Source organism: Pseudogymnoascus destructans (assembly GCF_001641265.1).
Source record: "Pseudogymnoascus destructans isolate 20631-21 unplaced genomic scaffold scaffold_18, whole genome shotgun sequence".
NCBI classification, from domain to species: domain Eukaryota; kingdom Fungi; phylum Ascomycota; class Leotiomycetes; order Thelebolales; family Thelebolaceae; genus Pseudogymnoascus; species Pseudogymnoascus destructans.
The window spans coordinates 291,098-540,461 of record NW_020167537.1 but is presented as its reverse complement, the minus strand read 5'-3'; the positions used below and the strand labels follow the sequence as shown (position 1 = coordinate 540,461).

At 46.3% G+C, this 249,364-nt stretch overlaps 53 protein-coding genes and 1 non-coding gene across 54 annotated transcripts; 25 read left to right on the top strand and 29 right to left on the bottom strand.

Moving 5' to 3' along the window:
• Positions 1–16,838: 16,838 nt before the first annotated feature.
• On the bottom strand, positions 16,839–19,142 carry AIM24 (Altered inheritance of mitochondria protein 24, mitochondrial). Its single transcript, XM_024470827.1, has 3 exons — positions 18,930–19,142; positions 18,762–18,880; positions 16,839–18,714 (listed from the first exon to the last, which is right to left on the bottom strand). The coding sequence occupies exons 1-3, from the start codon at positions 19,099–19,101 to the stop codon at positions 17,854–17,856; spliced, it is 1,152 nt and encodes a 383-aa protein (XP_024321933.1). The 5' UTR covers positions 19,102–19,142; the 3' UTR covers positions 16,839–17,853.
• Positions 19,129–22,161, top strand: VC83_07250 (uncharacterized protein). Its single transcript, XM_024470826.1, has 2 exons — positions 19,129–19,645; positions 19,700–22,161. The coding sequence occupies exons 1-2, from the start codon at positions 19,435–19,437 to the stop codon at positions 21,667–21,669; spliced, it is 2,181 nt and encodes a 726-aa protein (XP_024321934.1). The 5' UTR covers positions 19,129–19,434; the 3' UTR covers positions 21,670–22,161.
• A 5,084-nt stretch (positions 22,162–27,245) lies between these two features.
• VC83_07249 (uncharacterized protein) lies at positions 27,246–27,593 on the top strand (the record flags this gene model as incomplete). Its single annotated transcript, XM_024470825.1, has 1 exon — positions 27,246–27,593. The coding sequence occupies one exon, from the start codon at positions 27,246–27,248 to the stop codon at positions 27,591–27,593; it is 348 nt and encodes a 115-aa protein (XP_024321912.1).
• Positions 27,594–32,396: 4,803 nt separating this feature from the next.
• On the bottom strand, positions 32,397–33,169 carry VC83_07248 (uncharacterized protein; the record flags this gene model as incomplete). The annotated part of the gene is made up of 1 exon (XM_024470824.1): positions 32,397–33,169. One exon carries the CDS (start codon positions 33,167–33,169, stop codon positions 32,624–32,626), a length of 546 nt encoding a protein of 181 aa, XP_024321911.1. The 3' UTR covers positions 32,397–32,623.
• Positions 33,170–33,246: 77 nt separating this feature from the next.
• On the bottom strand, positions 33,247–34,665 carry TRM10 (tRNA (guanine(9)-N(1))-methyltransferase; the record flags this gene model as incomplete). The annotated part of the gene is made up of 1 exon (XM_024470823.1): positions 33,247–34,665. The coding sequence occupies one exon, from the start codon at positions 34,663–34,665 to the stop codon at positions 33,247–33,249; it is 1,419 nt and encodes a 472-aa protein (XP_024321869.1).
• A 241-nt stretch (positions 34,666–34,906) lies between these two features.
• On the top strand, positions 34,907–35,589 carry VC83_07246 (uncharacterized protein). Its single transcript, XM_024470822.1, has 4 exons — positions 34,907–34,988; positions 35,050–35,156; positions 35,236–35,388; positions 35,445–35,589. Exons 1-4 carry the CDS (start codon positions 34,938–34,940, stop codon positions 35,491–35,493), a joined length of 360 nt encoding a protein of 119 aa, XP_024321868.1. The 5' UTR covers positions 34,907–34,937; the 3' UTR covers positions 35,494–35,589.
• Positions 35,590–36,918: 1,329 nt separating this feature from the next.
• On the top strand, positions 36,919–37,773 carry VC83_07245 (uncharacterized protein; the record flags this gene model as incomplete). The annotated part of the gene is made up of 2 exons (XM_024470821.1): positions 36,919–37,200; positions 37,306–37,773. The coding sequence occupies 2 exons, from the start codon at positions 36,919–36,921 to the stop codon at positions 37,576–37,578; spliced, it is 555 nt and encodes a 184-aa protein (XP_024321871.1). The 3' UTR covers positions 37,579–37,773.
• Positions 37,774–40,792, bottom strand: VC83_07244 (uncharacterized protein). The gene is made up of 3 exons (XM_024470820.1): positions 40,499–40,792; positions 38,149–40,420; positions 37,774–38,090 (listed from the first exon to the last, which is right to left on the bottom strand). The coding sequence occupies exons 1-3, from the start codon at positions 40,586–40,588 to the stop codon at positions 37,870–37,872; spliced, it is 2,583 nt and encodes an 860-aa protein (XP_024321870.1). The 5' UTR covers positions 40,589–40,792; the 3' UTR covers positions 37,774–37,869.
• Positions 40,793–40,856: 64 nt separating this feature from the next.
• COG6 (Golgi transport complex subunit 6) lies at positions 40,857–43,462 on the bottom strand. The gene is made up of 2 exons (XM_024470819.1): positions 43,086–43,462; positions 40,857–43,021 (listed from the first exon to the last, which is right to left on the bottom strand). The coding sequence occupies exons 1-2, from the start codon at positions 43,380–43,382 to the stop codon at positions 41,213–41,215; spliced, it is 2,106 nt and encodes a 701-aa protein (XP_024321873.1). The 5' UTR covers positions 43,383–43,462; the 3' UTR covers positions 40,857–41,212.
• Positions 43,463–48,511: 5,049 nt separating this feature from the next.
• On the bottom strand, positions 48,512–52,676 carry SEC24 (COPII subunit). Its single transcript, XM_024470818.1, has 4 exons — positions 51,829–52,676; positions 49,559–51,775; positions 48,814–49,451; positions 48,512–48,753 (listed from the first exon to the last, which is right to left on the bottom strand). The coding sequence occupies exons 1-3, from the start codon at positions 52,429–52,431 to the stop codon at positions 49,440–49,442; spliced, it is 2,832 nt and encodes a 943-aa protein (XP_024321872.1). The 5' UTR covers positions 52,432–52,676; the 3' UTR covers positions 48,512–48,753; positions 48,814–49,439.
• Positions 52,677–53,044: 368 nt separating this feature from the next.
• VC83_07241 (uncharacterized protein) lies at positions 53,045–53,445 on the top strand (the record flags this gene model as incomplete). The annotated part of the gene is made up of 2 exons (XM_024470817.1): positions 53,045–53,103; positions 53,154–53,445. The coding sequence occupies 2 exons, from the start codon at positions 53,045–53,047 to the stop codon at positions 53,443–53,445; spliced, it is 351 nt and encodes a 116-aa protein (XP_024321875.1).
• Positions 53,446–53,947: 502 nt separating this feature from the next.
• On the bottom strand, positions 53,948–57,110 carry VC83_07240 (uncharacterized protein). The gene is made up of 5 exons (XM_024470816.1): positions 56,596–57,110; positions 55,897–56,490; positions 55,706–55,846; positions 54,882–55,658; positions 53,948–54,808 (listed from the first exon to the last, which is right to left on the bottom strand). The coding sequence occupies exons 1-5, from the start codon at positions 56,653–56,655 to the stop codon at positions 54,239–54,241; spliced, it is 2,142 nt and encodes a 713-aa protein (XP_024321874.1). The 5' UTR covers positions 56,656–57,110; the 3' UTR covers positions 53,948–54,238.
• Positions 57,111–58,050: 940 nt separating this feature from the next.
• VC83_07239 (uncharacterized protein) lies at positions 58,051–59,532 on the bottom strand. Its single transcript, XM_024470815.1, has 2 exons — positions 59,212–59,532; positions 58,051–59,075 (listed from the first exon to the last, which is right to left on the bottom strand). The coding sequence occupies exons 1-2, from the start codon at positions 59,454–59,456 to the stop codon at positions 58,064–58,066; spliced, it is 1,257 nt and encodes a 418-aa protein (XP_024321863.1). The 5' UTR covers positions 59,457–59,532; the 3' UTR covers positions 58,051–58,063.
• Positions 59,533–59,882: 350 nt separating this feature from the next.
• VC83_07238 (uncharacterized protein) lies at positions 59,883–60,994 on the top strand (the record flags this gene model as incomplete). The annotated part of the gene is made up of 3 exons (XM_024470814.1): positions 59,883–60,513; positions 60,604–60,856; positions 60,912–60,994. Exons 1-3 carry the CDS (start codon positions 60,097–60,099, stop codon positions 60,992–60,994), a joined length of 753 nt encoding a protein of 250 aa, XP_024321864.1. The 5' UTR covers positions 59,883–60,096.
• Positions 60,995–61,100: 106 nt separating this feature from the next.
• MAK3 (N-alpha-acetyltransferase mak3) lies at positions 61,101–61,965 on the bottom strand. The gene is made up of 2 exons (XM_024470813.1): positions 61,752–61,965; positions 61,101–61,702 (listed from the first exon to the last, which is right to left on the bottom strand). Exons 1-2 carry the CDS (start codon positions 61,932–61,934, stop codon positions 61,358–61,360), a joined length of 528 nt encoding a protein of 175 aa, XP_024321859.1. The 5' UTR covers positions 61,935–61,965; the 3' UTR covers positions 61,101–61,357.
• A 145-nt stretch (positions 61,966–62,110) lies between these two features.
• Positions 62,111–64,079, top strand: VC83_07236 (uncharacterized protein). Its single transcript, XM_024470812.1, has 2 exons — positions 62,111–62,547; positions 62,596–64,079. Exons 1-2 carry the CDS (start codon positions 62,182–62,184, stop codon positions 63,760–63,762), a joined length of 1,533 nt encoding a protein of 510 aa, XP_024321860.1. The 5' UTR covers positions 62,111–62,181; the 3' UTR covers positions 63,763–64,079.
• Positions 64,080–65,400: 1,321 nt separating this feature from the next.
• Positions 65,401–68,059, top strand: PMK1 (MAP kinase Pmk1). Its single transcript, XM_024470811.1, has 4 exons — positions 65,401–65,712; positions 65,874–66,329; positions 66,386–66,963; positions 67,026–68,059. The coding sequence occupies exons 2-4, from the start codon at positions 66,220–66,222 to the stop codon at positions 67,400–67,402; spliced, it is 1,065 nt and encodes a 354-aa protein (XP_024321861.1). The 5' UTR covers positions 65,401–65,712; positions 65,874–66,219; the 3' UTR covers positions 67,403–68,059.
• Positions 67,918–69,068, bottom strand: VC83_07234 (uncharacterized protein; the record flags this gene model as incomplete). Its single annotated transcript, XM_024470810.1, has 2 exons — positions 68,650–69,068; positions 67,918–68,579 (listed from the first exon to the last, which is right to left on the bottom strand). Exons 1-2 carry the CDS (start codon positions 68,942–68,944, stop codon positions 67,918–67,920), a joined length of 957 nt encoding a protein of 318 aa, XP_024321862.1. The 5' UTR covers positions 68,945–69,068.
• On the top strand, positions 69,069–70,172 carry VC83_07233 (uncharacterized protein). Its single transcript, XM_024470809.1, has 2 exons — positions 69,069–69,332; positions 69,414–70,172. Exons 1-2 carry the CDS (start codon positions 69,208–69,210, stop codon positions 69,862–69,864), a joined length of 576 nt encoding a protein of 191 aa, XP_024321855.1. The 5' UTR covers positions 69,069–69,207; the 3' UTR covers positions 69,865–70,172.
• On the top strand, positions 70,172–71,900 carry OXR1 (oxidation resistance). Its single transcript, XM_024470808.1, has 2 exons — positions 70,172–71,051; positions 71,118–71,900. Exons 1-2 carry the CDS (start codon positions 70,530–70,532, stop codon positions 71,610–71,612), a joined length of 1,017 nt encoding a protein of 338 aa, XP_024321856.1. The 5' UTR covers positions 70,172–70,529; the 3' UTR covers positions 71,613–71,900.
• Positions 71,901–71,942: 42 nt separating this feature from the next.
• VC83_07231 (uncharacterized protein) lies at positions 71,943–76,399 on the bottom strand. Its single transcript, XM_024470807.1, has 4 exons — positions 75,218–76,399; positions 74,983–75,171; positions 72,935–74,933; positions 71,943–72,883 (listed from the first exon to the last, which is right to left on the bottom strand). The coding sequence occupies exons 1-4, from the start codon at positions 76,103–76,105 to the stop codon at positions 72,174–72,176; spliced, it is 3,786 nt and encodes a 1,261-aa protein (XP_024321857.1). The 5' UTR covers positions 76,106–76,399; the 3' UTR covers positions 71,943–72,173.
• A 114-nt stretch (positions 76,400–76,513) lies between these two features.
• Positions 76,514–77,518, bottom strand: VC83_07230 (uncharacterized protein). Its single transcript, XM_024470806.1, has one exon. It carries the CDS (start codon positions 77,365–77,367, stop codon positions 76,675–76,677), a length of 693 nt encoding a protein of 230 aa, XP_024321858.1. The 5' UTR covers positions 77,368–77,518; the 3' UTR covers positions 76,514–76,674.
• Positions 77,519–77,666: 148 nt separating this feature from the next.
• On the top strand, positions 77,667–78,629 carry VC83_07229 (uncharacterized protein; the record flags this gene model as incomplete). The annotated part of the gene is made up of 2 exons (XM_024470805.1): positions 77,667–78,039; positions 78,124–78,629. The coding sequence occupies 2 exons, from the start codon at positions 77,667–77,669 to the stop codon at positions 78,627–78,629; spliced, it is 879 nt and encodes a 292-aa protein (XP_024321833.1).
• An 87-nt stretch (positions 78,630–78,716) lies between these two features.
• On the bottom strand, positions 78,717–79,957 carry VC83_07228 (uncharacterized protein; the record flags this gene model as incomplete). The annotated part of the gene is made up of 5 exons (XM_024470804.1): positions 78,717–79,305; positions 79,352–79,538; positions 79,590–79,712; positions 79,799–79,842; positions 79,899–79,957. 5 exons carry the CDS (start codon positions 79,955–79,957, stop codon positions 78,717–78,719), a joined length of 1,002 nt encoding a protein of 333 aa, XP_024321832.1.
• Positions 79,958–80,103: 146 nt separating this feature from the next.
• VC83_07227 (uncharacterized protein) lies at positions 80,104–80,615 on the top strand (the record flags this gene model as incomplete). The annotated part of the gene is made up of 2 exons (XM_024470803.1): positions 80,104–80,290; positions 80,386–80,615. 2 exons carry the CDS (start codon positions 80,104–80,106, stop codon positions 80,613–80,615), a joined length of 417 nt encoding a protein of 138 aa, XP_024321837.1.
• Positions 80,616–81,927: 1,312 nt separating this feature from the next.
• Positions 81,928–82,480, top strand: VC83_07226 (uncharacterized protein; the record flags this gene model as incomplete). Its single annotated transcript, XM_024470802.1, has 3 exons — positions 81,928–82,036; positions 82,083–82,118; positions 82,167–82,480. The coding sequence occupies 3 exons, from the start codon at positions 81,928–81,930 to the stop codon at positions 82,478–82,480; spliced, it is 459 nt and encodes a 152-aa protein (XP_024321836.1).
• An 809-nt stretch (positions 82,481–83,289) lies between these two features.
• On the top strand, positions 83,290–85,914 carry APL2 (beta-adaptin). Its single transcript, XM_024470801.1, has 4 exons — positions 83,290–83,687; positions 83,744–84,381; positions 84,435–85,003; positions 85,059–85,914. Exons 1-4 carry the CDS (start codon positions 83,458–83,460, stop codon positions 85,818–85,820), a joined length of 2,199 nt encoding a protein of 732 aa, XP_024321835.1. The 5' UTR covers positions 83,290–83,457; the 3' UTR covers positions 85,821–85,914.
• On the bottom strand, positions 85,912–90,437 carry SKI3 (SKI complex subunit tetratricopeptide repeat protein). The gene is made up of 2 exons (XM_024470800.1): positions 90,242–90,437; positions 85,912–90,114 (listed from the first exon to the last, which is right to left on the bottom strand). Exons 1-2 carry the CDS (start codon positions 90,358–90,360, stop codon positions 85,989–85,991), a joined length of 4,245 nt encoding a protein of 1,414 aa, XP_024321834.1. The 5' UTR covers positions 90,361–90,437; the 3' UTR covers positions 85,912–85,988.
• A 212-nt stretch (positions 90,438–90,649) lies between these two features.
• Positions 90,650–93,523, top strand: VC83_07223 (uncharacterized protein). Its single transcript, XM_024470799.1, has 2 exons — positions 90,650–92,606; positions 92,657–93,523. Exons 1-2 carry the CDS (start codon positions 90,969–90,971, stop codon positions 93,302–93,304), a joined length of 2,286 nt encoding a protein of 761 aa, XP_024321840.1. The 5' UTR covers positions 90,650–90,968; the 3' UTR covers positions 93,305–93,523.
• A 2,206-nt stretch (positions 93,524–95,729) lies between these two features.
• On the bottom strand, positions 95,730–98,314 carry VC83_07222 (uncharacterized protein; the record flags this gene model as incomplete). Its single annotated transcript, XM_024470798.1, has 2 exons — positions 95,730–95,937; positions 97,983–98,314. The coding sequence occupies 2 exons, from the start codon at positions 98,312–98,314 to the stop codon at positions 95,730–95,732; spliced, it is 540 nt and encodes a 179-aa protein (XP_024321907.1).
• Positions 98,315–102,348: 4,034 nt separating this feature from the next.
• VC83_07221 (uncharacterized protein) lies at positions 102,349–102,816 on the bottom strand (the record flags this gene model as incomplete). The annotated part of the gene is made up of 1 exon (XM_024470797.1): positions 102,349–102,816. One exon carries the CDS (start codon positions 102,814–102,816, stop codon positions 102,349–102,351), a length of 468 nt encoding a protein of 155 aa, XP_024321839.1.
• A 674-nt stretch (positions 102,817–103,490) lies between these two features.
• VC83_07220 (uncharacterized protein) lies at positions 103,491–104,093 on the top strand (the record flags this gene model as incomplete). The annotated part of the gene is made up of 2 exons (XM_024470796.1): positions 103,491–103,596; positions 103,672–104,093. 2 exons carry the CDS (start codon positions 103,491–103,493, stop codon positions 104,091–104,093), a joined length of 528 nt encoding a protein of 175 aa, XP_024321838.1.
• Positions 104,094–104,670: 577 nt separating this feature from the next.
• VC83_07219 (uncharacterized protein) lies at positions 104,671–106,106 on the top strand. The gene is made up of 2 exons (XM_024470795.1): positions 104,671–104,989; positions 105,059–106,106. Exons 1-2 carry the CDS (start codon positions 104,938–104,940, stop codon positions 105,793–105,795), a joined length of 789 nt encoding a protein of 262 aa, XP_024321816.1. The 5' UTR covers positions 104,671–104,937; the 3' UTR covers positions 105,796–106,106.
• A 1,640-nt stretch (positions 106,107–107,746) lies between these two features.
• Positions 107,747–108,933, bottom strand: VC83_07218 (uncharacterized protein; the record flags this gene model as incomplete). Its single annotated transcript, XM_024470794.1, has 2 exons — positions 107,747–107,915; positions 108,866–108,933. The coding sequence occupies 2 exons, from the start codon at positions 108,931–108,933 to the stop codon at positions 107,747–107,749; spliced, it is 237 nt and encodes a 78-aa protein (XP_024321817.1).
• Positions 108,934–125,307: 16,374 nt separating this feature from the next.
• On the bottom strand, positions 125,308–125,800 carry VC83_07217 (uncharacterized protein; the record flags this gene model as incomplete). Its single annotated transcript, XM_024470793.1, has 2 exons — positions 125,308–125,313; positions 125,369–125,800. The coding sequence occupies 2 exons, from the start codon at positions 125,798–125,800 to the stop codon at positions 125,308–125,310; spliced, it is 438 nt and encodes a 145-aa protein (XP_024322014.1).
• Positions 125,801–128,785: 2,985 nt separating this feature from the next.
• Positions 128,786–132,847, top strand: VC83_07216 (uncharacterized protein; the record flags this gene model as incomplete). Its single annotated transcript, XM_024470792.1, has 3 exons — positions 128,786–128,921; positions 128,982–132,474; positions 132,509–132,847. The coding sequence occupies exons 1-3, from the start codon at positions 128,917–128,919 to the stop codon at positions 132,845–132,847; spliced, it is 3,837 nt and encodes a 1,278-aa protein (XP_024321799.1). The 5' UTR covers positions 128,786–128,916.
• A 228-nt stretch (positions 132,848–133,075) lies between these two features.
• On the top strand, positions 133,076–133,528 carry VC83_07215 (uncharacterized protein; the record flags this gene model as incomplete). The annotated part of the gene is made up of 1 exon (XM_024470791.1): positions 133,076–133,528. One exon carries the CDS (start codon positions 133,076–133,078, stop codon positions 133,526–133,528), a length of 453 nt encoding a protein of 150 aa, XP_024322012.1.
• Positions 133,529–135,216: 1,688 nt separating this feature from the next.
• VC83_07214 (uncharacterized protein) lies at positions 135,217–135,717 on the bottom strand (the record flags this gene model as incomplete). Its single annotated transcript, XM_024470790.1, has 1 exon — positions 135,217–135,717. The coding sequence occupies one exon, from the start codon at positions 135,715–135,717 to the stop codon at positions 135,217–135,219; it is 501 nt and encodes a 166-aa protein (XP_024322013.1).
• A 12,915-nt stretch (positions 135,718–148,632) lies between these two features.
• On the bottom strand, positions 148,633–151,626 carry VC83_07213 (uncharacterized protein). Its single transcript, XM_024470789.1, has 2 exons — positions 151,464–151,626; positions 148,633–151,358 (listed from the first exon to the last, which is right to left on the bottom strand). Exons 1-2 carry the CDS (start codon positions 151,480–151,482, stop codon positions 148,918–148,920), a joined length of 2,460 nt encoding a protein of 819 aa, XP_024321843.1. The 5' UTR covers positions 151,483–151,626; the 3' UTR covers positions 148,633–148,917.
• A 276-nt stretch (positions 151,627–151,902) lies between these two features.
• Positions 151,903–154,051, bottom strand: TPS1 (Trehalose-6-P synthase/phosphatase complex synthase subunit). Its single transcript, XM_024470788.1, has 3 exons — positions 153,456–154,051; positions 152,663–153,406; positions 151,903–152,609 (listed from the first exon to the last, which is right to left on the bottom strand). Exons 1-3 carry the CDS (start codon positions 153,760–153,762, stop codon positions 152,074–152,076), a joined length of 1,587 nt encoding a protein of 528 aa, XP_024322011.1. The 5' UTR covers positions 153,763–154,051; the 3' UTR covers positions 151,903–152,073.
• On the bottom strand, positions 154,052–156,496 carry SLD2 (DNA replication regulator sld2). The gene is made up of 2 exons (XM_024470787.1): positions 156,132–156,496; positions 154,052–156,077 (listed from the first exon to the last, which is right to left on the bottom strand). The coding sequence occupies exons 1-2, from the start codon at positions 156,271–156,273 to the stop codon at positions 154,618–154,620; spliced, it is 1,602 nt and encodes a 533-aa protein (XP_024322009.1). The 5' UTR covers positions 156,274–156,496; the 3' UTR covers positions 154,052–154,617.
• Positions 156,474–157,478, top strand: VC83_07210 (uncharacterized protein; the record flags this gene model as incomplete). Its single annotated transcript, XM_024470786.1, has 1 exon — positions 156,474–157,478. One exon carries the CDS (start codon positions 156,474–156,476, stop codon positions 157,476–157,478), a length of 1,005 nt encoding a protein of 334 aa, XP_024322010.1.
• Positions 157,479–157,749: 271 nt separating this feature from the next.
• Positions 157,750–157,852, top strand: VC83_07209 (the record flags this gene model as incomplete). Its single annotated transcript has 1 exon — positions 157,750–157,852. It is a non-coding gene; the product is annotated as a tRNA-Arg (tRNA).
• A 2,578-nt stretch (positions 157,853–160,430) lies between these two features.
• Positions 160,431–161,237, bottom strand: VC83_07208 (uncharacterized protein; the record flags this gene model as incomplete). The annotated part of the gene is made up of 2 exons (XM_024470785.1): positions 160,431–160,702; positions 160,931–161,237. The coding sequence occupies 2 exons, from the start codon at positions 161,235–161,237 to the stop codon at positions 160,431–160,433; spliced, it is 579 nt and encodes a 192-aa protein (XP_024321814.1).
• Positions 161,238–167,927: 6,690 nt separating this feature from the next.
• On the top strand, positions 167,928–169,576 carry VC83_07207 (uncharacterized protein; the record flags this gene model as incomplete). Its single annotated transcript, XM_024470784.1, has 2 exons — positions 167,928–167,935; positions 168,699–169,576. The coding sequence occupies 2 exons, from the start codon at positions 167,928–167,930 to the stop codon at positions 169,060–169,062; spliced, it is 372 nt and encodes a 123-aa protein (XP_024321929.1). The 3' UTR covers positions 169,063–169,576.
• A 3,005-nt stretch (positions 169,577–172,581) lies between these two features.
• VC83_07206 (uncharacterized protein) lies at positions 172,582–173,543 on the top strand (the record flags this gene model as incomplete). Its single annotated transcript, XM_024470783.1, has 4 exons — positions 172,582–172,876; positions 172,925–173,086; positions 173,136–173,458; positions 173,529–173,543. 4 exons carry the CDS (start codon positions 172,582–172,584, stop codon positions 173,541–173,543), a joined length of 795 nt encoding a protein of 264 aa, XP_024321928.1.
• Positions 173,544–186,287: 12,744 nt separating this feature from the next.
• Positions 186,288–187,463, bottom strand: VC83_07205 (uncharacterized protein). The gene is made up of 3 exons (XM_024470782.1): positions 187,094–187,463; positions 186,849–187,031; positions 186,288–186,791 (listed from the first exon to the last, which is right to left on the bottom strand). The coding sequence occupies exons 1-3, from the start codon at positions 187,415–187,417 to the stop codon at positions 186,435–186,437; spliced, it is 864 nt and encodes a 287-aa protein (XP_024321931.1). The 5' UTR covers positions 187,418–187,463; the 3' UTR covers positions 186,288–186,434.
• Positions 187,464–189,462: 1,999 nt separating this feature from the next.
• VC83_07204 (uncharacterized protein) lies at positions 189,463–189,849 on the bottom strand (the record flags this gene model as incomplete). The annotated part of the gene is made up of 1 exon (XM_024470781.1): positions 189,463–189,849. One exon carries the CDS (start codon positions 189,847–189,849, stop codon positions 189,463–189,465), a length of 387 nt encoding a protein of 128 aa, XP_024321930.1.
• Positions 189,850–192,657: 2,808 nt separating this feature from the next.
• Positions 192,658–193,341, top strand: VC83_07203 (uncharacterized protein; the record flags this gene model as incomplete). The annotated part of the gene is made up of 2 exons (XM_024470780.1): positions 192,658–193,275; positions 193,339–193,341. 2 exons carry the CDS (start codon positions 192,658–192,660, stop codon positions 193,339–193,341), a joined length of 621 nt encoding a protein of 206 aa, XP_024321953.1.
• A 4,093-nt stretch (positions 193,342–197,434) lies between these two features.
• VC83_07202 (uncharacterized protein) lies at positions 197,435–198,223 on the bottom strand (the record flags this gene model as incomplete). Its single annotated transcript, XM_024470779.1, has 2 exons — positions 197,435–197,577; positions 197,644–198,223. The coding sequence occupies 2 exons, from the start codon at positions 198,221–198,223 to the stop codon at positions 197,435–197,437; spliced, it is 723 nt and encodes a 240-aa protein (XP_024321925.1).
• Positions 198,224–202,826: 4,603 nt separating this feature from the next.
• Positions 202,827–205,010, bottom strand: VC83_07201 (uncharacterized protein). The gene is made up of 4 exons (XM_024470778.1): positions 204,126–205,010; positions 203,755–204,076; positions 203,554–203,693; positions 202,827–203,499 (listed from the first exon to the last, which is right to left on the bottom strand). Exons 1-4 carry the CDS (start codon positions 204,362–204,364, stop codon positions 203,349–203,351), a joined length of 852 nt encoding a protein of 283 aa, XP_024321927.1. The 5' UTR covers positions 204,365–205,010; the 3' UTR covers positions 202,827–203,348.
• A 10,096-nt stretch (positions 205,011–215,106) lies between these two features.
• On the bottom strand, positions 215,107–218,713 carry VC83_07200 (uncharacterized protein). The gene is made up of 2 exons (XM_024470777.1): positions 217,851–218,713; positions 215,107–217,473 (listed from the first exon to the last, which is right to left on the bottom strand). Exon 2 carries the CDS (start codon positions 217,165–217,167, stop codon positions 215,629–215,631), a length of 1,539 nt encoding a protein of 512 aa, XP_024321926.1. The 5' UTR covers positions 217,168–217,473; positions 217,851–218,713; the 3' UTR covers positions 215,107–215,628.
• Positions 218,714–219,624: 911 nt separating this feature from the next.
• Positions 219,625–219,960, bottom strand: VC83_07199 (uncharacterized protein; the record flags this gene model as incomplete). Its single annotated transcript, XM_024470776.1, has 1 exon — positions 219,625–219,960. The coding sequence occupies one exon, from the start codon at positions 219,958–219,960 to the stop codon at positions 219,625–219,627; it is 336 nt and encodes a 111-aa protein (XP_024321831.1).
• Positions 219,961–246,141: 26,181 nt separating this feature from the next.
• On the top strand, positions 246,142–246,356 carry VC83_07198 (uncharacterized protein; the record flags this gene model as incomplete). The annotated part of the gene is made up of 2 exons (XM_024470775.1): positions 246,142–246,242; positions 246,284–246,356. 2 exons carry the CDS (start codon positions 246,142–246,144, stop codon positions 246,354–246,356), a joined length of 174 nt encoding a protein of 57 aa, XP_024321830.1.
• Between the last annotated feature and the right edge of the window lie 3,008 nt (positions 246,357–249,364).

Below are 249,364 nucleotides of genomic sequence, written 5' to 3'. Positions count from 1 at the left end.
AATATGATAACTCTGTCTACTCGCTATTATCATCCTCGTCGCCCATAACCCCCCAATCCCGTAAGCAGAGTAGATATTGAAGAGTTGAAGGTAATAACCTATTCCTTTTCTTCGTAACTATATCACTGCCAACACTAAATATACGCTCTGACGCTGCCGATGAGGCCGGAATTGCTAAATAATCCCGTGCGATCCGTGATATAACTGGATATTGATACTGCTTTGCCTGCCAATATTTGAGGATATTAGTATCACGGTCGACGCCATTCTCTTTAAACCATCGTCACCACTCAACTTCCTCAATAGAAGGCCCACGATGTTGATACATCTCATCGTCGGAATCAAGTTCTCTTGGAGTCACCGGCTGCTCTGTTTCAGCAGCAATAGTAGCTTCAATAGCAGCAACCTGTATATCGTTCTCACAGTCTTTATACCGGTTATAACATGCTGCAAACTGTGCTCTTGCCCTGTCTCGTTTTATAGCGTCTATACTATCTGGCATATAAAATTCATATATGCTTAAGTTGAATCTTGGGTCGCAGATAGTAGCAATTGATGAGTGGCTTAAGCTTTGATTTGTCACAAGGTTATAATAAGTATCAAGCTTATTATATGACGCTTTACAAGCTGCCCTAATTGCAGCTATTGTCGATGGAGCGTTTTGCATCACCTTAAGCTTATTTAACGTTGGATAGTTATCTGCTTGAACTTGCTCTGCTGGTTTGATGAATATCTTAAAGAATGCCTTTAGTCCGTGTAACACTTGCCATTCTATTTATGTAATGATCATATCACGCATACTTAAATCCATTGTTTGCGAAGCACATATAGCATTAATTTCAAGCTTTAAAGCGTTCTCAAGCATATGATATGTTGAGTTCCATCATATAGGCATGTCGAGGGACATTGAAACCACCTGAATACCCATAGTAGATGCTTGTACTTTCAATGCATCTTTCCATGCTCGATGTTCCGGAAGACATAGATATGCGGGCATAGTTTTATAAGAACCGTCGTCACTTCTTTATTAAGAACGAAGCCTGGAGTATGAGCCAAGCCCTGCTCAAGCCTATATGATCCGTTTGTTCTGATGGTATAGCTTTTAACATAGTTAAAGCTGCTTGAACCGCAAGGTTTATAATGTGTGCCATGCATCGGACGTCACCTTCCTTTACTGTAAAGCTCCATGGTTGCTGTATAGAAACGGCACTTGTGCAGACCCCTATTTCAAACTCTGCGAGCATTGCTGTATTGTTCAATGCATTATCTCTAGTAACAGTAAAGACTCCATTTGTAATACCAAAGTCGTCAGTAACTGCTTGAAGCTGCTCTGCAAGATATTCACCAGAATGAATGGGCTCCGTTAGATGTATGATATCAAGAACACAGTGCCAGTGTGTCATACTGACATTCGTTGCACTCAGTTTGCTATCAAACTCAAGAGCAAACTTAGAAATCTCCTCCTCAAACCTACAAGTCACCATACATATCTTGGCTTATCACACCAACAACAGAAGCAATACTACTCAACGATTGCTGCAAACTCTTCTACTACATCTGTTTATGCTACATACATCACGGCATATCATTTGAACACTCATTGAACAAGTTATTAAGAAAATCTCCTCCTTAAGGGGGTGGGCCAATACTACCACATGGCATATCTCTACCAACTAGAGGCCTAGAAACATGAACGATAGCTCTAGAAGCTTCTACAACCCTCTATGATTCATTACACGTCATCGCTCCTTAGTTACCCACAAGATTGGTTAAGTTATGACATAATTTATCTATAGGTACTCTGACCTTGGACCTCCTTTTCACTTCCTATAGGCTAGGAACCCAAGAGATGGTTCTATGGGATTCTCTTACGTTCACTACATGATTAGCAAGCTAGTTGTGGGTCGCACTTGATTTCTAATACATTTACCAAGCCTGGTTAGTCATGGAAAGTCATGGAAAATGAGAGAACTACACTCCTTTGGCATAAATAGGATTGCCCTTTCCTTAAGAAAGGGCAAGCAGGCAATATAGTAAATCGACTATCACATACTTCCCCGTCTTTTACAAGCTTCCAAGCATTCATCTTGTTACTCCTTGTTTCTGAAAAGTCAGTGAGGTGTTAACCTCTGACTTACCCCTGAGTTCCCAGACTCAACATTTGTTGCAACTTGTCTGAACAACTTCACTACATCACACACCTGATTGCTGCGTTGTGGAATAGTCTAAGCTACAACCCTTTGGCTCTGTTTCCTAAGACAGTGTGTTGTCTTAGTAAAATCATCCCTTCCTTGGGTGGCTAGATTCTCACATCTGGTGCACCCACCATTACACAGTGAACCCATTCTGTAAGGACACAGGGCACCCAGCTCACAGTAATAGCATATGAGAGTGCGAGTCGGAGGCTAAACGGATGCTATCCTATAGGTCTACTATGAAGGATACAAAAAAGATGATGGGGGAACCCCGTGAGTGTAAGGACACAGGGCACCCAGCTCACAGTAATAGCATATGAGAGTGCGAGTCGGAGGCTAAACGGATGCTATCCTATAGGTCTACTACGAAGGATACAAGAAAGATGATGGGGAACCCCGTCAGTTGATTTTCTCAAGTATCTGAAACCCATCCGACTCAGTTCCGACTCGGTTAGGCTACCCAAATGATCACACGTGACCCCGCAGCTACCCGGAGTCTACTCCCTAGGATGAGAGATGAGAAGGCATCCTTACAGTGAGTCGATTGTCTCAAGTACCTGAAACCCATCCGACACGGTTCCGACTCGGTTAGCCCACCCAAATGATCACATGTGACCCCGCAGCTACCCAGAGTCTACTCACTAGAATGAGAGATGAGAAGGCATCCTTACACATTCGTTATTTATTTAATGAACAGTTATCGCAGTGTGGTGAACACTGAAGGCCCTTTTGAAATCATAAACGTGATTAAAACACGCCTTAAGGGCTAGTTGTCACTGTACAAATTGATACACCTAGCTTTCTAACACATCGCCCTCCTTGCGATTCTAGGATAAAATTTGCAATATCTTCCTTTCTAGTCAACTAGGGTGCAAACCCTCTTGTATCCATGTTAAGTATGTTTTGAACAATTACATCCTCCTCTAGTTCAGTCAATTTAGACGCTCCTAGTTAAGGTTCGCTAATAGGGGCTCAGCCGTTTATTCTGTCACGTAAGGTAGACTCGGGGACTTGATAGATTTTCGCAGCAGCTCGACAGCTTAAATTTTTGGATGTTTGGATAGCTTCGATAGCTATAATTTCGTCAGTGTTCGGCACGGGGTAGGTATATACCCAGCGTATCCGGGTATATACCCGGGTATATACCTACCTTTCTGATACTTATACCTACCCGTACCTACCTGAGTATCTGGGTATGTATCCGGGTATTTGAAGTCGCCCGTGCCCCGTCACGTGCTGAAGATTAGGTCAGCCCTTAGCACGTGATCCTGCTTTGGTGCTACTGTTGTAATATGTCACATGATCTCAGCACCACTTCCCCGCAATTTCAGGCAGCAATAGATAGACAGGAATACACACGCATATTACTCAACAGTTATGAGCCCGGAGCAACTCCAAGACGCATTTTGAAGCCTATAGAAACCCGAACGGACCAAAATCAAGTCCTGTGTCCTGGAGTCGAAAAAACCATCATTATGGCGACCCTACAGAAGGCGGGGGTGGTCCTCACAAGCCCTAGAGACTGGGATGAGTGGATAGAGACTATCAAAACTGCTTCAATGAAGGCAGGAGTATGGGGGTATATCGATCCATCAATCGAGGACCCTCCTACACTCCTACAGCCCGTTCGACCTATTCCTGAGTTCGTACGGAGTGCCACGCAAGCTGGTGGTGGTGTTACTGCTCAAACAAGACCTGGAGTGTCAACAAGAGCTTCAGGTAGCCAGACCATCCAACCTTCAGTAGAAGGCCAACAGCAATTAACGCCAATTACGTACGCATCTCTTACAGAAGATCAGAAGGAACAGCTTCGAAACCTACAAGCTGATTTCCAATATGAGCGCAAGGTGTGGGAAAAGCAGGAGGAAGCAATTCAGGGGCTTCGCTCTAAGATCCAAGAAACCATCAAACGCGACTTCCTACCCTATACCTACAATTGCGATACTCCGTACGATATGCTTAGAAAGCTACGAGACCGGTTCGCACCTACTCAAAGAGCTAGAATCGGAGAATGGAGACTAGAATGGCAAAAGGCTGCGAAAATGCAAAGAGGCAAGGACCTTGAAGACTGGCTCCTAAACTGGGAGAATCTATACACTCAAGGCCGTACGCTACAGGCAACAGAGGTTATCGACCCTCACGACGCTATCTATACCTTCCTTGATGCAATAGGACCTTGCGAATTCCGAGGACCATGGAAACACAAGCTAGAGAAGCAGACAAAGTCGTACGAATTTGAGGAGGTCCTACGACAGTATAGAACCAACCGTAGGCAAGAGAGATTCACCCAGAAACCTAGGGGGGAACATGGAGTTTTCGCACTACAAGAGGATGACAATAGCGACCTACAGCCAACGCTCCAAGGCCGTACGAACAACCTACAACAAGGTCAGCAAGGTCAGAGAGGCAGAAAACAGAAAAATCAGGCTCGACTAGACTCCCCTTGTGGAACAACACACAAGTGGCGGGACTGCCTCTATGTGATGAAGTCAAAGCGTACGAGGCAATGGCGCCCAAATAAAGAGATTGAAGCTAAAGTAGAGGCCTATATAAGTGACAAACCAGGATTCCAGTACGTTATCCAAAAGGCAGAAGAACAGAACAATTTCAACAACCCGAATGGAGTACAATCCCGTACGAATACAGATCCACCTATGTCTTTCACTACAGTCTTCCAAGTCTCCCAAGGACTAAAGCTGAAAACCTCAGCCTATGAGCTCTCTAAAAGCATAATTCTCGACTCTGGAGCTACAATTCACGTCTGCAACGACCGTACGAGGTTCTACAATATCCAAGAATGTCAAGATAATAGCTACCTCTTAGCTGGAGACCAAAGGGTGAAGATTGAAGCGTTTGGGTGTAAGGATGCCTCCGTACCTAGATACTCGAAGAACCTGTCTCAGAACTGTTACGGTCACTACAAGCATGGAATCTGACTCGGTGGGGTTTCGAACCAGTAGAGGATCATATAGCGAGTTACACTATAGTGGGGGACGGTAAGTGTATAGGGTTCAGGGCCGATGTAGACCTGTTGCAGTGGAAGGTTCAGGGCTAGGGTTGGGATAACCGAGTCGGGCCCGTTTCGGGAGTTAAGGAAACAGACTCAACGGGGTTCCCCCTTCATCTTTTTTGTATCCTTCGTAGTAGACCTATAGGATAGCATCCGTTTAGCCTCCGACTCCCACTCTCATATGCTATTACTGTGAGCTGGGTGCCCTGTGTCCTTACATTGGGTCTGTAGATATTACAGTCCAAAACGGGGAGGATAAGAAGTCTCTACGGACTATCACCCTTACAGATACAGCTCTCATTTCATCCTTCCACACTTCAGTCGCTTCTCTTAGACGATTCATCCAAAAGGGAGTTCATTGGAATACCGCCGCACAAGGACTTACGTACGGAGATCAACCGTTCTGCAACACTCCAATGCTTCATGGACAATGGGTTCTTGAATACATCAAAATGAGCCTACCCGAGCTGTTTATAGCACTCAGGATCAACAGGACAATGTTGTCCTATCTTTGTACGGACCTCGTAAGGACCTAAAAGGCACTGCAAAGGAATGGCATAACCGCATGGGACACCTAAACCAAAACGCCATTAGAAAACTCCAAGAGAAGACCGCTGGAGTTATCGTCACAGACCTAGACTCGTACGATACTCAGTGCGAAGTATGCCAACTTACGCATGCTACAAGGCAGATTTCTAGAAGATCTACACCACGCTCAAAAGTGCCATATGAGAAGGTCCACCTTGACCTAATACAAATGCCAGAGGCATATGATGGCAGCACACAAGCCTTACACTTCCTATGTGATAATTGCCGCATGAACCACGTCTATACTATTAAGGATAAAACACAAGGAACGCTCCTACAGACGATTAAGGACTTTGTGAGCTACGTACGGAGAAGATGGGGGTTCCAAATCCGCATATTCCACCTAGATGGTGAAGCCTCACTTGGAAATGAATGGGAGGGTTGGATTAAGGACGAAGGATATGAAATCCACATCTCTCCACCCTATACAGCAGAGCCGAACGGAGGAATAGAGAGGTCAGGCCGTACGATAATCAAACGATCACGCGCACTTAAAGAATCAGCCAACTTACCAGAAGGAATGTGGCCTAACATTTTCAAAACAGCAGGGTACCTCATAAACCGCTCACCATCGTCAGTCATAAACGATGAGACCCCGTACGGACTTCTACTCCAGTCCTTACCTACAGAGAGCCAAAAGCCAGAGTTACTTAAGCCATTACTCTCTCGTATTCGCTCTTATGACTGTAGAGCCTATGCCCTTATTCTAAACAAGCCAAAGCTTGAGAGGATACAGAGGAATGCCCAAATAGGCTACCTAGTTGGCTATAACTCTACAAACATATTCCGCATTTGGGTTCCGCAACTTAAAAGGGTTATAGTTACAAGAGACGTTACCTTTGATGAGACAAAGGCTTATGACCCTTCGTACGAGGCTCAGCTTGTCCAAACAGAGCTCGAAAAGACAGTTCAGGTCATTGAAATACCAGATATTCAAGATCAAGAAGATGAGGAGTTTGAGGGGGAACAACAGCCTCAGAACGGGACAACAATTCCGTACGAATCAGAGGCAACAAACACCTCCTCTCCTCAAGAAGAGCCGCCTACTCAGAAGGACCACGGAGCTACAGAGCTACAGGAACAACTTCAAATGCCTGAAATGACACCGGAACGCCCTGAGGACACTGTACGAAGACACGACATCTACCTAGCTACAATAGCGATACCAGAAGCAAAGCTAAGCTTACACCAAGCTTTCCTAGTAGGAACGGAGTTCAATCGACAGAGCATACACCGTACGGACCTACCAGCTGCTCCAAGTTCTGGAATCAACTCCAAACTCATCCACATCGAATAGGATTCCAAGCTGCAGCTGCAAAGGAAATAGGAGACCTTCGAAAGCAAGGAACGTTCACATCTGTCAACGACAGCTCCGTACGGAACTTTGTGATACCCCTTATGTGGGTTTTCACATACAAATTCAATGACAATGGCTACCTTCTTAAATATAAGGCTAGACTTGTTGTAAGAGGCGACCTACAATGCTATTCTATCCATGATGAGACGTACGCAGCTACGCTTGCTTCGAAAACCTTCCGAGCCTTAATGGCAATCACAGCCTACTTTGATTTGGATACACAACAATTAGATGCTATAAACGCATTCACAAACAGCCGTATTGATGAGGAGGTCTACGTACGGTGTGCAGACGGCTACCAGGAGCAAGGAAAATGCTGGAAACTTAACAGGGCACTCTATGGACTTCGAAGGTCCCCCTTACTCTGGTTTCGAGACTTCTCAGAGACACTCAAGGCTCTAGGCCTCGTACAGGTCCCAGAAGCACAGTGCCTCTTTGTATCTTCAAAGATTATTGTCTTCTTCTATGTTGACGATATTTGCATCCTTAGCCATCCTAGCCACAAAATGGAGGCAACACAGTTCCGTACGAGACTGATGGAAGCGTATGAGTTTCGAGAAATAGGAGAACTTCAATGGTTCTTAGGACGTTATAGGAAGAGTAAAATCTTACTTATATCTTTATCTTCTTCTAGAAAATTTTGCTCTTCTAATTCCTTAAAATATTTATCTTCATCTTTTAATAAAGTATTTAATATATCTTGCACAGCAATGTTAATAACATGTGCTATACAAGGTATATTACCATTAACGTAACGTATGGGGTAGTCGGACATATGGGGTAGTCAGACAAAAATGCCCGACTACCAACTCAGAACCTTCATACCTTCCACCATGAACATCCCACAACCATACAGTTGTGCTCAGATTGAAGACAACATCCAAAAGGCTGTCATTGCGCTCCAATTGAAGGAATTCAAATCAATTAGACTTGCTGCAGACCACTTCGAAGTTCCTAAGTCAACTCTTGCTGATAGGATGTCTATGAAGAAAACGCGTGCTGTAGCTCACGAAATTGAACAAGCTCTCTCAAATGCAGAAGAAAATACACTAGCACGATGGATTACACGTCTCACTGCCACGGGTTTTCCTGCAACTCCTATGTTGATCAAGGAAATGGCTGAAGAAATTCGCGTACGACGCATCCAAATCGCGTCTTCTCAAACCACTCTTCGGACCAATCCTACCCCCATAGGCCATGAATGGATCTATAGATTCTTAAAACGACATCCAAACTTTAAAGGGGTCTACTCAAGACAACTAGAGTCTGCACGACATAAAGAAGCCACTCCTATAAAGATTTCAGCTTGGTTTGACGCGTTTAAAGCACGAATTGAAGAGCGAAAGTACAAGCCATGCAACATCTATAATATGGATGAGACAGGTTTTGCAGTTGGAGAGACTCAATCCACGCGAATAATTGTTGATTCTACCTTGAAATCCAATTGGAAGGTCACAGCTGGGAAGCAGGAGTGGATAACTGTACTTGAATGCATTGATGCAGACGGTGGTGCTTTACCACCTATGATTATATTCAAGGCTAAGAATACCAATTCAAGTTGGATTCCAAAGGACACCCCTACAAACTGGCACTTCTCAACAAGTAATAGTGGCTGGACTTCAAACAGTCATGGATTTGAGTGGTTGCGGAAGGTATTTGAGCCTGAGTCACGCAAAAAGTCTGGAAATCACCCACGAATGTTGATTATGGATGGCCATTCTAGTCACATTACTGGCGATATGATTGCACTGTGCATTGAGAATGACATCGACCTTCTTATTCTACCGCCTCATTGCTCTCATCTACTCCAACCACTTGATGTTGGGGTGTATGGACCTCTTAAGCGATTTCATGCTCAGGAAGTAGATCGGTATACTCGAGCAGGAATAAAGCGAATCCAGCGCTCCCACTGGGTTGAAATCTTCCAGTGTATTCGAGAGAAGGGTCTTATACCTCAAAACATTAGAAGTGGGTGGAGGGCAGCAGGTTTAATACCCTTTCTCCCAGAAAGAGTTCTGGCTAACCTTCCACTTCCACCAACCGAACCACCTCGCACTCCTCAAAACTCAACCAATATCACTACTCTGGATCTCTCAATACTCCGAAGTTCTCCTCCAGATGGAACTGAACTAAGGCATGCAAATTTAGTATTTAATTCAAGTATGGCAACTTGTGACTCTCCTGCTTCACCAACTCGACGCTATGCCAAGAGAATGACTAGGCTGGTTGAAAGTCAGAATGCTGAACTCAGCATCCTTCGGAAGGAGGTAAAAGAGTACAAAGAGATACTTGAGACACGAAAGAAAAGAACTACGGGCAAGAGAATTAAGTTGCAAGGCGAATTTGTATTCAGTACCGAGGAAGTGTTGAAAATTGTCCGGGAGGCAGAGTTGAAGTCAACCGAGAAAAGACCACGTGGAAGGCCACGCAAACGGCCAATTGAAGAAGTAGACGAGGAAGTTGAAGAGGAAGAGGTAGAGAACGATTCAAGCGACCCAGAATTGGAATTGGAGGAGTGTGTGGCACGTAGGACTCGGTCAACTAGAGTAGAATAAACTTTTTGTCCGACTACCCCATATGTCCGACTACCCCATACGTTACGTTAAATGTATCTAGTCCTAAATTAAGATATCCATCTCTTAATTCAGAAATTAAAACATTATTATTAGAGGTATTGTCTCTAGTAATACTATATTATATTAGTATAAAATAAGGTTAGTTATATAAAGGATAAGACTTAACGTGGTTTATCAGTACGTCGGACATATCAGTACCTCGGACACTTTTCCCGAATTTCCTACCCTCTAACTTCACAACGCGTTTTTTCCACCTTTTATTATGTCAGTGATTACCCAAGAAGCAAAAATCATTCTAGCTATCGAGGCTATCCGAACATCAAAAAATATAAGTCGTCGGAAGGCTGCTAAGCTCTATGAAGTACCTCATTCTACACTCTGCAACAGAATGAACGGCCGAACTACTGTCTACGAACGCCGGCCTGCAATGATGAAATTAACTATACTAGGAGAGGAGGTGGTTATTCGAAATATACTTGATATGGATTTAAGAGGATTTGCACCCCGGCTTGCTGGTGTAGAAGATATGGCAAATTTTATACTCGAATCGTGTGGAGGCAGGCGCGTCGGGAAGCTCTGGGCCCACCGATTTGTACAACGACGTCCAGAATTAAAGACGCGTTTTAATCGCGTTTACGACTTCCAAAGGGCCTTGTGCGAAGATCCTGAACTAATTGGCGCGTGGTTTCGACTAGTGGAAAATATGAGGGCAAAATATGGTGTTTTGGACTGCGACTTCTATAACTTTGACGAAACTGGGTTTATGATGGGTGTGATTTGCCCTGCAATGGTTGTTACCCGTGCAGATCGACTTGGCAGAGGTAAGGCAGTTCAGCCAGGGAATCGGGAATGGGCTACAGCGATTGCTTGTATTAACAGTGACGGCTGGAGTATTCCTCCATTTTTGGTAGTTAAAGGCAAGAATCATCTTGCAAATTGGTATACAGACGGCGGCCTTCCACACAACTGGGTTGTTAAACCGACAAGCAATGGATGGACAAACAATGAGATGGGTCTAGAATGGTTAAACACTTCGACAAACATACTGCTGTTCGTGCAAGGGGTCCATATCGAATGCTGGTGTTAGACGGGCACGAGAGTCATGAATCGGCCGAGTTCCAAGAGTACTGCAAGGCACACAACATTATAACTCTTGGACTACCTCCCCACTCGTCTCATTTAACTCAGCCACTTGATGTCGGGTGCTTTAGTGTGTTGAAGCGGGCATATGGTCGGCAGATTGAGACCTTCATTAAGGCTCATATCAACCACATTACCAAGGTCGAGTTCTTTCTCGCCTTTAGAGCAGCATATCTGGAATCCATGACAGCCCATAACGCCCAGTCCGGGTTCCGCGGAGCTGGCTTAGTGCCTTTGGACCCGCAAGCAGTGCTTTCAAAGCTTGACGTGAGGTTACGGACTCCAACTCCCTCTAGACCCTCTACTGCCAACACCAACCCTTGGGTCTCCCAGACCCCTTCCAACCCAACTGAAGCTCTTTCACAAACAACCCTCGTTCGAAATCGAATTGCCCGTCACCAAGGAAGCTCGCCAACTCCACTCTTCGGGACAGTTATTGCATTGGCAAAGGGTACGGAGCGACTAGCACATGAGAACACCCTTCTGTCTGCTGAGGTACGTACCCTTCGAGCAGCCAACGAAGCCCTTAGCAAACGCCGCAGGGCTAAAAAGGCTCGTGTCCGTGAAGGAGGTGCACTTATAGTAGAGGATGCACAGGCTATTATTGCACAGAAGGATGTGGATGAGCAGGTACGACGCGACGTACGTGCAGTTGGGGGTAGTCGCAAGGAGGGGCAACCATCTAGGCGATGCTGTGGGATCTGTGGAAAAGCTGGTCATAATGCGCGAACTTGTCAAGAAGCTATAGATATGTCTAGTTCATCTGATTCCGCTTAACGTACATGTATAGCGAAAGCGCCAAACAAGCGAAAGCGCCAAAATTATCTACCCTCACGACAAACATTGCGATAAATCTACCACAACATTAGAAATCAATTGAAACTACTCGGAGTCCTCTTCCTCAGAGGTGTCTATTACAATCTGACACGTGCGCGCATTGTGCCCAGTCTCACCACACTTGCCACAGCGACGGGCACGGGTTTCTTCCCTTGGCTTCCGACCACGGCTTGCCCTTATTTCCTGCTCTACCTGCTGCACAACATCCCTCTCATCCTGTAGCTCTTGCGCCCCTTGTTGACTAAGTGATCCTCCTTGCTGTAGTCATGTTTTCCTAGCTCTCCGGCGCTTGCTTAGTACTTCATTTGCCTGTCGTAGGTTTTGGTTCTCTCCCTTTAGCAGTGCTAATTGATGCATTATTTGCGATGCACCCTTTGTAAACTGGTCAACAGCTGCATAGATTGAGGTTGGAGAGCTATTTTGATGGCGTGAAATCCAAGTTTTAATAAATGTAGACTGTGACATAGCTTCAATTGGGTTGTTTGGTGTCTGAGAAACCCAAGGTTGAGCAGTACCTGGGCGGGAGCTTGGAGGCGTTGGTGTCCTTAACTTAAGATCAAGTGTAGATATCACTCTCTCAGGGTCAAATGGAAGAAGCCCTGCCCCTCGGAACCCGACTCGAATGTTACTTTCCGTCATTGTAGTGTTAAATGCAGCGTGGAAGGCAGGAAAGAAGTCATCCTTTGTAATATGAGAAATATGAGCCTGCATCATATCTTCAATTTGCCGACCATAGGCCTGCTTTAACGGGCCGAAACAGCCAACATCAAGTGGCTGGAGTAGATGAGAAGAGTGAGCAGGCATACAAAGCGTAATAATGTTGTGTTCCTTGCAGTACTCCTCAAACTCATCTGAGTGGTGGCTCTCATGACCATCAAGGACTAACAAGCGATAACCACCAACACTCTGGGCCTTTGTATGCTTCTCAAAGTGCTGAATCCAATCCATGCCTCTCTCGTTTGTAGTCCAGCCATTTTCAGTAACAGAAATCACCCAATCGCTTGAAAATCCACTATTCTCATACCAAGATGTAAGGTGGTTTTTGCCTGCAACAATGATAAATGGTGGTACTGCCCAACCTTGAGAACTAACGCCTTGGATTACTGTAACCCATTCCCGATTACCAGGCTGTACCTTCTTTGCTTTTGCCCGCCCGTCTGAGCTTGTTACAACCATAGCAGTTGAGATAACGCCCATCATAAACCCAGTCTCATCAAAGTTGTAGATATCTGCTTCATCGATACCATATTTCGCAATTGTGTTACACACAAGCTCAAACCAGCCATTAATAACTTCTGGATCTTCGCACTTAGCCCTCTGGTAGTCGTATTTGCGCTGAAAGCGTGTCTGGAGCTCTACACGCCGCTTAACAAAGTTTGAAGCCCAACGCGACCCAACGCGTGACGCGTCGCGTGTTGCAAGTAGTCGACTTGCCATATCTTCAACAACAGACAGCCGAGGAGGAAACCCTTTGGCAGCTAGGTCGAGTATATACTGAACAAGGACGGACTCCTCTAGGTTAGTTAATTTCCGTGAGTTGGCTTGGATATCGCGTCGTGAAGGTACACCTTCTAGACGACGACCTAGCTTGCGGTGGTCCACAGAATAGATCCTAGCAGCAACTCAAAGGCGTAACTTTGGGTCGCTTTGCATAGCCTGGATAGCTAGCACTAATTGGCTTTCATCGTTTTTATGGGGCATGTTTTGTTGTTGAGGAATTTAACATTTAGTTGGGGGGTTTGGTCACCGCATCATTTTGGCGCTTTCGCTTGTTTGGCGCTTTCGCTATACATGTACGTTAGTTATAGTTAATTTAATATGTTATGGTTGATTTATTGATATTCAAAGTAGAATGCCAATGAAAAGTCTCCGAGATACTGATATGTCCGACGTACTGATAAACCACGTTACCTTTGAATATTTTCAAATATTTTAAAGTTATTTAAAGTTTCCTTTAATACTTGAAATAAATATTTCCCTATATGATTTTCTTGTAAATCAACCATATCTAATAACTTTGATTTTAAAACAAAGCTCCTAGTAATCCAATGTCTATTAAATATTAGTACAGATTAAATATAATAAAGAATAACTTACACTGTAATTCCTAAGTACTGTGTTTGATTACTTGCTGTCTATGCATCTAAAGTAAGAGAAATATTTCCTTTATTTGCAATATGATCTTCAAATTCTAGCATTAAAGCTTCTTTAGATAACGTGCATGTATAACGAAAGTGCCAAACAAGCGAAAGTGCCAAAATATCGCGACTACCCCATAAGAATTGCGATAAATCCACCACAACAATATAAATTAATTAAAACTACTCAGAGTCCTCTTCCTCAGACCTGTCTATTACAATCTGACAAGTGCGCGCATTGTGTCCAGTCTCACCACACTTGCCACAGCGACGTGCATGTGTCATACTGACATTCGTTGCACTCAGTTTGCTATCAAACTCAAGAGCAAACTTAGAAATCTCCTCCTCAAACCTACAAGTCACCATACATATCTTGGCTTATCACACCAACAACAGAAGCAATACTACTCAACGATTGCTGCAAACTCTTCTACTACATCTGTTTATGCTACATACATCACAGCATATCATTTGGACACTCATTGAACAAGTTATTAAGAAAATCTCCTCCTTAAGGGGGTGGGCCAATACTACCACATGGCATATCTCTACCAACTAGAGGCTAGGAACATGAACGATAGCTCTAGAAGCTTCTACAACCCTCTATGATTCATTACACGTCATCGCTCCTTAGTTACCCACAAGATTGGTTAAGTTATGACATAATTTATCTATAGGTACTCTGACCTTGGACCTCCTTTTCACTTCCTATAGGCTAGGAACCCAAGAGATGGTTCTATGGGATTCTCTTACGTTCACTACATGATTAGCAAGCTAGTTGTGGGTCGCACTTGATTTCTAATACATTTACCAAGCCTGGTTAGTCATGGAAAGTCATGGAAAATGAGAGAACTACACTCCTTTGGCATAAATAGGATTGCCCTTTCCTTAAGAAAGGGCAAGCAGGCAATACAGTAAATCGACTATCACATACTTCCACGTCTTTTCCAAGCTTCCAAGCATTCATCTTGTTACTCCTTGTTTCTGAAAAGTCAGTGAGGTGTTAACCTCTGACTTACCCCTGAGTTCCCAGACTCAACATTTGTTGCAACTTGTCTGAACCACTTCACTACATCACACACCTGATTGCTGCGTTGTGGAATAGTCTAAGCTACAACCCTTTGGCTCTGTTTCCTAAGACAGTGTGTTGTCTTAGTAAAATCATCCCTTCCTTGGGTGGCTAGATTCTCACATCTGGTGCACCCACCATTACAGCATGGGTTTCTTCCCTTGGCTTCCAACCACTACTTGCCCTTATTTCTTGCTCTACTTGCTGCACAACGTCCCTCTCGTCCTGTAGCTCCTGTGCTACCTGTTGACTAAGTGATCCTCCTTGCTGTAGTCATGTTTTTTTAGCTCTCCGGCGCTTGCTTAGCACTTCATTTGCCTGTCACAGGTTTTGGTTCTCTGCTTTTAACAATGCTAATTGATGCATTATTTGCGATGCACCCTTTGTAAACTGGTCAACAGCTGCATAGATTGAGGTTGGAGAGCTATTTTGATGATGTGCAATTCAGTTTTTAATGAAAGTAGACTGTGATACAGCTTCAGTTGGGTTATTTGGTGTCTGAGAAACCCATGGTTGAGCGGTGTTTGGGCGAGAGGTTGGAGGTGTTGGAGTCTTAAACCTAAGGTCAAGTGTAGATATTACACTCTCAGGGCTAAATGGAAGAAGCCCAGCACCTCGGAACCCTCCCTGAATATTGCTTTCTGTCATTGCAATGTTAAATGCAGCGTGGAAGGCAGGAAAGAAGTCATCCTTAGTAATGTGAATAATATGAGCCCGCATCATATCTTCAATTTGCTGACTGTAAGCTCTCTTTAATGGACCAAAACAGCCAACATCAAGTGGTTGGAGTATATGGGAAGAGTGAGCAGGCATACAAAGCATAATAATGTTGTGTTCTTTGCAGTACTCCTCAAACTTGTCTGAGTGGTGGCTCTCATGACCATCAAGGACTAACAAGCGATAACCACCAACACTCCGGGGCTTTGTGTGCTTCTCAAAATGCTGAATCCAATCCATACCTCTCTCGTTTGTAGTCCAGCCATTTGCAGTAACAGCGATTACCCAATCTGCTGGAAATCCGCTATTCTCATACCAAGATGCAAGGTGGTTTTTACCTGCCACAATGACAAATGGCGGCACTGCCCAACCTTGAGAACTAACGCCTTGGATTACTGTAACCCATTCCCGATTGCCAGGCTGCACCTTTTTTGCCTTTGCCCATCTGAGCTCGTTACTACCGTTGCGCTTGAGATGACGCCCATCATAAACCCAGTCTCATCAAAGTTGTAGATATCTGCATTGTTGATGCCATACTTTAGAATTGTGCTCCATACAAGCTCAAACCAGCCACGAATGACTTCTGGATCTTCGCACTTAGCCCTCTGGTAGTCATATTTTCGCTGGAAGCGTGTCCGGAGCTCTACATGGCGCTTAACAAAGTTTGAAGCCCAATGTGGCCCGACGCGTGGCGCGTCGCGTGTTGCAAGTAGTCGATTTGCCATATCTTCAACAATAGACAACTGAGGAGGGAACCCTTTAGCAGCTAAGTCAAGTATATACTGAACAAGAACTGATTCCTCTAGGTTACTTAATTTCCGTAAGTTGGCTTGGATATCGCGTCGTGAAGGTACGCCTTGTAAACGGTGACGTAGCTTGCGGTGGTCTACGGAATAGATCCTAGCTGCAACTCGAAGGCGCAAATTTGGGTCGCTTTGCATAGCTTGGATAGCTAGCACTAATTTGCTTTCATCATTTTTATGGCGCATGTTTTGTTGTGGAGGAATTTAACATTTAGTTGGGGGGGTTGGTCACCGCATGATTTTGGCACTTTCGCTTGTTTGGCACTTTCGTTATACATGCACGTTACATACTCTACTTGTACTATTGATCTACCCACGGAAGTTGTTCCCCCCATTGACTGCAATACACTGCTCCAACTTGTCCTTAAACGAAGCACATAATTGTGTAGATTTCCCATCCATTTTTTCCCCCCATTTGTTACGGCTACAGTAACATGATGTCATGGTTACAGGGCCAGGGCCTAGTAACGTGACGTGTGAGTCACAGGGGGCAAGCGGGGTAGGCTGCCATGTGACAGGGCTAATGGATAACGTAAGTCGTGGCGTAACCGGGAGAATGGCGTAAACGGGATAGTGGGGGAAGACCGACCACGAAGAAAGCGAAAAGTAGAGTATTATTACTTTAGTATTCAACTATAATGCAGCCATATACTTCTTCTGGGTTCTCATCCTCCTCGACATTCTCGGTTTGGTCAGGTACAGTGATATTTGTCGCTGTACTCTTGCCTTTGGTAGTCGCTTTCTGGGTGGCCTCCTCGGCCTCAATGACTTGGGAGCGTAATTCCTCTGTAGTTATGTGGAATTGGCCCTTTAAAATTGCGCGTTTCCCTTTGCTCTGTGCTCTCCGTGCAAATTGGTCCAGCTCCCTGCCATTGTACCCAAACGTGAAGTTCGCGGGGGATGATCGATCCTTGGGAACCGATCAGGTTGGCCTTTCGCTCTCTGGGTTCGCTGCGATCCTTCGCTCTTACGGCTCACTGTCGAACACCGAGTCCGACTATGAATCCACGATATAAATCCGCATGGAGAAAAGAAGAAAGCCATTGAAAGGAGTCAATAACACGTCTCTGCGTATAGTATCTTTCTCTCCGCATAATAGTATGGAATATCTTCACGTTTGTGTAGCATCTTCATAGACAGAGTCACGGACAAATTACTCCATATTACGCGCACGCCTTCACCAGGTCCACCACGTTCATCACGTACTACGACATCATGCACCGACAGGCATCGGATCGGATTTAGCAGTTTCCCATGTAAGACGGCAGAGGTGCCGCGACCTTGCATGAGCAAAGATTACCAACGTGGTACAGACTCATACTACAGTACTACTTCTACTACTGTATCACTGATCGTACAATATATCCCCTTTTTAACCCCCGCGCAATAACCAGTAATACACTTCCCTACTACCCACACCCCTCTACCTCTTAACATCGTCGGCACCGCTCGCCGCCTCACCAAACTTAACTTTCCCGTCCTTACCGACGCTGGCAACGTGGAAGCCCGTAAGCGCATCCACCTTTGTCAGCGGCGCCACCTCCGCCTCAACCAGCGGCTCCCTCGCCAACGTCACCGCATCCTGCACCGACCCAGCCGGACTATCCGCCACTTCATTGACATCCCTCGTCGTCATTACATCGCTAATCCGCGACGCTCTCGACGACAACAGTAGCGTCGTTGGGCCATGAAACTGCAAAAACAGCCGGTCGCCCCAGATAGTCCGGCGCGCTGACGTCCTCAGCGTGTACGCGAGGTTCGCCACCGTGCGCCACGTCTTCGTCTCGAACATGACGCGGAAGAACTTGACGCTCTGTAGAAGGCGGATAAATCCGAGGTTGGGGACCTGAAAGCGGAAGTTGGAGGACTTGAAGCGGTAGGGTAGCGGCGGGTGCTCGCTCATGGTGTATGCCACTACGTTACCGGGATGCGCGACGTATTCCTCCCCTGCTTTGAGCGTGACTTGATAGATCTGGCCTGAGCCGGAGAAGGCAACGAGGCCGCGGCCGCGGATCTGTGAATTGCCCCAGTGCGCGATGGTCATTGACGTGTTTAACCGGGGCGTGACGGAGAGGGTGTGGCCGGTCCATGCGAGAAGCGCGTTCCGCTGTATAACCATCCAGTCGACGGTGCCATTGAGGTGCACGACGACGAGTGATGTGATTGGTGATTTCGTAGAGATGAGGGCTGTGATCGGGCTAGTCGATGTAATGCGCTGGTAAAGAAATGGGATGCCTAGTGCGGCTCGTCGAAACGGCTCTAGGAGGGAGAGGGTCGATTGTGCCTTTGATCGTTAGCTTTGCTATGCAACCGCTGCATGTTTACATGTACATTTTCAACCTTCCCACTGACGCCAACTAAAGTGCCCCGCCTTGTGTATAGACGTTGCGATGCTGATAATGAAACCGAGAGAAGGGAATATGGCGCGCCAATAACCTCAAAGCGCGCATCTGTCTGTAGTTAGTAATAATAGGACGCGAATATTCGAGTGCATCCCACCTGCTGTGCTTGACAACTCGCCCGGGCTGCTGAACGGGTCTTCGCCAGTAATTGGCGTCTCTGACGTCGGAGCCGCAGTGATCTGGATCGCTCGGCGCTGGATATGAGGGACAAGGCGGCGGGCTGGTCGGCAGTGTCCCGCAGCTCCTGTTAGTGATGTATGCCCGCGCATACTGATGTCAAATGCTGCGTCGCAATTCGGTTGGATGCTCGTGCTCGCCAACTTTCGCCCACTTTTGGGAATGGTCGGGTCGGGTTGCCAGGTAGGCGGTGGGAGGCGGCAATAATTGGAAGCTCCGTCACCCCGTCAACCACGTACTGGTGTTTGCCCCTTCCCCTTCGTGCTTTCACCGCTACTTACATCAATTGCGTCAACGACAACTCACCCAATTCTTTGATACTCGGCAACCAGCAGCACGGGGAGGGAGGTTCTTTTTCATCTTTTTAATTTAGACGACACTTTTTTACTGTCCTTACTGCATTGCGAAGGCTGCCTATATTGATAATGTCTGTGCGTGTTGTTGCCAGGATACGGCCCACCCTGAGCAAGGAGCTCGAGAAGGATACGATTGTGCGAGCGGAAGCCAGCGAGGATGGGAAGCCGATGAACATTGTTCGCATACCGAACCCGAGGAACGAGGCCGAGGAGTTCAGCTTCGCGTTCAATGGCGTCTACGACCAGAGCACGAGCCAGGAGGAGCTCTTCACGAACGAAGGTAGGTCCTTGACGGATGAATTTGCCCTATGACCGGTTTTTTAACCGCAGACAGTTTCTCCACATCTCAAAGCCCTATTTCAGGGACTCGATGTCACGATCTTCGCATACGGAGTTACGGGGACAGGGAAGACGCACACAATGCGTGGTGGCTTGAAGCTCTCGGAGCGTGGTGTCATCCCCAGGTTGCTCAGCGGCATTTATAGACGTGGGCGAAAGGTGGTCAAGGATTCCGGGGGTGAGACGTCGGTATCTGTGTCGCTGTCGTACTACGAAATCTATAATGACAAGGTCTTCGACCTTCTGGAGTCGCCAGATAAGCGCCTGCCGGCTGGATTGCCATTGCGCGAAAAGGATGGGAAGACAATCGTGGTTGGCCTGTCAGAGCGTGAATGCAATGACTTGAAGGACTTCGAGGGTTTATATATTGAGGCGAACAACAATCGCAGTACAGCTGGCACGAAACTAAACGCGCAGAGTTCGCGTAGCCATGCTATCTTGATGGTGAAGGTTATTCAGACAACGGACGACGAATTGAGGATAAGCACTGCTTCAGCCATTGACTTGGCTGGATCAGAGGATAACCGCCGCACTGAAAACGGGAAGGAGAGGATGGTGGAGTCTGCTAGCATCAACAAGAGCTTGTTCGTCCTGAGCCAGTGCATTGATGCAATTAGCAGAGGGGACAAGAGAGTCCCGTACAGGGAGTCGAAGATGACTAGGATCTTGTCGCTAGGGCAGAACAGTGGCATAACTATTATGGTACTGAATCTGGCCCCGCTTCGAAGCTATCATCTCGATACGCTGAGCAGCTTGAACGTTAGTTCCAGGGCCAAGAGGATCGAGGTCCGCGAGATTGAGAATGAAGTGGTTTTCAAGCAACATCCGAAATCGATGTCCAGTCTCTCAGGATCGACGATCAATCGACAGCCATTGCGCCCTCTGGCAAATGCACACAATACGAACATAGCGCCAGCTGCTGCTACCACGAAGGCAGGAGACAAACCGATGAAGGCTTTCTCAGTTTACTCGGACCGTACCAAGCCTACAAAGCCAGCTACGACTGTCATACGGACGAACTCGAAGCGCTTGTCAGACAGCGCCCGTCCTTCGAGAACCACGCGCCCAGCTTTATCCAGTCGAGCACCTGCTCCTGAGCTGTCGGCCGCCAAAATTGAAGAGATGGTCGAGCGCAAGGTTTCCGAAATCCTAGCCTCGCGCGCTGCGCAGACGGCGCCTGCGCCCATCCCCGCTGCGGTGAGTGATGAGGTGCAGCGTCGCCTGGACGCGCTGGAGCGCAAGATCGAGGAGAGTAATGGGGCAGCAGAGGATGCACGGAATGAGGGGCTAAGGTTCCTGTTGATGGCGAAGCAGCATAAAGAGCATGGGCAGGATAGCAGCGCGTTGAAGATGTACGAGATGGCATTGCCGTATTTCCCTGGCCAGGTTAAGCTGGAGAGGAAGATTGAGGCACTACGTGCGAGAATCAGGACGAAGAAGGAAGAGGAGCAGCATCATGTGATGGCACAGAAGCACCAGAGTCTACCTACGAGCGGACATTTGGCCACGAGACCTATTCAGCAACTTCCCACTCCAGCGCCATCTTTCGAGGCTGTCTCCGAGGCGCCAGCGTCGAAGAAGCGGAAGATGAACGACGATGATGATTTCAGCGGCTCTATCGTTGCCGATGAAGACTCCTACGACGACGATGACAGCCACAAGCCTCTTAAGACCCGCAAGCCCAAAGCTTCAAAGCCCTTCGTCTTCACCTTTGGTGACGAAGCGGCGGCCCTTACGCCACGCAAGCGCTTCATCCTCGATGCAGTGAACTCCCGTGACATTGGGCAGATTAAGGGGCTCAATGGGATCGGGGCGAAGAAGGCAAGGGATCTACTTGAGTTTTTAGACTTGCAGGCTGAGGAAGAGGGGGGGAAAATCGAGAGTCTGGGGCAGCTGGTTGGGGTGCCCGGGATGGGGGGAAAGACGGTGGAGAGGATGTATGAGGGCGTTGCTGTTGGTGTTTGAAAGGGGTGTTGTGTATACCCGGTGCGTGGTTTGGGGATGATTGTTCCCATGCGTGCCTGTCTTTCGAGCCGTTTGGATTAGAAGGCGTTTGCATTTGCATGTGCTGGGAGTTATTGGAAGGGGCGGGGTTTATCTTGGGGGGGTTCTTGTCTGGTTAGACATGTTTGGATTCTAGGCCTTTCAATTGAGGATTTGGCTCTTGTGATTCTCATTTCTCTTATCTCTCCTCCTCCCGTCGCGTGTCTCTACCGATCTGTGTCATCCCGATCCCGCCATACCAATCAATCACCAATCCCAACGGCTATGTTTTCTCCCATTCGACCCCCGCTCCCACACCCAAACGCCGGAACTGACGTCACTCCCTCCCACCAAACACATTTCAATATCGTCTTATCGTAACGTAGTCCAGAAGTGCGCGGTCCACCCAAGTGCGCGGTCCACGCCAATTAACACCGAATGGTCTTCAACACGATTTCACAACCACAACGCGGTATATTAATTAAAACTACTCTGAATACTCGTGCCTAAAGATTCTATTTCGACTTGACAAGTGCGCGCATTATGCCTAGGCTTCCCACATATGCCACAGCGCCGTTGTTGCGGCTGGCGACAACCTAGACCACCCCCATTTCCATGCATTTCTTGTTGTACTTGTTGCGCAACATCCCTCTGGTCCTGTAGATCTCCTGCATCTTGTATATTAAGTGATCCTCTAAGCTAGACACGAGTTTTTTTGGCCCTTCGACGTTTGCTAATGATGGTGTTTGCCTCTCGTAGTTCAGTAACCTCAGCTTGCAAGAGGGCCATCCGATGCATAATACCATGCGCCCCCTTTGAGAACTGGTCAATGGCATTATAAATTGATGTTAGGGGGCTATTCTGATGCTTAGCAATCCGAGATTTAATAAATTCAGACTGCGAAGTAGCCTCGATTGGGTTGTTTGGTGCCCTAGAAGCCCAAGGGAGGGACTCTCGTGTAGGTGGCCGAGAGGGTGTTGGCGTGTGTAATTTCACATCTAACTTTGAAACCACGATGTCTAGGCTTAAAGGAACAAGCCCGGCTGCCTTAAATCCTACCCGAACGTTGCTTTCAGTCATACTCTTCTTAAATGCCTCAAGAAAAGCTAGGAGGAAGTCCTCTTTTGTAATATGTGAAATCCGAGCTTGCATAAGACCTTCAATTTGCGCACTACATGCCTTTTTTTAGGGGCCTAAAACATGCGACATCTAATGGCTAGAGGATGTAGTTCTTACTAACGCGTAACACGTCATGGTCGCATAATAATCGATTTGCCATATCTTCCACAGCACTTAACCTAGGAGGAAATGCTTAAGAATCTAGTTTAAGACCCCTCTGAACTATCGTATATTCTTCTAGTTTCGTAAGCTTTTGTGCTTTAGGTTGAATATTGTGTATTGATTGCTGGCTATAGAGACGTGCTCGGAGCGTTGTATAGGAGACATTATACATGGCTACCGCGCGTCAAATGCTAAGTTTAGGTGTATTTTAGATAGCCTAGATAGCTAAGACTAATTGAGCTGCTTTTTGAGTAGAAGCCATTTGAATTGGTGATGTGGTGAAGTTAAGAAGTGAAGAAGCATTCAGTGTTAATTAGCGTGGACCACGCACTTGGGTGGACCGCCCACTTGTAAACTACGGTATATATCGTTCAACTGAATATCACATAATCCACCTATGTAAGGTACTGTAACGATGTACGGTCACGCTTGCGCTACATCCTAGCTCGGTGGAATCTGATAACACGCTATATATACAACGCACTGTAACGGTTGGCACCCCATTACAGGTACTCTAAATACGGCTATTTACATCTAGGGCCTCTAACTCCTGCTCTAGTCATTCAATTGCTCTCAAATGAGCTGTTTTTACATCATCTCAACCCTTCGTAAACTCAATTACCACTTGTAGAGCCTAAATAGCCTCTTGTATTAACCGTTTCAGCCTGTTAGGCTAGGCCTCTTCTTCCTCATCTTCATCAATTATCTATAAGCTAAGATGCTCTGTTACATCCTGTAAGACCTCCTTAGGATCCACTGATTTTTGTTCACTCTCTGCCTCTAACTCTTGTTCCTTAACTAGATTTAGGAATCTCGAAATTGCTATAATATCTTGTATATTCCTAGCTCTTTTAACTTGTTTATAAAGACTTGTGGTATTCAGAGAATCAATTGCAATAGGAAGTGATATAGTAGTTGTAACTAGAGTTGACTTCTAGAAACAGTTGTAGATTGTTGTATTTAAGAATTAGTTATTCCAACTACTTAGAATCTAACGAATAGCTAGGTGTAAATCCATTAAGTCCCTAGGGTCCTAGTTATTGTTATAACACTTGAGCATATATAAGAGCCACTGTCACCTATAATGAGACCTGAAGCTTTGTATAATTCCTTAATCTAAAGGTTGAAATCAACTCATTGAGTTCTTTAGAAGCTAACAGATTCGTATATTAGGATGAGGTGGTGTAAATTTGACAGCTATAAGGTGTGTAGAGAAGTTATCCATTGTTAAAAGGACTGTACGAGTTGTTCTAATGTGATTATAGAAGGCTTAAAAGCCATTTAGACATCATAGTTGTATTCATCTAGGCCATCTTATTCCACCTCTACTCTCCCATTGTAGAAACACTTGCATTTCATAGTGCTCTTGGTGTTTTGATCTTTCTAATGATCCATACACGTAATCTATCACTCCTAGTTGCATTTGTAGCAAAATTAAGAGACAGGCAATCCTTGTCCTTCTTCAAACTAGGTTGTAGTTGTGTAGCAAGTCCATGAGAAGGTGTCATCTTCTAATAGAGTGTAGCCTCATATATATTATATATATCCTCATCGTTGTATTTACTAGCAATTGTACATAGGCCTTTCATTTCGTCTTCTATAGTCTTAGGAACAGAGCTAAGCTTTCTGTATTAACAATAATCCTAAATATGACGTTAAAGACTTGGTTAAAAATATCATACTAATGGGGTGTTTTTAGTTGATCAACCTCAACTAATGGCTCATTATTAAGCAGTGTAGACAACGCTTGCTAGGGATTAAAAGGAAACAAGCTAGTGCCATGGTATGCTAACTCAATGTTCTTATGGTTGTATACATCAAGCCATGCCTAGATGTATGCCTCTATCCATTTATACTTCTGTATACGTGCAAGTTTCGCTTGGTTAAGTAGGGAGAGCGCTGCTATTAGGTGCTTTTTTAGCAGGCCAAATATCGCAACATCCAGTGGCTGTAGCAAATGTGATGTATAAGGTGGCAGTATTAGTAATACAATGTGGTTCTTCATATAATGCACAATGAAACTCCTGCTAATGTGTAAGTCGTGGCCATTACATATGAGAAGCTAGTGCTAACTGTCTGCTTTTATGCATGTCGTTGACTCAAAGGCTTTCCAAGTAACACGTTACAGTATTGTAAAGAATACTATATTGAGTTGAGCACGAAGCTCCTATCTAAGGAAATACTATCTACTTATATAGTGGTGTCGTGCCTCATGGGTAATCTGGATAGTTGGCGGATAGCTAGATATTCAGGATAGTTCGTGGATAGCTCAACTATCCAATATCCACTAGTTTCTGCAACTAACGTAAGTCGTGGCGTAACCGGGAGAATGGCGTAAACGGGATAGTGGGGAATATTGAGCATCAAGAGTATCACCAAACCAATGTAAACCCCCAACATGGTGCGAAAGCGTAGTCAGAAAGCTGAAGAACTAGAAGTTTTATTGGCACAAGCTGTTGCTGGAGTTAAATCCGGATTATACAAATCTTCGTACAGTGCTGCAAAGGCTTTACACCTTCAGCCAGACACAGTCCTTCAACGCGTTAATGGGAAACTGTCACGGAGAGAAGCTCGACAACAACAACAACTGCTATCGCCAGCGCAAGAGCAGACACTTTTAAAGTGGATTAAGGTGCTAACAATTAGTGGATATGCTCCTAGTCACCGTATATTGTGGGATATTGCTGACGAAATCCGTGTCAACTGATGCCGCGTTTTCGAACTGTCGCACCCTAACAGTCAACATGCCCAACACACTCATCACGAAGAGATTCCGAACTTTCCCCTTGGACAAGACTGGGTCCCACGGTTTATAAAACGACATCCGCATTTACAAATCCAACTAGGCAGACGGGTCGAAGCACAAAGAATGAGTGGAGTTACAAAATATGTGTTAACGGGGTGGTTTGACGCGTACAAGGACCTTGTGGCGCGTCTAGGAATACAAGAACACAACGTGTATAACATGGATGAAACTGGATTTTCGATTGGCACTATGGAGTGTACTCGGATCATCGTTGATTCTACACTCCGTACATGTCACCAGGCACACCAAGGCCAGCAGGAATGGGTGTCTGCTGTTGAATGCATCTGTATGGATGGAACGACCATTAACCCTCTTATTATATTCAAGGGTCGGAACGTGTTACAAAACTGGATCCCTCCTGAGGTTATCGATAAATGGCACTTCTCTGCTAATACAAAGGGTTGGACAAGCAACTTACATGGCATCGAGTGGTTAAAACGCGTGTTTGAACCAGCAACGCATGCGAAAGCGACATCTAATGGAGCACAACAACAACGGTTACTCATATGCGATGGCCACGACAGTCATATAAGTGGAGGCTTTATATCCCATTGTATGCAAAATTGAATATCTATCCTTGTCCTCCCACCGCACACTTCCCATGTGTTGCAACCACTCGATGTTGCAGTCTTCGGACCATTGAAAAAACATCTCACAAGTGCGCTCTCACATTTGAATGAAGCGCAACTTACACGCATACAAAAAGCAGAATGGTTATCTGCATACATCAAAGTGAGAGCAATTGCGCTATCTACTCATAATATTACATCTGCGTGGAGGGGTGCTGGTCTACAACCTTTCCAACCTCAACGGGTGATCCGGATGGTGACGCTCCAACAGACAGATGTGACAGATGATCGACCAAAAACACCAACTGAGTATGATATTTTTGACAATGTCTTTCAGAACAGTAGTCCACCCGACTGTTCTACATTGCGCAAAGCGAACACTGTCCTGGTTGCGGCCTTAGAGACGCGTACAGTCCTAAACACACCCACTACTCGATATATCCGTCGGTTGGCTGATGAGACTGAGCGACTTAATACACGCAACTTCTTACACCAACGCGAGGCAGATAACCTACGATCGATAATACAAACGGACTTTTTATGTTGATGAGGGGGGTCTGAAATCTCCTGGAACCCCCCTTCTACCGATTCTAGAGTTGGACCTGGAATACATAGATGAACTGCAAGAGGTGAGCTACTGACAAATCCACTCTTAAAGCTAAACTATAATGCTGACGTGACTCAAACCCGTGGAGATTCCATGGAGGATCGGTCAAGCTCGGAGTTTCCGTGTCAAGCACGCATAAGCACATAGCACATGCGAAGTATATATAGTCATCGCGAACGACATCATCTAAGCCTCATCACCTAATCCTCAACTTCTTTGCCTTGCTTCAACATCGGAGCCGCATCGCTTGCTCTAACCCGACGGCATAGCAGACGAACTTGTGCCTCAAGCAGCAATGGCAACACCTTCGACTCCATCGTCGTCCATGAAGAAAAACGACAAGGCCATCGAGGCTGGGGACCTTGGGCCAGTACATAATGGGGCTGTCACCGGCACCGATGCCGTCGCACGGGTTCAGTCTAGGAGCGGACCCATCGACACAGACGCTGTGATAATTCATTCGAACGCAGACATCGAGAAGAATGCGCGTGCCCCATCACACAACCCTCTGCCACCCGGAGCCCCCAATCCCGCAAACTTCCCTGATGGCGGCCGCGCTGCGTGGCTCGTCGTCCTCGGCGCGTGGTGCGCTACTTGCTGCACAACGTCCCTCTCGTCCTGTAGCTCCTGTGCTACCTGTTGACTAAGTGATCCTCCTTGCTGTAGTCATGTTTTTTTAGCTCTCCGGCGCTTGCTTAGCACTTCATTTGCCTGTCACAGGTTTTGGTTCTCTGCTTTTAACAATGCTAATTGATGCATTATTTGCGATGCACCCTTTGTAAACTGGTCAACAGCTGCATAGATTGAGGTTGGAGAGCTATTTTGATGATGTGCAATTCAGTTTTTAATGAAAGTAGACTGTGATACAGCTTCAGTTGGGTTATTTGGTGTCTGAGAAACCCATGGTTGAGCGGTGTTTGGGCGAGAGGTTGGAGGTGTTGGAGTCTTAAACCTAAGGTCAAGTGTAGATATTACACTCTCAGGGCTAAATGGAAGAAGCCCAGCACCTCGGAACCCTCCCTGAATATTGCTTTCTGTCATTGCAATGTTAAATGCAGCGTGGAAGGCAGGAAAGAAGTCATCCTTAGTAATGTGAATAATATGAGCCCGCATCATATCTTCAATTTGCTGACTGTAAGCTCTCTTTAATGGACCAAAACAGCCAACATCAAGTGGTTGGAGTATATGGGAAGAGTGAGCAGGCATACAAAGCATAATAATGTTGTGTTCTTTGCAGTACTCCTCAAACTTGTCTGAGTGGTGGCTCTCATGACCATCAAGGACTAACAAGCGATAACCACCAACACTCCGGGGCTTTGTGTGCTTCTCAAAATGCTGAATCCAATCCATACCTCTCTCGTTTGTAGTCCAGCCATTTGCAGTAACAGCGATTACCCAATCTGCTGGAAATCCGCTATTCTCATACCAAGATGCAAGGTGGTTTTTACCTGCCACAATGACAAATGGCGGCACTGCCCAACCTTGAGAACTAACGCCTTGGATTACTGTAACCCATTCCCGATTGCCAGGCTGCACCTTTTTTGCCTTTGCCCATCTGAGCTCGTTACTACCGTTGCGCTTGAGATGACGCCCATCATAAACCCAGTCTCATCAAAGTTGTAGATATCTGCATTGTTGATGCCATACTTTAGAATTGTGCTCCATACAAGCTCAAACCAGCCACGAATGACTTCTGGATCTTCGCACTTAGCCCTCTGGTAGTCATATTTTCGCTGGAAGCGTGTCCGGAGCTCTACATGGCGCTTAACAAAGTTTGAAGCCCAATGTGGCCCGACGCGTGGCGCGTCGCGTGTTGCAAGTAGTCGATTTGCCATATCTTCAACAATAGACAACTGAGGAGGGAACCCTTTAGCAGCTAAGTCAAGTATATACTGAACAAGAACTGATTCCTCTAGGTTACTTAATTTCCGTAAGTTGGCTTGGATATCGCGTCGTGAAGGTACGCCTTGTAAACGGTGACGTAGCTTGCGGTGGTCTACGGAATAGATCCTAGCTGCAACTCGAAGGCGCAAATTTGGGTCGCTTTGCATAGCTTGGATAGCTAGCACTAATTTGCTTTCATCATTTTTATGGCGCATGTTTTGTTGTGGAGGAATTTAACATTTAGTTGGGGGGGTTGGTCACCGCATGATTTTGGCACTTTCACTTGTTTGGCACTTTCGTTATACATGCACGTTATATTATAATATATATATAAAGAGTCTATAATGCGTTGTCTAGATAGACTTGGAATTTGGTCATCTCTATAAAATAGTTAGTATAATGTATAATATTAACATTAACATAAAGAGTTACTTACCCCTTTGTGTAATGGTGGGTGCACCAGATGTGAGAATCTAGCCACCCAAGGAAGGGATGATTTTACTAAGACAACACACTGTCTTAGGAAGCAGAGCCAAAGGGTCGTAGCTTAGACTATTCCACAATGCAGCAATCAGGTGTATGATGTAGTGGAGTTGTTTAGACAAGTTGTAACAAATGTTGAGTCTGAGAACTCAGGGATAAGTCAGAGGTTAGCACCTCACTGACTTTTCAGAAACAAGGAGTAACAAGATCAATGCTTGGAAGCTTGGAAAAGACGTGGAAGTATGTGATAGTCGATTTACTGTATTGTCTGCTTGCCCTTTCTTAAGGAAAGGGCAATCCTATTTATGCTAAAGGAGTGTAGTTCTCTCATTTTCCAAGACTTTCCATGACTAACCAGGCTTGGTAACTGTAGTCGACGTAAGAGAATCCCATAGAACCATCTCCTAGGTTCCTAGCCTATAGGAAGTGAAAGGAGGTCCAAGGTCATAGTACCCCTATAGACAAATTATGTCATAACTTAACCAATCTTGTGGGTAACTAAGGAGCGATGACATGTAATGAATCATAGAGGGTTGTAGAAGCTTTTGGGGCTATCGTTCATGTTCCTAGGCCTCTAGTTGATAGAGATATGTCATGTGTAGTATTAGCCCAGTAACTAAGGAGTGATGTCATGTAATGAATCATAGAGGGTTGTAGAGATATGCTATGTGGTCATATCGGCCCAGTAACTAAGGAGCAATGATGTGTAATGAATCATAGAGGGTTGTAGGAATCGTTGAGTAGTATTGCTCTTGTTGTTGGTGTGACAAGCCAAAATATGTATAGTGACTTATAGGTTTGAGGAGGAGATTTCTAAGTTTGCTCTTGAGTTTGATAGCAAACTGAGTGCAACGAATGTCAGTATGACACTTTGTATATACTAGTAGATTGCCCTAGTTTTTGATTTCTCTATAGGTGGCTAATAAAAGCTAATAAAAATTAATAAACTATAAAAAGAGAATACTTACTTGCAGAATTTTTGAGAACACTTAACAGTAAGTGTCCCTAGGTTGATTTTTAATAATTGGATTTAACTCTCTAGTAAAAGGTCTTGCTCTAAAGATATAAGGCTGATTTTCCATTAGAATTTGAAATTCAGGGGTATTTTGATGTAATAAAGACATTTTTAAATAAAAGTATAGTAACGTATTTCACAAGCGAGTTGGCCACCCAAGCAAGTTGGCCACCAAAACACCAAAATTGACTATTACTGCCTACTACTACACCACCACCCTACATAATGACCCTTATTCGATCGTAATTGAATCCTTGTGCCTCGTACATGTACGGGAGTTATGGCCCATAATACCACATATGCCACAGCGCTTCTGTCGGCCTGTAGAACCCACCTGCCGACAATGCTCACTTGCCACCTCCGTACGGACTTGAGCTTCTACCTCAGCACTCTGAAGCATATCCTCTCCCTCTCGTACGGAGAGACTGCCCCCTTGCATTATACGCCTCTTGCGCTTCCTTTCCCTCCTCTTTTTCTGTTCATTTGCCGCTTGTAGAGCCTTAACTTCTGCCTTAAGTAGAACAGCAGAATGCATCATCATTTCCGCCCCTTTAACAAGGCAGCTAACAGCATCATTAATTGAGGTAGGAGAGCTATTCTGATGTCGTACGATGCGGTTCTTAATGTGCTCTGTTTGAAAGTTAAGCTCCCTTATAGTTTGAGGAGTCTTTGAAGTCCAATTGTCACTCTCAACTATAGGAGGTGTTGGAGTCCTTAAGCGTAGATTTAAGTGAGAGAGGACACTCTGTGGCTCGTACGGAACTAGTCCTGTAGCTCGGAATCCGCTCTTGATGTTCTGCTCTGTAAACGTAGCTTTGAATGCTTCTTTGAATGCAGAGAGGAACTCAAGCTTTGTGATGTGGTTTAGCCGGTTCCGTACGAAGGTTTCAATCTGCTTTCCGTACGAAAGCTTTAGTGGCGCAAAGCAGCTCACATCAAGAGGCTGAAGAATGTGTGATGAGTGTGGTGGCATACAGAGGGTAATTATCTTCCGTTCTGTGCAGTAGTGTTGAAATTGAGCAGAGATGTGGCTCTCATGTCCATCAAGAATAAGAAGGCGATAGGTTCCGACCGTACGAGCATTTGTATGTCGATTGAAGTGTTGAATCCACTCATACCCAATTGAATTTGAAGTCCACCCATTCTCACTAAGCGTAATCACCCAATTGTCTGGTAATCCTGAGTCTTCGTACCAAGCTGAGAGGTGATTCTGCGCCTTGAAAATAATGAACGGCGGGAGTGCCCATCCGTACGAATTAACACCTTGGATAATTGACACCCACTCTCTATTCCCTGGCTGTATAGTCTTCGGACGGCTCTTTGCTTCTGAGCTTGTGACTACCTTTGCAGTAGCAATAACTCCCATTGCGAAACCTGCTTCATCAAAGTTGTAGATGTCCTGCTCTAAGATGCCATATTTTGCGACTGTGTTTCGTACGAGGGTGAACCACCCTTCAATTATCTTTGGATCTTCGCATTTTGCTCGTTTGTAATCGTACTTCCGACTAAACTTTGCTTTAAGTTCCGTACGACGCGTTATGAAGTTACTAGTCCAGTTCTTCCCAGTAGGGCTCTCACCTCGTTCGGAGAGTAGTAGGTCTGCCATTTCTTGCACAGCTTGCGGCCGGGGCGGAAATCCACGCGAATCTAGGTCGAGAATATACTGAACAAGAGCTGACTCTTCGTACGAAGTTAGGTTTTGTGATTTTGGGGTAGAATCACGTCGGGAGGTCATTCCATTCATTCTGTTGGTAAGGGTACTACGTGACACGTCGTATGATAATGCAGCAGCTCGGACACTCTTAAATTGACGTTCCTTTAGTGCCTGAATAGCTAATAGTATTCTACCCTCTTGATTTGAGGATTGGGCTTGTGTTGGTTGTGGCATAGTTGACTGTAGTCAAGTTGACGCGTTTTGGTGTTTTGGTGGCCAACTTGCTTGGGTGGCCAACTCGCTTGTGAAATACGTTAGTAATTTATCTTATCTTATCTTATCTTATTACAACTTAGTCCTAAATAGGTTTATTTTTCTACTCGAGTTGGTGAGTTTGAGTTTGAGTACAGGTCTAAACTCAACTCAATGAGTTGAGTATGGTTTCAAACTCATGAGTCTACTCGAATTGCTAACCCTGTTCATACACACACACAAACCAAAGTTATACCACTCCAATTTCATTTATTCTCCTTCCTCCCCTTCTATCACGCTTCCCACCATCCAACTCATTTCCTCCTCATCCCTCCTACGCCAGTAGTCTCTTATTTCTCTCTCCTCGTCTTCATATTCATCGTCATCATCTTCCACCCACTCCCAGCCCTCCCAGAATGAGGCCCAGATTATCCAAGCCAGGACCTTCATGGAGAGTGCGGCGAGGATGATAAGCTGGAGGAAGTCCGTCCAGGGGCCCGTTGACTGCCAGCGCAGGACGATGCATATCGAGAGCCCGATGGTGACGAGAGCGAGGACGGGATGGGTCATTGCTCTTCTGAAGTTGTAGGTAGCAGGATGTGGTCAACGATGCGTGCTGAGATCCGGAAGCGTTGTGTTGTAGCGGGTCAATGTCGGTGCTGTGAGCGACAAAATGGCGGTGGACTTGCTTTTGTGACCCTCTGAAGTAGATGAACTTGTTTATTCTGACGACGTATTTAACAGACAGCGGGCCAGGTATTGTTAGTACAGAAGTATCGAGGTGCAACCAATACATTTTTTCCAGAAGACCCATGAGTGAAGATCGATGGAATTCCGACATCTCGAAAACTAAGACAAAGACTGATTCATTTGATAGTACTCTTTGAAGTCGGGCGCATGTTAGCTTTTCTGACGCTCCTGGTATATACATAGAAAATATCAACAAGGCCCCGAGCCTACTTTTAGAATGAGAGTGGACAAGAATATTCCAGCAAATCTAGCAGTTTCTTAAACTGTCTCATCAGCCGCCCCAGCATTCTGCCCTTCTGAAATTTCGGGTGCAGCTTCGTCATTATTCGTTTCATCCATCTCTATCGTATCTTCTTCCTGGGCATCATCTCCCCCTTCATCCTCGCCTTCTTTTTCGTTCTCTAGCTTCTGTTTCTTTCTACCTTTCCTCAATACTGCCTCCTTCCTCTTTGGAATCGCCTTCAAGAATGCCTCCCCCCAGTCCCCCGTTTCCAGCCAATTCGCCATGATCTCAACCACATGGTTCGTTGTTAGTACTGTGCGGCTTTGCATCTGCATATACTCTCCAATGGGTAGCTTCGCTGTCGGGATGCCGAGCTCGTTGGCCCGCCTGTGGCAGAGCCCTTTGTGGCGGTTCTTATCCACAATGCCGCCGATGACATAGATGGTGTATGGCGAGAGTGAATTGAGGGTGTGCTCGGAGTCGGAAGAGAGGTACACAATTTGAGGAGCAGTTGGAATTGGGATATCGGGAATCTGGGGTGTCAATACTGGTTCGGAAGGGATTGATGACCCGGGGCCATTCGCGGCCTGAGGAGGCTGGGCTGTAGTTTGCTTTTCTGGTTCAGAGGCTGGCTCGTTTGGTTGCTGGATTTCTTCGCTCGTTCCTGGCTCTTGAGCCGTCGTCACCGGGATGTTATCGGTTGGGAGTAAAGCGTCTAGCAACGCGCCCTTTACCCTCCCCCCCTTGGGCCCAATCATAACATCATGGGCATCTTTTCCTGCCTCGACAAAAAACTTCTCCGAAAATGTAACGCCCTTCCAACCTAAATGGTGGTTCGACAGCACCGTCTCGTATCTTTCTTTTAGTCGCCCGCCAAAGCTGCTAACAACCAAGTGCGCCCGGTATTTCGCATGCTTATTGTCGCTGTAGCACCTCGTAATCTGCTGACCCAAGCTCATAACCTCCTTAACCGTCATATAGCTATCGAAATCGCAATCCAATAGTAGCGTTACGGGAACTTGTGTTGATGGTGTCGGACGTGGTTTCGCCAGGGCGGCTAGGTCTATGCCACTGGCGAGCAATGCAGCCTTATCTTCTGCTCGTTGAGCCCTCTTCGCAGTTATCTTGGACTTCTTCTGTTCCTTTCGATAGTCTTTGCCGGCTTCCCACACGGCCTTCCTACGAAGCTTCTTCAATTGGTTCTTGGACATAGAGGGGGTCCCCGAGTCGCCCGCAAGACCACCGGCTGTTCTATTTTGGCTAGCGTCTTGTTCTTGTTCTTCATGTTCTGAGTCTGAGGATATGACGCTTTCGGTTTTCCGTTTCTCAATGGTTTGTTGTGGGGCTTTTAAATCATTGTCAATGTGACCTTGCCCATCCGTCTGGGAGTTACTGATATCGTTGAGGGGTTCGAGCTTCCTCATTTTTAAAGGACGCTCTTCCGTTTCCGCCATCCTGATTGTTATGCGCCACTCTGAGTTCGCCGGTGCAGTTACTGAAAGTTACATGGGACAGCACCTTGTGCGTCCTGACATGCTCTCGAAATCAATGGCAGAAAACCCCACCATCGCTGTATAGGGCTTAGTCTCAGCCCTGGAAAAGGCACAGCTATGTGTGCCTTAGGTTGCAAATATATCACGTGATCACCCGACAACTCACCGCTTTCACCTCACCTGGACGCTCATCACGCGTGAACCACCAACGAGCTGCCAAACCACCCATCACGATGCCTCAAGACCTTCCTCCAGTTGGTGGCTACAATGCCGTCCAGTACAAGGTATATATTCTCAGTCAATCGGATGTTCGGCTGTCTCTGTACTGTGCTAACGGCGGAACAGCGCAACTTGCCGGCCAGAGGCTTCCGCCCAGCATATCTGCTTCTCGGAATGGGGGCATTGATGACATACGGCTTCTGGAGAGTTGGACAGGGAATCAGAGAACAAAAGTATGTCGATTACCAACATGCGATAGGACGGGGAGCTGGAATGTGGTTTTGGGGATGGAGTGCTAACGGGTGCTTCCAGTGAGCTTGCACGAGAGAAGATGTGGTCGAGAATCTACCTGATTCCGATGTTGACGGCAGAGGAGGACAGAGATCTTGTGCGTAGGCATTTGGCCGACCAGAACAGAGAGAAGAAGCTGCTGGGCAAGACTACGAGCGCATACAATTCCGATAGGTACGATCATCTCGAGTTTGAGCCTCCTCTTCACCTCTAGCTGACATCTATTGCAGATTTATGCGACCTACATTCGCAGCGACACCTCAGGGGATTTCGAAATAAAGGGATGGATGAATGGCGTGGGCACCTGAACTCTGTATATATGTAATGGAACCAATTGAGTTGCCACCAAGAGTGCATATCGAAATTTATTTATGAAGCCTTGGTTGACAATATATCGAACTTATATAACCATACCCCCCCACTACAGCCCACAATGAACAGAATCAAGCTTCGCGCAGTTGCTGGAATTGTGAAAGCTTTACGACTTGGGGGTTGACACTTGATTCATGTTTTGGCACCAGTTTCCATGAGCCACACATGCTAGCATAGATTTGAACGCAAGGAGGGGAGGTTTGAGGAAGTCTGTGGCCTGTTCTTCGAGCGAATATGTCGTATCTATACATTCGGCGGTAATTTTTAATTTGTTACCTCCATGGCTTTGGGCTTTCGATGTTATATTAAAAAGAAGCTCAGACTGCAGGTAAAATCACAAGGGCGGCTACCATATCACTTCACGCTACTGAACCGTGGCGACTATCGATAGTAAACCCAGAAATCTTAAAAAGGTGTTTTAAGATTCCGATAATTGAGTGAGCCCCTCAAGTATTTTGTATGCGTGGGGTTGCTGTCGCCGGTGAGTGAGCGGAACGGTTAAGTGGGTACACACAGACAGGCCTGTCATATCTGCGGTATGGGAAAGAGGAGTTTCGCTGGTCTACCATAGGGCCGCGAATAGAACGCAATTGACGAAGACATTGGCCAAAGGAGGGATGATAGCCGGAGTACTCGCGCCTCTTGCTTCGCATACTTTGCGATATGGAGCCACCCGCGACACTCCCGTCACCGGACTCCCTTCTCGTTGCCGCTTTGTCCCCACCGCCTCCTTTTCTCACCATCGCCCACCATCCCTTCCTCGCGTCCTCCAGAGGAGATGAAACACTCTATTGCGCCTACCCCTCTCTGCAACTAGATTGGATGCCAAAAAGGCCTGATCACAGGCTAGGATATTAACAGAAGCCGTAAGTGCAATGTCTGTTTGTAGCTGATGTAGCCACTAAGTTTTTGCTCACTGATCAGAGCCTCTTCTCTCGTAGCCGTAGCAACTATATCAGGCAAATGCTGACTTGGCACTAGGATATGGAACAAGAGAAGAGCTAAGGTGCATTGGGGACGGAGAAATAGCCAGATTTTTTTTTGGAGGAAATATAAAGAGAGAAGCACTTGATTATCACTTCCAGAAACTCTCGTCGTGGTCTGCGAGAGGAGATAACAGGAAATCTCTCCGAGAAACATTGGTCGTAGAACAAAGCACCGAACAGCCACAAACACATCAATTATAGATCTATATGAAAATGAGAAAACCAGAGAAAAATATAATAAACTATCTGCCACTATTTTGGTCTAGCCCAATTTCTGTTTTGGTGTAGTAACCCCGAATTGGGTTTGTATAAAGTTGTGGAGCGGACCCCTGTACCTGAAGCAAACATGACAAACACTCCACCAAAAATCTCTCGAACCTCGTCCAATTCGGAAGACGCTCACGACGTCAAATCTACGTCTCGCACCCTCGGCCTTCGCAACCGCTCTTCAGCCCTCGCAGTCAATACAGACCACGACCGGCCTGGACCGCGCTCAAAGCGCCGAAACCCAACTATGTCGGCCCCCCAATCGCGCGTTATAAATGCCGTCGTGCTCACGGCAGGCCTCATGGAGAAGACCGTCAAGGTCCGCATCGGGGGTCAGAAGTGGAACAAGCATGTCCGGAAGGTAAATATCCCCTTATGTCGCTCGCCTTCAGCTCGTCCCGCCCGGCTATGTCGTATTCAAGGAGCCTTTGGCGCAAAGAATACCAATGCTGACAGTAAGCTTTAGTACTTCAACCACCCCCAAACGTTTTTGGTCCACGACCCACGCTCCTCCTTGCGCGCAGGCGACATTATCGAGATCAGCTCCGGATGGCGTGTAAGCAAGAATGTGCGCCACGTCGTAAACCGCATCATAGCCCCCTTTGGCGAACCCATCGAGGCGCGACCGTCAGTGATGACCGAGGTGGAGCGACTGGAGGAGAGGAGGCTGAAGAAGGAGGCGAAAGAATTGAGGAGAGCGAAGATTGGCACAGAAGAAAAGATCGAGAAGAGTGCGTAGGGCATTGGAGAGAAGCTACCTGCTCGGGGATAGTTTTGATGATGGGAGGGTTTGGGCATTTCTGGGGCGTTTTGCGACTCTTGAGGCTGTGATATAGATTTGAGGACATGGAGAGACTGTAAAATATGTACTAAGTAACCATGTGTATTATATAGTCGTGCATTCGCATATCAATACTGCGCATCCTACTATACTCTACGGATACCACAGTGCTCTGTTGCCCCATTGGTGATGCCGCCTAGAACGCCCCCTGTCCTCACACCAAGAATACCAGGCCCTTATAATAATGCATCAGCCGCCCCTCTCACCAAATTCCTTCGCCCACGCCTCATACTCCATGAGGCCCTGCTGACTTACGCTAGGTCTAATGTTCACCAGACTTGCCATGAAGTCTTCAAACTGGATTGGCCGGATTTGGTCCATGGGCATGTGAAGGAGCGCTTCACCAAGCGAACGGAGAGGACCCATAGCAGCGTCCTTAGCCAGGGCCGTGATATCTGAGCCAGAGAAGCCTTAAATAGTTAGCAAAGTACTATGGGTGTTTGGAGTATATTATATTAAAATGCTTACCTTCAGTAATCATGACCAGCTTCTGGATATCCTCCACACTCAAATTGTGCTTCTGGTGACCTAGGAGGTTTGCCAACTGTACGGCCCTAGTATCGCCCTCCGGCAGTGGAATGTATTGTCTCCTTACAAACCGTCTCCGCGCGGCATCGTCAATTAGCCAGGGCATATTGGTCGCAGCTAAGACAAGCACTCGAGTGGGATCACCCGCCTCCTTCTCTTTATCAGTCTGTTCTCGGCCAGCAGCAGCGCGTTGGAGGTCACTCCACTGGATGAGGAACTCCGTCTTGATCCGTCTCGTGGCCTCATGTTCGCCAGAACCGGCACGGCTAGAAAGCAGAGAGTCAATCTCATCGACGAATATAATACTAGGTGCGAGAGATTTTGCCAGCGCGAAAAGGGCCCGAACAAGTTTCTCTGATTCGCCCAAATATTTGCTTGTGAGACTGCTCGCCGAGATCGAGAAGAATGTGGACCTGGATTCCGTTGCCACGGCTCTGGCAAGCATGGTCTTGCCTGTTCCCGGTGGACCAAAGAGGAGCATACCCCTAGCTGGTTCTCGGAGACCCATAAAAAGATCTGGCCGTAGGAATGGATACACTACAGCTTCCTTTAAGGCATTTTTTGCTGCATCTAATCCGGCCACATCGTCCCAGTGAACCTCATCGCCCTTCACAACAATTTCATTGAAGATTTGTTTGGCGGCAAGCTCATCGCAGCCTTTGGGCAGATGCTTCATCATATACTTGACTTTCGTTGCCCAGTCATCTTTATCCTGCTTATCTCCTGAATCATCAGACTCTTCGACCTTTGGTGCATCGGCGTCAGCTAAAATAGCATCTTCGTTTTCCTTTTGCTTTGGAATCTTCCTCCGGGGCCTCCTGGATCGACCGGACCTTTCATCATAACTGGGGGAGGAGCTATCATCATCGAGCGACGTTCTTCCTACATGCCGTGCGTCTCTGCGGGAGGACGAGCCGTTTGCTTCCGGATTTTTCTCTTCCCCGGAGGTCCTTGGTTTAGCGGGCGATCTCCTACGGAGTGGCAACATGGTTCGGCTTTCTACAGCATTCTTCTTGGCAGTGGTTTCCGGGTATTCCCTTAGGTATGTGGGATATGATGGAGCGTCGAACTTTGCAGGCTTGGCTGGTGGAACCGGAGGCGGAGTCCTGAACTTAAACCTGGAGGTGGTTTCGGGGTCCGATGATGGAGCGCTAGGTGGAAGGTTCTGAATTTCGGAGACTGTGGGAAAATTTAGCATTGGTCCGGAAACAGCTGCCTGCTGTTGTGGATCTGTTGACGGAAATGGATATTCAGGGCCGTCGCCAGTAGTATATGATTCACCTCGGGTTGTAGATTCTGTCGGGCTATTGCTCTTTGGCCGGCCGCTGACAAGTCTCCTGGAATGGCTGTTGTAATGAACTTCCTGGTTATCGGAACTTGGCCGTTCTGCCATGCCTTGTTTGCGACTATTATCCAGCGCAGTTGCGCTTGCAGCCACTCCTAGAGAATGTGTTTTGCCACCATCATCTTTAGGCGACGGCTTCTTTCGGAGAGCGTTCCATGCCAGAGTTGCCGCTTTGCTAGTCACAGTGTCATCAGTGGTACTGGAAGAAACCCGTGCCGGTTTAGTAGGACGCTTTTCTCCCTTGTTGAATCGTAGTGTGGTAAGCATGGCTCGCTCTTTCTGTGGACTTTTGCTCCTGGATGTCTTCCTGGATACTTTCTTTGCTGGAACTAAGTTGTCTGGCTCAAAAGAGGGCACTTGAGCCTGGGCAGCGTTTACGGCCGCATCGCTCGATATTGTCGTGCTTGACGAGTTACGTCCAACAACCGCGTGGTCGGATATATTCCTGGGAGGAACTGGTGGCCTTGGCCTTGGAGATGGTGTAGGGCGAGAGGGACGTGAGGGATCCGGATAGCTTATAGCAGGAATAGTGCCATCTCCAATAAATCCCCTAACGGGTGCTTCGGATTCGTTTGACGGGCGCGGAGTTATAGGGCTCTTGGAGAGCTTGTTCGCTGTGCTCGACTGCTGAGAGGATGACGCAACGCCCGCGCCTTCGTCCACCGACGCTTTATCTCCTCGTGAAATACTCAGAGCCTCCAGAAGTTCAACCCGCTCTTTGCATTGCATCTCCATATCCCTCAGGCTATCCTTCAATGCTTTCTCGGTTTCTGACCGCGGGCGGAGATCGGCAGGTGTTCGCGCGTTGAAGAAGTAAATCTGGTCGAGGGCTGACCGCCATGACCGCAAGGCCTCGCTTTCATTTCCCTAGTGATCATACGTTAGTAAATGTGAACTTCGATCAGTGAAGACCTGACATGGGCGGCAGGGCTGCCTTGCGCATACCTGACTCTCGAAGTACACTGCCGTTGAGCATATCAAGTAACACTCATCGTACGTCTTTTGCAGTGACGAGAAATTCTTATTCCGCATCATGGTTTCTCAGTTAACAGCCGGCACATCCCACAGGGTTGATGCCTGGCTAGTTCGCAGTATTGTTGTTCGTATGTTGGGGTTGACCGCAGTTGTGGCAGGGCTGATTGATGTTCATACAGGTGCAAAATGACGTCGGCGTCTGATACTGGGACCTGTGCTTGCCGCGCAAAACCAGAAATATTACAGTTACTGTTTCAAACTACAATCAAGACGATAAGGAAACTTTACAGTGCCATAATTCATCTAGTATACAAGATATATATTATGACGCTCATGGTAAAATACGAACAGGGTAGCACACATCAGCAGTGAGGCTGGCACAGTGGGAAATGCGGGGTGGCACTTGAGTTGCAAGTGCCACCACCCCGCATTTCCCACTGTCACCACAATCTACCATTCCGCATGCGCCAGACAGCTGTCGATCGCCTCCGTCACAACTACATACTGTATATATACCAAACAGAGGCGCTAATGAGCCGTTGTCAAACGTCACGGAGTATAGTCACTGCAGCCTTTGTTAAGGGAAACTGTTCCATGTCTCATGGTCCATATTTGAGCCACAGTATTATGCGGATTCCCGAAGTTAAGTTGCCAATATCCGAATTGATGCATCGGCTCCCCTCTCTACGTCAGTAGAACTCGAATCTCTCCGCTAGTTCGTGGGAACAAAGCCCGGAGTCCAAGTATCTCTTCACCGTCCTCTCCACCATCCTCCGACCTCTCTACAACACCATCGGCCTGGGTAATCCTCTCCTCCACCACCTCAAAGTCCTCGCAGAACCTATCGGCTGCCTCTTCAGTGATTTCCCGTGCTAGCCTCGAGCTCTGTAGCTGCCTCAGGTTATCCAATGCGTCCATGAGAGCGGACGGCAAGAAATCGTCCAGTATCTGGCTGGCATCCTTAAGAGCTTGTGGCTGGAAGGCCTCTGTGGATACGAGCTTCTTCAGGTCTGGCTCATTGCCCATGGATTGCAACGTGTCGACGAGACGCTGTAGCCCAGAGCTTTGCAAGAAAAAGGCATATTGATACTCAATAAGGTCAATTGAGTGCTGCTCCACTGTCTTTCCGAGCTCCTCAGCGCGGTCGGATGTGAATTGGTATGACTCTAGCGTCGTCTTGCAAGACAGGAAGCAGTTGATGATGAATATCGAATTTGTCGGCATTTCCATATCTTTTGCCATGGTCTCTATACCCCTGATGTATGGTTCAAAGGCATCGTCGAGAACTGTTTTGAAGTTTTCTTCTCGGCTCTTCGCGCTTGTAAAGGACGTGTCGTAGGTTTTCATAATCTCAGTAAGCTGTTTGAGCCCTTCTTGTAAGAAAATTGGCAGCCCCAAGTCTGCAGGTGGCTGCTGCGTTTCAGTCTGCAGGCTAGCAATATGGTCTCGCATGAGTACGCGGAAGTGGCGTAAGCCAAAGTCCTCCAGTCCTTGAAGTGTGCTTAGCAACGCAGAATCTTCGCCCAGAATTTTTGTCAACATGACCCGATAGAAGTTAACCAGATTCGAGATCTTGTAAACCAGAATTGTTTCGTCGTGGCTCTGTATAACTTGCTCGATCCGTTGCTTCAGCACACGTGCTACGCCAGCGACATCTCGGTCAACGAGATCATTCAGGGCCTTTTGGCCATCGAAAACAGTGTCTGCCTCCTCGTCCCGGATATATTTATTCCACGGTTCACTATCTCTACCGGCTTGAATGCCTTTGGCAATCTCATTGCCGTCGGAGATAAATAACACCTCAAGTGCTTCTCTTTCGCTTACAGTAGCAGAATGGGTCCATGCCAGCATATCACCAACATAGCGCAAGGGGTCATGTGCCACAAGCTCCAGAGGTTTCACTGTCTTATCTTCATCTCCGGTTACCGATAAACCAGTCAATGCCGTATAGAATGAATCTGACAGAATATTCTCCCTCGCTTCGGCGAAGAAATCAAGGCAATTCTGAAATAGTTTTGGCCTTTCCGCTAACACTCTCAGCGCCCTCCGAATGGAGGCGTTGATCTGGGGGTTCTCAAGATTGAGTGACTTGAACTCGCGCTGAATCCACCTATACAACTTCTGAAATGCGCCATTTAGGTTTGTCGTGGTTTGCTCCATAATCTCTAGGCCAAGCCTCTGGTTCTCGGAGCTCAAGAGGATCTCACAGTCCACCTGGATCTGTTTGGCGCGGTTAAGAACAATAAAGAACTCGTCATTAACCGGTTCCGCGGTAGAAGTTACAGTCGCAATGTCATCGTCAGACATGACAAAGTGGGTATTGAAAGCTTGAAGCAATTTCTGCTTCATTTCAACGTCCTTCTTGCGCGCCATCAGATCAGACGCCTCATCCAACACTGGGGCGGTTTCCTGGTGAGCAGCCGTAATGTGCCGGCGCATCTCTTCACACCCCTGGTTCAGACTTGCTATGCTCTGCCCGATGCGCCTGAGTTGCTATTAAGAATATGTCAGTTTTTCCCGTATATCGGAGGGGCTAAAATGTATGTAGTCCACACACCTCTGCGACATGGCCGAACTCCTTGATCACCAGCCCATTACTGTCAATGACATCCTTTTGGATATCGAGTCTCAGCTGACGTCTTGTCTCCACTGTATTCTCAACTCCTCTTTCATCAAGTAATTGCAAGGCATCTCTGATCTCGAGGTCTGCATACGATGCCGATAGGACACTGTTGACCTTCGACGACAGCGCATTGGAACGTATGGGCGTCTGGGCAGTACTAGACAGGGCGGGAGAAGCAGCACGGCCATCTACCGGCGATTGCCCCTTGGTCGGAAAATAACCAGCTGCCATCTCTCCGTAACTTATGATGCTTCCTAGTCACGGGATTCATGGAGTTCTTGGGAGATGGTTCAGGAGGTTGTCGGTGGTTGTCATTGGCTGCTTACAATAAAATGGTGACGCAGCGAGTATCTACAGACATTTGATCACGTGCGTGTAGAAACTAAGGCCAAATTATTCCGAATGTGGACGCTAGAGAAACGAACAGTGAGCTATTTTGCAATCCTGAATAGATTGTCATATTATATGACTCATTTATTTACCTTAATAGGCCACTTCAGAAGCTGCTCTGCTCCGAAATGATGCAGCATGGGACCCATACCCTACTAGGTACAGATTAGGAATAGACCAGTAGTATAGAATAGAGTAGCCATATTAGGCAATATAAAAACCATTGGATTGTGATATATACGCCTTCTACTCGTCATCAGTAACTGTTATAATACTGTAGCTGCTGTAATACTGTAACTATTCCCATATCCCCATCGACATGGTGAAAATCCAGGGTAGGTACTTACCCCAGATTCTTATTACCATACAAATTAGTGTAATGGTGGGTGCACCAGATGTGAGAATCTAGCCACCCAAGGAAGGGGTGATTTTACTAAGACAACACACTGTCTTAGGAAACAGAGCCAAAGGGTCGTAGCTTAGACTTATGCCACAATGCAGCAATCAGGTGTGTGATGTAGTGAAGTGGTTCAGACAAGTTGCAACAAATGTTGAGTCTGGGAACTCAGGGGTAAGTCAGAGGTTAACACCTCACTGACTTTTCAGAAACAAGGAGTAACAAGATGAATGCTTGGAAGCTTGGAAAAGACGTGGAAGTATGTGATAGTCGATTTACTGTATTGTCTGCTTGCCCTTTCTTAAGGAAAGGGCAATCCTATTTATGCTAAAGGAATGTAGTTCTCTCATTTTCCAAGACTTTCCATGACTTACCAGGCTTGGTAACTGTAGTCGACGTAAAAGAATCCCATAGAACCATCTCTTAGGTTCGTAGCCTATAGGAAGTAAAAGGAGGTTCAAGGTCAGAGTACCCCTATAGACAAATTATGTCATAACTTAACCAATCTTGTGGGTAACTAAAGAGCGATGACATGTAATGAATCATAGAGGTTCGTAGGAGCTTTTAGAGCTATCGTTCATTCTCCTAGGCCTCTAGTTGGTAGAGATATGTCATGTGGTAGTATGAGTGATGTCATGTAATGAATCATAGAGGGTTGTAGAGATATGCTATGTGGTAATATCGGCCCAGTGTCATGTGGTAGTATGAGTGATGTCATGTAATGAATCATAGAGGGTTATAGAGATATGCTATGTGGTAATATCAGCCCAGTAACTAAGGAGCGATGATGTGTAATGAATCATAGATGGTTGTAGCAATCGTTGAGTAGTATTACTCTTGTTGTTGGTGTGATAAGCCAAAATATGTATAGTGACTTGTAGGTTTGAGGAGGAGATTTCCAAGTTTGCTCTTGAGTTTGAAGCAAACTGAGTGCAACAAATGTCAGTATGACATTCTATTGTTTAGAAGTCAGCGTTACACTAGGATTCCAATTCGAAATCCTGTTTCATCTATATTCTATAAGTTGCATGGTTTGCAACTATGCTCTTGTGTCATACTGACATTCGTTGCACTCAGTTTGCTATCAAACTCAAGAGCAAACTTGGAAATCTCCTCCTCAAACCTACAAGTCACTATACATATTTTGGCTTATCACACCAACAACAAGAGCAATACTACTCAACGATTGCTACAACCATCTATGATTCATTACACATCATCGCTCCTTAGTTACTGAGCCGATATTACCACATAGCATATCTCTACAACCCTCTATGATTCATTACATGACATCACTCATACTACCACATGACATATCTCTACCAACTAGAGGCCTAGGAGCATGAACGATAGCTCTAAAAGCTCCTACGAACCTCTATGATTCATTACATGTCATCGCTCTTTAGTTACCCACAAGATTGGTTAAGTTATGACATGATTTGTCTATGACATAATTTGTCTATGACATAATTTGTCTATGACATAATTTGTCTATGACATAATTTGTCTATGACATAATTTGTCTATAGGGGTACTCTGACCTTGGACCTCCTTTTACTTCCTATAGGCTACGAACCTAAGAGATGGTTCTATGGGATTCTCTTACGTCAACTACAGTTACCAAGCCTGGTAAGTCATGGAAAGTCTTGGAAAATGAGAGAACTACACTCCTTTAGCATAAATAGGATTGCCCTTTCCTTAAGAAAGGGCAAACAGACAATACAGTAAATCGACTATCACATACTTCCACGTCTTTTCCAAGCTTCCAAGCATTGATCTTGTTACTCCTTGTTTCTGAAAAGTCAGTGAGGTGTTAACCTCTGACTTACCCCTGAGTTCCCAGACTCAACATTTGTTGCAACTTGTATGAACCACTTCACTACATCACACACCTGATTGCTGCGTTGTGGAATAGTCTAAGCTACAACCCTTTGGCTCTGTTTCCTAAGACAGTGTGTTGTCTTAGTAAATTCATCCCTTCCTTGGGTGGCTAGATTCTCACATCTGGTGCACCCACCATTACATCTTGCTTTATCCTATGCTCTTGTAGAAATGTTGTATATCTTTAAAACCATTCTTCAACTACTGTTTCATCATGTGCTGTTATTTGCTGTCGTGATATAGGCTTTGTAGTAATTGTATGAAATTCAGAAAGCTCATGTTAGATGAATTTTCTCATCCAACTATCCGATGGTGGTGGTAATGGATCACGTATATGACAGAGAGCAGCATATATCATCTGCTTTGTAGCACCTGCTCTATTCTCGTATTGCTAATGTATCCATTGTTTGATTGCAACAACTTGAGTGTTGATAATAGCTTATTGTGCCCTCTATGCTGTTCTTGTTAAGCTGTTGTGTTCGTTTCTCTGAGGATTGATCGACGTAGGGTATCTGCTTTGACTCTAAAAATAGTTGCAGCAGTAGAAACTAATTCAGAAGGATTTGCAAGGAGCCATTCCTTTGCTTCACGAAGTGTAGTCTTGTGGTCAGACATGTTGTTGAATCGTTATAGAATTGTTATGGAAATTAAATGTTAGGGCAAGACATCTTGCTTCCCACAAGACAACTTGCCCGACTAGGAGCGAAGCGACCAGGCGGATCCGACAATTAGTATATAGAGAAACTAAAACTTAATTTAACATAACTATAACGTGGTTGTACACCGAGTCGTGAATGTCACCGAGTCGTGAACTTTTCCCTACTTAGCTACCTACGAACTTCAACACGCGTTTCCTCCACAACTACCAATGGAAATCCAAACCCAAGAAGCGCGAATCATTCTAGCTATTGAGGCTCTTCAAACATGTAAATCGCTTAATCGCAGGTCTGCATCAATACTATATAAAGTGCCTTATTCTACGCTTACTGATAGAATGACCGGCCGACCTTCTCGACGCGAAACCAAAGCCAATAGTCATAAATTGACTGAGCTAGAAGAGGAAGTGATTATTCGAAATATATTGGATATGGATGCAAGAGGATTTGCACCTCGGCCTGCTAGTGTGGAGGATATGGCAAATTATATCCTTGAATCGCGTGGGGGAAAGCACGTTGGGACGCGGTGGGCATATCGATTTATACAACGCCGCCCCGAGTTAAAGACGCGTTTTAATCGCGTTTATGACTTTCAAAGAGCCTTGTGCGAAGATCCTGAGCTTATTGGAGCGTGGTTTCAACTTGTGCAGAACATGAGAGCAAAGTACGGCATCCAAGACTGCGATTTCTACAACTTTGACGAGACGGGCTTCATGATGGGCGTTATTAGCTCAGCTTTAGTTGTTACGCGCGCCGATCGACGTGGCAGAGGCAAGGCAGTTCAGCCTGGCAATCGGGAATGGGCTACAGCAATTGTTTGTGTGAATGCTGAAGGCGGGAGTATCCCTCCGTTTTTAGTAGTTCAAGGGAAATGTCACCTTTCAAGTTGGTATACTGAAGGCGGCCTTCCTCACAATTGGGTAATTAAACCAACAAGCAATGGATGGACCAACAACGAGACAGGTCTAGAATGGCTTCATCATTTCGATAAACATACTTGCAGTCGTGCAAAAGGACCATATCGGATGTTGGTTTTAGACGGGCATGAAAGTCACGAATCAGCTGCGTTTCAGGAATATTGCAAAGCAAACAACATCATAACTCTCTGTCTACCTCCTCACTCGTCTCACCTAACTCAGCCACTTGATGTTGGGTGCTTTAGTGTTCTTAAACGCATGTATGGGCGTCAAATTGAGACCTTTATTAAGGCTCATATAAACCATATTACAAAGGTTGAGTTTTTTATAGCTTTCCACGCAGCTTATAACCAGTCAATAACAACTCAAAACGCCAAAGCTGGATTTTGCGGAGCTGGTTTAGTGCCCTTTGATCCGCAAGTAATCATTTCAAAGCTAGACGTCAAGTTGCGGACTCCTACACCTACAGGACCCCCCTCTATAGACGCTGATCCTTGGGTTTCTCAAACGCCTCGCAACCCAATAGATGCTCTCTCACAGACTACTCTAGTTAAAAATCGCATTGCACGGCACCAAGGAAGCTCGCCAACCCCCATTTTTGCTACTGTTACTGCATTAGCTAAAGGGACAGAGATTTTGGCACATGAAATGACTTTATTGTCAGCTGAAGTCCGCACCCTTCGAGCAGCAAACGAAGCTCTTAGCAAACGCTGGAGGGCTAAAAAGTCTCGTGTCCGTCAAGGGTGTGCACTTTCTGTAGGGGATGCACATGATGATTTGTCCCAAAGGGCAGTTACGGAGCAAATAAATCGCGAGAAGCGCTCTGGAGGGGTTGGTAGGAATGAGGGGCAACCAGGTGTACGACATTGTGGCACTTGCGGGAGGGCTGGCCATAATGCACGAACTTGTCAGGAGGTCATAGAAGTACTTAGCTCATCAGATTCTGAATAGTTTTAGTTTTAATACATGTTGTGGTTGTTTAATTATACCTTACAGTGGTGGGTATAAAAAAGTTTCACGACTCGGTGACATTCACGACTCGGTGTACAACCACGTTATAGAAAATGTTAATATTTAAGCGTTCCTACGAAAGAGTATGGAAAGAGTATGCTAGAACTTTGATGTAATGCTGAAAACAGACAGCGATAGGCAGTGCAGGGTAAATGAATCTTTACAGGGGTCGTGCTGGGTATATAGATCTTTTGCCCTATATTTAATCCCCAGAGCGAAAAGTACCAATACATGTTGTCCTGCTCGTCCCTCCTGCACCTCCGTCATGTACCCCTCCCTCTTCTATTATACAATGCATCTCTCTCCTTCCCAGCCAACTTATGATTTTTCGTAAGATGGCGTAAATATAACTTTGAAAGTTAGAACGTTGTCTTTGACGTACATGCTAAGAACATTCTGTTAGAACAAACCCTAAATGCACCCTTGCCATATGGTCCCAGTAGTGAGAAGTTGTCTAGAAGATGATTAGAAGGCCGTACTTTGAGCATTTTCGGGGCTTCCACTCGTGGTTCTCCTTCTCATGGGCGACAAGTCTTCCCTGGGTCTCAAAGCCTGAAAGACACCCTAGCCAACTACAGGGGAAGGCATATCCTCTCAATAGTTGATCAGCTTTACAGGTGCCCTCGTGGGCCCGGAGGAGCCGTAGTTATCCATTCCGGTAGACAGCCTTTGTCGGCATTTTTGCGTCCAACTTCAAAGGACGTAGGCTGCCCTTGGTGTTGCCAATGATCCGAGTCACTAGGCACGGTCCAGTATTCGGTGTTAGTTGCATATTACTAGGAGCTGTGGTTAATTCATAAAATGAAGCGTATCAATGGACTCCAAACTGCAGAAGATATAATCCTACGGGCTCAGGTACTGAACGATGTATATTAATCAACAGTGCTTCTCTTCACACCCAGTCTATACATATCAAAATTGCTATCAGCGCATCGTTATTCCCTTCATACCCCGCCTGTCCACTAGAGCACGCTCATTTCATCATCAGTGGCCATCGTCGTATATTTCGCTTTCGAGTCATTGTGTGCCTTGGCACTTATTGCATAACCTGCACGCAAAGCATACATCAGCACGTGAGTCCGATTTTACACGCCTTAACGCCCCTGCGAAGAGCCGGGTTTTCAAAGGCTAAAAGGTCATGTACGATTAACCTACCTTCTCTCTCAGTGTCCCCATCCACTGTTGGAAGCTCATCCCTTGGTCTGCCCTGTCCTCCAGCAACATTGTCTGCGCCCACAACTTCAAGCTTGGGTCTCCATCCTCCTTGACGATATATAGGTGTGGTTGGATTATGCTTCCAACGCCCCTGGACCTGTAATCCTTGCACTTCAGCATGACAGCCCTAATGCGCTCATTGAAGTCGTTATCCAGCTCTGGCAGTGATGATTTGCCGACCTTGACTTGTGTCCTATCAGGCACGCCAAAGACGTCTTCCAGGAGCTGCGGTACAGCATCGCGGCCAACCCACAGGAATTGAGTTTGGCCATCGGTGATAAGATATAGACCATATGGAACAAGGCGCTCGGAAGAGAGGTTGAGCGGAGCTGGGAGGACAATCTCGCTGGTCTCTGGATCTGGGATACCGACATTGTCGGGCATGTCGTGCAAAGAGTAAAGGCGTGGGTAGATGTACTGCATCATCAGCGGTAATGGCAGCGTGGAGAGCAGGCAAAGGGCGGCAGAACGAAGATCCGATGGAATTTGGGCCGACTTTCGTAGACCGAGATTCTTAATCAGTCCCAGGAAAAGAGTAGGGAGGCCACGGAGGTTAGCTGGGAATTGAACGCCGCCACCACCCATGTTTCCTCCAGCAAGCTCTTTCTTGAACGTTTGGAGGAGCTCAATGAGCTTCGACTGTAGGGATTCACGCGCAGACTCCAAGCCGTTGCTAAGGGCGCGTTCGACTGCCTTGTGACTGAAGTAAGTAGTGATCGCGCATTGATCAGCTGAGGCGTAGAGATCAGCCAGAATTGTTGTCGTAGGGAGAGACAGCGTCATGACCCTGATTCTGCGCTCCCCATTGCTGGTAGTATGGAGCACAGCAGCTTGCATACAGATAAAGTTCTTCGTGAGGGTTTCGTCAATAGCCACCTCAACGACATATGCCTGGTCACGAGGGAACGCTGGGAACGCGCACAGGTCTGAGCTGCGGTTGAAGAAGTTTCCGTAGAAGGTATTCATTCTCAGTCCAGTGGTCGCACGGACGCGCAGAACAGCCTCCAAACCTATCTCAGAAGAGAGGTAGTCGCTGAACTCCGAGGCAAATTTGATAGCATCTTCGCTTCTCACTGCGCTCCATCCTGGGTAGAAGTAGGTCTGTCCTCCTGTGTATCGGGGCAGGTTGCTCAGCGACGCCACATCCTGGTATTGTGAAGAAAAGAGGAACATGTCGATGGAAACCTGGTTCTTGGAACACTCGACAGCAAAGCTCTTGTAAAAGCTGTGTTGGGTCTGTAATAGGGCGCCTTCCTTGCTGGTTCCGAGAGCCTTTGGATCTTCACGCAAGTCGAGCTTTCCGTAGCCAACATTGGGCAGCGTGGCCGTCAGTACCACAAGCTTGCCACCAAGCGGCGAAATAAGCTTGTGGCCGGCGCGCAATGCCGATCCCATGCACGATGTGGTGATTACGTTGTTCTGGAACATGCTGGGTAATTTGGTGAGGAATGCCTCGATATTTGTCCTGCACTCCGACAGGGGTACCAGCAACTCTTGGGGGATTGGTAAAAACGGCTCATCCAAGTCGCTAACCACAAGCATATTTGTCTCTCCGTTCTCTTCAGTGTCCTTTGGAATTGCGAAGTAGTGCAAGCTCGAGTCCACAGCCATGAAGCCGAGGCGCGTCCTGCGGTCGGCGTTGGGTATCCTATTGAGGCTGTCGAGAATTGTGCGTGCGCTGGTAGCCAGAAGGCCATTGTTCACGGCGTTATAGCTTACGTCGAAGAGGAAGAGGTACACCAGAGGCTGTGGTGGCCTAACCATATATTCCTGGGGAGCCACAAATTCAACAACGGCGTGGTTCAGCTCAGCTCTCTGCCACCTGTCCACACTTTGCTGTGTTGCAGCATCCCAATCAAATCCCTGCGGGACATCGTTGGTCAGATTGCACATGTTACAGCGCCATCTGTGTCCGTGGTCGAGGAAAGTAACATAGGGGTTGATATACGTCCTACATCTTCGGCAACGAGAAATGATCTGATCTTGGATAACTGGAACTGGATCGTCCGCATCATGTAAGGAAGTGTATGGTTGAATGACAAGGGCAAATGGAAGCTTCGACTTTTTTAAGAGATTGTTGGTTGTTGGAACTGCATTGAGAGTAGAGCGCACGTATTTGTGGGGGCTGTTTGCGTCCGGTGACGGTGTGACGCTCGACTTTTCAGCAAATTAGCCAAATAACTTTTGTCAGTTAGGAATGCCCAGCTTACATTTGGTGGAAGGATAATTGGTGGCGGAGGCAGCTCAATTTCAGCAACATTAAAGGGCTGGTTTAAAAGATCGGTGGGATATAGCTGGTTCAGGTCAACCCTCGGTGCACCTCCAGCGCCTGGCGCGGCAGCTTGAGGCGCAATTCCCATCTGGCCCATTCCTTGCGTGATACCTCTAACATCACCACCAGAAGGGGCACCAGGTGCCGGGTACCCAGCTGGTTGTTGTGGTGCCTGGAATCCTCCAAGGCCGCCGAGGGCAGACTGGCCAAAGGTTGAGGGTTGAGGGGCGTCGGTGTATGGCTGGTTCCCAGTATAAGCTGGCTGCTCGGCAGCAGCAGGGTAACCACCATAAGCTGGGGCGCCAACTGGAGCAAAGTTTTCCGGGTTTGGCGGTTGCCCTCCTAGAGCTACGTTACCGCCCGCGCCAAAACTGTATGCTTGTGCGGCGTATCCTCTCTTCTTTTTCTTGCCGTGGCCGTCATGGTGCTCCTCGGCCGGAGGTGGTGCAGCGGCTCCGAAGCCAGGTTGTGGTTGCTGCTCTCCATATTGCTTCTGTTGCGGGTAACCTTGCGGTGGGTAACCTTCTTGAGGAGCCGACATAGCTGAGGTCGAGTTTTGCTTTATGTCACCGGTCTAGACGTGGGCGCAAATGTATTGAGGTCAAGCGGGCAAACTGGTGGATAATGAGACTCTGCAACCACTTTTGAATGAGAATATGCTGTGCAAAGGCCGCCCAGGGACTTTAACAAGCTGTAGCTTTGCAAGGTTCGGTTCGCTGTCACCTAGGAGCCTGGATTGATATGAGTGTACGTGGTATGAAGCTGTCCCGAGTAGCTCCCCCATTCCTGGCGCGGGACACTGTGTTCGTAGAAGCTTGGACGACGATGGAGATTAAGCGAGGCAGGCTCTAATCACGTGCCTATATCCGCTTATTGGCCAGTGCGTTGCCATGGGGCGCAGCCGCCCCAGCCTCGTCCCCCGCGCTACTACTTGCGTGTCCAGCCAGCCGCAATCACAAGCTTGCTTGATGTGTGCACTTCAGCTCTCAGCTCTAAGACTCTCGTTATAATTTTCTCTGATACCCAATTCCCTACCAATCGTTCACTTTTCTTTCCAGGTTCTCTTCTGTTCGAGCTTTCTGACGCCTCTACGACCTCCCAAACCTGAATTCATAGCGTCATCTCGCTCAACTCCAATAAACAAGCTTTCCATCATGGCGTGGGGAAGCGCGAAAGTTCTCAAATCCCCTGCCCCTCCCAAATCAGCCATTGCGTGAGCTCCTACATATCAGATGCCTTGATCGCCTTCTAACTGTCTCCCAGCAAGCTCCTCCCTCTCATTATCCTCTTTGGGGTCCTGGGAGGCCTGGCATTTGTCGGGTACCACATATACCTCTCGGTCATGCAGATCTCTGATGCCGCCTCGAAGAAGATGGAGAAGAAGAATGTTGTCTTCACAAAGGACGGCATGAAAGTGGGCGTGAAAGAGATCAGAAACGACGACTACGTTGACCAGACGCAGAGCGTCCTCGTTAAAGCGTGGAACCTGAGTACCTGGCCTGGCTACAAATCCAAGCTCTGGAATAAGGAGAAGGATGAGGGAAAGACGAACTAAGTCATTGGATATGACAACGAAGCTTCTAGTGTTATCCCTTAGATGCACGAAATATATCCCACGCGTTGGATAATGCACAGTGCCATCGAGGCAGCTGAGACGAACCGATCACGACCAGGATTGGCACGGCGTCCAACTGCAGTTTGGTCCCGTTGCACTTATGTTTACGTCTTGATGTGGCCGGTTAGATCTTGAAGTCGGAATGAGACATGAGAGCTACCCTTCGGTTCGCATCTGCACGTCGATCTCTACAAGTCAAGCAAGCGGTGGGGTTTACGCTGTTTTGTTTTATTAGGAATTCGGCAAAGTTATTGTGTCTCACCTTTTTCTTCTGAACTAGTGGACAAAGTCTGTTATATTGGCTTTATTGTAGACAGAATCAAATGTGCTAAATATCTCGCAAACGGCCACCTCCTTCAGCGCCTATCTCCTTCTCATGGCCACATCTACCGCCGTATAATCCTCGTTTTCTATCTTATTAGTCAAGTGAATTAACAAATATGTAGCTCTTTAATTGTTATTCAAGCAAAATATATATACCAACAACATAAATACGTAAACGTGGCGTTATGATACACCTTCCCTACTTTATGCAAAAAATACATAGGCAAGCCACCTGCGAGGGTGCACGGACGCTGCACACACTTCATACAGTAGAGTCGCCCAGGCTCCCGTCCTTTCTACCCACCCCCGAACGGCCAAAGAATAGCAATCCAATCCTCCCATCTATAATACGCCTTATAGCGCTCAGCCCCAACTCCGGTCCTACCCTTCTCCCAACCCGTCAACCAATTCAGCCCTTGTCCATCATACCCACCTGGAAATATCTCTTAAGAAGCTCCGCTAACATCTTATCCCCACCAGTCCCCTCTTCAACCAGCGCCTCTTTCTTCCGTTCGAGCTCGCGCTTCCGGCGCTCGCGCTCCCATTGATCCCACTGCTTCTGACTAGAGCTCTCGATAGCTGCGAGGAGGTGCTCGTCGGGTCGGGATTCCTGGCGTAAGAGGTATGCGAATTGGGGCGGTATTTGAGGTGCGTTGACCAGGTTGCCTGGGGCCGCGCTTGTGGGTACAGGGTAGGCGGACGAGTAGTTGGGTGGGAGGCTCGTAGGTGGGAGATTTGTAGGTGGGAGGTTTGTAGGTGGGAGATTCGTAGGTGGAGAGGACGTCGAGGAAGGGTTGTAAGCGGTGCCTTGGGATGTGGAGTAGCTAGTCGAAGATGGCACTGTGCTGGTTGAATGCGGCGGGGATACAGAGGCAGTAAATGGCGGGGTGAAGGCCTGGTTGGGAAGCTGATGTGTCAACAGCGCGGCTCTGCTCATCAAGTCGCGTTTAATTGTCATGGATGGGAGGCGTAATTGATACTGTGAGCCATTAGTACAATTAACATACTCATCTAACATAGTTTGAAATAAGTATGGGTGGGGTGAAACTCACGAGAGCTAATGTGCCAGCTTGGTTGATCCCCATGACATCTGCAATGTAGTGTAACCTGCCCTTCAACCATATCCTTTGGGCATCTGTTGCGAAGTCGCTGCAACTTGCGCTGAAAATTGGCCAGGTAGAAAGGTATGATCCCAATGCCCTTGGTGTGTTTTGGTTGTCACCGAAGGCAAAACAACTGTCGCCCGCTACAGCAAATCGCTGCAGTGGCCCTTTGTTTGCTTTCCAGCCCAAATGGTACGGAATGCCTGCGACTATATCGTTGACCGAGTCCGTTCCTAACCGTGCAGCCGCTGCATATTCTGGTGTCGTGCGATAATCCACGGAAGTGTTCAGCCATGCAGCGCAACGAACCACAGCGCCTGAGATAAACAGCCGTGTAACACGAAGAAGTGTCCACATACTTGCAATCCAAACATCCGGGAAGGTATCGATTCTTCCCGGGTACACCTCGCTGTCTAGAAGTTCATCAGATGAAATGCTCTTCACCCAGGCAACAGTTGTAAAACGTAGGGCGTTTGGTAGTTTGGCTATCCAATCTTGGATCTTGTGCTCCATCTTCCAGGAGCGCCTCATTGCATCTTGGACCTGGCTAACATTTTCAGGTGTACGTTCTGCGAGAGTCATGAACCCATTAATTTCATATCGCAACTCTGCCATTTGAAGGGCTAGCTGGTTTACAACCTCCCTTACGTCGCCATCTTTATCGTCATATCTCCACGGGTCGATGTCCCAGTCCGGCCTTTTGCCTGTCGACAGGCAATTGATGGACTAGAAGTGTTAGAACGCAATTGCATGGGGAAAATCGGCAAGCGTACCATAAGGTTCCTAACGGCAACAAAGAGTGCGCTCCCGACCCTCGTCCGAAGTTGCTTCTTCCCTCGGAGCTTGACTAGCATCACCGCCCCGTCTATGTGTGAGCCCCAGGCTGCCATAGCTACAGGTCGAGATAGAATAGTCTAAAGCAGGTCAGACACACGCTGTTAGTCAACGATAATGAGCTGCTTACCTCGTACATCCCCAACAACATCACAGATGCGAGGGTTTCATCCGTCTTTTGCGCCACTGGGTCCCGTAGTGCATCGTTTACATGTCGTATAGCTTTGCTATACTGCTCTTGTGCCTTCGTTAACAGGGCTTTCCCACTTGGACGGTTGCCAAATGCGGCCAGTGACGCTGCACTGAAGGCGAGTAATAAATGCTTGTCCGCTGGACTCGCATTGGCAAGCGGGATAATATAATCCGTGAGTCCTATTGAAGCGCCATTGTTTGACGTAGCAACAAAATTGGTAAAGAAATAATGTGATGCAACCTGCTCTACTGGAATAGAGAGGGTAGCAGGCACTTGTGCTGGTCTCGCACTGAGTACCAATGCAGAGTCGGGGTGGTTTGCGCCAGGGGGTGCCGCACTGGAGTTCCACTGTCGGTTCGATGGGGCTGCTGCTTGAGACGCAGCTTTCCTTGCCTTAGCAGTTGGCTTCTTCGCCCTTTTCTCAGTGGCCTGCGTTTCATTGCGAAAGACGAGATCAAAGTCATCTTTGTAGCCAGGGCACTCTCGCCTGGACTTGCGGCATTGTGTGCATGTGGGTTTTGTTTCGTCGCACTGTCAGACAAAAATTGTCAGTAAGTTTCATCAGTTCTCCCTTAGGAGACATATATCATATGCTGGATATCAAAGCAAATGGGGCGGTGACAGAGTCTTGCATACTTTTATACGTCTTGTCCGGCACATCTGACATCCCCTGGATGGCTTGCCACAATACACCATTTTGAAAGCGGCTTTGACAAGAAAGAAAGATTCTTGGGTGCCTCAACCCATCAAGGTCGGACAGGAATCCTGCAGGTACTCGCGGTGCTGGGCGAGATGCCTTCTCGGACGGCCTTCTTTACTTCGCATGTGCCACGTTCGCCATGCATGCAGCTTTTCAACCTGCAGAAGGAAGCGGAGAACCTGTCTCGCTAAGAGCTGTTAGGGCAATTGCTTTGCACTATACGTCTGCTTGACGTGAAGCCAATATCTCTAATGCAGGGCGTGAGAGGGCGGGGGCGGGTTAGCGAGAGTAGTTGCACGGTGAAGCGTGCCTTGGGGATCTTTTTCCATCATCAGCCGCCGGACTTTATGGAGTTTACTAAACACACCATGATCCACACATGGGGCTCCCAAAAGGAAGGAAGTCATGAAGGTGGAGCAGATATGGTCCACTTGTGATGTCAAGTGCCGGGTTGTACTTACCACTTAGTTGGGCTTCGTTTGGCCTGATAGTCGCCTTGAAGAGTGATTCTCATATATACATTCGGCGACGTCTCTTCAAAGATAGAGAGCGTGTTGGAGACAGAATAGCAGAAATAGCCAAATCTATCCGGATCGTGACCGATGGGATTTGTGGGTGGGGATTGGAAATCGACAGGAGATGTCACTTTGTTTTGTCGGTAAAGCCGTTTGGATGGGGGTGCGCTATGTCCGCGACGATCCTAGTGGGGAACGCCTGTGTCCTAACGCTGTACGGCAATGTATGCAGATTATAGAACCGTACTGTACGGAATCGCAGACCGAGTTTATCCCTTTATTTGATAGTATGAAATCTAGTGATTGAATAGCATTAATTATTATCAGGATCTGAAAATATCAAGGTCCAACCAGCCCCGCCCCCCACTTTGCCATATGGTTTTAGATAGGTAAGACAGTCTTGCATGGCTGGCAAACAAGGGTTTGAATCAAGGGTACGATCGGCGCCTACCCGATCTTACTCAGTACCCAACCCATTATTGCAGAATCTATATCTATAATATATCACAATTCTTACTCTCGTCATATGCTACCCCCCTGAATGATTGTAACGACCCGCTATTTTGAAGTTTGTGGAAACCCACTTATAGCGATCGGTTTAGGTAAAAAGGCGTAAATAAGATGAGATCACTGGCAGAGGCCTTTTGACAAAATAAGTGGATGGTGACAATCATTCAGGGGGGGATAGTATGGCAACATGGCAGATCAAACGGTCCGTGCCCATGGAATTTGTTGCAAGGTTACGTAGGAGAAAGTGGGATAAAACACCGAGGTCCCCAGTTCACAAATCAATGCAATGTGACAAAACGATAAACATGTCAGATATTCAAACCATGAAACGGGTTATGATCAACAATGTTTCGCATTGAAGTATATACCAGAAGTACCCTCAAGGATATTTCCATACGCAAAGCAGGCGATCATAAAAGCTTGTGGACACAATATTTCTCTCCTTGGCATCGCCATCGCCTCCTTCATCACCGTTCTTGTTGCCTCTCCAATCCTTTCTCTTCAGCGGCTGGACGTCGCACCCGTAATTCATACTCTTATGTTCTTCAAATCTGGCCAGCACTTCAATGGTCCATTCTCCCTCCTTCGAACCTCGGATTTCGAGGATTCTTGCGCCTGCATGCATGCACGATGCCAGCACTCTGAAACACCGCTCTCCATCCGCCACCTTTTCTGATTCCTTGTCCATGAACTTCAGCCTCCAGACGCCACCTCCCAGCTTCTTTTCTGCGAGCACTTTAAAATTTGAATTTTGGCCGTTGCGATAGTCGTAAGTAGCGAACACACGGACGGTGTCGTCGTAGCTTCCCGTCAGTAATATATCCTTTCCAGCTTCAGTTCCGAGAGGCAGAGGCAAGATTGCCGTGACTCCAGCTTCATGGCCTCGCATTCCACGGCTGCCACCGGGCGATGCGGCTGTGATCTCTGGGAGCGGATGGCTCAAGGAAGCTAGAGACGAAAAGGCGAGGCATCGTAGCTTGCTATCGTCGCCGCCCGAATACAGTGCCTGCGGCATTGTCTTTCCATCCGGCCGGGCTGGTGAGAAAGCAAGTGTCCAAGCTTCTAGATCATCATGCGGACTGAGCTCATCTCTGAGTACAGTGCATTGGGTGAAATCAGGCGAGAGAGAGAGTAGCGCCACTGTAGATGTATTCAACGTACAGCCAAGGAGTTGAGAATGTGACGGGTGCCATGCTAGAGATAAAACGAGAGTAGACTCAGGGAAGAGTTGGAAGGTTTGAAGAAGGGCAGGGTGAGGTCTTGGCGTCTGTTCAAGTTTGTATAGACTTATCGAGCCGGTGGAGGATGCAACAGCAATGATCTGAGGAAAAAAGGGCGAGAAATGAAGATCAAGAATTGCCGCTGGGTGGGTCACGGTATAGGTTAGGGATCTAAATCATGTTTTAGTATTTGATGGTAATAATCTGGGCCGTAAAAACGGTGCTTAATAGGAGAAATATGAGTAGTGACTGTGTGTGGAGGGGGAAGAAAATGCCAGTGTTTCCGGGCGGCAAGAAATTAACATACAATTCGTCATTTTCCAATCTATAAAGAATGAGACTGCCATTTCTCTCTTGGGCCTTTACTTCACTCTTGGAATTATCATCCTCATCGTTTTCTTGGTCATGTGGCATCTCCTCCGCGTCATCTTTTTCTAAGTTATATGTGCCAACAACAAAATATTCAGGCGACGCCTGCGAAAACTCTATGCAGCTTGGGGGGAGGTCTAGAGTGGTAGCGATAGCATGATTTTTCAAAGAGGCTTCGTCCATTTGGAATATCAAGTTGACAAAGAGTTACCGGGTCGTTGACGTATGGTTTTGCGAGTGGGTTGGGGTGTGAATAGGATGTAGAATAAAAGCGGGGGATTTTTGTGAAATTCTGGCGTGGGGCAATTAATTCGACTCGATCTACTCCGTACACCAGGTCCCTGGTCTCAAACCTTCTTTCGACCACAAAACTCTATCTCTGCCCGACATCAGTTTATTCTCATTCTTTGTAGAATTGATATAGCATACCTATTAAATATAGAGAGCATCCATAAGCTGCCAAGGAAGATTTATTTAAAGTTGCGGTTATCCTTGGCCAACTTATATAAGTTGCGTTGTTTTATTTCATTTAAATGTTCAACTTTATATTATCCTAGGAATTTATCACAAGTAAGATTGTTCATTATAAAAAAATAAGTACATAGTTTACACTCGTTATCATATAACAAGCAAGCGCGACGGCTCGACCGACGTGCTTCGCACCTACTTGTTATAGCTATGATATGGGACAGGGACGCTGCTACCTAATCCTCAATACAAGCCCGACATTACAACTTCACCGCTTACCTTTCTGTTAATGGAGCAGCAATAGCTGGGCGAAGGATTCGTATTCCATCTAGAAAAGAATTGGACGTCGAGTAGTATGCCGGCCTACTACTACGCGCAGATTTCTCCGGCGGCGGCACCCCCCCATCTATTCAATGGAAAGAGGTTTGCGCGTCAACACTGGGAGACTGTAGATCAATTTCTGCAACGCCTTCCACCAGCAACAACCGAAGGTTCTCGAGAATTGCAATGGATTTGGATCAGCAACCCCTATGTACCTCCCCGTCAATTTAACCTTGGCGGAATTCCAAGTGATGAATGGAGCGAGAATGTCTCCAAAATACCAACGCTGCGTATGCACGGAGAATACATGCTCAATGAACTTGAGATGACAAAGTTTGTCTTGGGGCAAAACCTTACTCAGCAATCAGCGGCGATGATATCCATTGAGAGGGACAAAACCGTTGTGGCTATACAAAATTTGGCCATTGCAATGAAAATAATTACTGGGAAGGTTAGTAGCCTCATTCCCATGCCCCACACTCCAACAATACTCAGGAAACAAAGGAGAGTTTATTTACAGAGTTTGGCTAACAACCAATAGTGGATGCTATTCCCGCCTGTAGATCGAGTGAACCACATTTGGTCGATTGTTGCCCATGCTGTAGCCACAGGTCAGCTGGGCCTTGGTGCAAAGGTGTCGCCGAAACTCGATCATCCGGAAACTGGAAGCAGACTTATCTGCATTTATACCGATGATTTCTCTAATATAGAGGATGTCATACGAGTTTTGCGCAAACTGAGAGAGCTCGGGCTCGTTCCACGAAACGAAAGGCCGCCGATATACTACAAGTGCGGTAAGCCATATCAATTGTCTCGTTGCGATGAATGCATCTGATTGAAATGAAATAGATGCCTACACATACCTCGAAATATTCTCTGGCAACAGATGGGATATTCGGCCGTCGCTATACAGCTCGAAAGAGATGTTGTAGGGAAACAACTGGGCAACACATACAGTTGTTCAGAATGGGAAAGGCTATACCTCGCGTAGACAGCGACGATGGCTCAAACACAATAGAGCTTTAGAACCAGAGATATTCGGGTATTCTCAATTTGACTATCTTGTTGGTTTGCTTCTGTTATGCCTGTGGTGTTATTACCATCATCCAAATGCCAATCTGCGTATCATTAATTGCCCGTTAGAACCTGAGAGATCCCCAAAGACATCTATAGATACAACACACACAGGCAGTTGAATGTGGTATATCCATTGATCAAATCCGAAAAACCTTGATAGTCTTCGCTTGTGTCATAACGCATTTCGTTAACCCCCTCTATTTCGACACCACCGAACCTCAACCTAGCTGTGACTTCAACTGCAAAACCAGTCTATACGCCGTGCTCCCGCTCAAATAGTACCTATGCAGCTTCTTGCTCCGCAGGAATCCGAGGCGCTCATACAACTTCATGGCGGCCGTGTTCGAGACCTCTGTCTCAAGAATAACCTCATCCGCATCACGTGCAATCATTGCATCGATGGCTTTCTGAACGAGCGTCGTGGCGATCCCCTGGCCGCGATATGACGAGGATACGGCGAGCATGGCGATGTAGCCGCGGAGAGTGGGTGGGGAGTGGGATTGGTGGATCTCGAGTTTGTTGACGACGACGCCTATGAGCGCTGAGGTCTTGGGATCAATTGCCTGGTTGAGTTGTTAGAATGTATATTTTTCTGCGAGAGGGTTTACCCACCATAAAACACAGGTCGCCCCAGTGATGGAGGAAGTAACGGTAGACATAGATGCTGTACGGCTCGCTGAGATCCTTGGATATCAACCCCCGAATGGCCGGTAGGTACTGCTTCTCCAGACTATGATCATACTGAATATACTGCAAGTCTGGAGGAAGCTCTGCTATCCTTTCACCCATTGCCATTTGCCTGGAGGTGAAGTTGCCTCCACCAATGTCGTTTGAAGAATAAAAATCACATGATTGTGCCTGGGCCTAAAACGCCAAGTCAAGGGACCACGGCAGAATATTCGGCGTATGACGTAGTAGTAAGGCGGTGAGCCGGAATGTTGATGTTTCTAGCAACATGTGCCCTCACTAGCAACGGCGCCGCCCGGCCAGTTGTTTTACGCTCGTTCTCGATCGTGGAAAAGCAGCCGCTCAGTTGTGAAACATGGCGTCTTCGGTCCGGAAGCGGGCGGCGAAGGATGGCGCTCGGTCAGGGACTTCTGCAGCGCCAGAAGGCGCGAAGGTCTCGCTATCAGCGGAAAACAGCGAGAACTCGGAGGAGTTGACGCTGGTGCCAAAGCCAGCCATTAAACATCTCACCAAACACAGCAAGCTGAAGGGCAGGAAGAGGAGGGGAGGCTTTGTCTTCTTCCTGGGTGGGATTTTTGGTATTCTGGTGGCGGGCTTCTTTGCGCAGAAGAATGATCTCTTCGAGCTGCCGGAGTTCGTGGATCTGATTTCGGACCTGAATATTAGTGGCTTGATGGAGGTGCTTCCGGCGGGCTTTCTCCAGGAAGCAAGGGAATTGAAGGTGGGTAGTTAAGGTGTGCTACGCGACTGTCTTACTGACAAGCTATAGGGCGGAGAGCGTGATGCTCTGAAATACGATGCCTTCTCTGTCGGTCTAAAACTGGCCGCAGAAGGCCTCAAAGCGACCCATCCCGTTGTTATGATACCGGGTGTTATATCATCAGGCCTCGAGTCTTGGGGAACGTCAAATGTGTCACGACCATACTTTCGGAAGCGACTATGGGGCAGTTGGACTATGATGCGCGCGCTGGTAGTTGACAAGGAGGAATGGAAGAGGCATATCATGCTGGACAAATACACCGGTCTTGACCCTCCTGGCGTCAAAGTCCGCGCAGCTCAAGGTTTCGATGCAACCGATTTCTTTATCACGGGCTACTGGATCTGGAGCAAGATTCTTGAGAATCTGGCATCGATCGGCTATGATCCAACAAACAGCTACACTGCATCCTACGACTGGCGCCTCTCCTATTCCAACCTCGAGGCTCGCGATCAATATTTCACGCGTCTAAAGCTACACATCGAGATGGCTCATCGCGTCCAAAATAAAAAGATTGTGCTCGTCAGTCATAGCATGGGCGGACAAGTCATGTTCTACTTCTTCCACTGGGTGGCCTCACCACTTGGCGGAAACGGCGGCGATAGCTGGGTAGATGATCACGTTGATTCCTGGATCAACGTGAGTGGGTGTATGCTGGGTGCTCTGAAGGGGCTCCCCGCCGTACTTTCCGGCGAGATGAAGGATACAGCCCAACTAAACGTCTTCGCCGTATACGGACTCGAGCGCTTCCTCAGCCGCGAAGAGCGCGTCGAGATCTTCCGCGCTATGCCGGGAATCTCATCCATGCTGCCCATGGGCGGAGAGGCCGTCTGGGGGAACTCGACGTGGGCTCCCGACGACCAACCCGGACAGGAGGTAAGCTTTGGACCATTTCTGAATTTCAAGGATAACAACATCACGCATCCGGCGCGCAACCTCACAGTCACGGAGAGCTTGGAGTTTTTAATGAACACGACAGAGCCGTGGTACCAGGATGCAGTTAAGGGGAGCTATTCGCACGGGGTGGCGCACTCGAAGGCAGAGGTCGATGCGAACGAGAAGGACCCGCGGAAGTGGGTGAACCCGCTCGAGACGCGGCTACCGCTCGCTCCGAACCTGAAGATCTTCTGCTTCTACGGTAACTATTCTAGCCCCGGCGTGTTGGATGTTGTTGGCTGACGCGGCGCGGCACGGCGTTGATTTGATGCATTGACTAACTGGCGCGCAACAGGCACTGGCAAACCGACCGAGCGATCATACTTCTACCATGATACTTCGGCTCACCCGGGCCTTAATGTTACGATTGACACGGCGATCAACGAGGGCAACATCGACCATGGGATTGTGCTGTCCGAGGGCGACGGGACCGTGAACCTCCTATCCATGGGCTACATGTGCAACAAGGGGTGGAAGATGAAGCGGTACAATCGCGCGGGGACGAAGATCGTAGTCCGCGAGATGGCGCACGAGCCGGACCGGTTCAGCCCGCGCGGTGGCCCGAAGACAGGCGACCACGTCGACATCCTAGGGCGCGCGAGCCTGAACGAGCTGATCCTGCGCATTGCGGCGGGGGAGGGCGACGACATCGAGGACGAGGTGACGAGCAAGATCTTGGAGTACTCGGATAACGTGAAGGTGTGGGACGATTAGGAATGTTGTTGGTGATGGGCGCGCAGGGGGAGGGTGGGAGGGTGGGTAGGATTGGGGGGGATGGGTAGGATTGGGGGGGTGGGATAGGTTGGGAGGTTGGAGGTTGGAGGCGCATTGGCACTGGGGGACATTGGCACTGGGGGAGGGCAGGTTCCTTACCTTACTGTATGTACGACATTATACCCGACACTCTGGATCCGTTATCGTGGAGGCGTTTTTGTACTCTCGGTATGGTATGGATGGAGCAGCACGAAAGGAGCCAACCGGCCATCTAGACGGCGCTCTGTGCCGCCATGCGCGATGCCCTTGTTGACCCCATCCAACACCCCCCGTGCTCGGTCTAATGGGCTCTATTGTATGTACTTGAAGGTACCGGTGGGACTACTGCGACCATCTCTGCGACCATCTCTGCGACCATCTCTGCGACCCCCCTTCGTTTACTCGGACTCTGGGTCAAGAATTGTTAACAGGGGACCCATGTACGTAGTTGCACCTCTCCGCTGTTTTGAAAAGTTGCGAGAAATAATAATCTATCCATGACATTACTCGGGGTTTTATTGGGCTACTCTACCACAGGGGTAGCGACGATCAATACCCGGAGCACTAACTAACTTAGCTACTCAGACTGACTCCTCCTTGTATGCGCCGAACTTCTCGAAGCAGCCCTATTTATCTGGTTTAGGTCGCAGCTTGTCCATCAAAGTATCACATAATTGTCCACAATTGTCTAGCTAGTCTAGAGTCTAGGGGGAGAGCAACAGGGGGCGCAGCTCTGCCTCAGCCTGCATCAAACAAAAACCACCTCCCCGACCAGTTAGCAAGTTGGACCAGTTGGGCCAGTTGGACCCGGTAGACCAGTTGGACCCGGTAGACCAGTTGGACCAGTTAGACCAGTTGGACCAGTTAGACCAGTTGGACCAGTTAGACCAGTTGGACCAGTTAGACCAAGAAGACCAGTTAGACCAAGAAGACCAGAAGACCACTTAGACAAGAAGACCAGAAGACCACTTAGACAAGAAGACCAGAAGACCACTTAGACCAAGAAGTCGCGGATCATCGACCTCTTCGAAACCATCATTCATCCCATCTTCGGCATCCCGTCTCAGCCCCCATATATTCCCGGACCCCTGCCGTTTGTCGTCGTGCTTTTCTCCCCTCGAAAAAAAGGCTTCATCTTCTTCATCCCCTCCATCCCCTCCATCCCCTCCATCCCCTCCATCCTCACCATCAAACTTGACTTGTTCGCGACGAGAGTTTCACTGGCTGTGCGCTATCGATAATACTGTAACTCGCAAAACCCATAGTTGTTGGCACGCCAGCCCCGCCCATTCAAACCCCGCACCAGCGTCCGGGAGCGTCCGCCATCACGAAAGACTTCGAAAATCAATCAACAAACTGGCCCCTACATCAACCGTCTTCGGTTGACATTTGAACCTAGTCTTTATTTGGCTGGGACTCTCTCGGGAATACAGCACAAAGGTACGAAGAAAGTCGAGGCCCGCTTTCGGGTTGAAACGCATTCCTATCCCTTGTTTCCCCCGTCCATGTCCCCCGTCCATGTCTCGTGTTGGGACTTCCTCTCGTTCTGACGGATAGACCTGAAGATGGAAGACATATACTGACTCGTTGCTATGAAATAGGAACGCAGAAATCAAGTCGAATCACATCACAGCCCTGCCATTATTACTACGGGCTTAATCTAAAGCTTCTATTATACCTGTTGTAACGTTGGCGAGCTCCAAAGCGTTGGCGCCCAACCGACGAATTGCCAGCAAAGCACCATCGGAGGGGCAGCTGTATTCTTCACAACTCTTCAGCTTTATCCTTCACAACTCTTCGGCGAAACTACAAACAAAGAAGCGCACAAGGCGATAATAGCATTTCGTTCGCCGCTGAAGCTGGGCCACCCTCTGTCGTAAGCTTCGTTGCAACTTGAGCAACTCGAACCACGGTATATACCAAGTAAATCGGCTTCAATCTCTCACGATGGCTACCCGCGCACCCAATCCCACGGGGTCGAGAAAGATTTCGTTTAATGTGAGCGAGCAGTACGATATTCAGGATGTTGTTGGAGAGGGCGCATACGGTGTTGTCTGGTATGTAATGCCCAGGTGCTGAGATGGAGATGAAGTTGTTAACATGAAGACCCCAGCTCGGCGCTTCACAAGCCATCCGGACAAAAGGTTGCGATCAAGAAGATTACCCCATTCGACCACTCCATGTTCTGCTTGAGAACCCTCCGTGAGATGAAGCTCTTACGATACTTCAACCACGAGAACATCATCTCCATATTAGACATCCAGAAGCCCCGAAGCTACGAGACATTTACCGAAGTCTACCTGATCCAGGAGCTCATGGAGACGGACATGCACCGCGTGATCCGCACCCAAGACCTTTCCGACGACCACTGCCAGTACTTCATCTACCAGACCCTGCGCGCCCTGAAAGCCATGCACTCCGCCAACGTCCTCCACCGCGATCTCAAGCCCTCCAACCTCCTCCTCAACGCAAACTGCGACTTGAAAGTCTGTGACTTTGGCCTGGCCCGCTCGGCAGCCTCGCAAGAAGATAACTCGGGATTCATGACGGAATACGTGGCTACGCGCTGGTACCGTGCGCCGGAGATTATGTTGACGTTCAAGGAGTACACGAAGGCTATTGATGTCTGGAGTGTGGGTTGCATTCTCGCTGAGATGCTGAGCGGGAAGCCTCTATTCCCAGGCAAGGACTGTAAGCTTCTCCACGTCCCCTTGCTACCCTCTTCCGTCACCGTTGCTAACGCAATTCCACAGACCACCACCAACTGACACTCATCCTCGATGTCCTCGGCACGCCAACCATGGAGGACTACTACGGAATCAAGTCCCGCCGCGCCCGCGAGTACATCCGCTCCCTCCCCTTCAAGAAGAAAGTCCCCTTCAAGTCCATGTTCCCCAAGACCTCCGACCTGGCCCTCGACCTCCTCGAGAAGCTCCTCGCCTTCAACCCCGTCAAGCGCATCACGGTGGAGGAGGCGCTCAAGCACCCATACCTCGAGCCCTATCACGACCCCGAGGACGAGCCGACCGCCGCCCCCATCCCGGAGGAGTTCTTCGACTTCGACAAGAACAAGGATAACCTGAGCAAGGAGCAGCTGAAGCAGTTGATCTTCGACGAGATCATGCGGTAGTTTGTGCGGGACTGGAGGAGGGATGGATGGATGGATGGGGGGGCTGGCGCCATGGGAAATCGGGATGGAGAACAAAGGGCCATGAAAGCTCGGGTTGGATATTGCTGGACGGCCGCCGCGCGCCCCCCCGTCCACTTCTCATTTTTTGGTATTCTTGCGGGGTTGGAGATGTGGTTAGGTTGTGATTAACGAGCGCCAAGGGGTTCATTTAGCATAGATCTATTTTTATTTTATGCTCAACGGAGTCCCCACCCTATCGGTCGTTTTTTCGAATCTATGGAAATGAGAGAAGAGGAGAGACCACCCGCCACGAAGGGGGCAAAAAAAGCTGGCTGATGTTTTGCTGGTCCTGCGCAAGCCATAGTATAGCAGGGCAGATGGTAGCGTTGGTTGGTAACGAAGACGAACATATGCGAGAATGGCAGCCTGTAGTATCTCTTTCCCCCATTGAATCACACATATCATCTCATGCCTCATATACGAGTAATATTGGCTTTGTGGTCCATCTATATATATCATTCCAACCCCACGATGAATTTTTTAATGGCCTCCCCCACCCCCTTCGGACTCGGCACCTCCGCACAAACATCCGCCTCAAACCCAAACTCCCTCCTCAAGTAATCCCTCGTCGTCGGCCCAATAGTAGCAACATACGTCTGTCTCCTCCCCCTCCTGATCCCGCACCCCCCTCCCCTCTCCCCCGTCTTCACCCTCCCCGTCTCCTCGTCCAGTAGTCCCAGTTCCCGTAACGCGGCTTCGCACCCGGTGGGGGAGAAGATCACCACCCATCGCGTTTCGGCACTAGAGGACGCGGAGAGCGCGGAGGCGAAGGCGGTGGGGAAACTGGATCGCGTGGTGGTGCCATAGACTTCTAGCTCGTCGACGCGGATTCGTTCGTTGGGAGGGAGGGAGTCGCCCATTAACGTCTTGGGGATGATGTCCCGCCTGTTGTCGCCGACGAGGAAGAGGAGGTGAGGGCGTGGATGAGGGGCGGTGGGGAGGTAGTGAGTGAGCATGTAGGCGGCGAGGGCTTCGCCGTTGCCGGTCTCGGAGCCGTGGATTTGGAGCGGCGGGGTGGAGGGGATGGAGCGCAGGGCGCGGGTGGTGGCGGGGCCGACGGTGTAGATGGGGGTTTGGGAGAGGGAGGGCCAGGTGGTGTCGGTGGAGGAGGGGGGGCCTGGGGGGGGAGGGGGTTAGCATGGTGGTAGTTGGGAGCTGGGGGATGAAGGGGGGGGTGGTGGGCGAACCTTCGGCGACTAGACTTGTGAATGCTTCAACGGCGCGCTGGGATGTGAAGATCATCCCTCCGTATGTTCCCTCATCGCCGGTATCGTTTATCCGCCGTGAGCGAAGCAATTGGCGCAAGGTATCCAGTCCTGGTTCTAAGAGCTTATGTTCGAGGACCGGGACGAATGTCGGGGTGAGGTCATGGCCTGCGATTTTGGTAGCGGAGAAGAATTCTTCATAGCCGTCGTGGGGTGTCGATTTGGTCTTTAAGAGGAATATGGGGATTGACGCCGCGTCGGCGGCTGTGGTGGTCATGGTTGAATGGACTCATTGTGGAAAGCCCGACGAGGTGATAGGGGAAGGGAGCGATGGAGGGGATAATCGGCGATAAGAAAATTGGGCGGCAGGTTCCGCCGTGCTTGTATTACAAACCTCTCTGATCAGGGCGTGTGAATGGCTTTCCTTCTCGTTCGTCCATTTACATGTAAATATATACCGCTTGCACACTTTCATTTGGGTTTTTTTTATTCATTCGTTGTTTGGTTTCTGATTAGCTTGTCAGTATACTAGAGGAGAGGATGGCAGAGCCAGCACAGAGCGCCAACGCGCCGACGAAGGATGCGCCTGTGAGGCCGCCTGCGACACCTGGCGCAGTGCGGAAAAAGTACCCTAAGGGTGTCGTGTTGGGGAAAGATGGGAAGCCGTAGGTACCCTTAAGGCCCTGTCTACCATACGCAGGCAGCAATTGGATGCTTGTGCTGTGCAAATAACTAACACTACCCAGTTGCCGTTCCTGTACCTCTTTCGCCGCCTGGTCCGCAATGGCCGCCTCCGAAACCTCCAACTCTCCAGCTGCCAAAGGCAAAACCACAAAAATACCCGCTGCCCTGCCTGACGATTGCCCTCCCGATGTCGAAGCCCTCGGACGCGCCTCCTGGATGCTCCTGCATAGCATCACCGCAGCGTATCCGGAGAAGCCTACACTCGCTGAGCAATCCAGCGCCATGTCCTTGGTGAAGTCGCTCGGGAAGCTATACCCGTGTACCTGGTGCGGCGAGGACTTTCAGAAGTATATGGAGCGCGAGAAGGTGCGGGTGGGGAGTAGGGATGAGTTTGGGAGGTGGATGTGCGAGGCGCATAATGATGTGAATGTGAAGCTAGGGAAGAAGACGTTTGATTGTGATAAGTGGGAGGAGAGGTGGAGGACGGGGTGGAAGAATGGGAGGTGTGGATAAATGGGAAGCCAGGAACGGGGTGCTGGTGGTTTATGATAATGATATATGGTTGTGTATGCATTGAGAATGGCGTTTAGGGAACTGGTAATAGCTGGTATGGCGCCCCCGTGGGGAATCCCTACTCACCTGTCTGGATATGGCTTTATAGTAACAATCCGAGAAATATCCCCCTTTCAATGCAGCGGTACAATATCACAGGTGGCCAATGTCGACGGTGACGCGATGATTGCGTGGGCTGTATGCAGTAGGTGAGACAATGGTTTCTGTGGCGCTGGATAGTAAGAATGATACATGCCCCTCGTTATAATTTCTTTTGGGAGCCATGATGATATATATCTAGATGAGTCTCTCAGTTCTCTAAATCATGGTAATGGCTCAGACACTGAGAATCTCTTCTTCAGCCTCAATGGCTAAGCTTTTTTGCTTATCCCAGACGGCACGAGGGCATCCCCATCCCCCCCATTATTTATTCCGCCCTGACAACAAACACCTTATCATCCCTGCCCCACTACTCATCCACCACAGCATCAGCGATCGTTGCCATCTCGGAACAATAATCCCATTCACTATTTAACTATTTATATATCGTATTTTGGCGCATTACACGACACTAGAGCGCCTGCGAACCAGCGCTTATTTGCCAGTTCCCCAGCCCAACCGTACCAATGTCAAGTCCACCACCAAGCACCCCTCTGTCCCGGTCGTCCACCATAGAAAACACCACCGACGACAATACCACTGCGACAACCTCATCGTCTGGTTATCTGCCATCGATTGGCAAATTCTTGCGACGACTCTCCTCTGGCCCGTCATACGGATCTACCCCAGCATCCCCTTCCCTCGAAAACTCACAGACTTTGTTCGAGGAGCCAGATCCCGACATGCATGGCTCCATATACACCCCGCCATTACGCACCGCCTCGCCCTTCCAACCGCCGCCCCTCTACCCGCTCTCATTATGCGGGTACTCCGAAAACACAGACGAGAGCGCGAGGCTGATGAGTAAGGCGATTGCTGAGGAGATACGGCTGCTGATACCACCGCGATTACAACTATGCGACGAATGGCACTTGGTGTACAGCCTCGAGCAAGACGGGGTTAGCCTGGGGACCATGTATAAGAACTGTGACGAGCTGATGGGGCTGCGGAACGGGTATGTCCTTGTGGTTAAGGACGGGGACGGCGGGGTAAGTTTTACCCCGCGATTGGTCTTCGAATGCCCTCGTGCTGGGCAAATTGCTAATTGACAGCAGCTCTTTGGAGCGTACCTGACGGAAGCACCTCACATATCACCACATTACTTTGGCACGGGGGAGTGCTTCCTTTGGCGTGCGTCCGTCTTCTCCCAGGCGGATCTGAGCCAACTCCCCCTCCCGCCCTCGGTGGATACGACGAACATGCAGCGAAATACCTCTCTCAACATCACATCACTGAGTCCTAGCCCTCACCCACGAAGCCCAAACACTCTGGCACCACCCACAGTGCCTCCTTCGCGCCCTACCTCGCCCTCACAGGTGCGCTTTAAGGCGTTCCCATACTCCGGTATTAACGACTACTTCATGCTTTGCGACGCGACATTTTTCAGCATCGGCGGGGGAGATGGTAATTATGGGCTATGGCTCGACGACAGTTTTGATCGCGGTATCAGCAGCACGTGTCTCACATTTGGCAATGAACCGCTGAGCGACCAAGGGAATAAATTTGATATACTTGGCGTGGAGCTCTGGGCAGTGGGGGGCCTGGGATAAGTACAAATAGGAAGAGGAGGAAACGAGGAAAGAAGCTGCGGGACAGAAAGGTAACTGTGTGGTTGGAAAATAATAAGGGCATAAGATACCCCGGGCTGAAAAGCATATTTGGCAATTAGGAGTTCGGCCTTGATGGCCTATACGCCACTCAAAATAAACTTTGGACAGAGATTTGTTGACTTCATGACAAAAGGGGGATTAATAATGAGAAACTTACATTCCTTGAGACTATTGATACCCAAACTAAGGGTACGTAGATAGTAGTAACTAATGGAATATACTTGGGGATATTATATGAGACTCTTGTGTTTACAGTGACCAAGACCCCATGGGTTGATTCCAGGCTCCATCAGCCAAGCTAGATTGATAGATAGAAGCTTGTTATTCGATGAACCCATGCAAGTGTCCGAAGCGAATATGTTAAGCTTCCATCAAGCTCGAAAACAACATATCAAGTACGTAACGAAGTTTTGCTGTATCGGTTCCATTTTACACAACATTATCGTTGAACTACACAGCTACTCCAACACCACCCCACCCCCTCATCAAGGACGAGCCAACCTAACTATTGAACAAAGCCCCCAACCCCTCCAACTCCGGCGTCCGCCTCCCCAGCCCCGACGGTGCCTCCTTCTGCTGCTCCGTCTGCATAAACTCCTGCTGCATCTTGCTCCGCTCCTTCCTCACCACCGCCGCGGTCTTCGAGATGCGCCCTTGCTCACTGATACTCACTCCCTTGAGATCGCGCAGGAGATCAAGGACTATGGCACGCTGCTGCCTCGGCTGCACTCCTGAGCGGTTGACGTAGTCGATACACTTATCAACTGCAGTTTCCTGTAGTCCAGGGAGGGACATCATGATCGCTTTCGGCGTGTTCGTCAAGTCGCAGTAGGAGACCAGTATCGCCGCAATCAGCTGCGCCAAATCCTTCTGTAACTCGACGAAGTAAGGCTCGTGTAGGGACGTGATAGAAGCCTGGAGGACCTCTGTGCTAATGAACTCTCGGATCGGAGCCGCTGTTGCAGGATCGGTATCGCGCTGGTTCCTGAATGCTGGGATGATGGAGCGGAAGACGCGCAGGACGACGCCGCAGCAGCGGGTGTCTCGCATGCGGATGGCATGGGTGGAGAAGAGGATTAGGGATTCGAGAATGGATGATTCGGTGAGGCAGAATCGTCGCATTGTTGGCCACTCCTTGGCGCCGCCTGGGCCTTCGCCTGGCATGTATGTGGATGCTTCCTTGTTAGTGGCGGGTTGAGAACTTTCGGTTTCTTTGAATATCGTTAGTGAATCATAGTTACCAAGAGAGGCGAAAGAAATACCATTTGCGCGTTGGGGGTCAAAGAGAGAGGCCACCAGCATCACCGCTGTGTAGGTAAGCTGCCGCAGTAAGCTCTCTTCCTTCATTTCTTCAGTCAAACCGACTTCGTCAGAAGTAGTTTGCTGCCTCTGGCCCAGCAACTCCCACTGAGAGCTTATCTTGCCATCCATTTGTCTGAAGCAGGTAGCCAATATCGGGGGCACAAAATGTGCTCGCAGCTGTATTGGACAGTCATCAACCATATATCGAACCAATGTCATCAAGTTAATAAGCTGGTGGGATGAAAGGAAGTGCGCATCCGCGAATAAGGCATTTGCCAACGGGCCAGGGAGTTCTTGAAATCCATAGAAGTGAACATTGAGGCGACTGAGACCATAAAGGATAGAGTAGCAAGCTTCTCTCACTGCTCGTACAGCCCCGCGGATAGAAGATGCGAATCCCTCCATCGTCGTTCTTGTACCGGAAACACGTGCGTAAAAGTCATCTTTACTTCCCCCCGAAATACCAGATTGCCAGAATCGATCAGTCAATATCCGAGATACAATCGGCTGCATCTCCTGAGGAAGGCCAGACCAGTTTGCCGGGTTATGGAATGCATGTGCATGGCCGAGAAATTTCAAGAGGCCGGGGAGCATAAGAGGAACCGAGTCATGCCAGAGGGAGCACGTTGTATTGTACGGTTCTGTGTCCTTTTCTATTTTGTCGGTTGAGCACCCCAAGAAGGATTTGGTAGGACGCAGAGGTAGAGTTTTAAGACGCTCAGTAAGCTCAGTTTGAATAGCGATGCCTTCGTCGTCGAGGGCAGAGGAGCCCCAGTCTTGGATTTTATGGACCTGTCGTGACACCAAATACTCTCGAACTTTCCCAAGGCCCAGAAGATCGCAAAAACCGTCGAAGGACGACAGAGACGTATCCAGAGCAGGATCTTGCCACATTTGCTTAACGGGGATAATGAAAGATTGTAAGCGCTCCAATCGTACTGCGGGATCGATCCCTTTTGCGCGGTGGATTATGATAAATAAGAAGGTTCTGTAGGAAATTTCCTGCCTGGATTCGATATTACCAGCAGCAATAATTTCACTGACTTTGGCTTCTAGCTGGTCATAAACTTCTAAGAGATGGTCTGGCATTTTCGTCGCTAATCTTGACAATTCGTGCATTGAATCGCTGGTCAATTCCTTGACTGCATCTGAATAGGCTCGATGTTTCGGGTGGTCAACGAGTCGTGTCATAAGTACGTGCTCAAGAACCTGGAGCATGAAGTTTGGCTTTTTGTCTAGTGCTGAAGTTGAGAATAAAACAGCGAGCTGTAGGGCCCGCATTCTAATGATCGGATCCTCAAAGCTCATGCCTAACAAGCGTTCACACCAGCCCTGGAAATCATCTTCCATCTTGGCTCGCTTTTGCTCGTCCTCTTGTGGATTCGAACCATGCGTATCTCTCCACTTCATGTAGCCCTTTAGTGCTGCTTCAACGACTGTGAATTGGGCATCGACACGAAGTATTGCTGGCGAATTTTTCGAATATGTCTCGATAGAAAATGGTGGGATTCCATCATATAAACGCTCGATTGAGTGCCAAACCTGGCTCAAAATATGGTATATTGCGTCAGAAGTCTTTCTCCGAACAATCAACTCGATGCATTGCACGTTGTAACGCCTATAATTTCCAAGGAAGGCATGCCGCTCCGGGATCGTGTCGATATCTTCCACGAGGAGCGCAAGTGAAGGGTCTTCGGAATCTGCTGGCAGGTTCTCATATCTGATAAGTCTTGAGCTGCAGAGCTCGAGTAGCGGAGCAATAAGGTGCGCTGTAGTAGGAGAATCGACGATAGTTTCAGAACGAAGTAAATGTGTCCAAGTAACGAGGACGGGTATCGCGACAACAAAGCTTTGATTTTGTACAATGGAAAAGAAAAGGTTTAGGAGATTTGGCAGATCACAATCCTCGGGGATCGATGATATTTTTTGGCCAATGAAGTTTCCCAGTTTAGACATCATCTACCAACTGTCAGTAAAGGTATTTAAAAGAGAATCAAGGTAAACATACTTCCGAGAATCTTTTCCCAAGGAGATATTTCTCGTCATCAATGTCATTGGGGTCGATTATTGACCATTCATAAACTTTACGGAGGAGATTAACTCGCTCAGTTGTATACATCGGGCTAACAAGAGAAAGAAACTCCTCGTCTGTGAAATGAGTACGACTGTATAATGCGTGTAATGCTTCAAGTGAGGCCTTGATCTGTTAGCTGAAGTTCTGTGACAGGAGAGCCAAAACGTACCTGTTGAACAGCAACGCTTGGTGAAGCCAAACTTCTGCTCATGTGAAACACGCATGAAGCAGCTGCAATGGCCTTCGGAATAGCCCATGGCATTATTGACTTGTAAACAGAGAGAATCTTGACTGCACAGCCGCGGTATTGCTCGTTGCTCTGCACGTCATTCTCAACGCACTGGTCTAGCAAGGCTCCAAGCCTGACAAGCCACCCTTCATCACCACAACGCACATTGGCCCCGACCTGTCGGTTTGGGAATGCCTCTTGGAGGACTTGTCCGGGCGTAAAGATCTCAACGCATGCCTTGCTTAGAACAGTCTCTCTCATAGCCGTGATGCCATCATCCCGATTGAAAACTTCTTCTGACAGGGTTTCTAGTACGAAGAGAACAAATTCCTTGTGTACGACTGAACCAGGGACGTTCCACAGGCTCACCAGGAGCGTATCCATATCCAACCATTGTGATCCCCAGCTCCTCTTTGCCACTTCCACCCATAGTTCCGCAGTTTTGTTCCGTATGAATAGAGGGTCTTTCGGCGAGACATTCTCGGATAGCTGCAGGACCCACCCCCTCATGGCCTCCTCCTCGAATGAGTTATATTCGCTCCATCGGTGCTTTATGGCGTGCTCGAGTAGGGATAGGGCGTAGTGGCTGACAACCGCTTCTTGGTTCTTGTCGCTGGCTAGGGTAAATCCATGGTACGGTGCTGCATTGTCCGCCTTAATACCTTCGAGGTATGCAGAAGCTTGTTTTCGAGATTCGTTTGAGGAGTACGGGCTGTGGACGACAGTGAGAGCTTCGTGGATTTGGGCTAGAGGGTTAGAGTCACTGCCATTTGCAAACCTCGTTTCTAACGCCGCTGGTGCTTGGTCGTGGCCGGCCGAGACACTCATCTTCGGAATAAGTCAACGAGTGTTAGGCCTCTAGGATAGACGTTTCGATGTCAAACAACATCGATTGCGGGGATGTGAGGCCTTGTGTTGGGGTGTCTATCTTATCGAAGGTAGTGAAACTGGATGCACGTCAAGACAAAGGTAAGTCGTAGCTTTAGGCGCGTCGTGAGATGAGCTTGGGCAAATCTGCACCAGAGACAATTTTTTTTGAAGAGCGCTGCTCCTATATGCCAAAGACAGAATTTATAAGAAATCTTCAAATATAGAATCGTACACGAAGTGAATGCTTATTTTGATAACCACCTTGGGAAGTTCACGGTTACCCACCAAGATAGAAGATCTCGGTCATACGATTATCCGGCATAGGGACCGAGTATGAAACCCTGCCATCAGTACACTTTGCTTATCCTCAAAGATTGTTAATATGTAAAAGATATGGTGGATATCGCGAGGAATATTACTCCTACTGATAATTCGTTTTAAATGACAGTAAAAACACCGCAGGTGCATATATGGCACCCAATACTGTGCATGGACTACTTCAGATAGCTATTCGCTGACGCCTATTCTCAATGGATACCCTCGATTGCCTCTTTGAGTATCTTCTTCCTGTCCTTGGTCCACACCTCATGCAGCGCATCGATCTTTCCTCCAAGGACAACCGTCGTTGCTGGATCAAGTAGTACCATGCCCCTTGCTACTGTAACTCCTTTCAGCAAAATCTTCGTACCAATGCTCATCCCCAGATCCACCTTTGGCACACCCACGATCTCCATGCCGTACACTCTCTGCCCCTTCCAATCCTCCAGCAGAAGCTTATGTGGTCCGCCTTTCAGCCCAACGAGTGACGCTCCAACACGAACTCCATTCTCCCCTTCCTCTCCTGGCACATCCCGTACGATCTCCCTCCCCTTAGTCTTTTCACCGCGCTCCATAGCTTCAATAAGTTCGATCTGCTCCCAGCGCGACTTCGACATATCTTCCACAGCCAATACCTGAACCAATACTGAGTGTGCAACCTTCCGTTCCTTGACTGCGGGTTCAGAAAGGCTAGGAGGGAGAGAAACCGCGGAGGGGTCGAAGAGAGAGGGTGAAGTGAGGTCGAGAAGCATCAGGCGGTGCTTCGCCGTTGCCGCAAGCACAGTCTGTGGTGGGTTGCTACCACGGACACCCGAAATGAGGGACGATAACCATTGTGAAGAGGGCCTGGGAAAGCCAGCCGCGAGGAGGCCATCGGTAACAGCTGGAAGGCTAGCAGCCATTGTATGGGTAGCTCTTGGGAGCCGCCGGCCAAACCTCGTATGGATTTAACGGTACAGTCGTATAGTCATTTCCCATCAAGGTGGTGAAATCTACAAGCAGGGATTCCCGAGACGCATATGCGCTGAGGGACCAAGTAGATGTTGCTCCTTCAGAAGTGGTTGATAACGAGTAAATGAAGGCCTCACAGCCTTGTTGGTAGCCTTGCGCTAAATATTCGAATGGTACCTTGCATGATGCCTACCTCCCAACTTCATCGTTGTCCCAACTCTAAATTCCAAACACCATCCCACCATCCACCATGTCGACTATTGCCTGCCCCCGCGAATCCTCTCTCCCCCGCCGTCAAATACCTCAGATTCATACCCCGACTGGCTCTTCGCGCGCCAGCATTGACAGTCCCTGGATCGGTAGCTCATCCCCCAATCGGGGCCCAGCACCACGGCGGAACCGCGCGGCCCTACGGGAATACTATAATATTAAATCTGCGGAGGCTGAATCAGGGAAAGGGGATATCGACGATGCTAGCAGTGAATACTCGATTAATGACCAGAGTGATGTCCAAGAGAGCGAGATGGACCAGGAGGGGTTTGATGGGGAGGTGTATGTGAAGAGGGTGCTGGAGACACAAAATTTACAGGAGCTGTTGAGGACATATAATGGTGTGCTGACAGGTTAGTGGTGATATGTTCCTGCCCCCGGAACAATGAGGAGTTGGCGGCTGTATGGATTGTCGAATGCTAACCCGTAGTTAATAGACATCAGAGCTTTGGACGCAGAGAAGAAGGCGCTTGTTTATGACAATTACTCGAAACTCATTGCCGCTACTGAGACTATAAGGAAGATGAGGGCTAATATGGATCCATTAAATCCGATGGCCTCGACGCTGGACCCCGCAATTGCACAGATATATGAGAGGGCGAATGCTGCCAAGGCTGATCTGAGGGCTTCAATGACTTTAACCCAGCATGCCGAGGCAGAGATGAGCGAAGAGGATAGGGAGAAGGCGGTGAAGAAGAGGAAGGCAAAAGATGCGGTTAGGAAGGTGCTTGATACCCCTGAGAGATTACGAACTTTGGTAGCGGATGGCAACGAAGAAGATGCGAGAAACGTGTGGGAGCCAGTCCTCAGAGTTCTAGAGAACTGGAAAGAACAAGGCAAAGGCGGAATGGATGTGCAGGATTGCATAGATGACGGCGAAGCGGCATTACGTGGGGAGCCCCCGAACGAGCGAAGTTGGGTCAATATAAAGGCAAAAAGATAACCTCTACAGCCACAACTCTGATGCCAACTTCAAAACTTATCAAATAGTTGCAGTCTATGTGAGCTGTTTTACATTTCGCCCTCATACCTACCAACCACTCGACCCTGCCACGATAATCTCATACGGATCTCTATCCACCTCGCTAACCGCCACCTCAAAGTCGGCGACGTCAAACCAAACCCGGTAACTGGGGACCTCCCCAGCTACCGGGTTTGCGCCATCCAGCCTCGTACTCGCGGCCTGGGCTTTCAATGCTTCGGCGATGTGCGTGTGAAGATCCTGCTTCATCCCTTGGCTCAAGAATCTCCTCTCCGAGTTACTATGAAACACCGTGACAACAACCTTACCCTGCTCGATTGCCCCCAGCGCTTCGTGGTGGCTCAGCTCCCCAGTGAACAGCAAGTCCACATCCTGCCCATTGAGCATTGAACCAGAGCCGGCACAAATCCCAACAGAGGAGATTTTAAGATCTGCCTTGGAACCCGTAGGGGTATCCTGTGGGACGGCTAGACAGATTCCTGATAGAGGCCCGAGGCCATTTGTGATCCGCTCCACTAGCGTGCCGAGTCGTTGAGGTTGCTCGAAGTGGACAATGCGGCCATAACCGGCGCTTTCGAAGCCTGGAACGGCATCTTTAACTGGGGTTATGACTTCCTTGGTATGTGCTGCGGCGTCGCTTTGGAAAGTTAGTTCTGGTACTGTGGTAGGCTTAGGAATGTTACCTTTGTCCTTCGCTGTTTGCCTTTCCTGTTACCACGTCTGCGAGCCAATCATTGAGGCCACCGGGCGCAGCATCAACCGCTGTATGCGGACAGTAGACACTGATACCCTCTTGAGTTAGACGGAGGAGTGACTGTTGCTGGGTGTTTGCAAGGGTGATAGCTTTCAGGCTTCGGAAAATGATTGGATCTAGTAATAGTGTTAGTAAACGTCTTGGTTGAATAGGAATATAAGCCCCACGATATGCAATGACTACTGAGTCCTTCCTCCTAATTGCTTCATCTGCGACTCCCTTCGTAAGGTCTACTGTTAAAAGCACCGAGTTCTTGAGGTGGTTCTTCCGATGTGGTGCCTCAAGGAGAACTGTCACGTGTTATTTTTGATTCAGAGACGCGATGATTCTTTGTTATGAGGCAATAAAGAGCACAAATAAGGTGTATAAAACTCACGTCCTGTGTTATCAAAACTGCTATCCGCCAGTTTCTCGGGATATCTCCAACGGCATTAGTCTCGTTGCTCACAACACATCGAATGGTGTGTTACACGTACAAGTTCCTCACAGCCGCCACAACTGCCTGCGTAAATGGCGATGATGAAGCACTAGACATTCCGGCAACTGTCCCAAATCTTCTGCTGAAGGTCGTCGAGTACATATCAGCAAAGTCTTGTGGAGCATCGAAGCTCCCTCATACTGCCCACAAATCAATAGGGGTGCCAAGCTCCCCGCCGCTTACAGTAGCTCCCGCCCGGTAAAATGACGATGGCTGATTACAAAACTGTTGATAACGCCGCGGAGAACAAGGTCGACAAATCCACGCCGACAGAGGATTTTCGCATTATATTCGCCATGGCTGAGGCGTCGGGCGTTACAGAGGCAGGGCTGAAGGCCGCACTCACCGAGAAGATTGGCGCGACACATGTGGAAATCGAAGATATGTCAGGTAAGCAGCCGACTCCCCACTTCTGTCTCCAGGCGAGTAGCATGGAGGGCAATGGTCGACAGAGCCAGCATAAGGACACAAGCTGACGGAATTAGGTGGATGTGGACAAGCCTTCTCTGCTATCATCGTCTCTCCAGAATTTGCGAAAAAGACGACGCTCGCCCGACACAGACTTGTGAACACGGCACTCAAGGCGGAGATCGCAGCAATCCATGCGTGGACACCGAAGTGCTATACACCGGAACAATGGCAAGAACAGGCCCCTGGCACTGTTCCACCAGGCAAGGCGACGACAGGAGAGGTTGTGATGGGAACCTCAGCTTAGGTGGATAGTCATGCAAGGGGTCATGGTTTGCATATGGGAGGGTAGAAGACAGCTATGGAATGGCAGCTACTGGAGCACGAAGGTGATAGGCAGGACTTCGTGATTGATGACTGGTGCTGTGGGAAGCCTCCGCCCACTTGAGACTGGCCATACGGGTTGGTGAACATAGAAAGAGGTACATATACCTCATCAGAATACACAATTCCGGGTGTTATCGTCGCTGGCTTAAGCTATTCTTCTCACATGTGGTACGGCACATATCTATTCTCCCAGAACTAGAGTAATATTGTGTTTCTTGCCTTACAATCTGGTGATATATCCTCGATCGCCTCCATATGCCTACATTAATCAGGGTAAACTCGTATGTTATCAACGGGCACTCCACACACTCAATTTTAAGCTTAATGTCTGGCATGCACAGTAATTCTATATACATACTGTATACCACACGTTAAGCCTTCTATGAAAGCAGCTTTCAAAAAGTCGTATGATTTTCACGCGACTACCCCGCAACCCAAAAAGTTTATTTTTGAACCCCGCTGAGACAATGGTCTTGGCGCAGGACCCTGAACCCCTCCATCATAAGCGCCGCCTTTCAGCTAGCTTCTTGTGAGGCGTTCCTACGTAAAGTTGCACTTGAATAGAATTAGTTTGGCTGCTCTGATATAAGACTTGATAGGCAATGTCACAACTCCATCTCGGGTAGCAGTACAAATCCTATGAATCACACCATACAATGATTTACAGTGAGGGGTAGCTTGCAATCTGGAAGTGCGAGTTCCCGTTCGGATCAAGCAAGGTCCGAATAAGTCATCACGCCTTATATGGCCCATGCCTATCATGCCGTATCATATCGTGCAGAATCTGTTCCCTGTGCTTGGTTTGATAGGATTGGGTAGGCATGAACACCTCCAATGCACCATGAGGCCTATCTTGGTAAATTCTGTCACCAACTTCGCCTCAAACAAGGCTCCCGGAGTATGGTGCCATGGCTATCTAAAGGTGACAATTGGCCTACCATGGTGCCATTCGCTCGTTCAGTCGTTTGCCGGTTTGGAATGTCTAGATTGGGGATGATCGACAGTATGGCTTCATCTTTCCCAGGTGCGAGGACGGAAGCTTCTGTGTGGCTAGCTATCATATTATAAAAGGCATCCCACGGAGATAATGCAGATAATATGATAATAAGGAACCCCATATAATATCAAGAAGACATCAAAAATTTGGAACCATCCATATCGTTACTCAAACTAAAGAATCTCATATATACCCCAAAGTAGCAAAGCATTTGATCCCTGTCCCCCCAGAAACCATGTCGGAGATCCAGAAGAACCTCGTCGACAAGAACACCGAATATGCCGCTGCATTTACCAAGGGTCATCTTGCCCTGCCGCCTGCGAAGAAGTACGTTGTCCTGACCTGTACGTTTCCCATCAACCCCTACGTTTCTCATCTGACTGTCCCAAGGCATGGATGCCCGAATCGACCCTGCCGCTGCCTATGGTAGCGCCTCGGCGACGCCCACGTAGTTCGAAAGCGCTAATGCTAAAGATGCGTTACGCTCGATCGTTATCTCGCAGCAGCTTCTCGGCACAAACGAGATCATCCTCGTTAAGCATACCGACTATGGCATGCTTACTTTCGACGACGATATAGCGACAGGCCTCGTGGAGAAGAATCTCAGTGCGGAAGCCAAGGAGGCTTTGAGTGCTTTTGGAAACGACTTCAAGACATTCCCACAGCTTGAGGATGCTGTCAGGGATGATGTGAAGTTGTTGAAGGAGACGCCGTTGATAAATGACGAGGTGCCTATTACTGGATGGGTGTATGAGGTTGAGACCGGAAAGGTTAGACAGGTTGTCTAGGTGGCCCGTAAAGTTGCACCATTCGAGCATGGCTGTACGAAACTTGGGGTGGCTTTCGAGGATGAGATTGTGGGACTATTACAGGCGTAGCTAGCGTATATACCCGATTTGCCATTGGTGCCCTGGCGACTGAGTCTCTGCTGGTCAACAACCCATCTGGTACCGATGCTTCTTCTTTGCGGCCTAATCTTCAAAACGCAGCATCCAGCCGCGCACTACTATCCAACGTGAGAACGTGAAGTTAAATCGACAGAGCCAACATAGATATTCTCTGCAATACTCGTACCAGAGCCCACCAGATTACAGCCAGTGCCCGGTTCTCATAGGCTTGAGTAATAGTATCTGACATGCTCATGTGACACCATTAGACACTCATCATGGAGCTGTGATTTTCCCGCCCCTGATGCGTTGAGCAGCAAGACTGAAGACAGTGACTGAAGATAGGAACAGCACAAGGTTGTAGAACTGTGATATATCAGCCTCAACTCTGAATAGGGGGGTTGACGCGAAAACTCACAGCTGTCCTCGAGTAGGTACTTTCTTCTGCATCAGTGCGAGCCTCCACAAAGAGGCGGCGTAGGTTTGGGAAATTAGACTGTATTGTATTAAAACCTGGATCAAGATATGTTTTGCTTTGCAACTTACCATTTTAGACGGGCGATTTACTTGCAAATATGTTCTCTGGTTGGGTGTTGTGATGCATGACAATATAGACAACCATGGGTGCCAAGCCTCCGCTCCGCTCCGCCACTAGCGCTGCGACGCATCGAGAAGGCTGAAAAGTAACTCACGCATGCTATATCAGGTAACAGGTGTATAGATTCGACAATTGCCTCCTTCTTCCACATTGCCAACCTCTGTCGTCGCACCCAGAGTTGCTCATATCTTTATACTCGTAGCCCTCGCGGTCAACTTCTACTGCAAACAGGCTTAAAACGTATGAGGGGTGGACCCTCGACTCGCCATCCACCGCACCGATGGCGGTAAATAAGATACGTGGGGCCTTCGCGGCGCCCAAGAAGGGAGAGACATTCGAACTTAGGGCCGGTCTGGTGTCGCAGTACGCCTGGGAACGAAAAGAGTCTATTCAAAAGACGATTATGTCTATGACACTTGGAAAGGATGTGTCCGCTTTATTCCCAGATGTGTTGAAGAATATCGCAACGCCCGACCTGGACCAGAAGAAGCTTGTCTACCTGTATTTAATGTAGGCCTGGCGTGATCTTTGATTCTCTTTGAATGCCGTTTGACACTTTATTATAGGAATTACGCAAAGTCGCATCCGGATCTATGCATTCTCGCTGTCAATACCTTTGTTCAAGATTCGGAGGACCCGAACCCCCTGGTGCGAGCTCTTGCCATACGGACGATGGGATGTATTCGTGTCGATAAGATGGTGGATTATATGGAGGAACCGCTACGAAAGACTCTCCGGGATGAGTCCCCATACGTGCGGAAAACAGCTGCGATATGTGTTGCCAAGTTGTTCGACCTCAATCCAACTATGTGCATCGAGAACGGCTTCCTGGAGAGGCTACAGGAGTTGATTGGCGATCCCAACCCTATGGTCGTGGCCAACTCTGTGACCGCGTTAGTTGAGATAAACGAGGCGGCGCCCGAGACAAAGGCACTGAGGATTACTTCTGTCACATTGAAGAAGATGATCATGGCCCTCACGGAATGCACTGAATGGGGTCGGGTTACAATCTTGACGACTCTTGCCGACTACAAAGCAGCCGATGTTAAGGAATCGGAGCATATATGCGAAAGGGTATCGCCACAATTCCAGCATGTCAACCCCAGTGTTGTCCTTGCTGCAGTAAAGGTGGTCTTCCTCCACATGAGGAACCTTACACAAGAGCAGCAAGTACAATATCAAAGGAAGATGGCCCCTCCGTTAGGTATGAAATTCTACCTTACGCTTGTTGGGGAAGTGCTTTGCTAATTTGGATAGTCACACTCGTCGCCTCCGCCCCTGAAGTTCAGTATGTCGCATTGAGGAACATAGACCTCCTCCTCCAGGCAAAGCCCGATATTTTAAGCAAGGAACTCCGCGTTTTCTTCTGCAAATACAATGACCCCCCATATGTCAAACTACAGAAACTTGAAATTATGGTACGAATAGCTAACGACAAGAACGTCGATCAACTTTTGGCGGAGCTGAAGGAATATGGAGCTGAGGTGGATATGGACTTTGTCAGACGCGCGGTTAAGGCGATTGGACAGGTTGCCATTAAAATCGAGAGTGCCAGTGAGAAGTGCGTGAATACGCTATTGGATCTTATCGCTACCAAGGTTAATTACGTCGTCCAAGAAGCTATTGTTGTCATCAAGGATATCTTCAGGAAATACCCAGGGTATGAGGGCATTATTCCGACACTATGCAAATACATCGACGAGTTGGACGAGCCTGAAGCCCGTGGCGCTCTTATATGGATTGTTGGAGAGTATGCGGAAAAGATCAGCAATGCAGATGAGATCCTATCTGGCTTCGTTGAAGGCTTCATGGACGAGAATACCCAGGTCAGTTGTTCATTTGTACAAGGTAAGACCACACTAGCTAACGTTGAGTTACCAGACACAACTCCAAATCCTCACAGCCGTCGTTAAGCTCTTCCTCAAGAAGCCGGACAACAATCAAATACTTGTGCAGCAAGTTCTGCAGCAAGCTACTGCCGAGAACGACAACCCCGATATCCGCGACCGCGCCTACGTCTACTGGCGTCTCCTTTCCGGCGACCTCGACGCTGCCAAATCCGTTATCCTCTCCGATAAGCCCGCAATCACCACAACGATGACCTCACTGCCGCCTTCGCTCCTCGAGTCGCTCCTAACCGAGCTATCTACTCTCGCGTCCGTATACCACAAGCCCCCGGAGACCTTCGTTGGCCAAGGTCGCTTCGGTGCCGACGCCATCCAACACGCTGCAATCCAGGAGCAGATGCAGAATGCGCGCGAGAACCCGATCGCCGCCTCCGTCGCAACTAGCGCCGGGACAACCCAGAACAACGCGGAGAACCTCCTGGACATCGACTTCGATGGCGCGGCACCAGCATCGTCGGAGGCACCTCCACTGGGAGGTGCTTCGGGTCTAGAGGGTCTGGCTGGCACGCCGCAGCGGGTTGCAAGCCCAGACTCCGGTGCGCCACAGACAAGCAGTATGAATGACATGATGGGCTTGTTTGACGCACCAGCGCCATATCAACCAGGTGGTAACGACTTGATGAATGGGTTTGCGGGGATGGATCTTGGCGGAGCGTCCCAGCCACCGCAACCGCAAACGCAGTTGCAGGGCCAGAATGGAAAAAAGACGAATGATGATCTGTTGGGCATGTTCTAATCTAACCCGGCGCACATTCAGGGTAGGTATTAAGGCGAAGCAATAGTCCAGTATCGTAGAAATGAAATAAAAAAGTGATTTGAAATCAATGCTACCATTCGTCTCAATTTCTATTTTCATGACCATACATAAATCTCGTTATAGTGTCTAGTCTATCTTGATACCCAATCATGGCTCTACCAAGGCAGCCAGTGTATCCCACCCTTCTCTCCTCCACGGAGCAAACATAACCCCACGCTGCGCATCCCCTACCTTCCCTGTACCCGCAAACGCTCTTCCCAGTTCCGTTGTCTCCACAAGACCATGCGGCGGCGCGGACTTAACAGCAGTCCGCAGAGCCATCTCGCTCGCGTACGGATCTCCACTAAAATCAGCCATTCTGGTCCATCCGGGGGGCTGGTTCGGGAACAGAAACACGTCCGTCTGAACCTCTCTCAACACCGCAGCCTCTGCATTCTCCTCTTCCAGAGCAGCGGAAGCCCGCAAAAGTTCCCCTACGGCTCCTTGCTGTTCATCCGTGATGTTGGAGCTTGTGCGTAGAGTGTGGAGGTCCTCGATTACGGCGGCGACAGACCCGGTGTCCTCGTTTAATAGAGAGATGGTGCCGAGAAGCAGCAAGCTCTGCACGTGGCCTGGGTTGGCATCGATGGAGTCGAAGAGGCTATCCGTTGCCTTGTCGCAGGAGACTTTGGAGCCAGTCGCCCATAGTACTTGGGCCAGAAGACATATAGTGTCTGGATTCCCTGCTGCTTCGGCCAGAGCTGCCTCGATATAGGAGACTGCCTCAGTCGGATTGTCGGTATGATAGTACGCAAGCCCGACTGTGAGATGGGCCGAAAGTCTACACTTTTGGCGCTGATCAGGTGTGAGCTCGTTTCCGGCGTCTTCTTCGCTGAGCTGGAGGGATGTCTCGCCGCTGTCGATCGCCGACGTGTAGTCACCCGCTGTGAGCTGTGCGCGGGCAAGGTCTGCTCGAGCAAGTGCAAAGCGGGTGAGAGACGCTGGGGACTCAGTCACTTCGTAATCAGCTTCGATATTAGTTGAAATAGTTTCCAGGTTGGAAAGAGCTGCCATGGTATTTTTGACTCGCTCGAGAAACAAGCTTGCGAGATGTTGGTAGGGGATTTCAGTTGGAGAGAGGCTCTGGAGCTGGGCTAGAGCGAAGATCGGCTGGACAAGGTCTTCGATACTGGCTTGAGCAGAAGCGCCTAGGAGACTGTCAAAGGTTGAGAGGGCATATTGGCGGTTGGTAAGAGTAGACGATGAATCGGATATTTCTATCGCATGGGTGAACAGAAGGCGTGCCTCCTTGGGGTCACCAAATAGGAGAGCAACGAGCCCTTGTCCAACCCATGCGTGGCCGAACTCAGGGTCTGTTGATTGCGCTCTAGTGAAGGCCTCATTTGCAACTTGGTGGTCATTCTGCAGCAAGGCCAAGGTGCCTAGGTTTGTCCAGGCTTGGGCGCTTCTCTCATTCAAGAACAAGCTCCTCACAAAGGAATGCTGAGCGACCCTAGGCGATAGCTCACTTGTGACAACGCCCAAAGAGTTCCAGAAATCTGCGTTGCTAGCCTCAAGTTCGATGGCTCGTTTGAAGCATCTGATTGCCGCTTTCAGGTACCTCGTAGATTTCTTAGCTTTCGGACGAAGACAAACGTGTGCTCGGTATTCCGACCAGCCCAGGTTGTAATATGCAACAGCCTGGGCATGAACTTCGCTTGCGGAAGCTTGTATAGCTCGCTTATGGCAAAGCAAAGCGCCTTGCAGGCACTGTGTAAGGTTAACTGCTGCCTGCTCGTCATCAGGGAACAAGCCATCGGCCAAGACGACATCCTTTCCCACACCGTCGATGTCTTCAAACAACGTAGAGCTCTCCCCGGCGTCTTCGGCCTGGAAGATTTCTTTGATCACAAGGTGAGGAAAGTCCGGTAGACGGCCTTGTACCCAGGAAAATATAGAACAGGCATCACCAAGGGACTTCCAAATATTGAAAGCATCATACCCCCGACTAATGAGCGCTTGTGCCAAATTAATTGCGTCTGTGGCCAGCTTAGCGGATCTCCCAAACAATCCCTTGTCGATACAATCCCAAGCATTTTCCACGTAGGTTTGGATCAAAGCCATTTCGATTCCTAATTCTTCTGGTTTCAGATCAAGAACTTCTGTATACCGCTGTATAGCATCATCGTAAGAACCCAGCTCCCTTTTAACATTTGCCAGCATGTACTTAGCAAACCAGGTGTCGCCAGTATTTTGCTGCTCGACTTCCTGTTCAAAGGTTTCAGCATGAGTAAACGCCTTTGTTGCTGCGATGTATCGTCCCGAGTTGTGATAGCTCTCTCCCAGGCCAACCCAGGAGTGGTAATCCTTAGGTGAGATCCGTAGCGCCGCTTGGAACGACGCAACACTTCTAGCGTAGTCTTGCTTATTGAGTTCCGCAACACCCAGTGCAGCAAATGGCCAACTGATTCCAGGCTTCTTGGATCCAGGAGCTGGCTTTACTTTTCCTGAATCGACGACTCTTTGTGATACTACTTCGACAAGCTCCCAGTCACCTTGCTCTGCAAAAGCTTTAGCCAGGCGTTCAGCGGCAACCACTTCGGCAGATGATAATTCGAAGGCTTTCTGGAAACACTTCCGTGCTCGCTTCTTATCCTTTGCGTAGTCGGCAAAAAATATTCCAAGGCTCGTATATGCTGGCGCGAAGTTCATGTTCGATTTAAGAGCAGCCAGAAAATACGAATATGCCCCAGACCTATCCTTCCGCGCTGCCTTGGATGTGTCCAAATTCCATATGCATATTCCAATGCGGTATTGGGTCTCTGCGCGTAATTCGCGGCTTCGTAAATCCGAACCATCCATTTTTTCCACACCAGACTCCAGCCCATCGCGTCCAGTTTCGTAATCTCCATTCAAGGCTTTCACCCATGCTGCCTCTGCTCGGATTCTAATATTAGTTGGGTCTCTCTGGAGCGCACGCTCGAAGAAATCGATCGCAGAAGGAAAGTCTTCGTCTTCCTCATAGATGAGGCCTACTCCAATCAATGTCGGTGTTGATGTTGGGTTCTGTCTCAATAAGTCCTCAAAAATTGTCTTTGCTTCTGGGTGGTTCTTGGGTGACTGGTAGTAGACTAATGCAGTACCCAACAGAGCCCTGAGATATTGTGTCGAGTTGGTAAACGGCAGGCCAGACTTAGTAGTTTCTGAAGTAATGAGTTTCAGGCCAGCACGCATGAGCTCCACCACACTCTCATGTTCATCTAAGAATGCATAGTACTCTCCCATTACACGGTGAGCAAGAATTGAGCCAGAAGCTCCAGACATGCCCTCTGTCATGAGCAGTAGCCGATATTCAATTGGGGCACTCGGATCTAGAGGAGCGCCCCCTTCATCATCATCCTCGCTATCGTCAGAGTCTTTGTCCAATTCGTCCTTCTGCGCGGGTGGAGCTGGAAACGGCGATATTTCGCTCGTCATATATCCGCTCAGGACCTTTGCGAGTCCACTGCCAGGGAAAAACGAGCAATATTCGCGAAGAATTCCAGCATCCCACTCAACTAAGGTCGGATAATCCGGCCACTCTACACTTATATCCCATGCTAGCTTGAAAGGGTGCTTGATGATAACCATATCACCAGCTAGCTTCTGAACCTTAGCTCGCTTTAACTCTTTAGAGCCCACTGGCGCAACGAGTAGCCCATCGTAACAGCGTTGCAAGAGCTTTTCTTCATATTGCCGCCTGATATCGTCGTCATTTGACCAATCGACAATTTTGCTGTAAATATCCTCGAGGGGGCTTTCACTGAATATCTCACGTCGGACTTCAAGAGTGACCTGGTTTATCTTGGCACCTAGTCGAGTCCTCCGTTCACCTATTTCCTTGTTCATACGCTCCTTTTCATCGGCTTCGGTAATTTGGGCGATTGTTTGGTACGTATATGAAGGATGGGGGATCCTTCCCTCAAGGTAATCATACACGGGACTAGTGGGCAGGAGTACCTCCAGTGATTTAAGATGCTGTTTTCGAGTGCCTTGATTCTTTGCAAAGGCTGTAAAGGCATCGATGACAGCTTGACACTTGTACCGGTGGTCCAATTCGACATATATTGTAGCCAATCTTATGGCGGCATTTTGGTACGCGTCAACCTTTGCACTACTTTGATTCTCATATAGCTTTATAAGACCTTGCCATGCTTGGGGGTCTTCTGGCCTTGATTTCGTCGCTCGGTCATATGCCTGCTCTGCTTCCGCAACCTTGTGGAGTTTGTCGAATGCGAAGCCCAAGAACAGGTTCCTGTTTGATGTCAGATATGGTACAAACCCACAGCCACTGGGGCCGAATGAAAGATATGCTGCTCAACAGCAAAAATTTGTATTTCCAGACAGTCACGGCAAATAACAAGAACAAGGCGGTGACGAACCCTTGGTAGTGTTGAGGGTCGTTAGCTAGGAGCTTTTGTGCTTGGGAAACAGCGTCATCGTAATTGCGCGCCTGGATCGCTGAACCGATGGATTTCAGCGCGGCCTTGTTCGTTGACATTGTCAAAAATTTCACCTTCGGGACATGTCCGACGTTCAAATCGTACTGTTGTGTATCCAATACTGCGTCAATATTTGTTGCTCTGGCGAGTGGGGGGTATTATGAGCTTCATTCATATCTCACAGCCTCGTCCCGCATTACCGCCGGAATATCTCTTCCCCGGATTTCTGACCCATGGCTCAGTCATAAGGTTGCTGGTTATACGAGCCACCAATCAGACGCGCGTCTCAGCCTACCGCCAGGGTCACTCCTTGGCTTTTGCTTCCATCATGACTGTGCACAGCATTGACGACTACAGCTTACGCCTGTCCTGATATTCGAAGTATTTATATAACACACAAAGATTCTACGCTCCCTGGGGTCATAGATTCGACTCCTTATCGCCTTAACGGAGAGAACGATCCAATCCTGACCATTCTTGGGTACATTAATGACATCCTGCGGCCCACGAACGATTTGAGTAGAGAAACCTGCCCAATTTACACCTCGGCCTTCTGATGCTGTCGAGAAGTTCCCTGAATATCTATCTATAACGAAAAGGCGCATCGGATATTCGGAAACTGTCGCCACTCGAATACTAGTTGCGGCTTCACGCATCCACTCACGACATGTCGCAACTACGACTTACGGTCGAGAATGGTGAATTTCGGGACTCCCACGGCAGACAAATAACTATACGCGGAATCAACCTTGCTGGCGATGCAAAATATCCAAGCAAACCCGAGCAACCATCCCATATATCAGCGGACTTTTTCGACGGGGACAATGTCGAATTTCATGAACGCCCATTCCCGCTCGAAGACGCACACATCCACTTCTCCCGCTTGAAACGCTGGGGTTACAATACTATTAGATATGTCTTTACCTGGGAGGCAATAGAACACGCGGGGCCCGGCATATACGACGAAGAGTGGATTCAGCACACCATCTCAGTGTTACGAGCAGCAAGGGAATATGGATTCTACATCTTTATGGACCCCCACCAGGACGTCTGGTCTCGCTTTTCTGGGGGCTCTGGAGCGCCTATGTGGACGTTATACGCTGCCGGCTTAAACCCAGAGGCTTTTGTTGCCACAGAAGCTGCCCTGGTTCACTGCATGTATCCAGAACCAGAGAAATTCCCAAAGATGATTTGGTCAACCAACTATACAAGGTTGGCCTGCCAAGTCATGTTTACCCTCTTCTTCGGCGGGAAGGACTTTGCACCCAAATGTATTATTGACGGCATCAATATTCAAGACTACCTACAGAATCATTTCTGTGGTGCACTGGGCCACCTGGCACAGAAGATCCATGAGGCCGGCGACCTAGAAAATGATATTGTCATAGGATGGGAAAGTATGAATGAGCCTAGTAGAGGGCTGATTGGATTTAATGACCTCTCCGCCATACCAAGTGAGCAGAAGCTTCAGAAGGGTACATCGCCTACCGCATGGCAAGCGATCCAGTTGGGATCTGGAAGGGCATGTGAGATTGATTTGTGGGATATCGGTGGAATGGGGCCATATAAATCCGGGCGAGCATTAGTTGATCCAGAAGGGGAATCCGCGTGGCTTGATGCCGACTATGATGATTCTAGGTACGGTTGGAAGCGGGAACCTGGATGGAAACTAGGGGAATGTATTTGGGCACAGCACGGCGTTTGGGATCCAAAACTCGACGTCCTACTCAAGAAGGACTATTTCAAGACGAATCCTCGAACTGGAGAGGTTCTTGGAAATTATGAGAGCTTTACCAATACCTATTTTATGGATTATTACAGAAAGAATAGGGACACCATACGAGCAATCCACGGGGATTCCATTTTGTTCTGCCAGCCACCAACTCTTGAAATCCCACCAACTATCAAGGGAACTGTGGATGACGACCCAAAAATGGTTTACGCTCCTCATTACTATGATGGTATCACGTTGATGACGAAGAAATGGAATCGCTTCTGGAACGTTGATGTTTTGGGAATTCTCCGCGGCCGGTACCTTAGCCCAGCCTTTGCAATCAAAGTTGGCGAGACAGCAATCCGCAACTGTTTCAGGGATCAAATGTCAGCCATGAAGAAGGAGGGTTTAGATAATATGGGCAATCACCCATGTGTCATGACCGAATTCGGCATCCCTTACGATATGGATGATAAGTATGCGTATAAAACAGGTGACTACTCGAGCCAGTCGGGTGCATTGGATGCGAATCACTACGCTATAGAGGGAAGTATGATGGCTGGCTATACCCTATGGGTATACATGTGCAATGTGAGCCCTCTTTGGATTTTTGCGCCTAACAATTCACTGACACCTCCTAGAACACACATGCCCTCGGCGACCAATGGAACGGCGAAGATTTCTCCATCTTCTCCCTGGATGACCGTCTCCTCCCTCAATCCGCCCTCCCCGTCTCCGCCTCCAATACCTCCATTGCTAACGCATCCTCTGCTACCCTCGGCGACTCATATATCAACTCCCGGAACCTAAAAGACAACTTAAAGACACCATCAATTTCCTCCGTTCCCTCAAACGCCCCTGAACTCACTGCTGCGCCCGGCTACCGCGCCGCAGAAGCCTACGTCCGACCCTCCCCCATCGCCACAGCCGGAAAGCTTCTTCAGTCGGGCTTCGACCTGCGGAACTACACCTTCACTATGCGCCTTTCTGCCGACAGTGCGACGGCAGACGATAAGCCAACCGAAGTTCTCCTGCCCGAATTCCACTTCCCGAGCGATAAGTGCGTGGTCGAGGTGAGCGGAGGAAAGTGGAGTATCTGCCATTTCGACGAGGATGGTGGGATGACGCAGAAGCTGAAGTGGTGGCACAATGAGGGTGTGCAGTGGCTGAAGGTCGTTGGCGTGCGGAATATTATACAGGGCGCGGGACCGAGCGGTGGCGAGGAGGAGATGGGCTATTTTTCCCAGTGCCAGCAGGCTGTTTATGGGTCTAAGTGTTCTGTGATGTGATCGGGGTATTGACCAGAAGGATAGGTCTGGCACACGAAATGTATATATGAGTTTAGTGTGCAGATGGATAGAGTACTGTTGGCCCCTGTCTGCCTTGTTTTGGAGCCGCTACACTATAGAATGTAAGTGGCTCCCATAACGAAATTAACGAACATTCGCTCTTTACGTAGCTTAGTCGTCACTATAGCATTTAGTAGCCAGTAATTCACATATTTCACGTAGCCTTACTAGTTGCCTAATCGTACGAGTTGCCCACCCTATTTTACACCCAAAATCATGAATTCTGTAACTAAATATCTGAACAACTCTAGTAGTAAACTATAAAAATGTATATTTAGCCTTTTATAGGATCTAAAGTGTCTTATTTGAATTTTAAAGCAATTAGGCTTAACGTGCATGTATAACGAAAGTGCCAAACAAGCGAAAGTGCCAAAATATCGCGACTACCCCATAAGAATTGCGATAAATCCACCACAACAATATAAATTAATTAAAACTACTCGGAGTCCTCTTCCTCAGACCTGTCTATTACAATCTGACAAGTGCGCGCATTGTGTCCAGTCTCACCACACTTGCCACAGCGACGTGCATGGGTTTCTTCCCTTGGCTTCCGACCACTACTTGCCCTTATTTCTTGCTCTACTTGCTGCACAACGTCCCTCTCGTCCTGTAGCTCCTGTGCTACCTGTTGACTAAGTGATCCTCCTTTCTGTAGTCGTGTTTTTTTAGCTCTCCGGCGCTTGCTTAGCACTTCATTTGCCTGTCGCAGGTTTTGGTTCTCTGCTTTTAACAATGCTAATTGATGCATTATTTGCGATGCACCCTTTGTAAACTGGTCAACAGCTGCATAGATTGAGGTTGGAGAGCTATTTTGATGATGCGCAATTCGGTTTTTAATGAAAGTAGACTGTGATACAGCCTCAGTTGGGTTATTTGGTGTCTGAGAAACCCATGGTTGAGCGGTGTTTGGGCGAGAGGTTGGAGGTGTTGGCGTCTTAAACCTAAGGTCAAGTGTAGATATTACACTCTCAGGGCTAAATGGAAGAAGCCCAGCACCTCGGAACCCTCCCTGAATATTGCTTTCTGTCATTGCAATGTTAAATGCAGCGTGGAAGGCAGGAAAGAAGTCATCCTTAGTAATGTGAATAATATGAGCCCGCATCATATCTTCAATTTGCCGACCGTAAGCTCTCTTTAATAGGCCAAAACAGCCAACATCAAGTGGTTGGAGTATATGGGAAGAGTGAGCAGGCATACAAAGCGTAATAATGTTGTGTTCTTTGCAGTACTCCTCAAACTTGTCTGAGTGGTGGCTCTCATGACCATCAAGGACTAACAAGCGATAACCACCAACACTCTGGGGCTTTGTGTGCTTCTCAAAATGCTGAATCCAATCCATACCTCTCTTGTTTGTAGTCCAGCCATTTGCAGTAACAGCGATTACCCAATCTGCTGGAAATCCGCTATTCTCATACCAAGATGCAAGGTGGTTTTTACCTGCCACAATGACAAATGGCGGCACTGCCCAACCTTGAGAACTAACGCCTTGGATTACTGTAACCCATTCCCGATTGCCAGGCTGCACCTTTTTTGCCTTTGCCCGCCCATCTGAGCTCGTTACTACCGTTGCGCTTGAGATGACGCCCATCATAAACCCAGTCTCATCAAAGTTGTAGATATCTGCATTGTTGATGCCATACTTTAGAATTGTGTTCCATACAAGCTCAAACCAGCCACGAATGACTTCTGGATCTTTGCACTTAGCCCTCTGGTAGTCGTATTTTCGCTGGAAGCGTGTCCGGAGCTCTACATGGCGCTTAACAAAGTTTGAAGCCCAACGTGACCCGACGTGTGGCGCGTCGCGTGTTGCAAGTAGTCGATTTGCCATATCTTCAACAATAGACAACTGAGGAGGGAACCCTTTAGCAGCTAAGTCAAGTATATACTGAACAAGAACTGATTCCTCTAGGTTACTTAATTTCTGTAAGTTGGCTTGGATATCGCGTCGTGAAGGTACGCCTTGTAAACGGTGACGTAGCTTGCGGTGGTCTACGGAATAGATCCTAGCTGCAACTCGAAGGCGCAAATTTGGGTCGCTTTGCATAGCTTGGATAGCTAGCACTAATTTGCTTTCATCATTTTTATGGCGCATGTTTTGTTGTGGAGGAATTTAACATTTAGTTGGGGGGGTTGGTCACCGCATGATTTTGGCACTTTCGCTTGTTTGGCACTTTCATTATACATGCACGTTATAGTCATTAAGATATTAAGACTTAGGTCTAATCGTAGTGACCAAACTTTTCGCTTCGCTCAAAGGTTGGATTAAGCGATCCGCGCGCACGAGAAATGGGAGGAAGCGAAATGCGCGCTTTCGCAATTTATAGGATGTAGGTACCACTACATAGTAATTTATATGTAAAGGTACTTAATCATTGTAATAAATTATTACTTGGCTACCACTCCCACTCCCACGCTCGCTCCCGCTCTCACTCTCACTCCCGCTCTCACTCTCAGCAGCTTCTGGGTCTAGAATTGGGTCCTCATCCTCGGGAGGAATTAGGTTGCCAGCTCGAAGAAGAGCTTTTACCCTCTTTTTCCGGAGGCGCTCTGCCTTCCGGGCCTCAATTCCAGCTCTGTTGAGCTGTCTCCGGGCCTGGTCTATAGCCTAGCAGGCTACCTGGCCTTCTTTGGCTGCGAGCTTCTGGGCTTGAAGCTCAGCTTTCTGGGCCCGAAGCTCGTGAGCCTCAGTAGCCTAAAGCTCACCTCCAAACTGAAGCCGGGCCCGGCTTCGGCTTGCCCGCTTCCTCGACTCCACAACCTGCTTCCAAGTAGCCCGTAACGTAAGTCGTGGTGTAACGCAACTGATAACCGAGGACTACCAACTTATAACTTGAATAACTCCACAATGGTGCATAGGAAAAGCATAGCGACGGCGGATTTAGAGTCTGGTATTATTCAGGCGATAACTGGTGTTCAAAGTGGTGAATATAAAAGCTTGTATAAGGCTGCCCAGGACTTGGGGTTGAGGCAGAGCACATTGACGCAACGCGTCAATGGGGGGTTATCTCGCTGTCAAGCCCGCCAACAACAGCAGAAACTCTCATACGCTCAGGAAAACGTACTTCTCAAGTGGATCATAGACTTAACAATCAGTGGGTACTCTCCTGGGCATCGCTTATTAAAAGAAATAGCAGAGGAACTGCGTAAAAAACGAACATATGATTTGGACAATGCGACACCTGACGGGCTTGAACTCCAACCACATGATATGCTTGGTAAGGACTGGGTTCCCTGATTCATTATACGACACCCACATCTTAAAGTTGCTATTGGACATCGAATTGAGTCTGTACGAATGGACGGGGCAACAAAACCAGTGCTTGACGTGTGGTTTGACACGTATCAGAAAGTGCGGAATCGACCAAAAAGACATATATAACATGGACGAGTCTGGGTTTTCGATTGGGACAATGGAGTCAACGTGTATAATACTCGATTCATCACTTCGTACAAAGCACCAGGCTCATCCTGGCCATCAAGAATGGGTTTCTATGGTGGATTGTATTTGCGCAGATGGAACAATTCTACCACCGCTCGGGATATTCAAAGGGTCGAACGTCTTACAGAACTGGATACCGAATAGCATACGTAATGAATGGTTCTTTTCTGCAAATACAAAGGGTCGAGTAACGTTCACAGTTTAGAGTGGTTGAGGCGTGTTTTTGAACCGATAACCCGAGCAAAAGCAGGCAGACAACACCGACTTCTTATTTGTGATGGCCACGATTCACATATAAGCGGTAGCTTTATAGCACACTGTCTTCCAAATCGAATTGCGCTTCTTATCCTACCGCCTCATACATCACACTTGCTGCAGCCGCTTGATGTTGCGATTTTTGGCCCTCTCAAAAAACGGCTGACAGCGGCACTATCGCACTTGAACCAAGCACAACTCGTACGAATACAGAAGTACGAGTGGATGGAAGCATATATTCGAGCACGATAAGATGTATGCAATCGTCAGAACATTGAATCTGCCTGGCGCGGTGCTGGTTTAATCCCATTCAACCCATAAAGAGCACTTCGTATGATGGCCCGCGATGCAACACCTGAGCAAGAAAGACCAAGAAAACCAACCCAGTTTGATATTTTTAATCAAGTCTTTGTAAATAGCTCGCCACCTGATCCAGCGATACTGCGAGATGCGAATAAGCTACTTAATTCAACAATTAAGGACCATACGACTGTTGCAACACCAGTCCGCAGATATATCCAAAAACTGACAACCGGGACTGAGCAAATTCATGCGCAAAGTATCGTCCACCAACATGATGCCAACAACTTACGGTCTATCATAAAGAAGCGTGCGGCCCATACGAAGGGAAAGAGGGTGGTTTTAAAGGGCCATTTCCATATCTCTACGCAAGAATTATGCGATGCAGTGGTGGAGGCTGAGAATGCTACAAAAAGTCAAGGTAGGAAAACACGAAAGGGAAAGGGAAAGGCAGTTGTGTACATTTCTGATAGTGATTGCGATGATGAAGAAGTGCTTCACAAGGATTCTAAGAGCGATACTGGGTCATGTATTACTGTTGATGTTTAGCTATTTAATTTTCTACGTTGTTCTCCTCTGATATCCGTTGCGTTACGACACCCGTTGCGTTACGCCACGACTTACGTTAGGTCAAGCTCTTGGATTTGGCCAGCTACTACGACCTCTTCCGTTCCGGTAAGCCAATTTCGGTAGCTCTCTTTTGAGGGGCTACTAAAGCCCTCTGGAACCCGGTTTTTCCAGTGCTGTAGCCCCTCCTCTACCTCCCGAAAAGTTGAGGGTTTAGGGGTAGAAACCCGGATTGGTAGGGTAGTAGGCATAGGCGTAGGCTGTGAGTAGGTGCGTAGTTTTGTGAGGGCTGTATTACAGCTTATAGGCCAAATACCAGCTTTCCGGAAAGCTGATATTATAGTAGACTCCTTAAAAGTCTGCTCCCGAATGCGTGTGAGATCTCTCATGAAGGATTGTAGGTCGTAGGTAACGTAAGCATAGCCTGTCGATGGTAGTGTATATGGCTGGAAAATCCCCATGTCTAATGGCTGTAGAACGTGTGTAAGATGTAAGGGAAAGGTGTATATATAATAATGTTATATTCTTTTGCCATAATGGCGAAATCATGGCTTGTATGGCTTACATGAGAGTCGAGTAATAGAACCTTCAGCCCCTCATATGGAGCTGTATTTCTATAAAATGCTATAGCCACTGGAGTGCAAGCTGGCTATTTGAAAATCCCGTGTCGGAGAGTAGTAATAGCTCCATGCCTTCGAGGTTGGTATGGTACCATGAATCCATATGAATTTTGCCTAGAATGACAAGTACTAGTGGTATGACTTTTCCTACTGCAGACACAGCCTCTAGGATAGTAATAGACGTACGGTTTTTAAGGCTTAGAGTATAGAGCTCCTTTGCTGTTTGTGGTACCATAACCTTCTCACCTCCTAGAATTCTAACTCTAAATCCTGTTTCATCCATATTACAAATTGACTCTGGCTTTATATGGCCATATTACAAATTGACTCTGGCTTTATATGGCATTCTAGTACAAACTCAATGTACTCTTAAAACCATTGTGTAATAGTAGGCTCATCTTGAGCTTTCGTACACTGTAGTGCAATAGGTTTTGTAGTAATAAAGTGGTATTCTTGACATTCTGTATATATTTTGTGAGCTAGCTCTGTGATGGTGGAGCCTATAGGCTAAGCTTGCAGACTATAGTAAATATCATATTTTTAGTAGCTCCTGTTACGATGGTCACAGAGGTTAAGAAGCCAGTCTAGAGAATAATAAGCTAGATTGAATCTAAAGAGATAAGAAGAAGAAAGAAAGGAAGTAAGGCTATCCCTCATTATATACAGCTGTACGCTTAGTGGTTCCCTGTAATCTTAGTGGCTACTATAGGTACTTGTTGCCCTAATCGCAGCAGCCATAAGTAGCGATCGTAACACTACCAGCTCGAGTAGCTTCAGCTAATATCATAACACTACCCCCCTCCCATTTGAGATTGATCTTCTGATCAAGAGTGGAACATTTTAAAAATTCAGTTACTTTGGTTTTTTAGGGTATTTCTAATGGAATGCTTACGTGATCTCTAGTGCATGTTCGAAATTTGTAGTTAGATACCATGTGTTGTTAGGCGGGTGGTTCTTCCATGCTGCTATGTAAAATAACTTTTTTCGTAAGTGCTTTGAATCTAGAATTTTCTCCACTTCCCTGTCATACTGACATTCGTTACACTCAGTTTGCTATAAAACTCAAGAGCAAACTTAAAAATCTCCTTCTCGAACCTACAAGTCACTATACATATTTTGGCTTGTCACACCAACAACAAGAGCAATACTACTCAACAATTGCTACAACCCTCTATGATTCATTACACGTCATTGCTCCTTAGTTACTGGGCCGATATGACCACATAGCATATCTCTACAACCCTCTATGATTCATTACATGACATCACTCCTTAGTTACTGGGCTAATACTACACATGACATATCTCTATCAACTAGAGGCCTAGGAACATGAACGATAGCTCCAAAAGCTTCTACAACCCTCTATGATTCATTACACGTCATCGCTCCTTAGTTACCCACAAGATTGGTTAAGTTATGACATAATTTGTCTATAGGGGTACTCTGACCTTGGACCTCCTTTCACTTCCTATAGGCTAGGAACCTAGGAGATGGTTCTATGGGATTCTCTTACGTCGACTACAGTTACCAAGCCTGGTTAGTCATGGAAAGTCTTGGAAAATGAGAGAACTACACTCCTTTAGCATAAATAGGATTGCCCTATCCTTAAGAAAGGGCAAGCAGACAATACAGTAAATCAACTATCACATACTTCCACATCTTTTCCAAGCTTCCAAGCATTGATCTTATTACTCCTTGTTTCTGAAAAGTCACTGAGGTGCTAACCTCTGACTTATCCCTGAGTTCTCAGACTCAACATTTGTTACAACTTGTCTAAACCACTCCACTACATCATACACCTGATTGCTGCATTGTGGAATAGTCTAAGCTACGACCCTTTGGCTCTGTTTCCTAAGACAGTGTGTTGTCTTAGTAAAATCATCCCTTCCTTGGGTGGCTAGATTCTCACATCTGGTGCACCCACCATTACATTCCCATTCGAGTTCATCATCCACAATGACTAGAGGTGATGGTTCCTAGTGTTGGCCACTTAATACATTATTTGAATCAAGTCTTAAGAGGTTGATGTGAAAGACATCTGTGAAAGACAGGATGTATCTTCATGCTTGGTGGTAGCTCTAATCGATATGCCACTTGCCTAATTCGTTCGAGAATCTTATACGGACCAACTTGCTTGTGATCTAGTTTCTTCAATGGCCTCTAAGTCCTGATATTTTATGTATATAGCCATACTTGATCTCCAAGATATCTTAGCACAGCTTTCCTGCGTTGATTTGCGAATGTCTCATTTCAAGTTTGCGAGAGTGCGATTTGGTCTTGTAGAAACCCCCAAATATCCAAGTATAAATATACCTAAATTTATACTTATCTGCGGGCTGTACCTGTCTGCCTAGTAGGCAGGCAGGTACAGCCCGCAGATATCGCTAATCTAGACCTCACTTCTTTACTTCTGACCTTGCGTGATTGTGGCCTGTCGCGAGTTTCCCGTTCCGTTATGCTCCGCCCAAGCCCATCGGCCAAGACCTGCGAGTACCCTGATGGGACTATATATAAACGTAGCAAGGTTGCAAAGAGAAGCCTTGTCTCAGCTTCATGTTACTCGCTGTTCCTTTTGACTACATTCTTGAGCTTGAAGACGTACGTGTTCAACTGCGAATCTGCCAGAGTCGCTTCCATCCATGCTGGAATAGGTTATCAGGGTACTTAAAGCACAATTGTTCCTATTGATACCAACCCAACTGCAATCAACTGCAATGGGTGTTAAATAGTATGGATCATCGAAATGTTAACTGAGCTGGAAGTTTGTTAAGATTGATGGTGGTGGCGGTGCAGGCAGCAACAAGGTCAAGGACAGGGGTTCAGTCCCCATGCGGCCCGCAGCAAAGGGGTCGGTTCGTCCCGTCAGCTCAGCCTACTCCCGATCCTCTTAACTACTCACATCGGATACCTCATCTACCGATATTCCTCTGGTCGATCAGGTCGACGCAACCTTCCCCCAGGTCCAAAGCCGCTTCCGATCGTAGGAAATGTTCTCAAGACTTTCCCCCAGCAGATGTTCCGGAATTCCAGCATTGGCTAAAGCATAAGGATCTGTACGGTCCAGTCAGCTCCGTAACTGTCCTTGGTATGACGCTCGTTGTCATCCATGATAAAAAGGTAACCCATGATCTGCTTGAGCAAAATTCAATCAAAACGTCAGGACGACCTACAATGGTTTTCGCAAATCAACTCTGTGGCTATGAGACCGTCATGGTCTGCAAAGGATATAACAGCACCTTTCGGCATCACCGCAAGCTGCTGCACCAGGAACTAGGCACCAAGGCGTCAGCAGCACAGTTCCGTGATTCCCAACAGATTGAAGTAAGCCGGCAGCTTGTCGGGCGCTTAACGAGCCTGGAAAATTTCCAGAGCACTTCAAGACGTAAGTTCAGGCGATTTCTGGCCGTTTGCATACTCGAAATATGAGTGTAATAAAATTGGCTGTTGTACAGCACCGCTGCTGCCACCATCTTAAAAATGACCTAGGGCTACACCATTGAGCCGCATAAACCTAACGTTTTGGTTGACTTGATCGATAAAATGATGACTGAATTCTCGCTCGCCGCTGTTCCTATGGCATGGTCAGTTGTTCTCATTCCTATTCCTCGGCATATCCCTGAGAATTTTCCGGGTGTTAGTTGGCAGCTTCCATGGCATGAAATGCGCTTTGTGGGTATCTCTAGACACTCCCGAACGCCACCCGCACAATCCCAGTCCAGTATAGTCTATGCGCAGTATTCTAAACCACCCAATGCATCACCCCCTTGCCCTCAAGTGAACTCCAAGCATAGTACATCTGGTCCTCACTCATCATCCCCAAAGCTCAGCTTCACCTTCTTGACCTTCTTTTTCTTCTGTGGCGGCGCCTGTTTATCTTTCCCGGGGGCATCACTGACTTTCCCTTCTTCCTCCTCTGGCGCCCCTACAACCTTCCCAACCTTTCGTTTCCTCGCTGCCCCAATTGCGGCAATCTTCTCCTCTTTCCTCTCCGGCTCTCCCACCGCCTCTGGCTTGGCCTCCTCCGCAGCTTCCTCGCCTTTCTTTGCGGCCTTCTTCGTCACACCTAAACTGTGTAGCTCATCATCATCGAGAGCTGCCCCCTCTTCGTCTACATAGACGGGCTCATCCTCCTCGTCAGCGTCAGGGTTTGGGGCGCGCTTGGGGCGTGGTGCGGCTGTGGAGCCCGAAGTGTTCTCGGCACGGAGGCGCTGGAGGAAGGGCGGGAGAGAGGAGTCGTATGAGAGACTTTTGGAAGTGATTTTGGGGGACATGTCGACAGAGGATTGTTAATTGGCTGTGATAGTGCCAAGGCGGGGTCGTCGAGGCTGAATCTAGAAACACCGTGCTGTTGGTGAAGAGTGGTGCACGTGATTAGATTTATTGGTGGTTTCTGTTGGAACGGGAAGTACCGTGGTACGGGATCACACACAAATCGTGTGGTTTCTCCAGTGGTCGGGACTTCTCACGGGCGCAACGGGGCAGGAGTTCTCACACAGTATATAGCTTACTATAGCAAAATAAGATCGATTGATTAACTACACTATCTAATGGGACTACGTGGCTATTTGTAGGCCTTTCGGAGTCAATTGCTGCTATTTACACATTACCTGCGCACCGAGCAACGCGCATCCTAGGTATCCTTCAGGTCCCTATACCCGCCTCTTTAGAAGCAAAGAGAGAGGCTGTACGGTTCCAATTCATCTAGGTTCATAGCTCGAAATGGAGAAGAAGCATTCGCGCAACTGCATACACCCCCTATCGGTTTGCCCAGCGTCAGATAGCCGCCAATGGTCACCAGCAGTCCTACGTGTCAGAACTTATTCGGAAATTTGTGTCTGAGGACGAGACCGCAACTTTAAACAGATGAGGAGGCTATTGTATGGACTGAGCAAGCCTTACGGTACTGCGGCAGACACTACAGTGATAACTCTTAAGTGTCTTCACCATGGCTATGGTTATGTTTCCTCGCGTACAGCACAAGGCACAAGAGGAGATTGACCGTGTGGTTGGCACCATCGCCTACCAAATTTCAATGACCGGGGCAGATTGCCGTATGTCAGCGCTATAGTTAAAGAAACCTTGAGATAGATGGTGGCCCATTGCCCCGATGGGCTTCCCGCACGCAGTTGATGGTGACATTGAGTGCAACGAACTTCATATCCCGAAGGGAGCATTACTTCTCCTGGGCGTCTGGTGGTTCCTGCACGACCCAGAAGTATACTTTGATCCAGCCCCATTCGACCCAGAACGTTTCCTGAGCCCACGCAACGAGCCTGATCCAGATACGAAGGGATTTGGTTACGGGCGCAGGATATGCCCTGGTCGGTTTTTTGCGGATTCGAGCCTCTATATCAATATGGTGCAGACTTTAGCCACCTTTAAAATCGCCAAGTCGATTGGTAAGGATGGAAAGGAAATTGCCGTTGATGTGAAGCTGAAACCTGGTATCTTGAGCTATCCAATCGAATTTCAGTTCCAGGCCGCGCCGAGAAGTCAGAAGCACATGGATCTAATCCGACGAGTTGAGTTAGAGCATCCTTTGAGGTAGGTGACGCTGGGCTTCTCGGGAGCGAGACGGATTAAGGATTCACATAGTTGCAATGTGTAAACAGGCTCTTGGGGAAGCATGGTCCAATTATAGCTATTACGTATTAAGTCACTGTACCGTAGGAGAGAACAGTCTCTGTCTTCACATGATAAAAATTGCATCGTGGAGCACGGCAAACAATTATGGCGAGGAGAACAGGTACAGGAGTTAAGAACTCCGAGCTTAAGTATTCAGCTTAGTCCGAAGAGGTCGGGACGAACGTGAGGATCAGAGATCGTCATGCATCGTGATACAGGGGAACGGGAGACGCACACATCTCTGCGGACCATCAAAGCTTGGTATTTTTGTGAAGGAAAAGACAGGCCACGGAATTAAATGTTCGTCAGCAACCAACCAATGATTTTTGAGATAGTATTTCCACGTACCCACGAAATAATAGACCTCACTTGGCAAAGAGCAATTGCGTGCTGAGGCAATTCTCATATATAGGCAAGAATAGATGTGGTGGTGGCCCGTGTGCTGGCGCCCAGACATTAATACTCGACGTGGCTGAAACGAACCACATCGTCGAGGCGGAATCACGAGTGTTTGAAGAGTTTCACGTCGTCGTCGTTTGGGAAGGTCAGTAATGAAGTGTTTATGGGATGCTGCGTTGAGGCGCTCAGTGTGTATATAACCAGCAGGTCTGTTACCACTTTTTCTTGCCATTGTGTTTATCCGTTCGAGTTTTTTCTTTCCTCAGTTTCCATTCTTTCTCCGCCTGGTGCGAGTCCATTCCTTCGTCGACTTCCATTCTTTATACAAGTCCTCCTTAGTTCGAGTCCTACCTCATTCATTTTACAAGATGTCCAGTTGTATTAAGAAAACATGCTTGCTGGCATTTCTCCTACTCAACTGTGAGTTTTATCACGAACCGTTCTAATTATTTCAGCTATAACACTCTCCTAATGATTTCTTCCTGCTAGTATCCATTCCCGCCGTCGCCCTCCCAGCTATTTCACTTCGACAGGTTGCCCCGGGCACACAATTCATTACGGGAGCTTGCACCACGGACGCTGATTGTGCATCGGCCTGCTGTGGGTTCAAATCTGGCAAATGTGCTGGTCCGGTTGTCGCCCAGGAGCGTGACGGTGGCTGTGGTTTTGGGGATGCGCAACCCAATGATACCGCGGCGAAGGCCCTAACAGGCGGTGCACCAGTCAACAACGGAAATGCTGCTTCTGGACAAGCAGCGGCCGCCGCTGGCACCAGCGCTAAGCCAGCTGCTGGGAGTCAATTCATTACGGGGGCCTGTACTAGCGATGCCGACTGCGCATCGGCCTGCTGCGGTTTCAACTCTGGCAAATGTGCAGGTCCGGTCGTCGCTCAGGAACGTGATGGTGGCTGTGGGTTTGGTGACGCGAAGCCTAATGATACTGCTGCAAAGGCCCTCACTGGCGGTGCGTCAGCCAACAACGGAAATGCTGTTGCAGGGCAGGCTGCTGCGGGCCAGGCTGTTGCTGCTAGTACTAGCGCCGCTGCAGCTCCTGGAAGCCAATTCATCACCGGAGCTTGCACGAGCGATGCCGATTGTGCGTCAGCCTGCTGTGGTTTCAATTCTGGCAAGTGTGCTGGCCCAGTCGTTGCCCAGGAACGTGACGGTGGCTGTGGTTTCGGGGATGCGCAGCCTAATGACACTGCTGCAAACGCTTTCACTGGCTAGTAATTGGGAGAAATCAGCCGTAGGGCAGTTGGATGATGATATTTATTTACGTCTAGCGGGACGTGGATGTAACCTGCCGCCCTAAGACCCCCGAAGGGTATGGGGACGTGCTAAGCTATGGGTTTATGTACAGAGTATGACCTTAGAGAGCAGTTCTTGCGTGTTTGCGTGGCTGTAAGGCCCCTTGACTAAGCGCCTTCGCTGCTAGTTAGGATGGTGTTAGGTTTGCTAGTAGAGGGCGGTGCCTTCCAGGTTCTCTAGAAAGGGGGTGTATGCAGGACCAGCTAGTCTGATGTTATGAGCCACTAGAGCAATTTAGCAACTGAATTACTGTTGCACTTTTAGCGTGTGACAGTAACTAGGGCCCCTGCCCCTCTATTCCCAAATCAGCGCTAGGCTCTCTAGGCCAAGAAATTGCCATATATGGCAATATCTAGTCGAAGGTGCCTATACCCCGCCATCATGCCCGTTGACCCTGATAATTAGCAGGGCTAATGAATGGCAGATTCACCGCCTGCCGCCCTTAATGAGGCACTCACAAGCCCTTGTCGCGAGGCACTTGTAAGCCCTCGTTACAACACACTTAGAAGCCCTCCTTGTCAAGGCCAAAGACTAGCACTAGGCATTAGCACACAAGGAGGATGAGGGCAGGACGAGGGCGAGGTGCTCCTGCTGTTGCTGCTCATCATAGTAACAGCCTAGGCAGCAACGATGTATCGTCACTGCCTAATTGAGCAGCAGCAGCAGCGGTTGCTGTGAGTGGTTTGGTGGCTAGTGTTTATTTATGAACACTAGTCGTTCTGCCTAGGGGACCTACCCCTAGTTAATGTGTAGTGCCTGTTCTAGTTTACAGAACAGGAACTACGCTAGCTGATTCCCCTGCTCCGTATTACAGAGGTGACTTAACAGAGCTGTCTAGAACTGACTACATCGTCTATGCTAGACTAGCCTACCTAGGCCGCTAGGTCAGTGTCATGTCTTTAGATGCTCTAAGGCCTGGCTTAGCACTATGTTTAATGGCACAGTGCTATTCCCCGCAGCCTAGTTTAGGCCGAGTCTCTAGTGGCACCACACGCTGACATACCACCAGCTAGTACTAGGGTCAAGAGAGTCTGTGGGGTTGGGGGGGTCTAGGGCTTTGCAGATGGCACTTTCTGTCCACATTGCCAGCTACAAGGCAATGTGGCCTAGAGAGCTGTGTTCTCTAGACACAAGCACCTTTACGACATTAACTAGCAAGCCATCCATACCCTAGATGTCTTGATCAGCTTGCTTGTAGGGCCATTTGCTAGCCTAGTTAGTAACTAGGCTATATGGCGTAAGTCTGGCTGCAACGTAGCTATCTGCAAGGTAAGTCCCCCCTTCCCCCCTCTTGTAACTAGTGCTAACCTCTTAACAGATTGTAGAGCGTCATGAGACCCTCCTCTATGTCTTTGGCCACCTAGCCTGCTCAGCTGCCTTTGGCACTGCGTGCCTGTTCAAGCATCCTCTTAGGGGGTTTAGCTTGCCTAAGGACTAGTAGTGATGGAACGCTGCTCTGTCCTCTGTTAGGATTGAGGTTGAGAGAGTCTTTGGCTCTGTCTAGCAAAGCTGGACGTATACTGCCTTTGGAAAGGGGCTAAGGGCTGGTATGCACAGTCTGTTGCTACATACTTTGTCGTCGCTGTCTTGCTCACGAATGTGCAGACATGCCTATAGGGGCGAGAGCGGAGGAACCAGTTTAGATTAACTCCACTATAGTAGACTCCTATCTATCATAGCAGAGGGGGAATTAGGAGGGGTATTAGGAGGGGAATTAGGAGGGGAATTAGGAGGGGAATTAGGAGGGGAATTAGGAGGGGAATTTTAGGAGGGGAATTAGGAGGGGAATTAGGAGGGGAATTAGGAGGGGAATTAGGGGGAGGGGGATATAGGTATATACATCCCTATTTCCCTACCCCTAATTCCCCTCCTAATTCTCCCTCTGCTGCATCATCGCTAGCATCTGTGCGACATTGTCGTTAACAGTGCTAACCTTGGACTCTAGGTCCTCGAGCCGCTTCTTGATAACAGCATCCTTTTCCTCCCTCTCCTCCTCCTTTAGGGCGCTGCCTATCTGACTCGCAGCCCTCTTGACAACGCTAATGAGGTGTTCGAGCCCTATAGCAATAGGATCCCCCTGAAGGCTATAACTGGTGCTAGGGCGGCTAGTCGTTGTCGTCGTCAGGTTGTAGGGTCTGTAGTTATAAGGTTCGGGGCCTTGAGGGAAGTGCTGCTCTTGTCCTTCTCGTCCTCTTGCTAGCAGGCACGAGAAGCAGCTCTTAAGAGCTGCATCTTGTCTGCCTAGAGTGCAAGAGAGGCCTGCTGCTAGGCTGCTAATGCAGTTGTCTCTGCATTAGCAGTGCCTTACACCTCTTGCTAAGCTTGCTTGACCTCCTATCGAGCATCAACCACAGTGATCTAGGAGCCTAGAGCGTCTGTCATTCACGGCTATTAAGCTTGGCAATATACGCCCTATGCTTGCGGACAAGCTTAGCTACAGCCCAGCTAAGCGTTTGGTGCTCTTTGCCTTAGTCTACCATGAGGCGCTTAGCAATCCACTTCCAAAATGCTTAGTTAGACTAGTGGCTGTATGCGGCCTGCTGCTGTAACGCTGACTTCTAAACAATAGAAGACACAGAGGTTTCTTGCATAAGGTTGACTTGATAGAGGAGGCAGGGGATTAGACACAAAGACTTTCCAAGTAACACGTTATAGTATTGTAAAGAATACTATATTGAGTTGAGCACAAAGCTCCTATCTAAGGAAATACTATCTACTTATATAGTGGCGTCGTACCAAAGGGATATCTGTGGATAAATGGATAATAACTTACTTCAATGATGGCTTGTAGTATAGAAACAGTACATTAGGCTATCTAGTATATTTTAAAGCAGAACTTAATCGACATATTGTGAACTAGGAGAGAAGCTCCTCAGATTCCTTAGTTGGGGACAACAAACTGCCATCTGTGTCTTGGTGAAGTAGAGGTGCAGGGGGGTCTTCTTATAATAAGTCCTGTATATGTTAGCTGATTACTATAGTGACTTACCTAGTCACTGTGTCAATTGCTAGGGGCAGGTTGTTGGTAAAATCTAGGTTAGTGTTGAATTTCTTCATTAGCCTCAATGTTGACTTGTATGCTGCTCTCCACTTACAGCACCAAATAGAGAATCTAAGGCCTTTAAATTTCTATATCTATAACGTACATGTATAGCGAAAGCGCCAAACAAGCGAAAGCGCCAAAATGATGCGGTGACCAAACCCCCCAACTAAATGTTAAATTCCTCAACAACAAAACATGCCCCATAAAAACGATGAAAGCCAATTAGTGCTAGCTATCCAGGCTATGCAAAGCGACCCAAAGTTACGCCTTTGAGTTGCTGCTAGGATCTATTCTGTGGACCACCGCAAGCTAGGTCGTCGTCTAGAAGGTGTACCTTCACGACGCGATATCCAAGCCAACTCACGGAAATTAACTAACCTAGAGGAGTCCGTCCTTGTTCAGTATATACTCGACCTAGCTGCCAAAGGGTTTCCTCCTCGGCTGTCTGTTGTTGAAGATATGGCAAGTCGACTACTTGCAACACGCGACGCGTCACGCGTTGGGTCGCGTTGGGCTTCAAACTTTGTTAAGCGGCGTGTAGAGCTCCAGACACGCTTTCAGCGCAAATACGACTACCAGAGGGCTAAGTGCGAAGATCCAGAAGTTATTAATGGCTGGTTTGAGCTTGTGCGTAACACAATTGCGAAATATGGTATCGATGAAGCAGATATCTACAACTTTGATGAGACTGGGTTTATGATGGGCGTTATCTCAACTGCTATGGTTGTAACAAGCTCAGACGGGCGGGCAAAAGCAAAGAAGGTACAGCCTGGTAATCGGGAATGGGTTACAGTAATCCAAGGCGTTAGTTCTCAAGGTTGGGCAGTACCACCATTTATCATTGTTGCAGGCAAAAACCACCTTACATCTTGGTATGAGAATAGTGGATTTTCAAGCGATTGGGTGATTTCTGTTACTGAAAATGGCTGGACTACAAACGAGAGAGGCATGGATTGGATTCAGCACTTTGAGAAGCATACAAAGGCCCGGAGTGTTGGTGGTTATCGCTTGTTAGTCCTTGATGGTCATGAGAGCCACCACTCAGATGAGTTTGAGGAGTACTGCAAGGAACACAACATTATTACGCTTTGTATGCCTGCTCACTCTTCTCATCTACTCCAGCCACTTGATGTTGGCTGTTTCGGCCCGTTAAAGCAGGCCTATGGTCGGCAAATTGAAGATATGATGCAGGCTCATATTTCTCATATTACAAAGGATGACTTCTTTCCTGCCTTCCATGCTGCATTTAACACTACAATGACGGAAAGTAACATTCGAGGCGGGTTCCGAGGGGCAGGGCTTCTTCCATTTGACCCTGAGAGAGTAATATCTACACTTGATCTTAAGTTAAGGACACCAACGCCTCCAAGCTCCCGCCCAGGTACTGCTCAACCTTGGGTTTCTCAGACACCAAACAACCCAATTGAAGCTATGTCACAGTCTACATTTATTAAAACTCGGATTTCACGCCATCAAAATAGCTCTCCAACCTCAATCTATGCAGCTGTTGACCAGTTTACAAAGGGTGCATCGCAAATAATGCATCAATTAGCACTGCTAAAGGGAGAGAACCAAAACCTACGACAGGCAAATGAAGTACTAAGCAAGCGCCGGAGAGCTAGGAAAACACGACTACAGCAAGGAGGATCACTTAGTCAACAAGGGGCGCAAGAGCTACAGGATGAGAGGGATGTTGTGCAGCAGGTAGAGCAGGAAATAAGGGCAAGCCGTGGTCGGAAGCCAAGGGAAGAAACCCGTGCCCGTCGCTGTGGCAAGTGTGGTGAGACTGGGCACAATGCGCGCACGTGTCAGATTGTAATAGACACCTCTGAGGAAGAGGACTCCGAGTAGTTTCAATTGATTTCTAATGTTGTGGTAGATTTATCGCAATGTTTGTCGTGAGGGTAGATAATTTTGGCGCTTTCGCTTGTTTGGCGCTTTCGCTATACATGTACGTTATCAGTATTGGTCTTGTAATAGTGTTGCTGATTGTACCTTGGTTGTAGCATTAGCCTGTCCCTTAACCTTCAACTAGGTGTTCTCAAGGTCTTCCTTCCTATAACCATTGGCCTTCTTGTCTTCCCTCTACATCGCTTCTTGAATAACATCATCTTCTTCCTCCTTAGTTTCCCAAGCCATGTTGTTACCATCCTAATGCGCATATGCCCTACCGCCTGCTCTAATCCTAAGGTTTTGCCTAACAATACTTACATAGACTCCATCTCTAACACTGTTTCTTAGTTACTATAATGATTACTATAAGGAAGGTAGAGAGTCTTACTGTTTTAGTCTCACCTTATCCTTCTTTTTTGCCTAGACTTATTTGTCTTGTTTAGCAGAATGTGAGGTCCTTGAATTGCTATGTGCCAGGGACCTTCTTTATAGCATAGGTGGTTGTAGCAGTATCTACCCTCTTTGCATTGTCGATCTTACACTTAGGCTCACTTATGTCTTTGCGCCTGTTCTCCACACATTAGGTGTACTTCCTAGTTGACTTTTCAGTGTCTGCCTTCCGTTTTCTAGCCATTGTATTTGGCTTACTAAAATTGTTACTATAAAACAGATGTAAAGAATAGAATGGACTTACTAGTAGAGAGACAGCTGCATTTATAATCAGGGTTAGAAAATCAATTATAATCATGATTTATAATCATGAATAATGTGGTTGTACACCAAGTCGCACATAACACTGAGTCGTGCATGACACCAAGTCACGCACTACCCCACCTCTACCACTTCAAAATATAATTAAGCAACTACAACACATTAAATTGACTAAAGCTACTTAGAATCTGATAAACTAGGTATATCTACAGCTACTTGATAAGTTCGTGCATTATGACCTGTAACACATAGTCACTGGAGGTCATTGGAAGTGTTGGTGGTAGACAAGTTGTTGATTAGTTGAAGTATATAGGTTACAACTACTGAGAACTATATATGTGGGTGGGTGCCACGCCAGTGGCTCCCGTGGCTCTGAACCCCGATTCCTGCAACATGACCAGTCTTTCCACAAGTACCACAGTGTCGTCTAGTCAATTTCCCCTCATTCTAAAAAGCCTCCCTAGAGCGCTTATAACGTTGTACCTACTCATCTACCTCTTTTTGAGACAATATGTCATGTGCATCCTTTACAGTAAGTGCACTTCCTTAGCAGAGTGAGTCTTTTTAGCCCTATGATGCTTGCTAAGGGCTTCATTTGCTACTCGAAGTGTATGGACTTCAGCAGTAACAAGAGTCAATTAATGAGATAATCTCTGTACCCTTTGCTAACATAGCGACTGTTTTAAAAATTAGGGTTGGCGAGCTTCCTTAGTGACAAGCAATACATTTCTTGACCAAAGTTGTCTATAAGAGAGCATCAGTTAGGTTGTGAGATCTTTGACAATATTGTAACGCTAACTTCTAAACGATAGAAGGCACAGAGGTTTCTTGCATAAGGTTGACTTAACAGAGGAGGCAGGGGATTAAACATAAAGGCTTTCTAAATAACATGTTACAGTATTCTAAAGAATAGTATATTGAGTTGAGCACGAAGCTCCTATCTAAGGAAATACTATCTACTTATATATGTAATGGTGGGTGCACCAGATGTGAGAATCTAGCCACCCAAGGAAGGGATGATTTTACTAAGACAACACACTGTCTTAGGAAACAGAGCCAAAGGGTTGTAGCTTAGACTATTCCACAACATAGCAATCAGGTGTATAATGTATTGAAGTGGTTTAGACAAGTTGAACAAATGTGGAGTCTGAGAACTCAGGGGTAAGTCAGAGGTTAGCACCTCACTGATTTTTCAGAAACAAAGAACAACAAGATCAATGCTTGGGAGCTTGGAAAAGATGTAGAAGTATGTTCTAGTCGATTTACTGTATTGTCTGCTTGCCCTTTCTTAACAAAAGGGCAATCCTATTTATGCCAAAGGAGTGTAGTTGTCTCATTTTCCAAGACTTTCCATGACTAACCAGGCTGGGTAACTGTATTAGAAATCAAGTGCGAGCCACAACTAGGTTGTTAATCATGTAGTGAACGTAAGAGAATCCCATAAAACCATGTCTTAGGTCCCTAGCCTATAGGAAGTGAAGGAGGTCCAAGGTCAGAGTACTCCTATAGACAAATTATGTCATAACTTAACCAATCTTGTGGGTAACTAAGGAGCGATGATGTGTAATAAATCATAAAGGGTTGTAGAAGCTTCTAGGGCCATTGTCCATGTTCCTAGGCCTCTAGTTGGGAGAGATATTCCATGTGGTAGTATTGGCCCACCCCCTTAAGGAGAAGATTTTCTTAATAACTTGTTCAATAAGTGTCCAAATGATATGCTGTGATGTATGTAGCATAAACAGATGTAGTAGAAGAGTTTTCAGCAATTGTTGAGTAGTATTGCTCTTGTTCTTGGTGTGATAAGCCAAGATATGTATGGTAACTTGTAGGTTTGAGGAGGAGATTTCTAAGTTTATTCTTGAGTTTGATAGCGAACTGTGTAAGGATGCCTCCTTACCTAGATACTCGAAGAACCCGCCTCAGAGCTGTTAGGGTCACCACAAGCATGAAATCCGACTCGGTGTGGTTTACGAACCAGTAGAGGAGCACATAGCGAGTTACACTATAGTGGGGACGGTAAGGGTGTAGGGTTCAGGGTCAATGCGGACCTGTTGCGGTGGAAGGTTCAGGGCTAGGGTTGGGATAACCGAGTCGGGCCCGTTTCGGGTACTTAAGGAAACAGACTTAATGGGGTTCCCCCTTCATCTTTTTTGTATCCTTCGTAGTAGACCTATAGGATAGCATCCGTTTAGCCTCCGACTCGCAGTCTCATATGCTATTACTGTGAGGTGGGTGCCCTGTGTCCTTACAAACTGAGTGCAATGAATGTCAGTATAATAATATAGTGGCATCGTGCCAAAGGGAACTATAAGGAACTGTAGGAACTGTACGAGTTCTAACAGTTCTCATAGTTCCACCCTAAGGGACTGTAGGAACTGTATGAGTTCTAACAGTTGTCACAGTTCCATCCTGTATAATGGGGTCTTATCTTGTGATCTATTCGGCACTGTATGATCTGTACGAACTGTATGAGTTCCAACAGTTCTTACAGTTCCATCCTACAGGGTGTCGTGGGGTCCTATCTTGTGACCCACTCGGCTAATAGCTCTGCTAATAGCCATAACAAATATGCCATATTCTTCAAGCACTGTATAAATCAAACCAGCTTGATTATCACTAGTATGTTTCCCTCCCAGCTCTCGTAATGATAGTATTGACTGTTAAAGCCCTCCATTCTCTAATATAGTGTGCAATTAAGCCCATTAACGATTTTGTATTTAGAGATGTCTATAAGTCGACTGTGAAATGAATCTTTGATTGTGATAATTATATTGCTTGTTAAATCTTAATCTTCTCTTGATTGTATCTTTGTATTGTCTAGTCCTGTATAGTACTATGGCTTCGAGGCAAAGTATCTTTAGCATCAACATTTAAGAACTCTATTAACTCTTGGAATTCAGGGTGTTAGACAATCGAAAATGGTAATGAGTGTTATAGCTACAGTAACATGATGTTAGATATGGGGCTAGTAGGGCTAGGGTCTAGTAACATAACCTAAGAAGCCACAAGGCTAGCGGGGCTAGGCTGTAGCATGACCAGGCTAATGGATAGTTCCAGAAATAGTGGATATTAGATAGTTGAGCTATGATTCATGCATGTAAGACGTGGCTATTCTGCATGCTAAGGTTTCCAAGCATCGCAGGTATGCCACATAGGTCCTCATGGGGTGGCCACCGGGCCAGAATTCTTGTACTTCCAAGGGACAACATAAGTGACAATAATGATCTTTGTGTCCTTGTTGATGAAGATGCATTGGTCTGTTTTGAGTGGTTCAAATCCAAGAGATTGGAGTGCTTTGCGAAGCTTTTTCTGCCAGAGACGTGGTGACTGCTTGAGACTGTAAAGCACACGTGATAGCTTGCACACATCCTCCTTTGAAAGCTTGACACCATTCTCACACCCAGATTATCTAGATTACCTATAAGGCATGAAGCTACTATATAAGTAGATAGTATTCCCTTAGATAGGAGCTTTGTGCTCAACTTAATATAGTATTCTTTACAATACTGTAACGTGTTACTTGGAAAGCCTTTGTGTTTTAATCCCCTGGCTCCTCTGTCAAGTCAACCTTATGCAAGAAACCTCTGTGTCTTCTATTATTTAGAAGTCAGCTTTACATTTCGCTAGAGCTGCAGTACCACCTAATTCTCTATACTGCTTTGTATAATATGAACATTGCTACATTAAGTGCCCATTTTGTTGGTATGCTGCTGAAGGATTCCTATCATGTTGCCAAATCCATGAAGTTCGTTTATGACGCCCTCATTTTGATGTAACTGACAGTACTATAGTACTATTAGAATCTAGTTGTGAGGAGAGTGACAATGCAGTATCGTCTTGAAAAATATCACTATTAATGAGTGATAAGGTGCTTGACTCTGCATTTGTTAAAGGCATTGACGTTCAATTGTTAATAGTACTATTAAAGTAGAGTTTTCAAATACCCCTAACATACATGTATAGCGAAAGCGCCAAACAAGTAAAAGCACCAAAAATGATGCGGTGACCAAACCCCCTAACTATCCTCCACAACAAAACATGCCCTAGAAAAATGATGAAATCTAATTAGTACTAGCTATCCAAGCTATGCAAAGTGACCTAAAGTTCTTCGAGTTGCTGCTAGGATCTATTTTGTAGACCACTCCAAGCTAGGTCATCATCTAGAAGGCGTACCTTTACGACACCATATCTAAGCCAACTCACAGAAATTAACTAACCTATAGGAATCTGTCCTTGTTTAGTATATACTCAATCTAGCTACTAAAGAATTTCCCCCCTAGGTGTCTATTGTTTAAGATATGGCTAATCAACTTCTTGTTAAGTGTGGTTAATTATGCGTTAGGACACATTAGGCTTACAACTTCATTAAGTGGACTACAAACAAGAGAGGTATGGATTGGATTCAGCATTTTGAGAATCATACAAGGTCCTAGACTGTTCGTGGTTATCGCTTGTTAGTCCTTGATGGTTATGAGAGCCACCACTTAGACAAGTTTGAGGAGTACTGTAGAACACAACATTATAACTCTCTACAAGCCCGCTCATTCTTCTCATCTACTCTACCCACTTGACATTAGCTGTTTTAGCCCATTAAAGAAGTCTTATGGTCAGCAAATTGAAGATATAATACAGGCTCATATTATTAACATTACTAGGGACGACTTCTTTTCTACCATTCACGCTACATACTACAATGATAGAAAGCAACATTTAAGGGGTCTTGACTTCTCCTATTCATATCCACAATCCTACAAATATCGCGCAAATGGAAGATCTCCGACAACTATGCGTAACATATGCAGATAAAGATATTTTCAACATGGATAAAACTGGGCTCTTTTGGAAGATGACGCCAACTTAAACGCTAGCCACTGAAGCATCGAGTGGGGGAAAGAAGTCCAAAGATCGGACTACTCTTGCATTTACCACAAATTCGACTGGAACTCAGAAGCTAGATATATGGGTTGTGGGAAAGTCGAAGAATCCTCGATGTTTTAAAAATATTGATGTTAAGCACATGCAGATTCAATATCAATACAACAAGACAAAATGGATGACAGGGCTAATTATGAAAGAATACCTAGACTAGTTAAATGAGAAAATGAAGCATCATAAGATAACGTACATGTATAGCGAAAGCGCCAAACAAGCGAAAGCGCCAAAATTATCTACCCTCACGACAAACATTGCGATAAATCTACCACAACATTAGAAATCAATTGAAACTACTCGGAGTCCTCTTCCTCAGAGGTGTCTATTACAATCTGACACGTGCGCGCATTGTGCCCAGTCTCACCACACTTGCCACAGCGACGGGCACGGGTTTCTTCCCTTGGCTTCCGACCACGGCTTGCCCTTATTTCCTGCTCTACCTGCTGCACAACATCCCTCTCATCCTGTAGCTCTTGCGCCCCTTGTTGACTAAGTGATCCTCCTTGCTGTAGTCGTGTTTTCCTAGCTCTCCGGCGCTTGCTTAGTACTTCATTTGCCTGTCGTAGGTTTTGGTTCTCTCCCTTTAGCAGTGCTAATTGATGCATTATTTGCGATGCACCCTTTGTAAACTGGTCAACAGCTGCATAGATTGAGGTTGGAGAGCTATTTTGATGGCGTGAAATCCAAGTTTTAATAAATGTAGACTGTGACATAGCTTCAATTGGGTTGTTTGGTGTCTGAGAAACCCAAGGTTGAGCAGTACCTGGGCGGGAGCTTGGAGGCGTTGGTGTCCTTAACTTAAGATCAAGTGTAGATATCACTCTCTCAGGGTCAAATGGAAGAAGCCCTGCCCCTCGGAACCCGCCTCAAATGTTACTTTCCGTCATTGTAGTGTTAAATGCAGCGTGGAAGGCAGGAAAGAAGTCATCCTTTGTAATATGAGAAATATGAGCCTGCATCATATCTTCAATTTGCCGACCATAGGCCTGCTTTAACGGGCCGAAACAGCCAACATCAAGTGGCTGGAGTAGATGAGAAGAGTGAGCAGGCATACAAAGCGTAATAATGTTGTGTTCCTTGCAGTACTCCTCAAACTCATCTGAGTGGTGGCTCTCATGACCATCAAGGACTAACAAGCGATAACCACCAACACTCCGGGCCTTTGTATGCTTCTCAAAGTGCTGAATCCAATCCATGCCTCTCTCGTTTGTAGTCCAGCCATTTTCAGTAACAGAAATCACCCAATCGCTTGAAAATCCACTATTCTCATACCAAGATGTAAGGTGGTTTTTGCCTGCAACAATGATAAATGGTGGTACTGCCCAACCTTGAGAACTAACGCCTTGGATTACTGTAACCCATTCCCGATTACCAGGCTGTACCTTCTTTGCTTTTGCCCGCCCGTCTGAGCTTGTTACAACCATAGCAGTTGAGATAACGCCCATCATAAACCCAGTCTCATCAAAGTTGTAGATATCTGCTTCATCGATACCATATTTCGCAATTGTGTTACGCACAAGCTCAAACCAGCCATTAATAACTTCTGGATCTTCGCACTTAGCCCTCTGGTAGTCGTATTTGCGCTGAAAGCGTGTCTGGAGCTCTACACGCCGCTTAACAAAGTTTGAAGCCCAACGCGACCCAACGCGTGACGCGTCGCGTGTTGCAAGTAGTCGACTTGCCATATCTTCAACAACAGACAGCCGAGGAGGAAACCCTTTGGCAGCTAGGTCGAGTATATACTGAACAAGGACGGACTCCTCTAGGTTAGTTAATTTCCGTGAGTTGGCTTGGATATCGCGTCGTGAAGGTACACCTTCTAGACGACGACCTAGCTTGCGGTGGTCCACAGAATAGATCCTAGCAGCAACTCAAAGGCGTAACTTTGGGTCGCTTTGCATAGCCTGGATAGCTAGCACTAATTGGCTTTCATCGTTTTTATGGGGCATGTTTTGTTGTTGAGGAATTTAACATTTAGTTGGGGGGTTTGGTCACCGCATCATTTTGGCGCTTTCGCTTGTTTGGCGCTTTCGCTATACATGTACGTTACTGTTATTACTTGATAACTTCTCTAGACATGAAGTCTGAGTTGAACTTGTTGGTGGATTACAAGGTTTGTCGAATGTTTGAATTGCTTGGCTTCCACCAAATACGACATCTCATTGCAACCTCTTGATTAGGGAATATTGCAAGCTTGAAACTTAGGTATCGAAAACAATGGATTAATTACATGTTGCGCCAGCTCAAGGCCAATAAGAACCCTAATAAAACAGTTAATATTCTAAAGGTGATACAGTGGAGTCGACTTACATGGGGAGCACTTGAAGCACCAAAAATCCAGAAGTGTTAGTGGCGATTGACTCTTATAAAAAAACCAAAAAATATGGATATGCATCAAGATAATACTACTAAGGTTGAGGAACTGGGAATGGAAATTGTGAGGCTACTAGGAGATGTCATGCCAATTGCAGATTTTGTCAACCCTATAGGCGAAGAGATAGTTGACAGAGATGAAGATATTTTTGAAGCTGTAGTACAGAGATACACTATTACAGAGGAGGATGCGATTGCAGACAGGGATGAGGAAGGGGAAGAGGAAGAGGTCCGACCATCACTTGCAGAAGCAAGCTAGGCGCTAAATACCCTTTATATTTGCTTCCTCGCTAAAGATAGAGGTCGGATTTCAGTAATAAAGGCATTAGAACAGATTGGCAAGGATATCTCGCAAGAGAAAGTCGCGAAGAGTACCCAACGTTTACTAGATGGCTGGGTGTCAAAGTAGCATACAGTTTTTTTTTTTTTTACATATATTCCTTAGATTTCCGTGAACCTCTACATAAGGATATCCTTGCTATAATGGTGCCACACCAGTCCCAAGGGCATCCTTATATCTAGGTTCAACTGTAGTATCAATCTTTTGTGTAGTACACACTATAGTAATTGGTATTCGAAGCTTTACAGCAGTTTCATATAGGACGTTGAATTCTAGCATATAGGCATATCATGTGATAATTGGCATGGCTTTTGGCCTGCAGCCTCTATCTGCTTCTGTAAAGCATCCTTCTATGCTCGTTAGTTCCGAAACACATAAATGTGTCTTCCTAGGTTTTCAAGGGTAGCTGATACTTCAGGAGAAGAGCTATCTATATGCTATAGAACCTAGGCAAGACCTTGCTCTCACTAGTATGCTTCTGTTTCTGTATCTAGGCTAGCTTTTAAGCTCTTAAAAGCAGCTTAGATTAATGATATGTGCAATACACCAACGTCCCCTATTTAACATTAAACGTCCAAGGCTGTTGAATAGACGTCTAGCATTTACTAGCCAATTTGTCAAATCCCAAAAGAATTGTAGTATTCGCTAAGGCATTATCTCGTGTACAAGTAAAGATAGCACCTATTATTTCGGAGCTATCTGTTACTGCTGCTAATTCTAAGCGAGATATTCGCTGAATTGGTTCTTTAAGGTGATTACATTGAGTACTACACACTAGTGCTGCCACTTCGCATTAATAAAATGACCTATAACAGTAGTGTACTCTGTATAGTTTCATGTAGTCCATGTATCTGTTGTGATAGATATCTAGCCACCATAGGTAATATAAGACTGGAGTTCTATTTGTAATAAGCCTTGGTGATGTAAGAATTGCTGCTATAGCTCTCAGTATAGTGTTCGTAACGAGATTGACAAAGTAGTGCTTAAGAATTGTACTAATTAATGAAACGAATAGCTCTTAATAAGTCATAAGGAGAGGTTATTTAATACAACACATGAGAGTAATAATGTAACGCTGACTTCTAAATGATAGAAGACACAGAGGTTTCTTGAGTAAATATTGAGTTGAGCATGAAGCTCCTATCTAAGGAAATACTATCTACTTATATAGTGGCATCGTGCCAAAGGGATATCCGTGGATAACATGGATAACATAATATCCATGATATCCAATGTTATCCATCACCTGATATTCCGTGGATCCCCGTGGATAACATGGATAACATAATATCCATGATATCCAATGTTATCCATCATGTGAGGTTGCAGCCGTAAGCGCTAGCCTTAGCACTAGCATTTAGCCGTAACAAATAACTCCCAGTATTTCGCTCTACTATTTGATGCTTGAATAGGCTGGATTTGCTGGTTCTGTGGCTCAAAGAACGACGATGCACTACTCGATGGGTTTAACAGTGTATTCTGATGACTTTCCGTTGTATAGTCACCGACCACTGCTATTAACTGAATTGCAAAACCACCCACGAAGCCACCGAACGTAGATAATTGATTTGCTCGTAACATATGAAATTTTAGAGCGATAGATGTAAAAAGTCATCCATTGTAATTAGAATTGAAAGCTCTACGAAATAAGCCCCTATAGTATATAGTATAAAAATTAGTATTCTAATATTTTGTCTGCCACCCGTCTGCTTGAATGCACGCCTCAATTCTACTCGGCATACTCTCATACAATTTATCAAACAATGACTTCTCTAATGTGTCCCATGCTGCTTGCAAACATGATTCTAGACGCTGTCTTGCATGTTCTGAGTTTGATTTATCCTTTGCAATTTCAGGGAACATCTCACACACCTAGGTTTTTAAGTGCTACTAAATGTGCTTAATTAGGTTGAGGTTAGGAGTAGGGTGGCCACCTATAGAGTGTAGTAATCAGATGCTCCTCAAGAAAGTCTGTAACCTTACCCGTAGTATAGATAGGAGCATTATCTTGCATAAATGAGTAGGTAGAGTCAAGATGTAAGGGCACAGGGAATACGGCTCTCTGTAGGTGCATGTGGGAGTGCGGGTCAGAGGTGATGCTGTATTCTATCCTAGAGGTCTACTACGAAGGATACAAAAAAGATGAAGGTATAACCCTCTGTTCCTGTTCCCTTAAATACCCGAAACCCCTCCGACTCTGCTAACTCCCTGTTTGCCTTAAGGTTTCCCTACGCTATGTGCCTAAGGCTCGCAGTTGCGATTGAACCGTAATGGCCCCGAGTCTCGAGGGCGCCACGTGACGACCGTAACTAACCCGAGTAAGGAGGCATCCTTACACAAGACTATTGAAAATAGGGAGGAGTTCTGCTTCTAGAACCTCAAGGTATGAGTTTGCAGTATATCTAAACTTCTTTGACTCAAAGTCACAGTATATAAGGTATAAATTGCTCCGGCCTTCTGCCTAAAGGCCCCCTAAACCATGGTCTTCATGTTCTTCTTTGTACTGTAGGTTTGGATCATCTCCTGCTGCCACTTCTAAGCAGGTGTGCAGAAACACCACTCACTTCTGTTACCCCACCCCCGCTTAACAGAGCACTCATCACTCCACACAACTTGACCCTAATCCTCTGCTGTCCAATTCCTCCATGCTAAACACCATACAAGCCGTTTAGCTACATGTATTAGCAGTAGGAAAGGGCGACACTTTGCACACTAATTGCCTATGCCTGCTTCTTGTAGTATCCTCTTTATAGTTGATGTTAAGCAAGCAACATTGCAAGCATCCTTCACTTCTTGGTATGCTTTGGGTTTAGGTGTACGTGGCAGAGTATAAGGCGTTGCTCTGCTTCTGTGTATGACTTTCCCCATGGTGTACAGGCTAGACTCTTGCCTTTGGTGAGTATTAGGTCAACTGCAATTGTATATCGTATGGTGCTTCGGTTAAGGTTTAGGTTGTGTGCAATCTTAGTAGGTGTTGCACCCTCTGACTGCCTCCTGACAATCTACCTGCGTTAGTATAGGCTTAATTAGCCACTAGGCTGTCGATTCCTATTAATTAGAGCTAAAGCCCTCTGAGTTAGTGGCATAATTATGGTTGTTGTACAAGGAGGGGTGGGTTACATGACGCGATTTACACGTCAAATTGGAATTCGGTTAATAACAGTGGTCTAGTACTGTATATGCTACTGTTAGATGCTTCTAGGTATAGTGCTTCTAAAGATTACTAGTCAAAGTTTGACTTAATAGTTGCAGAGTAGGTGAATATCCACAGTTTGGTTACAAGAAGGTCATCTTAACCATAGGTGGATTACTATCAAGTATCAATCGTGAATATAATAGCTTTGTGAATAGTATCGACGTTGTTAGTGGCAGCATTCGTCCCAGAGGCTGGAGCCGGAGTAGCGTAGGATCAATATCCTGTCGAATAGAAGTAGGCAGTGTTGGCAGACTTAGCTCATTATGAGTATCATGGCTCATGAACCACCCCTGCCAATCATTATAGAAGATGAACTTGAATGGGAAGTTGAAGAAATCCTAGATTCTAAACTCCTACAGAAGAAGCTGTTCTATATGGCAGCATGGAAGAACCACCCACTAGACAACACTTGGTATCCTGCTACAAACTTCAACAATGCACCTGAACTCACACAAGCTTTCCACCGAAAATACCCGCAGAAGCCACGATGATCTTACTCTTGATCAGGAGATCAATCTTACTAGGGGGGGGGGGTAGTGTTACGATTACAGCTCACAGCTTGTCACAGCTTGTTACGGTTGTTATGGTTGTTATGGTTGTTATGGTTGTTATGGTTGTTATGGTTGTTATGGTTGTTATGGTTGTTATGGTTGTTATGGTTGTTACGGTTGTTATGGTTGTTACGGTTGTTATGGTTGTTACGGTTGTTATGGTTGTTACAGTTGTTATGGTTATTACGGTTATTACAGTTGTTATGGGGATTACAGGTGTAGCCTTAGCCACAAGGTTACAACCCCTAAGCAGACAACTGTATGTTATGAGGAATGGCCTCACCTTCCTTCCTTCTTCTTCTTCTTCTCTCTTTAGATTCAATCTAGATTACTTTTCCTGGACTGGCATCATGACCTCTATGACCATCGTAACACTAAGGAGCAATGAGTGATGGTTTGGTGTTTGCGGAGGTGGTGTAGTAGCATTTGTTGAGGTTATAGAAGAGCGGGTGTGTAAAGTTGGTAAGTGTTTATATGCATTTTGAGGATTGAATGGATAAATACCCGCTCCTAACCATGCGCTTTGAATGTTGTATTGCGACATTGCTCGTAACCTTTCTTTGTAGTACATTTCTATCCATTCTACCTTTTGTATACGCCTTACTCCCACTGGTGAAAGTAGTAGACCTATAGGATAGCATCCGTTTAGCCTCCGACTTGCACTCTCATATGCTATTACTGTGAGCTGGGTGCCCTGTGTCCTTACATTATACAAAAAAGATCACGCCTGCCGGGGACGGCCGTACTTAAATAATATCCCACACCGGAACGACTCGGGAGACCCCGAGGCAGAAGAACAATGGGAAGAAGCCGTGGAACTTCAATCGGATGCGTCCCTCGAGGAAAACGATGAGGCCTAGGAGAAGGCTCCTTCCTAGGTCTACGCAAATGTGACCTGCGAGGACTAGACTTACGAGAACTCCTGGGAGTTCTTAGTCGACATGACCCTGAGTATGAATGGACTCGGGGTGCAAACGAAGTCCCTAGCAGACACAGGAGCAAATGGCTACCTCGTCATTAACAAGCCTTTCGCAATACGACTGTCGAAAGCGCTTCAGAGCCACATACGGAAACTAACCTACTCTGTACCCATACGTGGATTTCAGTGCAGAATCCAAGGCGATGTATCGGAGTATATTTGGTTACACTTAACAGTTGAAGGACGCCGGATATATAACTGCCCCTTTGTACTCCTGGACCTCGGAGCACAAGATGTGATAATTGGGAAGAAGCTTTTCAGCTGCTTCCGAATACTACTTGACTCTGCAAAGAGCCAGTTAGTATGGCCAAAGGAGTACCTGCTGACTCCTAGCTGGAGCAAGGAGATCACCTTGCCCTACTACACGCGAGAAACATCCATTCGACATCCCGCATACCAGCCGGATGCGAATCGCAGGGATGCTGCAATCCACCGCGAAGACAGACGCCGCGCAGGCGGACGCTCGATGAACATGAAAGTGATAACTTCAGGCTATGAAGAGATCACCGATATGCCCCTGAGTCCTACCCGAAACCAAGAGGTTTCTCCCCCACTACTAGTAAAACTGGTACCTAGTTTCACACCCATACGGATATGCGAAATCAGTGCCAATGCCTTTCATCACGAGATGATGCAAAGCGACTCCGAGTTCTTTCAGACTAGCATCTACGAAATTGACCAGATCATCCATGAAAAGGAGTTGGTAGAGGATGAAGAAACGCTCCGCCTCATCCAGCAGAAGCTTCCGCATATGCACCGGAAGTACACCCATGTCTTTTCGAAGTTGGAATCGGATCGAATCCCCCCACACTGCATATACGACCACAAGATACAGCTCGAAGCCCCTTTACCAAACGCTTTCTCCCCGTTATATAGACAGGGCACCGAAGAGCTTAAGGCTACCAAGCAATACCTGTTAGAGAACCTAGAGAAAGGCTTCATCGTCAACAGCAACAGCCCCTTCACGTCCCCTATCCTATTCGTAAAGAAAGCGGATGGCAAATTAAGATTTTGCATCAATTACCGGAAGTTAAATGGTCTCACCCGGAACGATCCCTACCCCATCCCGTGTATCGACGAACTACTAGGACGAGTGTCAAAAGCAAAAATCTTCACGAAGCTAGATATCAGACAAGCCTTCCATCGCATATGGATGCACCCCGACTCGGAAGAGTACATGACCTTTCGGACTCGCTATGGATCCTATAAGTGCAAAGTGCTGCCGTTTGGACTAACGAACGGTCCCGCAACCTATCAGCAGTGTTACGATGGTCATAGAGGTCATGATGCCAGTCCAGGAAAAGTAATCTAGATTGAATCTAAAGAGAGAAGAAGAAGAAGAAGGAAGGAAGGTGAGGCTATTCCTCATAACATACAGTTCTCTGCTTAGGGGTTGTAACCTTGTGGCTAAGGCTACACCTGTAATCCCCATAACAACTGTAATAACCGTAATAACCATAACAACTGTAACAACCATAACAACCGTAACAACCGTAACAACCATAACAACCATAACAACCATAACAACCATAACAACCATAACAACCATAACAACCATAACAACCATAACAACCATAACAACCATAACAACCATAACAACCATAACAACCATAACAACCATAACAACCATAACAACCATAACAACCATAACAACCATAACAACCATAACAACCATAACAACCATAACAACCATAACAACCATAACAACCATAACAACCATAACAACCATAACAACCATAACAACCATAACAACCATAACAACCATAACAACCATAACAACCATAACAACCATAACAACCATAACAACCATAACAACCATAACAAGCTGTGACAAGCTGTGAGCTGTAATCGTAACACTACCCCCCCCCCCTAGTAAGATTGATCTCCTGATCAAGAGTAAGATCATCGTGGCTTCTGCGGGTATTTTCGGTGGAAAGCTTGTGTGAGTTCAGGTGCATTGTTGAAGTTTGTAGCAGGATACCAAGTGTTGTCTAGTGGGTGGTTCTTCCATGCTGCCATATAGAACAGCTTCTTCTGTAGGAGTTTAGAATCTAGGATTTCTTTAACTTCCCATTCAAGTTCATCTTCTATAATGATTGGCAGGGGTGGTTCATGGTGCTGGCCTTGTAAAGCATCATCTGAGTCAAGTCATAAGAGGTTGCTATGAAACACAGGGTGTATCTTCATGCTTGGTGGTAGCTGGAGTCGGTATGCAACATTCCCAATTCTCTCAAGGATTTGAAATGGACCAACTTGCTTATGGTCAAGTTTCTTTGAGGGTCGTTGGGTTTTGATATTCCGAGTAGAAAGTGAGACTCGGTCTCCTATCTTATATCTTGGTGCTGGCTTCCTGTTTTGATTTGCAAAGTGCTCCATTCGGGTTTGTGAGAGGGCGATCTGGTCTTGTAGGAATTCCCAAATATCTTTCATGTTTTGAGCTATGTCCTTATGTTCTTGAAGGGCAGTTTGGAACGTGCTATCCTCTATATCAAAGCTCATTCTTGGCTTGAAACCCTTGTTTGCAAAAAATGGGCTAACTTTTGTTGAGTCTGATGGAAGGGCATTTGCTGCGAATTCAGCCATGCAAAGATATTCAACCCAGTTGTCTTGGAGATAGTTGACATGAGCCCGTAAATATCGCTCGAGTTCTGCATTAAATCTTTCAGTTTGCCCGTCCGTTTCTGGGTGGAAGGCTGTAGACAATTTGATTGTAACTTTCCAAACTTTGCAGAGGATTTTCCACACTGCAGCTACAAACTGGGGCCCTCTGTCTGAGATGATGGAATTTGGTAAACCATGGTGTTTCCATACATGCTGGAGTAGTAACCTCGCTGTAGCTTCTGCTGTAGTGCCTTCTTTACCTGCAAAGCATGGGATAAAATGGCGCTCTTTTGTAAGTCGGCATGCTACTATGATAGAATTGTTTCCTTCACATAATGATAATCCTGTAATAAAATCGAGTGATATGTCCTTCCATGGTTGGCTTCCAATTGGGATTGGTTGTAGGAGTCCATTGTATGCGTCCCGGGTTGGTTTTGATCTCTTGCGGGTATGGCAATTCCTCACATATTGAGTGATAGTCTTGTCCATCCGGGGCCAGTAGTACTGTCTCTTAATGATTCGAATCAGCTTCCCAATTCCAGGGTGTCCCATTGCTGGCTGGTCGTGAACCTCATGAGAGTTTAACTCGGCTATTATAGCTCTGTTGGTATATCTAATAACGATGAGTTACTCATTCTGAGGATAGTTATACTATATACAGCATCAAGACAGGTCTTACGACGTTTGCAAAAAGAGGTCTTGGCTACGCTTGGCTAGTATTGGCATATATCCGGATATATACTCTAGAGTATCCGGATACGCCAGATACTCTTCAAATATCAAAGGGTAGGTATATACTCGAGGATATACCCGGATACTACGGGTATATTAGTATCCGTGCCGAACACTAGTTACCCGCTTCGAAAAACAGAAAACAGAAAATCAATAACTTACCATTAATTTCCGCCTGAATCATTACTTGTTTGCGCAGTTGGTTTTCGGATTCCGAACTTCATCCTGTGCTTCCTCAACTCCTCTGCGTTTCCCTCAGGGGACCCCCTTCACTAGTATTTGCAACCCTTTTCCCGCCATCCATTCACCATCCTCAATTGCCTTCCCCAACTCTACCTCCAGAATCCCGTCTTCCGTCCGTATAAACTTGTAGGATTTGCCCATTTCCACAAGGGGGTAGGGCCATCAGTCAACAACCCTTCTGTGCTGTTACCAAACACGGGCATAGAGAGCAATTGGACTGATAGGCCTTCATTTTTCGGAAGAGATGAAAGCTGTGCCAGGATATGTGGAGTAATTTCTGGGTCTGAAGATATCGTCGGATATTCCGTGATTAGAGAGGTTAGGCATTGATGGACATTGGAAGGTTCGGTTCCAGTAGATAGAGTAAATATTACCCAATTCCCGGAAGTTAAGGACGTGTTGGAAGCTATTGATGCCAAGCTTGGAGTAAATGGTGATCGAAGACTTGGGTGAACGGGCTGTCCAGCAGTGAATCACCGTCGCACCTAAGCCATCCGCTGATTTGATAACGTTTATAAGCAATACGTGAGGATTGGAGAATGTTTCCAGATCTGGATCTGAAAATGGCACCTTTAAGATAGATTAGTGAATGCTTGACTAGTTGGATACGAAGTACTACGGAGTCAACATGTTGGATATGTGCCTGGGCGTTTGGTCCCGGGTATGGTCCCGGGTATGGAGGTGGAGAGTCCTCCATTGCTTCGTCAAGACTAGGAACGCAAAACTTTCAAATAGCTGTTTGGACAATAATAAACAATGTGTTACATAGAGAAATTATAGACGTAAGAAATTAGGCAAGGCCGGGTTGAATCACGTCCAACACGATTAAATTGTTAGTGTGGATGCCTGACAGGATTTGCATTTATGAGTGGTCGGAAATATGCAGTAGCATAATTAAGGATCTCACCAAAGGCCGGGGTGCATAGCCACCATAAATAAGATTATTAAATACACTAAAAATGTGCGGATCTATCTATGCGATGTTTGCCTTGTGATTTGCCGCTGTTATCTGATATCCAAGTGAGTGTTGTCATTCACAGATAGCATTCACAGATAGCACAAATAACTCCGATGCATCTTGATTACACCTTTCATTCTATAAAGACCAAAGTGAACGAGGCTAAAGATGCATGCATGGTGATGAGCTGTTTTAGACTATTATAGGTCACAAGCAAACAAAGAAACGGGTGCCTTGTTGGTTGTCTGCACATCAACAGCCAATTAGGCCAGGGATGAGTAGCGAGAATGGGAATGGGCGACTTATTTGCAGAGCTCATGTAGGAAGGACTTTTGTGTAGTAAGAATTCACTTTGGCTGTGGAATTTATCTCACGAGAGTGAGAAGCTGCCACTTGCCTCGTTCTCTACATTTGGATTCCGATCCATCTTTTTCATAACTAGCTTCTACTCGTGACGAGTCTAGCGCTCTCTATACGCACATCTCAGAATGCGGCAAGTCCCCATACTCTATTTTTTTCAATGAGAGCAACCACTAACTTCAAGATACAATAGACCAGGACCCTGCTTTGCCTTCCAACGCGGCCACTGCCGTCGCGGTACCAACTGCCGATTTCGCCATGACACACCAACGACGACCAGAGGCTCGCCGAGTGCTTCAAACATACAGCCCCGTGAGGAGACTGAAGCTGAAGCAAACTGCCGAAAATGGAAATACATGATTCCGAGACCCAACACAAATAACTCGTGTTTCCAGGCTGCTATGGACATAGATATGTTCCTCCAGATAGGCTGGAAACTCATCGAGAGCGAGGATGCAGGAACACGCCAGGATATCATTACCAAACTTGGAGCTGAGGAAGGACTCTCGATCATCAAGTCTATAACGGACACCATGGATGCTAGCCGAACGGACGAGACCTCCATTTCGATATTCAAAAACATGACACTTCCTCTCTATAGGATCATCTCTCACCCGGATGTGCTATGCTCTCTGATACTAGAGACTCCTGTTGATACAATCTACAACTTTCTCTTTGGCCCCAGCGGTCGACGTGGCCTTGGTGTGTTTCGCTTTACAGCAACTGCTCTAAGTGGAATGATTTTGGGACATTCTCCAAGCGACGAAGAAGCTTCCATCATTGCCATATCGTCAAGCCTCGCAGTTCTAGACCGACTTATCGAGATCAACCAAAGTGCCCAAGTTATCGAAGGCTTTAACCCTATCGTAGAGACGATTACTGCTTGTATCCCGGAGAATTCCATGACACCAAACGCACAACAAAGCCTCACTCGAATTAGACGTCGTCTTAACATCGGATCTTCATTGCCCTTTGCGCCAGCCCAATTAGCTCCGCAAAATCTCCCACCTGCAACTTTTGAGCTGAGTCAAGACTTGCCTGGCAACCTCTCTAACATCGGCGCTCGACACGATAACGACCACGCAAGTATAGCTGATATCCTGATCCTCCCTACGGCTCAAGAGATTGCCTCCCAACGACAAGAGTATCTCCCATTAATCGATCCCGCACGCAACCACCTGTTGGGTCTCGCTGGGCTTCTAGACAGACAATTCCGACTCCTCCGCGAAGATACAGTCGGCCAATTACGGGATGCAGTTCGTGAAGAGATTATGAGACTAGAACGTCCAAACCCCAACCAACCAACGGCAAAGCATGGCCAGCAAGCCGTTCGAAAGCTCGTCTACCATAACGCATGCTTTTCTCATATATGTGTTGATCGCAGAAAGGGTCTCCAAGTTGTAGTCGATTTCGACCAACCCATCCAAATAAAGAACAAATCTGCCAAGCAGCGAGAAGACTGGTGGAAGGGAAGTAAGCTTTTAGAGGCCGATTCGCTCGTCTGTTTTGTATCTTCAAATGGAAAAATCATCTTCCTGTGTGTCTGCAATCCTATACTTCCGGGAAAGGGCTCTGACCAAGATGATAAGAGGAGACTAGACGATAGTCCGAGCCTTTTCAGACATGCGAATCGCGCGTCTGTGCTACTGAGCCTAGCTGAATATAAATCAGAGGATGTTAATTGGATTGCCACTCACATCGGACCTTTTAAAGCGCGACAATCACTTGTTGAGTTCCCAGGGGTGCTACTACCTTCTTTTCAACCAACTCTGCAAGCCTTGCAGAAAATGAGCCGGACACTGGACCTTCCATTTGCGGAAATTATTGCACCGAATACACAGGCTTCTGATGTCGTCATAACCCCCCCAGCATATGCTACGAAGAGAGGGTTTACCTTTAGCCTCGATGTTCTCGCCAGGGTGCCACTATCTCTTACCCCTGGACAACCATTCGATTACACCAAGCTAGAAGAAGGGTCCACGCTTGACGAAGCCCAGCAACACGCCGTTATCCAAGCTCTTAGTTTAGGACTGGCTTGTATCCAAGGCCCTCCTGGCACTGGAAAGAGCTACACTGGTGGAGCGCTTATCAAGACTTTACTCAAAAACCGGAAAGCAGCCAATCTAGGTCCCATCATCTGCGTCTGCTACACGAATCATGCTCTTGATCAGTTGCTAGAGCATCTTGTGAGTGATGGCGCAGAGCAAGTCATCCGTCTTGGATCAAGATCGAAGTCTGAAATGCTTCAAAACCTCACAATCCGCCATGTAGCGAAAGAGGTTGAGCCAACGAAAGTGGAAAAACATGATAAATGGAAGCATAACCAGGCCATTGGAGAAACGCTTCGAGAAATTGAAGAAATTTTGTCTGGGTTAAATAACCCAAAGTCATGGACGAACATTCAAACCCATCTTATGAAAACCCACAGAAGTCACTTCAAGGAATTGCTTGGCAAGGGAGTTGACGACGAGGGATTCCGGGAAGTTAAAGGCAAGAAGTACAGGGTTGTAGAGAGTTGGCTCAGAGGAGCACCGAAGAAGCTTGACTCAAACCGACCTCTTGTTCAGCTTACAGCAATTTCTTTGAGAGAGATGTCGACGTCAGAGCGTACTGCTCTTTACAAACATTGGATTGACCAGCACATCTCCCGACTCTCTAATATTCTCATTCAAGCGTTGGATTCATATAACAAGTCGAAAAGTGCGCTAGATAAGTGCCACAGTGAACTAGATCTTCGATGCCTTCAAGAAGCTCATATTATCGGCGTAACAACGTCTGGGTTAGCAAGGAACGTCGAGTTGCTTCAGCGCGTGGGAGCAAAAGTCATGATATGTGAGGAAGCAGGAGAGGTTCTTGAGGCACACACTCTCACCGCATTTTTACCTGGAGTCGAGCATGTCATCCTGATCGGCGACCATGAGCAACTCCGGCCGCAGATCAACAATTTCGAGCTTCAACATGATAATCCCCGAGGCAAGAAATACTCCCTCGATATTTCGCTGTTTGAGCGTCTCGTGAAACCTCAGACGGGGAGTTTTGAAGTCCCTTTGAGTACATTGAAGACTCAGCGGCGAATGCATCCTTCTATCTCCGAACTCGTTAGGGTCCCGCTCTATCCAGACTTGCAAGATCACCCCTCAGTGTCAGAATATCCAGAAGTAGATGGGATGCGGCATCGCCTATACTGGCTTAACCACCAGGAGAATGAAGACCCTCGAAATGCCCAAGCTGTCTCGTTATCCAGAACCAACTCTTTCGAAGTGGAAATGGTCGCCTCACTCGTCTCGCACCTTGTCAGACAAGGAACATATGGACCTGAGGATATAGCAGTTATTACTCCATATCTCGGACAGTTGCAGAAAATCAAGAAGAGATTAGCGAACTCCTTTGAGATTATTGTTGGGGATCGAGATCAAGAAGATTTACAAGCTCAGGGACTTCAAGACGACCCAGAGGCCAAGGATGGCCGAATCCAAATCCAGAAAACGACACTACTAAGTTCTTTAAGAATTGCGACAGTCGATAATTTTCAGGGCGAAGAGGCCAAAGTCATTGTGGTCTCCTTAGTTCGAAGCAACAAGGACCAGAAATGTGGATTCTTGAAGACATCCAATCGAATCAATGTGCTGCTGAGTCGTGCACGACATGGCATGTACATCATCGGCAACTCTGATACTTCGAGACCTGTTCCCATGTGGGCTAAAGTACTGTCCGTTTTAGAACGCTCAAACAACATCGGCCCAAGCCTCGCACTATGCTGTCCTCGACATAAAGAGACGCCTATTGAAGTCTCAGTACCAGACGATTTTTCTCGGCTCGCCCCCGAAGGCGGCTGTGCCAAGAGATGTTCATCGAGGCTACAATGTGGTCATTCCTGCATTAACATGTGCCATTCATCATCTTTGCACAAAGCAGTTCGTTGTCTTGAACGCTGCCCAAGGACAAAGAAAGGTTGCGAGCATGAGTGTCCGAGAGTCTGCGGAGATCTATGCGAGAAAGAATGCCAAGTCGTGGTATACAACATCCCTTTACCATGTGGGCACATCGCCGGCCACCTGAAATGTCACGAGGCGCAGACACCAGGAAAAGTTAATTGCCAGGTCCGCATGGAACAAGTTATGAAGCATTGCAAACATCAAATCCGAGTCCCTTGTTATGAACTTCCTTTAAATGTCGATTACCCCTGTTCGGCAACATGTGGAGCAGCGCTGACTTGCGGGCACAACTGCACTCATGCTTGCAAAGATTGCAATACTAGGATTGATGGTTTAATCACTGAGACGATACATGGAGTCTGTAATACCAAATGTGGAAGACCATACACGACCTGCAGTCATAGCTGCAAAGCTCCATGCCATGGTGATATGCCCTGTCCTCTTTGCACAGAGCCATGCGAAGTTAGCTGCAATCATTCGAAATGCAGCAAGCTATGCCATGAGCCATGCGCACCATGTGCCGAAGATTGTTCATGGTCTTGTCCACATCGTGGACGGTGCCCATTACCATGTGCAGTTCCTTGTGATCTGCTACCATGCTCAGAGCGCTGTTCAAAGATATTGGCCTGTGGGCACCGATGTCCATCCATTTGTGGGGAGGTCTGCCGAGATGTTGCGTATTGCCAGATTTGTGCGCATCCAACAATCAAGGGGATGGTCGTTGACTTTATCATGTCAACTACTTTTGAGGAGATCGATCTTGATGAGGACCCATGCATTATACCGCCATGCGGGCATATGCTGACCCTGGTGAGTATGGATGGACATATGAGCATGTCGGATTTCTATTTATTTAATGCCGAAGGGTCGATTATAGACGTGAAGAACAGCGCCGAGCCATTCTCTTCCTCTGAGATGAAAAGCTGCCCAACTTGCCGCGGCCCTCTGCGAAATCTCAACCGCTATAGTCGAATTGTTCGCCGAGCATTGATCGATGAGTCAACAAAGAAGTTTATTGTCTGGGCTAACATGGGGTTTATCCCTCTTGTTACAAGAATGCAAGCAATCGAGACCGGATTCCGCGAAACTGTTAGAGACGACCGCAAGGTACCTGATAGGGTATTGACGGAGTTTCCTTCCTCACAACAAATCAATTTAAACGGGACCCCCAATAATCAAGTCTCCAAAATCGGAACACTTGTGCGAAAAGAGAATCGATATAAAACGATTATCGAGCTTCGATGGGAGATCAGCAAGTTTGTACAGCAAGTCAACGAGAAAGAGCAACCCTTCGGCCGCATCTATGACCTCGTTCAAGATGCCCGGAGACATCGTGGCATTGATATTGATTTGCACTCAAAAATCGATATTCTTCAAGTCCGGAACCGACTTCTCACGACTGTGCTGCGTATCAGATGCGATTATACCATTCTCTTGACTTTCCTCGATGATCAGAAATACGAGGCAGGAGCAAGTTCCAATAACATCCGAGTCGACTTCAGCATCAATAGAAAGGAGTGTGAGGAATTGATAACTGAATCTCACTTGAAAAACCAACCTGGGAACGAAGTCGAGGGTCATCTATACTGGGCACGGTTTATCGCCCTTGAGAGGAGTCACAAAGAGCCTGGACCAGAGCTTACACAGCTCTTAGATGAGGCCCGAGACCATCTGAAACTTGCATACAAATTATGTGATAAATACCCTAGGCAAACAGCAGGCACGAGAGACGAAGTTGAGGAAGTAGAGAAGATGCTGCGTGATTCAACATTCTATATGCCAGTGAGCAATGACGAAAAGGCTGCCGTGTATGCAGTGATGGCACAGAACTTTAGAGGTACCGGACATTGGTACTACTGTGAAAATGGCCACCCGTTTACTGTTGGAGAGTGCGGTATGCCTATGGAAACTTCGCAATGCCCACAATGTGGCTCCCCGGTGGGTGGTCGTGATCACCAGGCTATCAGTGGCATCACACGTGCGACGGATTTGGAGGAACAATTTGGTGGAGTTAGGATTTGATATGGATTGCAGGAAGGGTTGGATAGGGGTAATCAGCTCTATGTCTGAAATTACGCAAGCCATTGTTTCCCTTTAAGGGAACGGATGATTATTTGCGTAAATGGCCTTGTTATTAGGAAAATGTCACGATCTAGTTCTTCAAATCTGCTCAATGTCTTCGTAAAACATGTAGGATGCGTCTGGAGATACGTTGTAGACGCCCCAAAGCTGATTTGTAGCGAGGAAAATATATCTCGTTGACTCTAAAAGCTAAATAGGCGATATAATATCTATAAGATTGCCAAAACCCACCAGGAATGGTATATAACTATCTCAAATGCGCGTCGACTCTACGCCCCACCCCCGAAAAATGAAGTAAATTATCTATATACTCTCCTCCGTCTCTGACTGTAACAAACTTGATACCCCCTTCTAATTCCACGCAGCAACAATAATATCCGACGCCATCTCCGCAATTCCATAAACGGCTGTCTAGATATGCGCTCCCGGAATAATTGGAATAATGCTAGCATCCACGACTCTTAGCCGACTCACGCCATAAACCCTTAACTTCGGGTCCACAACACCCCCATCTTTACGAGGAAGCATCGCGCAAGTCCCGACGGAGTGGTAAATACTCAGCGTGTTAGCGCGGGCGTAGGCCTCCCAATCCGCGTCCGTGGCTACCGCACTGCCAGGTTCGTACTCAGTAGTCCAAACTGAGGACATAGGTGCTGCGGTGGCGATGCTGCGCATGAACTTCGCGGCAACAATCATGGAGTGGAGATCGTATGGGTTTTGGAGGTACTTGGAGTCGATAGCGGGCGGCGTGTTGATGTTCGTCGACTTCATGTGTACTGAGCCGCGGCCGAAGGGGTGCACGGAGGCGGCGAGGAGTGAGAAGAACTCCGATCCGAATAAGGGGGCATTAGCGGCGGGGTATCCCTTGACACCCGTGTAGCCATCGGAGAAGATGATTTCGAGCTGCGACATTAGGGGTGTGAGCTTGGGATCGGAGAGGAAGGCGAGCTTCTTGGCATCAATTGGGTTGGAGAGGTTGCGGACTGACGCGCGAGAGCGAGGAGGTCGGCGGTGGAGGTGGAGACCTGGGACCAGTTGAGGTATGCCTAGCCACTACCGGTGTAGTCGTAGGCGGAGGCTAGGTTGGAATTGTACAGCGCAAGCTGGAGTCCGGCGTAGGTGGCATTGATGCGTTCGATCGAAAGTGTGGAAGTTGGGGAGGAGTTTGTAGGACTGTATACGGGTGTGGTCCTGGAGATTCTCACTCACGCCAGGGAGGTCGGAAATGACCTTTGGAACTGCGGCGGCGGTGAGGGCAGCGCGGTTGCCAATACCGGAGAGCTCGAGGAGGCCGGGGGATTGAAATGAACCAGCGGAGAGAATGACTTCCTTGGCAGCGGAGATGACGGTGACTTCACGCCGAGGCCATTTAAGGTCGGGATAAAGGTTAGCTAGTGCGTTGGCAGGATGCGGTTCATGAGAGTCTGGATAAGACCTCCTTTGCCGACTCCGTCGCCGACATACTCTGGCGAGGGTACGAACTTCTCGACCTTTAGCATGGCTGCCTGGATACTCTTCCAGTTCTACCCTGGGTCAGCTCCTCCCAAGTATCATAGTCCTTGATGCTGCCGGGATCCCAGGTCATCAGGTTCTACGCCGACGAGCCGCCTAGGACCTTACATGCCAATGACGCGGCCATTGGCGTCGGGCTGGGCGACGGTGGTAAGCAGTGTTGCCAATAGTATATTGGTCTTGGCAGTATATTGCAATATGGGCCTTGGCAATACAATATGGCCTTACGCCATCTGACTGTAATACAATACGGCAATATCATATGGCAATATATGTGTGGAGTTCTCACTCCGTGCCCTGGAATAGGGGCGCTGGTTTCACTGATGCCCCAGAGCTGCCTCACCCTTAGGCTCGTGAAACAGGGTACTCCGGCCCCTGAATTAGCTCAGGGGAACGGTGTCACAGTATATAGAGTAGTTATGGTAGCTACTTTAATCGATAACTTATGCATTGTGATTAATTGGGCCTTACTTATTTACTATTCTACTGAACCTACCAAGCGCACTTCAACAATATGGCCATATATTGCCAAGACATATAACGTACATGTATAGCGAAAGCGCCAAACAAGCGAAAGCGCCAAAATGATGCGGTGACCAAACCCCCCAACTAAATGTTAAATTCCTCAACAACAAAACATGCCCCATAAAAACAATGAAAGCCAATTAGTGCTAGCTATCCAAGCTATGCAAAGCGACCCAAAGTTACGCCTTCGAGTTGCTGCTAGGATCTATTCTGTGGACCACCGCAAGCTAGGTCGTCGTCTAGAAGGTGTACCTTCACGACGCGATATCCAAGCCAACTCACGGAAATTAACTAACCTAGAGGAGTCCGTCCTTGTTCAGTATATACTCGACCTAGCTGCCAAAGGGTTTCCTCCTCGGCTGTCTGTTGTTGAAGATATGGCAAGTCGACTACTTGCAACACGCGACGCGTCACGCGTTGGGTCGCGTTGGGCTTCAAACTTTGTTAAGCGGCGTGTAGAGCTCCAGACACGCTTTCAGCGCAAATACGACTACCAGAGGGCTAAGTGCAAAGATCCAGAAGTTATTAATGGCTGGTTTGAGCTTGTGCGTAACACAATTGCGAAATATGGTATCGATGAAGCAGATATCTACAACTTTGATGAGACTGGGTTTATGATGGGCGTTATCTCAACTGCTATGGTTGTAACAAGCTCAGACGGGCGGGCAAAAGCAAAGAAGGTACAGCCTGGTAATCGGGAATGGGTTACAGTAATCCAAGGCGTTAGTTCTCAAGGTTGGGCAGTACCACCATTTATCATTGTTGCAGGCAAAAACCACCTTACATCTTGGTATGAGAATAGTGGATTTTCAAGCGATTGGGTGATTTCTGTTACTGAAAATGGCTGGACTACAAACGAGAGAGGCATGGATTGGATTCAGCACTTTGAGAAGCATACAAAGGCCCGGAGTGTTGGTGGTTATCGCTTGTTAGTCCTTGATGGTCATGAGAGCCACCACTCAGATGAGTTTGAGGAGTACTGCAAGGAACACAACATTATTACGCTTTGTATGCCTGCTCACTCTTCTCATCTACTCCAGCCACTTGATGTTGGCTGTTTCGGCCCGTTAAAGCAGGCCTATGGTCGGCAAATTGAAGATATGATGCAGGCTCATATTTCTCATATTACAAAGGATGACTTCTTTCCTGCCTTCCATGCTGCATTTAACACTACAATGACGGAAAGTAACATTCGAGGCGGGTTCCGAGGGGCAGGGCTTCTTCCATTTGACCCTGAGAGAGTGATATCTACACTTGATCTTAAGTTAAGGACACCAACGCCTCCAAGCTCCCGCCCAGGTACTGCTCAACCTTGGGTTTCTCAGACACCAAACAACCCAATTGAAGCTATGTCACAGTCTACATTTATTAAAACTTGGATTTCACGCCATCAAAATAGCTCTCCAACCTCAATCTATGCAGCTGTTGACCAGTTTACAAAGGGTGCATCGCAAATAATGCATCAATTAGCACTGCTAAAGGGAGAGAACCAAAACCTACGACAGGCAAATGAAGTACTAAGCAAGCGCCGGAGAGCTAGGAAAACACGACTACAGCAAGGAGGATCACTTAGTCAACAAGGGGCGCAAGAGCTACAGGATGAGAGGGATGTTGTGCAGCAGGTAGAGCAGGAAATAAGGGCAAGCCGTGGTCGGAAGCCAAGGGAAGAAACCCGTGCCCGTCGCTGTGGCAAGTGTGGTGAGACTGGGCACAATGCGCGCACGTGTCAGATTGTAATAGACACCTCTGAGGAAGAGGACTCCGAGTAGTTTCAATTGATTTCTAATGTTGTGGTAGATTTATCGCAATGTTTGTCGTGAGGGTAGATAATTTTGGCGCTTTCGCTTGTTTGGCGCTTTCGCTATACATGTACGTTATGACTAATTATTACACACGTGATAGTAAATGATCACAAGAATAAGTAATCGTCGGTGTTCGCACCGACCACCTTACAGGTGGTCGGCGAAAGCGAAATTTCATCCCGCCAGCCAGATATCATTAGTATGTAGAATCTAATATAATCGTTGGTTCTCAAACCACCGCCTGGAGGCGGTTGGCGAAAGCGAACTGGGACGCGAAAGCGATTGTGGGACACTTCGGGAGCGGACTCGCGACGCGACACGACCGACCATGAACACGACTGACAACGTAACAATGCTGTAAATATATATAAGTTATAGAATTAAATAATTAAAAAAGATTTGGATCAATATTGTCAGGCAGTGATCATCACAGCCACCGTCACTTGCATCGTGAATCATGTCGTAGTCCAAGCCTGCAAAGTTCACGTACCCACTCTCCTCGATGGCTAACAGTCGGTCCGCCTCCTCCTCCTCCTCATGTTTCTTCTGTGTAACGTCCGGGTCAATAATTTCTGTACGTAAGCCAATTGGTGGCTCCGTGTCTGGGTTACTTTTTTGAAATTCATGTAGGTCCTTTTTCCGTGTACGTTCTGCCTTCCGTGCATCGATGCCAGCATGGAGCTGCATCTTACGCTCAACGTTCACCATGCGTGTTCTCTCTCTTTTCTCCCGTGCTTCTTCTAAAAGTTGCTCCTTTACCTTCTTCTCATAAATCCTTTGCCGTGCATGTTCAACTGTAATAGCACCACCTTTTTGAATAGATTTCCGACTTCTAACCTTCCGCTGTCGTTGCTCAGTCATAATAGTAGTAATTTGTACTAGCTCTGACTGGAACAGCTCAGCCTCTGTTAACTGAGTTTGGATTTCAGTATAAGAAGACGCCCACTTTTGCCGTGACGGTGAACTAAGGATCTTATCAAATGTTTGACTCCATGTTGAAAGATCATAACTTGCTTGAAATGCGCGTTGTGGTGTTTCTAAAACTTCTGGTTTTGCATATATAGCAACCTTCTCTTGAATCTTTTCATAGTTAGGTGGCCAAATACCTGCATCTCTAAAAGACTTGATACAGTTACCCTTTGTAAATGTCTGCTTACGGATAGTAGACAAGTCTCTAAAGAAAGATATAACATTATAATCTGTATCAAAATTCCGGATTGCTTGTTGAATTGCACGTCGGTGCCAATGTTTATATTGTGCAAACACAGTAACATCTAGCGGTTGTAGAATATGTGTAAGATGAGACGGAAACACATGTAAGTGTATATTGTGTTGATGTGCAAGTATTATAAACTCTGGAACTTCATGTGAGACATGAGAGTCCATTATTAACAATTTCGTTCTTATAGATGGTGTATTGTAATGGTGGGTGCACCAGATGTGAGAATCTAGCCACCCAAGGAAGGGATGAATTTACTAAGACAACACACTGTCTTAGAAAACAGAGCCAAAGGGTCGTAGCTTAGACTATTCCACAACGCAGCAATCAGGTGTGTGATGTAGTGAAGTGGTTCAGACAAGTTGCAACAAATGTTGAGTCTGGGAACTCAGGGGTAAGTCAGAGGTTAACACCTCACTGACTTTTCAGAAACAAGGAGTAACAAGATCAATGCTTGGAAGCTTGGAAAAGACGTGGAAGTATGTGATAGTCGATTTACTGTATTGTCTGCTTTTGTCTTTTCAGGATCCATCTGAATGCCTTCTGTTGAAATTCTATGTCCCAAGAAATCAACTTGAGACATAACGTACATGCATAGCGAGCGGGCCAGCATAGCAAACGGGCCACTAAACCTCCACATGCATTCTTTACCATGGTCGCAGTCTAAACCACAATGCCAAATCAATTGAAACTATATAGAATCCTCTTCTTCAGAGGTTACTACTACTACCTGACAGGTTCATGCATTATGACCGGCCTCACCGCAAACGCTACAGTGCTGGGCGCGTACTTGAGCCCCCTCCGTACGATGACCACCACGACTTGTTTCCTCCTTCAACTGCTCATCCACATTCTTCTGAGTTATCAGATCCTCTGCTTCCTGCATACTAAGTGATCCTCCTGCCCGTAGACTTACTTTTTTAGCCCTCCGGCATTTACTAAGTACCTCATTTGCCGTACGAAGGTCCTTTAGCTCAGCCCGCATCAACACAAGCTCGTGTGCCATCTTCGACATACCTCTTGCCTGGGCGTCAATCACGTCGTACATATGGGTTGGGGAGCTATTTTGATGCCTAACGATCTTATTCTTAATGGTGGTTGACTGTTGAGTGATCTCGGACGCTGTCTTAGGGGTCTTTGTAACCCAAGATTGAGCTGTCCCTGGGCGTGTGTTCAGTGGCTCAGGTGTCATTGGCTTTGGATCTAGCTGGAAAAGCACAGCTTCGGGGTTGAGAGGGACAAGACCAGTCGCTCTAAAGCCTGCTCGTACGTTGTTTTCAGTCATAGCTATGTTGAAGGCCTCTAAAAACGCGTCGAAAAAGTCGTCCTTCGTGATGTGAGTGATTTGCATCCGCATCATCTTCTCAATTTGCTTCCCATACGAAGCCTTGAGCGGGCTAAAACAACTGACATCAAGAGGCTGGAGGATATGAGACGAATGGGGAGGCATACAGAGCGGTAGGATACTGTTAGTCTTGCAGTAGTCGTCGAATTCGGTAGAGTGGTGGCTTGTATGACCGTCAAGGACTAAGATGTAACGCTGACTTCTAAACGATAGAAGACACAGAGGTTCTCTTGCGTAAAGGTTTACTTATCAGAGGAGGCAGGGGATCAGACACAAAGGCTTCAAGTAACACGTTACTAGTATATAACAAATACTGTATTGAGTTGAGCACGAAGCTCCTATCTAAGGAAATACTATCTACTTATATAGTGGCGTCGTGCCTCATGGGTAATCTGGATAGTTGGCGGATAGCTAGATATTCAGGATAGTTCGTGGATAGCTCAACTATCCAATATCCACTAGTTTCTGCAACTATCCATTAGCCCCATCACATGGCAGCCTACCCCGCTTCCCACTGTGACTCACACGTCACGTTACTAGGCCCTGGCCCTGTAACCATGACATCATGTTACTATAGCCGTAACATAAGAGGCGATAAACACCTTTCGTACGAGCCTTTGTGCACTGATCAAAGTGCTTGATCCAATCTAAACCAATCTCATTTGTAGTCCAGCCGTTGGTACTTGTATGGATCCTCCAATCGCTCGGGAATCGGCCGTTCTGATACCAAGATGTGAGGTGGAATTTGCCCTTCACAACCACGTACGGAGGTAGTGTCCAGCCAGTCGCGCATACTCCCTGGATCACTGTAACAAACTCTCGATTGCCTGGCTGCTTCGTACGAGGCCGAGAACTTCATTCGGAGCTTGTAACAACCTTTGCGCTCGAGAGCATGCCCATTAGAAACCCAGTCTCGTCAAAGTTATAGATATCCTCCTCTTGGATGCCATACTTAGCAATCATGTTCTGTACAAGCCGGAACCACGCGTTTACTACGTCCGGATCTTCGCATTGGGCCCTCTGGTAATCGATTCGACACCGAAAATGCGTGGTAAGCTCAGGGTTGCGCTTGACAAAGTTTTCTGCCCATCGTGGTCCAACATGCGACGCGTCACAGTCTGTACGGAGGCGATCGGCCATTTCTCGAACGTCTTCGAGCTGGGGCTGAAATCCTCGCAAATCTAGGTCGAGTATCTGATCGACAAGCACCTTCTCTTCTAAATTGGTCAACTTCCTCGAGTTGGCAGAGATATCGCGTCGTGATTTTCGTCCAGCTTGTCGGCATTCGAGGGTTGTACGGGCAACTTGGTAGACTTTAGCTGCAGCTCGAATCGAGAGATTAGGGTCTCTTTTTAATGCCTCGAGAGCAAGGACAATACGGCTTTCGTTTGAAGAACATTCCATCTTTGATGGTTGTGAAAATTGATGTTAGAGGTAAGAAGTTGTGAAAAGTGGGTGGAGTAGCCCGTTCGCTATGCTGGCCCGCTCGCTATGCATGTACGTTATGGAAAAGACATTTCTCAAGTTTGCAAAAGAGTTGTGCTTGAGATAGCTTCTCTAAGACTTGTCTAACATGTAGAACATGCTCTTGAGTGTCTAAAGAGTATATAAGAATGTCGTCTAAGTAGACAACAACAAAGATATCCAAGTAAGGTCTTAGAATATCATTCATGAGAGCTTGGAAAGAAGCAGGTGCATTGGCAAGCCCAAAAGGCATTACCTGGTATTCAAAATAACCATAGCATGTTCTGAATGCTGTCTTCCACTCATCATCTTTCTTGATGCGTATCAGGTTATAAGCTCCCCTGAGATCTAACTTGGTAAAGATCTTTGCTGAAGAGAGCCTATCCATGAGCTCAGGGATAAGGGGTAAAGCATATCTGTTTTTAACAGTGACTGCATTAAGGCCCCTATAATCAACACAGAGATGCAAGGAGCCATCTTTCTTCTTGACAAAGAGAATAGGAGCTCCTGCTGGTGAGGAAGAAGGTCTGATAAAGCCAGAACTAAGGTTCTCATCTAGGTATTCTCTGAGTTTTCAGCTCTAATTCAGATAGAGAGTAGATAGGGCCGTAGGGAGGCATTGAGCCTTCTGCGAGTGGTATCTCATGGTCATAAGGCTGGTGCTTTGGCAGAATTGATGCCTTTGCCTTGTCAAAAAGATGTTGGTAGTCTTGGTATGCTAAAGGCAAAATGACCTCCTGAGATGATTTCTCCAAATCTGAAGTAGCTGCTATCTCCAGGACAGGTTGAAAAGGTTTAACCCATATCAGAGATGATATATCATCCATAGTTTGGTCAAAATCCTTGATCTGGGACAAGTCTGAGTCTTGGACCTGAATAGGGGTAACTGAGGCTTGAAGGGTTTTTTCAGTATTGAGCTCAGGATTTGAGCTAAACCCAAGCGATAAATGCTTCCAATTGATAGTTGGATCATGCCTTTGAAGCCATGGAAGACCTAGGATGACTGGGTACTTCATTGGTATAACATCTAAAGAGATGGTGTCTGAAAATGTTCATTTTCCTAGGGGAATCTCAAGTTTGAGTACTGGGGTGTTGCAGGTAATGGAACCTGAACTGATAGGAGTTCCATCAATGACTCGGAGCAACTCTGGAGTGCGTTTGGGAATTGTAGGTAACTGGTGTGTCAAGATGAGGTCTTGAGATATAAAGTTGCCTGTTGCCCCTGAGTCTATCATAGCCCTTGTAGATAACACCTGTTGTTTGAAATGGAGTTGAATAGGGATTAACAGGTGTGTGAAACTCTGAGAAAGCACCATCGACACATCTTTGTTGTCTAGGGGAGAAGTTGTAGTCTCAGTTGAAGTTGTGCCTGGTGGGGACTTTTCAAGTTTTTCAGGAATAGCAGCTGTGACTGTGTCTGAGGCTGCTATATGTTTTGAATCAGCACTCCCCCGTGCTGAATAGCACTCCTGAATTCTGTGCCCCCCTTTGCCACAGTATAAACAAAGGTTGTTGTCCATTCTGTGTTTTCTTTCTTGAGGAGTAAGTTTACCCCTTTTCAGTTTTTGAGGGCTTCTTGTAGGCTGAGGTGCTGGATTTGCTGTAGATCTCTTTATAGAGGCGTCTAAGTCCATAGGTTCAGGTGCTGAGTCCTTAGCAGTTGGTGTAGAGGTGTAATTGTTGAAATTTCTTGTTGGATGCCAGTTGTAACGCTGACTTCTAAACGATAGAAGACACAGAGGTTCTCTTGCGTAAAGGTTTACTTATCAGAGGAGGCAGGGGATCAGACACAAAGGCTTCAAGTAACACGTTACTAGTATATAACAAATACTGTATTGAGTTGAGCACGAAGCTCCTATCTAAGGAAATACTATCTACTTATATAGTGGCGTCGTGCCTAGTGGACTCTTGGGAACTCACTCGAGTCCTCGGAGTCCTGGACTCTTAGGACTCTTCTCATCATCCTGCGAGTCCGTCACGTGCCTAGTGGACTCCTGGGAACTCACTCGAGTCCTCAGAGTCCTGGACTCTTAGGACTCTTCTCATCATCCTGCGAGTCCGTCACGTGATACTTTCGGAACTACTATTCCCCGCTGCCCCTCCAGGTACCAGGGCCGGTCTCATGCGACCTCCCTCCTTCCTGTCCTGTAGTTGGCCAGCCTTCTTGTTCCGTCGTAACACCAGTCTTGGTTCTTCTCCTTTCTTCTTTCAAAAAGCCTATCATCAAGTCTGACAGCTTTCTCTATAAGCGTTTGAAGTGTTGTAGGGCGTTCTTCTTTGCTGAGTTCATCCTTAATAGAGCTCTTGAGCCCTTGGTAGTAAGTGAAGACTAAGGCTTCTTCATTCCAAGTCAAGTAAGAAGTGATTCTCCTAAATTCTGTTGTATACTGAGCAGCAGAGGTCTTTTGACATAGCTTCTGTAGCTCTCTTTCTGCTGTAGCAGTTTCGTTGATGTCTCCAAAGGTCCTGGTAAGTTCCTCTTGAAACTGGTCATAAGAGGTAATCAAAGGTGTAGTGGTATTTTGGTTGTTTCCACTAAGTCTTCTAAGATATGGCTCAAAGAAGTTGAATGCAGATCCACGGAGGTAGCTGGCAGCAAAATAGATCTGTCTGAGGTGAACTGATGAGGCCTGAGGGTGAAGTAGATGTCCAGTTGCATAAGAAATCCCTTCAACTTCCTCCTGTCTCCATGGTATAAATCTAGAGTTTGCACTTTAGGAAGTGCACCTGGGGTACTCGACATAGCCAGAGGAGCTGTGGGAAGCTCTGTATAATGTGTCTGAGTTGAAGATTGTGTTGCTGAAGTGTTGGCTTGAAAGGTGTTTTCTAAATTCTCAAGTTTGTTTGCTATAGTTTGTATAAAGGCAAACAGTTGTTGCATCTGCTGTTCAGCAGTAGTTGTAGGAGCTTAGTCATCCTCCATTGTAGTATCGAAGTGCTGCTATAGAAATAGTTGAAGCTTGAAGCAGACAAGGTGTAATGGTGGGTGCACCAGATGTGAGAATCTAGCCACCCAGGGGAAGGGGTGATTTTACTAAGACAACACACTGTCTTAGGAAACAGAGCCAAAGGGTTGTAGCTTAGACTATTTCACAAAGCAGACAAACAGTAAATCTAATATCACATACTTCCACGTTTCCAAGCTTCCAAGCATTGATCTTGTTACTCCTTGTTTCTGAAAAGTCTCAAGATTTGTTACAACTTGTCTAAACCACTTGTCATACTGACATTCGTTGCACTCAGTTTGCTATCAAACTCAAGAGCAAACTTGGAAATCTCCTCCTCAAACCTACAAGTCACTATACATATTTTGGCTTATCACACCAACAACAAGAGCAATACTACTCAACGATTGCTACAACCATCTATGATTCATTACACGTCATCGCTCCTTAGTTACTGGGCCGATATTACCACATAGCATATCTCTACAACCCTCTATGATTCATTACATGACATCACTCATACTACCACATGACATATCTCTACCAACTAGAGGCCTAGGAGCATGAACAATAGCTCTCAAAGCTCCTACGAACCTCTATGATTCATTACATGTCATCGCTCTTTAGTTACCCACAAGATTGGTTAAGTTATGACATAATTTGTCTATGACATAATTTGTCTATGACATAATTTGTCTATAGGGGTACTCTGACCTTGGACCTCCTTTTACTTCCTATAGGCTACGAACCTAAGAGATGGTTCTATGGGATTCTCTTACATCGACTACAGTTACCAAGCCTGGTTAGTCATGGAAAGTCTTGGAAAATGAGAGAACTACACTCCTTTAGCATAAATAGGATTGCCCTTTCCTTAAGAAAGGGCAAGCAGACAATAAAGTAAATCGACTATCACATACTTCCACGTCTTTTCCAAGCTTCCAAGCATTGATCCTGTTACTCCTTGTTTCTGAAAAGTCAGTGAGGTGTTAACCTCTGACTTACCCCTGAGTTCCCAGACTCAACATTTGTTGCAACTTGTCTGAACCACTTCACTACATCACACACCTGATTGCTGCGTTGTGGAATAGTCTAAGCTACGACCCTTTGGCTCTGTTTTCTAAGACAGTGTGTTGTCTTAGTAAATTCATCCCTTCCTTGGGTGGCTAGATTCTCACATCTGGTGCACCCACCATTACAGGAACCCCGTGAGTCATTCCCTCAAATACCCGAAACCCATCCGACTCGGTTAACCCACCCAAATGATTACACGTGACCAAGGGGAACCCCGTGAGTCAATTCCCTCACGTACCCGAAACCCATCTGACTCGGTTAGCCCCCCCAAATGATCACTTGTGACCTGCAGCTCCTCAGAGTCTGCTCCTTAGAGTGAGAGACAAGAAGGCATCCTTACAATGGATAACATTACATATCAAGGATATTATGTTATCCATGACCAAATACGACATCTCATTGGCAACCTCTTGATTAGGGAATATTGCAAGCTTGAAACTTAGGTATCGAAAACAATGGATTAATTACATGTTGCGCCAGCTCAAGGCCAATAAGAACCCTAATAAAATAGTTAATATTCTAAAAGTGATACAGTGGAGTCGACTTACATGGGAAGCACTTGAAGCTCCAAAAATCCAGAAGTGTTAGTGGCGATTGACTCTTATAAAAAAACCAAAAAATATGGATATGCATCAAGATAATACTACTAAGGTTGAGGAACTGGGAATGGAAATTGTGAGGCTACTAGGTGATGTCATGCCAATTGCAGATTTTGTCAACCCTATAGGCGAAGAGATAGTTGACAGAGATGAAGATATTTTTGAAGCTGTAGTACAGAGATACACTATTACAGAGGAGGATGCGATTGCAGACAGGGATGAGGAAGGGGAAGAGGAAGAGGTCCGATCATCACTTGCAGAAGCAAGCTAGGCCCTAAATACCCTTTAATTATTTGCTTCCTCGCTAAAGATAGAGGTCGGATTTCAGTAATAAAGGCATTAGAACAGATTGGCAAGGGTATCTCGCAAGAGAAAGTCGTGAAGAGTACCCAACGTTTACTAGATGGCTGGGTGTCAAAGTAGCATACAATTTTTTAATTTTTTTTTTACATATATTCCTCAGATTTCCGTGAACCTCCACAAGGATATCCTCGCTATAAGGATGCCACGCCCGCCCCGAGGGCATCCTTATATCCAGGTTCAACTGTATATCCAAATACTATAGACGATACACGAAGATCACGAGCAAGAGCGCAATTCGAAGACGTTTGTAGAACGTACTAAAAGCGAGAGTGTCATCTTGATACAGAGCATATCGACCGTGAAACAGCTCTTGCGGAAGCAATAGGTGCTACTAATACAATAGAGCAAGAACCTGATTCTAACGAAGACCTATTTGCGTCAGAGGGCTTAGCATTTCAGGAGTCAGAATGGAGGCGGTGGATGCTTGAACTACGGCCTAGTGAGCATACTAATATCCTCAAATATTGGTGCGCAAAGCAATACCAATATCCAGTTATTGCCTGTATTGCTCGTGACCATTTAGCAATTCCAGCAACATCCGCAGCATCAGAACAGGTATTTAGTAATGGTAGTGATATTATTAAATAAAAGCGGAATAGGTTATCACCGCTGACGATTAGATATTTACTTTGCTTACGGAATTGGGGTCGGATATAAGAGGCTGACAGTGATGGCGATGATGCTGACGATGAGGCATACGAATAGGGGCACACGAATAGGGGTTGTTAGGTTATGTTAGGTTATTACTATTACCAAAAGCTTCATTTTTATATACTCCATTTAGCCTCATATACCCGTAAGAAATTGGCCGGGTATATACCCTACCCATGGGAATCACGGATACTACCCGGATACATATCCGCCGAACACTGCGGGTAACATGGGCCGCGCACTATTTAGATCCAAAAGGACGGAGAGAAGTAACCAGAATCTACATACAATCTAGCCATCTATCAATTTTATTTTGTAAATATGAATTAATTCCTAAGCTATAAATATCTACCTAATCTGCAAGCCATCCGCTATCATCCCTCCCGAAATAGCCCAAAAACTTCCATCAAGCCGCAAAATAGGTGCTTCCCGTACTTTCCTTCATTCGTGTCACCACCCACTCGAGTTCTATTTCCTCCGCTGGATATCATGAAAAAAAAACAGACGCACACACCACCCTCGCAAAACGAGTGACTACGCTTCGAATAAACGCCCACAAACCAACCAAACGCGTCACCAACGCCAGTCCGTATTCACCAGGGACGACCCCACAAAACTAATACGGCGAATTAACAACGTCGTCCCGGCCGAGCTTGTATCTCCCGCTTCCAGGAACCTGAATCCTGCCGCTGCTTCTCATCGAGTCCCTCACAGGCGTCATCATAATGCTCTCTCGAGTCGGCTTCTTGAACTGCCCCTTTGCGACCATGTTAACCTCGTTCGGCAGCGCCACAATCACGTTCTTGTCGCTTCCATAGCGGAAGTTGTCGGCCTTGACCTCCTCCGCATAGCGCTTGATAGTGTACGGGTCCTTGCGTCCAGCAAGTACCTTCTTCATGTTCCAGGTGACGATGAATGGTCCCGTTGCGCTGATGATAGATGTCTCGCTGGTGCCTTCACCCGTGTTGAACTTGGCAGGTGTGAAGGACAGCGGCGCACCAGTCTCGTGCTGGAATTGCGCAACGTGGTTGGGGGTTAGACCAAGACGGCGTGGTTGTGGCTTTGAGTCCTTTCCGAACGCCTTCTCGAAACCAAGCTTGCCCTCGTTCTTGCCCTCTTTCTGGAGCGCGTCAACGAGAAGGAGGTATGTACGACAGGTCGCGAGGATCCAGCGGCCGTCGGCGGAGACGTCGAGTCCGATGATGGGCTCTCCGAGAGCGGGGATGTGGGTCTTGGCGTTGATACCAAGACGATCGAACATGCGGATATCACCCTTATTGGACGCAACAGCGATGTATCCCTTCTCGGTGGTGGCCGCAGCAGAGAAGTCGTTCTTCGACACGTACTGCTTCAGTGAGTCATCGACAAGTTTTGAGCCTGCCAGGCGGGGATCGATGCGGTACAGGGCGTTCTTCGACAGTCCAAGGAAGGTTTGTTGGCCAGTCATCTGAGCAAATTTGTTTTCGGGAGCGAAAGTGTTGACTGGTATATCGTCATGCACCTTCCACTCGTCTACAATTTTGCCGTACTCAAGATCCATGCGGTACAGAGAGTTGGGGTCGGTTTCATTTTGGAGAATCATGCTCGTATCCTCAGAGTGCAACATAACCTTCTTCGGACTGAAAAGTTTACCCTTAGGTGTTTGGACCTTCGAGATGTTCGTCGAGAATTCAAGATGGTTATTAGGAGTGTGTTTGAAAACACCAATCTTCGATCCGCGAACGACGAACGAGCGATCGTGTTTATAACCGACGGCAAGCTGGGAATTGACATTTCCATCTTTCTCATGGGTTTCAACGTCGTCATTCTCCTCATCACTGTCGTAATGCTCGCTCTGCTGTCCATCAGAGACATCCTCCTCCTCTTCCTCCACAGGTGTTTCTTCTTCTTCTTCTTCTTCGGCCTCATCCTGCGCATCTGTCATCTCCAAATCCTGGAAAGCACTCGTAATGTACTCCTGATCCTGCTCCTTTTGCCTGTTCCACTTCAACTCGTTCAGCTGCTCCCAGAGGGCCTGCATCAACCCCTCCTGGAATCTGGTGATGGTTTCGGTATTCTTAAATCGGAGGAGCCATGAGTATGCAGATCCATTCTCGGTGAAATGATTGAAAATGAACGACAAATACTCAAAATTGAAAACGGGGTTGATATCGGCAACGACGGACTGGCCCAACCAGGTCTTGTCTTTACCGGTGATCTCAAGCCAGTATTCCCATTGGCCAACCTCTGAAACGATTGCCGTGACTTCGTCATCTTGCAGTATAAATGAGCCCGAAGTGAAGTCGAAAAGATGAAGCTCAGCTCCCTCCTTAGCAAGTACCTCAAGTGCAACCCTCTGCTGCGACGCTTGTGGTGCCTGAGTAGGAACTGGAGTTTGAGGAGCCTGAGCCAGAGGAGACATTTTCCGTTGTTTCACCGGCGTCTGATCACGCTTTGCGGCCACATTGGCGTTCGCTCTGGGCACAGAGGGCGGAGGCATGCTCTTATCCACGCTAAGCTCTTGGTGGGCGTGAATAGGGCTAGCACTCGGGATGGCCTGTTCCTCCTCAAAGTAAAAGCTGTCTAAGTCTTCCTCGGTTGCCTGAGTATGGTTCCTCCTCCACTTGCGCTCGTACTGGCACTGGCGGGCGATAAACTCGAATTGCTCAACCAGATCAGCACCAACGGAGTGGTCACAGACGAACTCGTAGAGGTCCCCCGTATCGCCCGAAAGGTCGCGCCACGCTAGGACGTGCTCCTCGCCGTCGCGGATCTCGGTGCGGAAGTGCAGCCCCTCGTCCAGGAGGAAGGTCTTCTCGTCGCGCTCAGCTGATAAGGCGCTGTCCTCCTCGTCGTCGGCGTCCTCGTCTCCCAGCTCCTCCTCGCCCTCCTCGTAGGCGCGCTGGATCACGAGCTGGTATTGGAACTCCTGCCCCGTCTTGCGAATGCGAGCGGCGGCGTCCTTGAAGATGAGTTCGGAGTAGCCCTTGGGTGACAGCGGGCGGACGAGGTAAAGTTGGCCCTGGGGAAGCTCTATTATAGATTCCTTCGAAGTATCGCCGAAGATCAACTTCCCAACTGTAGATGAGTTAGTTTGTGGAGCTGGAGGCTGGTGCGACGTCCGCTCAAAACAAGAAATTTAGGCAAAGGAGGGGCATGGTGGTGGGGTCAAGATCAACGTACCATTCCGAAGTACAAACATTCTGATAAAGAATGGGCGCAAGAAGCTGAAAGTTCTGGGTGTGAATATTGGAGTCTCCTCAGAACAAATATTTGCCAATCTCTTGCCAAAGGCTACGACAAATGTGTTGTATTTTCTGCGTTTGCGCGCCAGGGACAATATTTAGAGTTGGGGAAAGGAACAAACAGGCGTCATTCTTTTATGTTTGTGGCTGATCACCTATTAACGAGTAGCTTTGCGCCACAGAACAAAGACAGGTCATGTGACTCAGAAGTCGCCACCTCCTCGGCCAATCAGAAACGAGCTTCATCGCCGTGAGCCAACCAGCGAGAGAAATTTTTGAGAATTTGAGATGCTTCCAGTATGTACGCTGGAAAAGATGCTCAGTGAGCCAGTGGCAATAAATAGGCTCCTTATATTTGGGACAAAAGCACAGGTTTTCAGTCTTTGGCATCCATCATATTCATATTTATTTTCGCTCCACGCAGTTCATAACACAAGAGTATCCCAAGCAACCCAAAGCCAGCCCATATACTCCACCCTCCAATCTTCGTAAACCCACGCAATGCAAACCCAGATCGCCTATAATCGTCTCTATACTTCACTCCCTCCTCAGTTCTCCTCCGCCTTATCTTCCTTCTCGTCCTTGCCCACCACCACATCCTTAACAACCTTCCCAACACTCTCCAGCTTCTCCCTAAAGGGAACCGCGGGCAACTTCCCCTCCTCCAGCTCCTTCGCCTTCTTCTTCTCCGCCGCAATGGAGATGCGATTCAGCTCTCCCACGAAGCTCTCGCCCCACCACGCACTCGTATACTTAAACACATACGACTCGAGCTTCTTGAAGTTGTTGAGCCGTTGCTCAGCATCCATCGTAACAGAGTCGTAGATCGCCTTCGCGAGCTCCTCGGTGTTCCATGGGTTGACGACGAGAGCGCCATTCAGAGACTGCGCGGCGCCGGTGAACTCGGAGAGGATCAGGGCACCGTGGCGCTCGCGCTGCGTGGCGATGTACTCGTAGGAAACGAGGTTCATGCCGTCACGGGTGGAGGAGACGAGGCAGACGTCGGAGACGGCATATAGGGCGGTGAGCTCGTCGAAGGCTACGGATTGATGGAGGAAGTGGATGGGCATGAATTCGATTGTGCCTTAGGTGTATGTTAGTAGGTTGCTACAGTATATATGACATGTTCGTGCTTACCAAATTTGCCATTAATTCTTCCGACAAGTTCGTTGACAACAGCGCGAAGATTCTGGTATTCCTCTACGTCTTCTCTGCTGGGGACGGCCACTTGGATCAGGACCACCTTGCCAACCCACTCCGGGTTCTCAGTCAAGAAGACCTCCAGGGCATGCAGTTTCTGCGGTACACCCTTGATGTAATCCAAACGATCAACTCCAACGATAAGCTTCACGCCTTCAAACTTCTTCTTGAGGGCGTTGATTCGGTCAATAACCTTTGGCTTCTTCAAGCCTTCCACAAACTTATCCGGGTCAATTCCAATAGGGAACGCGCCCACCGTCACGTATTTCCCGCCATACTCGACTCCGTTAGGTGTCGTGCCCACTTCCAGTATCCTCGCACAACTGCTGAGGAAATGTCTGGCGTAGTCATAGGTATGGAAGCCAATCAAGTCACACTGCAGCACGCCCATAAGCAGCTGCTCTCTCACTGGCAGAATTCTGTATATCTCGCTCGATGGGAACGGCGTGTGCAGGAAGAATCCAATCTTGACGTTCTTCCTGGTGTCGCCGATTTCCTCGCGCAGCATCTCGGGGAGGAGCATGAGATGGTAGTCGTGGACCCAGATCATGTCGCCGTCCTGTACGTCTTTGGCCATGGTCTTGGCGAAGAGGCGGTTCACTTGCTTATACGCTGACCAGGCGGATTCGTCAAATGTGATTTCTCCGGGGTGGTAATGGAAGAGCGGCCACAGGATGGAGTCTACAGATATATCAGCATGTAATCCTTAAGTCATAGGCATTGTACTTACTTGAAAAGCCGTTGTAATGGCGATCTGCGAGCTCATCGTCAACAAATATGGGCGTCGCGCCGTACTCGTCCCTCAGACGAGTAGTCAAGTCCTCGACCTCTGCCTCTGGGACCTCCAGCCCAGGCCATCCGTACCATTGGAACTTGGTCGTCTTTGCCAAGCCACTGAGACCAGTGACCAGGCCACCAGAGGACATACTGAAGCTGTAAGTTCCATCGTCGGAGCGCTTGATGGTGATGGGCAGGCGGTTGGAGACGAGGAGAAGGCGTCCGGAGCCGTCCTTCGTGGGTTGCACGGCACCGCGCATTTTAACAGGAGATGAGATGTATTAGTCGTTGTTATATCGACGTTTGGGGAGCTTGCGCTGAAGTGTTCTGCTGTCGTTGAAATCCTATGCAGCTCAAACACAGGCCCAGTCGCTCGTTGGAGGTGCAAACAAAGCCCAAGACAGGTACTTGGCGGGGTAACAAAATATAGTAAGCCGCGAATTGCCTCAGCAAGTCATCAAGTATAAGCCGATCTCTTGCTATTGCAAAGAAGGTAAAATACGTCGAAAGTGACAGGAAGTGTTTCGTTTTCCAAGTTGCGGCGCAAAGGGTATGATGATGTAGTTTCGTCCCGAACCGCAAATCAGCCCAATCGGAGCCACGGAATCGAAAACGGACGGAGGAGGGAGGGGCAGGCAGCCAAAACCCGCCTTGCGCATTCGAACTCGGCCCACCAGCCCAGCCCGGCCAATTACCGCCAAGGGCTACAGTAACTTACAGCAACGCAACAGCAACGCAACAGCAACCAAGAGAGGGAAAAGGGATCTGGAAAATGGCCCCAGGCAATTCCGAGGATTCAAGGTTCGTGAGAGAGAGGCATTCATAACAATTAAAAGCCGCAAGTTTCATGGTTCCATACAGACGCTGCTCCGACTCCATAATCTGATCTGAGCACGGACTTGGCGCCAATTGGGGGGTGAAAGATTGTCCATTCGGCCCGCACAGCCATTCATCCATGAATGCGGAGACAATTATATATATCGCGACGAGAAATTCTCGCGGGTGTTTTAGGGGATACCTCTCCAATGCAACATGCTATTGTAACCATCGTAAGTTTCATAATTCGTGTACACCCATCCTACAGCCACAGCAAAGCCAAACAGCCATCCTCACAATCACCTCCTCCTTCCAAACTTCCCTCCAACCCTTCCCCCTTTCGCTCCCGAATTCTTCAGCTTCATCCTCTTGTAATTCGTATGCACCTGTGCCCCAATCTTCTGCCTGCGTCCTGTAGTCTTCTGTTTGCTCCTCTTGTATCTCGTCCCTCCTTCTGAGGCAGTGTACTGTGTGCTGTTATCCGAGCCCGAGTCAAAGTTACGGACGGCTTTGTAAAGAGGTAGCGAGTCTGCTTCAAAGCCTTCCTGCGTATCGGGGACGAGATCTGGGTTCTGAGTGTCCCCGCCTTGCGTATCATCCTGCCCAGCATCGTACTCGTCATCTTCATCATCGGAGCAAGTCGTAGGAGCAGCCTCTTGAGCTGGCGCTTTAGCCCTCGAAGGCCGAATATTGACCTTCCGCGTCGTCCTCTTCTGGCCCTTCTTCTTGTAAACAGGAAGTTTGCTATCCCTATCCGCAATCGCCTGCTCCCTCTCCCCCAGCTCATCATCCTCATCCTTGCCATCGTTATTGAAATCCAGATCCGGGAAGTCGATAAAGGGGAAATCGGTAAGCTGCTGACTATCCCTGACCTGAACGCTTTCTTGTAGTTTCGGCGCTTGAGGTTTGGGTAATACCTGCTTCGGGGCAGCATTCGGAGGTGGCGGGCCACTCTCCATCTCCCGGAGTGCATCAAGATCATCATCCAGCGCTTCCTCTTGCATCTCCCTCAGACTCGCCAGCATGCTGCTCAACCCCCTAACAAGCGACCTCTTCGGCATTCTTGGTGCCGGTGGGGATAACGCATCCGCAGAATCTTCAATTATAGCCGGAAGCGCAGCGATCCTGTTATCCCGCCGCAAAAACGAAGGCGTAGAGAGATTCAGCTTCGACACAGAACTAGGCGTTAACGATGCCTGTCTGACGCTACCCTCATTGCTCCCCCTCCGGCGCTTCAATGGCGTCACAAATGTATCCAGCAAGAAGCGCTTACTGCTCGACAGCGGCGTCCTCGAATGCCTCGCCGCGCTCGGCGTAGCCACGATCCCGCCATCGGCATCTTTCGATTTCCGCGGGGTCTCTTGGATGCTTGGGGCGTCGGTGGGAGCGGCCGGCTGCTTCAACGGCGAGACTTCGTCGCCGCTAGGCACGGCGTCGAAGATGCCGAGGAACTTGCCATCTTTCTGCGGCGTGGGTCCGATGACACGGGGCTTTTGGGGAGTGAAGAGGAGGCGGTTCGCTGAGGGTGTGTCGAATGGGCCGGCTGTCGAAGGCTGGGGGTGTATCTGCGAGGGTGTTTGAGACTCTACGGCTGCTCGTCGTTTGGCGGGCGTCCCATGTGTATTGGAAGGGGATTTTCGTTTTGAGGGGCGAGCCGTGGTAGTTTCTGACGTCTTGGGCTTCGGTTTTGCGAGAGGTTTCGCGGGTATCTTGCCAGCGAGAATATCTCGAATTCGATTGTAATCTTTATACTTTTGAGCTGCGTCGTAATGTCAGATATTGACCATTGTACTCGTGGAATGGAGCGACGTACCTAAATGAGAGTTCTGCTTAATATCCTCCCTCCCAGCCTTCATCCCCCCATTCCCAGCCGCAAACTCCCTCTCCCAAACCTTAAGCTCCTGCCTCAACACAACCGACTGCTCCGTCAAAACATTTCGTTCTCCCTCGTCCATAATTCGTATTCGTTGTCCCAGCAGCAGCAGCGCAGTCTTGAAATGTCACTTTCTCAGCCCTAACAACGGGCGGACGCGACCAGAGCGTGTAATGGCTAAATTAGCGCGTCCCGACCGTGCTCTTATCGTTATCGCCCGCCGACCGCCAACATTTATCCCCCATTCCCCATCGATCGCCCCTCCACCCATTCCCCATCTCCATGGACGACGCCGCCGCCAACCCCGCCACGAAGTCACAGGTTCTCCAAACAACACTCATCGAGATCACTGCACGTGCAGGCGCAGACGCAGATCCCAACCATCTCGCGGAAGAGTGCTGCGTAATATGCCTTGACCACCTCACCGATTTGGCCCAGGCATTGCCCTGCCGCCACGCGAGCTTCGACTTCATCTGCCTAGCCAGCTGGCTGCAAGAGCGCAGTTCCTGTCCCCTCTGCAACGCCGAGGTCTCCGAAATCCACTACGCCTTCACAAATGAGTCGAATTACAAAGTCTACCCCGTCACATCCACCACCAAGTCCGCCACCCCCTCGTCGAACCCGCCACTACAGCGCAGCGTCCCACATCGACCATCTCGCCCACGGCGGCAGTACACACATAACCCCACCCCAGCCGCCGACGACGCCCTCGCCCGCCGCAGAGCAGTCTACGCGCAAAACCTTTACTCCCTCCACATAGGCACAAACCGGATCTCGCGCTTCCGCGATTTCACGCCACAATCCCTCTCCGCCTCCCCCAAGCTGCAATCACGGGCGCGGACCTGGATACGGCGGGAGTTGCGTGTTTTCGCTTTCTTACACCCCAAAGACACGGCAGACGGGGAGACAACAGAGGGGAGAACGAGGGGAAGCGGCGATAACGCGGAGTTCCTCTTAGAGTATATCATCGCCATCCTAAAGACGGTGGATGTGCAGGGGGCGGCGGGGCAGGCGGAGGAGCTGCTGAGGGAGTTTTTGGGGAGGGAGCATGCGAGGTTGTTTTTGCATGAGGTTAGGGCGTGGTTAAGGAGTCCGTATGGGAGGGTGGAGGATTGGGATCGGAATGTGCAGTATGCTGTGCCTGTGAAGGTGGGGGAGGGGAGGGGGGATGGAGGGGAAGGTGGTGGTGCGAGGGATGGGAGGAGGGGGAGGAGTGATAGGTATACGCCGTATGGAGGTGGGAGGAGGGGTGTGGAGGAGACTAGACGGAGGTATAATCCGGATTGAATAAATATCGAAATGAATATAAAATGTAATATTTTATTTGACGTATAATTTGAGAAATAAAATGATATATATTAACACACATCTTTCAGTATTTACATGGAAACCTAACTTACATTCTAGCTTTTGGATACAGACAGTAGAACGATGAGTATTATTCTGTAATTATCAGTACCAACCTACCCATTCCCAACCGGTCCTCTGTGTAGAACTGGCCTTAAAATGCTATGACCTTTATAAGTTATATTTTGCCCTATCCCTGGAAATCCGAAATGCTCCAATGGCGCAATGGTAGCGCGCAAGACTTCTACTAATGACTCTAGTCTAGTCACGTAAATCAATCTTGAGGTTGAGGGTTCGAGCCCCTCTTGGAGTGGAATTTTACATTTTTTTGACATTTTTGACATTATTTTTGCTAATTTTATTGTCTACACATACTCACATATAAAAAAAGCCCTCTCCGATTTATTTTTGGTCGCAAAGTCAAAGGAACTCCAGCGTTCACAAACACATTTTTGGCAATTTTCATTACAGTCAAATTAGAGGGTATAATTTTCATTTTACCGATAAATAAATGCCTTAACGTGCATCCCTGCGTCAAGAGACGCACCCCGTGACGAGACAAACTACAGTCACCGACCACTGCTATTAACCGAATCGCAAAACCACCCGCGAAGCCACCGAACGTAGATAATTAATTTGCTCGTAACATATGCAATTTTAAAGCGATAGATGTAAAAAGTCATCCATTGTAATTAGAATTGAAAGCTCTACGAAATAAGCCCATAGTATATAGTATAAAAATTAGTATTCTAGTATTTTGTCTGCCACCCGTCTGCTTGAATGCACGCCTCAATTCTACTCGGCATACTCTTATACAATTTATCGAACAATGACTTGTCTAATGTGTCCCAGCTGTTTGCAAACATGATTCTAGACGCTGTCTTGCATGTTCTGAGTTTGATTTATCCTTTGCAATTTCAGGGAACATCTCACACACCCGGGTTTTCAAGTGCCACCAAATGTGCTCAATTGGGTTGAGGTCGGGTGAGTAGGGCAGCCACCCATAGAGTGTAGTAATCATATGCTCCTCAAGAAAGTCTGTAACCATACCCGCAGTATGGATAGGAGCATTATCTTGCATAAATGAGTAGCTAGAGTCAAGACTCAAAAATAGGGAGGAGTTCTGCTTCTAGAACCTCAAGGTATGAGTTTGCAGTATATCCAAACTTCTTTGACTCAAAGTCACGGTCCATAAGGTATAAATTGCTCCGGCCTTCTGCCCAAAAGGCCCCCCAAACCATGATCTCCATGTTTTTCTTTGTACTGTAGGTTTGGATCATCTCCCGCTGCCACTTCTGAGGTGTGCGGAAACACCACTCGCTCCTGTTACCCCGCCCCCATGTAATGGTGGGTGCACCAGATGTGAGAATCTAGCCACCCAAGAAAGGGATGATTTTACTAAGACAACACACTGTCTTAGGAAACAGAGCCAAAGGGTTGTAGCTTAGACTATTCCACAACGCAACAATCAGGTGTATGATGTGGTGAAGTGGTTTAGACAAGTTGCAACAAATGTTGAGTCTGAGAACTCAGGGGTAAGTCAGAGGTTAGCACCTCACTGACTTTTCAAAAACAGAGAATAACAAGATCAATGCTTGGAAGCTTGGAAAAGACGTGGAGGTATGTGATAGTCGATTTACTGTATTGTCTGCTTGCCCTTTCTTAAGGAAAGGGCAATCCTATTTATGCCAAAGGAGTGTAGTTCTCTCATTTTCCATGACTTTCCATGACTAACCAGGCTTGGTAAATGTATTAGAAATCAAGTGCGACCCACAACTAGCTTGCTAATCATGTAGCGAATGTAAGAGAATCCCATAGAACCATCTCTTGGGTTCCTAGCCTATAGGAAGTGAAAAGGAGGTCCAAGGTCAGAGTACCTATAGACAAATTATGTCATAACTTAACCAATCTTGTGGGTAACTAAGGAGTGATGACGTGTAATGAATCATAGAGGGTTGTAGAGATATGCTATGTGGTAATATCGGCCCAGTAACTAAGGAGCGATGACGTGTAATGAATCATAGATGGTTGTAGCAATCGTTGAGTAGTATTGCTCTTGTTGTTGGTGTGATAAGCCAAAATATGTATAGTGACTTGTAGGTTTGAGGAGAAGATTTCCAAGTTTGCTCTTGAGTTTGATAGCAAACTGAGTGCAACGAATGTCAGTATGACACCCCACTCAACAGAGCACTCATCACTCCACACAACTTGACCCCAATCCTCTGCTGTCCAATTCCTCCATGCTAAACACCATGCAAGCCGTTTAGCTGCATGTATTGGCAGTAGGAAAGGGCGACACTTTGCACGCCAATTGCCTATGCCTGCTTCTTGTAGTATCCTCTTTATAGTTGATGTTGAGCAAGCAACATTACAAGCATCCTTTACTTCTTGGTATGTATCCTTTGGGTTTAGCGTACATGGCAGAGTATAAGGCGTTGCTCTGCTTCTGTATATGACTTTCCCCATGGTGTACGGGGTACGCTCTTGCCTTTGGTGCGTATTGAGTCAACTGCAATTGTATATCGTACGGTGCTTCGGTCAAGGTTTAGGTCGTGTGCAATCTTAGTAGGTGTTGCACCCTCTGACTGCCTCCCAATAATCTGCCCTCATTGGTATGGGCTTAATTGGCCACCAGGCTGTCGATTCCCATCAATTGGAGCCAAAGCCCTCCGAGTTGGTGGCATAATTATGGTTGTTGAACAAGGAGGGGTGGGTTACGCCACGCAATTTATGCGTCAAATTGGAATTCGGTTAATAGCAGTGGTCTAGTACTGTACGTACTAGTACTTAAATTCAATTGATTCTAAATTTGTGAATCCATTGAAAATTCCTGTATTTTTGTGTCAGTGATATTGTGTGACCACTCAGTCCAAACCCTAGCTACTCTGAAAACTACGATCTCGTCATCGCCGTTGCGTCTAATTGGGGATGGAGGGCGTCAATTCGAAGTATAATAGTACCCCTCGACCTACAGCACCACCACGAGCTCTTTGCGCCCTTTAAACAGAGCTGCAGCTTATACTCAAGGTTCTCTCTCTTCTCTCTCTTGCTTCTTCTCTCTCTTGCTCCTTTACTATCTTCGTATGAATCTTCTTCCGTGCATATAACACTTTGATCTGGGTTTCCGAGCCTCACCATTTCAGCCTTGTGGTGACCAGGGAGTGCTGTGTCATGCGACGTCACCATATGTGTTAGTACTTCCAAATTAAGTGATCAAGGATCCCACGTCACTTGTACATCAGATCCGAAAGTTTAATGTTTTAAATTTAGCCGACGATTAGATACATACAGTAAAGCACTGATATAACGATGCATTTGCTGCCAGCAGAATATATCGTTATAATGATAATATCGCTATATTGATTCTTATGTAATCCAACTATCTAACGTACTCTGCACCCGTGACTCTTGATCTAATGCCTCAAGAGCAAATTCTAAATGCTCAAGGCCTCGTAAATAGTCTGATTGAAGAGCCTCTTGTTCTTCAGTAAACTCAATCAGAACCTGTAGTGCTTGACAAGCACTCTTCACAGAATGTAAAGAACGCTCTAATTGCAACTCTTCTTCATCATCATCTTGAGTTTGCTGAAGACCTAAATGCTCATCAATAACCTCCTGTAGGACTTTGTCCTGGCTTAGTATCCCATCTTGTATATCCTCTTCTTCATCGCTTGGGTTTAGAAAGTTAGAGATTGCCATGACGTCGTGAATATTGCCAGCTTGTATAACTTGTTCGTAGAGTTCGTTGATATCTGGAGGAGTAATTGGAATTGGAAGAGTAATTGGAATGCTAACAAGCGTAGATTTTCGAAAACCGTTATAGATTGTATTTGTAACATAATGATTCCAGCTCCGTATAATATAACTTGTTCATAGAGTTCGTTGATATCTGGAGGAGTAACTGGAATTGGAAGAGCAATCAGACTGCAAAGTGTAGATTCATTGATGTAAGTGGATTTTGATCTGAAGTAAAAGCATCGAGCCACTGTCGTCGATAATGGCATTTGAATGATTGAATAATGCCTTGATCAAGGGGCTGGAATCGACTAGTACTATTCGCAGGAAGCTAACAAATACGTATGTTTGTAGGAGGGGGACAAAGCTCAAGAGCAGTGTTATGAGCTGAGAAGTTATCCATTGTAAGAAGAACTTCTTGAGTCGTTCCAATATGTTGATAGCCATTCGCCCATAATTGTTTTATTCATCCAAGCCTTCTAGCTCGCACGCCATTGCCCTCCCATTGATGATATGTTGATGTTTCGAAGTGCACGTGGCTGCTTATATTGTCCAATCATCCAAACAGGCAGACAATCAGTTCCAGAAGCATTAACACAAAATACAAGGCTAATTCAAGTCTTCTCCTTCTTTAATCCAGGAAGTGTTTGTGTTGCAAGCCCTCGAGAGGGCATCATCTTCCAATATAGGCCTGTCTCGTCCATATTATAAATATCCTCCTCTTTGAATTCACCAGCAATAGTTTGTAGAGCCTTCATTTCCTCCTCTGCTGTTTCTGGACAAGAGCCTCCTTCACCGTGTTTTGTATGAACCTTGATGTGATACCGTGCTTTAAATCGATGGAGCCAGCCAGTTAAGAAGTCTGGGCATGGTAGATTATCGTCATTTGGTAGTTGTTGCCAAATCTCTTGAGCCTTTTCTTGTAGTATATCACCACTTGTAAAACCTCCACGTGATTGAATTCGTTGCTGCCATAATAAGGAGTTGCTCTACTTCTGGCCACTGTCCAACTTGTAGTCATGATCCTGTCAGTTGTATAGCTTTGTCTAGATCTTTGAAATGCGAGCTTAAAGACTCAGAAACTGTCAGCTGACTAAGTTTATGGCCATAGTTTTGAGAGAACCATTTGATACATTTATTTTTCAGAAGGCTTCGGGTGTTATTGATGTGCCCAGTTACATAGAGCGCGGCGTTGCTCAATAGTTATTGCAAATCGTTTCGTCATTTTGAGGCCTAAATAGAGCAACGAGAGCAATGTTAACACGGATAAAGCGATATTTAGGAAAGGAAGCTGCGAAATCGTGAGTATCGATATTTGTATGGTGGTGAGGTTCGGACCAGGAAAAAATATTGCAATAATGAAGTTATCACTTAATCGAGAATCATTATATCGGTGCTTTACTGTACACTACTACTATGGACAGCATATAACACATCCCAGTTCTAGAGTGTTGCACGTGACCTTAAGACGCCGATGACAGGATGTCTCTTAGACAGCTTATTCCTTATGATGCAAGTACCTAGTTGGATATGTGTTTCACATCCTGTGGATAGGGCTTGCTTCCACGGCAATTGAATGTCATTCCACGAGATAAAAACTGGGATGCTGTACTATATGGTGGCTGAAGCCAATCAAGAGGAATGAAAATGTTGCTCCATTTGGCATGATTGTGAGGTCATCAATCTTGCAACATGTCCAAAGTTCTATGAGTTTTGCAAGTTGCTCGAAAGGGAACTCTGATTGTCATGATCATACCGAATTACCACTGCAAATGGTCAATAGTGCTAATACAATGACGTATAACTATAATGACGTGTAAAAATTACGTTTTATATCAAGCTGGCCTTTCATCTAGTTTTTCATCATAGCAAGAGTCAGTTTATAAGTACCCTCTTCGTCCCCCAATCTCTTACACCAAACATGCTAATCACGCATCAATACATTCACTACCACACATTACCACACCATCGCCCTCGCATACAACCATAAGTATGAAACTGATTATAACTATATGTATCCTAGGGGTGGCAGTCAAATCAAAGGGAGCACTGTTAGAAGCAATCGAGGGTACCGGAGCACACTGTTACAGCTAAGTGCTAGTGCTATGGCTAGCGCTTAGAGCTGCAACCTCACGTGATGGATAACATTGGATATCTTGGATATTATGTTATCCATGTTATCCACAGGGATCCACGGAATATCAGGTGATGGATAACATTGGATATCATGGATATTATGTTATCCATATTATCCACAGATATCCCTTTGGCATGACACCACTATATAAGTACATAGTATTTCCTTAGATAGGAGCTTCATGCTCAACTCAATATAGTATTCTTTACAATACTGTAACATGTTACTTGGAAAGCCTTTGTGTCTAATCCCCTGCCTCCTCTGTCAAGTCAACCTTACGCAAGAAACCTCTGTGCCTTATATCGTTTAGAACTCAGCGTTACACACACTGGACAGCAGATTGGCTAGCATCCACTTAAGTTCATGTGCTCTTATCGATACTGTGGTGCCGTGCTATAACTACGATCAATGTATTACTCCTTGCAGAGATGCTTGCAGTGGCAAAGGATGTCATGGATCGTATTTCTATTCATGTAATGCTTATCCTACCAGGATTGCATGTAGGTGTACGTGCCTGTAAATAGGAGGCTGCATCTAAAGCTTGAGACGCCAGACTATCAAGGGGTTGAAGAAATAGGCAAAGTACTATAAGACTACGATAGAGCAAGCACGGGCAGATAAAAAATGATATGTGCCAAACATCAAGGAAATAGCATGACAGTCATGTGAATATCTCAAGCACTTGGCTAAAAATTGAAGTTCCAGATTGGCGTTAACCTATACCCGGGGTTTGGCTTTCAAATTTCTGGCGAGCTTCTGGAAGCCCCTTCTTCTCTTAAGAGAAGTACGAACCTGATGCCAATTTCAGCTGTTATTGTAGTTACAATGTATATCTTAACATCTATCTCTGTGTCTATATGCTTTAGGTGTCTCAAATATTTTTTTGCCAAGTCTACAAAGTTTTTATTAAGTATTCCTTAACCATTTCTCCCCAAGGAGACCAGTGAGCGACAAGGAAAAGATTTCGATTGATCATGTTGTTGATCATTTAAATGACGCCACTACTTGCCGTTTCAGCCGTTCCCCCCTGCTTAATCGCGACCACTGGAGTCTCTTCAAATTTTGGAGCGGTTGGGGAAAAGTTCCATGAAGAAAGAACATGGCCACAAGTTTTGAAGACCCTGAGAAAAGAAAATAATGCGCAGAATGTCATGCGTGTGGCGAGAGAGCATGTGGAACATCATCACCACCGTAGGCTGATATGGACAGAGCCAGTCAAGTACAGTTGAACCTGGATATAAGGATGCCCTAGGACCGGGCGTGGCATCCTTATAACGAGGATATCCTTATGTGGAGGTTCACGGAAATCTGAGGAATATATGTAAAAAAAAAAAAATTGTATGCTACTTTGACACCCAGCCATCTAGTAAATGTTGGGTACTCTTTGCGACTTTCTCTTGCGAGATATCCTTGCCAATCTGTTCTAATGCCTTTATTACTGAAATCCGACCTCTATCTTTAGTGAGGAAGCAAATGATTAAAGGCTGTACCATCGGAACAAACGGAATTGTATAGGCTTAAGCAAGGCTTAGCTCATACTCAAGGCTTTGTTCCTAATAAAGAAGAAGTGGCAACGGTTCTTATAAAACTACGCCGGCATATCTATGTCTTCCGGAACCGTCGAGCATGGAAAGATGCATTGAAAGTACAAGCATCTGCTATGGGTATTCAGGTGGTTTCAATGTCCCTCGATATGCCTGTCTTACACGAAGGCGATCGGCCATTTCTTGAACATCTTCAAGCCAAGGCTAAAATCCTTGCAAATCTAGGTCGAGTATCTGATTAAGCAGCACCCTCTCTTCTAGGTCGGTCAACTTCTTAAGTTTGGCAGAGATATCGCGTCGTTGGTCTTGCCTAGTGCATTGGCAATGAAGGGTTGTATGATAATGTGACTTTTAAGTCCCCTCTTATGCTCATAACTATACTAACTATCTATAGGTAATGGAGGGCTGTGAGACTCTTTATGTTTTTGGTGACCTAGCATACACAGCTGCCTTTGGAAGCGCCTCCCCTTTTGAGCATCCGCTTAGGTAATTTGCGCTTCAGGAGGATGAGCAGAAATGGAATGCTGCTTTGTCCTCTGTTCGAATTGAAGTTGAGAGGTCGTTTGGACATGTCTAAATGACATGGACATATATAGCATTTAGGAAGGGGCTATGCACTAGGGTACAGCTAGTTGTAGCTTACTTTATAGCTGCTGTTCTTCTTATAAACATACAAACATGCATCTAACGGCAGACACAGAGGAATCAGTTTGGTTTGACTCCACCTACAGTAGAGTCATATCTTTAATTATAAGGTATGTATATCACCCCTCCTCCCCTTATCTCTATCGCCTCATCCTCCCCCACCCCCCCTTTAATGGCTATGCCTTTAGTCAACCATTATAGTAAGCATTGTTGCCACATTTTGGTCGACAGCGCTAATTAGACTCTAGGTCCTTAAGCTGCCTCTTAATGACTGCATCTAACTCCTCCCTCCCTTCCTCCCTTTGTAGTCTGCCTATCCGACTAGCGATGGTTTTGATGATGCTTATAAGGTGTCTAAGCCCTATAGCAATAGGGTCCTCTAGGTCTAGAGGCATGCTAGGGGCGGCGGATGCAGCGTGCCCTCATTAGCGTTGTAAGACATGACGGCGATGGGTTGTAGGGGGCAGGGTTGTAGAGTTAGACTGTCATACTGACATTTGTTGCACTCAGTTTGCTATCAAACTCAAGAGAAAACTTGGAAATCTTCTCCTCAAACCTACAAGTCACTATACATATTTTGGCTTATCACACTAACAACAAGAGCAATACTACTCAACGATTGCTACAACCATCTATGATTCATTACACGTCATCGCTCCTTAGTTACTGGGCCGATATTACCACATAGCATATCTCTACAACCCTCTATGATTCATTACATGACATCACTCATACTACCACATGACATATCTCTACCAACTAGAGGCCTAGGAGCATGAACAATAGCTCTCAAAGCTCCTACGAACCTCTATGATTCATTACATGTCATCGCTCTTTAGTTACCCACAAGATTGGTTAAGTTATGACATAATTTGTCTATGACATAATTTGTCTATGACATAATTTGTCTATGACATAATTTGTCTATAGGGGTACTCTGACCTTGGACCTCCTTTTACTTCCTATAGGCTACGAACCTAAGAGATGGTTCTATGGGATTCTCTTACGTCGACTACAGTTACCAAGCCTGGTTAGTCATGGAAAGTCTTGGAAAATGAGAGAACTACACTCCTTTAGCATAAATAGGATTGCCCTTTCCTTAAGAAAGGGCAAGCAGACAATACAGTAAATCGACTATCACATACTTCCACGTCTTTTCCAAGCTTCCAAGCATTCATCTTGTTACTCCTTGTTTCTGAAAAGTCAGTGAGGTGCTAACCTCTGACTTATCCCTGAGTTCTCAGACTCAACATTTGTTACAACTTGTCTAAACCACTCCATTACATCATACACCTGATTGCTGCATTGTGGAATAGTCTAAGCTATGACCCTTTGGCTCTGTTTCCTAAGACAGTGTGTTGTCTTAGTAAATTCATCCCTTCCTTGGGTGGCTAGATTCTCATATCTGGTGCACCCACCATTACATAGATGTTCTAGGGTCTAGGGTTGTTAAGGGGGGGCTGCTAGCCTTGCCATCTTTTTCTCTTTAGGAAGTACGAGTCGCTGCTTGTAAGAGCTACATCTTGTCTATCCAAAGTGCAAGAGAAGACTGCCACCATGCTATAGATGCCTTAGTCTTGGCGTTCGCAGCACCTTAGGCATCAAGTCGAGCCTTCTAGACTATAAGACAGGAGTCTTAGACAGCGATCTAGCTTTCTAAGGCATCTGTCATCAAAGACTAGTTATCATGCTCTCTGCTTAGAAGGAGAGCTAGGAACTCTCGCCTATCACAGACCGCCTTGGCTACCACCTAGTAGAGCATTTTATGCTCTTTGCCTTAGGATTCGAAGAGGCAGCAGCTTGTTAGCCACTAGAACATCTTGCCGGTGTAGTGACCAAAGGCAGCTTGCTCTTAGAGGCAAAGCTGTAAGACAACCAAGACATCGTCATCTGTAAGGCAGACAAGCCTCTAGCCTACTAACATACTGCTGCTTTCAGTATTCTTGTCGTTAGTAGTTAGCTAACGCACAGGCTGCTGTATAGAGGGGCTATGGGGGAAAAGGGTTTCATTAGAAAAGGGGTTGGGACAATCAGTAAAGGGCTTGGGGCTAGTGGTGTCTTCGATGGACTAGGCGATAGGCTTAGAAAGAGCCTGGCTTGAATGCTCATCGCGAGCCATTGTGCTTCATAGGCATTGTGGTAGCAGAGGTGGTGCTTGGTAGTGGGGTGTTACGGCTATCAGCAGAGCTATTAGCTGAGTGGGTCACGAGATAGGGCCAACGACACCCTGCAGGATGGAACTGTAAGAAATGTTAGAACTTATACAGTTCCTACAGTTCCTACAGTGCTAAGGGGGTCACACTATAAGACCCTATGACACCCTATACGATGGAACTGTAAGAACTGTTAGAACTCATACAGTTCCTACAGTTCCTACAGTTCCTTTAGGGTGGAACTACAAGAACTGTTAGAACTCGTACAGCTCCTATAGTTCCTTACAGTTCCCTTTGGCATGACGCCACTATATAAGTAGATAGTATTTCCTTAGATAGGAGCTTCATGCTCAACTTAATATAGTATTCTTTATAATACTATAACATGTTACTTAGAAAGCCTTTTGTTATCTGACATTCGTTGCACTCAGTTTGCTATCAAACTCAACAAACTTAGAAATCTCCTCCTCAAACCTACAAGTCACCATACATATCTTGGCTTATCACACCAACAACAAGAGCAATACTACTCAACGATTGCTTCAAACTCTTCTACTACATCTGTTTATGCTACATACATCATGGCATATCATTTGGACACTCATTGAACAAGTAATTAAGAAAATCTCCTCCTTAAGGGGGTGGGCCAATACTACCACATGGCATATTTCTACGAACTAGAGGCCTAGGAACATGAACGATAGGTCTAGAAGCTTCTACAACCCTCTATGATTCATTACACATCATCGCTCCTTAGTTACTGACAAGATTGATTAAGTTATGACATAATTTGTCTATAGGGGTACTCTGACCTGGCTTGGTAACTGTAGTCGACATAAGAGAATCCCATAGAACCATCTCCTAGGTTCCTAGCCTATAGGAAGTGAAAGGAGGTCCTGGTTAGTCATGGAAAGTCTTGGAAAATGAGATAACTACACTCCTTTAGCATAAATAGGGCCCGCCTTCAATTTGGAGGCGAGCTCTCTGCTGACCGAGCCCACGAGCTTCGGGCTGAAAAAGCCGATCGTTTAGCCCAGAAGCTCCAGGCCAAAGAAGCCCGGATAGCCCACCAGGCTATCAACCGGGCCCGCAAACAGCTCCGTAGAGCTGGAATTGAGGCCCGGAAGCAGGAACGCCTCCGGAGAAAGAGGGTGGCATTCTACACTAATGCCAGCCTCCCAATTCCTCTAGAGTGGGAGGATCTAATTCCTGACCCGGAAGCCTCTGAAAGTGAGGGCGAGGAGGAGTATGAGATTGCGGGCGAGTGTGGGAGCGAGCGTGGGAGTCAAAGTGATAATTCAATAGAGTAGGCAGATTATATACCTTTACATACAAATTACTATGGGCTAGTACTTAGTCTCGAAATCGTGAGTTGGCGCAACTTGCTTCCTCTCGTGTGAAGTGGCGCATGTTGCTTACTCGAGTTTGGTCACGACGATTAAGTCTTCCAAGCGCCGGAATCTGTTGAGTAATCAAATGTATGTATTCCTGCCTATGTAACCTATACTGTGATTTACTGATAATCTGTACGGAGGAGGGCTAAATATACCACAGGTAAGAGATTGACCTGTGGATTTGTGTGTGTGTGTGTGCCTCCCCCGTGGAGCACTGGGCGGCATGGGCCAGCCAGCGAGTTCTAGATGCCGGAGAGTGATGTACTCCGTACAGAGGTGTTGTTCAAAAGTTTTGTTGGTGGATCCGGCCAGGGCCCCCTGCGTAGGCTGGCTTGGCAATTCTGGCCGAAGTACCGATTCTCATACGACGCGATGACTCGAGAATGAGAGTGATGAATTCTGTAGAATAAAGAGTATAATAGCTACCTAATTGACTATATAAATCTATACTAAATGCCTAGTACTCCGTGTGCATACCATTTGCAGCAATTACTGCTGCCATACGGGTAGGCATACTGTTAATGAGAGCATCAAGCTCTGTGTGCCCAACTTGATCCCATGCGTCTGAAACAGCCACACGGAGCTGATCGTAGGACATGTGCTCTAGATATACCCGTTCAATCTTGAGATCCGGTGAGTACGGGGGCCATTCAATAGGGTAAATGCCACGGCTTCTCAACTCCTTAATCGTAGCACCTGCTCGGTGACCTAGAGCTCTATCTTGCATTAATGTAAGGCCTAGATACATACGTAGCCAGCCGTGAATCAGAGGGATAGTATGAAGCCATATAGGTCTTAGCTCCAATCTTCCCAAATTCCTTCTCCTAGAAGAGCGTAGGACCCTTCCCGAGAGCACCTTAGAAACAGCCCTAGAACATCCAACCTCTAGAGATATATAAGTAAATACCATAGTAAATAGGGGGTTTTCTAACTTCCTCCGTTGTACTCTGTCTACAACACACCTATCATCCTACGTTTCCCCTGCTTTCCAGGTTACCCACGTACGAGTATGACGCCTACCGGTCAACCACGTCTCGTCGGTCTAAAGGATTCTGTCCTAGTCATTCCGTATCCAGCTTCTATAGGTAATGGCCCACTCAAGTCGCTTTCGTCGATTTATCTCTGAAATAATTGGCTTTCGCATAGCAACCCCTAGATCTTATTAGTATTTATAGTAGTAGATAGATGTGAATACTCGCTTCTATTATACCCTCTTACTAAGAGAGCCCGGGTAAGTACAAGCTGCGAGCATGGAATTTCTAAAAGCTCTATAACCTTCGTATATGGCATACGCCTATTCTGACGAGAAGAGCTTATAAACTCAATAACCTTGTCAACTTGATTGTCGGATAGGATAAGTGGCCTACCCGACCTCTTTTTTGGAGTTGGAGGCTTATGGCAGGCATACCGTGCCTGCTGCTCTGCACAGCCTAGGTTCTCTGCTATTTGCTGAACTCCCAATTTAGAGAGCGAAGGACAGAGCACCGGAGCCGCTCATCGCGAGTAAGGTGATGATGCATTGTAGTTATAGAAAGAGTATGAATTTCCTACATACAAAATACTATAGGAAGAATTTCAACGCGTTCAAAAGATACAAACAAGCCTACGCGTGCGTACCCATGTCCCAACCCCTGCCTTACCCCTGCCATCTCCGGATCCAATGACAAAACTAACACCTCCGTATGTGTGAGCTGTTTACTTTTACTTGGGACTCTTGTGTGGTGGTGGTTGATTGAACGAAGGGCTACGAAGAAGTGGAGAGCTTGGATGGGGCATGTGAGTGCGAGGTAGGTCAGTACGACGGTTTGCCAGCCCGGCTTCCGCTATAATCCTGTCATTCTAGGGGCTGTGTTATACCGAGTGTATGCATGAAGCAAGAAGTCCAGAATTGAGGCTGAGCAAGTTGAAGCGTTTGCATTGTAACAACCCCTTCATCAACTGGGGTATTAAAATCTCGATCTGACGCACACGAAACTCGGCCACTGCGGATCTCATGTATTTTCGCAGGGCGGTACGTACCCGCCGGACAGGGGAACTGCAGGAACAGTGGACCTTCCCCATTCTTCGCACGGCGAGAGATATGGAGAAGGGCGGAGAAGGGCGGAGAAGGGCGGAGAAGGGCGGAGAAGGGCGGAGTCGGCAGCCAATGGACGACGAGGTAAACAGGCAATCGTGGCTGGAAGGGGTTAGAAGGGGATTTGCTGTCATTTCGCTTAATTGTTGTGCTAGGGAGGACGCGGTGTTGGTGTGGTTATGGTGGTGTATCTGTGGTGTATCTTTTGTGTATCTTTTGTGAGGGTGAGGAAGGGGGAGGGTGAAACAGAACATTCCTGAGACGTGTCACTTGTACACTTATGCTAGGGAGACCAGCTAAGGGGTACAAGATGGTCTACTTGCCGTCAACTCGCCGTCAACTTGCCGTCAACAGAAAGGATAGGCACAGGGCGAGACACAAGTGGGCGCTAGCGCAGACCCGTCCCAAGACAAACTTGTACTGTACTGGCCTGTACTGTACCAGCCTGTACTGTACCAGCCTGTACTGCATGTCTAGTTATGTATGTACTTAGAGTTACTGTGCATTTGCTCTTGTGATGCGGGTACCTCCCTCCTGTCGATTACTGTATTTTTACTGTACTGCTACTGGCTTTTTTGCGCCTTGACTTGCTAATGCCTGCTAACTACTGCTAATTCCTGCTAATTCCTGCTAATTCCTGCTAATTCCTGCTAATTCCTCCTAATCCCCCCCTCTCTCCCTCCCGCGTCTCCCTGTGACTGTGCCTGTGCACAGGCACAGGCACAGGCACAGGCACAGGCACAGGCACAGGCACAGGCACAGGCACAGGCACAGCCACTCCCCGCCGTACCTGATCAAAGTACCACCACCACTCCTAGACCCTACTTCCACCCCCCCTGCCTTTGCGGTCTATGAACAACTCACACACCCACTCTTCGTCTGTCTGTGTTGGCGTGTGTGCCTCTTCTCTCCTCTCTCTCTTCATCACGAAACACGACCAACATCGACGACATTCACCTTCCTTCATCCATCATAACACTCCCTCGTCTGTCCATCCAACTTGATCACCCTGTGTGGTCCACGACATTCGCTTTATACCCCGTCGTCGACACTTGTCCATTCTTCCCACCGCCCATTCATTCCTCGGGTCCTCGGTTCATTTCGACATCACCGGAAACGAAACAACAGATCTGACAGATCTGACCACAAAAACAAATCACGAGCGGCATCGATCCCATCGAAGCCGCATCTCTATTACCCACCGACTGGTATTTTCAGAAAGGGAACGAAGCAAGGACAAAGAAACGTCCTCTGTCAAAAGGGTCTAGCGTCATTAGGGTGGTCGACGTCCATCTCGACATCAAAACAACCACAGTGCTGATTTTCCCGTCATCTTCGAGGCCGCGGCCAACATATCCATCATGCTCTTCTCATCAGTTCTCGCTGCCGCCGTCGCGCTACTCGCCCCGGCGCTCACAGAGGCGTACGGCATTAAAAAGAACGACTGCTACGATACTCTAGAAGGATTTGTACATGGCTTCAACGAACAGTGGCAGGCGGCGTCGGCATGCTCGACTCATTGTGTGCCGTTAGGTAAGCCGGTAATGGCAATCAACGGCTCCGATTGTTGGTGTGCCGATACATTACCTCCGAAGAAGCACAAGGTGGACCTCTCGCTGTGCTCAATGAAATGCCCTGGCTATGGAACCGATATGTGTATGTGACTTGCCTGGATATTGATGATATCATGCTGACATCAAACAGGCGGATCAGAAAATGGGGCTTATTTCTCCACATGGAACGACGGCCTTGCTGAGACTATCAAGAATGCTGATTCGGTGGCTGATAATGCTCCTTCATCTAAAACATCACAGGCAGCCGAGACCACAGCAAACAGCCCTTCTGTGGTTACAAATTTTGTCGGAGGTGAGTTCCTTCTGCCCTCCTAATTGCCTGTCTTTGCTCACACGTCTAGGCCAAACTGTCATCGTAACCCGGTCACCCGAAGCCAGTAAAGACACCGGCAGCTCAGGCCCAAACGTAGCCGGAATCGCCGCAGGCGTCGTTGTCGGCGTGGTCGCCATCGCCGCGGCAATCGGAGGGATGTGGTTCTTCCTGCGCGCCAGGAACCGCCGCGAGCTAGAGGACGCACACAGGCGCCAGGCGGCCATCAACGCCTTCGTCAAGTCACCGAGTGACGCGCCCGCATTCGACACGAGACTCGAGCCAGCTATCATGCGTAGGATGAGCGCCGGCAGCATCGCGGACAACCAGGACTACTCGAGGAGAATCCTCAAGGTATGTGCAGTGCAACTCCTCAGTCAGCTATTTATTCGTGGACAACGTGCTAATCATGTGCTTGCTGCAGGTCACGAACGCATAAATCCGCACCACTGCAGGGCAGTGGCAGGGCCAAGCGCTTCGAACTCACGACAATGACTTTGTATTTCTCTTGTAATCGCATGCGGCCGTCCTTATTCCCAATCGTCCCGCCGCCCCCGTCGAAGCCCTGCATATATCGGACAATATCCAGTTTTCTCGATTCCGATAATAGTTGTGCTTGGCCGATCTCGAATCTCCGGCGCAACATCTTCTCATATCCGTCACAATTGTCACACCGACTCCCTTCACTCTCTATCCGCCTTTTCTCCTGATTCTTTCGCACCCGCCATCACTCCTTTGGCGCGGCTCGGACGGACAGGGATATGCACAGCACGGCTCGGCGTCCTGAGGCCATACATACTATGGGACATACCTTCTCCCACACCACCACACTCTTTGACGAATGACACTTCGAGGCTACCTATTGCAAACTGCCAACAACACCCCCTCCTCCACCTACCTCCCACAATATAGGTTGGTTTGTTGGCTGCGGGTGTCACCCGTCGGTGATTGGATGGATTGTGATTGTTGGAGTATTTTCGAAACGGGGGGGTGGCAAGGGCATGAGGGCATCTAGGTCTTGAAACTTTTTTTTATACTTTTTGTTTTTCCTTTTCAGGGGTCGGCGTATTGGATTAAGGGGCTGGGTGTGGTGTGTTGCGTGGGAGTTCTGAGAGTGAATGCCTGTTGGGCTGAAATGGGAGGAGGGTGCAAAGATAGGATTGACAGAGGAAGTTAAAGGTTAGTAGTGTGAGAGGGTAGATATGGAGAGAAATGAATGAAGATTTCAACAACTCTTTATATTAGGAGTGGACTTGCGTGTATTGTGAGTGACCTGATGTGGTTTAAGGATCGTGTGTCACTTACAATAGAGCGATTCAGCAGTGTCGACAGCGTCGGCTTGACACTGCCTGATCCGGTGATGCCTGTTACGATTATAGCTTACAGCTTGTTACGGTTGTTACGGTTGTTACGGGTGCAGCCTTAGCCACCAAGGCTACAACCGCTAAGCGGACAACTGTATATTATGAGGAATAGCCTCACCTTCCTTCCTTCTTCTTCTTCTCTCTTTAGATTCAATTTAGCTTATTATTCTCCGGACTGGCTTCTTGACCTCCGTGACCATCATAACATAAGATTGAATCTCACCTTTCTTTTGCTCTCTGAGCCTGAACCTTGATACTGAAATTTGAATTCCCTTCTTTGGAAACCCTACAACCATGTCCTAAAGTCGATTCCAGAACACCACAGAACACACCAGAAACACCAGAACACCACAGACTTCATAGATCAGACCTTTCACAACGCTCCCTCGACAAGGAATATAGCTGTGAGGGAAGTGCGCTCCTCTCGAGTGGCTCCTACAGTCGACAAACTGCGCAATAGGGCCTTTGGCAATACAAATCTGATCTACTGAATACGAAAACTGAAGAATAGCAAAGCTGCTATGGCACACACAGCCAAAGAAAAAGCCAAGATGGCTGACCGAAACCCAGAAGACTATGAGTCTATAAATGAGAAAACAACCTTGGCAGATGAGTCTGAGAAGAGAGATGAACTTCAAGATGACTTCCTCGAAATGATGCTATTCTACAGCTCCAAGAAGAAATTCAAGACAAGGATGAAAAGATTACTGAACTGCAAGGCAAAAAATATCTTGAGAATACAGCTCCTATTCACAATGCAGCACCTCACCAGTCTGCTCACATTCCGGATCCTCCTATTCTTACGGATGGGATTGAACCAGCTTTTGAAGACTGGGTTGTGAAGATCCGACTCAAGCTGGAAGCCAACATCGACCACTTCCCAAATGACAAGATGCAGATGAGTTATCTCCAAAGCAGACTAGGAGGACTCGCAGTTCGCCATGTGAACCCAAGGCTTCGCATTACCTCACCAAACATGCTTTAGTCAGCAGAAGAAATCCTCCAACTCCTTGAGAAAGTGTTTGTTGACCCTGATAGGAGACACACTGCACAAACTGAGTACCGCAAGCTATACCAAGGCAAGAATACCTTTGCAAACTTCTGGGCTGAATTCCAGGGACTTACAGCAGAGCTGGATTACTCAGAGGAGACCTTGCTCGATGATCTCTGATTCAAGATCAACCAAAGCGTGCAGAAAGCCTTAATTTCTGAAGTAGGAACTACTACCCTACATGAATTCGCGAAGAAATGCATGCTTGTGGACCAAAACCTACAGAGAATTCAAGAAAAGGAGAAGAGAATGAAGCCACAGCGATTCGCCTACCAGAAGCAGAGTAGCCAAAGCCCTACTGCTAGTACTGCTGTTGAAATAGTAGCACTACAGAAGAAGCTCTACCGCCCTCCCCACCAAGATCCTGAGAAAGAACCGCTTTTGAAGCTTGGCAAATGCTTCCATTGCCATGGAAGTGGTCATCGCGCTTGTGACTGCCCACAGAAGCAGAAATTTAGAGTCAATGAGATCTCTGATACTGAGGATCCTACCCAGTATGAGTCGGGAAAAGAATAGCCTCTAGAAAAGACGTCGCTAGAGGTTCTACAGCAAGAATTGCCTCCTCTGCCTCATCATTATCCCATTTCGACTATGACACTCCATTCTTAGCTACCTGCAGAATAGGAAGGAATCAAATTGTCATGCAAGCCTTAATGGATAGCGGTGCAACAGGTGGAAGCTTTGTGAATGCTGTTGACGCAAAATGAATTTGTGAAATTGAGAACATCTCTCCTATCCAACTTATAAAACCAAAGAACATTGAAGGATTTAATGGAGTTGCAGCACCTACAGTTACGCATGCTATATACCCTCGACTACAAATTGGAGATCACGTTGAAAGTCTATGCCCTCTATTCATTACTACTCTTGGGAAACATTCTATCATTCTTAGGAAAGCTTGGATGAAGCAGCATGGAGTCACACTCAATATGGTAAACGACCAAGTCATCTTTACAAAGGGTCACTGCCAGCACACTACACCAACAGACACATTAAAAGTGAAAACTACAAGTCTCCAAGCTGAGAAGGAAATACAAGATAAAGAAGCTCCGAAGCCAGCCCTCCAACCTCATTATAAGAACAAGAACAAATGCACTGTTACAATGATTGGAGCTGCACCATTCAATATGCTTCGGAAAGGTTTTTGCAGTATCATTTAAAGATGTACTCGCTGAACAAGCAAAGGAGGAAACAAAAGAAATCGACCCAAAACTGATCCTCCCAAAGGAGTTCCATAAATATCTCAATGTGTTCTCAAAACAGGCTGCAGACAAGCTCCCGCCTCACAGATATGCAGACCATCACATTGTGTTAGAAGGGAACTCAAAACTAGGGCATGCACCACTCTATAACATGTCTCGAGAAGAGCTTGATCTTGTGAAGAAATACGTGGAGGACAATCTTACAAAAGGATTCATCGAAGCTAGCAAAGCACCATTTGCCTCACCTGTGTTATTTGTATGCAAACCAGGAGGTGGACTTCGATTTTGCGTAGACTATCGCAAACTAAATGCGATCACAAGGAAAGATTCATACCCACTTCCCCTCATTGATGAAACATTGGCTCAAATCACGGGTTCCAAATATCTTACAAAGATTGATATTAGACATGCCTTTAATCGAATTCGCATGCAGACAGAGGAGGACGAAGATCTGACAACATTCAAAACTCGATTTGGATCATACAAATACAAAGTTCTCCCATTTGGACTTACGAATGGCCCAGCAACATTCCAACGATATATGAATGAAACATTAATGGAATACATAAACAAATTCGTCACTGCATACATGGACGATCTTCTTGTCTATAGCACAAGTAAGGAGGAACATGTTAAGCATGTCAAAATGGTTCTACAAAAGCTTCGAGAAGCAGGACTACAAGCAGATATAGCAAAATCCAAATTCTTCGTTCAAGAGACAAAATTCTTAGGACTCATCATTGGAGTTAATGGAATTCACATGGATCCTGGAAAGGTGAACACTATACTCAATTGGAAAGCACCAAAATCATTACGGGACACGCAAGCTTTTATCGGATTCTGTGTGTTCTATCGAAGGTTTATCAAGAACTATTCAAACATCATGAAACCACTCGTCAACTTAACAAAAAAAGATGATGTCTTCGAATGGACAGAAGCATGTCAGGAAGCATTCACACTTCTGAAAGAGACTGTCACAGAAGCCCCAGTCTTATGACATTTCGATAGAGAGAAGACAGCCTATGTTGAAGCTGATGCCTCAGATTTTATTTCCTCAGGGGTACTGTCACAGATAGATGACAAGGGAATCCTACATGCAGTTGCATTATTCTTGAAAAAGATGGCACCTGCAGAATGCAATTACGAAATCTATGACAAGGAGTTACTCGCCATCATCAGATGCTCGAAGCATGGAGACCAGAAGTCGAGGGCACAGCAATGCCAGTCCAAATTTTGTCAGATCACAAGAGTCTTGAATATTTCATGACAACAAAGAAGCTTACTCGAAGGCAAGCTCGATGGGCTGAGTTTCTGTCAAGGTTTAACTCTCAAATTATATATCGACCTGGGAAACAGAACAGAAAAGCAGATGCATTAACTCGAAGACCAGGAGATAGACCACAAGGGAACTGTCATGGGTAGGTTAAGCGGAGGTCAGTAGGAGGGGGGAGCTGGTCGTGGTCCCGCGTCGGAGACGTCCCGCTATGGTGCCTCTAGCGGCCTAAGGCTGCTAGGGGGGCCTTAGGGCCTTAGGCTGCTATTAGGCTGTTGTCGTGGCTCCGACTCGCAACCGAGACGGCGGGGGCCCGACTCCGGGGAAGTAGATAAGGTAGCTGAGCCCCCTACTAGGAAGGGCTCAGAGATTAGTTTGTTGAATACCATACTGGCTACTCGAACCTACAGTCTTAGCATGCTGTCTACCTCAACCCTTACAGGAACGAATAAGATGACCGCCAAAAACAACAACTTCAAACCCTGCTACCACTCAAGAGACTCCATCCAGACCTCCAAGAGATAAGGAAATTCGAAGATGCTAAGGTGAATCAAGACATCCAACTCGCGCCAGTCTACCTACAGGAAGCAAGTATTCTAGACAAAATCCAAACTGTGCAACTTCAAGACAGCTTATGCAAAGACACTATTCAGAAGATTCAGAATGGAGAACGAAACAGTCCAGACATAGCTCTAGCATATTGCAGTGTGTTGTCTTAGTAAAATCATCCTTTCCTTGGGTGGCTAGATTCTCACATCTTATGCACCCACCATTACAATTGACCTACCCAGTACAGGTATGGACGGATCATAAGAATCTTATATACTTCACCACAACCAAGGTGTTAAACCGCAGACAAATCCGATGGGCAGAGACACTCACAGCCTACAACTTCACGATTACATATCGCAAGGGCTCTGAGAACGCAAGAGCCGATGCTCTTAGCAGAAGGCTGACTACATCGGCCCTAAAGAGGAAAGACCTAGAGCCATATTGAATAAGACAGACGCAGGAATGCAATACAATGAATTGCTAGCCATGATTGCCACCGTGGAGAACTTAGAGTTCGAAGAAAGACTCAAGAAAGCTTATGCAAAGCGAATCTTAATAAAACAGAAGGCGACATCACCATCAATGAACAAGGATTGATCTGATTCAAAGGATTAGTGTATGTCCTAAACAAAATGAGATGCCCGCTAGTGCAAGAACAACACTCGCTACTAGCACATGGCCATTAGGGAGTAACAAGCACCTTTGAACGAATCACCTAATACTATTCGTAGGTATGAGGAATCAGATGGAAACAGTGGTAGGAGAGTGCAACATTTGTAGCAAATCAAAGTCCAATAGGCACTTGCCATATAGACAGCTAGAGTCGACTCTAGTACCAACAGGAGCGTGGAAATCTATAGCTTTAGACTTCATTGTCAAGCTACCACCCTCTTAGGACCTGTTAACAGGAGTAGTATTTGACGCTATCCTGGTTATTACGGAAAGACTCACAAAATATGGAACGTTTGTGCCATATCTAGAAGCTAGCGATGCTGCCGCACTCGCATACACCTTCCTTCGAATCATATTAGCCAATCACAAATTACCAGAAGAAATTATCTCAGACAGAGACAAGCTTTTTACTTCGAAATTTTGGAAATCTTTAATGGCGCTTTTGGGAACAAATCATAAGCTATCAACAGCTTTCCATCCCCAAACAGATGGTCAAACAGAAAGACTGAATCAAACCCTTGAACAATACCTACAGAGTTATGCGAACCACCAACAGGACAATTGGGTTCAGATATTACCCATCGCACAGTCGCATATGTTCCGGCCCAGTCGCGAATAATTCATATTCGCGAATGGGCCAGCCCAACCACGAATATGAACCTCCGCGAGCGGGCCGGCCTATTCGCGAATGGGCCGGCCCAACCACGAATAATAGTAATAGTAAAGTAGTAATTAAGAATCTATATACTATTACCAACAGTGTCTTCTCTTGCTTGCTTCCTTCGTGGCCTCTCAACTCGTGGCCTCTCAACTAAAGCTATTTCCGTACGAGTAGCTAGACCTGATAAATTACCACAGTCGTGGTCATCATTATGACAGTGTACGCTACACCCCTTTACTTCCTTATAACACCGACACCTCTTTGACTTGCATTGACCCTTACATTGACATGATATTCCAACCCGTGCACTTGTAGAAGCCTCTCTAGCTGCAAGCAAGTGTTACTTGCTTTGTAGAAGTAGGAATAGTAATATCAGACCAAAGAGCTTGCTCTACAGCTTGAAGTGATTTTGTAGGTATAAGGCGTTGTATAATACCAGAGAGTGTTATAACCTGATACCGGTGTGGATAGGGCTCTTCTAAAATGCGTGCAAAGAGCCTCTTATTATCAGTTGAGGTTCTATCCTCTCGAGGAACCTTGATAGAGACTATAGCTCCAATATCGAAGTGTTGGATATTATGCCTCTTACTATACTTTTGTATCATAAGAACCCTTGCCTTTTGAGTTGCTACTGTAGCCCGCTCAATTATAGAATTAATGGGGGCTCTAAGCTCAGTTCTAGGCTGGGCTGCTACTCGACTCCGGCTCCCACGCCGGAGCTCAGAATGAAGCTGCTCTTGCGCTTGCTCGGAATTGATCGATTCTGCCAGCTCAGAATTGAGTGAGAGTGAGAGTGCTCGCTCGGAATTGGGTGAGAGCGCTAGCTTAGAATTGAGTGAGAATGCTCGCTCGGAATTGGGTGAGAGCGCTAGCTTAGAATTGAGTGAGAATGCTCGCTCGGAATTGGGTAGGAGCGCCAGCTCAGAATTGAGCGAGAGAAGTAGCTCAGAATTGATTGAGAGCGCCAGCTCAGAATTGATCGAGGGTGCCAGCTCAGAATTGATCGATAGCGCTAGCTCAGAATTGATCGATAGCGCCAGCTCAGAATTGATCGAGAGCTCTCGCTCTTGCTGGAGCTCACTCTCAAGAATCGGTGCCATCGTTGGGTCTTCCTGCTCAACTCCAATTGAGAGATCCTTCCACGCCTGGCTATTAAGCCAGTTAATATGAGAGCTCCTATCTCGGAATAGTAGCTCAGCTGGTGCACATCCAATTGTTGAGTGGATTTGAGTATTCATTGCAAGCATAACCTCGAGTAGCCCATCCTTCCACTCCATAGATCCATGATCCATTTTCCATGCTCGTAGCTTTGCTTCAACAACCCCATTGGCTTGCTCAACTAGGCCTTGTGTCTGTGGTGACCGTGGCGCTCCATTTATCACTTGAATTCCATACTTGCATAGTAGGATAAGTAGGGCTCCCTTGAATTCCTTTCCATTATCAGCTTGCATAATCTTTGGAGGTAAGAAAGCTGCGATAAATTGAGCAAAGCAGTCTGCAATTGGCCCTGCGTGCTTGCTCTTTAATGGGTATAGCTGTGTATACTTTGAGAAATGATCCTTTATATGCAGAATCCATTTATATTGCCCTGAAGGCTCATGGCGCATATCAATTAGATCAATTTGAACCCGCTCCCACGCTCGCCCACTTATAATAGGGACTAACAGAGCTTTTGTAGTAGATGGTCGATTTAGAGTACAGTTCTTACACCGCTTTATAATGAACTCTACTTCTTCTCTCTTTAGTCCATAGAACTTTTGTTGTATGATATTCCATGTTTTTGTACGGCCTGCGTGTAGGAGTTGTAGGTGTTCATTGATAATAGTATCAAATGCATCGCTCTCAAGAATTACACATCGTGGGTTTTGAAATCTAGTAGTAGGCTTATAGTAGAGCTTATTATGTAGAAGCATAAACTCTGTTTGCGCACGATGCTTAAGTCGTAATTCAATAGGATTTGCAGGTTTCATCGATGGGTTCTGAAGATAGAGGAGTAATTGACGGTATTTTAAGTAGTCTATCCGCTCTCTATTACTATAGCTAAAGCTATGAATATAGGTTTGAAAAGCAGTGCGCACATTCTAAGGAAATGGATTAATCTGTGCAATAGTAGGGTCTTCCATATTGATGAAGTTGATATAATAGATCTATCTACAATATCTATACTATATTACCCCGCATAGGTTGGGCATCATTCGCGGTTGGGCCGGCCCATTCACGAATAGGCCGGCCCGCTCGCGGAGGTTTATATTCGTGGTTGGGCTGGCCCATTCGCGAATATGAATTATTCGCGACTGGGCCGGAACACATATAACAGCGCGATGACTGAAGCAACAAACGTCTCTCCATTCTTTGCCAATTACGGCTATCAGCTAGAGGCATATAGACAACCACGACTGGATGAATCAAGAGCAGAACAAGCTATGATCGCCATGGAACAACTGAAATTGTTCCATGAACAACTTGTAACGACACAGGGCACCCAGCTCACAGTAATAGCATATGAGAGTGCGAGTCAGAGGCTAAACGGATGCCATCCTATAGGTCTACTACGAAGGATACAAAAAAGATGAAGGGGGAACCCCGTGAGTCAATTCCCTCAAGTACCCGAAACCCATCCGACTTGGTTAGCCCGCCCAAATGATCACACGTGACCCGCAGCTACTCAGAGTCTGCTCCTTAGAGTGAGAGATGAGAAGGCATCCTTATGTGACAGATATCCAATTCTTAAATGAATGATCTGCCGCGTACACAAACAAGAAGCGCAGTATGGACCCTGCCTTCAAGGAGGGGGATAAAGTATATCTACTCCGGAAACATATCAAAATGAAACGACCAAGTACGAAGTTGGACTTCAAGAAATTGGGACCATTCAAAAAAAATATTGAACAAAGTCAGCTTAGTTAATTACAGACTGCAGCTACCCAAGAAGTCTAGACTACACCCGGTATTTCATGTCTCGTTATTAGAACTATCAAGAGAAAACACCCTGATTGCCACTGACACAGAACTTCAACTAGAAAATGAGATTGTAGAATATGAAGTCGAAGGGATCCTAGACAGAAGGTTAGTAGGATGCAAAGAAGAGTTTTTGATCTAATGGAAAGGTTATGAACCTACAGACAACTTGTAGGGACCAACACAGAACATTTGTCGTGGTCTGTTAGAGGTTTATCAATGCCGACATCCATCAACTACCAATCCTAAGATGTAGGAGAAGCGGCAAGGGGTTCGAAAGAAACAGAGCTCTACTGTAATGCTGACTTCTAAACGATAGAAGACACAGAGGTTTCTTGCGTAAGGTTGACTTGACAGAGGAGGCAGGAAGGCTTTCCAAGTAACACGTTACAGTATTGTAAAGAATACTATATTGAGTTGAGCACGAAGCTCCTATCTAAGGAAATACTATCTACTTATATAGTGGTGTCGTGCCAAAGGGATATCCGTGGATAACATGGAGAACATAATATCCATGATATCCAATGTATGCATCATGTGAGGTTGCAGCTGTAAGCGCTAGCCATAGCACTAGCACTTAGCCATAGCATCTATGTAACGGAAGTAGAAACCTTACAGGCCTCTAGCTCCTCTACTTCAGCAGCATCAAGCTCAACAAGTTATCTAAACCACGCTGCAACATTTTCTTGGCCTAAGCATGAACAAATTGTTGTTGTTTCATCAGGCGAGATTGACAGGCTAGCATCTTGTGGAACTTAGCGGTAGTGCACAAGCGCTTTAGCAACCTAGGACTCTTCATGATCAATGGCAGCCTAGTCACTTATGGGTAGATTTCGAACATCACACTCAAACCCAATTTTATACACTCCCCACAACAAGCGGATGTCGAAGCTACAGAGGCATAGAATTTCTTTATTGAACCTTGACAATTAGTACAAGGAAACATTTCGACACCTTGCAATCTGATTTGGTTGGCAAGCGCACAATGTTCTTTATATGTTGAATGAACAGCAGGCATAATACAGAAGGAAGAAAGACTTGACCTAGTGAAGAAAGACCACACTAACTACTTAAGCGATCGAGACGACACTAGAGGGAGAGGGGAGTAGTGTTATGGCTCACCCTACCTATAGCGCTAAGTCAAGGAATATGTGAGTTAGGAAAGGCTACAGTCATGGGTCATGCATGAGTTATGCATAAGTCATCTACCGCTAAGTTCCACAAGATGCTAGCCTGTCAATCTCGCCTAATTGTAATGGTGGGTGCACCAGATGTGAGAATCTAGCCACCCAAGGAAGGGATGAATTTACTAAGACAACACACTGTCTTAGAAAACAGAGCCAAAGGGTCGTAGCTTAGACTATTCCACAACGCAGCAATCAGGTGTGTGATGTAGTGAAGTGGTTCAGACAAGTTGCAACAAATGTTGAGTCTGGGAACTCAGGGGTAAGTCAGAGGTTAACACCTCACTGACTTTTCAGAAACAAGGAGTAACAAGATGAATGCTTGGAAGCTTGGAAAAGACGTGGAAGTATGTGATAGTCGATTTACTGTATTGTCTGCTTGCCCTTTCTTAAGGAAAGGGCAATCCTATTTATGCTAAAGGAGTGTAGTTCTCTCATTTTCCAAGACTTTCCATGACTAACCAGGCTTGGTAACTGTAGTCGACGTAAGAGAATCCCATAGAACCATCTCTTAGGTTCGTAGCCTATAGGAAGTAAAAGGAGGTCCAAGGTCAGAGTACCCCTATAGACAAATTATGTCATAGACAAATTATGTCATAGACAAATTATGTCATAGACAAATTATGTCATAACTTAACCAATCTTGTGGGTAACTAAAGAGCGATGACATGTAATGAATCATAGAGGTTCGTAGGAGCTTTTAGAGCTATCGTTCATGCTCCTAGGCCTCTAGTTGGTAGAGATATGTCATGTGGTAGTATGAGTGATGTCATGTAATGAATCATAGAGGGTTGTAGAGATATGCTATGTGGTAATATCGGCCCAGTAACTAAGGAGCGATGACGTGTAATGAATCATAGATGGTTGTAGCAATCGTTGAGTAGTATTGCTCTTGTTGTTGGTGTGATAAGCCAAAATATATATAGTGACTTGTAGGTTTGAGGAGGAGATTTCCAAGTTTGCTCTTGAGTTTGATAGCAAACTGAGTGCAACGAATGTCAGTATGACACTAATGAAACAACAACAATTTGTTCATGCTTAGGCCAAGAAAATGTTGCAGCGTGGTTTAGATAACTTGTTGAGCTTGATGCTGCTGAAGCAGAGGAGCTAGAGGCCTGTAAGGTTTCTACTTCCGTTACATAGATGCTATGGCTAAGTGCTAGTGCTATGGCTAGCGCTTACAGCTGCAACCTCACATGATGCATACATTGGATATCATGGATATTATGTTCTCCATGTTATCCACGGATATCCCTTTGGCACGACACCACTATATAAGTAAATAGTATTTCCTTAGATAGGAGCTTCGTGCTCAACTCAAACTCAATATAGTATTCTTTACAATACTGTAACGTGTTACTTGGAAAGCCTTCCTGCCTCCTCTGTCAAGTCAACCTTACGCAAGAAACCTCTGTGTCTTCTATCGTTTAGAAGTCAGCATTACACAAAGCCACGGGCCTCAAATACCTCACACGCCTCATAGCTAAACCAGCAGACTTTGCTACATTCCTACAAGTCACAGAGTTCTACTCTAAGATCTGCACTAAATAGGCTAGGCGCCTCCCGTAGCAGGCACCTCCCACATCAGCTACAGGTTAACGTGACATGGTCCTAGAGGATGACACGCTAAAGTTTTACCTACTGGCATTCAGGGTCTAGTACAATTAACCCTAACATTCATTCAACTTTACTTTGTCTTAAGACACTCTATATCTCTCACTTTCATTTTCCATACAACTAGCGACCCTCTAATAGAGCTGCACTCTACAGCAGGGGCGACTAGCTACACTACATACCACTTCTATAGTGGTTTCACACTCTAGTCAACTACACCCTCTCGGGAGAAACTTCAAGGGTATACCCTTCTCTGACTACACTGACACCATCCCAACTGCGGGAAAGGCACTTAGTCAAAAGGCCTCACGGCCGCGTACCACAAGTAAGAAATGCTCTCTAACGTTATACCCTATACATAAACCCCTAGCATAGCACGTCCTCATACCCTTCGGGAGGTCAGCGGGGCGCGGGTTTCACCCGCGCCCCGCTAGACGCAAATAAATATCATCATCATCATCATCTTCATCATCGTCAACTTTGGGTCTGATTGTGCTCAAAATCTTGAGTTGTTATTTTCTCAAGTGGGTTTGTAGACTACGGCATAAATGTGTCGGTCACGGAAGAGTTGATCAAGTTACTAATTATGTTTATTTTACAGGCAGTGAAGGAATGAGGTTGTATTAGTTGGTATTAAGAAATTAGTAAAATACAGACTGCTCGACGGTATACCCCCCCTTCGACAGATGAGTCTTCGGAAGTCTCCCGCCCTTTTTCCATTCCTCGCATCCCTCCCATATTTCCATTTAACCGTCATTTCCGCAAAACCCCAATCGCCAACCTACTCGATGTTTCCGCGCTAGTTGGAAAGTACATCTTGTGCTGTCTGGCCAACTATTGTTTCCGGCGTGCTTTCGTACTGCTGTGTAGGATATTGGTGCGTCGCATATTCCTGGGTCGTCGTGTACTGCGGCTGGGAATATGTTGTCGCCGCCGTGCCCTGAGTCTGCGGTGGCTGGACATATGTTGCAGCAGGCTCGGTTCGGGACTGAATAGTTTCCGCTGGTGTGGTTCGGTACTCTCTGGTTTGGTTGCGGTTCTCGTGGTAAACGGGGGCTATGCCGCTGTTGACATGGGTGTCTTCCTGTCTCCTGATTCTTGGGGCCTCCTCGTGGACTTCACGGCGGGAGCGGTGCTTCGTCAAAAAGTAAAGGCCCTATGGAGATATTAGTCATTTGTTGGGATGTGAGAATACTGAAATGAGAAATCTTACCAGTAGGAAGCTGAGAAGCCAGAAGATTCCCCCGATGAAACTAAATGCAAGAGTTGCTCTCCAGCTGCTACATCCAGCGCCCGTAAAGCGATTAAATGTCCCTGCAGTTTGTCGATACCATCTTCCCCATGCCCAACTCCAGCTGGTTCTGTACCAGCTCGAGTTACAGCCTGAGCTTCCAAGCTTTTCATATATGTTAGTTTTATGAACCAAATAGAACAGCGTTGGATAGGGTAGTAACATACATTTACAAGAAGTCCAAAGGCAACCATCCACAAGATAAACATAATGAAGTCGAAAGGGAAGGCGTAGAATTGGTACTTGAGAGGTAGCATGAAGAGTAACGAGAAGAATATGGCGATGCCAGCAATGGAGATCGCATATATGATTCGACGGTTATTGAAGCCACCTCCCTCGTGGACGTTGTGGAGATAGCGGCCCAACAATCCAGCGACGATGGCGGCAGAGATGAGCTGCATGAGCCGAAAGACAACAGAGGCGGCTCTTGATCCCGTAGACCCCCCGTCGGAGGACCTGGACCTATTACCACCACTTGGAAAAAAACCCATCGTTTAAAATAGTGTGGTGTTTTGGACTCAGTAAGTTGTTCGAGATTTTAAGCCGCAATATTAAAAAAAAGAGCTTCCGGTAAAGTTATACATTGCTAGGCTCGGTGGCTATATAGCTACTCGCAGGTATGTTCGGCAGGGTGGGAACCCGGTATTTTCGGATTGCCAAGGAGTAGTTGGCCTGACTGCAGAATCCTCAACTTCCACGAAAATATGGCGGGAGATAGACGAAAGGTTTAATCTAACTTATCAGCTTGACCTCATTGAGACTCATAAGTGGTAGATCAAACTACTCATGACAGAATAGATACGAATTAACTTCAATGTAACCGTGGGAATCAAAATTATTTTTCCCCATATTGTAGACTGCTGGCCAACTAACTAACAGCTTCCTCGCCGCTGACGTGGTAAGAGAACTTCAGCAGCATGTCAAGGGAGCTTTTGTGCAGCTGTAATCGCAGCCTACGATTATGTTGTGTCATCCCATTTGGAATTGGGGTCAATTCACAAGCATAGTCAAGTTAGATGACGTTTGGAGAAGTATTTGGGTATGTAGAAAGGTATCATCTTTAACTGTAGGTTTGTTAAACTCGGCCAAACCAACTGATTCCCTCAGATCATCTCTTCAGACTTTACTTTAACTGCTCCGCAGCCTTTAATTTATATCCGCAATGGATTTTAAACCTATTGTCGTGGACCCTGCAGCTACATCCACCCCGCCCGAAAGAGTTTTCAAACTGGGGTATCTACACGAGCCCTGGTGCTACTTTGAGGCTAGTCGGTCTGTTTGCAGGAGCATTAAATGGCACTTTGAACATCATGACATCATTGTAACTTTGGAACTGAAATTAGTCGCCATAGAGCGTATAAGTACAATAAAGGGAATAAGCGGGGTCATGACAGTGACTGATGTTCTACAAGTTGGTCTTGTGTTCCCGTTAACTGACTGACGTAATCATCGGTGACATCAACCTGTTCTCACTTTGGACTATCACTTTGTAAGCGCAGGACCAGGCACTCCGGCTAAGAACTTATATGGAGAAAAACAGAATATATACCATTCAAACTAATATTTACTTATAATATCTACTACAACCTCCGAACTATGTGCAAGCTGACCTTAATAGCTTATGCCGTAGTTGGGGCGACTGCCGCCAAAATTTCGATAAGTTAAATAATTGAATTTCAAATACATACCATACCGTACATGTACACCGAATGATACACGACACCGAATGACACAATTTCGCGCCAACGCCATTTCTTAACAAAATACTTCATTTCTCTACAACCCAACATGCCCCTAAAAAAAATGAGAGCCAGGTCTTGTTAGCCCTCCAAGCTATGCGACTAGTGTGCGTCATGGGTAACCGGTGGTTGCAAACCGCCGGTCTGAAGATTTTCCAACCCAGACCGACGTGGGCACCCAGCGGTTCCTTGGCAACCCATCACGTGTGATGAATTGTCACACGTGATGGGTTGCCACACATGATGGGTTGCCACAAATACAATCGTTACTATAGTTATTACTATACAGTTACAATAGACCAATATAGTAGAAACGTTTCATTGGATTTCTACTATCTGTATCCTGCTACTCATTTGCCCTATTCCTGGTATCTTCCATCTCTCCTATCTTAGTTGGCCTGGAAATGAAAACCCCGTCATGTGTAAGCGCATCTGCTGGACAAGCTTCATGTCCTTCTGTTGAATTGTGACTCTCTTTGCGTGGATAGCAGCCAGCTGGGTCACTATAACAATTACTATAATGATTACTATAAACGTGTAGACTCACTTACTTTCAAACTCCTTGACGAGTGTAGTTTCTGCAGCTTCCTGGAGAGCAGAAATTGCAGAAGACTGAAGCTGAAAGTCCTCGCGAGGGCGCAAGTCGCTGATGATCTCACGGATAAGTCATGTGAATCGCACGGGGAAGGAGAGTTTCTGTCAATTTTTGGTACTGTTAGATTTGTCGGAGAGCAACGGCTGTTTTTGATCAGAAAGGATTTATAGTAATAGTTATAGTAATCAACTTACTACCAGGCTTAAAACGACGGCTTTTCTTCGCGGCCTTCTTCACAATCTTCTTTTCCGCTGATCCCTGAGGTCTTTCTTGGAGCCTTTCCAGCAGTCTTTTGGGCTGGCATCTTCTTGCTGAACTTTTGACCAGGCACAAACGTTGGAATTGGACCTTTCCGAACCTTGTATTGTGTCGCTGGAGGGGTCTGGAGTTGAAGGCGTGCACTCTGGTGAGTTGGAGTGTTTGGCTCAAGTGCTGGTTGTACTTGTGGTTGTCGTGACCGAAGTGAATAGTTGGTCAGTTGCATGAATTTGTGGGATTGTTTGAGTGGGGCTTTTTTTCCATCGGGCTCGGTTTCAGATTCGGAGCTTGTGACTGGATCAGGGGCATCGTAGGCAGCGTCCAGATCCATGACACTAAAAGAGGGTTACTATAAGTATTACTATAAGATTTGGGTGCTTTACTTACCAGTTTGCCAGCCAGTAGCAATTCACATAGCCATGTTGATCTGAAGGTCGGGGGGGTGTTGTGTAGGAAAAATAAAGGTAGGGTGAGGTTGTTGTTGTTGGGGTTGTGAGCTAGCTCGCTTAGTAAAATGTCTTCAGCTTCACTTTTTGTACGGTAGTAGGCGATAAAGGTGAATTCTCCCACAACAATAGTAAGGACAACAATAGTAAGCGACCTTATTGACGTGTTTTACCCCACAACAACAACCTTCTTCTTCAACCTTCTTCTTCAACCTTCTTCGTCAACCCCCAACACCCCCAACACCACCGACACTTCTAAGATCAAGGAGGTAAGTCTACTCAATCCTTTCTACTTACTTTATAGTAATTGTTATAGTAAGACAGCCGCGATGGTTGGAAAACGAAAGAACGACGACGAGAAGTCGAAGAACAAGAATACCCAGCAGGTCACAAAACGCCGCAACAACATAAGTGAAGTTGAACGCACAATCGACAATGCCAAGAGGGCAGATACAGCTGCTGTTTCATATGCCTTGCGAAATCTCCGGGCAACTTCTGAGTTCAAGAACCTCAACAGCCAAGCTCAAGAACGTCGAGTAGAAGCCAAAAAGACCGAGGTAGCTCTCAAGCGGTAAGATCTATTCCTATCCACTGTTATAGTAATAAGTATAGTAACATAGAAACAGTGTACATGATGGAAAGCATGCAACTGTTGTTCAGCAACGTCTTGGGATTGGTGAGGGAGGGGGGGCATATTCTCTTTGGGACGACGGAAACATTGCTTGGGAAACTGAGGATGAGGATGATGAGGTAGTGCAAGAGGCTATGTGGAGGGAAGATGAGAAGGCCAATGGCGTTGATGATGTTGGAATTCAGAAGATCCAGAGAGAGATGGTGGCACAATCTGTCGCTACAACCAAGGTATGGATGAGAACCCATTACCTATTACATTTGAGCTTTACTAATATAATATAGAAGGTGGATTAGTTGGGATTCTCCCTCTGGCGCCGAAAGTGGAGGGTTGCATACCAATCAACGTTATGACTAATGAAGAAGGTCAACACAGACCCAGACTTCCTTGAGAAATTGCCCCCTGCAATTGATCCAACTACAGGGTAAGTAACTATAGTAATAATTATAGTAACTAGCTAACATCTCTAGGATCTACTACAACAAGGTTCCGCCACATCTATACTTCTCAAAGACGGAAATGGCTGTTTGGAGAAACTTCACCTCATGGAATCTTGATGGTGACATTGCATATCTTCCTGGGCCAGCTGAGTGGTACCCTGATGATTACGATACTACTCAGCATGGTTTCCATGTTGATCTTGATGCTGGCAGAGCATATGAAGCTTGGGAGATGTTGGCTGAAGAAACCGAGCCTACCAATTTCAAGTGGGTCTTGCCATCCGATGATACATTGGTACTGTTGCCTCCAACAAAAGAATCAGAGGAGTTTCTCAGCCAGTTCTACGAAATGTAGATTAGTTTCTTCGTCTACAATAGTCTAGGTAGATCAATACACTACTGTTGACACTACCACTTCTTACTATAATTGGCTTATAAGGCTATAGGCCCATAATACCAAAACACGCTACTACCATATACTCCACAAGTAATCTAAAATATTCTAAAGAGGAGAATTCAAGCGAAATAGAGAAGTACGTATAGAATAGATGTAGACCTTAATAAATATTCAGGTTGACTGTTTTATTTTCCTTATAATAATATAATATTGAATATTTTAAAATATTATGTCTTATAACCAATCTTTAAGTTCGCCAGCACAACCTTATAGCGATGTATTCTCTCTTGATGAGCCTTTATCTAGTAATAGAACACCTGAGATTGAGTCCTCCCAACAACTTAACAACCAATGGGATGGGCTAGAAAAGATCCAAGGTCTAATGGTGCTAAAGTGGACGCCTTCAAAGGCAGACCTATTCAACAACTGGTGACATTACCAGTCCTGGTATAAAGAGCAGCCAAATATGTTTTTAAGCACTGATAAGCAAATCAACTGGGGGTCAACAACCCGGACCTCATTATCATGGAGACACTTTGACCAAGGAGCTCGAAAATCAACTGGGGAACCAGTAATTGTTTGCCAGAGGTGTTTGAAAATACTCATCCACTAAAGTATTAAAGGCTCAGGGACAAGCACAATGAGCACTCACCTTCGATCAGCTGGGTGTATAAGGAAGTCATCAAACCATTCTACATTACATCAGAGCCAGCTCCGCCTCTCGCAATCCTCTCCAGTAAGCAATATTACATATTACTATACTTATTACTATAAACATACCTAACTATTATTTAGAGTATGCGGCTACAACCAGAAGACGACCCAAAGGAAGCATTCTACAGTTACGTTCTTGAGACTGTAGTATCTCTTAACATATCATTCCGATCTGTTGAGAATCTTATTTGGAGAGAGATGGCATTATGGCAGAATCAGAAATATCCACTTCCTTCACCAACAACCTTACAGCGGCGCCTTGATGTTATGGTTAGTAATGCACAGCAGATTGCCCTTCATGGTCTTGTACCTGGGGCAAGGTGTGCATTATCTCTTGACAATTGGTCTAGCCCTGGAACAAGGCACTCCTTTATGGGTATTATGGCAACATTCATTACTGATAAATGGGAATACCGTGAGGCTTTAATTGGGTTTGAGTATCTTGATGGAGCCCATACAACCATTATTATGGTGGAAAGATAACGAGCGATTATTCCCTGGGCTTGCTGCTATGGCCCGGGATATACTTTGTATTCCTGCATCTGAAGCCCTCGTTGAGCGGGTCTTTAGTACTGCCCATGCTGTCTGCAATTATAGGCGCAACCAGATGGCCCTTGAGACAATAAGGGGTATTATGCTTGTCTTTTACCGACAGAAAATTGAACGGGAACAGCTCTTTGAACACTACTCAGTTACGGATATTATTGATTCAACCTATATGAATGATGAGGAAATATCATTTGAGTATAATGCTCTAATTGATAATATCCAGGAGAAGATGGCACTACAGTACATTCCAGACCGAAGCCCAAGGCAGCCAAATACCTATGACCGGACAAGGCGGAACAAAGACCGGTTTGAATTTGTTCAATCACGACGAGGTCTCCATAGCTTGCCAAGGGTACAGCGGTCACAAGGCCAGCAAAGCCAAGTTCGTTACCAAAGTCAAGTTGATCTCTCAACTTTTGACTTTATTGACCATGAGGTAGACGATTTTGAGGGGGTACCCCCTAGCCAGAGCGAGGGTGATTATTTACTACCTTCACTTCCTATTGCAAAGAAATCACGGAAGGATAATGGGGCCCAGTTGCCCCAGAAGGCAGTAGTTGAAACAGTTGAGTTAAGCCAGGTCCGTAATAAGTCTCGGTCTGGTCAGGAAATTCAGGAGTCATGGCGTAACATAGATCTATAGTAATAAATATAACGTGGTTTATCAGTACGTCGGACATATCAGTACCTCGGACACTTTTCCCAAATTTCCTACCCTCTAACTTCACAACGCGTTTTTTCCACCTTTTATTATGTCAGTGATTACCCAAGAAGCAAAAATCATTCTAGCTATCGAGGCTATCTGAACATCAAAAAATCTAAGTCGTCGGAAGGCTGCTAAGCTCTATGAAGTACCTCATTCTACACTCTGCGACAGAATGAATGGCCGAACTACTGTCTACGAACGCCGGCCTGCAATGATGAAATTAACTATACTAGAAGAGGAGGTGGTTATTCAGAATATACTTGATATGGATTCAAGAGGATTTGCACCCCGGCTTGCTGGTGTAGAAGATATGGCAAATTTTATACTCGAATCGCGTGGAGGGAGGCGTGTCGGGAAGCTCTGGGCCCACCGATTTGTACAACGACGTCCAGAATTAAAGACGCGTTTTAATCGCGTTTACGACTTCCAAAGGGCCTTGTGCGAAGATCCTGAACTAATTGGCGCGTGGTTTCGACTAGTGGAAAATATGAGGGCAAAATATGGTGTTTTGGACTGCGACTTCTATAACTTTGACGAAACTGGGTTTATGATGGGTGTGATTTGCCCTGCAATGGTTGTTACCCGTGCAGATCGACTTGGCAGAGGTAAGGCAGTTCAGCCAGGGAATCGGGAATGGGCTACAGCGATTGCTTGTATCAACAGTGACGGCTGGAGTATTCCTCCATTTTTGGTAGTTAAAGGCAAGAATCATCTTGCAAATTGGTATACAGACGGCGGCCTTCCACACAACTGGGTTGTTAAACCGACAAGCAATGGATGGACAAACAATGAGACGGGTCTAGAATGGTTGAAACACTTCGACAAACATACTGCTGTTCGTGCAAGGGGTCCATATCGAATGCTGGTGTTAGACGGGCACAAGAGTCATGAATCGGCCAAGTTCCAAGAGTACTGCAAGGCACACAACATTATAACTCTTGGACTACCTCCCCACTCGTCTCATTTAACTCAGCCACTTGATGTCGGGTGCTTTAGTGTGTTGAAGCGGGCATATGGTCGGCAGATTGAGACCTTCATTAAGGCTCATATCAACCACATTACCAAGGTCGAGTTCTTTCTCGCCTTTAGAGCAGCATATCTGGAATCCATGACAGCCCAAAACGCCCAGTCCGGGTTCCGCGGAGCTGGCTTAGTTCCTTTCGACCCGCAAGCAGTGCTTTCAAAGCTTGACGTGAGGTTACGGACTCCAACTCCCTCTAGACCCTCTACTGCCAACACCAACCCTTGGGTCTCCCACAACCCAACTGAAGCTCTTTCACAAACAACCCTCGTTCGAAATCGAATTGCCCGTCACCAAGGAAGCTCGCCAACTCCACTCTTCGGGACAGTTATTGCATTGGCAAAGGGTACGGAGCGACTAGCACATGAGAACACCCTTCTGTCTGCTGAGGTACGTACCCTTCGAGCAGCCAACGAAGCCCTTAGCAAACGCCGCAGGGCTAAAAAGGCTCGTGTCCGTGAAGGAGGTGCACTTATAGTAGAGGATGCACAGGCTATTATCGCACAGAAGGATGTGGATGAGCAGGTACGACGCGACGTACGTGCGGTTGGGGGTAGTCGCAAGGAGGGGCAACCGTCTAGGCGATGCTGTGGGATCTGTGGAAAAGCTGATCATAATGCGCGAACTTGTCAAGAAGCTATAGATATGTCTAGTTCATCTGATTCCGCTTAGTTATAGTTAATTTAATATGTTATGGTTGATTTATTGATATTCAAAGTAGAATGCCAATGAAAAGTGTCCGAGGTACTGATATGTCCGACGTACTGATAAACCACGTTAGTAATTGCTTGTAAATTATACGTCCTATACAAACTACACTCACATATATAAAGTACACGTGATAGCAAATATAAATGTCCCGTGACTGGTTTCTTGGCAGACCGGTGGGTACCCGTGGGTTATTGGCTTCAGACCGGCCCATGGTCTGGGTTAGGTTACCCGGTGGGGTCGGTTACCCATGACGCACACTATATGCGACAAGATCCAACATTAAGTGCTTGGACTATAGGCAAGCTCTTTGATGTTGATCACCAGAAGCTCAGTCGCCGTAAACGTAGCATGCAATCACAACACGATATCTTAGCCAATTCGTTAAAGCTAGACAAATTAGAAGATCAGACTATTGTTCAATACATTCTTGACCTAGATTCCTAAGGGTTTCCTCCGCAGCTATCTAGTGTGGAAGATATGGCAAATCGACTCCTTACTAAGCGTGATGCATTAGGCTTCACGCTTTGTTGCTCGCCATCTAGAGCTAAAGACACGCCTTAATCAAAATACGACTACTAAAGAGCTAAATGTGAAGACCTAGAAATCATTCGTGGCTGGTATCTGCTTGTGCAGAACACAATTGCAAAGTACGGTATCATAGAGGCTGACTGACATCTACAACTTCGACAAGACTGGGTTTTTAATGGGCTAGATTTCCACCACGACAGTTGTGACAAGCATAGAACATTGTAGAAAAGCTAAATCAGTACATCTAGGAAACTGGGAATGGGCCACTGTTATCTAGGGCGTTAACTTGTAGGGCTAGGCAATCCTACCAATTTATCATTCTTACAGGCAAAAACCACCTCTCGTCCTAGTACGAAAACAGCCCATTACCTAAAGACTAGGCCATTCCGGTCACTAAAAATGGCTAGATAACAAACGAGAGAGGCTTAGAATGGATTCAGCACTTTGACAAGCACACTAGACTATGACACACGAGCAGGTATTGCCTCCTTATCCTTGACAGCCATAAGAGCCACCACTTAGTTAACTTTGAGCTTTTCTACAAGGAGAACAACATTATCACACTCTACATGCCTCCTTACTCATCTCATATCCTCTAGCCACTCGATGTTAGATTATTAGTCCACTTAAAACAGCATATGGCAACCAAATCTACGAGCTAATGAAGGCACATAGAAAAGGCAGCAAGGAAGTCCTCTTACCAAAGGGGACTTCATTGCTGCCTTTTACATAGTGCACTAGGCTGCCATAACAGAGAAAAACATCCAGGGAGGTTTCCGAGTGTAACAGGTGCTGCTGTTACAGTACATGTGGTATATAAAGCGTGTTACGCGTATTCCGGGCGAGCCGGAATACTGTAGTCTTTTTGGCTCAGTGGGATGTAGCTTGAGCGTAACCGTACATCATTACACCGAGGCGCTAGAATTGTTCCATTTAACCTAGAACATGTCATTTCTAAACTTGACCTCAAGTTGAAGACACCAACTCCTCCGAACTCGCAGCCTAGCACATCTCACTCCTAGGTTCCTAAGACACCTCATAACACAACTAAGGCCTCTTCGAAGTCTACCTTCATTAAGAATCGGATCCCTAGGCATCAAAATAGCTCGCCAACCTTTTCTAATGCTGTTGACCAGATTGCAAAGGGGGCATCAAAGGTTATGCATTAGTTAGCCCTATTAAAATAGAGAACCAGATCCTTCGATAGGCAAATGATAATCTTAGCAAGCGTCGGAGGTCTAAGAAGATGTGTTTAAGGCAAGGAGAATCACTTTCTATACAAGATGGACAAGATCTACAAGATGATAATAATGTTGCATAGCAAATAAGAGAGGAAGAGCATATAGGTAGTGGCCGGAAGCCAAGGACAGAAACGCGCGCGCGGCGTTGTAGCAAGTGTAGCGAGACTGGACATAATGTGCGCACTTGTGAAAATGATGAAGAGACACTTGTAGAAGAGAATTCTAAGTAATTTTAATTGATTTTCTTTTGTTGTGGTGGAACTGTTTTAGTGTTTGTTGTGTTGGCACAATTTTGTGTGTCATTCGGTGTCGTGTATCATTCGGTATACATGTACGTTAGCTCAAAATAACTGAACTTTTTCGTGCCAATTATATTGGGAAAGATTGGGGCTCGCAATGAAACAGGACCCTTTATAACAACAACGGTGCCCCTCTCAAAAATATAAGAGTCACTGTCACTATCAACCTTGCTTCATACAGGAAAAATAATTGTTGTATGCCTACATAACAAACTACACAAAATAAACGCCTACTACTTCTTCTCTACATTATGCTTCTTCGTGAACTCCTCGGCGGAAACGGCGGCATTGGTCGTCACACCATGGTACTTGGCAGGTTCTTGGATACTCTGCTCCATGTCAATTCTCCTGTGAGTGATCGATGGGTCAATGACCTCTATTTATCAAAGACACATTAGCAAGGAAACCCCCAGTACTCATTAGCCTTTACAATCTGACTTACCCTTCTCAATGACTGGCTGCACAGTCTCATGCCAATGGTTGTGTATATGCACATCTTCTTGCGTCGGCTCCTTGGTCTTAGTTTCAAATTGCTCCTGGTCAGTCGTGTTCTTGAATCCAGATCGACCAGCCTCGGCCTTCTTCTTCGCATCACTGTGATCGTTGTTGGTGCTGCGGCGCCTGGTCTCTTGGGTGCGATCGTGCTTCTCGGGCAATGTCTCGGAGTCTTTAAGAGGCTGGATTGTGGTATGGTAGTGATCCTGATGTTTATCTTTATGAATAAAGGTTTGCTCGCGAGTTTCGTGTTGCTTTTTGACGTGTCTGTGCTCCACGGCGGGTGAAACTTCAGACTCAAGGGTTGTGTCTTCCTCGTTATTAGTGGTCGTATTCCGGTTGCTGTTTGCGTTGCGGTTGCTGCTGCTGTTCTCATTACGGCTGGTGTTTCCAGTGCGGCTGGCGTTTGCTTCGTGGTTGGTGGAGGTAGACGCAGAGGAATGGTATGAATTAGTGGTGCTGCTCTCCCCCACTGCCTGGTTGGGTCTGGCAAAGAGCCTGCCGACTGCATTTACTGCGTTATCCATGTTGTTGATTTGTCTAACGAACAGGTGTTGTTCAGTCTATGGCTGGGTATGTTTATTATTCGGATTATTTGATTAATAAAAACAAAGGGACCAGTTCAAACATTATATAACATGAATACCTTGGACCAAGGCGACCAAGCGACCAAGGTCCTTGGTCGCCTTATTTTCATTAACGATAAATACCTACGACGTAATAATTGCACAACCATTTAGACATGCATTGGTATTAGCGTCATTGATATTGCGTCACGAATGCGATAATTCTGTGGTCTTAGTATTAAAGATATAAATCTAGCAATGGTAGCAACAACAGAAGTAGGATTTTATAATGAACATAGAGGTACTCATGACGTTGATATACAAATGACATAGTCGTGGGACGGAGGAAGTCGACATAATTGGCTTAAAGTTCTAGAACTTGCCTTTTAAGGTTGGATTCAAGTTGGTGGGGTTCCGTGCTACGGGCATTAGTTTTAACCTTATAAAAGCCTTCCCCGCCTCCTGGGTTGCATCCCCACACGCACTAATTATAGGCTGTGAGGTCAAGTCTGGACTATACCGCAACACTAAAAATGTGAATTCACACCCGTGCGCGCGTTTATTTACTCAACAACGCCCTGCAGCCCCAAGCGCTAAATACGTAATGCAGCCTGAAAAACGCCATCGCCATCAAAAACTCTCTTCCTATCCTCTTCTCGCACACAAGTCACTCGTAAATGAAGTAGAACTAGAGACGGTATTGCCGTTCCAGGGCTTTATAACCACATCCCCCGACCACCAGCGACAGGTATTCTAGCATTATAGACAAGATTCTCATACAGTATACCAAGATGAAAATGACGATGGAAGGCCGCAGCGTCCTTATCCCTTTACCTTTAGAGACGTATTACATGGTCATTGTTTTGCGAAAATTTTCCTTTTCAGACGTAACCGCGCCCAGAATATCAAGATCAACCACAAGTGACACGCTGGCGAAAATCGAGAACGAGAGATATCCATACGAGCCGACAAGCTTACCGCTAATCGGAGTGCCAAAGACCTGGAGAACAAGTTAGCAAATAGCGATATATTGGGAAGACAAATTCGGATCCCTATGTCAGTGCGAGTGCTCGAGGAAACCCCCGCATGAAGCTTGTAGACTTAGGATTGCCCATCAATGCTCGGTTAGAATAGGTCTAGATCTTGTGAAACAACGAGGAGCCATTGATGACAGAAACAAGGTAGAAAGATATATCTATTGAGTGGCCGAGGCTTTACGTGCGTGAGTAGTAATGTAAAACATGGGGCTGTACATCCCCAAGATTGATATGGCCAGACCAGCGCAGACACCTCGGACTATCCGCGGAGAGTCCGGACGGCTATGATGTAAATCCCCGATCACCGTAATCAGTCTCTTGGCGCACCGGAACAGAAGCCTCGCAGTAAATCCAGATTCTTTTTTTACTATCCTACGGGCCTACGTATTCTTCCGAGCCAACCCAGGAGTCGGACTCTGCGCCGGAGAAACCCTCGGTTTCAGGGCCCAGCGCCCGAATCCTTCTCCCCCCCAACAGAGGGTGTTGTATAATTATCTGTGCCCGGGGATACTCGGCCAATTTGGGTGGGTTTCCCTAGGCTGCGCACTACTCGCCCAATACTCGGCTCACTCACTCAGTGGGTTACTCAGCTGGGTGAGTAGCTGAACCTTTCACTCGACTCGGTGAGTGAGGCCAATACTCAGTTACTCTGTAAAAACCCAGTGAGTACTCGGCTGTCACGTGTAAGATATATGCATTACGTGAACAGTCCCTCATACGATTAATACTGTTTTATGGTTACAGTTGTAAGTTAACTTAAAGTATTACATTTATCAGCATCACTCTACCATCTCTAATAAGCTGTGAGAACGAATCACGTATATTCCTCTATCTAAGTACCACGATTATCAGAAGATTATCAGAACACTATATTATATATGCTCAAGAACATCTTTCCACCTTGCTTGATGAGGCCGGCCAGACCTACTAATACCTAAAGTATTTATAGGGTCTTGACGAGTAGCTTGAAAGATATCAAGTAGATCTCTTCCAGTCTTCCGAGGGCGTTGGATAGGCGTTGGTGGCGAGGACGGCATATCCTTATCTTCATCGTCATGAATAGTTGGAAGTATAGGCTCCTCATTATTACCATCTTCTCTTATATCTTCATTATCTGGGATATCGTCATCTGGGATGTCGTATAAGGTCTCGTTAAGACGGTCAGCCCTATCTCTTTCTTCACCTTGTTGGTAGCGCATTTGTCGTTCTTCATGTGCAGCTTGTGATAAGTCTTGCTGTTGCTGTGGCCGCTGAGGATTAAACGGAGGATATTGTACCTTTGAATATGTCTCTCGGATATGTGTATTTGATCGTGGTTCTTCTTCATCGCTGATATATTGTAACTCGATAGAATTGCACATCCGTTGTCGTTGTGCCTCATACTCTTCTTCGACTTGCTCCTCAGTCATATCAACGACGTCCATCATATCTGCAAGCTTGTCACGATGACCTTGACGATTCTTGTATTGTCGAGAGTAATATATAAGCATAATACTCTTAATCGTCTCAGGATTAAGTTGACCACGTCGGTGGCCACATACGTCCCTTGCGGCACTAAAGACTCGCTCAACTCCAGACTCAGCAGCAGGAATACAAAGTATATCACGAGCCATTGCTGATAGACCAGGAAATTGCTCTTCCTTTTGTTGCCAAAATAGCAATATCTTTGTGTAGATATGTGCTATACAAGTTAGAATAAGATTATCAGAAGATTACCAGAAACTTACGAGCATCAAGATAGAGATCAGCCTCATTCACATATTCCTCTCGCTGGCCCCGAGTCCCATTTAATGTCTGACTTTGCTGCAATACTAAGGCTAATGGATCCATATCTGCATCTCGTAATCCTGATTGACTCGCAACTCGCACTGTAGAGTACTGCTCTTTATAAAGAGTCCTAAACTGTTGTTCAAACTCTGTCTCCCAATTTCGTATTGAAAAGTCAAGCTTGCAAACCTTTTTGTTAAAGTGTGAGAGCTTCACACTAGGATTTAAGATACTAGCAAATGCGAAGATAGATCCAGTATTTGTGTATAGCTTGTTATAATACTTCCTAATCTTCTTCTCTGCAGCATCGATTGCTAAAGTCATCTTTGCTGCCCATGGATATGTCTTATGCCGTAGCCGGTGCCGAGTTCCTTCAAGCGTTGATAAGAGTTTTTGATATACTCCAAGTGTATAGCAGACAGTAGGTCCGGCTGACGATCCAATGTTTGTTGTAAAGAAGTTGAATGGCCTTGTAAGATCAATGATGTATTCGATATGCTTCCATTCTAGCTCGCTAAGTCTGAACATGTGAGCACCATGATCGCCTCGAGTATATTGATTGATTGTTGACTTGAGTTGCTGTGCTCGCAGAAGCATATGGCATGTCGAATCCCATCGAGTTGATACATCTTGAATAAGTCGAAGAAGCCTCTGAGATGATTGACCCCGGTTCATGTTTGCCTTTTGCACAGTCATAAACCTGTTCCTTCGAGTTTGACTTGAATTAACAAAGATAGTGAGCTTCCGGAGCTATGAGATATTAGAAAAGACTACCAGAAGTTTACCAGAACTAACAAGAGAATATATACCTTTCCAAGTGTAAATCCAATACCCTTGTCCTTCTGCAACTTTGCAAGGCCCTCCATCTGATTCTCTTCTTCCCAGTTCATTAAGATCTCTTGATTTGTTGGCGTAATCCGGATTCGACCAAGGAGAGCACTAAGGGCAAGTTGAATAACGTGAGCTAGGCAGGGTATGTGTTGTACTTTTCCTCCAATGAAATGCTCGTTGTCTGCAATACTATCAAGCATTATTTCCACATCTCTCATCATTGAAGTGTTGTTTGACGCATTATCAGTCGTAATGGATATAATTCGTCCTTCTAAATGCTGCCTTGTGAAAACTTTTTCAAGTATTCCACATAACTCAGCACCAGTATGCTCTGTATATATAGGTTCAAACCCAATCAAGACCTCTTGCATTTTCCAATGACGGTCGATAAATGATGCAATAACACCCATAAATGAAAGTCGAGTAACACTTGACCAACAGTCGAGCGATAATGCAATCTTTGAACCAGGAACAACATCTTGTAGCATCTCTTCTTCGATTTGTGTGAGCTTTGTTGTTAAGAGGTTTCGAATAGTTGTTGCTGAGGGTAGTGGATAGTGAGGATTCTGTAAGATAGCAAGCCTTTTCCATTCAGGATCCTCGACTGAGCGGAACGAGCTATGAGTTGAGATAACTGTGTATAGAACTTGTTCGTAAAATGCCTCTTGTGTGAGAATATGATCCTATTATAGATATTAGCCTATATAATTCTGGTAATAATCTGGTAATCCTTACCTGTTGAGGTCGCATCTGATTGATTCGCATTTGATAGAGACTATCCTTACCCATCCGTGACTTCTTTTTGCAAATGTCTGATGCAAGATGTGTTGCCATAGACTTTGGGCCAGCAGACTTGATTGCAGGATGCGTAAGGGCCTTCGAACAATAGGTACAAATGACACATGGTTCTCCAGAAAGCCGGTCTGCTCCTTGGTGATAACTTCTCCAGTATTGAGAACTCCGGTTGGTTGAATCCCATGCAATCTTCGTAAGGAGTTTTGTAGTATGATCTGAGTGTTGTTCATACCATCGTGATAGCTTCCACCACTCAATGAATACATCGTGTGTATCCTTAGTCCATTTGATGAATTGGTTTAATTTGCCAGTATATTCGAGGCCCGCAGGGATTTGATTTAATGAAGGTAGTCGTTGAGAAGAGGGAAGAGAGTCTGATTAGAAATAGGATTGTCAGAGTCAAACAACTCTGAATATTGCGATGACATTTGGCAAGTAGCAAATTGTTTGATTATCAGAAGATTACCAGAAGTCTGGCTACGATGAAATACTTAAATCTCTATAGCCCCTATTCGCGTCGGAAAATCAAATACTCCATTTCTCTCCTCTACTCTAACTCCAGAAACAACATATCCTGTGCAGCTGATACCTTAGCCCACTTTTCCTTATCAAATTTCTTAGAGTAGACAAGTAAGAACGCCTCTTTGAAGCTAGAACTATGAGTGGAGACTTGTAACCATCCGTTGTCGACAAGATTGTAAGACTTTGGGTACCACTGCGCAGGTCCTGGTAATTGGGCCCACTTTCCAAACTGCCTGCTCGTACAAACAGAAATATTTATGTGGTGGGATAACGTTGTGAAAAGTGCTATAATAAACAATTAGTATCTCTAGAAGATTGCTAGAATGATCAGAGACGTACCCTTCTTCTACATCAATCCATGGCATATATTCAAAGAGATGCTCAGGCTTCTTTCTCAGCTTTCCAGCCTTTCTCGTATATGAGCGGATACAGCTATCCCAGAAATGTTGCCACTTGCGGAAATTGGCCTCTTCATGGGCCTATCAACCGTTAGTATTACCAGAAGATTACCAGAAGATTACCAGACTATGAGGTACCAACATCAATGCGTGCTTGAGTTAAGAGAGCCTGGATGCTAGCGATCTCTTCATCAGAAAGCTCATCTGGTAGAACAGCCTCGTCATTTAAAATATCGTCGCGCCGTAACATAAGCTCCAACTCTAAATCGTCTTCAACCTCAGTATCCTCCCATTCGCTGTTATGATCGTCATCGATTGGGATACTGGTGATACCCTCAAATGCAGCAAGCTCAGACAGAAGTTGTGGCGGAGTAGATGGTGGGGCTTGTGGAGAAGAAGAAGGGGCGCTAGTATTCTTGACTTTCTGATTCGCAATGCAAGATGCATGGGTGCCCTTTTCAGTCCTGTTTATAGTTAGATTAAGGCTACCAGAGATTACCAGAAGGAACTTACCGAACACGAATACGCTCAACCTTCAATTCATTCTGTAGACGTGTCTTGTCTTCAGCAGAGGCAGCGATATACTTTGCAGACTTGTATAACTTCTTTAAGTAGTAGCTCAGATCGCCATGGTCAGCCTTGAGTGCTAAATGAACAGCCTTCTCATCTTCAGTAAGGTTGGAGACGCGGTTGCGAGCTTTGATAGTATTCAAATTAGTGGAGAGTTCTTCAGGTGCCTTGCGTTTCGCCATGCTAAACACGTGATTAGCAGAAGATCATCAGAAGTTCTGACTGTAGAATCAAGATAATAAACTTACTTGAGGTCCTAGTGAAGAGGTAAAGCGCAAAAGAGAAGAAGAATGTGTAGATCGGAACGTAACCAAGGAAGGTGGTTGGTTGTAAGGTTGTTGTTTTTTTAAAGTTGCAAACAATTATATTCGTCAAGGAATATTCACCTGCAAATAATTACTGTTCTAAACAACACTACAACGCGTACCTTCAAATAAAACACATACCTTTCAACCTCTACCTCTTTCTTTACTCTTTCTACAACATCCTTGCTACAAACTCACTGTAAGTACATATATCTTTTGATCTACTTCTTTGTCTTGTGTATACTTCACTAACTCATCTTAATGTTAGCAAATGGCTCGTATTAAGCAAACTGCTAGGAGATCAACTGGCGGCACAGCACCAAGGATGCCACTTGGATTACAGGCTGGCTCTAGGCTTGGTGGAAAGGGAAAGGGAAAGGAAAAGGCTGTGCGCACAGCAAGAAAAGCTCCAGTTCGCTCATCTCAAGCTTGCAACAATCATGCTCAGAAAGGTAAGAGGATTACCAGAGGATTACCAGAACTCTCTAATAAACATATAGGCACCAAGGCTCTCCGCGATATCAGAAGACAGCAACTTGATACTCGCCTGATTATTCCAAAGCTCTCATTCCAGCGTCTTGTTAGGGAAATCGCACAAGACTTCAAGTCCAATCTTCGCTTCCAGCAATCTGCTATCCTAGCTCTCCAGGAAGCTGCCGAATGCTTCCTCATTCGAGAATTTGAGAGTATGATACTTGAACATAGTGACAGGGACATACTAACAGTTATAGTGACAAATCTCCTTGCTATTCATGCGAAGAGAGTGACAATTCAGGCAAAGGATATGGTATTGGTTCGGCGTTTGCGGGATATGATGTTTAATCATGGAGCTGTAGGCTTAATCGATGGAAATGTCTCTCACCCAGGAATGAAGGTTAGATAAGTTCTGGCAACCTTCTGGTAACCTGGTACCTAAAGGCAAAGGTTATAGTGTGGAATAGGATATCAACGACATGGGAATGGAGTTATTGAGTTATGGCGTTTTACGATATCGATATCAATGTGAAGTCACGATCACACCCCCTTTTCAATGACTAATCAAACACGTGATATAACTGGGTTGCCAAGACCTATACTAGGTACCCGGCAAGTGAGTAATCCTCATTCAACAATACTCGGGATATGAGTGAGTAACTCAGCTGGGTGAGTAGAAATTCTACTACTCGACTCATGAGTACCCAGTGCGCAGCCTAGGTTTCCCCAACTGAGCAGAAGTATCGCTTTGGAATGCACAGAGTAGACAGTCGGAATGAGGGCTTCCACAGGTAACATAGTCGTGATCGTAGAGTATATAGGACAATTGAATTAATTAAATAAGCTACGCCTAGCTTCAGAGCTGGCGCTGATCCTTACGCCCAGCTTCTATGAAGCTGGTGCGAATCCTACGCCCGGTTTCTACGAGGCTGGTGGTGATCCTACGCCTAGCTTTGCCTGGCACCAGTCTGCCCTACGCCCGGCATATATGGCAGTCCTACGTATCCAACAGAGGGAAGATCAGGGCTGACGCACGTGACTATCACCACGAATTGCTCCAAAGCACCCTTTGTGGCCCTTCTGCAACCGGTGTACCTGTAACTGTCTATCGGGTATGTGTATGATACCCATACTGGCTATATACTGTCTGACATTTTGCCCCAAGATATCCTATTTGGGCTTGTTAATCTATGCCTTTATGTTTTTCTCGTGACTGATGAGTTCGTACTTACCGATGTGAGGCGGCCAACACCGCGACATTATAGACTCTGATGGACCAACCCAAGTCTAATAGGCGACCCGCTGTCCGCGGCAGGACCCTGTGTCACGTCAGTTCTGTCGGTCAAAGAAGCTCAAATGTGACCGGCGGCAACCTTGTTCCAACTGTTCCGCCCGTGGTGTTACCTGCCAACCTGTGGCACGGCATACTCTCCAGACACCTCGCGATGACAAGCAGCAATGTCTGTTTATATTAGTATCTTTCTAAACCTCTCTGGCCACTATCTGGCTGCCAACCAAAGCCGAAGCTCTTAGCTTGCTCAAATACTACATGAACAACATCCATTACCTCCACCCTATCATAGATGCACTGGCTGTTCAGTGCATAGTAGAGACTGTATACACATATCCGAGAGGCCGTGTTTATAGAGAAGCGGCACATATTGCGTTATTACTCAGCATATTTGCTAGTACAGGCTATCTCTGAAGCTCGCACGAAAATGACGAACTCGTCATCTTTTCTACCCCCAAAGTAGCCAACCTGGCGTCTCGGCGTGGAGTGATGCTGCCCTTGATGTAGCAGATTACTCACGACGCACATCTTCGGGTTCGATTAAAAATATTCAGGCGACGATAATTATTGAATATCTCATATAACGTATTTCCCAATCGAACCGTGCACCCGGTCGAACCGTGCAAAATAACCACCAAAACGCGTCTTCCTTCCATACAACTAATATGTCTCCAACACAAGCTTATTCTTCTAATCAAGAAGGTAGGATTCTTTTAGCTATACAAGCAATTAAATTATATCAATTTCGAAGCGTACGAGCTGCTGCAATAGCATATGATATACCTCCTCAAACCCTTCGTGATAGGATAAAAGGAACAGCTCCCCGATGCAACACACCCTCAAATACTCAAAGGCTTACTTCTCAAGAAGAGGAAGCTATCGTATGATACATTCTCGACCTTGATTCGCGTGGATTCCCACCTCGGCCAGCTGCTGTACAAGAAATGGCGGACCTACTCCTCGCTGAACGCGACGCGTCACCTGTAGGTAAGAATTGGACCTCGAACTTTATCACGCGTCGTACGGAGATTAAAACGAAGTTTGGACGAAAATACGACTATAAAAGAGCTCTTTGTGAAGATCCAGTGATTATCAGAGACTGGTTTAAGCTCGTACGAAATACGGTCGCAAAGTATGGAATTCAAGAGGAGGATATATACAACTTTGATGAAGCTGGGTTCTTAATGGGAATGATTGCTACTGCTAAAGTAGTCACTAGCTCAGAGTCAAGGAATCGTCTGAAAGCTACACAGCCAGGAAATCGAGAATGGGTGTCAATTATACAAGGAATCAACTCGTACGGGTGGTCAATTCCTCCATTCATTATTTTCAAAGGAGCAACCCACCTCTCGTCATGGTATAACAACGACGAGGTACAACTCCCACGCGATTGGGTGATTACATTAAGTGAAAACGGGTGGACTACAAATGCAATTGGTTTTGAGTGGATTCAGCATTTTGAGAAACATACTCAGAGTCGTACGAAAGGAGTATATCATCTCCTAATTCTTGATGGCCACGAGTCACATATTTCAGTCGAATTCCAACAGTATTGTCAAGAGCACCTAATTATTACCCTCTGTATGCCACCACATTCATCACACCTCCTCCAGCCTCTTAATGTTGGGTGTTTTAGCCCACTAAAGTCCTCGTACAGAAAGCAGGTCGAGGGTCTCGTATTACTCCGTATTCACCATATCACAAAGCTTGAGTTCCTTTCTGCCTTTAAAGAAGCGTATAAAGCTGCATTTACAGAGCAGAATATTAAGAGTGGCTTTCGAGCAACAGGTAATTATAATAATCTTTATAGTAAATACTACTAACTTAGTTATAGGGTTAGTTCCGTACGATCCAAATACTGTCCTTTCGCATCTTGATCTCCGACTAAAAACACCAACCCCACCACCTGTTGAAAAGGAGACTTGGACCTCAAAGACACCCCAGAATGCGACTGAAGTTGAATTCCAAACAACACACCTTAAGAATCGAATCGTACGACATCAGAATAGCTCTCCAAGTTCAATAAATGAGGCATTTGACCAGCTTGCTAAAGGAGCTCAAATAATGGCCCATTCATTTACACTCCTTAAAGCTGAAGTCAAGGCGCTACAGCAGGCGAATGCGCTCAAAAAGTGAAGGGCAAACAAGCGAAGGAAGCGTATTCAATTAGGTGGAAGCTTGACAATTGAGGAAGGTGATGAGCTCGTACGGAGTACTCAAACTCAGGAGGAGGAGGGTGGTGATGCCACACAGGGTCAGTGCAGGAAAGGGAAACCACGACGATGTGGCACATGTAATCAAGTTGGACATACTGCTAGTACGTGCAAAGAGGTATTAGATTCAATTACTGTAGATAGCTAGAGTGTTTTAAAGGGTTGTTGTTATAATATACCTACGAAGTTGTATTTTGGTGGTTATTTTGCACGGTTCGACCGGGTGCACAGTTCGATTGGGAAATACGTAATAATTATGGATTTTCGGCAACTTGTCGTTAACTACATAGCAACACAATAATGATGGTGAGAGATCTGTCATTGCACAGAATAGACATCCGCACAGAAGGAACAAGACAGATTCAGAAGCAGATATGGCTGAATATGAGACAAAGAGGAGAATTTGGTGGTATGTTGCTTTGACGGACTGGTGAGTGCAATACCCTACTCGTAACGTATCTAATGAATAGCAATGGCTATTAGCATTTTCTGGCGGTCCACAAGAGGGCACCTACTTAATACACCCAGAACATATGCATGTGAGATCCCCACAGATTGTAAGTGGGGATCTTGTTGCCCAAAGTGATCAGTCCAATGGCTCAGAGTCGACCCCCACATCAATGTCTTAGTTCCTCCAATACATTCGTCTATCCGATATATGTCGGACCATCGTGGATTCTATACCTCGATTTCTGGATGATATCGACATGGTAGACTATGATAAGATAATTGCCCTAGATGACCAATTCGAGGATCTAACTAAGAGATTTCCGATATTCTTCCACCTCGATGAAGAAAGCAGGCTTATGGGCCACGGGACTGACCATAGGTTTCCTCATATAGCTACACAGTGCTATCTTATCCATCTTGGAGTCCTTAATAGACGTTGTAAGCTCTACCAACCGTATCTCATAAGGGGATTCGTCGAATCAAAATACGCCTTTTCTAGAGACGTGTGTTTGGGCTCTGGACGCAATGACTTGGAGGTGAACCGTGTACTGGAAAAAACTAAATCTGACCTGGGTTGTGCTCCTGCGAGGTTCGCCACAGTTATGCATCATGTCTTCATGGCTACTGTTGTACTAGTTATGGACCTCTGTTTTAACAAAATCGAGGGCCATGAAGAACAAAGACAGGCTGAAGTCATGCGTGCTTGCGGAATGCTCCAAGAGGCAAAACAAGACTCCGTATTATCAAAGATGTTTCTTGATCCTCTCATGGAAATCTTACAAAAGCATAGGGCATTAGTCCTCAGTGATCAGAAGTTGTCGTCTTTCATGCCGTCATTGGGAAGTAATTCCCATGCTTCGCCGCATAACAAAACCCACGAGTCTCCCAACAGCATTCTTGAACGACCACAAGATAAAGCTTGAAGCCCCTTTACCAAACGCTTTCCCCCCGTTATATCGGCAGGGCACCGAAGAGCTTAAGGCTACCAAGCAATACCTGTTAGAGAACCTAGAGAAAAGCTTCATATCAACAGCAACAGCCCCTTCGCGTCCCCTATCCTATTCGTAAAGAAAGCGGATGGCAAATTAAGATTTTGCATCGATTACCGGAAGTTAAATGGTCTCACCTGGAACGATCCCTACCCCATCCCGCGTATCGATGAACTACTAGGACGGGTGTCGAAAGCAAAAATCTTCACTAAGCTAGATATCAGACAAGCCTTCCACCGCATACGGATGCACCCCGACTCGGAAGAGTACACGACCTTTCAGACTCGCTATGGATCCTATAAGTGCAAAGTGCTGCTGTTTGGACTGATGAACGGTCCCGCAACCTATCAGCGGTACAGTACTAGACCACTGCTATTAACTGAATTCCAATTTGACGCGTAAATTGCGTCGCGTAACCCACCCCTCCTTGTACAACAACCATAATTATGCCACCAACTCAGAGGGCTTTGGCTCCAATTGATGGGAATCGACAGCCTGGTGGCCAATTAAGCCCATACCAATGCGGGCAGATTATTGGGAGGCAGTCAGAGGGTGCAACACCTACTAAGATTGCACACGACCTAAACCTTGACTGAAGCAACGTACGATATACAATTGCAGTTGACTCAATATGCACCAAAGGCAAGAGCCTACCCTGTACACCACGGGGAAAGTCATATACAGAAGCAGAGCAATGCCTTATACTCCGCCATGTACGCCTAAACCCAAAGGATACATACCAAGAAGTAAAGGATGCTTGTAATGTTGCTTGCTCAACATCAACTATAAAGAGGATACTACAAAAAGCAGGCATAGGCAATTGGCGTGCAAAGTGTCGCCCTTTCCTACTGCCAATACATGCAGCTAAACGGCTTGCATGGTGTTTAGCACGGAGGAATTGGACAGCAGAGGATTGGGGTCAAGTTGTGTGGAGTGATGAGTGCTCTGTTACAGGAGCGAGTGGTGTTTCTGCACACCTGCTCAGAAGTGGTGGAGATGATCCAAACCTATAGTACAAAGAAGAACATGAAGATCATGGTTTGGGGGGCCTTTTGGGCAGAAGGCCGGAGCAATTTATACCTTATATACCGTGACTTTGAGTCAAAGAAGTTTGGATATACTGCAAACTCATACCTTGAGGTTCTAGAAGCAGAACTCCTCCCTATTTTTGAGAGTCTTGACTCTAGCTACTCATTTATGCAAGATAATGCTCCTATCCATACTGCGGGTATGTCGGATAGGACATGACTGTAGAAGCTTACGGGGTACCACCGCTTGTCAGGGTGTTCTTGGGAGAGGACACCAGCTACGACTCCATTGGAGGAATCTGTCTCCAGCTTCGTAGGCAATTCGGGGTTGAAGTGGTGAAGTGCCTGTACTGCTAGGAGTTGCCGGCGCAATTCCTCAAAAGCAGCCTCACATTCGTCTGTCCATTGGAAAGGCTCCGAGGGAGTAGTGATGGTAAATTAGGATGTCGTCTAAGTATGCGGTACAGAAGTCGTCTAAATATTGCATCAGGACGTCATTCATATACAGTCACCGACCACTGCTATTAACCGAATCGCAAAACCACCCGCAAAGCCACCGAACGTAGATAATTAATTTGCTCGTAACATATGCAATTTTAGAGTGATAGATGTAAAAATTGATCCATTGTAATTAGAATTGAAAGCTATACAAAATAAGCCCCTATAGTATATAGTATAAAAAATGAGTATTCTAGTATTTTGTATGCCACCCGTCTGCTTGAATGCACGCCTCAATTCTACTCAACATACTCTTATACAATTTATTGAACAATGACTTGTCTAATGTGTCCCATGCTGCTTACAAACATGATTCTAGACGCTGTCTTGCATGTTCTGAGTTTGATTTATCCTTTGCAATTTCAGGGAACATCTCACACACCCGGGTTTTCAAGTGCCACCAAATGTGCTCAATTGGGTTGAGGTCGGGTGAGTAGGGCGGCCACCCATAGAGTGTAGTAATCATATGCTCCTCAAGAAAGTCTGTAAGGACACGAGATCAACTGGGAGATCCACGACAAGGAACTATTCGCAATAGTAAAGGCCTTCAGAAAATGGAGGCCCGAGTTGGCTTAAGTGCGCCACTGAGTCGACTCTACACTGACCACCATTCGCTAGAATATTTCATGTCTACCAAGGTTCTCACCGCGAAGCAAATTCGGTGGATGGAACTACTCTCCGACTTCAACTTCTGCATTATGTACACCGCGGGCAAGAATAACCAGAAGGCAGATATTCTGAGCCAAAGATACCAAGACTTGGTAACACAGCAGAAAGTCAAGCTTGATAGTAGGGCGAGGGTATTGTTAGGTCCAAGCCACCTGCACCCCCGAATCAGCGCCGAACTTGCCGAGAGCTACATAGCATCCATTAACTAGATGGACATCCCCAAGCCCCAGATGCCTTTCTATTTAATAGACGCTTTATGTGAGGATAACAGAGAGTCTTTTACAGAAACACGTGCGAAACACCCCCTACCTGACAGGTTCGCGTTGAACGGCTGGCTTCTTCTATACAAAGGCCGGCTATGTGTGAACCGTCACACCGAGCTATGTACGAAACTAATCCGAGAAGCGCACGACCAGGTGTCAGTGGCACATCCTAGCGGCCGGAAAACCTATCAATTGATTGCCCCAAAGTACCACTGGGTCGGGATGGAAGCGGATTGTTTGCGCTATGTGAGGAATTGTGTGACATGTCGGCTTTCTCATACCAATGTCACCAAGCAACAAGGATTCCTACACCCGCTGCCCGTACCCGAATATCCGATGCAACACCTCACCATTGACTTCAAGGAGTTCCCAAGGGACAAGCATGGATACGACAGCATCTTAGTGTATATGGACTGACTTGGAAAGAGTTCAGTTACCATACCTTGCTACAAAACCACAACTGCCCGGCAAATGGCACAATTGTTCATTGAATGGATATACTGATTCGGACACACTTCCAGTGTAATGGTGGGTGCACCAGATGTGGGAATCTAGCCACCCAAGGAAAGGATGATTTTACTAAGACAACACACTGTCTTAGGAAACAGAGCCAAAGGGTCGTAGCTTAGACTATTCCACAATGCAGCAATCAGGTGTATGATGTAGTGGAGTGGTTTAGACAAGTTGTAACAAATGTTGAGTCTGAGAACTCAGGGATAAGCCAGAGGTTAGCACCTCACTGACTTTTCAGAAACAAGGAGTAATAAGATCAATGCTTGGAAGCTTGGAAAAGACGTGGAAGTATGTGATAGTCAATTTACTGTATTGTCTGCTTGCCCTTTCTTAAGGAAAGGGCAATCCTATTTATGCTAAAGGAGTGTAGTTCTCTCATTTTCCAAGACTTTCCATGACTAACCAGGCCTGGTAACTATAGTTGACATAAGACAATCCCATAGAACCATCTCCTAGGTTCCTAGCCTATAGGAAGTGAAAGGAGGTCCAAGGTCAGAGTACCCCTATAGACAGATTATGTCATAACTTAACCAATCTTGTGGGTAACTAAGGAGCGATGATGTGTAATGAATCATAGATGGTTGTAGAAGCTTTTGGAGCTATCGTTCATGTTCCTAGGCCTCTAGTTGATAGAGATATGTCATGTGTAGTATTAGCCCAGTAACTAAGGAGTGATGTCATGTAATGAATCATAGAGGGTTATAGAGATATGCTATGTGGTCATATTGGCCCAGTAACTAAGGAGCAATGACATGTAATGAATCATAGAGGGTTGTAGCAATCGTTGAGTAGTATTGCTCTTGTTGTTGGTGTGACAAGCCAAAATATGTATAGTGACTTGTAGGTTTGAGGAGGAGATTTCTAAGTTTGCTCTTGAGTTTGATAGCAAACTGAGTGCAACGAATATCAGTATGACATCCAGAGTCGATTGTAAGCGACCGCGGACCCCAATTCATATCATCTTTTTGGCAGGAGTTCTGTCGAATTATCGGTGTTAAGGTTAAGCTGTCGACTGCCTATCATAAGCAGACCGACGGACAGACGTAAATCATGAACCGATACATCGATCAGAGACTGAGGCCTTTCGTATCCCATTACCAGGATAACTGGAGCGAACTCATCCCCATAATGGACCACGTGCAAATGACACTCCCCCACGCATCCATTGGCATGACCCCCTACTGACTCAAGTACAGAACCGATCCGCGTACGAGTTGGTATTGGAACACCCTGAAAAGCACCAACCTCCGGGAGACTCTAAACCAAGATGAAGCCAAGGCAGTTGCAGACCGAATGCATACTGCATGGGTCCATGCAAAGGAAAATATGGCAAAGGCACAAGAGAAAATGTCTAAGCACATGAATCGATGCCGAAGGGCCATCAACTGGGACGTAGGAGATAGAGTGTACCTATCGAACAAAAATTTGAAGAACTCTCGCCCTAGCCGCAAGTTGGGCCAACAATGGGTCGACCATATACAGTGCTAGAACTAGTTAGACACGCTTTTCGTCTAGACCTACCTACTGGTTCTCAAATACATGATGTGTTCTCACCAGACATTCTCATCAAGGCCCCGAATAACCCCCTACTGGGTCAAGAGCCGCCTGGGCCTAGCAGCGTAGTTATAGATGGCTTGGAAGAATGGGAAGTAGAAAAGGTCCTTGCCGTGAGATTCCAAGGAAAGCAACTTCAATACCAGGTTAGTTGGGTAGGATACGATCCGGACCAGAGTGGTACCCAGCGTCGAACTTCATGAACTCTCCCCATAAACAGAGAGTTTCACACATAGTACCCACAATTACCAGGACCACCACGGGAACTACTTGGGTGGATTACGGCATGGGAGACGGGACAAGACTACGATCACGAAAGGACGACAAAAGGGGAATTGGCCTTTTTAGACGGGTGTAACATATAACCATCCATGGTAATAAATCTACTACAGATGACCAAAGTGCCGCCCAAATTATATGACAACTAAAAACAGGTCGGCCGACTGTAGATAATACTTGTAATATGACTAGAAGTAACGTGATACACATGCCCGCATACACAAATACCATGCAACAGAAAGAAAAACCAATGGATAGTCATGAAATATTGATTGATTCAACCTGATCTACCACCATCACCATTGATCTCCCCTCCTCCTCCATCACCATCACCGCCCACCCATATACCCATCCCATCCCACTCTCCCCCCGTTAACAGTCTAAGCAAGTAGAAAAAACCGCGAAAAACGCCTCAAAGCGAACCCCCAAAACCACTACCAAAACCAAGCCCAAAAAAAAAAGTTATCGAAAGAGCAAATGCCATAGCCCCCCAGCCCATCCCCATCCCCATCCAATCCATCCATCCGTTCACTCCACCGTGCCTTGCCATGCCTTGCGGCCCCCAACTCCTAGGGAAAAATAACGAGCGTTAAAAAAAAAAAGTATCCATATCCCCCTGCTCCCGGTCCGTTCGTGAGTAGGCCCCTCTAACAAAGCAGTCGTATCGTGTCCATTCCCCCATCTCCAGTCTCCCTATTCGCGCATTGCCCTCATAGGAAACCGCAGAATCCCCCCTCGAAAAAGCGAAGCGAAGAAGTTCATTGTCGACGAAAAAATAACAATGAGCGCTCCTCCCAAACTTTTGTCAAAGTCACATAGCCCCCTAATTACTTCCTCACCCCTCCCTCCGGTAGAAAATCTCCGAGTTAATATTAACCCCCCCCCAACCCCGGTGAGGTGGGAGGCAGAAATGCTTTCTTTCAGATACAAAACTTCCGATCCAGCACCCTCAACGCGCGCAGATCCTCCCCTCCAAACCCAGGACCCGTGATATTAGCATGCGGGATCTCTCGGGGGATGCCATTCGCGCCCTTGGCCTCCTCGTCGTCGTTCTTGACGGGGCTGACGCCCTTATCGGGCATTCTGCTCGACGTGCTCGGTTTTTGGGGCGCGCCACCGGGGCTGCGCTGTTGCGAGGAGGACGCGGATAAGGGTGTAGATGAGGGCGGGGGGCGGGAAGAGGGGGTGCCGTGCACCATATTTGAAATGCTGGGAATGCTCTGGGCCTCTCCACTTCTCGACTGCTGCGGCGGCGCGCCATTCGACAGCGGACTCCTCTGTTGCGACCTATCCTGTCCCAGCGAACCGTCCCTGCTTCCAGTTGGCGACGAGAGGCGGCGAAGAGGCGGCGGCGCGTGCCCGTTCGACTGCTGGTGATGGAGTGGTGGCACTCTAGGCCCTAACCTTGGATCTACAGAGGCTGGTCCCCTGGAACCTGAGTGCATCTGTCCCAGTTGTTGTGCCTGCATGGCCTGCGCCTGTGCTAAAGCGTGCTGGGCGTCGCGGGCAGCATTTGTCGCGTATGCAAGGGTGCTCATCTGTGGTGGCGGGCCGGAGGCGGAGAGGTGTCGTGGAGCGATGCTATCGTGTGGGCTGTGCGGATGGTGAGGGGAGCGGTCGTATGGCTGCGGTGCAGGGTGGTGCTGCATGTGTGGAGGGAGGTGTTGAGGGGAGTACTGGTGTGGACTCCTGTCGTTTGGTGGGGGAGGGGGGAGTTGCGAGCCGTACATCGCGGGAGGGTAGTTGTAAGGCGGGGTAGGGACTGGAGAGCGTGGCCAGGCGCCGTAGCCGGGGGAATAGGGGTATGGCGACCGGGCGTGAGGGGCGTTTCCTGGCATCATCTGTTGTGGCGAGGACATATAAGATCCCTGGATGGGTTGGCGGGGAGGAAGTGGCGCTTGATCGTGGACTGTGGACTCGGGATACATGCCCTTGATAGGGACGATATGTCGCAGTGCCGGATCGGTCGTTGGCTGTGGAAGATCGGTGATGCTCGGGTGCTGGCGCGCAAAGTAGCTGATTAGGTGAAGGTGCTGGCCGCTAGATGTCGTGATGCTGAATGACTGCTTCAGTAGCCCATCTGCCTTATAACGGTATCCGTCTAGGCTATCCTGGTCCATATCTGCGTCCTCGTCGCTGCCGCGCCCACTATCTGGTGTCTTCCCGCCCAGTCGCCGCGGCGCAGGGACGAAGTTGCCCCCGCCGCGCTTGCCCTCCATCTCGCGGTATGTGAGGAAGCTGCCAGAGACGCGGCTCGCACTCCATGATTTTCCGTCCGTCCACCGGCGCATGCCTGCTTCGCGCTCGTCCCATACGAACACCGAGCCAGATGTTATTGATTGCCTCTCCTTCTCCGATAGTCGTCGTTGCACGCGGGGTAATAAGCCCAGTCGGCAAGCCTCAAATAGCTTTATGGCATCCGCAGGGCTCCGAACGTGCCCTCTGTATGTTTCCGTCATCTTTATATCGGCTGGGTATCTACCCCAGCGTGTGGTATCGCCTCTTCTCTATGTATTATATTCGATTACGAGCGCCGTACGGAAGCTCGCAGTGTAGGATTGCCGGTGGCTAAACGAAGTCAACTTCCCCAATTGAGAAGTTGCCACGCAGCCGCGCCTTTTCTGAAGCGCTCCTCCTTGTAGGTCTGTCGCACCGGCCGCGCAATTGCGTGGTGAGCTAATGGTCGTGGGCGGTATCGGCAGTTGTGTGCAGGGTCAAATCGCAAGATTTGTCGAGGATGTTAGGCGTTTGGGGTTCTGCGTTCGCTTGAGAAGGTTAGCTATGACCCTTGCATGTATAGTATGAATAAGTGCCGTGCAAGCCGACAGTCGGTGCTGGACACGCTGTAGAGCAAGTTGCTTCAGACGTCGTGTTGGCGCGCTGAGTCTTCGTCTGGTGGCCGAGTTGCGGCTCTCTCTTGTTCAACGATGGGGGGGTTTTAGTCGGGGGCCAGCGCACGCGCATATAGGAAGAAGCTGCCGCAGGCGATATGTTGGCCGAAGATACAGACTCCCGATGACGCAAGGTTACAAGCGACGACACAGGATTTGTATGTCGGGCATTCCTTGAGCAGATCTTTTTTATTGTGTGCGTGGTCTGGTCTTTGAAATTTGGCCGAGGGAAAAGAAAATGTTGTACTCACTGTATGAAACACCAGGACCGTTGAAGTGAGTGTAGCGACAGGAGACGAATCCGTTTGGTGTGGGTGGTGTTATGTGTGGTTACATGTATATATAATTAAATATATATACATATATATGCATGTAGAGAAAACGGCTGTGTGGATCCCAAGATGAGGGACTGTTGGGCGCTATATTTCGAGGATCCCACTTCTGATCACGGCAGATAACGGCGTAACGGCTCTCTTACTGTTTCGATGGCAGATGTGCAGCCAGTCAGAGAAGTAGCAGAGAAGTAACAGAGAAGTAGAGCCGAGGTGAGTTTTGAGGGAAGTTTTGAGATAATTGCCGTTGTGTGGTGATGATTGGTGAAGATCGGTGAGGATTGGTGAAGATCGGTGAGGATTGGTGAAGATCGGCGGTGGAAGGTGGAGGAAAGGGAGAGTGACGAGGGATATTCGGTTCGGGAGAATGGTGGAAAGAAGAAAGGAGGAAGGAAAGTAAAGGCAGGTAGGAAGGTAGGAAGGTAGGAAGGTAAGAAGGTAGGAAGGTAGTTAAAAAAGGTGGAAATGGTGAGTCGAAAGAAGGTGTATTTGGTTACTTAGTGTGAAGAAAGACGTGTGCTTCTTCTGTTGCTTCTTTCTTCTTTCGTATTTCTTCTTTTGTATTTCTTCTTTCGTATTTCGTATGTTATGGACAAATAAGAAGGAAGGAAGTGTAAGAAGGTAAGATCTGTGTACCATGTAGTTGTATATGTAGTACTCCCGTGTCCGTACGAGTAGAAGATATGGATAAGATGGACAAAAGATGGGCAAGATGGGGCAAAGATGGGCAAAAGATGGGGCAAAAGATGGGGCAAAGTTAGGATGGATAGGATGGATAGGATGGATAGGATGGATAGGATGGATAGGATGGATAGGATGGATAGGATGGATAGGATGGATAGGATGGATAGGATGGATAGGATGGATAGGATGGATAGGATGGATAGGATGGATAGGATGGATAGGATGGATAGGATGGTAGTAAGGTAGAGGGTCAAAGGGAAAGTTTAGTTGGTTGATACAGAAGTAGTCACAGGTAGTGTAGTATAGTGGGATTTTGCGGTGCCACACTCGTCTCGGCCTCGACCATTGAGGGGAGAGAGGAAATGATGATTTTATTTTAGGTATTTAGGTATTAGGTATTAGGTATTAGGTATTAGGTATTTAGGTATTTAGCTAGGGTAGTTATTCTACTTAATATTTGATTATTTCGTGATTCCTATTGGGTCTGGGCTACCTGGGCGAGCTTGATGGCTGGCCATGGACTGGGTCGTTGCGAGAAGGTTTAGGGTTGGGAAAAGGGCGAAAAGGTAAAAATGAGCGAAAGAAGGTGGGTGTGTGGGGATAAGGAAGGTGGAACGGGGTAGGAGGTAAGTAGGGGGGGTGGTAGGGGGGGGGTTAAAAGGGGGGGTGGGAAGGGAAGGGGGCTAGGGTTACAATCAACTAAAGTAGGTACAGTACTTTAGTTGATTGTAACTCTACTACTACTCCGCTGGTAGCGTAGGTACCTTACCGGCGGAGGCCCATTTTTTTACACTATTGTGGCAGACTTTGATAGGGTGCCAAGCAAATGTTTTATGGGGCAGATGTGGACAGCAGAATAGGTCGCTAAAGAAGTCCAGGATTAGTTGCCCAATACAATGCAATCTCTCCACACTGACATAATAATAGAAATCTACAACAACTACAGTCAAATGCCGCTAAGACGATGTATTCGGTGCCAACAAATCATATCGTACTGTAGGATATATCGCTATACTGAATTTTGCATAATCCACCCATCTAGCCGTGACTGTATCCTGCTCTCCTGATCTAAAGCATCAAGAATAGACTCTAGACGCTCCAACCCTCGTAAATGCTCTGCCTTGAGAGCATCTTGACCTTCAGCAAACCCAATCAGAACTTGTAGAGCTTGACATGCACTCTGTATAGTAAATACAGGCTGCTCTAGCTGCTCCTCCTCTTCGTCATCATCTTGGGTACTGCCTTGGCCTAGGTGCTCCTCTAAAACCTCTTCTGGTCCCAATTCCCCCATCCCATCTTGTATATCCTTCTCTTCCTCCGAGTTTAAAAAGTTTGATATTGCCATGACAACTATTACCCCTCTTAGAATCGGAGAGCTTTATGACAAGGTAATTAGAGCTGGGAACATACAAGATGAAGAGGGATTGGCATTGAAATAAGTGTTGATTTTCGAAAGCAGTTGTAGATTGTTGTGTTTGTAACCAAGTTGTTCCAGCTTCGTACAATCCATCGAATAGCTAAGTGTAGATTCATTGTATCCATAGGATTTTGATTGTTGTGAAAGGCTTCAAGCATATATGAAAGCCATTGTCGTCGATAATAAGCTTTGAAAGATTGAATGATACCTTGATCAAGAGGCTGATATTGACTGGTACTGTTAGCTGGTAGCCAACAAATATGAATATTTGAAGGAGGGGGGTAAAGCTCAAGAGCAGCAGCATGTGCTGTAAAGTTATCCATTGTAAAGAGAACTTCTCGAGTGCCAATATATTGATAGAACGCCTCAAGCCATTCGCCCATAATAGTTGTATTCATCCAAGCCTTCTTATTCCATCTCCATATACCACCCATCATTGAAACGCTAACATTTCGTAAAGCTCGCGGTGTTTTTGCCTTTCCAATGATCCAGACTGGAAGTCTATTTGTTCCAGAAGCGTTGACACAAAATACAAGACTGATCCGAGTCTTATCCTTCTTTAATCCAGCCTGAGATTGAGTAGCAAGTCCTCGAGATGGCATCATCATCTAAAAGAGTCCTGATTCATCCATATTATAGATATTTTCCTCCGAGTATTCCCGTGCAATTGTTCGTAATGCCTTCATTTCATCTTCTGCAGACTCTGGAACTGAGCCTGCTTCTCCGTGTTGAATTTGTACTTTGATATTTTGTCGTTCTTTAAATCGTTGAAGCCAGCCTACACTGAAGTCTGGGCAGACTGTGCTGTCATTATGTGGAAGGCGTTCCCAGATTTGTCGCGCCTTTTGTTGAAGTAGATCACCAGTTGTAAACCCTCTTCGACTCAATTCGAAGTTGCCAAGTAAGAAGAAGCTTTTCGACTTCAGGCCAGTTCCAGTTTGTAATCATGCTCTGTTGGTATTAGGAGCTTCGTCAAGGCTGTCAAAGTGATGGCTGAGAGACTCAGAGACTGTCAACTGGCTAAGTTTGTGGTTATATTGCTGGAGGAACCATTCGATACACTGCTTTTGAGTTGGCTTTTGATGTTGTTTCTTAGCCCAGGCACGAAGGGCATGGCGTTGTTCGAGTAGAATAGGCTGCTTTCGAGGCATTCTGAAGGTCAACAAACACACATTGGTTGATGGATAATACAATAATTGGAGGCAGAATGATGATTATCTTGAATATTGGACAATATATGGTGTTTTGATTCAGTGCAAGAAAATATATCGCACAATTGAATATATCTGCTAACCGAACATCGTCTTAGCGGCATTTGACTGTACTTTGCAGCTTAGTTTGCTTCGTACAACCCCTACTTTCTTGCAAATAGCTTGTAATTGTATATTGGCCTCTCTTTGAGCCTTTAAGACTTAGACAGCTTCGACAGTAATTGCTCCTCCTTCTTGTAATCGATGTTTCTTTGTATGATGATGTCAACTAAGTAAATCATTTGCTTTGTGAAGTGTAGTGTTTTCTTCTTGCAATAACATCAATTCGTGTATTGCACTTACTGCACCTTTTGCAACCTGATCAATGCTTTGTAAAAGCGAAGTTGGTGAACTATTCTGATGTCGTACAATCTGGTCCTTAAGGTATGTTGATTAAGATTGTGTCTTAAGTACATTGCATGGAGTTTTAGATTCCTAGATCACAGGTAGAGTTGGCGTAGGCATTGGGGTACAAAGTCGAATGTCAAGCTTTGAAATCACATAGTTCGGATCATACGGAACAAGCCCTATGTTAATCGAAATGTTTAATCCAATCTAGCCCTCACTCATTTGTTGTCCAGCCATTTGACATAACAGCAATAACCCAATCTAGCAGCAAAGAAGTGTTTTTGTACCAAGACAAAAGGTGGTTTTTCCCTACAACAATAATAAATGGCAGTAGCGCATATCCGTATGATCTAATGCCTTGAATTACTGTAATCCATTCCCTATTACCTTGCTGTGTTGTACAAGGTCTGCTCTTTTGTTCGGCATTCGTTACAACCATCTTAGATGATATTTTTGGCCCATTAAAAAATCCTGTCTTATCAAAGTTGTATATGTCCTCCTGGTGAATCCCATATTTGTGAATCATGTTTCATACAAGTTGAAACCCGCGTTAACGTGGTTGTACACCGAGTCGTGAATGTCACCGAGTCGTGAACTTTTCCCTACTTAGCTACCTACGAACTTCAACATGCGTTTCCTCCACAACTACCAATGGAAATCCAAACCCAAGAAGCGCGAATCATTCTAGCTATTGAGGCTCTTCAAACATGTAAATCACTTAATCGCAGGTCTGCATCAATACTATATAAAGTGCCTTATTCTACGCTTACTGATAGAATGGCTGGCCGACCTTCTCAACGCGAAACCAAAGCCAATAGTCTTAAATTGACTGAGCTAGAAGAGGAAGTGATTATTCGAAATATATTGGATATGGATGCAAGAGGATTTGCGCCTCGGCCTGCTAGTGTGGAGGATATGGCAAATTATATCCTTGAATCGCATGGGGGAAAGCACGTTGGGACGCGGTGGGCATATCGATTTATACAACGCCGCCCCGAGTTAAAGACGCGTTTTAATCGCGTTTATGACTTTCAAAGAGCCTTGTGCGAAGATCCTGAGCTTATTGGAGCGTGGTTTCAACTTGTGCAGAACATGAGAGCAAAGTACGGCATCCAAGACTGCGATTTCTACAACTTTGACGAGACGGGCTTCATGATGGGCGTTATTAGCTCAGCTTTAGTTGTTACACACGCCGATCGACGTGGCAGAGGCAAGGCAGTTTAGCCTGGCAATCGGGAATGGGCTACAGCAATTGTTTGTGTGAATGCTGAAGGCGGGAGTATCCCTCCGTTTTTAGTAGTTCAAGGGAAATGTCACCTTTCAAGTTGGTATACTGAAGGCGGCCTTCCTCATAATTGGGTAATTAAACCAACAAGCAATGGATGGACCAACAACGAGACAGGTCTAGAATGGCTTCATCACTTCGATAAACATACTTGCAGTCGTGCAAAAGGACCATATCGGATGTTGGTTTTAGACGGGCATGAAAGTCACGAATCAGCTGCGTTTCAGGAATATTGCAAAGCAAACAACATCATAACTCTCTGTCTACCTCCTCACTCGTCTCACCTAACTCAGCCACTTGATGTTGGGTGCTTTAGTGTTCTTAAACGCATGTATGGGCATCAAATTGAGACCTTTATTAAGGCTCATATAAACCATATTACAAAGGTTGAGTTTTTTATAGCTTTCCACGCAGCTTATAACCAGTCAATAACAACTCAAAACGCCAAAGCTGGATTTCGCGGAGCTGGTTTAGTGCCCTTTGATCCGCAAGTAATCATTTCAAAGCTAGACGTCAAGTTGCGGACTCCTACACCTACAGGACCCCCCTCTATAGACGCTGATCCTTGGGTTTCTCAAACGCCTCGCAACCCAATAGATGCTCTCTCACAGACTACTCTAGTTAAAAATCGCATTGCACGGCACCAAGGAAGCTCGCCAACCCCCATTTTTGCTACTGTTACTGCATTAGCTAAAGGGACAGAGATTTTGGCACATGAAATGACTTTATTGTCAGCTGAAGTCCGCACCCTTCGAGCAGCAAACGAAGCTCTTAGCAAACGCCGGAGGGCTAAAAAGTCTCGTGTCCGTCAAGGGTGTGCACTTTCTGTAGGGGATGCACATGATGATTTGTCCTAAAGGGCAGTTACGGAGCAAATAAATCGCGAGAAGCGCTCTGGAGGGGTTGGTAGGAATGAGGGGCAACCAGGTGTATGACATTGTGGCACTTGCGGGGGGGCTGGCCATAATGCACGAACTTGTCAGGAGGTCATAGAAGTACTTAGCTCATCAGATTTTTAGTTTTAATACATGTTGTGGTTGTTTAATTATACCTTACTGTAATGGTGGGTGCACCAGATATGAGAATCTAGCCACCCAAGGAAGGGATGAATTTACTAAGACAACACACTGTCTTAGGAAACAGAGCCAAAGGGTTGTAGCTTAGACTATTCCACAACGCAGCAATCAGGTGTATGATGTGGTGAAGTGGTTTAGACAAGTTGCAACAAATGTTGAGTCTGAGAACTCAGGGGTAAGTCAGAGGTTAGCACCTCACTGACTTTTCAAAAAACAGAGAATAACAAGATCAATGCTTGGAAGCTTGGAAAAGACGTAGAAGTATGTGCTAGTCGATTTACTGTATTGTCTGCTTGCCCTTTCTTAAGGAAAGGGCAATCCTATTTATGCCAAAGGAGTGTAGTTCTCTCATTTTCCATGACTTTCCATGACTAACCAGGCTTGGTAAATGTATTAGAAATCAAGTGCGACCCACAACTAGCTTGCTAATCATGTAGTGAACGTAAGAGAATCCCATAGAACCATCTCTTGGGTTCCTAGCCTATAGGAAGTGAAAAGGAGGTCCAAGGTCAGAGTACCTATAGACAAATTATGTCATAACTTAACCAATCTTGTGGGTAACTAAGGAGCGATGACGTGTAATGAATCATAGAGGGTTGTAGAAGCTTCTAGAGCTATCGTTCATGTTCCTAGGCCTCTAGTTGGTAGAGATATGCCATGTGGTAGTATTGGCCCACCCCCTTAAGGAGGAGATTTTCTTAATAACTTGTTCAATGAGTGTCCAAATGATATGCTGTGATGTATGTAGCATAAACAGATGTAGTAGAAGAGTTTGCAGCAATCGTTGAGTAGTATTGCTTCTGTTGTTGGTGTGATAAGCCAAGATATGTATGGTGACTTGTAGGTTTGAGGAGGAGATTTCTAAGTTTGCTCTTGAGTTTGATAGCAAACTGAGTGCAACGAATGTCAGTATGACATGATCCCCCTTTTAAGGACGTTTGTGGGCTGTCTGCTTGCCCTTTAGCCAGGTGGCTTTCTTAGAAAGAAATTCTAGAATGAGCTTAGATGCATTTTTTAGATTTCTCTTAGGCTCCCAAGTGTTGTCACTTGTATGATAGCCTTTCCACTTAACGAGGAAGTAGTCCTGACCTCTAAGTGTCTTTTTGTCAAGGATAGACTCTACTTCATATTCTGGTTGATCCAAGATCAGAACAGGAGGTGGAGGAGACTGAAGTGGTCTTAAGGAACTTTCTTGTGCCTTAGACAAGAGAGATGCATGGAAGACATTATGGATAGTCCAAGTAGGTGGTAATGCAAGCTCGAAAGCATTCTTGCCAATAGTCCTTGTGATCTTAAAAGGTCCAAGTCTTTTAGTATCAAGTTTGTCTGAAGGTCTAGTAGTTGTGATATGTCTTCTAGACAAAAAGACTTGATCACCAACTTTGAATTGTGGTGCAACCACCCCCCTGTTAAAGGCCTGAGCCTGCTCGTCTTGTGCACGCTGTATTTGAACCTTGAGATAGTCCTGGAGGCCCTTAAGGTAGATGATTCTTTCAGTAGCAGAAGGGTTTTTGAAAATTTCAGGACAATTCAGTTCTGCCACTTCAAACCTAGGGTGATAACCATAGTTTGCATAGAAAGGTGTCTCTTTTGTGGTGTTAGAGACTGTGTTGTTGTAAGCAAATTCTGCAAGATGGAGAAGATCTGCCCAGTTGTCTTGAGCATAGTTTGTATAAATTCTTAGATATTGTTCAAGTACAGAGTTGACTCTCTCTGTCTGGCCATCTGTTTGAGGGTGATAAGCTGTAGAGAAGCGTTGTTCCATGTTTAAGAGTTTAGAGAACTCCTTAAAAAAGTTTGAAGTGAAAACTGCTCCCCTATCTGAGATCCAGTGTCCAGGAATTCCATGATATTTAAAGACCACCTTGAGGAATAGCCACGCAAGTTCAGAAGCTGTGATAGTCTCATTGCAAGGCTCAAAGTGTGCCATTTTTGTGAGCCTTTCTACCACCACAAGGATAGAGTCATAAGGGGTAGCACCCCCTTTTGGGATAGAAGGAGGCAACTTGACTATAAAGTCAATGGATATGGAGTCCCATGGGCGTTCTGGTATAGGTAGAGGCTGCAAGAGGCCATAGGGCTTTTGCCGTGTAGGCTTGTTCAAGTTGCAAGTAGTGCAAGAAGATATATAGTCTTGAAGAGTAGTCCTTAGACTAGGCCAGTAGAACTTTCTTGTTAGAAGTTCATAAGTTTTTGCAAAGCCAAAGTGCCCTGCAGCTGGAGCATCATGGAACTGCTGTAGGAGGTGTAGCTGTAATCGTTTATCCCTTGGGACATAGATATAGTTCTTGAATAAGAGAAGTCCATGCTGATTTTTTGAGAAATTCTGTAGTCCAACTTTCTCAAGAGAGGAACCTTTCTTCTGGAGGTATTCCAAAGTTCTTTTCGCAAAGGGATCATGGTTGTAAGCATCTTTGAATGCTTTAAGAAGTGTTGCTGAGGGTGTATAGTCTTTAAAGGTCTCTGGTTCCTGAGAAGAGGTAATGGGGGCAACTTGGTCTTGAGGGGATAAGTTTACCCCTAAGTCCTCTGTAGTACTAAGGTTGCTTAAAGATGCTGCTATAAGCTTTGCTGAGTCTAGCAGAGCCTTTGTATTGCTAGTTTTAGCAGAATCTTGGTAGTCATGTCTTCTTGAGAGGAGATCTGCTCTTTGATTCTTGGCCCCTGAGACATGTTTTATAACAAAGTCAAAACCTCCTAGTTGTTCAGACCACCTTGCTTGTCGTCGATTGAGCTGTTTAGTGGTTGTAAAGGTCAAGAGATTTGAATGGTCACTGTAAATAGTGATAGGATAGTTTGCCCCTTCAAGGTAGCATCTCCAATGCTTTAGAGAACATACTATGGCAAGCAGTTCCTTGTCTGTAATGGGATAGTTTTGTTCAGCTGCTGATAGCTTTCTTGAGTAAAATGCCACAGGCTGTAGCTCTTCTTGTTTGTCTTTTGGAGCTTGGTATAAGATTCCAGAAATGGCAAAATCTGAGGCATCTGTCTCAAGAGTGGCAGGTTTCAAGGGGTTAAAGTGTAGTAACATTTTCCCTTCTTTAAATTCTCCTTTAAGAGCATCGAAAGCATCTTGCTGTGTCTTATCCCAGTGATACAAAGTGTCCTTGTGAAGTAATTGAGTAAGGGGTAAAGCCAAGGATGTATATCTTGGTATAAACCTCCTGTAATAGTTGGCAAACCCAAGGAAAGACTGAACCTCTTTAATGCTGGAAGGAATAGGCCACGTTTGTACTGCTTTTGTCTTTTCAGGGTCCATCTGAATGCCTTCTGTTGAAATTCTATGTCCTAAGAAATCAACTTGAGACATATGGAAAAGACATTTCTCAAGTTTGCAAAAGAGTTGTGCTTGAGATAGCTTCTCTAAGACTTGTCTAACATGTAGAACATGCTCTTGAGTGTCTAAAGAGTATATAAGAATGTCGTCTAAGTAGACAACAACAAAGATATCCAAGTAAGGTCTTAGAATATCATTCATGAGAGCTTGGAAAGAAGCAGGTGCATTGGCAAGCCCAAAAGGCATTACCTGGTATTCAAAATGACCATAGCGTGTTCTGAATGCTGTCTTCCACTCATCACCTTCCTTGATGCGTATCAGGTTATAAGCTCCCCTGAGATCTAACTTGGTAAAGATCCTTGCTGAAGAGAGCCTATCTATGAGCTCAGGGATAAGGGGTAAAGCATATCTGTTTTTAACAGTGACTGCATTAAGGCCCCTATAATCAACACAGAGACGCAAGGAGCCATCTTTCTTCTTGACAAAGAGAATGGGAGCTCCTGCTGGTGAGGAAGAAGGTCTGATAAAGCCAGAACTAAGGTTCTCATCTAGGTATTCTCTGAGAGTTTTCAGCTCTAATTCAGATAGAGAGTAGATAGGGCCGTAGGGAGGCATTGAGCCTTCTGCGAGTGGTATCTCATGGTCATAAGGCTGGTGCTTTGGCAGAATTGATGCCTTTGCCTTGTCAAAAAGATGTTGGTAGTCTTGGTATGCTAAAGGCAAAATGACCTCCTGAGATGATTTCTCCAAATCTGAAGTAGCTGCTATCTCCAGGACAGGTTGGAAAGGTTTAACCCATATCAGAGATGATATATCGTCCATAGTTTGGTCAAAATCCTTGATCTGGGACAAGTTTGAGTCTTGGACCTGAATAGGGGTAACTGAGGCTTGAAGGGTTTTTTCAGTATTGAGCTCAGGATTTGAGCTAAACCCAAGCGATAAATGCTTCCAATTGATAGTTGGATCATGCCTTTGAAGCCATGGAAGACCTAGGATGACTGGGTACTTCATTGGTATAACATCTAAAGAGATGGTGTCTGAAAATGTTGATTTTCCTAGGGGAATCTCAAGTTTGAGTACTGGGGTGTTGCAGGTAATGGAACCTGAACTGATAGGAGTTCCATCAATGACTCGGAGCAACTCTGGAGTGCGTTTGGGAATTGTAGGTAACTGGTGTGTCAAGATGAGGTCTTGAGATATAAAGTTGCCTGTTGCCCCTGAGTCTATCATAGCCCTTGTAGACAACACCTGTTGTTTGAAATGGAGTTTAATAGGGATTAACAGGTGTGTGAGACTCTGAGAAAGCACCATCGACACATCTTTGTTGTCTAGGGGAGAAGTTATAGTCTCAGTTGAAGTTGTGCCTGCTAGGGATTTTTCAAGTTTTTCAGGAATAGCAGTTGTGACTGTGTCTGAGGCTGCTATATGTTTTGAATCAGCACTCCCCCGTGCTGAATAGCACTCCTGAATTCTGTGTCCCCCTTTGCCACAGTATAAACAAAGGTTGTTGTCCATTCTATGTTTTCTTTCTTGAGGGGTAAGTTTACCCCTTTTCAGTTTTTGAGGGTATCCTGTAGGCTGAGGTGCTGGATTTGCTGTAGATCTCTTTATAGAGGCGTCTAAGTCCATAGGTTCAGGTGCTGAGTCCTTAGCAGTTGGTGTAGAGGTGTAATTGTTGAAATTTCTTGTTGGATGCCAGTCTTGGTTCTTCTCCTTTCTTCTTTCAAAAAGCCTATCATCAAGTCTGACAGCTTTCTCTATAAGCGTTTGAAGTGTTGTAGGGCGTTCTTCTTTGCTGAGTTCATCCTTAATAGAGCTCTTGAGCCCTTGGTAGTAAGTGAAGACTAAGGCTTCTTCATTCCAAGTCAAGTGAGAAGTGATTCTCCTAAATTCTGTTGTATACTGAGCAGCAGAGGTCTTTTGACATAGCTTCTGTAGCTCTCTTTCTGCTGTAGCAGTTTCGTTGATGTCTCCAAAGGTCCTGGTAAGTTCCTCTTGAAACTGGTCATAAGAGGTAATCAAAGGTGTAGTGGTATTTTGGTTGTTGCCACTAAGTCTTCTAAGATATGGCTCAAAGAAGTTGAATGCAGATCCACGGAGGTAGCTGGCAGCGAAATAGATCTTCTGAATGTCTGAGGTGAACTGATGAGGCCTGAGGGTGAAGTAGATGTCCAGTTGCATAAGAAATCCCTTCAACTTCCTCCTGTCTCCATGGTATAAATCTGGTGTTTGCACTTTAGGAAGTGCACCTGGGGTACTCGAAATAGCCAGAGGAGCTGTGGGAAGCTCTGTATGATGTGTCTGAGTTGAAGATTGTGTTGCTGAAGTGTTGGCTTGAAAGGTGTTTTCCAAATTCTCAAGTTTGTTTGCTATAGTTTGTATAAAGGCAAACAGTTGTTGCATCTGCTGTTCAGCAGTAGTTGTAGGAGCTTGGTCGTCCTCCATTGTAGTATCGAAGTGCTGCTATAGAAATAGTTGAAGCTTGAAGCAGGCAAGGTGTAATGGTGGGTGCACCAGATATGAGAATCTAGCCACCCAAGGAAGGGATGAATTTACTAAGACAACACACTGTCTTAGGAAACAGAGCCAAAGGGTTGTAGCTTAGACTATTCCACAACGCAGCAATCAGGTGTATGATGTGGTGAAGTGGTTTAGACAAGTTGCAACAAATGTTGAGTCTGAGAATTCAGGGGTAAGTCAGAGGTTAGCACCTCACTGACTTTTCAAAAAACAGAGAATAACAAGATCAATGCTTGGAAGCTTGGAAAAGACGTAGAAGTATGTGCTAGTCGATTTACTGTATTGTCTGCTTGCCCTTTCTTAAGGAAAGGGCAATCCTATTTATGCCAAAGGAGTGTAGTTCTCTCATTTTCCATGACTTTCCATGACTAACCAGGCTTGGTAAATGTATTAGAAATCAAGTGCGACCCACAACTAGCTTGCTAATCATGTAGTGAACGTAAGAGAATCCCATAGAACCATCTCTTGGGTTCCTAGCCTATAGGAAGTGAAAAGGAGGTCCAAGGTCAGAGTACCTATAGACAAATTATGTCATAACTTAACCAATCTTGTGGGTAACTAAGGAGCGATGACGTGTAATGAATCATAGAGGGTTGTAGAAGCTTCTAGAGCTATCGTTCATGTTCCTAGGCCTCTAGTTGGTAGAGATATGCCATGTGGTAGTATTGGCCCACCCCCTTAAGGAGGAGATTTTCTTAATAACTTGTTCAATGAGTGTCCAAATGATATGCCGTGATGTATGTAGCATAAACAGATGTAGTAGAAGAGTTTGCAGCAATCGTTGAGTAGTATTGCTTCTGTTGTTGGTGTGATAAGCCAAGATATGTATGGTGACTTGTAGGTTTGAGGAGGAGATTTCTAAGTTTGCTCTTGAGTTTGATAGCAAACTGAGTGCAACGAATGTCAGTATGACACTTACAGTGGTGGGTATAAAAAAGTTTCACGACTCGGTGACATTCACGACTCAGTGTACAACCACGTTATATGCATTAGGATCTCGCTAATAGTTGATCTTTTGATTGAAACTCGTACAGAGTTGTGGTTGTCATCATATGAAGTTCAAGCTCTAGTTCTTTCTGACACATCTGCTGTTACGTTCTGCAAGCAATCGATTCGCCATATCTTCAACAGCACTGCGTCGAAGAGGAAATTCTTGCGAATCTAACTCAAGAATATGTCGTATGACAACTTCTTCTAATATTGTCAATTTTCGAGACTTTGGCAAAGTATTATACTTTGCAATAATTCCAGCTCTTTGATCGTTCAATGTTGTACAAGGAACTCTATAGATTTGAGCAACGCAACTAAGTTGTAATTGTGGATTTGTTTGAAGCACTTGAAGTGCAAGAATCATATTTCTTTTTTCGTACGAATGTGTCATGTTTAAAAAAAAGTTATTTAGATATAAAGTTAAATGTACGATGCTAAGAAAAATATGGCAGGTTGCTTGGGATGACGGGTCGCTTGTGAACTATGTTAGCTAGAATTGGAAATCGAGATTGATTTATTTTCTAATAGTCTTTAAGGATTAATCTATATAATATTAGTAAGTTAATTATTAAAGAGGATTAATAGCTTACCTTATAATGAGAAATAGGTTCTTGGAAATAGATAGAAGTTTCTGTTTCAAAGTCATCTTCTATAGTTTGAGAATATAATGATCTTTCGAAATCATCTAATAAATTATCTTCCTCATTCTCTTGTTGTTGTAGTTGTTGTTGTATTAGAGGTAATTTGTTATTAAATTCCTCTCTTAATAACGTACATGTATAGCGAAAGCGCCAAACAAGCGAAAGCGCCAAAATGATGCGGTGACCAAACCCCCCAACTAAATGTTAAATTCCTCAACAACAAAACATGCCCCATAAAAACGATGAAAGCCAATTAGTGCTAGCTATCCAGGCTATGCAAAGCGACCCAAAGTTACGCCTTCGAGTTGCTGCTAGGATCTATTCTGTGGACCACCGCAAGCTAGGTCGTCGTCTAGAAGGTGTACCTTCACGACGTGATATCCAAGCCAACTCACGGAAATTAACTAACCTAGAGGAGTCCGTCCTTGTTCAGTATATACTCGACCTAGCTGCCAAAGGGTTTCCTCCTCGGCTGTCTGTTGTTGAAGATATGGCAAGTCGACTACTTGCAACACGCGACGCGTCACGCGTTGGGTCGCGTTGGGCTTCAAACTTTGTTAAGCGGCGTGTAGAGCTCCAGACACGCTTTCAGCGCAAATACGACTACCAGAGGGCTAAGTGCGAAGATCCAGAAGTTATTAATGGCTGGTTTGAGCTTGTGCGTAACACAATTGCGAAATATGGTATCGATGAAGCAGATATCTACAACTTTGATGAGACTGGGTTTATGATGGGCGTTATCTCAACTGCTATGGTTGTAACAAGCTCAGACGGGCAGGCAAAAGCAAAGAAGGTACAGCCTGGTAATCGGGAATGGGTTACAGTAATCCAAGGCGTTAGTTCTCAAGGTTGGGCAGTACCACCATTTATCATTGTTGCAGGCAAAAACCACCTTACATCTTGGTATGAGAATAGTGGATTTTCAAGCGATTGGGTGATTTCTGTTACTGAAAATGGCTGGACTACAAACGAGAGAGGCATGGATTGGATTCAGCACTTTGAGAAGCATACAAAGGCCCGGAGTGTTGGTGGTTATCGCTTGTTAGTCCTTGATGGTCATGAGAGCCACCACTCAGATGAGTTTGAGGAGTACTGCAAGGAACACAACATTATTACGCTTTGTATGCCTGCTCACTCTTCTCATCTACTCCAGCCACTTGATGTTGGCTGTTTCGGCCCGTTAAAGCAGGCCTATGGTCGGCAAATTGAAGATATGATGCAGGCTCATATTTCTCATATTACAAAGGATGACTTCTTTCCTGCCTTCCACGCTGCATTGAACACTACAATGACGGAAAGTAACATTCGAGGCGGGTTCCGAGGGGCAGGGCTTCTTCCATTTGACCCTGAGAGAGTGATATCTACACTTGATCTTAAGTTAAGGACACCAACGCCTCCAAGCTCCCGCCCAGGTACTGCTCAACCTTGGGTTTCTCAGACACCAAACAACCCAATTGAAGCTATGTCACAGTCTACATTTATTAAAACTCGGATTTCACGCCATCAAAATAGCTCTCCAACCTCAATCTATGCAGCTGTTGACCAGTTTACAAAGGGTGCATCGCAAATAATGCATCAATTAGCACTGCTAAAGGGAGAGAACCAAAACCTACGACAGGCAAATGAAGTACTAAGCAAGCGCCGGAGAGCTAGGAAAACACGACTACAGCAAGGAGGATCACTTAGTCAACAAGGGGCGCAAGAGCTACAGGATGAGAGGGATGTTGTGCAGCAGGTAGAGCAGGAAATAAGGGCAAGCCGTGGTCGGAAGCCAAGGGAAGAAACCCGTGCCCGTCGCTGTGGCAAGTGTGGTGAGACTGGGCACAATGCGCGCACGTGTCAGATTGTAATAGACACCTCTGAGGAAGAGGACTCCGAGTAGTTTCAATTGATTTCTAATGTTGTGGTAGATTTATCGCAATGTTTGTCGTGAGGGTAGATAATTTTGGCGCTTTCGCTTGTTTGGCACTTTCGCTATACATGTACGTTACTCTATTAACATATTAGTATATAATTTAAAAATATAATATATAAACATACCTTTGATATACTTCTTCTACAGCTTCTATAGCTTTATATTCATCTTGTTGTGTATAATGTAGCTTACTTATCCCTATTTCTTTTCAACAAGGGTCTAGTAGTAAAGCTATAAATAAAGGTTTATAAAGTGTTGTTATTGTTGCTTTTGTTTTAATAAAAAAGTTAGTTAAGGAGGGATTAAAGACTCTATATATACCTAGATTATAGATTCTAGAATATGCTATATAGATATATTTAAAAGCATTTATAAGCATCTCAAACTCTCTAGCCCATGTAAGGTGCTTTGAATACGGCTATTTACATGTAGGGCCTCTAACTCCTGCTGTAGTCGTTCAATTGCTCTCAAATGAGCTGTTTTCACATTATCTCGACCCTCAGCAAACTTAATTACCACTTGTACTTAGCCTCTTGTATTGAGCGTTTTGGCCTGTTAGGCTGCGCCTCTTCTTCCTCATCTTCATCAATTGTCTGTAAGCCAAGATGCTCTGTTATCACATCCTGTAAGATCTCCTCAGGATCTACTGATCCTTGTTCACTCTCTGCCTCTAACTCTTGTTCTTAACCAGATTTAGGAAGCTCGAAATTGCCATAATATCTTGTATATTCGCAGCTCTTTTAACTTGCTCATAAAGACTTGTGATATTCGAAGAATCAATTGCAATAGGAAGTGATATAGGAGTTGTAACTAGAGTTGACTTCCGGAAACAGTTGTAGATTGTTGTATTTGAGACGTAGTTATTCCAACTTCTTAGAATCCAACGAATAGCTAGGTGTAAATCCATTGATTCCCTAGGGTCCTGGTTATTGTTATAACACTCGAGCATATATGAGAGCCACTGCCATCTATAATGAGACTTGAAGCTTTGTATAATTCATTGATCTAAAGGTTGAAATCGACTTGTCAAGTTCTTTGGAAGCCAACATATTCGTATATTAGGAGGAGGTGGTGTAAATTCAATGGCTGTAAGGTGTGCATAGAAGTTATCCATTGTTATAAGGACTGAACAAGTTGTTCCAATGTGATTATAGAAGGCTTGAAGTCATTTAGACATCACAGTTGTATTCATCCAGGCCTTCTTATTCCACCTTCACTCTCCTCCCATTGTAGAAACACTTATATTTTGTAGTGCTCTTGGTGTTTTGCTCTTTCCAATGATCCACACACGTAATCTATCACTCCCAGTTGCACTTGTAGCAAAATTGAGAGATAGATGAGCCTTGTACTTCTTTAAACCAGGCCATAGTTGTGTAGCAAGTCCATGAGAAGGTGTCATCCTCCAATAGAGTGTAGCCTCGTCCATATTGTATATATCCTCATCGTTATATTCGCTAGCAATTGTATGTAGGCCTTTCATTTCATCTTCTGCAGTCTCAGGAACAGAGCCAAGCTCTCAGTGTCGACGGTAATCCTGAATATGATGTCACTGTTTGAACTTTTGAAGCCAGCCGACACTACGGAGGTAATGTTCTAAGTTTTGTATCTGGATCTGGAGAAAATTGGGGACTGTACAGGGGAAAGAGCATGGGTACGTGTAGGCTTGCAAGTATCTTTTAAACGCGTAAAATGTTTTACTATATATAAATTTGTATGTAGGAAATATATACTCCTTCAACAACTACAATGCCTCACCTTACTCGCGATGAGCGGCTTCGGTGTGCAGTCCTTCACTCCCTCAATTGGGAGTTTCAGGAAATAGCAGACAATGTAGGCTGCACAGTACGGCAGGCTCAATATGCTTGCCAGGGGCCACCAACTCTGCAACGGAGGTCAGATTGCCCGAGTAGTACTTACTGTGAGTAGTACTCGGTGAGTCCCCAAGTACTACTGTACTCGGGTGATATTTTTGAGTACTCAGGGACTTGCCGAGTACTACTCTGAATACTCCAAATACTGCCAAGCCCTTGGCAATGAGGGGTAACTGGGCGTAGAATAGAATAGATAATTGAAGCTTTAGAGGGTGTGGAATATCATGAAGAATTATCTACAGGACAACTATCCAGAATATATGTCCTATAATCAGCTCCGTGCAGCTGTTGCAGAATCATGGGAGAAAGTTGGGCAAGAAGAGCTGGATGCTCTCCTTGACAGTATGCCTGTATGCATGGCAGCTGTAATTGCTGCTAATGGTATGCACACGGAGTACTAGGCTTATAGTATAGTTTTATATAGTTAATTAGGTACCTACTCTACTCTTTATTTTACAGAATTCAATCCTCTCGTTCCTAACGTGTAACGCGTGGGAATAAATCGATACTTCAGCCTAAATTGCCAAGCCAGCCTACACAGGGGCCCATGCCCGGACCCACATACAAAACTTATGAACATTACCTCCGTAAACTCAGGGCAAGGACGTTGTGAATATTGAGGCAATCTTCAAAAGCCTGTATTACATGGTTCTATGATAATTACAGCCAACGAATAGGACAGTCCACTGTCTCTGAGTCTCTCGCAGCTCATTTCGAGTCTATTGACAACTATGAGAGCCCTGGACAGTCAGCGCGCATACGAACCGGAAACGGGCCAGATCGTGAGGCAGTTCTATTCAATTGGCAACTCCAAATCAAAGAACAGGGAGGTGTAACAAGTGGAGAATTCTTACAGCAGAAGGCTGAGGAGTTTGTTTAAAGACCCATGCACGTAGGGCTTGTCCCTAGTGTATGTGGATTTGTTGTTTTCATGGCATATTGAGTATTAAAGGCTTCAAAAATATCATATATTATAGTACAGATTGCAGAAAGGTATCACAATAAGATGATGTTTTGAGGAATTGGAGCGATATCATGAATATCGTATATTGTATGTAAAATCAATCGGTTCTGAGAAAAATATCGCACTATCAAATACAGTGTTGCCTGAATACCACTCCGAGTACTACTCGAGCATCCTCGAGTAGAGTACTCAAAATTGAAGCTCGAGTACCAGTATTTGTATACTGGTACTTGAATACCGTGAGTAGTACTCGCATATAAAATAGAAATTGGCTGTATTTACTATTCTAACTATCATTATCTGCATCGTCACCACTGTCCTTGTCGTCGTCTTGTGGTATAATACCCCAATTCCGTAAGCAAAGTAGATATCTAAGTGTAGCTGGTGATAATCTGTTCTGTTTCTTTGTGATCATATCACCGCCAACACTAAATACTCGTTCCGAGTCCGCTGAGGTAGCTGGAATAGCTAGGTGGTCCTTTGCTATAGAAGCAATCAACGGATATTGGAATTGCTTACTCTGCCAATATTTGAGAATATCTGTGTTCCTACCAACTGTTGGCTCCTTCATCCATCACTTCCATTCTGGCTCAGTATCGTGATGGCTTTGCGATACGTATTCTGAGTCTATATCGATACTCATAGCTTGCTGCTCTGGATCTAGATCCTCATCTTCAATACTATTAATAACATTTGTGCTCGAATATCAGACTCGCAGCCTGAATATCGGTAGAAGCAGTCCTGCCACTGTGCCTTTGCCCTGTTCTTTTTGATCGATTGTGTACTGTCTTTCCATATGATATTGAAAATGTTGAAATTATACCGAGGATCACAAATTGTAGCAATTGTAGAGTGACTCTGTTGCTGATTTGTAGCTAGAGTATAGTAATCATTAAGCTTCTTTAATGCAATCGAAGTAGCATTAGCAATTGGGCTTCATTCTGGTAGCTCACTTCTCATATCTTCAAGCTTCTTGATCATTCTCATATACTGCGGAACAGCATAGTTAAGAGTTGGATAAGAAGAGCCCTGTAGCTTCTCAGTTGGGCGGATAAAGATAGAGAATAGCTTTAATAAGTCATGTAACGTAGCCCAATCTATTGCTGTTAAAGTGATATCCCTCATACTAATATTAAGTTGCTGTGATGCGCATAAAGCTGTAATCGAAACCTGAAGCTTTAAAGCCATATCGATCATTTGGTAAGTTGAGCTCCAGCGGACTGGCATATCAAGTGTCAACTGATGGACTTTAATACCTTCAGCTTTACACTGATTCTTCGAGGCATCTTTTTATCCACGGCGGTTCCGAAATACATATATATGATGCTGGAGCTTGGCAAGAACAGTCACGATTTCGTTTTCAATAGTAGTTGGTATTCGCGCAGCCCCAACCTCAAGCCGGTATGCCTCTACCATTTTGTCAGGCGTTGCCTTTAAGGAAGCTAAAGTAGCTTGAACAGCAATGTTGATAATATGCCCAATACAGCGTACGTCTCCTGCTTTCGCTGTAAAAGCCCATGGTTGTTTCAGGGTAATAGGTTGCACCGATGCCAGTTTCTCATATTCTAATAGCATAGTTGTATTTGTAGATGCATTATCTCTTGTAACTGTAAAGATCGCAGGAGTAATACTATAATCATCCGTTACATGTATCATCTGTTTGGCAAGGTATTCGCCAGAGTGCATTGGCTCCTGAAGGTGTATAACGTCAAGTATAGTATTTCTCATTTCTCATTTGCCAATTATCATTTATCCAGTGTACTGTAACTGCCAGTGTTCGGCACGGGTAGGTATATACCCAGCGTATCTGGGTATATACCCGGGTATATACCTACCTTTTTTTTTCTGAGAAACTACCCAGGTATTTCAAGTAGGTAGGTATATACCCGGGTATATGCCAAGCCTTGCCAAGTATTCAGAATCTAACGTCTTGAATATAGTTGTGATATGCTCGTAATGTGCATGCCATAACACACAATGAGCGACTCATCATTATCAGATGTGCCTATTGGCCTTGATGACATTGGCCTTGATGAGGTTAATGAGCCAACCTTACCTACTCTTATTCCGTTGCTCTGTCTCCAGACGCCATGCACAATGCTTCCACCAAGCTCCTCACCGCTATTTGTTAAGAATCTATATAGGCGTACACTGTTGGATGCTACACCACCAACTATTCGGGTTATCTGTAACCAGCCAGACTGCGGATACTCACCGCAGCCATTGGTATTCTCGGATAAATCAACTGGCAACTTATGGAAGCACTACACCCAAAAGCACCCGCAAATCTCATTTACCATGAGAAAGAATGACCAGCTACAAGCAGCATCAAGTCCGTCAAGTAGCTCATCATTCTTTGAGCTAAAGAAGACAATGGCTAAGCAGCCAGTCAATGCATCAAAGTATAGAGATTTACTGCTCCAATTTGTAGTATCAAACAATCTGTCATTACGCCTTCTTGATAGTCTATCTTTTCGTCAAATTATTCAATTCTTAAGCCCTATTACTTTGTCAGTATCTGCTAGAATGCTACACTGCGACCTTCAAAGGCGGTTCTCACTATGCCATGCTCAGTTACAAGCAGAACTTCATTCTCATATTGCAAATGGAGGCCGGATATGCTTAACTACTGACTCGTGGTCTGCACGCAACTACACTGAATACTCTGCAGTAACAGCACATTGGATTAATAGCAAGTGGCAGCAGAAGTCAAATCTGCTAGATGTGATTCATCTGAAAGAGCCAATTCACAGCGGTGAATATCTTGCAAGCCAATTATATGCCGTTACAGATGACATGGGGATTACAGGTGCTATCTTTACATGCACACGAGATAATGCGTCAGCTAACACTGTTATGCTTGCTGAGTACGAGCGCTTAGCTAGCAATCATTCAACTTATACGCAACAGCCATGGACATTCACTGTCAAGGAAGGCGATGTACGTTGTATTGCACACATTATTAATATCGCTGTTCAACATGCTTTAAAGACGCTTAAAGCAGACCCTTCAGCAGAGGCAGAGACATATTGGTGTGAGCAAGGTGCTCCGCGAATCCCACGCACTGTTGATTATCGTACAGAAGTTATGAATACACTTGCCAAGCTTCGGAGACATATCTATGTGTTTCAGAATCGCCGGTTATGGAAGGACGCTCTACAGAAGCAAACAATGGTAGCAGGCCTTAAAGTACAGCAATTATCACTTGATATGCCAGTCCACTGGAATTCAACATATAAGATGCTTGAATCTGCAACAAAGCTACGAGTGCCAATTACAGCTATCTGTGCATCGCAGCAGTGTGATATTAGCATGAGAGATATTGCTCTTAATGCTGATGACTGGTCAACGATTAAAGAGCTTGAGCTATTTTTCATTATCTTCTTATGCCCTTCGCAGAAGCTACAAGCTAGCACATACCCTGCTCTTAACTACGCTATTCCACAGTATTTAAAAATGATTAACAAGCTTAATCATATGCTAAAGAAAGTAGGCAAGCAGTCTACAATTGGGATAGCATGCAACACAGCACTTCACAAGCTAAATGAGTATTATACTCTTACAACAAACCAGCAGTATAGCCACCTAAGTGTAGCTACAATTTGTGATCCAAGAATGAATCTTGAGGTCTTTACAAGCTTGTGGCCAAGAAGTGGTGAGGCAAGTAAAAGGAACCGAGTAAGAGCACACTTTCAAGATGTCTTTACAAAGTATAAGACCCGTCAATATCATCTTGACACTGAGAGAATTGAGCAGCAGACGGAATTAGCTAATGCAGCAGTGCATGAGACTGATTCTGACGATGTTATATGCTGCGCAAGGAACCTCATTTCAAGAACCTGAGTGGAAGAGGTGGGTACTTGAACCACGGCCAGGCCAACAGACAGACATTCTCAAATACTGGTTATCAAAGCAGTATATGTATCCAATTGTTGCGCAAATTGCAAGAGACCATCTTGCAATTTCAGCAACATCTGCTGCATCAGAGCGGGTATTTAGTAATGGCAGCGACATAATCACTAAGAAGCGGAACCGGCTGTCGCCTTCAACTGTGAGATATTTACTCTGCCTACGGGATTGGGGTGCACTCCCAGAAGGTGACGACAGCGAGGGCGATGGAGATAATGAGTGGGAGGAATAGGGGCTGCGACAGTATAGTACATTATCATAACAGATTCTCACAACCCATTATCATAGTTATTATTAGCCTCATTTCTACTTTTCTGCACAACAATTTTATAGCAGAGCCTCATCTACCCGGGTATATACCCATACCTACCCGTGACATCCTACCTACCTACCTACTCTACCCGTGAAGCTCCGGGTATATGCCCCAAGTGGTACCCGCCGAACACTGGTAACTGCTGCGTACTCAGAATAGTTTCGAGCAGACCAAGTATCTGTCGTTATTGCAAGTCGTCCACTGCTTATAATATGTTGTTGTAATTCTACTTGAAGCCATGCTTTATGATAGCAGAATAGATGATATAGATGCTGTCCGATCATAGTTCTACTAACTGTCAAAACTGTAGGGTTTAGATGATGAACCAATTGCCGGAATGAGTGGCTTTCCACAAGGCGTAGTGGTAGGTTATTTGATACCACAAAAGAGAGTACAACAAGCTCTCTATATTTTGACAAGCTTGGTGCGTTACTGGGTGCTTGGCGGGGCTGGAAAAAAGCAGAAGCAGAAGCAGAAGCAGAAGCAGAAGCAGAAGCAGAAGCAGACGGCGTTAACAAGTGTTACGGCTAAGTGTAGTGCTATGGCTAGCGCTTACGGCTGCAACCTCACGTGATGGATAACATTGGATATCATGGATATTATGTTATCCATGTTATCCACAGCGATCCACGGAATGTCATGTGATGGATAACATTGGATATCTTGGATATTATGTTATCCATGTTATCCACAGCGATCCACGGAATATCAGGTGATGGATAACATTGGATATCATGGATATTATGTTATCCATGTTATCCACGGATATCCCTTTGGCACGATGCCACTATATAAGTAGATAGTATTTCCTTAGATAGGAGCTTCATGCTCAACTCAATATAGTATTCTTTACAATACTGTAATGTGTTACTTGGAAAGCCTTTGTGTTTAATCCCCTGCCTCCTCTGTCAAGTCAACCTTACGCAAGAAACCTCTGTGTCTTCTATCGTTTAGAAGTCAGCATTACAACAAGCTTCTAATTGAGGAGGATAGCTTCTCGTATTCTGTATGCACAGATGGCTGCATCTTCTTAAGATGCTTCCAAAGATTACTTGTCGTCTGGCTCTTTAGTAGCTGGCTCAGCATATAGCTATAATCAGTTTGAAGGCATTGGTATTGGATTCTAGCAGCTATTGTATCTAATAAAGTATGGTAGAATAGCCCTTTCGAAAAGAGGATTGATGTAGACTCAGGTAATTGAACTCTTAGAGGCACATGCGTCATCAGAATAAGGGGCGGCAGCTCTAAAGCATCAGACTGATACTCAGCCGGCACTGGCGACAGAGAAGGAACTCATTTTCACAGTCAGGAACTAATATGGAACGCTCAAGTGGAATTGGGTTAAGATCCGGTGAGAATGCGGGCCATTCTATAGGGTAAATCCCACAGGATCTCAACTCCTCCATTGTAGTACCTGCTCGGTGACCTGGAGCCCCATCTTGCATCAATGTAAGGCCGGGGTGTAGGCGTAGCCAACTGTGGATTAGGGGGACAGTATGAGCCATATAGGACTCAGCCCCTATTTTGCCATATTCCTTCTCCCAAAAGAGCGTGGGACCCTTTCCAAGACCACCGGAAAAGCAGGCCCAAAGCATCCAACCCCTAGAGATATATGAGTAAATTACATAGTAAAAGGGGCCCTTTCTCTCCTCTTCCGTTGCACTCAGTCAACAACACATGAATCGTCGTAAGTTTCCCCTAGTTTTTGGGTAACCCACGTACGAGTATGACGCCCACCCGTAATCCAGGTCTCGTCAGTCCAAAGTATCCTATTCCACTCGTTCCATGACCAATCTCTATGGGCTGTAGCCCATGCAAGTCGATTTAGTCAGATTGTCTCAGATATAATTGGCTTCTGCATAGCAATTCCTACATATTGTATATATCGTCTAATTGAATATCGTCTTATCGAGACTCTACTGTAATACAGTCAAACCCCTGTTATAATGATCCTGGATACGATATTTTTGATATAGCGATATATTTTTCGGAACCAATTCTATTTCGACACAACTTACGATACTACAATAATCGTTACAGTTCCACCCGATTATTGTTATATCCAGTTTGACGTATTCTTAGGATCATGAGCCAGAGGCACAGTATTACATTAGAACAAAGGCGTGCCCTTCGTCGCTGGGCACATCGACAGCACCCAAAGCCTACACAGAAGCAATGCATCGAATGGTTCCTCCACGAATACAATCACAAACTGTTTCTGAATCCTTAAGTCTACACTTCTCCCACCTCGACGAGAATAATACACCACAAGGCGTGCGACTTCGAGAAGGCTTCTGGCCTGACTTAGAGAAGGTTCTGTTTGCATGGCAGCAGCGTATTGAAGCAAGAGGGGGATTTACAACTGGAGAGCTTCTGCAAACAAAGGCAAGAGATATCTGGCGCCAGTTTCCACAACACTCTGGCAAGCCAGTCCCAGAGTTCAGCATTGGATGGCTTGAGGGATTTAAGAAGCGCTTTAAGATATCATTAAAAGTTTGACACGGAGAAGCTTTATCTATCCCAGCTTCTACAGAAGAGGAAATGAGAGCCTTACAAACTGTGGCAGGGGAATATCAAGAGGAGGATATCTACAACATGGATGAGAGTGGCCTTTATTGGATGATGATGCTCTCTCCAGGTCTCTCATCACAACATCAAGCTGGTTTAAAGAAAGACAAGTCTCGGATCTCTCTTGTCTTTTGTGTCAATGCAACTGGCACAGATTGATTTCCAGTCTGGTTCATTGGCAAAGCTAAAACACCACGCGCTTTGCGATTTGTATCAGTTCATACAATGGGAGGGCAATGGCGGTGGAATAAGAAAGCTTGGATGAATACATTATGACAGAGTGGCTTCAAGCTTTTTATCAGCATATTGGCACAACACGACAAGTTCTTCTTACAATGGACAACTTCTCTGCCCATTATACTGCAATTGAGCTTTATCCTCCTCCATCAAATATTCGAATATGTTGGCTACCTGCTAATAGTACAAGTCGCTACCAGCCTCTTGATCAAGGGATTATTCAGAATTGCAAAGCTTACTACTGGCGACATTGGCTACAATATATCTTACAATCCTTCGACTCAAATGTAGATCCTCTATCATCAATGAATCTACACCTTGCAATCCGTTGGATCTTACGAAGTTGGAATAACGAAATTACAAATACTACAATCTACAATTGCTTTCGCAAATCAACACTTGTCTCTTCGCCTATTTCACTTCCTACTCCAATTATGCCTCATGAAGTTACAGAGCTATATAAAAAGGTTATGGAAGCAGGAAATATACAAGACGCTATGTCAGTTGCAAATTTTCTTAACCCTGTTGACGAAGATGACGATGGAGAGAATGAGCAGAATGTAGGAGAAGATGAGGTTTTACAAGAAGTGCTACAAGAGCATTTAGGTTTACCGACTACTCAAAGTGATTGAAGACGATGATCAGCTTCCACAGCCCATGTACTCAATGGCTGATGCTAAACAAGCTCTTCATATATTGATTGGATTTGCTGAAAGCCAAGAATCTCAATCTCTTTCTTCTGCTTATTTACGGACACTAGAGCGGTTGGAATCAGCAGTTGAGGGCATTCAGCAGGCATCATTAGTTCAGGGGACATTAGATACATGGATTACATAATATATTCTATTTTGGTTACAGCGATATACTGGTTATAACGATAGTGAAATGGTGGACAGAATACATCGTTATAACAGGGGTTTGACTGTACTACAATCTATACTATACATACTCTACTTATGCGCCTATACTATCCTAACCTCTCACTTATATTCCCTCCGATATTCCCTCAGGTCTCCTCCTATATTCCCTCAGATGCTCCCTCAGGTCTCCTCCGATGCATCTCCTTCCGCCTTATGGTCTATTTGTAGCTGCATACGACACCTTCATGCCTTCTCCCCTTCAAGCATCGCAATACTTCATGCATCATCGGCTGTATGAGGCTGCCAACAACCAACAACCAACAACCAACAACTCCCCTTCCTACAACGTACATTCATCTCCGCCCAGATATGCCCAGGCAATCTCCCCATACAGTTACAGGGGAGGGTGATCGGAGGGATGGGTACTTGGGGAGGTGGAGGTACTGCGCGTACATGTACGGTACAGGGCCTGAGTTGGGCCGAGTACATAAATTACAAGTTACAGCTACAGCTTACATTTGAGCTTACAGTAAATAAAGTACGCGGGACGCTGCTCATTCGGCATCATTCATACAAGAAACTCTACTTGGAACTGTAAGATAGAGTAATCCACGTAGACCACTGTCCTCTCCTCGGAGATACTCCATCTACCACTACAAATGTCACAATCCACCCACCCAACAAGCTCGCAACTTCCACTTCACCCTCCTCTGCCGTCCTCAATATAGCATCCACCCATCCAACAACCCGCCAGTCCGGTTCCATTTACCCATTCGGCCCTTCCCCTCTCCCGCGTCCCCCTGCCCAAAAAAATCACCGAAATCGCCGCGCCTGTCTGACGCCGAACCACACAAGCCAAGACCCAACCGCCCCCTACCCAAAATAATAATAATAATAATAATAATAAAATGTCCAAGCCCGCCCAGCCTACCGCCGAGCCGCCACAGGAGGGAGGGGACAAGAACACAGGGCAGAATGGGGGAAAATGTAAAAAGAGAGAGAGAAAGAAAAATTGGAATTGGAACTGATGAGTGGGAAAATGGGAATATAGGAATACGAACCCTGTCTGGCACCAACAAATCCTATTCCTCGGGTGCGACTTCGCCAGTAAGACATCCATCTTCGGCCCCCCTCCATCTTCGGCCCCCCTGCCATCCCCAACGTATCCGCATCTACGTAGATGTCTCCCCATCTCCACACTCCAACAAAGACCACACAAGCTACAAGCAAATCACCATCCCGCATCGCCCATCACGACAAATCCTCTCCCCTCCCCTCCCTCCCTCCATCAAGTAAGACGAAACCGCGCCGCCGTTTCAGCCCCCCCTCTCCCCTCCCTCTCCCTCTGGCCACGGTTTTTCTCAGCAGCGCGCACTGTACTTGGCACGCCCCACCCCCTTTTCGCCCCATTTAAGCATGATTCTTAACTAAGTGGCAGAATGCTTGGCAGGCCAAGCTTTTTTTTTTTTTTTTTGCGTATGCGCGCGGGGATGGCTGCCTGTTTTGGGAGGGAGCGAGGGGGAAGGGAAGAGGGAAGAGAGGGAAGAGGGAAGAGGGAAGAGGGAAGAGGGAAGAGGGAAGAGGGAAGAGGGAAGAGGGAAGAGGGAAGAGGGAAGAGGGAAGAGGGAAGAGGGAAGAGGGAAGAGGGAAGAGGGAAGAGGGAAGAGGGAAGAGGGAAGAGGGAAGAGGGAAGAGGGACGAGGGAAGAGGGAAGAGGGAAGAGGGAAGAGGGAAGAGGGAAGAGGGAAGAGGGAAGAGGGAAGAGGGACGAGGGTGGAGGGTGGAGGGTGATGGTAGGCATGGGAGAGTAGAAGAGGGAAGAGGGAAGAGGGAAGAGGGAAGAGGGAAGAGGGAAGAGGGAAGAGGGACGAGGGAAGAGGGAAGAGGGAAGAGGGAAGAGGGAAGAGGGAAGAGGGAAGAGGGAAGAGGGACGAGGGTGGAGGGTGGAGGGTGATGGTAGGCATGGGAGAGTAGAGAAGTATGTTCTTGGATATGTACGGAGGTGATGATGGTGATATGCGTGGACGGTGTGGCTGGGGATCCTCCTTCCTTCTGTTGGTAATGGTAAGCAACACAAGCCAAGCCATGGACGGGACGGCGGCATCATCATCACGAACACGAACGACCTGGCCACGCGCACACCGCGTTAACCATAAATCCCGTGGCGCCCAATCAGCACTCCGCGCGTAAGCTGAAGACCGAGGAGGCCATCTGACAGCTCCACCAGCAGGCAAGAATACTTCCTTGATACCAGCTACTTGCTGGATACCATACCGAACTACATGCCTGATATGATATGATATGATATTATGATATGATATGATATTATGATATGGTATGATATTATGATATGGTATGGTATGGTATGATATTATGATATGATATGATATGATATGATATGATATGATATGATATGATATGGTATGGTATGGTATGATATTATGATATGATATGGTATGGTATGGTATGGTATGGTATGATATTATGATATCATATCATATCATATGATATGATATTATGATACGATATGATACGATATGATATGATACGGAGACAGAGGCGGGCTGGATGTAGCATCCATCCCATCCCGCACGTACGCCGCCAAGCCCAATATTGCTATAGCACATTCGGTAACCCCATCCACCACCCGTCGATAGCCATTCTCCGCCCACACCAGCTACTCCATTCAATAGCCTCCAATTACAGCTTACTGCCCCCTATCTTGCTGGAAGTTAGGAAGTTACTCACAGACCCCCCACCTAAACCCTCCCAGCTCATCTCCCACGTCACCACCACGCGCTCTCTCGCTCGCTAACCTCCGCCCATGATAGATGGGAAGTGCGTGATGTGATGTTTGCAAGATGTGCCCGAATAACGATGATGCCGTTGGGGTGTGGGTGGGGAGGCGGCGTGGGCTTTGGCGGTGTCGGAGCAGGGGAGGTGTTGGTAGGTGTGTTGGTGCGAGAGCCAGGGTTAGCACAAATACTTATGATACCCTTGAATTACTCGAGTTACTCGTGCGGCCCAAAAGTTTCCACAGGGTCTGTGCGTAATAAGGGGCGTGTAAGTACTTGGAGAAAATGCATGTACATACTATACTCTCTCTACTCGTACTATTGATCTACCCACGAAAGTTGTTCCCCCCATTGACTGCAATACACCGCTCCAACTTGTCCTTAAACGAAGCACATAATTGTGTAGATTTCTCATCCATTTTTTTCCCCCATTCTTCCTCAAGAAATACCCGTGCATGAGCTCTCTCAAACTTCCCTCCGTTTAATGGTGTATAGCTGTCAACCTGATCCTTGAGATAATCAAAGGCATTTTCAATAGGGTGCAAATCGGGAGAGTTTGGAGGCCAAAATTTCACTCTATAGATTCCCTACTTCCTCATATAATCTTCCAATGATCGGTGAGCCTTCAAATGAAGACTTACATTATCATCCACAAACCATACTCGTTTTGTAGGATGTAAAGCCTTTACTGTTCGAAAGTAGGGGAAGAGAAGAGCCAAAGGGTCGTAGCTTAGACTATTCCACAACGCAGCAATCAGGTGTATGATGTAGTGGAGTGGTTTAGACAAGTTGTAACAAATGTTGAGTCTGAGAACTCAGGGATAAGTCAGAGGTTAGCACCTCACTGACTTTTCAGAAACAAAGAATAACAAGATCAATGCTTGGAAGCTTAGAAAAGACGTGGAAGTATGTGATAGTCAATTTACTGTATTGTCTGCTTGCCCTTTCTTAAGAAAAGGGCAATCCTATTTATGCTAAAGGAGTGTAGTTCTCTCATTTTCCAAGACTTTCCATGACTTACCAGGCTTGGTAACTGTAGTCGACGTAAGAGAATCCCATAGAACCATCTCTTAGGTTCGTAGCCTATAGGAAGTAAAAGGAGGTCCAAGGTCAGAGTACCCCTATAGACAAATTATGTCATAGACAAATTATGTCATAGACAAATTATGTCATAGACAAATTATGTCATAGACAAATTATGTCATAACTTAACCAATCTTGTGGGTAACTAAAGAGCGATGACGTGTAATGAATCATAGAGGTTCATAGGAGCTTTTAGAGCTATCGTTCATGCTCCTAGGCCTCTAGTTGGTAGAGATATATCATGTGGTAGTATGAGTGATGTCATGTAATGAATCATAGAGGGTTGTAGAGATATGCTATGTGGTAATATCGGCCCAGTAACTAAGGAGTGATGACGTGTAATGAATCATAGATGGTTGTAGCAATCGTTGAGTAGTATTGCTCTTGTTGTTGGTGTGATAAGCCAAAATATAGTGACTTGTAGGTTTGAGGAGGAGATTTCCAAGTTTGCTCTTGAGTTTGATAGCAAACTGAGTGCAACGAATGTCAGTATGACACTCAAGCCAGAAAGATGCGAATTCCATGAGGATCAAGTAGAATTCTTAGGCTACATTGTCAGAACGCATGGCATCAAAATGGACCAAGCAAAGGTCACGGCAGTGTTGGAATGGCCAACACCAACCACGGTCAAAGAAGTACAAGCCTTCTTAGGCTTTGCCAACTTCTACCGGAGGTTTATTATGGGATATTCCAAGGTAGCTCAACCACTTACAGAGCTTACAAGGAAAGACCTTATGTTTGAATGGACAAGCAAGGCAGAGGCTGCTTTTCAGGAACTTAAGATGAAGTTCACAGAAGTACCTATCCTAGTCACATTTGACCCTGCAAAGAGGATTGTCCTCGAAACGGATTCCTCTGACTTCGCGATTGGAGCATGTCTAAGTCGGCCAGACAAAGACGAGAAGCTTAAGCCAGTTGCATATTACTCTAGAAAACTGTCACCCGCGGAGCTCAATTATGATTTTTCTGGTTATTCTTGCCCGCGGTGTACATAATGCAGAAGTTGAAGTCGGAGAGTAGTTCCATCCACCGAACCTGCTTCGCGGTGAGAACCTTGGTAGACATGAAATATTCTAGCGAACAGTGGTATCCTTTGAATCGGATCAATCCTTGTTCATCGATGGCGAAGTCGCCTTCAGTTTTTATTAAGACTCGCTTTGCACATTCGTCTGTTGCATAAGCTTTCTTGAGTCTTTCCTCCAACTCCGAGTTCTCTACAGTGGCAATAGTGGCTAGCAACTCATTGTATTGCATTCCTGCATCTGTCTTCTTCAATATGGCTCTAGGTCTTTCTTCTTTAGGGCCGATGTAGTCGGTCCTTCTGCTAAGAGCGTCAGCTCTTGCGTTCTCATAGCCCTTGCGATATGTAATCATGAAGTTGTATGCTGCAAGTGTCTCTGCCCATCGGACTTGTCTGCGGTTTAGAACCT

Coding starts and splice junctions, on each gene's coding strand:
- VC83_07223 (XM_024470799.1), top strand. CDS start 90,969: ATGTCGCAACTACGACTTACGGTCGAGAATGGTGAATTTCGGGACTCC. Junction 92,607..92,656: donor TATGGGTATACATGTGCAAT/GTGAGCCCTCTT, acceptor GACACCTCCTAG/AACACACATGCCCTCGGCGA.
- COG6 (XM_024470819.1), bottom strand. CDS start 43,382: ATGGCAGCTGGTTATTTTCCGACCAAGGGGCAATCGCCGGTAGATGGC. Junction 43,022..43,085: donor AGTTCGGCCATGTCGCAGAG/GTGTGTGGACTA, acceptor TATTCTTAATAG/CAACTCAGGCGCATCGGGCA.
- MAK3 (XM_024470813.1), bottom strand. CDS start 61,934: ATGGCAATGGGTGAAAGGATAGCAGAGCTTCCTCCAGACTTGCAGTAT. Junction 61,703..61,751: donor GGGGCGACCTGTGTTTTATG/GTGGGTAAACCC, acceptor CAACTCAACCAG/GCAATTGATCCCAAGACCTC.
- VC83_07246 (XM_024470822.1), top strand. CDS start 34,938: ATGCCTCAAGACCTTCCTCCAGTTGGTGGCTACAATGCCGTCCAGTAC. Junction 35,157..35,235: donor CAGGGAATCAGAGAACAAAA/GTATGTCGATTA, acceptor GGGTGCTTCCAG/TGAGCTTGCACGAGAGAAGA. Junction 35,389..35,444: donor AGCGCATACAATTCCGATAG/GTACGATCATCT, acceptor CATCTATTGCAG/ATTTATGCGACCTACATTCG.
- VC83_07200 (XM_024470777.1), bottom strand. CDS start 217,167: ATGACGGAAACATACAGAGGGCACGTTCGGAGCCCTGCGGATGCCATA.
- VC83_07250 (XM_024470826.1), top strand. CDS start 19,435: ATGTCTGTGCGTGTTGTTGCCAGGATACGGCCCACCCTGAGCAAGGAG. Junction 19,646..19,699: donor GGAGCTCTTCACGAACGAAG/GTAGGTCCTTGA, acceptor AACCGCAGACAG/TTTCTCCACATCTCAAAGCC.
- VC83_07231 (XM_024470807.1), bottom strand. CDS start 76,105: ATGAGTGTCTCGGCCGGCCACGACCAAGCACCAGCGGCGTTAGAAACG. Junction 75,172..75,217: donor CAAGCGTTGCTGTTCAACAG/GTACGTTTTGGC, acceptor TAACAGATCAAG/GCCTCACTTGAAGCATTACA. Junction 74,934..74,982: donor TTGGGAAAAGATTCTCGGAA/GTATGTTTACCT, acceptor GACAGTTGGTAG/ATGATGTCTAAACTGGGAAA.
- VC83_07239 (XM_024470815.1), bottom strand. CDS start 59,456: ATGGACGAAGCCTCTTTGAAAAATCATGCTATCGCTACCACTCTAGAC. Junction 59,076..59,211: donor AGATTGGAAAATGACGAATT/GTATGTTAATTT, acceptor AACATGATTTAG/ATCCCTAACCTATACCGTGA.
- VC83_07236 (XM_024470812.1), top strand. CDS start 62,182: ATGGCGTCTTCGGTCCGGAAGCGGGCGGCGAAGGATGGCGCTCGGTCA. Junction 62,548..62,595: donor AGGAAGCAAGGGAATTGAAG/GTGGGTAGTTAA, acceptor GACAAGCTATAG/GGCGGAGAGCGTGATGCTCT.
- OXR1 (XM_024470808.1), top strand. CDS start 70,530: ATGTCAAGTCCACCACCAAGCACCCCTCTGTCCCGGTCGTCCACCATA. Junction 71,052..71,117: donor TTAAGGACGGGGACGGCGGG/GTAAGTTTTACC, acceptor AATTGACAGCAG/CTCTTTGGAGCGTACCTGAC.
- TPS1 (XM_024470788.1), bottom strand. CDS start 153,762: ATGCGCGGTGCCGTGCAACCCACGAAGGACGGCTCCGGACGCCTTCTC. Junction 153,407..153,455: donor CCATTACAACGGCTTTTCAA/GTAAGTACAATG, acceptor ATATATCTGTAG/ACTCCATCCTGTGGCCGCTC. Junction 152,610..152,662: donor AAGAATTAATGGCAAATTTG/GTAAGCACGAAC, acceptor CATACACCTAAG/GCACAATCGAATTCATGCCC.
- VC83_07233 (XM_024470809.1), top strand. CDS start 69,208: ATGGCAGAGCCAGCACAGAGCGCCAACGCGCCGACGAAGGATGCGCCT. Junction 69,333..69,413: donor TTGGGGAAAGATGGGAAGCC/GTAGGTACCCTT, acceptor AACACTACCCAG/TTGCCGTTCCTGTACCTCTT.
- SLD2 (XM_024470787.1), bottom strand. CDS start 156,273: ATGGACGAGGGAGAACGAAATGTTTTGACGGAGCAGTCGGTTGTGTTG. Junction 156,078..156,131: donor TAAGCAGAACTCTCATTTAG/GTACGTCGCTCC, acceptor ATTACGACGCAG/CTCAAAAGTATAAAGATTAC.
- VC83_07240 (XM_024470816.1), bottom strand. CDS start 56,655: ATGGTGTATTGTGGCAAGCCATCCAGGGGATGTCAGATGTGCCGGACA. Junction 55,847..55,896: donor TGTTGTTGGGGATGTACGAG/GTAAGCAGCTCA, acceptor GACCTGCTTTAG/ACTATTCTATCTCGACCTGT. Junction 54,809..54,881: donor AAGCTGGCACATTAGCTCTC/GTGAGTTTCACC, acceptor AATGGCTCACAG/TATCAATTACGCCTCCCATC.
- SEC24 (XM_024470818.1), bottom strand. CDS start 52,431: ATGTCGGCTCCTCAAGAAGGTTACCCACCGCAAGGTTACCCGCAACAG. Junction 51,776..51,828: donor CAATTATCCTTCCACCAAAT/GTAAGCTGGGCA, acceptor TTTGCTGAAAAG/TCGAGCGTCACACCGTCACC.
- PMK1 (XM_024470811.1), top strand. CDS start 66,220: ATGGCTACCCGCGCACCCAATCCCACGGGGTCGAGAAAGATTTCGTTT. Junction 66,330..66,385: donor GGCGCATACGGTGTTGTCTG/GTATGTAATGCC, acceptor TGAAGACCCCAG/CTCGGCGCTTCACAAGCCAT. Junction 66,964..67,025: donor TCTATTCCCAGGCAAGGACT/GTAAGCTTCTCC, acceptor GCAATTCCACAG/ACCACCACCAACTGACACTC.
- VC83_07230 (XM_024470806.1), bottom strand. CDS start 77,367: ATGGCTGCTAGCCTTCCAGCTGTTACCGATGGCCTCCTCGCGGCTGGC.
- AIM24 (XM_024470827.1), bottom strand. CDS start 19,101: ATGCGCGGGCATACATCACTAACAGGAGCTGCGGGACACTGCCGACCA. Junction 18,881..18,929: donor CGAGTTGTCAAGCACAGCAG/GTGGGATGCACT, acceptor AACTACAGACAG/ATGCGCGCTTTGAGGTTATT. Junction 18,715..18,761: donor TCAGTGGGAAGGTTGAAAAT/GTACATGTAAAC, acceptor TAACGATCAAAG/GCACAATCGACCCTCTCCCT.
- VC83_07201 (XM_024470778.1), bottom strand. CDS start 204,364: ATGGCGAAACGCAAGGCACCTGAAGAACTCTCCACTAATTTGAATACT. Junction 204,077..204,125: donor GTTGAGCGTATTCGTGTTCG/GTAAGTTCCTTC, acceptor AACTATAAACAG/GACTGAAAAGGGCACCCATG. Junction 203,694..203,754: donor TAACTCAAGCACGCATTGAT/GTTGGTACCTCA, acceptor AACGGTTGATAG/GCCCATGAAGAGGCCAATTT.
- VC83_07244 (XM_024470820.1), bottom strand. CDS start 40,588: ATGATGCGGAATAAGAATTTCTCGTCACTGCAAAAGACGTACGATGAG. Junction 40,421..40,498: donor CAGTGTACTTCGAGAGTCAG/GTATGCGCAAGG, acceptor TATGATCACTAG/GGAAATGAAAGCGAGGCCTT. Junction 38,091..38,148: donor GCTGGTCATGATTACTGAAG/GTAAGCATTTTA, acceptor TAACTATTTAAG/GCTTCTCTGGCTCAGATATC.
- VC83_07219 (XM_024470795.1), top strand. CDS start 104,938: ATGTCCAGTTGTATTAAGAAAACATGCTTGCTGGCATTTCTCCTACTC. Junction 104,990..105,058: donor GGCATTTCTCCTACTCAACT/GTGAGTTTTATC, acceptor TCTTCCTGCTAG/TATCCATTCCCGCCGTCGCC.
- APL2 (XM_024470801.1), top strand. CDS start 83,458: ATGGCGGTAAATAAGATACGTGGGGCCTTCGCGGCGCCCAAGAAGGGA. Junction 84,382..84,434: donor GAAGATGGCCCCTCCGTTAG/GTATGAAATTCT, acceptor TAATTTGGATAG/TCACACTCGTCGCCTCCGCC. Junction 85,004..85,058: donor TCATGGACGAGAATACCCAG/GTCAGTTGTTCA, acceptor TTGAGTTACCAG/ACACAACTCCAAATCCTCAC.
- VC83_07205 (XM_024470782.1), bottom strand. CDS start 187,417: ATGGGTTTTTTTCCAAGTGGTGGTAATAGGTCCAGGTCCTCCGACGGG. Junction 187,032..187,093: donor CCTTTGGACTTCTTGTAAAT/GTATGTTACTAC, acceptor ATATATGAAAAG/CTTGGAAGCTCAGGCTGTAA. Junction 186,792..186,848: donor GGCTTCTCAGCTTCCTACTG/GTAAGATTTCTC, acceptor ATATCTCCATAG/GGCCTTTACTTTTTGACGAA.
- SKI3 (XM_024470800.1), bottom strand. CDS start 90,360: ATGTCAACGAACAAGGCCGCGCTGAAATCCATCGGTTCAGCGATCCAG. Junction 90,115..90,241: donor GACCCTCAACACTACCAAGG/GTTCGTCACCGC, acceptor GACATCAAACAG/GAACCTGTTCTTGGGCTTCG.